The sequence below is a fragment of the Stegostoma tigrinum genome, chromosome 2 (genome assembly GCF_030684315.1).
Source record: "Stegostoma tigrinum isolate sSteTig4 chromosome 2, sSteTig4.hap1, whole genome shotgun sequence".
In the NCBI taxonomy this organism is placed as follows: domain Eukaryota; kingdom Metazoa; phylum Chordata; class Chondrichthyes; order Orectolobiformes; family Stegostomatidae; genus Stegostoma; species Stegostoma tigrinum.
The window spans coordinates 126,773,008-127,016,800 of NC_081355.1; the positions used below are offsets into that span (position 1 = coordinate 126,773,008).

Below are 243,793 nucleotides of genomic sequence, written 5' to 3' on the forward strand. Positions count from 1 at the left end.
AAACCCTTAAAGTTTAGAGGTTACTTCAAAAAGTGGAACCTTAAAGTGAGACAGACTTTCAAACCCTTTTAAACAAAACAAGGTATGTGATTATACTTGCAGTTTCAGAAATTGATGCAGTTAATAATTTTCTGGCTCCTGTTCAAGGTGGCACCGTTGGTAAAGGAGTACTTGGTATTGAAGTTGGAACATACTTTCTATTGTGTTTGTTGTAGAAAAAGTCCAGTAATCAATTTGTGATTTGTGTGTTCCACTTTTTGAGTGATGTACCACTTTATTACTGAATCAAGTATGTTTTCTATATTAATATTGTACAGTGTTCAGTATGAATAGTTTAAAATTATAATTGCTGGGAATGTAAACTTGCACAGGAATGTTGGCACAATATCTTTGACTAAGCACATCTTACTGTTGTGATGAGGGGAGTTTTTGCCTGCTTAAATCGCATGTTAGGTTTGAGCTCAGTAGTAATTTTAAGTTCAGAACCAGCCAGGTTACCTCTACTACTCATCCTTAGTAATCATGTGGACCTACAGTATGTTTAGTAGATTAAACCACATCCGAGAATATAATAAAATAGGTTACATTAGTTAAAACTCAGCCATAATGGTATAGAACTTGTTTCTGATTTGAAAGGTGGGTTGGAGTTGATCGTCTGACATTCTAATCACTTGTCATGTGATCATGTAACATCTGGCCATTGTCTAATCACAACATATCCAAGCATACCCTAAATGTAAATTAGGGTTTACATTTCAGTTTTGTCTAAAGGTGATCACTTTGAACTGGATTGTGCATAATTAGAACCTGAAAAAAAAATTTAAGTTAGCGCTAAAAGCTAAATGCTGCAAATGGTCGAAAATTGAAATGTCAGCAGAAAGTGCTGGAGAACCTTAGCAGGTTTCGCTTGTAGAGAGGACAATTAACATTTTGAGAACTCTATGACTTCTTCAGAAACAAACTTTTGGTTCTAAAGAGTCCTACTGGACTTGAAACATTAACTTTTTGTTTCTTTCTCGTCAGATGCTGCCAGACTTGCTGAGATTCTCCAGCTATTTCTAAAAGATTGTGCAAAAGGCTGTGCTATGGGAACCCAGTTGAAATAGTACTGATACACTTTTCTGTAATCTAATTTCCCATAATCCCTGCCATCTGTTGTAGTTTTAAACATTTATGCCTTTAATTGATTTTCAAATCACCAGCTAAACAGCCACTTGTGGTAAAACCATGATGATTATCAAATAGCTTTTGTGAGCTAGTGAGTGTATTTTGATAGCATGTCAGAGATGACTTCTATCACTTTGATCGAGATTCTTGACTGACATGTTAGCCAAAGAGCATAAAAGGTAGGCAGAAGCCTAAAGGCCACCATAAGATCACACATTTAATCAAATGGTGTCATAGGCTCAAGTTGGGAATGGCATGCTTATGTGAATCCCATAGATAAATGGCAGTAATTGACTGGATTGAGTTGTTCTTGTTTTGAGGGCAAAACAGACCTGGGCAATTTTCCACATTGTTTGAACAGCTTCACTAGGTATGTAGTTAGTTCTGGGACACAAACCTTCATTATTACTGCTGTCATAATGTAAGAGGCTTTTCCCTTTGCAGTATTTAGTACCTTCATCTGTTTCTTAATATTTACCTGGTGTGAGCCAAACTGGTTGAACTTTGGAATCTGTGATGGAGGGGCCCTCGGGGTGTTTGTGATAGATCATCCACTTGGAACTTCTGGCTAAAGGTGGATGCAAATATCTTGGCTTTGTGTTTTTCACAGATGCGCTGAGTTCCCTTATCGTGGAGAATGGGAATATTAGTGGAGCTCCAGCCACACACTACAAGCTTAATCTTCACCACAGTTCATGACTGGACATCTTCAAGACTATTGGCCTTTGATCTAATTGGGTGGTTGTAGAATTGCTTATTATGCCTATGATAAATATGCCATTTAGCATGAATGTAATCCAGTTTTGTAGCTTCACCAGCTCTTTATTTTTTAAGTGTTGGGTTTTGTTTCAGCCATGCTATCCTATGTTGCTCACTAAACCAGTGTTGATCCTCTTTGAATAAGCATTGATGATAGCAAGGGTACAAAATGTACTCTGGATGAGAAATTTCATTGCATTTCACCAGCAATGATTTAATAGCACTTTGAAAGACGAAAGGACAGAGGTGCCAGCTTGATGGCAGTGGTAAGTTGGGAAATATGCTAGGTCATGAGGTTACAGGCTGAACATAATGCTGTTGCTGGTGATGACGCACAGATTTGAGCTGTTGGATCCGTTCTGACAATATCCTGTTTAACAATATGGTGGTGTGTCGTAACACAATGAAACATTTTCTCAGCATGAAGATGGGACATTGTCTCCACAAAAATTGTATGGTGGTCACTCCTACTGATATTATTAGGGACAGAAGCATCTGCGACAAGCTGATTTGTTGCAGACAAGATTGTGTAGGTTTTCCCCCCTCTCCTAGTGTCCTCAATACCTATCATGCGCCCAGTTTGGTATCTACATCCTTTGGTCTTTTGAAGTGCTACCAAATCATTCCTGGTGACATGCATTGAAGTTTCCCATCCAGAGTACATCTTGTACCAATGCCATCATCAGTGCTTATTCCAAGAGATGTTTAATATGGAAGAGTGCTGTTTCAAATATTGGGAAATAAAGATATCAGCAGGAAATGACCTATTTCTGATAGATCTGATGTTACGAGGCTTAGTTGGATCCAGATTCAATACTGAGGGCTCAGCGTAACTCACTCCTGTATGTTACTGTGCTATACTCTCTAGTGATCTGTCCTGTCGATGGACATGCCCAGGGATGGTGGTGGAAGAGGCTGAGCCATTGGCAGATAAATATGATTTGGTAAGAATGACTGACTGCATCTGGTTGTTGCTTGACAGGTGTATTATTAAGATCTCCCTTATTTGGCATGAGTTTCCAGATCTTGATGAGGAGGATTTTGCGGGCAATATCTTTGTCATTTTTGTTGACAAGGTCATTTTGAGGTGATTGATTCAGTTTTATTAGTCTACTTTTCAAACGTTTAATGTGACTGGATGGTTTACTGGATTACGAAGGGGGCAGTTGATAATCAACCACATTGCTGCTGGTCTAGAATCACATGTACACCAGACCTGATAAGAGTGGCATTTATGAACTAGATGAGCTTTTGCAATAATCTACTGGTTTCATGGTCATCATTTACTGAGACGGGCTTTATATTCCTGATGTTGTGTAGTAACTGTATTTAAAATCCCACTGCTGTCATGATGTGGTTTTGAAGTTGAATCTATTACCTTGATACTCTGTCTCCCTGTTCACCACATTTCTTACTCTCTTGTTTCCACATGATACATTAACATTCACACACCTATTGCACCGCATCAGATCCCTCTTAATTTCTTCTAACTGTTCGTTCTGCCTCAGTTTCGTTCATTGACAAATGTTGATAATCTTAATCTTAATTTCTGTACAAAAACTAATTCATTTAAATGGAAAACAAATTATATTAACCTTTATGATACTTTATTAATCCAGAGCTATATACTTACGTTGCGCCATGGATTTATCCTTCTCTTTTGTTATTTCATTCAGAAAAATTTGAGGTTAGCGCATGCTGACTTTTTCAAATCAGCCCAAGCCTCTCCAAGCAGTAGCTAGCTTCATGTCTCACGGTGAAACCTAGAGCTTCAGCCACAATTGGCATGGCTGGCAAAGGCTTGGTTATCTATTTTCCTCCTTTAAACAAGATAAAATATTTTAACCTCCATCCCCAGAGCTTTTGACACATATATCCAGCTCCATATCAACTTTGACTACTTCTTCCTGTGATAACCAAGTGTGTCGGTACCCACCACAAAGCATCTGTATCCTTTTCTTCTACTCTTTCTATAGCTTCTTTCTCCAACTCCTTTTTTTCCCCCTAAAACCTTCCTCCTAATAACATCTGTCACTCTCTCTTCCGACCCAACAAATCTTCCCTGAGCTTCTTTACTCTCACCATTTTGTTGCTGTCTCCTTTTTTTTTGGCCTGTTCCAACATTTTTCAGGCTGATTTTTGGTGTCTGTTCCATCCCATATTCTTTTCTCTGTTTACGTTAACGTACCATCCACCTCTCTATGCTATTGCTCTCTGAGCTTTCCCTCTCACCCTTATCTACATTCTGCTGCTTCACCTGTAGGATGGCCCATTAACATTTGCTCAAATAATTTTTGCTTTTTTTTAGTAGAATCCCCACAGTGTGGAAGCAGGCCATTTGGCCCAACAAGTGTATACCAACCCTCCAAAGATCATCCCACCCAGACTCATCTCCCCACTTTGTCCCTGTATCCTTGCATTTCCCATGGCTAATGTACCTAACCTACACATCCCTGGACACCATGGGGAATTTAGCATGACCAAACCATGTAACCTGCACATCTTTTGGACTGTGGGACGAAACCAGAGCACCTGTTGGAAACCCACACAAGTACAGCAAGAATGTGCAAACTCCACACAGGCAGTCGCCCAAGGTTGGAATCAAACCCAAGTGTCTGAGGCAGCAGTGCTAACTACTGAGCCACTGTGCCACCCTTGGTGTGAATTAAATTGGCACGGCAGCATGTTTTCTTCTGGGAAGATAGTGGTGAGTCTTTTGTAGTAGGAATCTGTTCACCAAATAGTGATTCTTTTGTGAGGTTAATTTCATTGCGTAGTAAAACTGAGATCACAATTCCCTAGGCTCTGTGGTCAGTGGTAAAGCAGCACTGTTATTGTTCCCCTCAACGAAACGTGCCCGCAAAAATCTGGGACTTGCTGGTGTGGAATTCCCATTTCTTGGCATTAGTTTGTATCTGGTACCAAGGTGGGGGATATCCAACAATAGTGATATCATCACAATGTAAGCCACCCAATCGCACTGAAGTACACATGCAGAAAAATCAGGAAATGAAAACCGCTGATTTCATTCAGTCTTACATAACGTGTTTTCAAATTATTGATTGTCTTTATGTTATTAAGGCAATGAACCCATTATATATTGTTCAACCAGTTGCACTTTGTTCCAAATCAGATAGAGGACTTCTGTTTGATTGCTGTCTTCAGTAGTGCGTCTGATAAAGATATGTCAGCTTCTGGATTGCCCCAATTAACTGCGCATGAGCAGTCTCAGGAATGTGTTGGTCTCAACAGAGAAATAATAATGTCTTTTCCTGATAGTTTTTGTTACGTGGTCTTTGCAGTCAAAACAGTATTAGAGCTTTATGCTGGCTACATAACACCGTATTTTTCTCTTCTGAAATAAATTATTAGCAAATAATTTAGATTATGGATTGCAGTATTGCAATCCTTATACAGACGGCTAGCCTTTAAAGTATTTGAATTCCAATGACTGAAATCTTGCCGTGTAATTTTTTTTCAAGTCTTAAGACTTTGTGATAAACTAACATCGACTACCACTAGAGATAACAAGGTGTAGAGCTGGATGAACACAGCAGGCCAAGCAGCATCAGAGGAGCAAGAAGACCCTTCTCCAGAAATGAAGGCCCAACATGTCAGCCTTCCTGCTCCTCTGATGTGTTCATTCAGGTCCCCACCTTGTTATCTCAGATTCTCCAGCACCTGCAGTTCCTACTATCTCATTGACTAGCACTATTTTTGAGGACAACTTAGATTTTCAACTACTATAAAGATCCAACATGTGACTTTTAACATAACTGACAATCCCATGACGTGGTTGTAATTTATTCTGCCTTATTCCTCCAGAACAAACCCAAAGCTGTTCTCTATTCCTGAATGACTTCTTTCTTTTTCAGCTGGGTAACTTCTCATCCCAGAACTGAATTCACAAGTGTTACATTGGAGATTCTTTGGGCTAAAAACAAATCTAGGTAAAATCTTCTAGCCTCCTTTTTGAATCGCTCAAACTCAGCCTTTCTTCAATTCAAGCACGAGCTGCCACTAACTTCCTACACAGTAAACAGGACAATCTCATTGAGCGGCAGAGTGAACTTGAGCTGAACGGCCAGCACCTGTTCCTTTATTTTACGGTTTTCTGGACCTCCCTCAGCTCCTGTTCCTTCTGAATATGTGCTGCTCCTCTTCTCTAGCAATTTGCCATTCCATATGGAGGAGCCTTTTCTTGTGTTTCTGTCTCCTGGTATGCTGCTTCAATTGCCTGGAACTAATGTGTGTAATTGCATATATTTGAGGAATACGGTAGTTTTTGAGTTGGCATACTGTTTGTTTTAATTCTGTGAGATTGGGGTGGGTCTTGAGTTTAAGTAGTATTTTTGTGAAGTCACAGTTTTGTCAACTTTAAATAATCACTGCTGGTCATGTGAAATGCAGTAATCTTCATGCTGCTTTTTAAGAAAAATTGAGTATAGTTTTATTTGCGTTAATGTTAAATAACAGGCTATAGCTGTACTGTGATTTCAAGAAGCATTCAGAGCCAACATATGGGGCAAGTTGTGCTATAGGGGGACACTTCCCCACTTGTCCAAATAATTGGACATTTTATCTGCATCCTTCATTTCCAAAAGATTTTGCAATTCAGTTCATTAGAAATACAAGTCAATGAGACCACAACTAAAGCAACTAGGTGCTGGGACATTGTATAATCTGGGGCCAGTAGTATATCTTGTGGAATAGAAGGATTGATAAGGAAGCAAAGAAATGACAGAGGGAAGATGAATTAGAGTCAAATCCATTACAGAAAGACAAATCAGGGGAAAAAGAGAGTAAGAAAATGCAATGGAAAATAAAAGTAGAAACAAAATGTAGAAATGTTAAACTTGACATTGTCAAAATCTTCAAGAATGATTTGCCACCAGAAAGAATAGAACTTCATGATTTAGTTATCTTTAGTGTGTCTAAACACGCTATGATACACATCTGGGGCATGTAGGTGAGACATGAACTTAGACATTCTAGCCCAGAGGTAGGGCACTACCACTGCACCATGGTTTAGATATTGTTTAAATCAACCTGTTAAGGCATGCAGTGACACATATATCTGGATCAGATGGGATTTCCACCTGGGGCTCCTGTCCCAGACATAAGGACATCACACCAGCCCAACTTTGTGGCTTGATTTGTTCATTTCTGGGCTAGAGCTGGTGATTGGCATAGCAGTAAAAATTATCAGGATGTTTAAAAAATGTACTTGTGGCTCTTAACCGTCAGAGTTGTTTCTGTGGTGAGTTGAATGGACAGTGAGTGCACAAACCCAGCAAGTTGTTAAAAACAATGGGGGAGGGCTCAGAACAAAATATCACTTACAGGAAGCAAAAGGCAGAGTGGTGTAAATTGACCAGTATGTCTGGGGATTCAAATACATTGAGAAATACACAATCCCCTGAGTTTGCTGATGATTTGCAAGTTAATAAACATGGATTGTTAACATGCAGTTAATTTACCAGCAAGATCTGAGTCATGATATCTTCCTAGCATTCATTCCCGGGAGGTAGTTGGAAGGTGATGTTGTTTAGGTTCTAGTTTCTGCAAACCAATTAGTATCTGCTGCATGTCAAAATTCTGACTTCTCTTCAGTTCATTAAGGTCTTCCCCCTTTTACTAAAGATTTCTGTGGAGTGCGTGCAGAGCTATGAATCAATTTTTTTTGTTGCCACAGTTTAATGAAGAGATCTTGTGTCGTGGTAGTATCTCTAACTCTAGGCTTGGGTGTTTAGGTTCAAGTCAAGCTGCCATGGAGGTGGCTCAGAACAAGCCTGATTACGTTAATGTTAAATAAAATTATTCGCTCATTCCATTGCATTCTAACTCATACAGCATTTTAAACAAAGTTCCTGTTTACTCCTATTATTTTAAAACATTAGAGAGAAACTGCGAAAAATTGGCTGCAAATTCGTAAAGGAAATTGAAAACTTCTAACTCTTTTTATGCTTTTTGTTTCTGACGCCTTTACAACTTTGAGCACTCGGTGATGATGTTTTAACTTTTGTTCTGTATATGTACCTTGAAGATATAAATGTGTCCAATTAGCTAAAAGCTACCTTCACAATGGAAGGTTATGGGATTTATTCCCAATACTCCATGAGACTTTCTTTGCTAATTGAGCCTGGTCCTTCAAAAATGCTCTCTTCAGACCAAGTGCTTAAGTAAGACTGCTTTCGAATTAGAAGACTATGGTAATATCTGTTAAAATGATTAATAGTTTCCTCATGTTTGCAGTAAACACACTTTATTATGGCTGTCAGTCTGTGTTTGCCCCACGGGTGTTATTGTTTTGCCTGGTGCTAGAGAGAGATTGTAATATTTCTGCTACTGTCTCATTGTTTCATAGTACTTCAGCTTGGTTTCATTTCTTGCCTGGCTTGCGCTTATGGAAGGCAATGGTGAAGAGGTTTGAGTAGGCGATGGTGTGCTTTGCAACATTTTGATTACGTTGATGGTGCCATATAAATGCAAATTACATTTGAGTTTATACTTAGTCGTTCACTTTTGCATTTGTTACAAAGCAGGATATGCTGTTTTATTTATGTAGCTTCCTCCAGAAATAGATGGATTGTTTGTGCTCCCTTTTCCCTGATACAGATACAATCTGAAAGATAAACACTTGGGCAGTCGCCTTACATTGTCACTTTATCTCTGCAACTGTAAACAACTGGAGGTTGTGATTAATATTTTCTTTTGAGCTGTGGAACAAGCCCGAAGTCTCTGTGGAGGCCAAACAAAGGAACGTGGATGACCATATTCTTAAAAAAATTAAAAGTCTGGGTGGTACAAATAAATTTGGAGAGGATGCTGGTCTTGAGGATCACATGATTTGCTTCCCAGTTCTTTCTTGCTACTGCTTTTGATTAGACTGAAGGAGGCATATAGCTGGCCTGAAGTGACCGAAATTGAATTTGCCATGTAGGGAATCATGCACTTAATATTGCATCTTACCACATTGACATGACCATACATAAGTAACTTGCCCTAATCTGTTCTCAATGATGAAAATTTAAATCAAGCCATGCAAACATTGCCTGAGTAAGTGTTTAATAATTCCTGCTGATTTCTATCAGTTATTTCACATTGTGATACTCGAGAGAAGTATTTACATTATACTTTTAAATTTTAAATTAGAAATGTAAGCGTGATTTGTTGTTCCAGACAGCTGAACAAAAGTCAGAAGTCAAAAGTTGGATCACCTAGTGGAAGTGTGCTATTAGCAGGCTGAGGTAAACATTGTGTGGCCTATAAGCCAACCAGTCAATTTGCACATCACCTTATTTGGGTAATAAAGTGTGAAGCTGGATGAACACAGCAGGCCAAGCAGCATCTCGGGACCACAAAAGCTGACGTTTTGGGCCTAGACCCTTCATCCTCTGATGAAGAGAGTGGTAGTGGTTGGGGACATGCTACACCAGATTGTAGCAACTTGAGCATGAGCCAAAAACTACACAGCCTGAGAGGTGGCTCAGTGATATGTTTCTTTGGGAATACGATTAAATCTTCTCGCAGTTACCCACTTTTCATCTCTGTACTTTTAAAATAGGGCTGAGTGGAATCTGAGAACAAGTGCTTGAGTATACATGTGACTCTGCCTTAAACGTGTGCTCTAATCCTACCTACCGTTTGCAGTTCTTCTGTCATGTTTGGTAAATCAAGTCTGGCTGTTTCCCAGTATTCTGAAATTGAATAGGATTTATTCTTGAGTAAATCAATGCTTAAAGCTTTTAGGAATATTGGCAAATGTGGTGTAGTCATTTAAAATAATTATTGCCGGAAAGATTGATACCAACCTGCTGGCAATATTATGAATCGGCACTATTTATCAACATCTTAGCTAAAAAAGTTAGCTTGAAGTTTTTAAAGATTTACATAAGGGAGAGTCTTGTAATATTGGCTTAAATTTCTAAGGACATTTTCTTACCTGAGTAATTTAAGTACTTAGTCATTAAGCAAGTCTCATTTGTATTTAAAAAAGCCTAATCCTAATTATAAACATCATGTCATTGTCCTCATATGCACTATTTATTTCCTGTAGATTCTGGTACTCTGAAATATAAACAGTTTGTTAGTCTAATGCAAACAGTTTTCATCTGAAAACGAAAAGTAGATTAATTTCTCAAACATTTTCTAAATGTTGTTTCCCCTTCATTCACAATTAGGCAGTCTTCCTCAAATTCACTGCTCTTTGCCTTAACTCTATGCCCCTAGTTATTGGTCCCTCTACTAAGGGGAACAGTTTCTTCCTATCTACTGGATCCATGCACCTCATAATTTTGTATCCCTCAGTCAGGTCCCACTTAGCCTTCTCTAACTTTGGGAAATAACTTGAGGCTCTCTCATCTCTCCTCATTGCTGAAATACTCCAGCCCAGATAGTATCCTGATGAATCTCTTCTGCACCCCTTCCAGAGCAATCACATCCTTTCTATAGTGTGGTGACCAGACTACATAAAGTCATCCAGCTGTGGCCTAATTAACAATTTCTAAGTTTCTATCATAACCTCTTTGTTCTCGCATTCAACATCTTTACTATCCTGTTTGTTATCTTAATCACCTTATTTCTCTGTTCTATTGCCAGACCTGTCAGCATGCTCAGGAAGGCCCTTCTGACTCTGTTTCCTCAGGTAGAACCACACAACATGTTCTCCCTTTGCTGGATTGTCCTTCCAAAATTAATCACATCACACTGTCCAGGATTAAATTCCATGTGCCATTGTCTTTCCTCTCTATATCTTCACATAGTCTAAGGCTTTCCATCCTCCCTAGTTAATATATGACCGATTTTTGAGTCACCTGCCAACTTGCTGATCAACCTCCTGCATTCATGTCTGTACACCACACCTGTAAAAGCCCCAGCACTGAACTCTGCAAGACACCACTGGTTACAAGCTCTCAATCACAAAAATCGGTCTTTGAACATCACCCTCTGCCTCTAAGCATGAAGCCAATTTAGGATCCAATTTACCAAATTATCTTGGTTCCATTGGCTTTTACCAATTTTTCGACATGAGACCTTGTCAAAAGCATTGCCATAGTCCATGTAGACTACATCTGCTGCCCTACCCTTATCTACAAATATAGTCATCTTCTTGGGGGGGGGGAAAGAAACAGTTAAGCCTGTCTGACATGATCTCCACCTGAGACAGCCTGCTCGACTACCTTTTTATTAATACTTGCCTCTCCAAGTAGAGATTAATTCTGTCTCTCAGAAATTTTTCCGATAATTTCCTTAACACTAGTTAGACTCGCTGTCATAATAGATTCCTGGTTTATCCCTACAACCTAACTTGAATAATGATACTACATTGGCTATCCTCCAGACCACTAACAACCCACCTATGTCCAGGGAAGATTTGAAAGATCCCTGCCTTATCCTCCCTCAGCAGCCTGGGATGCATTTCATCTGGCCCTGAGGACTTAGCCAATTTCAAGTCTGCTAAAATCACTCTCAATTGTAATTTGTTCAAGAATGTCACATTCCTCTTCCCTAATTTCAATGCCTCCATTGTCCTACTCTATAGCAAATATAGATGTAAAGCGCTTACTCAAAACTTCAGCTATATCTTCTGGTTCCAGCATGGTCTGTTTCTTAGGTCCTTAATGAGTCCCAGTCTTTCCCTGGTTATTCTTTTTCACTTAATATATTTATAAATGCCTTTTGGATTTTTATTTTACATACCAGTGCTTTCTTATGCCCACCTTCGCTTTCTGAATTTTGTCTTGAGTAACCCCCTGCTCTTTCTATAAACTTGTAAGGCTTCTGTTATTCTTGTTTCTTAATAATTCTTGATTAGGTATTTATAGCCTAAGTTATTAGTAAAGCTAGAGTGGGTATATTGCTAGTTAACTGTTGTTATTTCTGAACCATCCTAGTTTTGTGGGGTTGGAATTTGGAGACCACTTTCCTATATATACACCTAAAACAGTTGCAAGTTTCCTCCCTAATATTACCTCCTGGGAGAGACTGAAATGAGCAAGAATTTGCTCAACCTGAACAAACTCAAAATGTGAAGTAACTTTGGTTTCATTAGCAATTTAGACAGAAATATTCTGAGATTTTTTTCAAAAAATGTACACTGAAATGTAAAAGTGATGTAGAAGAAGCAGGAATTAACATGAACAATTATTAGGGTAAATGAAATGTTTGCCACTTTCCTTCCATCCACCCTTTTATCTTAGTAATATTATGAAAATTACAGTTTAAAATAATGATTTGTGTATCAAATATGGTGTGTTTAAAGAATTTAGAATTGTGGAAACTTTTTTTCACTTCATTTAGAGAAATGTGAAAATACTACGCAGGTGTGTGGGGATGCTTTTTAAATCACAAGACAAATCAATGATATATTACAAGTGATTAACCAAGTCTTGCTGCATGTTAACTTTGATAAGTAAAATGGAACTCATAAATGCAGGGAACTGATTTTTTGTTTGACTTTTTAATATAATGGATGCAGCCATTTATATGAATTAAGTGGAGTTTCAGCTTGAAACTAACTGAAGTCATGTACGTATGATGTCCGAAAAATCCAGGAAATTCTGAGCCATTGTGATGTTACGCCAGACCTCTGGTGATTCTAGATGAGATGTACCATATCATTATGCTGCAAAGTGAGGGGAGATGAGAGATAGCAAGGTGCAGAGCTGAATGAACACAGCAGGCCAAACAACATCAGAGGAACAGGAAGGCTGACGTTTCGGGCCTAGACCCTCCTTAAGATGCTCCTCTGCTGCTTGGCCTGCTGTGTTCTTCCAGCTCTTCACCTTGTTATCTCAGATTCTCCAGTATCTCCAGTTCCTACTATCTCTCTGAAACAATTTTAAACCCACTGTGAGGCCTCTTCTAAGGATGTCCACATTGAAGAAGTTACCCTCCTCCCTCTGGAAAAACCTCAGTGGATCTCTCTCACCCACTGCAACTCTCTCGTAATCTCTTCAGCCTTGAAACTGCCTGACCATGCCCTGAAGAAAACCAGGTACTACAGCCATATTACCTTGCTTAGTACCTGCCAATTGAACTGGAACATCTCCAATGGAATACAGTCCACATTTAGGCCTTCCCAATTTGGCCCTGATCACGACAATGTCTACATTCAGAACATTGAGATCCTTCAAAAACATTTCTCCCTGCGACTCCTGAAACAGACGCTCGCAGCAATGTTCTGGCATCTCCTGGCACTACAATCAAGCCCACCCCAGCTCACAGCCTCCCTCTCCCAGACCTGCAAAGGACATCTCCTGTTTATTTTTATTCTTCGTAGGATCCACAACCTGAACTCACAATTCTACTCAGCTTTATTGGATACTTTTCTGAAGAAGGGTCTAGGCCCAAAACATCAGCCAACCTGCTCCTCTGATGCCTGCTGTATTCATCCAGCTCTACACCTTGTTATCTCAGATTCTCCAGCATCTGCAGTTCCTACTATCTCTGAGGGGGACAATGAGTTGGCTGCCTTCTTTATTCACCAGCCCACTTGCTTGGTTGTGATCCAGTCAATTTAAAAAAAAATCCCTTCCCTTGTGAATGCCTGTCTTCTAGATCCAATTGAACTTGTGCTTTAGAAGGAACCAATTGAACTAGGCTTTCTTGAGTTAACAAAGAGTGAGCTTATTAATTAACAAACGTTAAGAAGAATAGTAACATACTACATGTACACATAGACTTAAAATAACAGGTGAGTCCAAAGGGAATGAAGTTTAAAAATCTAATTTTTGAATTAATCTCTCAATTTTTCACAAAGAGTGAATAGTTTAATGTTCTCACCATGGCAGTGGAGATTACTGGTAGCATTCACTTTGGTGGCTGTACTGTCCATTTCAAGATTCCTAGTTTTTCAGGCTGTTTGAGATTCTGTGGGTTAAATCCTTTTGACAGTGACTGAATCCCAGCATTAGGGGTGAAGGAGAGATCATTTATGGTCTTTTTTCCTTTAGTTTGACCTGCTAGTTAGCTGAATTCTAGCATTCAGAACGAGAGATTTCCTTTACCTGCAACACAGACGTAAATAAGGCATGGTTCTTCAGTTGTGATCTTCACAGCACATTAAAGCTCAAAACCAGGCTCGGACGCACCGGTATCTTAGCTCAGTTACACACTTCAGCTCAGTTCTGCTTGTCCTTCAATCGTATTGAAACTGGCTTTTTAACTCCTGTTCTTGTATATTCTTCAAAGGGAAGACATGAAATTTGCCTGCAGTTTAGAACATGGTCATAGGGAGTGGTTTGCTGTTATGCAGGAGCTTGCCAGCCTCTTGTTGTCACTATAGTCATAAGAGATCACATCCAATCTGTATCTGCTGTACTCGATATGTCCTCCTCTATATCTGTGAGTCCGAGTGTAGACTTGGAGACTGTTCTGTAGAGCGTCTGTGCTTTGTTCACAATAAACGCCAACACCTTACAGTTGCCAACCATTTTAATGCCCCCCCACCTTGCTCCCTGGATGACATTTCCATCCTGGACCACCACCTCCAATGTCACAATGGCACCACCTGCAAACTGGAGCCTACAGCCCGATGGCCATAATGTGGAATTCACCAGTTTTAAAATCTCCCCACCCCCGGACTCATCTCTTGTCCAACTCTTCCTCCCATCCCCACCTCCTTGACCTGACACAACCCGTCCATCTTCTCTCCCACCTATCCACTCCTCCCACCTCATTGACCAATCCCCATCACTCCCTCGCTGTACTCACCTATCACTATCCCACATACCTTCCCCAGTCCCGCTCCTCCTCTATTTATTTCTGAGCTCCCTTCCCCCTCTTCATTTCTGAAGAAAGGTCCTGATGAGAAACGTCAACTTTCCTGCTCCTCTGCTGCCTGGCCAGCTGTTCTCCTCCAGCTTCATGTTGTGTTGTTTCTGACTTGAGCATCTGCAGTTTTTTTATATCTCTGTTTTGACTTCTTTCCTATTTGAAGGTTTGCAGTTTGAAGTTCCCTTTGTATCTTTTGGCTGTATCAGCCCTCTTGTGAAAGATATTTTGGAATTCTAAGTTTAAAAATGTCCATAGTATTTCAGGGTTCTGATCCATGGTCATGACAGCAAATGAAATTGCATTGTGTTTGAAAATACAGACTTAATTGGTTTGGGTGTTTTTCTGAGTTTTATGTGTGTTTGTTTACCTGTCTTTCATGACTGAAGCTCACATGACATTTGAGATACTACGATACTGGGGTCTCTATTAAGTTGGCTACAAGTTGTATAGATATTGCGTAACTAGCAATGAGCTCACTTCTGAGAAAGCAAAAAAAAATTACAAGTCGAAACCTGAAAATTCAACAGCCAGCCTACGAATGTTATTAAGTCTTTAAAGTGGTTTTGGGAGGCATGAGCAAGTGTGGGATTTAGATTTATTGTTAAGGCACTGAAAACCAAATTGTGAAGAAAGATAAGAAATTGTCACAATTTCAGTCAAATTATTTATTTTTGTCTGACTCAATGCCGTTTATACTGATACTTTTGAGCCATCTATATCTATATAAACAGCAGCTTGTTTGCCTGGTGTGAAAGCTGAGTTCTTCCATGGCTGAATGCATTTGGCTAGAGGCACTTCTTATATGTTATGCTGAATCAGAATTTTTCTGCAGGTCTGTGGTGCATACAGTAACATTGAACCGTGCATTGTTTTGCAGCAGTTATAAGGTATATGACAATCTGCCATTTCGTAAGGTTGTCACATTTTTCTTCTGTACCTTTCGAGCAACGGGTATACATTTAAATCATCGTGGCTTGCCAAACTACAAAGAGGATTGCACTTGTAATTTGACTTGTAGTTTGATCATCAGGTTAAAGTCTATATTTGTCTGATGTTGAGTCGAATCTCTGTCCTCTGTATTGATGTACTACGCACTCTGCAGACTGATATGCAAATTTGCTATAAAGTTTACATTCCAACTTTGCTACTTGTGGATATAAATCAGTAAGGTGATGATGATTAGCAGGTGCATAATTTCATGAAAAATCATGTTTGGAACTTTCAAGTCGGGCCACTGATTTTTCTGGGGGGGCGGTGGTGGTTCCATGTAAACCAACAATTGGAAAGCCAGGAAAATGGGCAATAGGACCATTCAAATTCACCTGCTTTTTAACAGTAAACCTTTTTGAGACAGTTTCCCTCCTTTGGAAATAATACCTCAACTTGCAGTTGAGAGCTGTGTCCGACTTTGACGCAGCAACATCAGGGCAGTAGTAGAAATGAAGCACGAGTCTAGTTTTAATTGTATTTTGACATTTCTTCTTTCCTACCCGGATTTGCATTACGTTTTAAACTACAGAATAGCAGACCAAAAGGCAGTCAAGTGTAGAAGAGTAGTATGTGCAAGTTCACTTTACATTACTTCCCAAACAGGAATGCACTGTAAAATTATCCACTTGAAAATAGGTTTTCACACTGATAATGTTGTGATGCTGACTTTTTTTTCCAAAATGGACCATGGAACTGTCTGGGTAAATAGTAAAGGCAAGTGGTACAGAAAAAGCATTTTTAAAGTATTAAGTGTCTGTTCTAGTGTATGTCTTGATGTCCACTGATGAGTGCGAAGATGCCTAAGTGAACCATTGCTTCTTAACTGTTTGTAAATCAGTTTGCTTAAAAAAAAACCCATGACAATTGGTTACATTATCCTTTCACTGACCTGGGTTCAATTAGGCCCCATTTAATTGAAGTGAAACTTATTGTCGTTTTCAGCAAGCATCGATTTGCTCTGCCTCAGCCTAATGTCAACACCATTGAATGCCGCACATCATTTGACACTCGACTACCAGCCATAGGGCATAAAATGTGCAGTATGGAAATATTGAAACCAGTATCAAACCAACGTTCTGTTTTACAAATTACTATGTTTTTGAGTGGGCTGGAATTGCCAAATAAATTAAAAGGCTGAAGTACAGCATTTTAAATTATCTGAAAGCAGTAGCTTCCATTGTGACCAAATATTTGCATACCTGTAGTCCACAAAGTCCAAAGTTGTTAGAATAGATACAGCCTGTCTAGAAGTAAGCCACCAGAGATAGTTAACTTCAATAACTGTGAAAGGCCCATTTCTTAAACCATTCACAAATCATCCAAATGCCACTTCTGTATAGAGCTAACCATCAAGTTTGATCAGTCTGGACAGTGGACACTAGTTGAGAAGGAAATTCTAACCAGTGTCTCATTATTTCAACACAGTGGACCTGGAATCAGCTTGTTATGACCATATTTGGTTAGCTGATCAATTTGTGAGGGAAGGTTACGTGATGAGCAAAGATAGAAATCGTCCACTAACATCTATGAAGTCATCTCAATGCAAAATGCAGCAGAACCATAAAATACAGCCAGAAGCTATCCAAGTCATTCGTGCACGGGACCTTTATACCCATTGACTTGTTTTGGACTCTTAAACAATTTAACCAATTGATCCACAATGTACCTTCTGTATGTATGTAAACTCTTGAATGTGTGAGAGGGCTGGAGTTTTTCAAATGATTTTATACACCTGGAAATAAGTGCTGAAATCCCATTTCCTTTTCTTTTGAAATATACAAGAAATCCTGTCTCTTTCACAGCCGTAGCAAATAGACAGTTTGAAACACTGACTGGATTGGCAAGCAAATTCTAAAAAGTGACAGCTGTTTCAGTCAACTGAGGAGTTGTAAAAGTGGGTGTCGTTTGACTACTCCTTACTGATCAGATCAGAAACATTAGGAATTCATGTGGTAAATTTGCCACTAAGTTTTTTAAATTATTTGGCAAGTGGTGCTTAGTTCTCTGGCACTCGTGCCCCTGCTGAGTATTGAAATATGCAGTGCCTTCTTCATATACATGATAGTTGGTTATGCTAACATAATGCCTAGAGTTAGAAAAATGATGGAACAAGTAGGGATCAGGAATATAAATCCCTACTAGCTCTATTCAAAATATAATTGAATGCTGTGTTTCAGTCCTAAAGTACTATCCAGATCGAAGCCATTTGGACCAGTTGGTTCCAGGTTTGATTCCAGTTCTTCTCTCTTAACTAATCCTGAGATTGTCCTGATTAGATAGACATTCCCAACTCTCTCTCTGCAGGTAGTACATGAAATGAGACTGAGAGGAGGAGAAAAGATTAATCATTGGGAAGGGAAAACTCTTTGGCCTTGAAATGGACCATTGAGATGCAATGACCTACCTCTCTCGGTTAGAGAGATTATGTTTCCACTTCTTACCAAGTATGAGTGTGCTTTACAAGAGGCAAGATAATTGCATGACAGGTAAGATATTAGAGATAACTGCAATTTTTAAAAAAAATTAAACTTGGGATACATATTCAAAATGCTCTTTAATGTAATAATTAGAGATTCAAAGGCCTCTACTTTCTTCTGTAACCACTTGTAACGCAGACACAAGATACCACACTTTAATAAAAATGAGTGGAATTCTTACATTCTATGTTGCTGAAAGGGAATATATTTTATATAGTATTAATCATGCTGTCAGGAATCTTCCAAAATGCTTTATAGTGATGAAGTATTGCCACTTTTGTAACACAATGGGCAGCCAGTTTATGCACAGCAACCTTCCTCAGCAGTAATGTGATCTCCAGATAATCTGTGTTCTTCAAGAGTTAAATATTTGTCAGCACTCTGCTTTTTCATTCAACGCAGTGTCATGGTATTTTGTATTTATTGTCCCCCGAGAGTTCAGGTGGAGTCCTGCTTTAGGATCTAATTTAAACAATGGCATGTCTGCAATATGTACTCCCTTACTACTGCAATAGAGTGTTGGCCTAGATTTTTGTTTTCAAATTTCTGGGGTATAATTTGAACACAGAGCCTTCTGACTTAGGTGGAGCTGTTAGGAACTGGTCTCAGCTGACGTTCCTAACTTGGTTAATAAACAAAAATTGGATCTCCCTGCATCTGAGGCAATTTCTGTGCAATCTCTTCTGTTGAAACATAAAACATTAATTGCGGAAAAATATTTTTAAGTAACTAGTAAAAAAGGTCAGCAGAGCACATCCCTCTGTAATTAAATTTTATTACAAAGAGGCAACACTTGAGATTTATCCTTGCCTGATTGATGCTACATAACTACAACATGAAAAAACTTGATAAAAGCTTCCATCTGACTCAGAAGACTTCAGCCTTCACATCTGACAACCTGCACTGAAAGCTCTGCTCACATTTTTACTTTTAGACAATGCACAATATTCAAAATGTCAAATCATAGGAAAATACATGCAACATTTGTAACAATGGAAGAGTTGTTTGCACTTCTTTTTGTTAAAAGATGTGTTTCACACGATAATCCCTACAGAGACGTGGTTGAAAGTTGATTTAGGCGAATCTAAATATTGTAGGGTATTTGACATTTTGAAAAGATAAGTTTGGAAAGAGATGGTATTGTTATTTTAAAGATGACATCAGTGCTGGGATAAGAGGTTAGATTAGCTTGAAAAAGCAAGATGTAAAATCACTTTGGGTAGAGATAAATATTTGGAAAGGTAAGAGGTCACTGAGAGTAGCTCCTATGTCCCCGTACGGTTGCACCGTAAGATACAGCATACAGAAATAAGTAAATAGGTATGTAGGAAATGTACCACAATAATCATGCTTAACTTTAAACTACATGGAGTTTATCAACTTGGCAAAAGTGTCTCAGAAAATGAGTTCATAGAGAAATTGGGAACTGTTAGAACAGTATATTCCAGAGTCACCAATGAACCAATCTATTCTATATCTAGCAATGAGAAATAAGATTAGATTAATGAAAACAAGAGTCCATGAGAAAGGGACATCCAGGTGATTGCATACATAATATGATTGAATTTCACATTCTGTTTGAAGGGAAGTAATGTGGGCCTAAAACTAATCCTTTAAACCTGGATAAAGGGAATAAGAGTGTGGGGAAAAAAAAGCTAGATGATGTAAAGTGCAAAACTGGATTACAAGATAGAACAATAGAAATGCAGTGGCAGGCTTCTAAGGATAAATTTAATAACTCTCTGCAAATAATTACCTAGTGAGGAAGAAATATTTGTTGAGAAGGATAGAATATCTGTGGTTAATAAAGGAGGTGGTTTCAACTTGAAAGAAACACTGGACAATCCTGCACACCTTTGGTGACCTGAAGATTGGTTTGGCTTGAAGAACCAGCAAAGAATAACTATTTTTTTCAAAAGGAAGAAAGTAGGCTACGAGAGAAAGCAAACAAGTGGTATAAAATTAGGATAACAGTTTCTATAATCTACAGGCTATTAAAAAGGAAAAGAGGCCATGAGATATAGCAGCAGAATTAGGTCATTCGACCCACTGAGTGTGCTCACAGAGAAAATAAAGTGGGTATTTCCCCTGTGAGGAGAGAGAGAAAGAGAGAGAGAGAAAAAAATGTAGTTGCTGGGTATGGAATATTTGAGTTATAACGAAAGGCTGGATAGGCTGGGACTTTTTTCACTGGGGCGTAGGGGTTGAGAGGTGACCTGACAAAAATTTATAAAATAATGAGAGGTATAGATAGAGTTGATAGTGGTTGTCTTTTCCCTAGGACGGGGGATTTCAAGACCGGGGGACACATTTTTTAAGGTGAGAGGAGAGCGATTTTAAAAAAGCCATGAGGCAAATTTTTTATACAGAGGGTGGTTTATGTGTGGAATGAACTTCCAGAGGAAGTGGTGGATGTAGGTGCAATTACAACATTTAAAAGTTAAATGTTAAAACATTTGGATAAGTACATAAATAGGAAAGGTTAGAGGGATATGGACCAGGAGCAGGCAGGTGGGACTAGATCAGTTTGGAGTTATGTTCAGCATGAACTGGTTGGACCGAAAGGCCTGTTTCCGTGCTGTTTGACACTATGGTAGAAGCTTTGTACAGATATTTTTGTCTGCCTTCACTGTTGAAAACTTAGAAAACTAATATAGTAGAAAACCTTAGAAAAATACTGGGAATACGAAGAGACCCAAGGACCCTTAGGACCAGATGGTTGCATTCCAGGGTCTAAAAGAAGTGACCACAGCGGTAGTTGAGGCATTTAATGTTATAATCTTCCAAAATTCCTTAGATTCTGGTTTAGAGAGGAGTGTTTGGAAAATAGCTAATGTAATATTTTTCTTCAAAAAAGAAAGGAAAGAAAGACAGGAAACTAGGGAAGTTAGCCATCTGTCATTGAGAGATTGCTAGAATCCATTATTTAGGAGGTTATAAGGAACACTTAGAAAGTCACCTAATGTCCTTTTTGGAAGGAAATCTGCCGTCCTTACCTGGTCTGGCCTGCACATGACTCCAGACCCACACCAATGTAGTTGATTATTAAAATTAGGGATGCGCAGTAAATGCTGGCAGAGACACCATGGTTTTGTGAAAGGGAACTTGTGTTAATCTAATTTATCAGGGTTTTTTGGAAAAAATAACAAGCAAGGCGGATTCATGGGAATCTGTAGATGTGGTGTACTTAGATTGTCAAATGACAGTTGATAAGATGCCACATAAATTGCGGTTTCATCAAAGTTCAAATAGTTTGCGATACAGAGTGGTAGACGATGAGTAAAGGGTAAGCTGTTTACCATGGAGAATTCATGCTGAAATGTTCACTAGCCTGCTGATTATTGCCTTTTTTAAGGTGGCTCAAGTGCAATATTAATAAGTAGAGGTTGCAATCCTGCCAGGAATCTAGAGGGAGGTGGTGGCAGTGTCACTGGACCACCAATCCAGGCTGTAATGTTCTGGGGGCATGGGTTTGAATTCCACCACAGCATTTGATGAAATTTAAATTCACTTAAAGCATAGAACTAAAGGCTGGACTAATGGTAATCTTTTAAAGAAGGAAATCTGCCATCTTACCTGACCTGGCCTACATGAAACTTCAGACTGTGTCAGAATTGTGGAGTCACAGACTCTACAGACTTTTATCTGCCTCCTGAAATGGCCTAGCAAGCCAATTAGGGATGGACAATAAATACTGGCTCAGCTAACAATGCCCATATCCATGAAAGAACTTCTTTTAAAATTGCACTAAGACCCGATTAACAAAGTAATATTCCTGACACAAGTCAGTTTTAATGTATACTAATTTGAGATTTGTTTGTTTATTTTCAAACATTAGTGCTTTAATATAATTTGAAATGCATGATTTGCAACAGCGATAAGTTCATCATCAACAACCCAGCCAACAGTTTTGGCTTCAGCCTCCCAATAGCCCAAGTTTTTAAGGTGAATGGTGAGCCAACTTGAGTGAAGAAATGATTGTATTATTTTAACTGCTCAATTTTGGACTTTATGCATCAACATTTTGGCAAATCTTGATACTGTGTTGTTAACCATAATTGTGTCAGGCAAATGTCCAAGTATTTTGTTGCGTTGTCTGAATTGTAAAAGTGTACAAGACCCTTTTTTATTGATAATTCTTTCTCTACGAAATGTGGCTTGTAGGCTTTTAGTTCTTCATTTGTCAATTGTAATAAACATATCAGAAGTTTGTCTGATAAACCTGTGTGGGCTTGTGGGTGTTGAGTATAATAGTTATGGCAGTGTACTTGATTTAAAGGGCAGCTCCCATCTTCAACGCAGTCATGACAATATCTTTAATGGAGCACCAAACCATTATTTGGTTCAGTTGGTGGATCATTTATGGTTTTTTAATGACATGTTAAGTTGACTCTATCTAAAACATGTTCTGCTGCTCAAAGGTGGTTATGTGTAAATTGTATTGCAAAAGTGACCACATTTCAAAGGTGCTTAATTGGCTGTGATGCAATTTGTGATACCCTGAGGTCATGAAAGTTATATAAATGCAAGTCCTTTATTTTGTTAATCAAAGAACAATGGATGTTGGAGACCTGAAGGAAAAGCAGAAATTGCAGGAAAAACTCAGGAGAATAAGTCACCGGACTCAAAACATTATCTTTGCCTTCTTTGCACAGATGCTGCCAGATCCGCTGAGTTTCTTCTTTGTGTTTATTTGAATAAGTTGTGCACATTAAGAATGATATTAAATTTTTTTATAATGACATCTTAAGTGGATATTCCTCATTCCTTGTGATCTTGGTAATAAGGTGGTATTTGGCATCACGTTCAATAATCCTCGGAGTACTGTTTAAAATTCTGATAATTTTACCAGAAGGTGCAAAGTTAGAATACAAAAGGGCATTACTTTGTTGTCAGGTGACAGCCTTGTAAGATGAGGCCAGTAGTTAAACCTTTACTGTGTGACTAGATGTCACCTGCAGCTGGTAGTTGTGGGTGTTGTCCAGCCCTGAATGAGTAATTTGGGGATTCAGTTCCACTCCATGAGCAAGAGCACAACATTTGGACTAATGCGCCAAAGCAGCACATTGCATTCCATTTCAGAGACCGTCCATGATGTCAGTTATCTACCTAAACTGCAGGTCAACATCACACCAACTATCCAAAGTCAAAATCAAGACTTCAGTTATTATCAAAATAATATTTCAAAAATTGCAGAATATCCTTTTTTCCTGTCATAAGCGAAACATATAGAAAAGTGTTAATTTTGAGAAATGTTGCATGTAAACACTGGGAGATTTTGATTTATTATGCCTGGTGTATCAAATATGCCGAGCACCTTAGAAATTTAAGCGGGTGACTTTGTGCAGATATAATTTCAAGAATTGTACTGACGTAATTGGCTTGTCAGCTTGAGTGCTTGGAAAATTATAGTCTCTGCTTCAGCTCCCCTTCTGTCTAGAGTTAAAAATACTTTGCTACTTTTTCAATAAGCAGATCTGTTACTTTTTGTAAGTCTGCCACAAAAAGAAGCCCATGTGTTCATCATAAATTGTAGTGATTTCAATATTTTGGCTTTCTCCTGGCCACCTAAAAGTATTTCGCATAATGTTACAATTGGCCTGGGCCAATCCTATGGTTGCTTTTGGGCTGATATTGCGTTGCAGTTGTGCATTCCATGCAGATTGCGATTACTTAGGGCTGAGAAGATTTTCTTGTCTGTTAAGAGACGATTGGTTTCTTTGTATTTGGGAGCTTCACATTGTGGCATTATCTATTCTTTTACTGCAGTGCAGTAACATATGTTGTGACTTGCCCACAGATTTACAGTAATTCATTACAATCTCTCGATCTCTATTGTTCAATCTGTTTTAGCATTTCATTGTACCCTAATTTCTGTTTGTAATCTGATTAGTAGCATGAGCTGCTGTAAACAGCAGCCTTACTGCCTAGCCTGTCGCTAGCTTGACAGCTCCACTACTGTGCTGTTCCATGAAAACCCCCTCTACACATTACAGTGTAGACGGGCCTAGCTTTGTGTCTGGTATAAAATTAGCCATTACTTGTCACTTGAAACCTTGGATCCTGCAAACATGTTCAGAAATCCATGGATTGCTGGCTATGCACGAACTGTAACATACTGTAGTCAAGGTAAGTACAAAAAAAGTGTTGTAAAGTAAACATCGTTAAAGTGTCCTTGTCTGTATTCTCTTTTCATTCCTTTCGCTTCCTCCTTCCTATTCCTCAAGGGCACTAGGAAACAATAGCCATGTTTATTAACTTAGAAATTTTGGAGATACTTTATCAGCAATGAGCTTACCTTTTACTCGGTTTTATTCCCAATGTTTAATTCTGAAATTGTAGATCCATTTGTCTGATCAAAGGATTGCCGTTTTGCTGTATGCTATTGTGGAAATAGGGGGAGGGGAATTTGTGTATCTTTTGTGTACAATGTATGAACGAGAGTTGAATAAAATTTAAGTATTACCAGCAGCACTTGAATTCTGCCCAAAGCTTATTTGTTCTAGAGGTAGGACATCTATTATTGCCCAAAAATGGTACAATAAATTCTATAAATCATGTGAAGTACTGCAAACAAAGCAGCTGTATGGAGGACTATTAAGATTTTTTGGAGCCAGTCTCATCTCTCTGTTCACTTGTCAGTGTGTGTGTGTGTGTGTGTGTGTGTGTGTGTATATATGTATATGTAAATAACCAATGCATGTGTCTTTACGCATACTTTGTTTCTACAGAGGTAGATTTGACATTTTGTTGTCAAAGCAAAAATTCTCCCCCTTAAGGTCTCGATCAAAGTTAGACTTTTGATCATTCAGCCTTCCTTTCATTCATTCATTCTGCCGTGCTTGTGCTTTGCTATGTGCCGTGCCCTACCGCAATTTTCTAGGCGGCATGTTAAGCCTGTAGAATTTTGCTGCAATAGTCAATCAAGAGAATTGCTATGAGATGTGTAAAGAAGTCATAATCTATGATATAAATTAGGAAGTAAAGGAATTATTTTGTGCAGTATCCCTTTGAAGAATGACTTTTAATGGTCTACAATTGTTGCTTTTCATAACTTAGCACTTGTAGTCAAGTCGTGCCTGATCTGAGCCAGAATTAGTTATAGCTGTTACTTATGGACCAGACCAAACCTCCTAAAAATACATTAAGATGATAGCCTAGACCGTAACTTTTTCTTATTTTAAATGTAGGTGTAAGGTATTGCATTCCAAATTCAGTTGGTCAAACTGTTTGACTTTAATCAGAACACTTTACTTTTATACTGCAATTAAACTACAGACAAAGTAAAAATGAAAGAAAAGAATTGGCTTAACGGTAACAATTGAAATACTTAACAGAATAATAGATATATTAACTACTGCTGTTTAACTGTACCAAGGTAGTAACATTCATTAACACACCATTGGCAAAGGCAAATTCAGTTTTTAAAAAAAGTCTCACGTGCTTTTCTAGCAGAAAGAAGGGAATCCCAGTTTTTAGCTGTAACCGAAAAAAGAAGAAGAGCTTCCACATCCAGCTTTAAGACTCAAGCAACTTCAGAAAGATAAAACACAGTATTAGTTCTTTTTAAATAAAACTAAAAGCTTGACCCCACCCATTCAGGCTGCTTCTGTTGTTTCACCTTTTTTTTAAAAGAAAACCCAATGCCTCAAAAGCTGCTTACTTTAATTGGCTCTGAGCAGAATACCGCTCACGTCTGTTTCAACCTTTCTTTTTTAAAAAAAAGGACAAAATACACCTCTTAAGGTCATAATGTTTTCATACTGATAAACTGTGCTTATCGTTGACTAGACTTGCCTAGAACCATTTAATCTTTGTGAGATTTTGCAATTTCTTCTAAGGAGGTAAGTGAAATGGCTCAGCACCCTCGACAAAACAGTTGGGGTCAGTGTTAACAGAGCAAGAAACTGCAAATCTTTATGCAATTAGCTTGACAATTGTGAAATAAATAGGATAGAATCTGGCCCAACGTAAATTAGAGTAGTGCATTCAATAGCAATTCAGGTACAGAGTTAGAGGAAATTAGAGACTGTATTATGAGAGGGCAAAAAGACAAAGGGAAGAATAAAACAAGAAGTTGTAATTGAACGATTGAAAGTTGAAGAAATGAGTCTTCACTCTTGTAATGGTTCATTTACATCATCATTGAGATTTTTATCAGTAATTAAGACTTGTCATGCTATTTAAAATGTGCTTAGACTGAAATTGTGAAGCACCACCTCTTTAGTTGTGTGTTTAATCCTTGTCTACCATGCAAGTACAGAGATTTTGCTTTGTTCACTTTGTTTAACTGGTGAGTCAGGGATTGAGATTACACTTTTTTTCCAAAGCTAACAGTGGAGCTCCAACTCAGGTAGGAAATTCTGGATTTTCACATTTTATCCACTTACGTCTACTTTCACTTGCTATGCCATTTCCGTGTAAATAATGGTAAGAGCTATGAGCATCACCATTATTTTGATTGAAAAATCTGGGCCTTATGTACAACAGTGCTCGAGATAAAAAGCTGATACCCATTCAAATCTAGTTTGAGTTGTATCCCAAGATGAACAACAAAGTTTTTTTGCCCCCTGACAGTTTTGTATCAGTTGAGAACTCAAGTATTGTAGAAGACCATCTGGACAATTTCATGCATTGTAATGAATGCTGTTTATGAATATGGTTGTGTGCATATTATAACATCATCTGATTTTTATGGTTTTCTTAAATTTTTGCAGTCCGCAATATTCTTGAGGTTGCATATGGTGTTATGTTTCCTTCCCTTGCCAAATTCCAAAGTTGAAAATTGCAACATTTTGAGATAATTTGTGGTTAAGCTCCTTTACTGGTTTTGCCAGAAAACAAACAGTAAGAAGAAATAGATAATTTGCATTTATGTAGCACTTTTCACGACCAATATCTCACAACATTTCAGAGCCATTGCAGTACTTTTGAAAGTGTAGTTTTACTGTGATACAGAGAATGCAGTGACCAGTTTGCAGTACACTCCGCTCCTTCCAACTGCATTTGTCTAGTGAAGAGATTTATTTTATGAATAAACCATGTTATTGTCACGTATGTTTTACAATGAGACAAACGGTGAATACAGTGAAAAGCTTGACCATGGCCCCGAGCATAACTCTGCTGCTTTTGTTTACGAGTAAATGGGGATTTTACATCCAGTTGAGAACGCAACAGATGTCTCCATGCCTTGTTTGAATGACATATCCACTTCTTATAATGCAGCATTCCGTCAGTACTGCATTGGGATGTCAATCTCCATTCACTATTAAATCCTCTGGAGTCTGATTTGACACCACAACTTTCTGACACATAATGCGATCTCTCTAAATTTTCTTTGTATGTGGCCTGTGTACTTCATGCAGATGTGCAGTCTCCGAAAGGGATCAACAATCTGCATGGTTGCTTCAGGATTGCTGCACAGCTGCTGAAGTGCAGTTCAGAAAGAATATTGGGCAAGGACACTACAGCTGACTAACAACTGACACATCGTTGTGGAGATCTGAAATTTTGCTGTAAAATAGCTTGAAGTTTATAAATAGGCTGCAGTGTTGAATTTCTGCTTTGTTCAGAAAGTTTGTGTTAATGAGAAGTTGGCTGTATAAGCTAGTAAGCAGCAGACAGGGCATCTGAGCTGTAGAAATGGTCAGGTTCCTCCTGCAGTGCTCTTTACGGTTTGAAAAGATTAAACTACAACATTTCTAATTGTGACTTGGCTGCCTTCATGCAAACAAGATTTTTTTAAAACAAAAAGATCTAGACAGTCTCTTCCAAAACCAACTCTGCTTCTGCTTCTGCTCTGCAACTGCAGACAGAAATGTTACAATTCACTATAATGGTCTAAAAGCACTGGAGACTGACCACTGTTAGAATGGGGTGGAATGGTTATAAGAGCATCAAGAATTGACTGGATGTGGTGGGGCTGGAAATCTTAGAGGTCTGAGCGATGTGGTCTATGGTGAAATATGTGGCAGAATTGGACAAGTGTGATATGGCCCATTTCAATGCTACATCTGTTTATATATTTTCCAATCAACCTATTCAGAGATGTTTTTATGTACCATTGGAGTAAGCAGGATTTTGACTTGAGCCTTCTGACCTAGAGGTATGGACACTACCACAGTGCTACATGTACCCTCCTACTGCACCGGGATTCCGGGCAATTTTCGCATCCAAGAACTGACCTACTCGGGCTGCTCAGCTTCCAGGATCAGACAAGGTCAGGTGTTTTCAGACCAGAATGGTCAGAGGCTCACTCCGTCTTTTAGGCTATTACAAACAGTGCAGCACAATTCTCAAATGCCTCGCTAATGATACAACTCACTCCACTAATACCTACAGTCTCTCATCAAATCAAACTCGCCGAACAAGCTTAACATCAGGAAAACTCAGATGTTGAACCAGAGCAGGTACCTTGCATATTCAACTTGCAGATTGCGCCAAACTATCTGCAAGTTAGAAACTGAGCACTAGCATTCCGTGGACATCAGACATACATTATCCCACACTCACAGTTATTGTCATCCAACACATTTCATCTCAAATCCCTTTGGATCTCCTTTTCGCTTACAGGATGCTTTTGCACTTTATTGCTGCCATGGTGACTGTTATTGTAATACTGCAACAATGATACTCTGTGCTCAGGGACAAGCAAACAACTCATAGACCAAGCAGGCTGCATCTCCAAGCCCGTCGCGCTCTGTCATTGCTCTCATTTGCTACAAATCTAACTAGATGCTCACAACGTCCCTGTTATGCAATGTATTTCCTTTCTTTTCCTTTTTGCATTTTACCTCCTCACCCAGAGATACCAGGCTTGTATTAGCCAGCCTATTTAGCACAGACAAAGCCAGGAATCTTGCCGTAGATGCCAATAGCCCTCAGTCAAGGTAAAGGGCATAGCTTTCAGTCCAGATACCCCAGCTCAATAAGTCAAGGGCAACCTTTAATATCCATCCAGGTCCTGCTCAGGCAGTCAAAGTCAGGATCCTTGTAAGAAGTCTCGAGCTGAATGACAGGCAGCGCACCACTTGTCTTTACTGTTTCTGCACTTTTCTGGACTGTTTTCCTCAAGGAATGATAGAAGCAATGAGGGAGATGAAAGTGGGCAGCACAGCTATTACTGTTGGTACAGATGCGAAGATATCCTGGTCAGGTTAGTAGGCAGTACAGACGGCATGCAGGGTCAGGGGTGAGATAGTTGAGAGCAATTGGGGTTGATGATACAAAAGATTGAGGGAGTGGTAGAGCATGAATTTAGCAAGGTAAATAGTGGAAAGAGTGTGAATGTGAGGTTTCTGAAAGAAGATGGTGGCACTTACACTAGTGAAGTGGAGAGAAACATTGCCATTCTTCCTGCATTGTTGGGCATTCCTCCAGACAATGAGACTGCTCTAACCAGGGTGGCTACTTCGGACCAGGCTAATATGGTCTAATGTTGTAAGTCTCCACTGCTGGTCCTGGGGATGGAGGAAGTCCAATGCCAGCAATGCCGTGTCCACAATGACCTCCAGGATCCTGGGTTTCCTTGCTGGATGGCTCTAAAGGTGCCGATTCCCTCAGTCTGCCATATTGGTGAGAAACATCAGGAATTGTGCAAAGCAGCTGTGGACTGTCTAGGCGTGTTTGGGTACATAATAAGCTTCAAACGTTGGGGTAGACACAAAGACTGCTGGATTTTCAGCAGGTGTCTGCTGACTTGTAAATTTTTGAAGGAACAGGGTATAGTCAGTTGGGGTGGCAGTTGGGCAGGAGAGACCTTATGGGGTGTGTAGCTAGTCAATGAGATAATTTTGGTAAGAGAGACCCAGAAAATTTGTTCAGTTTTGCAGCAAAAGTCCTTACCAAAACAAGAACCAAAGCCACTTGGATATAGCCATAAAAGAAGATTCAGTAAGGTTCGAACGTCCTGGAGGAATTGACCTGGTGTTCCACTGCTGAGATAGTGTTCTAACAGCACTGTGCCAGTTGTGTGGATCTGAACAAGGAATGTTTTTGGTTGTAGGGACTATCACTGACATTTTCACTTGTAATCAAATGTCGTCAAGCTCTAACTGCCCATAATTCTTCCTATACTGTTAAGAAACCTATTTATCCAATAAATTATCCACCCAAGTAATCCTTTATGCAAACAGCAAAAGTATTGATGGAACTTGCTTTCGCAGTGTATTTGAATTCAATACCTGGTAATTCAGATGTAAAATGGTGTGCTCACATTTTCAATCATTCCCAAAAAATAAGAGTTGCTGGTTAAACCATCATTTATTGACTATTTATTTAGTTGTTCCTGAGAAAGTTAAAGTGAGCTGCCACCTTGAATGTTGCACTCCATACATGTAGCTACACACAGTGTTGCTTGGGAGACAGTGCAACAAATTTGACCAAGTGACGATGAAGGAGGGTATTCGTACCTGATTATGATGTGCAACTGGAAGGGAACCTGCAGATGATGAGTTCTCATGGGTCTTCTATCCTTGTCCTTTTGAATGGATTTGAGTTAGGGCAAAAACTTTTTTTTTCTATTTGTTTTATTTTAGTACAGTATCACTGTCAGTAGCTCACAGCTGACTTTTGGTCAGCTGTCTCACATGAAAGCTTGTGCTAATAGTAAGAGGCTAGGATTCAGGAGTCCTTTGTATTGCCATCTAATTTTTATTGTGGTATTTGATTCCAGACTCTAAATAAATTTCCTTTTTCAAGGACTCTTCTTGACATCTGAAGAGGTAATAGCCTTGTGATATTATCACTGCACTATTAATCCACAGACCCAGGTAATGTTTTAGGGACCAAGGTTTGAATCCTGCCATAGCATATGGCAGTATTTGGATTCAATAAAAGAAAACAAATCTAGAATTAGGGGTCGAGATTAAGAGAAGAAATGTGTTGATTGTCAGAAGAATCCATCTGGCTCACTAATATCCTTTAGGGAAGGAAATCGCCCTTCTTACCATAAGACCATAAGACATAGGAGTGGAAGTAAGGCCATTCGGCCCATCGAGTCCACTCCGCCATTTAAATCATGGCTGATGGGCATTTCAACTCCACTTACCCACACTCTCCCCATAGCCCTTGATTCCTTATGAGATCAAGAATTTATCGATCTCTACCTTGAAGGCATCTAACATCCCGGCCTCCACTGCACTCCATGGCAATGAATTCCTCAAGCCCACCACTCTGGCTGAAGAAACGTCTCCTCATTTCCATTTTAAATTTACCCCCTCTAATTCTAAGGCTGTGCCCACGGGTCCTAGTCTCCCCGCCTAATGGAAACAACTTCCCAGATTCCACCCTTTCTAAGCTGTACATTATCTTGTAAGTTTCTATTAGATCTCCCCTCAACCTTCTAAACTCTAATGAATACATCCCAGGATCCTTAGCCATTCATCGTATGTTAAACCTATCATTCCAGGGATCATCCGTGTGAATCTCTGCCAGTGCGGGCCTTCATGTGACACCAGACCCACGGCAATGTGATTGACTCTTAACTGGGCAATAAATACTAGTCTTGCCAGTGATGCCCACATATCATGAATGAATTTAATAAAAACTTAAGAGCTCCTCTTGAAATCTTTTAGGGGACACATTTTAATCCTCTGACCCACTTATTAGGCAATGATAGATATAATGTAATGTGTTTGTTTTGACATATGGGCTATTTGAACTCGCACATGAGCAGAATGATAACAATTCATCAATATCCACAACAATGATCAACTCTGTTAAAATTAAAGCTGCAACATATAAGGAAAAAATTAGTTTCCATGACACCACAGTGTTTAGATTGGTGCATGATAACCCGTGTAAGTTAATAAATGTTTTTATTAAAATAAACTGGCACACATTTCTGTATATGAAAAGCCATTACCCTAACCCTTTTTCAGACTGCCGAGATCACAGCAAATACATCGCATGCATAAAGCTGAAACATTTTAATCAGAACATTATAACTGTCTTTACTGCACCTTTGCTTCATTCTCAGATTTCAATTTTGTTATATAGACTGCATTTGTTTTGCAAGTATAGTAGATCCTGAACTTGTGCAGCCTTGAACTTGACAGTCTACATTAAATTGGAAACTATTCAACTTGCAGCCATAGCATTTATATGGCTAGTTTCTGGTCAATGGTGAGCTCCCCAGGGATGATGTTGGTGGGGACTTCTGCAGTGTCACATCATTGCCTGGAACTTGTGTGGCATGAATGTTACTTGCCACTCTTCAGCCCAAGCCTGAAATTCTGCAGGTCATGCTGCATTTAGACAGGGTCTGCTTCAGTATCTAGGGAGTTGTGAATGATGCTGAACATTGTAATCATCAACAAATACTTCTGACCTAATGAAAGAGGAAAGGTTGTTGCTGAAGCAGCTGAAGACTTTTGGGCGAGGGCATAACCGTGAGGAATTCAAGTCCTGTCTCGGAGTTGAACTGACTGAACTCCAGCAATCGCAACCATCTTCCTTTCTGTGATCTGTATGACTCCAACCAGTGGAGAGTTTTCTCCTTACTCCTATTGTCTCAAGTTTTGCTGGGGGCTGGTTTATACCACACCGAGTTAAACACAGCCTTAACATCTGGGACAGTGGCTCTCACTTCAGCACTGGTGCTCAGTTCCTTTGCCTTGTTTGGACCAAGGTTATAATGAAGATAGGAGCTGTACAGCCATGGCAAAACTCCAATTGAACACCCATGTAACCTTCCTTGTTTCTCTCTGCACCCCATGATACCATCCTCACATCTCCTTTTCCCTCCCATAGTGACCCCCCCTCCCCTTCCAAGACCCACGCCGCTATGTCTAACTGCTCCAACTCCCAATCTCTTGTCTCTTTGCACTTCCCAGTTAGGAACATCCTCTTCCCTTCGTGAACATGAACCTTGTGAAAAACATGTCTTCCTCGCTGTTCCTGTCCTCCAACTAGTTGACCACCCCAACCAGAATCCAATAAAACATATGTCCTTGGCAAAAGGATGCCAGGCAAAATGACTCACATTCCATCTGATGGCAGCTGTCAGCAGCCCCATCATTGCCTGATCTCTTATCCATAACCACTCCCCACACAGATCCAAACCCCCACCAATACCACACAAACTTTAACCCGAATGTGTACTCTTTCCCCTCCGCATTCCCTCTCTTGCAAGCTCCCAACGAAAGATGCGTCCCCCTCACCATTCCTGAACCCAGACAACAAGGTGTAGAGCTGGATGAACACAGCAGGCCAAGCAGCATCATAGGAGCAGGAAGGCTGCTAAGATACTGCTTGGTCTGCTGTGTTCATCCAGTTCTACACCTTGTCATTTCGGATTCTCCAGCATCTGCAGTTCCTACTATTCCTGAACACAGCTGTGGAGAGCAACATAAAACCGATTCCAATGGCACAGTGCCTTATTATCATGAACCTATTGGTTGTGAGAAGTTGAAGCCAATAAACATACTTAGTGTGACCCAGTGTTGCCAGTATTACCCAACTTGTATTATACTTTAGTGCAAGCAGTGCATTACAACTTGGTGCTGACTGCATTGCTAACTTAAAAATGATGCTGTGGCCAGTTGTTCAGGTTTGAGTGCAGTCTTGGTGAAAATTGCACTCATGATTCCATTAGTGTCTTTTGTTCCTCTGGTTTCCATTCAAAAACATTTGGATTCTGCCAAAGGTAAATTTCTTCCATGAACTGATATAATTGGGTGGCATTTTAGAAAGCAATTTAACAAAACTTGTTTTAAAAGTTTTCCTTGCTTTATTTAAGAGCATTAAAGTGCTTTTATTAATGTACCAGTAAATAGGTCTATCACGCTAAGTATTGCAAAAGACTATGGGAGCGTCTTGCTGGATTTAAACCTGCTCTTCAAGTTTGTTCATTATTTTGTACTGGCCAAAATGTTGTAATGAATCCTTGAAACCAGGCAGAAACTCCTCCTTGCTTCATTTTTCTTGAACATTTTTATGCTTTACAGATTTAGAAAGGCTGGAAGAAGCATTGCACAGTTGACGAACTTAAATCTAATTTTAAGTTAGCTTGAACCATGTCAAAGCTGAATGGGAGTCTAAGAAATGATATGCATTAAACAGATGTTCTTTTGTAATTTCAATGAAAATATTTTATCACACTTAATGTGTTTAATGTTCTTTCCTCCTGGGTTCTATGCCCCTGGACCGTTTAGTATCACATATCATTCCTTTCGATGACAGCTTGCTCCCAGGCAGACCAGTAGCAGTGTTGTTTTGCAACGCTTGCTAGGTAGTATATGGGAGTAAAGTGATTTTCTCTGTCGTTGCTGAACAGTGTCAGCTCTCCATCAACACTTTGTCTCCCAAGATAATGTAGCAAGCATCAAGTAGCTGCCATCCATAAGGTATGACGAAACCAGCCTGCACTCTTCTGTTAGCAGCTTAAACTGTATTTATAATTGTGTGTTTCTGTGTGGACATTTTCCATTTGTTCTCCTTGTTCTCCATCCACCAATCCCTTCCACCCTGTTTGCTGCCTTCCCCGAAGCCCTTAGCAGCCTCCTGCACCACTGAGCTTATTAGCAGCAAATCTCAGTCAAAGTTAGTCCATAATTGGAGGTGCAGCTCTTCAGAGATGTGGTCCACTCTACTTAAGAGAGTGATTTTACCCCGGTTGCCCCATGCTTGACTTTTCAGAGGTGTCTTTGTGACTTTCGTAGGTGAATTCTCTGCCACTGACTGTGTATTTTGAGTCCTAGAGGAGGGATATATCTTTGTGTGGCACAAAACTCCAATGCAGGCAAAATACAGATTTGGGCGAATCATCATTGAATGTATAAAAGTTTTGAAAACACACTCTATTTTAAAATTTCCAAATAAAACCTTCAAATATAATCTTTGAATTAAAGAAGGTGAAAGCAAAACCTAGACACAATTTGACAATTTAGAAATAAGAGCAAACATGCTAATATGCAAGAATACCCCAAAGAGCTTCACCTTATTTAATCTACTAAAACCGTTGACTATTTTGAGTATATCCATTTAATCTTCTATTTATCTTTTTATGCTCTTTAACGAGAACAACTCCAGTTACTGTGGTCTCCAAATAGCTGAAGTCCTTTCCACTGTAACTGTATTCTTCCTTAGGCTTTGATAACCTTCCCGAAGTATGGTGCCCAGGATTAAACATAATATTCCAGTTATGGCCTTACCAATGTTTTACAAAGCTTTAGCGGCTCTTAGCTTTGGTAATGCATTCCTACTGTCTGAAAAACAAGTATCCACTATTAGTCTAAGATAATAAAGTGTGAAGCTGGATGAACACAGCAGGCCAAGCAGCATCTCAGGAGCACAAAAGCTGACGTTTCAGGCCTATCAGAGTACCTCCACTATTAGCCTGCTTTCTCCCCCTTTCTAGCACGTGCAGAATCCATACTGCCACTTTTTTATAAACTACTAGCTTTAAAATTGCTGGTGGTAAAATAGCACTTAATAGTGTTAAATACCATTTTTTGAATGGCCACTGTGTAACTGTGTACACCCTCATCAAACACCTTTTATTCTAAAGAGCAATCAAATTACTCAAACACAAATTGCCTGTAACAACGGATTGTTCAAAATGAGTATACTCTGAGATCTGAGATAGTAGGGACTGCAGATGCTGGAGTAACTGAGATAACAAGGTGTAGAGCTGGATATAACACATCAGGCCAAGCAGCATCAGAGGAGCAGGAAGGCTGACGTTTCAGGCCTAGACCCTTCTTCAAAAGAAAGGATTCGGAAGAAGGGTCTAGGCCCGAAACGCCAGCCTTCCTGCTCCTTTGATGTTGCTTGGCCTGCTGTGTTCATCCAGGTCTACACCTTATTATACTTTGAGATCTATGGTGAGACTATAAAGTGGTTTAATTGTACAGTCAACATAACTACTTGACAATGTAAAAAATTTCTAATAGTTGATCAAAAGTAAGTTATTAAGTATTACTAGTTACATCTTCAATACCGCACCTGAACAATAAATATGGATGATATTTCAGGTAGATGTGTTTGCAGTTTTGAACTAATAAAATTAAAGATAAAATAGTTTTAAAGAATGGCTTTTTATTGCTGCATATTTAATCAGCACAATGTAGGAAAACCGGGCAGCCAGCATTCTAGAAACAGCAATGAGGTGCTGACAAGAATCTGTTTTTTTGTGCTGTCGGGTGATAAGGGTTGACTGGGACACCGAACTCTCAATCTTTTCTTAAAGTAATGTGTCTTGTATTGACCAAAAAGGATGGATGGAGAGTCCATTTAATGTCTCGTGTGGATGATTGTGAACAATCACTAAAATGGGTTGATTAGGTTATGTGCTCAAGGCTGTGGAGTTACTAAAATGATAGGTTATTCATGACATGGTAGATGTACATAAAACAACTAGCTGTTTTGAAGCATTGTGTTTACTTCAGTGCTGTACAATCCATAGGCACCCGTGTGTCATGTGCTTTGTGCTCAAGGCTCACAAAACATCCAGAATAACATGTTGTGACAAATTTGTTCATCAAGCTACAAATAAGGAAGTCAGATGAGTCCATCGTAATTCATCTATCCAGAAAAATATTCCCAACCACATCTTGCAACCACCCCAACCCCCACCCAACCGAACACAGCAACTTTTTGTTTATAAAAGGAACTTTGTGACGCCTGTCCACTGATTATTTTTGTTAGTTTAAAGTTATGTTCTGCTTATCCCATTCTGTTCAGATTTACATTTGCCAATTCCATGGTGCTTACTATCATGTCTGAGGTTTGTTCTATTCAGTGATGCACAGTCCAGATTCCCTGGTGTCTCCACTTACCTCGGTCCAATGATATCAATGATCACCATCATCAGCTCAGGGCTAGATTCTCTCTTCTGTGCCTCTCTTTAAAAAGAATGGTACTGCACGTATGGCGCAGTTTGACCAAAGCGAAATACAATCGGAAACATGAGTTTTTGAATTGTATCTAATATTGTTGAGAATTTTTTTTTAGAAGAGTCACTGGACCTGAAATGTTAACTCTACTTTCTTTCCCCAGCTGCTGCCAGACCTGCTGAGTTTTTCCAGCAGTTTTTATTTTGTTTCTGATTTCCAGCATCCACAATTCTGTTTTGTTTTGTTGTTGTGGTTGAGAATTTTATCAGCTTTGTTAATCGCTACTTTGCAGTCATTAAAAGAGTATCAAATGCCTAAGGCATCTCTCCAGATTTCTCTTCACTTCGTTTATGTACAAACGTGTGAATTGGGAGCAGAATAAATCATTTTGCCCAGCAAGCTTACTCAGCTTTTCAGTAAGATCAGATTAACCATGATCACTCCAGGTTTTTCTCTGCATTCTAAACTATTTCAGCGTCCCGCCATTTCCTGGGATTGTGTGTGTAACTTGCATATTCATTCGATAACAAAGCATGCAGTTACCAATATTCATTATACGAAAGCTGAAGAAAATGAAGGCTTTACGTGTAACATAAGTTTTTAAGTAATGGTAAGATAAAGACCAGATAGAGTTAAAGGAAGGGATGAGAAGTAAAGCAAAGTAGGAGTAATGGAATACTAGCTTCCTTTTCATTGGTCACTGCCCATAATGGGAGGTTTTTAATTATATTCTAAGCTTGGTTATTTGTTTTTTCTAGGATACAACAAGGAATGGTAGAAAGTAGGGTTGATGATGGAATGAAATGAAGACAAGATTTAGATTTGATATATTTTTCTTTGTTTTAGAAGTGGTGGCAGAACATCCAGTTGGAAGAGGAATACTGTTTCAAAAGCGGAATCCAAGGTACAAAATTTACATTTTTATAATCTGATTAGGCTAGAACATTTTCCATTTAATTAAAATTAATGTTTGTCTTTTTTGACAGTTTTTCTGCTTTGCTTTGTGAAATGGTTCTTTATCAGGCTGGAGAAATATTGTGACTGAGCTTAATCATTGCTTACTCATTTCACATGCAGCTTAACCTGAGATTGAAAGGTGAAGAATGCATTCTGGCAGCCTTGTTCTAGCAAGAATCCTCAAATTTCTTGTCCATTCTTTTTTGACTGGGACAATAGAAATCTAGTTCTATTTGGCTTTTAAGGGTCTTGAGAATTTAAAGTCTGGCAATATTTTGCTTTCTGTGGGCCTTTCTGCCTTCTAAGTTTTATATCTAGATTTAGAAAATTAAGTCACAGCAGAGGCAAGCCCACTGTACTGGCTGACTCAGCATTACGGAATCACAGAAGTATTATAAAATATAAAGTTCTTCAGAACGCCACCATCTGTATTGACACTCTGGACAAAGAACAAAGAAACCTACAGCACAGGAACAGGCCCTTCGGCCCTCCAAGCCCGCGCCAATCAAGATCCTCTGTCTAACCTGTCATCTTTTTTCTAACGGTCTGTGTCCATTTGCACCCTGCCCATCCATGTACCTGTCCAAATATATCTTAAAAGACCCTAATGTGTCTGCGACTACCACCTCCCGTGGCAACGCGTTCCAGGCACCCACCACCCTCTGTGTAAAGAACTTTCCATGCATATCTCCCTTAAACTTTCCTCCTCTCACTTTGAACTCATGACCGCTAGTAACTGAGTCCCCCACTCTGGGGAAAAAGCTTTTTGCTATCCACCCTGTCTATACCCCTCATGATTTTGTAGACCTCAATCAGGTCCCCCCTCAATCTCCGTCTTTCTAATGAAGATAATCCCAATCTACTCAACCTCTCATCATAGCTAGCACCCTCCATACCAGGCAACATCCTGGTGAACCTCCTCTGCACCCTCTCCAAAGCATCCACATCCTTTTGGTAATGTGGCGACCAGAACTGTACACGGTACTCCAAATGTGGCCGAACCAAAGTCCTATACAACTGTAACATGACCTGCCAACTCTTGTACTCAATACCCCGCCCAATGAAGGAAAGCATGCCATATGCCTTCTTGACCACCCTGTTGACCTGCGTTGTCACCTTCAGGGAACAATGGACCTGAACACCCAGATCTCTCTGTTCATCAGTTTTCCCTAGGACTTTTCCATTTACTGTATAGTTTGCCCTTAAATTTGATCTTCCAAAATGCATCACCTCGCATTTGCCCGGATTGAACTCCTGCCATTTATCTGCCCAACTCTCCAGTCTGTCTATATTCTGCTGTAATCTCTGACAGTCCCCTTCACTATCAGCTGCTCCACCAATCCTAAGTGTCATCAGCAAACTTGCTGATCAGACCACCTACACCTTCCTCCAAATCATTTACATACATCACAAACAACACAGCACAGATCCCTGTGGAACACCACTGGTCACAGGTCTCCAATTTGAGAAACTCCCTTCTACTACTACCCTCTGTCTCCTGTTTTGCATATGGACATTTCACTTCATGCCATTTTCTGCCATCTTTCTTGTAACTCTCCACATTGTTGCTTTTCAGATAAGAGTTTGCACTTTTTATATGTATTCACCTAAAATGTGCATCTGCCACACAAAGCAGTAAGCTTCAGGACCTGCATTAAATGTTTTTTATATCATTTTTGCTTCATCTGCCAGTTCTTTTTTCTCAATAGCTTCACAGCCCTTTTATGATTGATTCAGTATTGGATGTTCCTACTAGAGAACCTGCAAAACTTGACCAACCTTTGGGAAATAAGGCAGGGCCGGTGACCAAAGTGTCAGTGGGGGAGCACTTTGGGGCCAGTGAGCATCATTCTATTAGTTTTAAAATAGTGATGGAAAAGGATAGAGAGAATTTAGAAGTTAAAGTTCTAAATTGGAGGAAGGCCAATTTTGACCGCAGTAAGCAAGAACTTCCAAAAGTTGATTGGGGGTAGGTATTTGCAGGTAAAGGTATGGCTGGGAAATGGGAAGCCTTTAAAAATGAGATAGCGAGTCCAGAGACAATACCTTCCTGGTAGAGTCAAGGGTAAGATGGTAGTTGTAAGGAATGCTGAATGACTAGAGAATTTGAGATTTTGGTCAAGGAAAAGAAGGAAGCATATGCCAGGTATAGAGAGCAGGGATCAAGTGAACCCCTAGGCAAGTATAAGGCAGTAGATGTATACTTAAGAGGGAAATCAGGAGGGCAAAAGGGGTCTTGAGAAAGCTTTGGCAAAGAGGGTTAAGGAGAATCCGAAGGGATTCTACAAATACATTAAGGACAAAAGAGTAAGTAGGGAGAGAACAGGAACCCTTAAAGATCAGCAAGACCCCCTATGTGTGGAACTGCAGGAGCTGGGGGAGATGTTGAATAAGTATTTTGCCTCAGTGTTTACTGCGGAGAAGGATGTGGAAGCTACAGAATGTGAAAAAATAAATAGTGACATCTTGAAAAATGTCCATATTTCAGAGGAGTGGCTGCTGCACGTCTTAGAATGCATAAAGGGGAATAAATCCCTGACACCTGATCAGGTGTACCATAAAACTCTGTGGGAAGCCAGAGAAGTGATTGCTGGGTTGCTTGCTGAGATATTTGTATCATTGATAGCCACAGGTGAGGTGCTAGATGACTGGAGGTTGGCTAATGTGATGCCACTAGTTAAGAAAGATGGTGAGAAAAAGCCAAGGAAACTGTAGACCAGTGAGCCTGACATCAGTGATGGGCAAGTTGTGGAGGGAATCTTGAGGGACAGGATTTATAAGTATTTGGAAAGGCAAGGACTGATTGGGAATAGTCAGCATGGCTTTGCGCCTGGGAAACCTTGTCTCACTAAATTGAATGAGTTTTTTGAAGAAGTAACGAAGAAGAAAACAAAAAGAGGGGGGTGTAGCACTACTAATCAGAGAGGGTATCACAGCTACAGAAGCTTCCATTGTCGAGGAAGATCTGCCTACCAAGTCAGTATGGGTGGAAATTAGGAACAGCAAGGGAGTAGTCACCTCGTTAGGGGTTTACTACAGGCCCCCCAATAGCACCAGGGAGATTGAAGAAAGCATAGGTCGGCAGATTTTGGAAAAGTGTGGACGCAGTAGGGTTGTTGTAATGGGTGACTTTAACTTTCCTAATATTGATTGGAACCTTCTTTGAGCAGAAGATTTGAATGGAGCTGTTTTTGTAAGGTGTGTTCAGGAGGGTTTCCTAACGCAGTACGTTGACAGGCCGACGAGGGGAGAGGCCATTCTAGACTTGGTGCTCGGAAACGAGCCGGGGCAGGTATCAGATCTTGTGGTGGGAGAGCATTTTGGTGATAGTGACCATAACTGCCTCACGTTCTACATAGCTATAGAGAAGGAGAAGATTAGGCAAAATGGGAGGATATTTAATTGGGGAAGAGGAAACTATGACGTGATTAGACATGAGTTAGGAAGCATGGACTGGGAGCAACTGTTCCATGGTAAGGGCTCTATAGACATGTGGAGACTGTTTAAGGAACAGTTGTTGCGAGTGATGAATAAATATGTCCCTCTGAGACAGGCAAGAAGTGGTGAGATAAAGGAACCTTGGATGATGAGAGCGGTGGAGCTTCTTGTGAAAAGGAAGAAGGTAGCTTACATCAGGTGGAGGAAGCTAGGGTCAAGTTCAGCTAGAGAGGATTACACGCAGTCGAGGAAGGAGCTCAAAAATGGTCTGAGTAGAGCCAGGAGGGGGCACGAGAAAGGCTTGGCAGAACGAATTGGGGAAAACACAAAGGCATTTTACACTTATGTGAGGAATAAGAGAATGGTCAAAGAAAGAGTAGGGCCGATCAGGGATAGCATAGGGAACTTGTGTGTGGAGTCTGAGGAGGTAGAGGAAGCCCTAAATGAGTTTTTTGCTTCTGTCTTTACGAAAGAAACGAACTTTGTAGTGAATGAAACCTTTGAAGAGCAGATGTGCATGCTGGAATGGATAGAGATAGAGGAAGCTGATGCGCTGAAAATTTTGTCAAACATTAAGATTGACAAGTCGCCAGGCTTTTTTTTTAGGACCAGATTTGTCCTCGGCTGCTTTGGGAAGCGAGAAATGCAATTGCTTCGCCACTTGCGAGGATCTTTGCATCCTCGCTCTCCACTGGAGTCGTACCTGAGGACTGGAGAGAGGCAAATGTAATTCCTTTCTTCAAGAAAGGAAATAGGGAAATCCCCTGGCAATCACAGACCAGTAAGTCTCACGTCTGTAATCTGCAAGGTGTTAGAAAGGATTCTGAGGGATAGGATTTATGACCATCTGGAAGAGCATGGCTTGATCAAATGCAGTCAACATGGCTTTGTGAGGGGCAGGTCATGCCTCACAAACCTTATCGAGTTCTTTGAGGATGTGACTAGAAAAGTTGATGAAGGTCGAGCTGTGGATGTGGTGTATATGGACTTCAGTAAGGCATTTGATAAGGTTCCCCATGGTAGGCTCATTCAGAAGGTCAGGAGGAATGGGATACAGGGGAACTTAGCTGTCTGGATACAGAATTGGCTGGCCAACAGAAGGCAGCGAGTCTGGAAGTCAGTGCCTGGAAGTCAGTGCCTGGAAGTCAGTGGTGAGTGGTGTTCCACAGGGCTCTGTCCTTGGGCCTCTACTGTTTGTAATTTTTATTAATGACTTGGATGAGGGGATTGAAGGATGGGTCAGCAAGTTTGCAGACGACACAAAGGTCGGAGGTGTCATTGACAGTATAGAGGACTGTTGTAGGCTGCAGCGGGACATTGACAGGATGCAGAGATGGGCTGAGAGGTGGCAGATGGAGTTCAACCTGGATAAATGCGAGGTGATGCATTTTGGAAGGTCGAATTTGAAAGCTGAGTACAGGATTAAGGATAGGATTCTTGGCAGTGTGGAGGAACAGAGAGACCTTGGTGTGCAGATACATAGATCCCTTAAAATGGCCACCCAAGTGGACAGGGTTGTTAACAAAGCATATGGTGTTTTGGCTTTCATTAACAGGGAGATTGAGTTTAAGAGTCGTGAGATCTTGTTGCAGCTCTATAAAACTTTGGTTAGACCGCACTTGGAATACTGCGTCCAGTTCTGGTCGCCCTATTATAGGAAAGATGTGGATGCTTTGGAGAGGGCTCAGAGGAGGTTTACCAGGATGCTGCCTGGACTGGAGGGCTTATCTTATGAAGAGAGGTTGACTGAGCTCGGACTTTTTTCATTGGAGAAAAGGAGGAGGAGGGGGACCTAATTGAGGTATACAAGATAATGAGAGGCATAGATACAGTTGATAGCCAGAGGCTATTTCTCAGGGCAGAAATGGCTAACATGAGGGGTCATAGTTTTAAGCTGGTTGGAGGAAAGTATAGAGGGGATGTCAGAGGCGGGTTCTTTACACAGAGTTGTGAGAGCATGGAATGCGTTGCCAGCAGCAGTTGTGGAAGCAAGGTCATTGGGGTCATTTAAGAGACTGCTGGACATGCATATGGTCATAGAAATTTGAGGGTGCATACATGAGGATCAATGGTCGGCACAACATCGTGGGCTGAAGGGCCTGTTCTGTGCCGTACTGTTCTATGTTCTAAGATTGAGGATAGAGCAGTGCAACATGATCTGTATGGACTTCAGAAAGACCTTCAAGTTTCCTCATGGTAGACTGGTTAGCAAAATTAAATCCCATGGATCTCCCATGTGAGAACTAGCTATTTGGATGCAGAAGTGGCTTGAAGGTAAAAGACAGTCGTGGTGGTGGGTTGCTTTTCAGACTGAAGGCCTGTGAACAGTGGTGTGACACAAGGATGGGTGCTGGGTTCACTGCTATTCATCATTTAAATGAATGATTTGGATGTGAAAGTTGGAGGTATGGTTTGTAAATTTACAGATGACACCAAAATTGGAGGTGTAGTGGACAGTGAAAAAGGCTACCTCAGAGTAAAACAAGACCTTACTTAGGTGGGTGGATGAGCTGAGGAGTGGCAGATGGAGTTTAATTTAGATAAATGTGAGGCGATACATTTTGGAAAAGTAAATCAGGGCAGGACTTACACATTTGGGGTAATGTCCTGTGGAGTGTTGTTGAACAAAGCAACCTTGCAGTACAGGTTCATTGTTCCTTGAAAGTAGAGTCGCAGATAGATAGGATAGAAAGAAGGCATTTGGTATACTTGCCTTTATTGGTCAGTTGATTGACTATAGGAGGTCGGAGGTCTTATTGCAACCATATGCAACTTTGGTTAGGTCACTTTTGGAATATGGCATTCAGTGCTCGTCTCCTTGCTATAGGAAGAATGTTGTGAAACTTGGAAGGGTTCAGAGAAGATTTAGAAGGATGTTGCCATGTTTGGAAGGTTTGAGCTATGGGGAGAGGCGGAATAGGCTGGGATTATTTTCCCTAGAGCATTGGAGGCTGAGGGGTGACCTTTATAGAGTTTTATAAGTCATGAGGGCCTTAGATAGGATGACGTACCAAGATCTTTTTTCCCATTGTAGGGGTGTCCAAAACTAAAGGGCATTGGTTTAGTTGAGAGGGGAAAGATTTTAAAAAGTTCCTAAGGGGCAATATTTTGGATATTGATGAGGATGGTGCATGTATGGAATAATCTGTCAGAGGAAACGGTATAGGCTGGTACAAATACAACATTGAAAAGTTATCTGAATGGGAATATGAATAGGAAGGTTTAGAAGGTTGTGGGCCAAATGCTAGCAAATGGGACTGGAATAATTTAGAACATCTAGTCAACATGGATAAGTTGGACCAAAGGGCCTGTTTCCATGCTGTACAGCTTTATGACAATGATTCTATGACAAGTTATCTACTCTTATCTATCTAGAACCCTTGTGATTTTGAATACTTCTTCTGATTCTACCCTCACCGTTCTCATCTCCAAAGGAAAAAATCCTAACTTTTGTTTCCAATTTATCCTCATAACTGAAGTTCTAAATGCCTGGAAGAATTCTCCCAAATCTCCCATTTCCGAAGTCGTCTCATCTTTTCTGAAATGTGGTATCCAGAATTGGAGACACAACTCCAGCTGACCAGCACTGGTGTCTTACACAAGTCCCACTTAACCTCCTTGCTCTAAGGCTTTATTTTCAGGGCATAGAGACAATGATACTCGATACTTTATGAATAATCTCAACCTGTCCTGCCACCTTCAATGACTTGTGCGCATATATACTTGGGCACATTTTATTGTAAATTGTCTCTCAATGTTCTGCCTACCAATGTGAATTACTTCCCATTTCTCCACACTGAATTTAATCTCTTACCAGTTTCTCCATTCCATCAACTGGTTTGTATCCTTTTGAAATTCTACGCTATCCTCCTCACAACTTAGAATGCTTCCAAGATTTGTATCATTCTAAAATTTCACAGTTCTCAGCTGTACACCAATGTCTAAGCCATAGATGCATATCAGAAAAAGCAAAAGTCCTGACACTGACCTCCACCATAATACTTCTAAACCAAAGATCACAAATTGCATCCCATTTCTCCCCACTGAACATCATCTGCCATCTACTCGTTGCAATAATTTGTCTACTTCATTTTAAGGTTGTACACTATCATAATCATAGGCGTTTTTTCTTTCACTCTTTGAATTCTGTATCCATATTGGTACTGTCGCTTCCAAGAGCAGTAACTTTGCTCACATGTCAGTTGTGTAGTGCTGTATCAAGTGGCTTTTGGAAGTCCATGTAAATCATGTTATCAGCATTACCCTCATCAACACTCTAGTACTTCTTCAAAAAATTCTAGGAAGTTTAACATAACTTAACCAACATTGATTTCGTATGGCCTTTATTTTAATTAACTGCATTTGCCCGAGTAACACTTCATATTATCATTTCTAGAAATTTTCCCATCACGGGGTTAAATTGAGTGGCCTTCACTTGCTGGGCTTCACTTTACATCAGTGTAAAGGAGCAACATTTGTGATTCTGAGTTCATTGGCACCATCTCAATATCTAAGAAAAGCTGAAAAATTGTGGCACATGTCTGCAATTTCCACTTTCACTTCCCTTAACCTTGGATATATCACTTCAGGATCCTGGTGTCTTATCAACTTTAGCTAGACGATAGCCTATCCAATATAACAAAGTGTGGAGCTGGATGAACACAGCAAGCCAAGCGGCATCTCAGGAGCACAAAAGCCTATCCAATACCTCTTTCTTTATCAGTTGTAAAACACTGTGGTGACTAAATTAACTAATTGTTCTATGTGGGTTGCACGGCGTTGTCATCTTCCTTGCTAAAGACAGAATCAAAGCATTTGTTTTTGTCCTTGCCTCCATGTGTAAATCTAATTCTGATTACTAATTTGCTTTACAACTATCCCCCTTTTACTATTTATATGCACATACAAGATTTGAAGATTCTTCCAATTTTTTTTTCCATGTTGCCTCTCTATTTCTCTCACTTACTGTAAAACCAGTCTCTCCCTCCTGTTACGGAATCACGGAATCGTAGAACTGTACAACATGGAAACTGACTCCTCAGTCCAACTGGTCCATGCTGACCAGATATCCTAAATAAATCTAGACTCATTTGCCAGCATTTGCCCCATATCCCTCTAAACCCTTCCTATTCATATACCTATCCAGATGCTTTTTAAATGTTGTGATTGTACCAGCCTCCACCACTTTCTCTGGCAGCTCATTCCATGCACACACCACCCTCTACGTAGAAAAAGTTGCCTCTTAGGTCCTTTTTAATTCTTTCCCCTCTCTTCTTAAACCTATGGCCTCTAGTTTTGGACTCCCCTCCCCTGGGAAAAGACCTTTACTGTTCACTCTATCCATGTCCCACATGGTTTTGTAAAGCCTCTGGTGCCCCAGGGAAAAATGCTCTAGCCTACTCAACTTCTCCCCGTAACTGAAACCCTTCAACCCCAGCAACGTCTTTGTAAATATCTTCTGAACTCTTTCAAGTTTCACACGTCTTTCCTACAGCAGGAGGACCAGGATTGAACACACTATTCTAAAAGTGGCTGTGTAGCAGCCCAACATCCCAACTCTGATACTCAATGATAATACAGTGTGGAGCTGGAGGAACACAGCTGGCCAGGCAGCATCGGGGAGCTGGAAAATTGACGTCTCGGGTTGAGACCCTTCAGAAAAATTTTTCTGAAGTAGGGTCCTGACCCAAGACATCAGGAAAGTTGATGTCTCGGGCCTGTTGTGTTCCTCCAGCTCCACACTGTGTTATCTCAGACTCCAGCATCGGCAGTTCTTATTACCTCTGAGTGAGTTATAACCCTACTGCAAAGCCTCTTCTAAGGATGTTTACTTTGAAAAAGTTACCCTCCTCCCTCCGGAATGACCTCAATGAATCTCTCTTCCACAGCAACCCTCTGGTGATCTCTTCATCCCCACCTCCTTGACCTGTCTGTCTTCTGTCCCACCTATCCACTCCACTATCTACCTGCTTTCACCGCGCCCCCCCTCTCCATTTATTTCAGAGCCCCCTTCCCCTCCCCCACTTCTGAAGAAACATCAGGTTTCCTGCTCCTCTGATGCTCCCTGGCCTGCTGCGTTCCTCCAGCTCCACACTGTTATTCTACCCTGTGTTATATCTGACTCCAGCATCTGCAGTTCTTGCTGTCTCCTATACTCAATGAACTGACAAATGGAGGCAAACGTGCCAAATGCCGCCTTTGCCATCCTGTCTACCTGCGACTCCATTTTCAAGGGACTATGTAACTGCAAGCTTCGGTCTCTTTGTTTGACAAAACGCCCCACAGCCCTTCCATTAAATGTGTAAGGCCTGCCCTAATTTGAACAAATAAAGTAATCCTATAGTGTCAGTGGTTGGGGGTGTGGAAATGGGGACAGGGTTTGAAATGGGGAAATGGCGCAGAGGATTTCCTTCCACTCCCCAAAACTAGCCTGAAATGTTAACATTTGGCTTTGCCCCTCCCCTGGGAAATTATATGGTTTTTGTCTGGGGTGGTTACATGTTCTGCAGTTGTGATGGACAAGCTTCCCTATCCATCATTATCTCATATTGTAGCAACATCTAAATTTGATTCTTGAACCCGAGGAAAACAATACAACAGGACTGAGAATCCAGTTGTCTGAAGCAAAACAGCATTCTATTCCACACCAAAGCCCAGAAGTCCCAGAACTCGTCTCTCAAAATCTGTCTTAGTCGTTGCTGTACATATTACAGCATAGGTGCGCACAACTATTCCATCATCCTCCCAACATTCCAGATGAAATGCTTACCCTAGAATTTAGTATCACAGGCACAGTGACGTTAGGTAACAAGTTCTGAAGTCGCTGCAAAAGCTCAGCAGGTCTGGCAGTATCTGTGAAAAGAAATCCAAGTTAATGTTTCAGACGGGGTAACTGTTTCTCATCACCGATACTGCCAGAGGTTTACCAGCAACTTTTGTTTTTGTTTTTGATTTACAGCATCTGCTGATCCTTATTTTTATTTGGTAACAAGTTACTTAACAATAGGGATATGTCCAATTATGCATCCACTTCCTACTATGGAATACTGGTAGTGACAAACACTGGCGATCAGGGTTAATTTTATTCCCCTTTCTTCCTTAGCTCAAGAACAGCACATAACAATTGCTGTCCTTCTTCAAATACCAAGTTCAACCTGGGGCTTCTTTATTTGTAACCTACAGGGTACAACATGCATCTACAGGACAATGGAAGAGTTAGAGGAGATGGTGACATTCACCATGACAGTTTCAAATCCTACCATGGTAGCTGGTGAAATTTAAATGCAATTAGTTTCTAAATAGTCTGGATTTGAAAGCTAGTGTCAGTCACTGTCACCTACAACCTGTGAAAGAATAAAGAAAATATTGTTGCTCTGCATGTTTTATTTTCAGTAAAAGAGAACAATTCTTTAAAGTGATCTTAAATTGTTCAGATGCAATAAAACTGACAATAGACCACAGATTTCACCACTAACCAGAACAACGTTATATATTCTTATTTACCCTTTTCCACCAAATCATCTTTTGATATTTCAGTGGTATACTGTTGTGTCCCAGATCTATTGCATTAGTAGGTAACATGTTCTGCCACTAACTGCTTCAGAGTGAAGAGCAGTAGACCATTAATGTCTCTTTTGAATGTCACGTACCTTATTCATATGTAATCAGCTGGGCTTTCACTGCTGTCTTCTGTCTGAATACACTGCACTTTCTGTTCTTTTAACTTAATTCACCCCTCTTTCTTCAACCAGGGAGCTCTGGATTTTTTTACCCTACCTTTCCCTTGTGAGGGAGTAAACTTTGACTGTGCTTTAACTATCTCTTAATCCATCGTTTACGTACCTCATTTCCTGCAAACCTTTGATTTCAAATAATTTGGCCCAGATCCATTCTTATCCCATCATTGGCTTTCCCCCAGTTCATTACTGTTACTCTGGATTGTTTGGTTTTTCTTCTATATAACCCTAAGACTTGTGATACAATGCTCGCTCCCCACTAAATGTTCTCTTACTGCCACCAGATCTGCATAGCTGACTACATTCCCAAAAAACAGATCTAACAATGCCTTGTTTCTCATTGAACTGGGAGCATACTGTTGCAGAAAATTACTCTAAACGCACTCTTGGAAATCTTGCCCACCTCTGCCCTTTACTAATATACTAGTCTCTACCTGATAAGTAAGGTTCCCTCATTATAGCTACTCTGTAGTTTTTATCTTTCCCTAATTTTCTGTACATTTGTTCCACTACAACTTTCCCAAAGCTTGCTGCCTGTAGATTTCACTGAGCAATGCAATTCCACCTTTTTTCTTCCTTGGATCTAGTCAGATTGATTCTGTCCTTGATCCCTCCTGAGACATTCTCTTGCTTCAGCACTGCAATTTTCTCCTTAATCAATTGTGCTATGTTCCCTTCATGTCTTTCTTGAATATCTTGTATCCGGGAATATTTAACACTTGGCCCATGCCCTTTGAGCTAAATCTCTTCCGTGGCTACAACATCACTAATTTTATTTACCATGCTCTGGATTCATGTATATGCACACTAACCCTGAATTAGATTTCCTTACTTTCTCCTTTTCGTTGACCCTTAAAAATCTGCATGCATTGTCTTAAACTTTTGCTTTATGTGAACTGGAGGTACAGCTCTCACTGATTTGGAATCTGTGTAGTCATGGCTATAGCTCAGTTGGCTGGATGGTTGCCTATAAGAAAGGGGATTGAGTTGCAGTGATCTGTTTTAATTGCTGTTGTGACAGTCTGTAGGAGAAAATTGACAATACTTCATTCTATAATACCAGTAGATCCATTCCATATTATGGAAATGGTCCATATTATGATGATCTAAAATTATTGAGGGATATTGCTGGGGAAAGGTGTGGTGTTTAAACTGGTAAAAATGTGATCTGATTCAAGCCCACAATAAACATGCCTTGGCCTTGTCTGATTTCCTAAATCTAGGTTAATAATAACAAATTGCCAATGTGGTTCCGTGCCTAAGATTATGGCATTCACTTACAGTTTACAAGGGTTTAAGAAAGCTCACAGATTAAGGGAGGCAGTTGCTTGATTCAGTAAGTAATTGTTTCTCCTGCACTGTTTCTCAGCTAAGGGCATAGGAATGCCTTCTCCCACCTCCCCTGAAACCCCAGATCTTCAAGCAGATCTGCTGCAGTTGCCTCTCCCTGTGATCAAAGCAATCTCTGCTTTCACTCATCACTTTGATTACTTAGTCTCCAAATGCTGACCCGTGATATCGGCTTTCTGCTCTGCAATTGGCCATTTGCCAAGTTGAAGAAGGACTAAAGCAGTTCTTCTTTTCTGTTATAAGATAATAAAATGTGAGGCTGGATGAACACAGCAGGCCAAGCAGCATCTCAGGAGCACAAAAGCTGATGTTTCGGGCCTAGACCCTTCATCAGAGAGGGAGATGGGGGGAGGGAACTGGAATAAATAGGGAGAGAGGGGGAGGCGGACCAAAGATCTTTGGCCTAGACCCTTCATCAGAGAGGGAGATGGGGGGAGGGAACTGGAATAAATAGGGAGAGAGGGGGAGGCGGACCAAAGATCTTTGATCTTTGGTCCGCCTCCCCCTCTCTCCCTATTTATTCCAGTTCCCTCCCCCCATCCCCCTCTCTGATGAAGGGTCTAGGCCCGAAACGTCAGCTTTTGTGCTCCTGAGATGCTGCTTGGCCTGCTGTGTTCATCCAGCCTCACATTTTATTATCTTGGAATCTCCAGCATCTGCAGTTCCCATTATCTCTTCTTTTCTGTTCCTTGGTACATCTTCAAGAATTTTTAATCTTACAAATTGGACTTTGGACTCTGGAGGGGCACTATCATTCAGGGCCTCTAAGTGCTATAGATATTTTGCTTCAGTAGGCCTAGACTGTAGATTGTTCCAAATATTAACCAATCATAAAATCTAGGGACTGAGAATGGGAATGAATATCATTGTAAAACTTGAAAATGTAGTTTCTCAATTTGCATCCCACTACTGGGCACTTACCAAAGGCTCGATCCCGGTCCTTCTCTTTATCCAACCTGGTTGATATTATGATGATTTGATTTGATTTATTGTGGTCACATGTGCCCAGGTACAGTGAAAAGCTTTGTTTTGCAAGCAGTACAGACAGTTTATGGCAAACAAGGACATATAGATATTAGGTGCTGAGACAGGAATATTGTTGCATAGGAGGTGCAGAAAGCACGATCACCATTAGCAAGATCAACATTATTTGAAGTTAGAGACATCACTCAGCAGTCAAATAACTGCACGGAAGAAGCTATTCTTGAACCTGTTGCTGCACGTGTTCAAGCGTCTGTCTTCTACCTGACAGAAGAGATTGGAAGAGAGCATTACTGGGGTGGGAGGAGTTTTTGATGACATTGTTACGGATAGGCTGCCAATGAGAAGTGTAAATGGATAGGAGGTTGGCATGCGTGATGATCTGGGCTGTGTGCGCAACTTTCTGTAGTTTCCTACAGTCCTGGGCAGAGCAGTTGCCATACCAGACCAATATGCACTCAGAATGCATTCTATGGTACATCTGTAGAAGTTGATGAGGGCCCTTATGGATATATTGAATTTCCTAAGCCACCTGAAGAAGAGGCTTTGTTGTGACTGCTTGACTGTAGCATCTAATTGAGAGGACCAGGACAGATTGTCAGTTATTGTCACTCCTAGGAACTTGACACCCTCAATCCTCTCTACCTCAGCTTTGTAGATGTAAATAGGAGCCTGTTCTCCTCCTTACTTTCTGAAGTCAGTGATCGTGTTTTTTTTTGTTTTGCGAACTTTGAGAGAGATTATCATCATTGCTGCATGACACCAAGCGCTCTACCTCCTTCATGTATTTTGACTCATCATGGTTTGATATCTATTCTACCACAGTGGTGTCATCAGCAAACTTGTATATGGCATTCATTCAGAATCTAGCTTTATTGTCGTGGGTGTGCAAGCATACAGTAGGGGGTGCTCGTTGAGGCTTATCGTGGAGCAAGTGCTATTGTTTGTCTTCGTTGATTTGTGGTCTGTGGGTCAAGAAGCTGAGGATCGATTGCAGAGGGCAGAGCTGAGACCTAGGTCTTGGAGTTTTGAGATTATTTTGGTAGAGACTATAGTGTTGAAGGTGGAGCTGTAGTCGATGAATAAAGGCTTGATGTAGACGTCCTTGTTATCCAGGTGTTCCAGGAACGAGTGTAGGGCTGTGGAAATGTATCACTGTGGACCTGCTTTGCCAGTAGGCAAATTGCAGTTGATCAAGGCAGGCTGGGAGGCTAGAGGTGATGTGGGTCATGACCAGCCTGTTGAAGCACTTCATGATTATGGAAGTCAGAGGCACCGGGCCGTGGTCATTCAGGCATGTTGCATCTGTTTTCTTTGGCCCTCGGATGATGGTGATCTTCTTGAAGCAAGTGGGGACTTTGGCATGTAGCAAGCAGAGGTTGATGATGTCAGCGAATACCTCCACCAGCTGGTCTGCACAGAACCTAAGTGCACGGCCAGGGACTGTGTCTGGGCCAGTCACTTGCCCCAGTTTACTCTCAGGGAGGCCGATCTGAAGTGGAGCGGTGACTGAGGGAACAAATGCATCCTGGGCTGTCCGGACGGGTAACCCTGCACCACTGGTATTCCGCTCGAAATTAGCATAGAAAGCATCGAGTGCATCAGGGAGGGGTGTTTTTGTTCTCTATTTTGTTCAGCTTCATTTTTTTATCCTGTTATGTAATATTACCTGACTTGGAGGGCATGATATTGTTACTCGCCAACTGCACACAGTTTTAATCTTTCAGTGGTTGGGGAATCAATGGACATTTTGCCAACCATTTCATGGTCGAAGTGATCAATGTGCATGGTTCCTGATCAAGAGCAAAAATTTTTTCTATAAAATATACAACTTTGTACTCTGGCTCCAGAAACATAGCTAGAATCTAGCGCAAGAATATGATACAATTGAGGGTCAGGCAGTTATACCTTTTGGAACTCTCTTGTGCTTAAGACTTTTTTAACAAGTGTGAGAGAGCAGTTTCTGTGGGGGTAGGTGGTTTGTGTGGACGGAAAGGGGTAGAGCAGAAATTCGGCATGTTCAGTGCATTTTTTCTTGGATCTCAGGAAGCAAGTCAGTTGCTTAAGACAGAAAAATGAAGTTGCTTTGATGGAAGTTAGGGTTATTGGTTGGCAGCATGAGGCCTGAAGATGGTGTAATTTTCATAGTAATTTAGGGCAATTATTGGTATTTCTGGTTTCATTTTTAAGTTTGAAACTAGCAGCACACACTTCTTGCTATTGAGCAGTTCAAGTCATTCCAACGTGCTCTTCAGTAATTGTCACCTGTTTTGCAACTGTAGCATATTCATAGACACTTATTTATTTGGACAACTAGGCAACCTGAACCTCCATCCAGATCGGTACAAGCAAAATATTTTAACCTATGTTCTATATCAGTTATTTTTGTTATTACATTACCTCATGGTTTTGGAGACAGAGTTTTATCTTTTAGGCACAAGGTGCCCCTGTATTGTGATAACAGTGTGGAGCTGGATGAACACAGCAGGCCAAGCAGCATCTCGGGAGCACAAAAGCTGACGTTTCGGGCCTAGACCCTTCTCAGATCCCTGTATTGAGATAGATGTGTCAATATTTGGAATTAGGCTGAGTTATAAATGATACTCTTGAAAGTTTCCTCATGTGTTTGGGATTCTAACAGGTATGCATACTCTGCCCTATACTCTTCAGTGGAATTTGCTCAGGCTATGTCCTTGCTGCATAAAATCTTTAAGATCTGCTTTGGGTGGACAATCAGCTATTTCACTTCCAGGAATTTTCAGTCAGCCAATTCTGGTGTTGTTTTTACAATGAAGAATGTGCATCCCAATTGGATTTAAGAAGGTTATATGCTCCATGTGAGCTTTTCAAACAATTCATATTTTAGGCCATATGCTAGATGTACAAGTAAAGTCGACCTGCAGTTGCAGAGATAGTTCTTCACTCTATTACATTAATGCTCAGAGAAAAATTTTATTTCTATAGCAGAATTCTGTATGGCTGGCAAGTTTTTTTTTCCTTGAACCATAAATGTTTTGGCCGTTCACATGTTGAAAATGGACAACTCATTTGCCTTTGATGTTCATGTGTTCAAGTAGAAAATCTTGCCACAGGTGATTCAAGTACCGTTACACAATTAAAATTAAACTGAACACCTTTTGGCCCATCAGATAATCTTGACCTGTGCTGGAGTTACTACGATAGGAGGATCATCCATGCAGAAGGAAGATGTCTTCTCCATTACCTGAACATTAAGCTTGACCAATGCATTGCCATCCCTTGCACTAAACTAAAACTGTCATTAAAGGTTGAGAATGAGCCGCATGTGTATTCCTGTTAGGCCCACAGATGGGATCATCTGCTTCAAGTATAAATTCTTTTGACTGACAGAAAGAATGGTCTTTGAAAGACATTGACCTTGAGATCAAAGTTTCTCTTGCCAGTGTTTGTGACCTTATTTAATCTCTCAACTTTCCATTAGTTGAATCTGGCAGAGCAATCAGCAGACATTTGTGGAAAGCCTGAATGATTACATCCTCTATTTCAGAACTTCTGCCATGCGTTTGACACCATTACTTACTTATGTTTTTTCTGAGAATATGAATGATGTTGGCAAAGCTGCTTTTATCGTTTATCTTAGCTGTTCTCAGGAATTGATAGCCACTTCGGTAGCATTAAGTTTATTTTTGATGTGTACCAGATTGAGTAAGAACTGCAGATTCTGTTCTCACAAGACTATTAGTGAACTAGCTATTTTGTTTTAACCAAGCAGCAGCTTTCCACATTTAATGTTTATTGTGATGTTAACTTGCAAATTGTCAGCTGCATTAAACTTCATTTTGCAATTTTGGGCAATTGACCTCTGAGTTGCTAACCTAATCTAACAACAACACTGCTGTACCTGCGTTCTTGTACTGACAGCATGTGGCACTGAGTGTAATCCTGAGACTTCGTTAATTCCTTAGAATTAATCTGTCTCCAAACTCAGTAGTGTTCCTTCCTTTATTACTGATTTGAAGAGAAACCAAGGTTTCTGAGTTGTTCTCGCTTGTTTATTTTGTACCTGTCTGATACTCGAGAGACACGAATTATTCTGCATTCTCAATTGCTACTGCAAAAGTCTATCTCTCTTTGACTACACAATGTTCTATTATTCCTTTCCCTTCATTTCTGTCTTTGTGCCACAGCACGTACTGAGGTGCCATCCTTTGCTCGTGGCTGCATTACTCTGAGTTGCTATTGTCACAGGTATTGCTTTTATTTCAGAATATAGTTTATTCATAAAATGTTGTGCAAGTTACAATTATTACAATTACATTGCAAAGCACTTCAACCTGAATATTGAAGCATTTCAAAACAAATTCAGTGTAATATACCATGTTCCATTCTTAGGTGTTTCCCTCTAATTGTAATAGGGTTCATAACACCTATATATTCTGTCAGGCATACAGTCCCAGGATAAAGCATTTCAAATTGGGCATTGGACTGCAATAGATGTAAACTTTGCCTCTTGCACCATGTTACACTCTGAGCAACCACAATTAAATTCAATGTTCTTAATGTTCATTATGTATATTCCTTGTATAACTTCTGAGATTCTGCAGTTTACTGCCCATTGGAGCACTGTGGCTGAAAGGCCCCAGATCACAACCTTTAAAAACCAAAAGATCTGCGGACGCTGTAAATCAGGAACAAAAACAAAGTTGCTGGAAAAGCTCAGCAGGTCTGGCAGCATCTGTGAAGGACAAAACAGTTAATGTTTCGAGTCCGGTGACCCTTCCTCAGAACTGATGGTGGCTGGGTAAATGTCAGTTTATATTGATATAAATTGACGTTTTCCCAGCCACCATCAGTTCTGAGGAAGGGTCACCGGACCCGAAACGTTAACTCCGTTTTGTCGTTCACTGATCACACCCTTTGTCCACTGTGCCTCAGAGTGGCTGCTTAGAGCTTTAATGCATGTACTGAGTACTAATTTAACCAATCCAACAGTCTGTAGATTCCTGCACTGCTATCACATCCCTGGTGACATTCAGTGGTATAGGAAGTGGTTCCTGTACCACTGAGTGTCACGGGGGAGGTGATAGTCTAGTGGTATTATTGCTAGCCTGTTAATCCAGAAACTCAGCTAATGTTCTGGGGGATAACAAAATGTGGGGCTGGAAGAACACAGCAGGCCAAGCAGCATCTTAGGAGCACAAATGCTTTTGGGCTCCTGAGATGCTGCTTGGCCTTCTGTGTTCATCCAGCCGCACACTTTGTTATCTTGGATTCTCCAGCATCTGCAGTTCCCATTATCTCTAATATTCTGGGGGCCTGAGTTCAAATCCCATCATTTGAATTCAGTAATAAACTGGAATTAAAAGTCCACTGCTGACCATGAAACTATCGTCAATCGTCAGAAAAACAAGTCTTGTTTGCTAATGGAAGGAATTCTGTTATCCTCACCTGGCCTTGCCTAGATGTGACTCCAAATCCACAGCAATGTGGCTGACTCGCAACTGCCTTTTCAAATTGTCTAGCAAGCAACTCATTGCAAAGGCAACAAGGGACGGGCAATAAATATATTTATTTATTCCCATGTGCGAATAAAAAGTACTGTCTCTTCTAACTTGAACACTTCTGGAATTAAAATTCAAGGATCGTCAGCCTTTTTTAGCCTCATTGGTTTCACCTGTCTCTCCACAGGAAGCTGAATTGCTCTGAACAGAATAGTCATTTAACTTCTCAAGCATAATTTTTGGCCGACTGCACCCCAGATTGGAAGTTTGTCTTGTCACAGTGAATGCAGGAGCAAACTTAACTTGACTGTGTGGACTCTGAGGAATGATACCAACATAGTGAAACATTGAGATCACTTGTAGCATATGTTTCAGTTTCGCTCATTAAGCAAAGGCAATGGAATGGATTCAAAGATAGTTTAAAGTATTAGCTCATTGAGTTACAAAAAGCCAGGGGAGCTTATGATGTGTGGATAAGGAGAAGAGGTTGAAGGAAGAGCCCACTGTGAAAAGAAAGAAAGGAAAGGAATATATTGCATTCATGTAGCACTTTCTGTATCATCGAAGTGAAAAAATTTTTGTCGAAGCTGAAGTACTTTGAAATGTAGTTTTTTAAAGGGAAATCATAGGATCGCTGTACAGTATAATAAGTTTTAAGTTATCCACTCTTAGCTACTCCGTTATTTAGCTTATAGAGACATCATTTTGTTACTATTTTAGTGTTGGAGAGTCATGCAGGCAGAGAGCTGTGCAGCTTTGAAACAGACACTTCAGTCTAATTCATCCATATCGACCAGATATCCTAAATTAATCTAGTCGCATTTTCCAGCCTTTGGCCCATATCCGTCTCAACCCTTCCTATTCATCTACCCATCCAGATGTCTTTAAATGTTGTAATTTTCCAGCCTCCATCAGTTCTTCTGGCAGCTCATTCGAAACACCCACCACCCTCCATGTGACAGAGTTTCCCCTTAGGGCACCTAAATCCCTTTATATTACAGATTTCTGAAGTCTTTCCCCATTTAGAAAATAGCCAATGCTTCTTCTTCCTACTAGTGTGTAACCTCACACTTTCCCACATTGTTTTCGATCTGCTACTTGTTTGCCCACTCTAAAGCACACCAAATCCTTCTCCAGCCTCCCTGCTTCCTCAACACTATCTGTCCCTCCACCTATCTTTGTGTCATCTGCAAATTTAGCAACAATGCCCTCAGTTCTTTCATCTACATTGTTAATGTATAATGTGAATGGCTGCGGTCCTACACAGGCCCCTGTGGAACTCCATTAGTCACTAGCAGCTGTTCTTTTAAAAAGTCCCCCATTATCACCACTCCACGCTTGTCACCAGTCTGTCAATCCAATATTGAGGAAAGCACATTGCCCCATACACCATTCGCTCTTTCTTAGCAGCCTTCTATGTGGCACTTTGTCGAAGGCCTTCTGGAAATCGACATAGGTCGCACCCACTAACTCTTTATGTCTAACTTGCTCATTACCTCCTCAAAGAATTTGTGAAGTAAAATTGTCTCATTTGATTTTTGAGTACCACAGTCATATGAAGGTAATTTCTGGGGTATATTCATATTCTCATGTACTTTTTTTCCAACATATTCTGTGTTTGCAAAATTGTAATCATTTTTGGATATCAAAGTATACATATCCTTCGTATTGCTTGTTACTGATGGTTGGAACTACCTAAACAAACCATTGGATGCTCCTATCATCAAAAAATATTAGTCAACTTTAACTTGTGTGTGCAGTGTATTTGCTTGCAACAAAGATGTATGTTCACATCAAAACGTGCTTTTTCCTCAGTATTATTATTATTATGTAATAGTTCGAAAGATTGGCTTCTCATAGAGGACAAAGTTATGGGTACAGGGCATTATGCTCAAGTATCATTTACTAATGTGTAAGTCTTGACAACAGTTATCAATTATGGTAATGATGAAAGCTACTGTAACCAGTATTGCTTCTGCGCACCTCTGCAGTAGCAACACATCACTTTCAGGAAGAGTTACCAGCTGGTAATAATTGGGAGCTTTTGCTGGATATTTCCTCCTGAATCCAGACCAATTATAACATCTCTGTTTATTGAAATCAACACAGTATTGCAATACAAGACAGGGGCTGAGCTGGAAATTTTAACCATCTGTATGCCTCACTTACTCATTGAACAAACTGGTTTGCTTTTGAGTGTTATATGCTTGCAAAGAAACAAACCAATTTGATAGTACAGATGGCGGATTCAAAATGGAAAGTTATTACAGGTACCAAAATAAGATCCTTTTCTTCTCATTTTAGTTTTCAAAAGGAGTTTACATTTGAAGATAAAGAAATTGCCAAGAAAACAAAGGAGATTGACACTAATTTACTTGCTGTACTTCCTAAAGGTTAGTAATAATGTTTCTTTGACGGAACCGAGCTTGTTTAACTTGTATCAAAGCAATCAATATGCTTTGATTATTAAGATCAACAACCCTTGGAAGAGGGGCAGTTAATTGTGAAGTAGATAAAATTCACCGAGATGAATTTGATTAAAGTTATGTTTGAGGGCTTCCAGACTATGAAAAAAAATGTACATAAATTAGTTATGAATTTTTTTTCATCTCCCAATCAACTACAGATGGTAGTGTTGCAGAATCCTGCATCTTTTGAAAAATTCAAGTTGTATCCTGAAATATATATTTGGGATGTTGGTATTTATGGTAACAAAATAAACTTCTTTTGATAGGTTGGGGAAACTGCACATTGTCCTTTTCTCACATGCGTATTCAATGTATGTGAGCAGTGCTACACTTGGTTTTCCTAATACTGTTACTGTTAAAATCCAAACTGTATTGCTGCATTAATAAATTTCCATGCACATGTCCAGCGCAAGTGCCTGGGAAAAAGTCCACAGTTGCAGAAATAGTTTTTAATCAGAGTTCATTCCAATTGTTGGTTTTTACTTTTAACAAATTTCACAGCAGCTTAGAGTGCTGATAGAAACACCTTAACGATACATGCAATGCTATAATTAATAAGTAGGATATGGTATATCAACAATTAAACATATGTTCTCCATATACGGAAGAATTTTATAATGTTTAAAAGTAACCACATGGTGGGGCCATTTCCGGGTCTTGACCCACATTGACAGTCAATGTGCACGCTTCGGAGATCTTTCCAAAGGTAGCCATCTAAGAGGCTGCCTCTGGGTCTGCCATCAGTTGCTAACGTTGCAGGCCTAACCTGAGCAGCTCAAACTTTGGAAAGTCACCAGGCCCACCGCCAGAGGTAGAGTCACCATCGAATAAGGCACTGGTGAGACTGCATCTGGAGTACCGTGTACAGTATTAGTCACCTTTTATTTAAGGAAGGATGCAAAGGCATTGGAAGCAATTCAGAGGAAGTTTACTAGTGGTGTATCTACAATAGGCAAGTTGTCTTCTGAAGGACAGGCCAGGCTTGGATCATCTGGAGTTTAGATGTGTAAGCAATGGAACAGACAGGATCATAAGAAAGCTTTAGAGAGTGGATGTGGAGATGATGTCTCTTCTTGTGGGTAAATTTATGGGTAACCCTGTTTAAAATAAAGATAAGATGGAATTATTTCTTTCAGAAGGTAGTATCCCTTTGGAACTCTCTTCCTCAAAAGGCAATGGAAACAAGACTTTAATTACTTTAAGACAGAGTTGGGTAGATACTTGGTAAACAAAGGATTGTGGGGGGAGGGGGAGCAGGGTGGTAGAAATATGTAAGATTACCTGGACTAGATGGGTATGCAGATTTCAGAGTATCATCAGAGCAGCCATGATCTTGTCAAATAATGGTGTAAGTGGCAGAAACAAATGGCCTGCTATTGCCCCTAACTCGTTTGTATGTAAGCTGTCATCATAGCTACCACATTAGCTCTGTAAAGAAGTCATCCCTCCTTAGGAAGATCAGTGGCTACCGCTCTGGCCGGTTGACAACTGTGACTCTGGTAGGAAGTCTGGCAAACCATTTCGAGACTAGTCAGTGAAGGCTTCAAGGTGGCACTGCGAGGAACTTGGAAGTATGATTCTGCTCAGTGGCTCAATGTGTTCCTGTCTGCAGATGATTTTGCCAGGCTTGGGCCTCAGTGTAGGGGTCCATCTGCTGGGGTGTCAAATCAGCCCATAGTTGGACACTTAATTATGCAGAATGACAATGCCAGTAGACTCTGTTATTTCTGACACTTCCTGGAAGATCACCTGCAAATGGGAATGCATTGGGCCACTGAGTAGAAGCATACTTCGGAGTTCCTCTTGGTCCCACCTTGAAGCCTTTCCTGACTAGTCCAAGACGATTCCTGCAATAGAGAGTTTATAAAGCTATTGGAAACAAATGATCTTAAATGGACTAAGACACGAGTTGGAATTGTACATTCGACACAACACAATGTGCCCGAGGCGAACTGTAATATTACAGCATGCCCTTTCGCATTGAGCACTATCAGTAAGCAGAAAGCTCTTCAAATGTTGGTGATCCAAAGATTTTAAATTTTAGCAAAACAGCCCTCGAAGCATTTTAAAACTCAGTCTCCTTTTTGCCCCTTTTCAAATGGCTTCAGAAAATTTTTCTTACTGCCACAATGGAATATTGCTTTCACTATTCAGATGCCCTACTCGTGCTGCACAATTCTACAAGTTTCAAACAATGCAAAGACCTAAGACAAATTATGTATGTCTATCCTTCTTTCCACTGGATACAATCTAAGGTTAATTTTGCTCATGTCACAACTTCATTGACATCAAAGTTTCCAGTAGTTTAGTGCCTGAAAGTCTGCCCCATTGAATGTACCTGTATGTATTCCTTAAATAACACTACTTGTTTTGAATCAGAGGGCATTGTCTTTGGTAAGTTGAACTGATATGGGAATATGTAGGTGGCACGGTGGCTCAGTGGTTAGCACTGCTGCCTCACAGCACCAGGGACCCAGGTTCGATTCCAGCCTCGGGCACCTGTCTGTATGGAGTTTGCACACTCTCCCTGTGTCTGCGTGGGTTTTCGCCGGGTGCTCCAGTTTCCTCCCACAGTCCAAAGATGTGCAGGGTAGGTGGATTGGCCGTGCAAAATTGCCCATAGGTTCAGGGAGGTGTAGATTAGGTGGGTTATAGGGAGATGGGTCTGGGTGGGATGTTCTGAGGTGTGGACTTGTTGGGCCGAAGGGCGTGTTTCCACACTGCAGGGATTCTAAACTGATGTAGCCTATACTCCATAATTTTACATTACATAAATTTAGCACAGTAGTGAAGTAACTTTACAGAGGCCAGTATCTCATCACCAAGTCACTTTTTATTTACATACGTACAGTCTTTGTTGATAGTACTACCTCATCCAGAGTCAGGTACCAGAGTGTCACTATCACTGATACTCATCCTTTTCGTATGTCACCCAAGGCTCCCTGGATTGGGGCTGTTAATCTGGTCCAATCAGGGAACCCATCCTGCAACCCAATCTGTGGTCCAGCTGGCTGACCTTGTTACAATCCTTGCACAGTCTCATAGAGTTATACAGCACGGAAACGGACCTTTCAGTCCAACCACATCCAACTTTTCTAACGAAGGGTCTAGGCCATAAACATCAGCTTTTGTGCTCCTAAGATGCTGCTTGGCCTGCTGTGTTCATCCAGCTCCACACTTTGTTTTCTCGCATTCTCCAGCATCTGCAGTTCCCATTATCTCTTCAGTCCAACCAGTCACTATTGAACATAATCCCAAACTAAGCCTTTGGAGCATGCACAATAATGAAGCAATGGTTTAATTTCCTGCTGGGATTGTACCAATTCTGCGCCACCTCCACAGATCATGACTTCCATGCACCCTTTCCAGCAGGCTGTACAGGGTTGTAAGAGAGGGGTGAGCCTGTGTGACAAATGCTTAGATTCAAGTTGCTGCCTGCTTGGCTTGCTCCTCCCTATCAATGAAGAAACTGGAGCTGTCATCATGTAACTGAAATCCCACTCTCTTCTCTCCCTTCTTCTCCTTCTTTACGACCCCAACCCCTAACCCCAAGCACCTTTGTTTTCTTCACAGGAAAATGACTGTTTCAAATAGGGATTAGGATTTAGTGAAAGATGATGAACGATCGTCAGTAATTGAGACCTACCAGTAACTTTGATATTGCTGCTGTTCTGAAGTTTATTATTAGATGATAATCCCCACGGTCATGAGAGTGCACTTTCCCCTTCAGTGTTTTAATGCACTTGGAAATCGTGTAATGCAGCCTTTCTACACAAATGCTTTTGAAAGATTTATTTGAAGTATGCAAGAAATTATTTATGTTGTAAGTGTCAGTCACTGTACCTCGACAAGTAAATTATGATTCAAATATGGCGGCATTACATTCTGATTGATGGAGGGAAGTGCAGTCAGCCTTGCTGATGCAGAGGATATAGGAATGGAAACTCGGTTCAGGAGAGCCTCATCTTATCCAGTACTACATGAAAAGAAGCAGAGAGTAGAGTAAAAGATATCAAGGAGTTGAGAGGTAGTGTTGAAATATAGCTCCTTGTCATCAGTGTGCATACAGAAGATTATGCTGTGTTTTTGAATGATGCCATTCAGGGGCAGTAAGCGGATGCAAGTATTCCACTCAAAACTGATTTTGCTGCCCTTTCTCCATATCTCCATTGTTCTAGTCTTCTTTTGAACCATATTGCTGTGGAACAATTTGAAGTTAAGTATTCCTCACCCTGGTAACCTCAGTGAAAAATGATTCTTCCAGAACTGAGGAAGGGTCACCTGGATCCAGAACGCTAGCTCTGATTTCTCTCCACAGATTCTGCCAGACCCACTGGGCACTTCCAGCAATTTCTGTTTTTGTTTGTTAAATGAAATATTTATGTTATTCGCAAGGACAATAGATTATAAATATAAGGAAGCTTTGCTGTAGCTGTGCAAGACCTTGGTTTGACTACTACTGCAGCATTGTCTACAGATTTGGTTTTTTACCTAAAGGATAAATTTTCAGTAGAAGCAGTTCAGAGAAGGTTCACTTAGGTTTTTGGGATGAAAGAGTTATCATATGAGGAAAGATTAAGCAGGTTGGAGTTTACAAGAATAAAAGAGGAAGTATGAGATTGAAACATGGGATCCTAAGAGAATTTGAAAGGTTACATGTTGAGAAGATATTGCCCCTTCTGGACATTCTAGAACTAAGGAACAAAGTTTAAAAATTAGGAGTCTCCCATTTAAGGCCATAATGAGAAAGAAGACGTTCTAAACTTTGTCAATCTGTAGAATTTTCTGCCCAGAGGGCAGTGGAACCTGGGACATTGACCAAAAAGCTATTGAACTTTGCCTTTAATATATTCAATGAGGAAGCTGAGAATTATGGGATCAGCCACAAGAATGGAATCAAGGCCACAATCCGATTAGCCATGATGTTATTGAATGATGGAGCAGGCTCAAGGGGCTAAAAGACCAACTCCTGCTCCTAATTTTTGCCATCGAGAGTGTTTTGTAACATAATGAAACATCCCAAGGCAATCGTTGGAGTTTTGTAGTTCAGGACAAGTGAGCAGAGGCTCAGGCTGATGTCGTAAATCCATCAGCTCAGATCCCAACGCACAGCTGTTGGAATTTAAATTTATTTAATAAATCTGCAGTTGGAAGCTGGTCTTGGTAATTTGAATCATAAAACTATCATTTGATTGTTTTTAAAAACTCATCTGGTTAAGTAATGTGTGTTCGGGAAGCAAATCTGTTATTCATTTCTTATCTGGCCTGCATGTGACTCCAGACTCTGAGCAATGTGACTGACTCTTAACTGCCCTCTGGTGGGGCCTAGCAAGTCACTGAATTCAAGGCAGTTGGTGTTGGCCAACAAACTCTTTCCAGCAATGCCCTCATTCTGTGAAAGTTTCAAGAAGAATGTAGAACAAGATACGTCGCTATGCCACACGGAAGTCAGATCAGACCAACCCCCTGGGTTTTAAGGAGCATCTTAAAAATAGGAAAGTGAGGCAGAGAAGTATAGAGTGATAATTCCAGAGCTTGGGCATTGGTAATTGAAGGCATGGTCACCATCCAAGGCACAATCATAATAGGGAATGCCAAAGAGACAAGTTTTTGGGGATGGAAGATAATACGGAGATGGGAAGGGACATGGCAGTTGACTGATTTGTAAAATTAGGAGGGGACTTTTAATACAAAGGTATTGTTTGACTGGGAGTCAGCATACCAAGTACAGAGATGATTGGGGAACAGGACTCGCTGCGAGTTAGGACACTAGCAGCAGAGCTTTGGATGACCTCAAGTTTAGAAAGTGTCGAAGGTGATAAATCGACTGGGGTTGTGGTGGAATAGTGAAGTTTTGAGGTATTAAGCAGTGACTGAGGAGCTCAGCATCAGATCAGCTGAGGCAAGGATAAAGTCAAGTGATGCTGCAGAGGCAATAGGCAGCCTTGGAGATGACGAGTAAGAGGCCAGAAGCTTCTCTCCGGATGAGATGTGATCCCATAACTGAAAACAGATGGGCTTAATATCGGACTTTGCCGGGGCAAAGAATTGAGTTGGTAGCTAGAGAATGGAGTTTAAGGCAAGGATAGAAAACAATTGCTTAGATCTTCCCAGTACTTAATAGGGCAAAATGGTTCGCCTGGTACTGGATTTCAACTAAGTACTCTGAGTTAGCAAGAATCAAAAAAGAATGGGGTGAGCTGGAGCTGAAGTCAGCATACATGTGAAAAATTATGCTGTTTGTTTGAGAAATAGAAACATCCATCAATTGACTCTTGGGGACACCAGAGATAACCGTGCAAAAGCAGAAGGGAATGCCATTGCAAGTGATTTTCTCATGACAAATAGGTAGAGAGGGATCAAGCTATCTTATTTCATTTAAAAATTTACTCTATCCTACAGTACATTCTGGATTTTGGAAACATTTACTGCAGCTTAAAATATAGCTGTAGTGAAGTTGATGCTAAATCACATTTTGAATTAAAGTAGAATTTTTATTTTGAGAAACTGGGGTAACTGTCTGGAGTATTGAATTGCTTGAAACTTCCAAAAAGCTTATTTTAAAAAAGAAGCTGGTGTTGAATTTCAATTTTGAACACATTAAACATAAGAAATCTGATAAAAATGTTATACTTTAAAAACAAAACATTTTGATTGTGCAAACAAGTATTTTTAACATTATATTACAATAATTGCAATTGGATCTGACTCTCCGAACTGCTTTTACACACAATTAGAGCCACTGTCATTGTAGGAACTTTATGTAGAATGATTATTTTACACTGAAAATTTGACCAAGAATAGTGCAAACAGTAAATTTGAGTCAAAATGCAGTTTGGACAATGGAGGTGTCAAATACCAAATCTGGCAAACTAAGTCTGACAAAGAAAACGGAGAGCGAATAAATCATCATTCTGCCTGTTATTCCATTCCAAAGGCCGTCGAGCATTTTCCATCAACGAAATCTATTTTACAGAAATGTTGGGCATGGTGTGCTTTTTTAAAGAATGTTTTTGTATTTATACTGCACTTATATGGTAAAAAGAACTAACTGTTGAGAATCTGTATTTTTTTCTAAAAGTGGGTTGTGTAATGGTTCGGATATCTCTCTGAATTGTCCTTTTGTTGCTGGCTTGGGTGAATAAAATGGGAGTATGACCAAAAGTTTTGGTTATTTACGTACAGTCTATTGAATGGTCCAGTAGGTTAATTTCTGTTAATTTCTCTTAAAAATAAACCCGAGTACATGAGACAAGAGTTCTGAGTTAGGAAGGCTTTGGGGATGGTAACTGAAGACTGGTCTGCACCATTGCCATCGAAGAAAACTTGAAAAGTAAATTTAATGTCAGAGGAGTAGAAATAAAAAGCTGGGCCTAGGGCTGCACAAATCAACTGAGCTAGGACAAGTGAGCCCATGTACAGATTTGGTAAGGGCCATGATAGTAGAATTAAGAATCTTCAAGTGGGTAAGAAAACTGCAGTATTCCGGATGAATTACATCACTTAAAGGTTGCGGATGAGGTGGTCAGCTAGAAGAGTTTGAAAATTTAGCCTTGAGCTGATACAAACTGTTGTGATGTTTTGTGGGAACTTGAACGTTTTGGGTTTGAGCTGAATAGATCAAGGTTGGCACTTCAGACCTAAATTGAGAAACGTTGCATTGTTAGATGAAGTAATAAGTGGAAGAGTATCTACAGTATTGTTCACTTTTGGTCCCCATAAATAAGGAAGAACGTACCTTTCAGTGGTCGTGAGACTAACTCCTGGGATGGTGGGCCTATTTAATGAGGAGAGATTGAGGAGACTAGACCTGTACTCTTTGGTATTTAGAAGCAGAGGAGTGACCTTACTGAAACTTAGAAAATCTTAAAAGGGCTAGACAGAGTAGATACAGAAACCATGTTTCCACTGACTTAAATCTCAAGTTAGGGGGCACTGTGTCTCTGAATAAGAAGCAAGGCACTTAAGACAGGGATGAGGAATTCCTTTACTCAAAGGTGTTGACTTTTGAATATTGTCTAACCAGAGGGCTGTGGAGGCACAACCATTAACTGTGTTCAAGGCAGAGATTGATAGGTTTCTAGATACTAATGACGTAGTGAGATAATGGGGAAATGGTGTTCAGGTACAAGACCAAGTGTCTCCAATGGTTGAATGGTCTACATGTGTTCCTGTGTTTCGATCATCTTTCATTCAAGATGTTAAAATTCTTCCCCTCTGAAGAGGATGTGAAAAGTGACACATGAATCTTGAAAGAGGATTTAGAAGTTCTACCAATTCCCTACCCAATATTTATCTTTCAGCCAATACTTAACATAAAATTAACCAACATGCCTTAGCCAGCACCTTCCAAACCCACAATTACTTTCACCAGGAAGGATAAAGATGGTAGATACATGAGAATGCCACCACCAGCAAATTCCCCTCCCAATCCCCTCACCAGCTGGACTTGGAAATGTGTTGCCATTCCTTCAGTGTCTTTGGGTCAAAATCTCAGGACTACCTGAGATTTTCAGTGAGGAAAGGATTTGGATTGCAATAAGAAATGTTTTTGGAATGTTAGTAGAGAAATTGTTGTAAATAATTGTTTTTTGTATTGCTCACAGAAAGATGAAGCATTTTTTAAAAACAGCTCATAATTTACCTGATGTGCTTGTTTTGCTGGAACAACCTTACAAGTAACTTAAAAGGTCAAGATGATTCTGAATTATGCACTTGCCTATGACCTATCCTCACCTGCTAGTGGAAACATTTTCTTCACGTCCACTCTATCCATGCCTCTGAGTACTCAAAGTTTCAGTGAGATTTCCCTCTTCCTTCTAAACTCAATTCAATACTGACGCAGAGTCGTCCTCCATTTTTGCACTTGCACTTGTAAATTAATCAAAATGTTCATGAAAATCTCTTGTGGAAAGCACTTGCATTTTGACATGCTTTTAAGAATTACTATTTCTTAGTTTCAGAACTTCGAAAACTTTTTGAAGCTGGCCAAAAATCCACTGTGGAAATGAACAGGTATTAGGGGAATTTAAATGATGTTTAGTTTTGGGTGGAATAACTAAAGTGCTAAAAACTTCTTTTACACTTTTTTTTGTAAGTAATGCACTGTTGGAGTAATTGAGCAATTTGAGTTTTCTGCACACTTTTTTTTCTTAGTAGATTACTTACTGAAATAGTTTTCATAGGCTACAGTTTTTACAATGTTTTCAACTCTCAAAACTATTCTATGCAGGAAAGAGAGAATTGCAAGACGTTTGGAAGGAATTGGAGGTGACTCACAGCCAGTGCTGTTGCAGAATTGTCGTGAGCTAGTCACTCACCGCCTGCTGGAGGAAGACACTCCTAGATATACACGAGCTTCTGATCCCTGCAGTCCACCCCTAGGTGAGAAACGTTTGAGTACAATGGATTCTTTACTGAAAGGCATTTCCCCTTTCCACAGAAACTCATAAAATTTCCTAATGAAGACAGTAAAGATTAAATTTTGTTGATTTGTTTTTCTTATCACATTCTCTACTCTTTTTAAACAAAACATAAACACCTTCTTGTATGGGAAATGACAACAATAGCCTTTCTGATTGTGTATAAAGTAATTGGCTCCCATTCTGTATGCTTCCGAAGTAAGTTGTGAGTGAACCTTAATTATTTTTCAGAACTGGTGTGCAGACCATCTACTGTGTTAAAGTGTCACCAAATTTACAGTCAAATCACCAGTAATTGATTAATTGTGCAAACTAAAGTCAAGTGACTAAATCCATCTTTATTAAAGACTAGACTATATAGAATCTTAGAATCCCTACATTGTGGAAACAGGCCCTTCGGCCCAACAAGTCCACACCGAACCTCGGAGCATCCCATCGAAACCCCTCCCCTTGTATCGCAGCTAATCTACACAACCCTGAACACTACAGGCAATTTAGCACGGCTGATCCACCCTAGACTGCACATCTTTGGACTGTGGGAGGAAACCAGAGCACCACGAGGAAACCCACGCAGATACAGGGAGAATGAGCACACTCCACATAGACAGTCACCCAAGGCTGGAATCGAACCTGGGTCCCTGGCGCTGTGAGCCAACAGTGCTAACCACTGAGCCACCATGCTGTATAGGAGCAGAATTAGACCATTTGGACAACTGAGTCTGATCTGCCATTCGATCATGGCTGGATATGTTTCTCAACCTCATTCTTCTGCAATCTCCTGATAACCTTTAATCCCCGTACTAATCAAGCTCTATCTATCTCTGTCAAAATTACACTCAATGACATGGCCTTTGCAGCCCTCTGTAGTAATCAGTTTCATAGATTCACTGATGTCTGGTTGAAGAAATTCCTCCTGGCCTCTGTTCCAAAGGATCTGAGGCTGTACCCTTGGGATCAAGTCTCTCCTGCTAGTGGAAACATCTTCCCCATGTCCACTCTATCCATGCCTCTGAGTGTCCTAAGTTTCAATGAGATCTCCTTCTTTCTTCTAAACTCCAATGAATACCGACGCAGAGTCCTCCTCCACTCCTTATATCACAGACCGTTCATTCTTTGGATAATTCTTGTGAACCTCCTCTGAAACCCCTCCAATGCCAGCATTTCTTCTTCTTTAGATATGGGGCACAAAAATGATCACAATATTCTTTCACCATAACTCATCACACCCCATGACCTGCAAGGACTCCATCCCATTCTCCCAGGTCATTCTCCTGCATTGTATCTGTTCAGATGATGCCACCTTCCAAAGCAGCATTGTCGACATGGCTTGCTTCTTCCATGACCGTGGTTTCCTGCCCGTAGTGGTAGTCAGGACCCTCAACCTCATCAAACCTATAGCCCATGCTTCTGCCCTTGCCCCCTTCTCATCACTCACAACAGCATGATCAGGTTCCCCTTGTCCTCACTTTTCATCCCACTAGCCTCCACATTCAAGTAATCATTCTCACTCATTTAGACAACTCCAGCAGAATTCTGCCACCAAATACATCTTCCCTCACTTCCCCCGTCTGCATTTTGCAGGATCATTCCCTCCAGGACACCCTAGATCATTCCACAGCCACCAACACCACCCCTACCCTCTCCACGGCACCTTCCCATGTAACCGCAGAAGGTGCAATACCTGCCCCTTCACCATGTTGAGCCTGCTCAACATCCAAGGGCCTAAACGGTCTTTCCAGGTTAAGCAGCGTTTCACCTGTACCACCTCCAATCTTGTATATTGTATTCCCTACACCCAGTGTGGCCTACTGTACATTGAAGAAACCAGTGGGTTTGTGGAACACATGCTGTCTGTGCATAAACATGACTCCAATCTTCCCGTAACTGGTCATTTTAACACCGTGTTTTGCTTGCATGTCCGCTTGTCTGCCCTTGGCATGCTGCAGTGTTTCAGTGAATCACAGTGTAAACTGGAGCAACAACATCTCTTCAGATAAGACACTTTACAGCCTTCTGGACTTAATACTGCATTCAGCGCCTTCAAATTGTGAACTAACTCCGGTTTCTTCCCTTTTAGCTTGTAACATTCTGTTATCATGCCCTGTCTCCCCTCCCCTTGTGCCAGTAGGACTGTCTGCCCTTTCAAGTCTGGCTGTTAGACACACCATTGTTCTGCCATTCTCACATTCTGATCACTTAATCTGAACTATCCACATCTTTTTCCACCAGCACACTACACCCACTACCCTAACACCAACCCCCGCCCCTTAAACTATAACATAAATGCTGCCCCCTCCACACTTCACCTCAGATGTGATGAAGAGTCATCTGGACTCAAAGTGTTGACTTCTCTCTCACCATGGATGCTGCCTGACCTGCTGTGATTGCTAGCATTTCTTGTTTACAGTACCGATTCCAGCATCTGCAGTAATTTGCTCCTTAGCAGTACATCCCTGTTCTTGTATCCTAGCCATCTCAAAAATGAAAGATAATATTGTATTTGCCTTCCTGACTGCCAACTGAACCTGTATGTTAACCTTAGGAGAATCCTCAACTCGGACTCCAAAGTCCCTTTGTGCTTCAGATTTCTAAAACCTCACCCCATGTGGAAAATAGTTTATGCCTCTTCTTACAACCAAATTGTATAACTTCACACTGTCCTATGTTTATATCCCATTTGCCACTTCTTTGTCCACTCTCTGAGCCTGTTCAAGTCCTCCTTCAGCCTCTCCATCCCCTCAATACTACCTGCACCTCAAATTATCTTTGTGCCATCTGAAAATTTAGCAACAGTGCGCCCAGTTCCTCATCGTTAATGGATAATGTGAATAGTTGTGGTCCCAACACCGATCCCTACAGAACTCCTCCACTACTCACCATCTGCCATCCCGAAAAAGACCCATTTATCTCACTCTCTGCCTTCTGCCAGTCAGCCAATCCTCTCTCCGTGCCAGTATCTTGTCCCAAATTTCATAAGCTCTTGAACTATTTAGCAGCCATCTGTACAGCACCTTGTCAGTGGCCTTCTGGAAATCCAAATAGATCACATCCACTGGCTCTCCTTTGTTGAACTTACTCATTAAATTCTCAAAGAATCATAACTGGTTGACAAAGCTGTGCTGACTCAGTCCTTTTTTACCACATATTTCCAAGCACTCTGCAATCACGCCCTTAATAATAGTCTTGAAGGGGCAGAACAGAGGCTCAGTGGTTAGCATTGCTGCCTCACAGCACCAGGGCCCCGGGTTCAATTCCACGCTCAGACCACTGTCTGTGTGGAGTTTGCACATTCTCCCCACCTTTTGTATGGGTTTCCCTCAAGTGCTTCAGTTTCCTCCCACAGTCTAAAGGTGTGCACGCTAGGTGGATTGGCCTTGGGAGATGCAGGCTAACAGGAATAGGGTAGGGGGAGTGGTGTCGACTCAGTGGGCCAAATGGCTTGCTCCCATATTCTAGGGATTCTATGAAAAATCTTACCGATAACCGAGGTCAGTCTAACTGGCCTATAATTTCATGTCTCCTCCTCCCTCCCTTCTTAAACAGGGAGGTTACATTAGCCATTGGGACCATCCCAGGGTCCAGAGGCTTCTTAAAGATCGCCACCATTGCCTCCATAATCTCCTCAGCTGTCTCCTTGAGAACTCTGGCGTGTAGTCCATCTGATTTGAGTGATTTATCCACCTTTTCAGCTTCCCTAGTGCCTTTCCTTCGTGATGGTCACTGCATTCACTTCTGCCTCCTGAATCTCTTCAGGTTCTGGCATGCTGCTGGTGTCGTTCACTTTGAAAGCTGATGCCAACTACCTATTCAGATCCTTCACCATTTCTTTCTTCCCCTTTACTACTTCTCCAGCCTCATTTTCCAGTGATCAAATTGCCACTCTTGTCTCTCTCTTACCGTTTCAGATTTCTAAAAAAAACTGTTGCTACTTTTTTTTAAACTTTACAATCGAACTTTGCGCGTATTTTATTTCCTTCCCCCTCAATGCTTTTTTCAGTTGTTCTTTGGTGTTTATTAAAGACTTCCCAAACCTCTGGCTTCCCATTAATCTTCACCAAACTGTGTGTATTTTCTTTTGTGTCTAAACTATCCCTGACTTCCCTTGTCAGCCATGGTAGCCTCATCCTCTCCTTAGTATGTTTCTTCTTCTTTGGGATGAATTTCTGCTGTGCCTCGTGAATTACACCCTGAAACCCCTGCCGAAGCTGCTACACTGTCTTGCCAGCTAGGCTGCTCTTCCAGTCAACTCAGTTCAGCTCCTCTCGTATGTCTTCTCAGTTACCTTTACTTAATTGCAATACAGTTGTCTCTGATTCCATCTTCTCCTTCAAATGCAAGGTAAATTCTATCATTTTGTGGTCACTGCTCCCTAGGAACACCTTCTCCTTAAGTTCCCTAATCAAGTCTGCCTCATTACACATCACCAAATCCAAAATTGCCTGTACCCCAGTGGGGTCTACCAGGCAAACCATCTCGCAGACCATTCTCAGATTTCTTTTCTTGGGATCCACTATAGACTTGATTTTCCCAGTCCATCTGCATATTGAAGTTCCCTGTGATTATTGTTATAGTTCTTTACTACATGTATTTTTCTGTCTCCTGACTTGTTTTCTGGCCTGCATCCTGACCACTGCTAAGAGACCTGTACCTAAATCTGTGATTCCTCAACTTTACTCACACAGATTTTGTCACTTCTTGCTATCAATAAAATTTCATTTGTTGCCAACAAGGCAACCCTGCTCCCCTTACACCATGTCCCCTTGAATATTTAGTTCCAAGCCCTGATCCCCTTACAGCCATAATTCTGTGATACCCACAACATTGTATCTGTCAATTTCACTCTACAATTTCAATAAAGCAAGATTAAAATATGCTCAAGATGTTTATAAGTGGTAAATAATTTGATAAGAAACAACATTAAAAGAACACAGGGAAATGTTTCAGTGTTCATAGCACCAGATATGTAGTTGGTACTGCCGTAAATTTAATGGGACAAATGGCAGTATTCTGTGGTGTAATTTCTGTATTTCTATCTTGAGGATTTGTCCAAAGTAACAGTACAAACACACTGTTTACACTGTTTCATGCTGCCACCCGTTTTGTAGAATTAACATGTTGGACTTCTGCAAATTGTTGTTGGGAGTAATAGTGCTTTGGCATATGCCCATAGTTCCGTATAAACTGATTGAGATTAGGACAGTATGGAATAAAGTTCAAATATCTCTCCACAGTGGAAGAAATGGAGGGAGAGTTGTTCCAAAACATAATTAGAATAGAATAGTTTTTGTTGTCACACATTGTGAAAGGTTTATAAGTCGCCAATTACCGCACCGACTTAGATGCAAAAGTACCTAAGCACAGCTTCTTTCGTTATAAGATTTTAGAAATAAAGTGTCCAGCATTACAGAAAAGCGTTCAGTATGGCAGACCACACGAACATTTTAGCTTCCAATTGGCACCAGGCATACACACTATGCTGGTCACACACTACTCTGGGAAGCTGCTATAGGAGGCCATTTATAGACTAGAGTTGGTAGAAACCCAAGCTAAGTTGCCCTTCACTGGCTGAATGGCTCATGGCATTTGGAGGTCAAAATAGATAAGGATTTTTTTTAATATGTAAATGTACTTTTTTTTTCCAGTTAGAAGATCACATAAGGAGAGCTTGGAACATCACCTGGTTGAAGATTCTCCTTCAGAAAGGCAGTCACGACCGAGGTGCCGAGGAGAGGTTAAGCAGATGGATGCTGAATCTCCCTACAGTGCTAGTATGGATACTGAAGCTTTAGATGCAAAAGCAGAGCGAATAGCAAAATACAAGGCTGAAAGGAGGAGACAGCTGGCTGAGAAATATGGGATAGCCTTGGACTCTGAACTGGATGGGCGTGTTGCAACCAAGTACTCCAGAGGACGAAAAGAGGGTGATTTAACTGAAAAAGTACCATCACAAGCAGAAAAAGATTGCAGCTGTGAATTGATTAAATTGCATGGTTCCAGGGATTCAACATTGAGTGAACTACAGACTCTGTCACCTGGTTCACATCAAGAAAGTTTCTCACCAAAAGGAAATGATTTCACAGAAAGAGAAACTTTCTTGAATGAAGAAAATCACAAAAATGTGCTTGAAACAAGTGCCAAAGGAAGAACTTTAGACCAGGCATATGTTCATGAAACTTCTGCAAACCTCAAAGATTCCACTTTGAGTGATGTGCCAGGCTCCCCACCATCTTCGCAGAGGGTTACACTTTCACCGTCAAAGCTGTTCTCAGAGTCATTTAATTCAGTTAGTGAGCAACCCCAAAATCTGCAGAATAAAGAAGGGTAAGAAAGCATTAACAAAATTTACCTCTCAGATTATCTTGTTTTAGTCAGATTGCAGATCTTTGAATTAGCTTGACTACAGCCTGTCAAATTTATCTTATTCATTACTTTGCGCATATTTCTTTGCTCACATTATGGAGTTTTGATATTTTACTGACTGCCCAATAGGTGATTACTGTTTGACATGTCTGTGGAATCAATTATGTCATTTAGTGACTCGTCGTCAAACTGAAAAGTAAATTTCTGGTAATGTGCTTCAAGTGCTCTGGAATGCTTCTACTACGTTTCAAATGGTTACATTATTTTCCCAACAATAGCTGAGTCACAAAGTTTTCAATTTCTACATTTAGGTAAACTTTTAATAAATGGGTGCATTCCATTATTTTCAAATGAATATTCTGGGTTTTTGCTAGATGCAAGGGTTGCTCAATGTTGCACTAATTTGTCCTTGATCAATGGAATCATTCCTTTTTAAACAGGATGTATGTTTTTGAAAGCATCTCTGAAAGCAGTTTTTTTTATTTATCAGTTCTGCTAGGAAGAACAGGATCAAATTTTATGTAGTTCACCAACAGAACTATGCATTTGTTGCAATTACCTGTCTTTTTCTTAAAACTCCATTCAGCACACTCGGTTCATGCATTTCAAACTTTTTTATTTTTGCCTTCTTCGATCGTGTTGCTAGTGCAATGCTATTTCAATTCAAGTCTGTCTATTGTTGATAGAATAAGAGTTCTGATTATGGCAATTGTCCAAATGTGCGCATGTCTAGGGTTTGAACCTGCCAACAAATAATTGAGAATGGAGAATGACCGCAGTAACATTTCTATGTGTTCATTATCTAACAACTCAATTATTTGTCTTTTACACAATTATGTTATAAGCAAGGTATAATGCCTACAAATTCCTGTATAAATTATCCAAACCCTCCTGTTATTATGTCTCATCAAAGCTCTAAATCTCTCTCTTATTTTCTATCAGATGGAGGGTAGATATTTACATAAAATATTTAATTAAATTAAATATTTCTTCATATTCAGGAAAGTATTTACTGCCTGTTATACCAAATGTAATGCATGTAATTAATTTTAATCCAAGTCTCTCTTTCTCACTCTTCTAACCTCTTTTTATTTCTTTCTCTTTGTGTAGTTCCTTCCCTTCCCATTATTATTACTACCTTTAAATTCCACATGGTTTGCATTAACTGTTAGCAAATGCTTTCCTCTCTCTTTCCACTTTGACTTTCACTGACAACTGATCCCCTGAGTCTTCACCAGAGATGAAGCTTGCAATCACTATGCCCTGTTTGGGGCAGTCATCCTACACATCCTTAGCTTGCTCCAATGTTTCAATTTTTTTTAATAAAATCAACTTCTTTTAACTATATACGATAACAAGGTGTAGAGCTGGATGAATGCAGCAGGCCAAGCAGCATTAGAGGAGCAGGAAGACTGATGTTTCGGCCCTAGACCACCCAGCTGTACACCTTGTTATCTCAGATTCTCCAGCATCTGCAATTCCTGCTGTCTCTGAAACAATTTTAACTATATGTTTGGTTACCTCCCACTCCTGGCATAATCCTGAAAAATTGCAGCTTGTAAATACCCTATGCCAAAATAAAGAAAAATTTGCGTTTATTAAACAGCTGTCTCAAATATTCCAAGGCACTTCATATACTTCACAATTGCTTTGAAGTGTGGATGAACTTGGCAGTCAGTCAGAGAAATTTTGACAGATGCTTTATTTCTTAAAAACAAACTAAACTTGTTGTGGTGGTTGTTTGTGGCCATGATGAGAAGAGCCTTTAAAGGTCCAAAGCCACAGTGGAGAAAGCTGCTTTGCACATTCCAGTTTAGTGCCCATTCATGGGTTCTTCCATATTTTGCCACATTCAAATCAACACTTTTTTAAAAAATCAGTTCCCATTTAGTTTTACAGTAACATGTTGGCAATATTTTTTACTCAGTTACTTGAGAACAAAGCCATTGAACGTAGAAAACAGTTGTTTCCTGAACCATAAGATCCAAATCCTGTTAAGTGATTCTTGTCAAAGTTTTTAGATTGTTTTGACAAGTTGTAGTGCACAAATTTCTGGGAACACTTGAGTCTTCACCAACTTTAATTCAAAGTATTTATAATAATAGTTTATTTGAATCTTGTTGGATTTAGTTGTAAGTATAATGTAATTTGCATGATAGAGCACGGGCTTAGATTTGAACTTCAAATTTAAATGGCATCAAAACAACGTGCCAACCTTTATTTTTCATTAGTCTTTTAATTCTGTCTCGTACTTTGTCTAATCTGATATCTTGTAAACTGGACCCAATGAAGTTGCTGTGCTGATATGGGTAGAGATCATAAAACAGCATGCACTGAGACCATGTGGCCCATCGTAGAAAGGCTCCGATTTTGCGAGCACATGTTGAAAATGGTCAAAATTGTAATGCTGTCTCCCAAGTAATTTTCATCTGTCTCAACTTGTCCAGTATTTCTCCAAAGATGCTCTGTTCTCTTCTGGTGCTACTCTCTATGACAACACATTCCATACTCTACAAACTTGATGTATAAAGCCATTTCTCCCACTCCCCTCTCTCGCTGAGTTTTAAGTTGATGGCACCTTGTCATCTTGACCATTAGGACACTTTCCCATGAGAAGTGTTGCCCAGCAATATATTTTTTACAGTTGTGCAGGAACTTTAACATGTTCACTGTGTATACATTTGGAATCGGGTAAAGCATCCAAATTTCCTTTGTCCTATACATGTCCTTAGTTAGCTTTCCCCAATGATGCATCTATTGTACGAAAGCAATCTTTTGCCAGGTTTTTTTTTGTGATTGTTATTTTTAAATCACCACTGAAAGGGAGTTCGAGAAGATCCTGGCAAGAAGTCAGAATGCAGAAGCATTAAGCTTGAAACTGTCATTTCAAGCATTATCAATGTGATGATCCTCAACCTGAAAGAGCAGGTCTTCAGTCTGAACTACTCACTTGAGGTGCTCCTAATGAATTTCTCTTGACCTCAGTGAAAGCACTGTTGCGTTATTGGTTGCCAGTTCTTAAAACTTTCTCAGATACAGAATAAGCTTAAAATTTGCTTAATTATTCTAACTTGTGAAGTTTACCTCAACAGTTTTTTTTGCCTTTGAGTTCTGAAAGCAGAATGATGAAATGTAAATAGTTGAACTCCTGTTACAGAATATGTTTGCTAAGTAAGCATGCAAAACACAAGGAAGATAGTTTGTTAAAGCCACTTCACTCTTGCAAGTTTCCAGAAAAGCAGAGAGCTGACAAAAACTAATTCTAAAGGAATTGATTCGAGAATAATTAAAAGCAGGATGTTATAACTGCCATCACTGAGTAATTTGTTTATTCTCCTAACTGTCATGTTTATATTGAGTTAGATCATGTGTCAGTGTTTGTTAGTTAAATATCCTCCTACATCTATTGCAGGTAAATATGCCCACCCTTCAGATGGGAATGATTTGTAAAACCTAAACTTTGCCAAAATATTTTCTTGAATAGAATGGAATCTGCATACTAATCTAAAGTAAGAGGGAAAGTGATTTTTAAAAAATTTCTCCAATCACTCGCAGTTGCAAATATTCTAATGACATCTAGCATTAATTGTGTTCATGAGACTAGTGTAGTAAGTTATGCCTGATCTTTTGTTTGACCACATTTTTATTATGTATCCATTCTTAAGTCTTCCACAGATACTGAATGTATTTCCGTTCTTCTCCGTCATCTACCTTGCGCAAGTTTATCTACATAATAATAGTTTTTTCTTTGTATAATTTCCATAGTTTATTTTGTCAGTATAATTACCCATTGAGAGATAGTCTAATAGTATGGTTGATAGTTCAGATGTTAGATGCTGATCAATAGTGTAATCAAAATAAAAATAGATAATAGGAGCAGGAGTGAGCCATTCAGCCCTTCGAGCCTTCTCTGCCATTCAACATGATCATGTTGGTGATCCAAGTCAGTATTCTGTTCCTGCTTTCTCCCTGAACTCTTTGACCCCTTTAGCCTCAAGGAAAATACCTAATTCCTCTGGGAAAATTTTCAATGTTTTGGCCTCAACCACTTTCTGTGGCAGAGAATTTCACAGGCTGACCATTCTGAGTGGAGGAATTTGTCCTCATCTCAGTCCTAAATGGCGTACCCCATATCATAAGCTGTGACCCCCTAGTTCAGTACTCACTGTTCATTAGAAACATCCTTCATGTGTTTACCCTGTCTAGTTCTGTTAAAATTCTTTAAGTTTCTAAGAAATCCCCTCCCCCTTTCATTCTTCTAAACTGCAGAGAATATAGTCCTAACTGATCCAGTCTCTTTATATTTCAGTCCCCAGTAATCACTCTGATAAAGTTTTATTACATTCCCTCCGCAGCCAGAGCATCATTCCTCAGATAAGGCGACCAGACATGCAGAGCATTTTAGAAATACTCCTCAAAGCAGGCAACCTCTATGGAAATAAAGCAGTCAAGTTTTGACCTTGTTGGTTCATCCAAATGTTACTACCTTCTCTCCACGTATATTGTGTTTCAAGAATGTTTGTTTTCTTTTTACTTTCAGATTTCCAGCATCTGCTGTATCTTGTTCTTTGGAATATTTTTATTAGATCAGTTTCAAACCCAAAAACTGCCTTTGTTAAGCTTCTCCCACGGGTGCCAGTAATTCTGGAATTTTTCTATTTGCTTTTGTCCCCAGGAGAAATTTAATGGAAACAAGGAATCATTGTTCTAATTTCTCAAAGGAGTAGTAAAGCCTCCTCCTTAAAGGGAGGCATTCTTGTGCCTTCCCCAATATCATGTATGTCTCTGTCCAGATTTCTCATTTTGTTAGTGGTGATTTAGACATTGCTCCATTAAATATACTTGCCCCTGAGTTTAATGTGACCTTACTTTGAAAATGGGCCTGATGCACGCAATTGATCAACCACAGTTGTTACACCAGTTTATAATCTAACAAGCATCAGGTTTGCGGCAGAGCGTTGTTGCTAGGTGTTTGAAAATGCAAATTGTATCTTTTACTACTATCAATCCCAAACTGAAATATGTTATGATTTCAGGACTGTTGTATAACCTTGCCTTCCAAATTTTGACTGCTAGTACAAACGGCCATGTCAGTGACCATAAGTAACCACCTTACTTCATATATCCTAGCCAATAGAAATGCCTACATAATGCAACAAAATTAGCTTAACCTGTTTCCTTTCATGGGCAAAATACAAACCAGTCAGGTGCAAGCAAGTTTAAATTTTTAATTGAGAAATAAATAACATTTGCTGTGATAGTTGGTAAATGAATTTTTTTTTAAGTATGAAGTGTACACATCATAAATTGTTGCACAGCTATGTGTAAATCTCAGGGAAGTGTTTTGACATAGAATGAAGAAAGCTGCTAAATGTGACAGATAGTGATTTATGAAAAGGCAGTACAGTAGACTTGGATATATTATTTTTGACATTAATATTTTTGACTTTGGGTCTGTGCATAATAAGTTAAAATAGGGCTTTTTATAAAGTTAAGTTTGTGTTTTTAGCTGATTACAGGGAAACTTTACAGCTTATTAATATGGCATGCAGTAATTTACCCCAATAATTTAATAGTAATGCCTATCATCACCTCTGATTTTCTTCAACCATTGTCTTTTTATTAAGATTTCATTGAGTTCAGCGAGCTATTTAATTTTGCAGGCATGCATTGCCATAGAATTTTCTTCTTCCAGATATTTTACCGTTACAGTATAAACATTTCCTGTATCTCCCTGTCACATCATCTGCTAATCCTAACAACTACATGCAACTTTCTCACTGCAAACAGGATAAGCAAAAAACTTTCTTGCAAATGGTTGCTTCTTTAGGGATAGTCCAAAGGAGGTGTTTGAAAGCAGACTAAGGTAGCTAGTTTGGATACCTGCTGTTCTACTACAACAGCAACAACAACTTGCGATTCAATAGCACCATTTAATGTTACAGACGACTAAAAACACTTCTTGGGAGTGTGTATCAAACAAAATTCAGCATTAGCCCTAATGAAATAAGGAGTTATCAGACGTAGATTTTACAGGGTGTATGATGGCAGAGAGGGAGGTGAGGGGGCTTAGAAATTTAAGAAGAGAATTCCAGAGCTTAGATATTCATTAACTGAAGATACGGTTGCCAATATAAGAGCGTGGATATGCCTGAGGACAGAATTGGAGAAATACAGAAGATAGGCAGAGGAGGAGACCATTCAGCCCTTTGAGTCTGCTCCTCCATTCTTCACAATCATGGCTGTTCATCCAACTTGATAGGATAATCCTGCTTTCTCCCCATAACGTTTGATCCCATTCACCCCAAGTGCTATATCTGGTTGTCTCTCGAATACATTCAACATTTTGGCATCAAGTACCAAATAAGCTCAGATAACGCAGCACGTTGTAAGTCCGCATGAGGGTGCATTGATGGGGATGTGGCTAAATAACCTAGGATGGCTCCCAAATTTACTCTTTGAAGGATGAAGAACTTGGTTTCTAATTGTGACCCCAAGGGTGTGAATGTTGCTCAGAGCTTGAAACATCCAAAGTCCAGTTCACTGTATATTTGTAGTGAAAAATTGTACTGTGCAGTTCAGTTTTACAACTTTTTTTGGGTGCAGCTATTATAATGGAGCTTAATGTTTATACTGGTACAAAATATACATTGATTTCATTTAGATATTTGAGAACGTGCACAGCCTTATCTCATCTTTTTTGGTCTGTTTATTTAACTGATATAGACTACATCCAAGATAATTTCATTAACCTCAGGTCTTTGGCAGTCTAAAAGTGTCAGTCAGTAGTCTGTTCAAGCACTTTTCTGACCACATGTTGCATTTTGTGATAAAAATTGTTTAAATTTTAATCTAAAATTTGTATTTACTTTCTTTGAATAACGGCCACTGATCATGGATTATCATGGGTTGTTAAATACCTTGATATTTAATGGCTTCTATGAACATTGTTTGATTCCATTTTTGCATGTACACACAATTTGTGTAAGCCATGGATCAAATAGCCTGCTTTACTGTCTATCTCACACATAAAAAATGACAACTTTGCTGAGTCATTAGAGAGCTGCAAGTACCTGCAGAAACTCACTCCTGGCAGTTAAGCAAAAAGCTAAAGAACTATGGATGCTGGAAATCCAAAACACAGCCAGAAATTGCTGGAAACATTCAGTAGGTCTAGCAGTATTTGTGGAGAGAAATCAAAGTTAACGTTTTGGTTCCAAGTGACACTTCTTCAGAACAGTTGAGCAAAACATTTGGAGAGGAAAGAAGATTTTTGGCAGGGTTATATTCAACAGTGTCTGTATTGGCTTTTACTTCTTATGGGAGACTGTGGCCGAGTGGTGTTATCGCTGGACTGTTAATCCAGAGACCCAGATAAACTGGGGACCTGGATTCAAATCCTGCCATGGCAGATGATGGAATTTGAATTCACTGGAAAATAAATCTGCGATTAAGAGTCTAATGATGACCGTGACTCCATTGTTGTTTGTTGCAGAATAACTTATTTAGTTCACTAATGTCCTTTAGAGAAGGAAATCACCATATTTACCTGGTCTAGCATACATGTGACTCCAGGGTAATGAGCCTGCCAGGTGTTAGATTTGGAAGTAGGTGAGCACTTTGGTGATAGCGATCACAATTCTGTTATGTTCACTTTAGTGATGGAAAGGGATAGGTGTATACCACTGGGCAAGAGTTATAGCTGGGGCAAAGACAATTACGATGAGATTAGGCAAGATTTAGGGAGCAAAGGATGGGGAAGGAAACTGCAGGGGATGGGCACATTAGACATGTGGAGCCTATTCAAGGAAAAGCTGCTGTGCGTCCTAGATAAGTATGTACCTGTCAGGCAGGGAGGAAGCTGTAGAGTGCGGGAGCCATGGTTTACGAAGGAGGTGGAATCTCTGGTCAAGAGGTAGAAGAAGGCTTATGTTAGGATGAGATGTGAAGGCTCAGTTAGGGCACTTGAGGGCTACGAGGTAGCCAGAAAAGACCTAAAGGGAGAGCTCAGAAGAGCCAGGAGGGGACATGAGAAGTTGTTGGCGGATAGGATCGGGGTAAACCCGAAGGCTTTCTGTAGGTATTTAAGGAATAAAAGAATGACGAAAGTAAGATTAGGCCCAATCAAGGATAGTAGTGGTAAGTTGTATGTGGAGTCAGATGAGATAGGGGAAGCACTAAACGAATATTTTTCAACAGTATTCACTCTAGAAAATGATAATGTTGTCGAGGAGAATACTGAGATACAGGCTACTAGACTAGGTGGGATTGAGGTTCATAAGGAAGAGGTATTAGAAATCCTTCAGAGGGTGAAGATAGATAAGTCCCCTGGGCCGGATGGGATTTATCCTCGGATCCTCTGGGAAGCTAGGCAGGAGATTGCTGAGCCTTTGGTAAAGTATTGTAAAAGGTTACAAGGGATAGGATTTATAATCATCTAGAAAATAATAAATTGATTAGGGATAGTCAGCACGGTTTTGTGAAGGGAAGGTCATGCCTCACAAACCTTACTGATTTCTTCGAGAAGGTGATCAAACAGGTAGATGAGAGTAAACTGGTTGATGTGGTGTATATGGATTTCAGCAAGGCGTTCGATAAGGTTCCCCACAGTAGGCTATTGTACAAAATGCAGAGGAATGGAATTGTGGGAGATATAGCAGTTTGGATTGGAAATTGGCTTGCTGAAAGAAGGCAGACGGTGATGGTTGATGGGAAATGCTCATCCTGGAGACCAGTTACTAGTGGTGTACCGCAAGGGTCGGTGTTGGGTCCACTGCTGTTTGTCATTTTTATAAATGACCTGGATGAGGGCGTAGAAGAATGGGTTACTAAATTTGCAGATGATAATAAGGTCGGTGGAGTTTTGGATAGTGACGAGGGATGCTGTAGGTTGCAGAGAGACATAGATAAGCTGCAGAGCTGGGCTGAGAGGTGGCAAATGGAGTTTAATGCAGACAAGTGTGAGGTGATGCACTTTGGTAGGAGTAACCAGAAGGTAAAGTACAGGGCTAATGGTAAGATTCTTAGTAGTGTAGATGAGCAGAGAGCTCTCGGTGTCCATGTACACAGATCCTTGAAAGTTGCCACCCAGGTTGACAGGGCTGTTAGGAAGGCATACAGTGTTTTAGCTTTTATTAATAGAGGGATCGAGTTCTGGAACCAAGAGTTTATGGTGTAGCTGTACAAAACTCTGGTGCGGCCACACTTAGAGTATTGTGTACAGTTCTGGTCACCGCATTGTAAGAAGGATGTAGAAGCTTTGGAAGGGGTGCAGAGGAGATTTACTAGGATGTTGCTTGGTATGGAGGGAGGTCTTACGAGGAAAGGCTGAGGGACCTCTGAGGCTGTTTTCATTAGAGAGAAGAAGGTTGAGAGGTGACTTAATTGAAACATATAAAATAATCAGAGGGTTAGATAGGCTCTCCCTATCCACCCTTTTTCCTAGGATGGTGACGGCGAGCACGAGGGGGCATAGCTTTAAATTGAGGGGTGAAAGATATAGGACAGATGTCAGAGGTAGTTTCTTTACTCAGAGAGTAGTAAGGGAATGGAACGCTTTGCCTGCAATGGTAGTAGATTCGCCAACTTTAGGTACATTTAAGTCGTCATTGGATAAGCATATGGACGTACATGGAATAGTGTAGGTTAGATGGGCTTGAGATCGGTATGACAGGTTGGCACAACATCGAGGGCCGAAGGGTCTGTACTGTGCTGTAATGTTCTATGTTCCAGACCTACTGCAATGTGGTTGACTCTTCACTGCCCTCAGGATAATTAAGGATAGGTAATAAATGCTGGTCTAGCAGTGACACCCACATCCAATGAGCGAATTAAAAAAAACAAAAGAACTCTGTGTCAGGTGTACTCTTACAGTATTTATTTTAAATATTGAAAATAAAACCTTGTTGGAAAATGCACAATAAACCTCCAAGTATTGGTAACTCTATGGTGGTAATAGTACCCAAAGAAAAATAATGCCGAAAAGGTGTGGAATCCTTGGGTATGGAATTGTGGCAGCAAATTGATTCTGGCTGTCTCTGCTATATTTTTATATAGCAATGCAGTGAAACTAAAGAATGAATGGTTTCTACAAAGAGATTCCAATGGCGAGACACCTTCCCTCATCAACTGGCCTTCCAGGTACTGTGGAATGTGACTTTTATTGTCATTTTCAAATCATTCCTTCTGACTTAATTTATGTTTTCCACATTGCTCATCTGATCATTGTCTGTTCCCTGTATTGGCCAGCATTTTATGTCGAACTCGTATCTTTCCTGGTAGAAAGATCCATTTTGAAACTTCACACACTAAACTTATTGATCATTTTTGTGTATCTCCATTATTAATGTTTTGGATTTTGAATGTGCAGAACTAACCCTTACTTGGACTTCAAATAACACAAAGTTGTGTTATATTTCTTGTCACACACTAACCATTCAAAGAACTCTCCCTCATGATTTATTGCTGTAAAATCTGTTGTACACTTTGAATGCTAGCGTAAATAAGAGTTGATCACAGGACCAATGGAGAAACTGCTCAAACAACACTCTTGTATGTATTCTTTAAGCTTTAAAACACCAATCTGGACTGAAATGATGCATGATTTGTTCTTAATACAATGTTTGAGTGCAAATAATGAAAGTGATCTGATATCTGTTAACACTGACCAAAATGATTAGTTATGATCGCAGATGATACTACTGGATAAGTTTGGTTCCAAGATGAAATTCAGCTTGATGGAATATTATTTTTTAAATTTAACATGGTGGCTTTTCACTGAAAAAATGCACACAAGGCTGCAGGTTTGGTTTTAACAGTAAAACAGAAATCCAGAAGAGTATTCCATCCCTCTCCAAACCATTGACTTGACGTGACTACTTCCTGTCAGTTCCTATTGTCCAAGCTGCGAGGCATTTACCCTGCAATATTCAGATAATTATGATCTTAGACTTCTGTCAGGCTTTTAATAATCTGCATCTTTCTAACCAAGTACTCCTGGTATAGATATTTCCTGAAGTAAACTCTCTTTCCCAGAGGAAATTTATTCCCTCAACTATCCTAAGTCTCCATTCTTGGAGAAGTTATATTTGCGTCTGATGTCGGTCAAGCGTCCTGTGAACTGACCTAAAAGCTCTTGAGCAAGACACTAATTATCACTAGAGGAAAAAGTACTAGGAAATCTAATGGGCCTGATAGTTGTTATGCCCCCTGGACCTGATTGGTTGTATCCACTGATTTTAGGAAATAGTGGATGCACTGACAGCAATCTTCAAGAATTCTAAAGTTCTGCAGAAGTACCAGAAAATTGGAAAACTCCTGATGTAACAGTCTTCTTCAAAAAGGAAAGGAGAAAGAGAAAAGTAGCGATGGGCCAGTTGGTTTAACATCTCTTATTGGGAAGATGTTGGACTCAGTTATAAAGAATGCTGAGGCATTTAGAACTACATGATATAATTATTCAAAGTCAGTATGGCTTCATGAAAGGAAAATCATACCTGACGAGCCATAGCATCATACGGCATGGAAACAGATCCTTCGGTCCAACCAGTCCATGCTGAACATAATCCCAAACTAAAGTAGCCCCACCTGCCTGCTGCTGGTGCATGCCCCTCCAAACCTTTCTTAGTCATATACTTATCCAAATACCTTTTTAAATGTTGTAGTTGTACCTACATCAACCAGTTCCTCTGGAAGTTCATTCCACACATGAACCACCCTCTGTAAATAAATTTGCCGCTCATGTCTTGTATTAGATTTCTTTGAGATAATAACAAGTAGGATATATAAAGGTGAACCAGTAAATATAGAATGTTTCAATTACCAACAGCTGGTTCATAAGGTACTTGCCATAACTCCACTTAATAAGGTAAGATTACATGATGCTGGGAGTAGTGTGTTAGCATGATTAGAGGATTCGCAAACTAATAAAAGACAGAATAACTAACAGAGTGCCTCAGGGATCTGTGCTACAGCCATAATTATTTGAAATATATATATTAATGACAGATGGAAGTGAATGTAGTGTCAGCAAGTTTGACAGTGGCATGAAAGTAGTTGGAAAACTATTTGGAAAACAGCAAGGATGAGTCTGCAGGCGGTTACAGACAATTTAAATGGGCGAACAAAAACTTGATAGATGGGCTATAATGTGGGAAAATGTAAGATTGCCCATGAAGTGTAGAGAAGCTGAGTATCATTTTAAATGGGGAAAGATAGTAGAAAGCTACAGCACAGAGGCATTTGAATCCTCATGCATAAACTACAAAAAGGAAACTAGCATTCAAGTCTAATGGATAATGGAAAACCAAATGGAATGTTGGTCTTTATTCCAAGGGGAATGAATCGTATGAATTGCGAGATCTTGCTGAAACATTGAGGCACTAGTCAAACCACACCTGGGATACTGTAAACAGTTTTGGCCCTCTTACCTAAGGAGAGATGTCTTAGCATTGGAAGCAGTCCAGACAAGGTTCACTGCATTGATTCCAGTTATGAAAGGATTTGCATATGAGGCCATGATTCTCAGAGGTTGAGTAACTTAGGTATATATTCATTGGTGTTTCGAAAAATGAGATACGTCGAAATATACAAGATTGCTAGAGGGCTTGACAAATGTGTGGAGTATTTTCCCCTTGTGGGAGAGTCTCAGACCAGAGGACATAATCTCTGAGTAAGGGATCACCCATTTAAGACCGAGGTGAGGACAAGGTTTTTTTCTTGGATGGTAGTCAGTCTGCGTAATTCTTTATCACAGAGGGTTGCAGAGACTTGGTCATTATGTATATTCAAAGCTCAAATACACAGATCTTTAATTAAGGGAACCGAGTGTTTTGGGGATAAGGCAGGAAATAGAGTTGTAGATGATCAGATCAGCCATGATCTCGATGAATGGTGAAGCAGGCTGGATGGCCTGCATATGGTAACTAATTTTTTTAAAAAGACTTGTTCATCCTAGATTCTGTTCACTTAATGGTCTCTTTCAGTTTGTGAACCCCTTACAACATCAACAAATTTTCATGACCCCTCCAGTTGGCCTTGCAGTGATCTGTTTTCTAGCCCATACTAAAAGTTTAAAAGTCATGGATAGAGGAAGACTGACCAAGTTAAGAATTTAACCTCTCCACAAAATTAACCCAGCACCCATCGCTGTTTCGAAAAATAAAGGATATTAAAATATGTAAATCGCACTCCTTTTATCACAGTGGAGCACATTACTTCAACGGAAGGAAAGCCTTTCTGGGAAAGGTACAGTGTTTTAATTGAAGGAAAATTAAATTTAAACTTAGATGGATTTGGTTCAAGACATGGATAAGGTACAATTCCTTTGATTATAGAGAGATGCAATAAAAAGGAAAATAATTATGGGCATTTGTACGCCACTTGATTCAAGATGATTATTTAGATTAAGCACATGGAAATCACCTAAGGGAAATCTGATGTTGGCTTTTTGGCACTGTGGTAGTGTTCTTACCTCTGGAGTGGAAGATACAGGTTCAGGTCTCACCTGTCCTGGAGGTGTGACATAACACATCTGACCAATTTTATCAAAAATATCTGTTGGGAAAGATGAATTGTTTGAATAGTAGAATTATTATAGCACAAGAAGCTATTGTTTGATTCTTTCAGTATATGACAGTTTCTATGCAGGAAAAATTCGGAATGTGCTTGGGAGGCGTCTCAGGGTAGTTTTGTAGGAGAGGAAAATCAATGCGATCATACATAGGGGAATATATCACTAGAACAGAAAGATGCAAAGAGCAACGCGTAAAATAGGCAAAGATTAAAGTATTCGAGAAATGTGTCATAAATTGCAGCCTACATTTCCTGGGGGGCTAACATGTCACTGACCCATCCACACCCACATTACAAGGATAGGGCTTGGGCAAGGTGTCGGTGCCTGCCCTTGGCCCGTAAGGGAGCAGTTAGCTGCTTTGTCCAGGCCTGAATCTGCCCCATCACAATTTTCAGATCTGTGTGGACTGGGCTGGGGTGGGAGGGTGCCGAACTGAGCAGTGCTGTATCTTTGACTCATTGGAATGCTGCACTACGTACTTTGGGGGATCCCCTATGCTGCCAAAATTATACTATCCACCTATTAATCCATACCTCTCCATTGCCTCTCCAACACAGTCCATCCTATATTTACTTCCCTCCCTATGCTGCTGTCTCCCAGCCTGAAACTGAAATCGTCTCCTCATCTTTAGAACTTTTATCATCTCTAGGCCAGTCTGTACTCTCTACTGGCACTGCTCACCCTAAGAGCTGTCCGCAATTCAGATTGAATGGCCCTCTTTAGCCCACTTATATGCAAATAATGCTTTTTCAGTTTTTAACTTTTTTTCAGCTAGGGGATTGTAGCTTCAGGCGATAACATCAAATAAGTTGAGTGCACAGGGATCTGAATAGGTTAGAATGGTAAATGATGAATTGCACTTGGCATATTGTAAAAAAAAGTAGATTAATGAGACAAGAGCACGTATAATAAATAGTGTGAATATAAATCAAGTGGTCCATGAGGCATTACACCAGAGATTTTTAAGAGTAATTTAAGGGACAGTTTGTGTAAAGTAGCAGCTCAGTACAACACTGTATATGTCAGCAGTAAAAGAGCTAAGCCCATCCCCTGGATCTACAACAAACATGCTACAAAGTGATAAGTTTAGTCATGGTATCTTGAGTACTTTGTACAGTTATAGTCATCAAACAATTGCAGGCTGTGAAGAAAAGGACTATCTTGATGTTGGTGGGATATTAAGTGCTTTATGTCTACAGCCAGGTTGCAAGTGTTCTGTTCAGTTTTAACAACAGTGTTTAATTGGCGAAATTGTTCTTCCATGTGCTGCCTATATGTGTTCACACATCTAAGGGAATATTAAATTTCACCTGTAATGTGCTTGAGTCTGCACCTGTTTCAAATTTTAGAATTTGCAGTAGAGACACTGTTAAGTACTTCACACTAAAGCAGCACAGTAGATAATGGGTCAGTTTGAATAAAAATCAAAGGAGAATTGCACAGATATTTAAGGGAGTGAATAACTGAAAAGAATTAAGATACAAATTTGTAGTTAGGCATTTGAAGTAAAAACGTTTAGGTTTGCACCACATTCCTCCCTACGATCTTCTCAAATCAAATGCAGGAGTGGGAAATTGTTTTAAATTTCTTTAAACGATTTTAATTTGGGACCCTGATTAATGGCCACAGAAGTTGTCATCAAGTCACATCTTAGCCATGGATTGCACGGCTAATATTTCTTTCTGTTTTGCAAAAATCCCATGTTGGTCAGACAAAACAGGAGTGTTTGCCCTGGACCTACAAAGACCTTTCCTGCTCTTGGCTACACATAGCCTGAACTAGAAACCCCCATCGATTTCTGCCTCCTCACCTGCCTTGAAAGGGACTTTTTTAAAGTAGCTGCTTTCATTACTGGTACAGTTAAGAGGTACATTGTTCCATCATTATGATATATTGAACTAGTTGGTACATTTAAAGAGTAGGTGCGCATGAAACTGGGAATAAATGTGTTTGTACAGACACATAAAACTTTTTTTGTGTATTTATCTATGTACTCTTTCATTCAAAGGTAAGAACCAGTCAACCCATTGAATTGCTTTGCGTATCAACACACAATAAATTCTATTCATTCAACAATGTCAATAAATTAATTCATGCAATTATCCAATCAAGAAAATAGACCTGGAGAAAATTTTGTTAATGAACTCACTATACTTTAGTGCACATCCAAGACCCTTCCTTTTTTTGTGTTACCCCAATCATTCTATTTTTGATATTGTCGGCAGTAGTCCTGCGTTGTTTTAAAGATCTTGCCTAGTTAGTTGACATCTGGAGCTGGCTCTTAGTCTTCAAGTAGGGAGTGTCCTTATACGTCATCGTTAATAAAGGGTGCCATCTTTTAAACATGTTTCATATTGCCTCCAAAAACCACCCCACACTGTTAAGATTGTCTAAGCTAAGCTAAGTAATTTTCTTCCATTTTTAACCATAAAATTGATCAACATTTACAGCTATACTGAGTGTGGCAAATAATCTGTTGTACAGCATGGTCGGTAGATTGTTCAAAGATCTGATTTGGATTCCTGTATGAAATTTAGTACAACAGAAGAAGGATTTAGAAAAGCTAACTTTACCAAAACATCCAAGAAAGATAATCTGAACTGACAAAGTTTACCTCTATCAGAAAAGCAAACTACTGCAGAATTTAATGAGAGTTCATACTGTGTTAACCTCTGTAACATGTATCACATGAGCTTGTTGCATGATAAAGGGAAACACGGACTCTTACCATCAACATCTGTAGATTTCCTAAAATCTCTTATATGGTTTCCCAACATCAATTTTGAAACACTGGTATTTCTCTCAAACCTTTGTGGCTTGGATTCAGGGACTGTCACTTACAGCACCTTTTAAATCAAGAATTGGTGTGGTGAACAAAAGTCTAATCAAATGATAAGCAATAAAAACAAAGTGCTGGGCAAATTCAGCAGGTCTGGCAGTATTTGTGGAGAGAGAAACAGTTAACATTTCAAGTCCAATATGACTTCTTCAGCACTGAAAGGGGCTGGAAAATGATTGTTTTTATGCAGTTGATACAGAGGGAGGAGAATTAAGTGAACAAATGGTGGACAGAATAGGAGCCAAAGAGAAGGCCCATGGTGGAGGAGAGATAGCGATGAAAAATAGGTGTAAATAGTAGGTGTTAACAATGAGTGCTCTTGAACTAGCATATTACATAGTTGCAAAACTTAATTCAACTCCAGTGGACTCATAAAAGCTTCTGTGCTTAAAACTACCGTAACATTTTTACTCATTTGTATTTGGAGAATGAATTATTACTTTTACTTTTTCCAATTTATGGGAAGTGGATGTTACTGGATAGATCAATATTTATTGCACTGTCCAAGTCACCCTGGAAAGGACAAAGGTGAACTATCGTACTGAACTGCTGCAGTCCTTGAAGTTGTATAGGCATACCGAAAGTTCTGTCAGGATGGGTGTTTCCAGATTTTAATCCATGAATCTGCTGCCCTTCTGGGTGGTAAAGGTTTGGAAAGTGATGTTGAAGAAGTCTTTTGAGTCACTGCAATGAACCTTGTACTTCAGTGCTGAAGGGAGTGAATGTTGAAGGAGATAGAGGGGTACCAGTAAAACAAGCCACTTTACCCTGCAATGTCATCGAACTTCGAGTGCTGTGGAGCTTCACCTATCCAGGCAAAAGGAAATTATTCCATCGAACTCCTAACTTATATGTTGTAAGTGATGAACAGATATTGGGAGGACAGGATGTGGGTTACTTTCCACAAAATTCCAAACCTTTGATATGCTGTTGTAACCAAAATTTTTGAATGTCTTGTCCAGTTCAGTTTCTGGTCAATGGTAGCTGCCCCAACAGGCTGTTGATTGTGGGATATTCAGTGATGTTAATATTGAACACCAAGGGGCAATCTATTTTCTTTTAGATGTCATTGTTTGGCAGAAGTGTTACTTGGCCTTTAACAGGTCAAGCCTAGATATTGTCCAGGTCTTGCAGCATTTGTACTTGGACGACTTCAGTAGCTGAAAAGTCATCAATGATGCTGAACATTGTGCAGTCATCAGCGAACATCCCACTTCTGACCTTACAATGGAGTGAAGACCATTAACGAAATGGTTGAAGATGATTGGACCTAGAACACAACCCTGAGGAACTATGGCTGAGATGAGTGACCTCCAATAACTATAACCATCTTTCTTTATACGAGATATGACTCCAACCGGTGAAAAAATTTCCCACAATTCCAGTTTTGCAATGGCTCCTTGATGCCACTCTGTTCAAATGATCCTAGATGTCAAGTACAGTAACTTTGACCTCACCAATGGAGTGCATGTTTGAACCGAGATTTTAATGAGTAAGGAGGAACTGAAACAGTGTCTGTCAGCAGTTCATTCCAGATCAAGTGCCTGTTGATTACACTCAATGACTGATGATCAAACTATATAGTTGATAATGACCAGGTTTGATTTATCCTACTCTTTATGAATGTGACATCCCTGGGTAATTTTCCACATTGCTGGTTGGATGTTAGTGCTATAGCTGGACTGGAAGAGCTTGGCTATAGGTGCAGCTAGTTTTGCAGCATTAAGACTCCGAAATACTTCCTTCAGGTGAAAGAGCACATCGAGAAAAGTGGCCCAAACATAGCTTACAGAAGAACTTAAGGATTGTGAGTAATCCAAAGACAAACTATATGAAATTGCTAGAAAAGGCAGCAAGCCTGAGGATTTGGAGTATTAAGGATTCAACAAATAAAAACCCATAAGTTAAAAAAGAGGGCAAAAGTATAAGAAAAAAACCTGTAGGGACTATAAGAGTTTCTAAAGTATGTCAAAGAAAAAGATAGGATTTTTGCACACTCTGAAGTAGGAGAATTGATCAGGGAGTATAAGGAAATGGCAGAGCAATTGAGCAACTACTTGTTAGTTCTAGCTTCACAGAGGAAGACCACAATTTTTTTTAGAATTAATAGGGAAGCAACAGCCTATTTGGAAGGAGGAATTGAAGGACACTACTATTAATAAAAAAAAGCACTGGAGATAATAACGGGACTGAAAGCTGATAAATCCCTAAGACCTGGTAATCTACATCCCAGGATCGTAAAACATAGCAAATAGGGGCAAGAGTGGACAATTCAACTCTATGAGCAAGCTTTGCCTTTCAAAATGATCGCAACTGATCATCCAACTCAGTATCCTGTTCCTGCTTTCTCCCTATGCCCTTTTGATCCCTTTTGCCCTAAAAATTATATCTACCTGCTTCTTCAAAACATTCAAATAAAAACCAAAAGATCTGTGGATGCTGTAAATCAGGAACAAAAAAAAGTTGCTGGAAAAACTCAGCAGGCCTGGCAGCATCTGTGGAGGAGAAAACGGAGTTAACGTTTCGGATCTGGTGGCCCTTCCTCAGATCTGACCCAAAACGTTGAGGGTCACCGGATCCCAAATGTTAACTCTGTTTTCTCCTCCACAGATGCTGCCAGACCTGCTGAGCTTTTCCAGCAACTTTGTTTTTGTTCATCAAAACATTCAGTGTTTTGGCCTCAGCTGCTTTCTGTGGTAGAATATTCTACAGACTCACCACTGTGATGAAATTTATCCTTATCGCAGTGCTAAATGCTCTACGCCGTATCCCTAGACTGTGACTCCTCGTTCTGACTTGCTGATCATTGAATTTACTTACCCTGCCTAATCCTGTTAGAACTTTGTAGATTGAGATCTCACATTAATTCATCTAAACTCTAGTGAACATAATCCTAACTGATCTATTTTATATGTCAGTCTTGCCATCCCAGGAATCAGTCTGGTAAGCCTTTGTTGCACTCCATTCCATAGTCATAATATTATTCCTCAGATAAGGAGACCAAAATAGATCAAAATCAAAGCCTCAGTACAGTGTAGGATTGATTGAGGCCTTGTATTTTGTTTGATGTTATCCGATAAAATGCTGATTTGGTTGATTGCCTATTTGTATAGCGTGAGCCACATTCCAGAATTGAAGGCTATACTGTCAGGAGGGAATCTAACTTCACCAGAATGTGGAAAATCACAGCCAGAGGTGATATTAGCAGAACTGAAAAATGTTACAAGCTGTTTTTTTTTCCACAATGGTATTAAATTCCTTAGTGCTATTACTACTTGTTTGATTAATATCTTTGCTCATTTGACACATTGGCAATGTGTAGAACCATTTTGATTTTGGTTTTCTCATGAGACAGAGGCTGGGAAAAATGTTGCTACTTTATTGGAAGAAAACAGTATTAGCTCAATGTTTGTAGACTTGCTGTGTCAATTCTGATTGAAAAGTTGCAGAGCTTAGTAAAATTTGTTATCCATGATGCTGCACTTTCCTCTCTCTGTTTCTCAAAAAAAAAGGAGCAGTAGGATACCAGAAGCAACTCAGTGACAGCAGCATAGAAAATTGAAGATCAAAATCTGTCCATATTGTGCCATTTGAGTAATCAGTAACCTGAGTTAATTAACGTAATGATACATAATTATTTGCAATGAATATTTCAGAAAAATCTGATTAAACACTAGAGGCCTCAATAGCAGACACCACCCCTGGTGTTAAACCTTATACAGACAGCGCTTCATGCCAAATCCAGCAAGAAATCTGCACTTTGAGACAAAGTCTGTGCTACTTGGCCTCATTCCACTTTCTTTCTCTCCATTTGCAATGTCATAAAGAACACTGCCAGCATATTCCAAAACTTTCCAAATTTAAATTTTGGCCAATTTTTCAATTGTTGGAAAAAATGCTTTGCATTTATGAATTTAAATGCATTTCTATGCACAATGGCAACCCCTTCTTTATCCATTAATCACTTCCAGCCACAAGTACATACTGGACGGTTATGTCCCCACAAAGCCTTTGTGTAAACCCATCTACATATCCTTCTGTTTCTTTCCTCCTTCGTCATCTTGAATGCACCTTTTCATATTTGCTTGAATCAGTCCACACGGTCCACATTCTAACTGCTCTGTGATTAAGGCAGATTACTGAATTGCCCTCAGGATTTATCAGGAACAATCCTCTAGGTTAAAAAGGTGGCTCCTGTTTCTGTATTCAGTAATGTAGATTTTATAGATTGTTATCCTCAATAGAGTTTTTCAATTTTTCCATTTTTTTGCCATTGTATAAATACACATTGATCGTTATCCCCGTTCCTGACCAGGGACCCCTAGAGCAATGAAGATCTAGATTGAAGGTCTCTTTCCAAACAAACCTTTTCTGAGTATGGTTGCTGTGTTATGCCCTGGATGCCTTTGACCTTTATTGGTTCTGAGTGTTACTCTTACTTACATTTTTTTTCTTCTGGTTTGGACTTCAAGGTTTAGTTTTTTGTTTCAAAGCAGTCTACTTTTGGTGTTCTTCAAATTTAAAAGTCAACTTCTTTTAATGGCAATCTCTGTACCTCCATTAGGGTGTTTTTCCACAGCTTTTCTGTGGTACACTATTTCTCATGCATTTCTGATATTTCTGGAAAGGCTAGCACATAGACTGAGATTTTGGTTTCAGACTTTCATGTCAAACTTTGTTTTGTTTTCGTCTGAATCTTTGTTACTTTTTAACTTGCAGTACCATATTATACGCAGCTCTGTTCTCCACGCATCTCTCAAATCCACCACAAAACAAAACTTCTAAGAACTTAGCATAATCGCCAATATACTTTCCAAAGGTGATGCAATCTTTTAAAATTTGGTTTGAGTGTTATCTTGAATAACCTAGCCAACATAATGAAATCCTGACCAAAAATTCAATGACTTCATTAAAGTTCCATTTGTTTTTACTATTTAAATTTGTATATAAAGGATATAGGATTACTGCCATCCACTTCTTGTCTAATAGAAACTAAATTCGAAGATTCATTTATCTATTGAGGATGATGTATGCCAGTACTTTACCTTCATAACTCTGTCTTGACTGGCAGAGAAGGTGAACCAGCCATCTAAGATAAAAATATTTACTTGCTTGAGGAAATTACTGCTAATGATGGCCCATGATTTTCAACAATATATTGAGATGCTATCATCCCAATATCATTTGTGTATAAACAATGTGACTGTGTTATACTATTAATAACTATTCTGCTGAAGTATGTATTGTTTGTTTAAATTCTGGTGATGTGGCAGAATACAGGAGGCAATGGCCTAGTGGTATTGTCACTGGGCTGTTAATCCAGGGAGCCAGATAATGTTCTGGGACCCGGGTTTGAATCCAGCTATGGCAGGTGGTGGAATTTGAATTCAATAAATATCTGGAATTAAGAATCTAATGATGACTGTGAATCTATTATCGATTTATTAGAAAAACTCACCTGATTCACTTATCTCCTTCAGGGAAAGAAACTGCCATCCTAACCTGGTCTGGCCTACGTGTGACTTTAGACCCACAAAAATGTTGTTGACACTGAACTGCCCTCTGGGCAATTAGGGATGGGCAATAAGTGCTGCCTAGCCAGCGATGTCCTCATCCCGTTGATGAATAAAGGAGAAGGCTAAACACTTGTAAGCGAATGACTCCTGATTAGCCCTTAGCTTGGCAACTAGCTGCACCAAACCCTGACTACCCTCCCTTTTAATGCTCTTTTTTCCTTCTCACTTCACCCTTAACCGATCAGAAAAATGAATAATTTACTTTTGGAATCCTAAACCTCACTTACAATTATGCAGTTATTGTACACATTTCAGCCCCATGAGACTTTTGCCCTAAAGTAATGAAAACCAAATATTTATCATTTTAAATTTGCAAAGAAAAGTTTGAATGCCTTGACTGTCAAAAAGAATGTTTATGGTGGCAAGTTTATTGTCAATGATTAATGCCGGTGCATGCTAGTATTTAAAGTGATTAGGTGATTGCTATACTCCATTAACAAGAATTGATATTGCTCCCCTCGTTTGGATAGAATCCACAGTTACATTAAGTTGCACTTGCCTCCCTTACTTTAACTCTGCACTCCTCCAGCATGATACCTAGTGCTGACTCTACAGATTAAGCTTCAAGTTTAGCTGTTTGTAAAACTAGAGTGAAAAATGAAGGGTGCACACTGAAATTATACTATCTCCTGAGCCATCAAAATCTGTAAAACTGATATTGATTCTTGTTTGACTGCTGGTGCCCCTAAACTGTAATTTCCTGCCTGACATTTCAAAATGAACCAAAGGGCCAAATCTTCTGGTCTCCAGATTGATAAAGACCAGGTAAATGACTGACTGATGCATGTTGGCATTCTGCGAAAGCCCTGATGCATGGAGCTATGTGGGAATTATCTGATAAGTTTAAACTTCTGGAGAGCAATTGCCCAGCTCCCTGGGACCCTCTGTGATAGTTTCCAACTCAAGTTAGAGTTATAAACTTAGGACTGTTTCATAGAACTTATTGTTTGAATTCTATTTCTTTACAGTTTCCCAGCCTTTGACAAATTAAAACCTAGTTTGATGTCTGGATAACTACATCATCAACTCCCCATTGTTTCCCCCTGCCATAACTGGACCACCCCATATCTGACTGCCCCTCCTTACCCCCGATTACCTTTTGAGCTGGTAACTAGCTGCACCAACCCCTGACTACCCTCCCAACCTGAACTGATGATCCCCCTGACAACCCTCAAGACCATCCAAAAATTTACAACCTGACCTGACTATATTCCACCTCCTCTGCTACCCCAATGTGCCTGTATTCAAACAGTATTGCATGTTTAAAACAAGTATTGTGCAGTCATCTATTCAAGATAGAATTTTATGAAATCAGGTGTGATGTGGTTGTCTTAGTTGAAGAATTACCTTCCTCCTAGGTTGGATGTGCATTTTGGTTGTGGACCTTGTCTCTTTTTAATTTCAGGTTCAATGCAATGCCACTTGATGATGGTCTTCATGATTTATTAAATAACTAAGTGGTGAAGGAAGATCCACAAATAACTCCATCCTCAATGATAAATTAGCCCAATGCTTGATAAAAAGGACGTGGCTGAAGCAGTTCCATTAATCTGCCGCCAGAGGTGCTGAATGAATGATCAATTTCAGCCTCCTCCATAGGTCTCCCAGCATAACAGATGCCAAATTTCACCAATCTGATTCACTCTGTATGACATCAAGAAACAGGAGGCACTGATGCTACAGAGACGGTGGGCACTGACTATATTCCAGCAGGTGTATTGAAGACATATGCTCCAGAACATGCCATGTATCTAACCAGGCTACTCAAGTGCAGCTCTAACATAGGCATCTACCCGACAGTGTAGAAAATTACCCAGTTACGTCCTGTACACACAAAACAAGACCAAACCAACTCAATCAGTTACTACCCCCATTGTCCACTCTTGATCATCAGTAAAGTTATAGAAGCCTTTGTCAATTGTGTAGTCAAGTGACACTTAAAATCAGCAATAACCTGCTTACTGATGTCCAGTTTAGAATCAGCCAAGGCAACTCAGCTCCCCAAGTCATTACAGCCTCAGACCAAATATGGAGAATTGCAGAGTTGAGGCAAGAGTGACTGCCCTTTACGTGAAGAACACACTTAACTGAAAGTAGCATCATGGTTCTCCAGAAAATCTGGAGTCAGTGGCAATCTGCAAAACTTCGCGCTGTTTGGAGTCATACCTGGCACTTGGGAAGACGATTATGATTGTTGGAGGTCAGTCATCTTAGCTCCATGACACCTCTGAAGGTGTTTCTCGTGGTTGTGTTCTGAGGTGCTTGATCAACAATTATCTCGCCATCATAAGGTCAGAAGAGGTGGTGTGTAATCATCGTTGAATAATGTTGGAAACCATTATAATGATACTGAAGTAATCTCTGTCCATTTTCAGCAAGACCTGGACCGCATCCAGGTTTGAGCTGACGACTGGTAAGTAACATTTGTACCTCTCAACTGATCATCTCCAACAAGGCTATCTAATCATCTCCACTTTACATTCAATAACATTATCAGTGCTCAATCACCAACAACATCTTTGAGGTTACCATTGACCAGAAAATGATTTGGCCCAGCCACCGAAATACTGTAGCTACAAGAGCAAGTAAGAGAGTAGGAATTCTGCAGTCCCTAAATCACCACCTGATTCCCCAGAGGCACAGATCAGGAGTGGGATGGAATACTCAGCACTTGTCTGAATTGATGCAACTTGAACAACACTCAAGAAGATCAGTACTATCCCAGAAGAAGATTCACGATAATTGGCACTTGTCCTCCCCCTTCAATGCTCTCTACCTTCATCCTTGATGCAAGGAGCATACCAGCTGCAAGTTGCCCTCCAACAACTGACGAAGGCTCCTTCAGCACCTTCTAAAAGCCCCCGCCCACCTCTACCACCTAGAAGGACAAGAACTGCAGAAGCATGGGGCCACCACCACCTGCAAGTTCACTTGCAAGTCACACAATATCAGAACATAAAATTGTATCGCCGTTCCTACAGTGTTGCTGGCTCAAAAGCCTAGAACACATTCATTTCCTTCTTACCAGCACAGTGGGTAGTCCTGCACCAACTAGATAGCAGCAATTCAAAAGGTGGTCCACCACCATCATCATGAGTATATAGGGACAAGTGATAAATGCTGACCTAGCCATATCCTAACTTTTATAAAAAGAATGTGATATTCAAATCAATGTAAATTTCTCTATTGGCCTGTAGAGATGCATGTACAACAAAAAGTTCACCATTGACTGGACAAAAACATCAATGTAGATGATTTGTATAATTTGAGCCAAAACAAATATGGATTTTCTGTCAGATGGAAACTGGGAGCTTTTAGCAAAGTGAGAGTACTGTGTTTAGAGGGACTATGCCATCACAAATTAAAACTGGAAGAACACACAGGATTGAATGCATCATTCTCAGAATAGGAGGCTATGGCTCGTGCTTGGATCCCAGCCATTCCCAAACTATGTTGATTTGTATGAGAATTAAATGCAATATTTCTGGCAAAACTAGGTGGCGTGTGAGCTGTATGGAGGATGCAAAAACGGTTCATAGGGATTTAAAGAGGCTAAATGAGTAAACAAATATTAGTTAGATGGAGTAATTTGTGCCTCTCAATATCAACCTATCCATCATGACTCTTTCTGCCCTCGCGTGAGCTGTTTTCCTTTGGAATGAAAGGTGCAGTTGTTTCTTTTGGTGCAAGTGGAGAGCATCCCAAATGAGTAATTAGGCAGTGTTGAGGGAATGCAGGGTTGTTGGTGTTAGGATGGCTGAAAGCAGCTGAGGAAAGATGTTGTAGGCGGTAACGTGCATGGTATAGCATGGGCCTTGACATGATGTGAACACGTTAGCAGAGAAAGAGTGAGTATGAGGTATCAGAGAAGATGAAAGCATTTACACTGGAGGAGTACAGAAAGGCATTGAACGTAAGAATAGGAACAGGAGTATGTAATTCAGCACCTCGAGTCTGCTACACCATTTGATACAATCATGGCTGATCTGATTGAATTGAATTGAATTGAATTGAATCATTAATTATCATGAGTATTCAATAGAACCCGGGGAATTATAGAGCAGTGAGCTTAACGTCTGTGGTAGTTAAGTTACTCGAAGATTCTGAGGGATAAAATATACATGCATTTAGAAAGACAGAGTTTTGATTAGGAGTAGTCAGCATGGCTTTGTGCGTGAGCGACTATGCCATACAAATTTGTTAGAGTTCTTTGAAGTGACAAGGAAGGTTGATGAGGGCATGGCGGTAGACATTGATAAGGTTCCACGTGGTAGGCTGCTCTGGAAGGTTGCATCACATGAAATCCAGGGAGTGCTGGCAGATTCGATACGCAATTGGCTTGATGGTAGGAAGTAGAGGGTAATACTGGAAGGATGCTTGTCAGACTGGAGGCTGTGACTACTGGTGTGTCTCAGGGGTTGGTGCTGGCCTCTTGCTGTTTGTTATCTATAACACTGATTTGGATGAGAATGTACAAGGCATGATTAGTAAGTTCGCGATAATAATAAAATAGGTAGTGGACCATGAGGAAGGTTATCAGAAATTTCAGCAGGATCTTGATTAGCTGGGGAAGTGGTCCCAAAAATGGCAAATGGAGTTTAATATAGATAAATGTGAAGTGTTGTATTTTGGAAAGTCAAGTCAGGGTAGGAGTTTCATGGTGAATGGTAGGGCTTTAAGGAGTGTAGTGGAACAGAGGGACCTTGGAGTTCAGGTACGCGGTTCTCTGAAAGTGGAGTCACAGGTAGACAGGGCAGTGAAGAAAGCTTTTGGCACACTGGCCTCCATCAGTCAGGGCACTGAGTATAGAAGTTGGGAAGTTATATTGCAGTTGTACAGGATATTGGTGAGACTGCACTTGGATTATTGTGTTCAGTTTTGGTCATCTTGCTATAAGAAAGATGTTATTAAACTGGAAAGAGTGCAGAAGAAATTTACAAGGATGTTGTCAGGACTCAAGGGACTGAGTTATAGGGAGAGGTTGGACAAGAAAGGATATTTTTCTTTAGAGCATAGGAAACTGAGGGAGGGGTGGAATCTTATCAAAATGTACAAGATCATGACAGGCATGGATAGGGATGAATGCACTCTCTTTTTCCCAGGGTTGGGGAATTGAGGACTAGAGGGCATCACTTTAAAGTAAGAAGGGAAAGAGTACATGGGAACCTGAGGGGCAATCTTTTTACACAGAGGGTGATACGTATTTGGAATGAGCTACCAGCGGAAGTGGTTGAGGTAGGTACATTAACAACATTTAACAGGCACAAATACATGGATAGGAAATGTTTAGAAGGATATGGGCCAAGTGCAGTCTCCATGCTGTAGAACTCTGACTCTATGACAGTGAAAAATATACACCATTGCCGTGCATAGGTGCCATTCTTATTAACTTAAAATAAAATAAAAAATACAGAAAGAAAGGTCTAAACTTGCCTAAGGTCTATTTTCCTACCTGCTTTCCATAACCCTTCAACTTATTATTGCCTGTCTCCTTAAATTTACTCGTTATCCCCGCATCCACTGTACTCTGGAGTAGTGAATTCTGTGGATTCACGATCTTTTTAAAGAAGTAATTCCTCCTCATCTGTTTAAAATTTGCTACCCCTTATCCTAAAAATATGACCCCATATTCTCGATTACCCCATGTAAGGAAAATCTTCTCTAAATCTACTTTGTCATTCTCCTTTAGCAACTTGTATACCTCAATTAGATCTCGTTCTTCTAAAGAGAGTACTGGCTTCAACTGGTCAATATCTGGTCATAAGACAAAACTCTCAGCTCTGCAATTAATCTGGTGAGCTTTCTGTGAACTGTCTCTAATATGATGGCATAGAAACAGAGACAATTGGAGCTGGAAGAGGCCCTTCAGCCCTTTAAGCCTGCTCTGCCATTCTTCACAATCAAGGCTGACTGTCCAACTCAATAGCCTAATCCTGCTTTCTCCCCATAAGCTTTGATCCCATTCACCCCAAGTGCTTTATCTAGTCACCTCTTGAATATATTCAGTGTTTGGGCATCAGCTACTTCCTGTGGTAATGAATTCCACAGGCTCACCTCTCTTTGGGTGAAAAAAATGTCTCCTCATCTCCGTTCTAAACCATCTCTTGAATCCTCAAACTGTGACCCTTGGTTCTGGACACATCCACCATTGGGAACATCCTCCCTGCAACTACCTTGTCTGGTCCTATTAAAATTTTATAAGTCTGTATGAGATTCCTCCCCCCACCCCCCACATTCATCTGAACTCTAGCAAAAATAATCCCAACCTAGTCAATCTCTCATATGTCAGACTCACCATCCCTGGAATCAGCCTGGTAAACCTTCATTGCACTCCCTCGAGAGCAAGAGCATCCTTCCTCGGAAAAGGAAACCAAAATTGCATGCACAATTCCAGGTGTAGTCTCACCAAGGCCCTGTACAAGGAGAGCACAATTTGACGCAATATTCCAGGTGCATTCTCACTAATTATTCTACAGTTCCAGCAACACTACCCTACTTTGATACTATTTTTTTCACAATAAATATCAAAATTTGCCCTCCTTTGACTGTTGTACCTGTGTACCAGTTTTGTGATTATACGAGAACACCCAGATCCCTCTGCACTGAAGCACTATAACATTTCTGCACATTGAGATAACAGATTCTTCTTCTTTACCTGCAACTAAAATGGATAATCTCACATGTATCCACCTTAAACTTCATCTGCCAAATTTTGCCCTATTGATCTAACTTATTCATATCCATTTGTAAATTTTCTATTTCTTCGTTACAACTTACTTTCCAGTCTTGTCAGTGTAATCTGCAAATTTGGCTACAGTACTTTCTATCTGGAAATCCAAGTCATGAATCTAGATTGTAAATAGAAGTTGCTGGAAAAGCTCGGCAGGTCTGGCAGCATCTGTGAAGAAAAAATTCAGAGTTAACGTTTCGGGTCCGGTGATCCTTCCTTAGAACTAGAAGAGCTGGTGGAAGGGTCACCGGCCCCGGAACATAAACTCTGATTTTATTTTTTTCTTCACAGATGCTGCCAGACCTACTGAGCTTTTCCAGCAACTTCTGTTTTTGTTCCTGATTTACAGAATCCAGAGTTCTTTTGGTTTTTATGTAGATTGTAAATAGTTGGGGCTCAAAGACTGAAACATGTGACACCGCACCAATAGACCCATTTATTCCCAAATCTCTGCTCATTGTTGGTTAGCCAATCCTCTAGCCAAGCTAATAAATTGCATCAAATTCCACATGATGTTACCTCATGTATCAACCTTTTGTGCAGCACCTTATTGAATGCTTTCTGGAAATCCAGCTTTACTACATCTGCAGGATTCCCACTATCTATATTGGTTGCTACATCTTCAAGGAACTGTAGCAAATTGGTCAAACATGATTTACCCTTCATAAAACCATACTGACTAAGATGTTTTGATTTTCCAAAGCCGTGTCATGATTTCCATAATTGATTCTAACAATTTCCCAACAATAAATTCACCTCCTTCCAGGTGGCCAAGACTGCATTGACTGGGTGGCACCCTCGGATCTGGAGCCAGCCTCCACTGCTGGTCCTGGAGAAGTGGAGTGCCTACCTTTGCACCTCTGTCCACCAGGACTTCCAGGCAGCAGTGATGGTGCTTCTTCAGGTGCACATAGGGCTTTGTAAGATGGTGCCAGCACCAGGCTGCCATAAATTCCGGGATATCCTGACAGTAGCGTGTTGCTCCAGGAACTGTATGCGGTGAGACAGGATAGAATTGGATGAGAGGGACTCCATTGGGTGAGGTAGGTAGTTAATGAGGTGAGCATGGTAAACTCGCTTGAACCCACAGTGAAAATATCCTCAAAAGCTCTGGCCAACTGGCACTAGCCAACAAACGTAAGACTCAGTCCATTGAGTATTGAGTCTTAAATGGTGAAAGGCTGGAAAGTGTTAACCTTCAAAAGAACTTGGGGTGCCCTTGTTCTTGAGGAATTGACATTTAACACACATGTCCAGCAGTCAATCAAGAAGGCAAATGATATATTGACCTTTTAATACATGAGGACTAGTGTACAGAAGCCGAAATACAGTGATATAGAGCCTTGGTGAGACCACACTTGAAATATTGTGTGTGCAACTTAGCTCTTCTTACATAACAAAGGATAGACTTCCTAGAGGAGATCTTGTGGCTCATGGGTATGTCCCTACCACTGGGCCAGAAGGCCTGGGTTCAAGTCCCACCTGCTTCAAAGGTGGGTCAAAACATATCTGAATAGGTTTAATAAAAATATCTATCCTTCCTAAAGGGAGAGTGGCATGGAGTTTCACAATTCTCTCTGTTCTCACTGCCTACTATGCCTAAAAAGTTCAAGAATTCTACAGTTCATTTGTTAAATCATGACCAAAATTATTTACAATAGAATAGTGTATACACATAAATCTTTGAAGATCTTGAAGAGTGTTCAGTACTTGCAAGGCATTGCAAAATGGGTGTTGTAAATGTAGTGAGGCAATAAATGGTAGATGACTTGTCAGTTTCAGAACTTAACAGATAGCCACCATTTTCTGTCTGTTCACTCTCCCAAAAAAAAGTTTTGTTGTTGTTGAATATTCACAATTTCCATGTTTTAGCTTTTAGTCATATTGAATTGAACCTGAAAAAGAAAATTCCCCTTAAGGAACCATTAGAGAGCAAATAATGATAATTGATGTACATTAAATGCAAAGGTCTAGAAAAACTTTGGAAATAAGAGAAAATTACTTTTTCAGGTTTTGAACTTGTGTTGATTTCACACAATGCACTGCTGGTACTACTGGAAAAGTGAGCTGTAGATGTGGGGAAAATAAAGGCTGAATGCCTGAAAGCCTAAAGCACTTCTTTTTCTGAGTGAATGCTATAAGTTATCCTTTTTTTTCTTTTGGAGTGGGAGGAAAGAAGACTTGAGCACCTCTAACAAATCATTAAATCTCTGAAAAATATCATGAATGTAAAATTGGAGGGATAGAATTACAAAATACTGTGTATGTTGGTCCAGCTCACTCCTTCCACACCCCAAATGTCTGCTGTAATACGTGGCTGATCTGATCTAAGTTCCATTTAAGTGAATATGGAATACCTGTATGTTGAGTCAAAATTATTTTGTTTAACCAAGCAGCTGGCAGTAAAGGAATTTGTTTCAAGTAGAAATATAAGCCAACAAAAGATCAATTTTGTGACTTGTATCGCATCCTTTTCTCAAAAGTTTTTGAAAGTACCTTGATGTACCAACTTCACCACATAAAGATAACTGTTACATGTTTAATGAGTCAGTGAAGCATATCCAGTGTTACCAGGAATCTATAACTAAGATGTTATCTTTGTATTTGTCTCCTGTACACCATTTTACACCAACTAACATCTAATAGAAAACGTTCTTGCTTTTTTTTGGTTTTAAGAAACAGCTCAGTTTTCCCTGTTCATTAGTTATTCTTAAGGTGTGCTGGAGTCCCTCTACTATTTGGGATGACATCAGACATAAAGAAAAATGACTGTTCTTTTTTTGATAAATGAGTGGTTTCCTCCTTTTCTCTCAAGAGTAAAAGTTAGAGAAAGAATGTTGAAAGATGAAGGAATTCGGAGCAGCCCTGAAATAGTCAAAGACATCACTCATAGAAGACCGCAACAAATGGCAGTTCCTTGTATCTCCCTCCTGTCAGCATCTCCAACTGTTAATACAGTTAGTAAACCCAGTGCAATCCACCAACCCGGCTTTGTTCAGTCCACTGATACTGTGGACAGCGCCAACACAAGGATGGAAGAATACAAAAGCAGTGTAGTTGATAAACATGTACTAGGCTTTTCTAGCCTTTCAACAAGAGCTGAAGGGATGAGTGAGACAGAGCTTGGAAGAAGGTGTGCTTACATTCATGAATCGAAACTGAATGAGCCTGGCAGCACTAGGAACTTTTTGAAAAGCCGTAAGGCAGTTTTGCCTTCTCAGGTTCGAAAGCAAGAGAAGAATCCTGAAGAAACTGTCTCTGTCATGAATGTCATATGCAGGGAAGGTGAAAAACCACATCTGGGGACATCTGTAATTGACTCGTTCAAACCTAAGGATATTAATCAAAGGAGGGAGAACGCCTTAGATATTCAGAAGAAACCTGGTATACGCTCCCATGTAGATGCTAGAAGAGGAATAAACTTAATCAAAGAAACATCTCTTGAAAAATATAAACTAAAATGTTCAAGACCAGCTAACCTGGAGGCATTGAAGATAGACATCTCAAACAGTGAAGAACATCAGGGCACCAGTACAGATGTCCCCAGTGGCGATACTGATGCAGTGGACACAAGGGTATCTGTTGCCAAACTTCGAAGAGCTTACCTGGAGACAGCCAATGCCAGCAGAAACCGGGACCTGTAGGTGGTACTTTGAATGCTGACTTTTTTTTGCTCAATTGTTGTGCATTTGCACCGATAACAATTTAGAAATTGAACTTGCAAGACACACTTGAGCTTTAGCTTGCAGCCATTACTTTGTGAAAAGTAGTCACGTGAAATCTTAATATTGTAATTTGCTTGTTGCTGGCCTGTGCAAGTTATGATGCTGTGTAGTTGCTAAGTTTGTTAACTACCATGCATGATGTAAGCATGCAGTGTGATGTAATATATTGGGGGAATATTTCTCAGGGGTTCTTTCATAATTTTCTATTATTTTCCTTCCTTTCCCTCATTTGCTCTGGCTCTTTCTCTCCCATGCATTTCCTTTTCTGTGCTTAAAGCGAAGCTAATGTTGCCTTAATGACATCAGGCCTTGACTTGGCCACCCCTGCTGAAATGGAGAATGCCCGTCGTAGGCCAAGACGTTACATTGCCTTTGGTGAGAATAGGAAGACCTCTGAGAGGTTTAGAACACAACCTATAACTACAGCAGAGCGACAAGAAACAGCTAGGTAGGCTGGTACCTGTGTATAAATGTTAATGTCTTTTGCTGTGCCCAATAATTTAAATTCATGTAGCTTGAAAACCTCCGGAAAATTTCCACTAGAATGCCAGGCAGCTATTTTCACTTCTGGAGGTAATGACAAAGAACCATGCAACTCTAGCCATAACATTGACTTTACTTTATGCCTTCAATATCTACAACTGATGAAAACTATAAGGGATGAACAGTATTGGGTTGACTGTACAAACTTTGTGCTACTTTATCAGTGTCCTATAAGAGAACAATTTTGTTTCTGTTTTTTCTTTGGTTTCTGTTAGGATTTTATGCACTTCGAATGTACAATAAGAACAGAGTAGTTTTCAATAAATCGTTAAGTATTTTATCCACTTGCCTTGAGTGCAAAACACAACTACTTTTTTGGCCAGTAGTACATAGATATTAAAACAATCAGAAAATGCTGTAGAAGGTTATAAGAGATTCAGCAAAAGCAATAAATTTAAATTATTATAGATGCCAACATTATGAGCTTATCATTGCAGCTTTAATTAATTCTCCACATTGCATCAGAGCAGTATACTCTAAATATCCAAAATAACAAATTAAGTAATGGTAATGAATCCTAACTTTAATTCTGTTCCAACATAACTTATTTGTTGGTATTTTGTAATTTCCTGGCACGCTTTCTGCATTAATATATTTATGAACGATTAAAGACAAATTCAGATGTACAATTTTTATCAAAGTAATTAGCTAACTTTTATTTTGTAGGCCAGGGCCAATTGCAGAAATGGAAATTACTGAAGGCAAGTATAGATTCTTATTTTTACTTGTATCATAAATGAATGCAAGATTAGTTCAATCTGAAGTGTTCTTAATTATATAAATAAATGGGGATGTGTGGAAATTAGGAATATTGTATATTTCATTTGTACAGTATATTCTATATCTCTGGAGTTGGTTAGTTGGATTGGCTGGTTAGCTGGTTTGCAGTACAGAGTAAAGTCAACAGTATGCGTTCAATTTCCACAGTAGCTGAGATTACCATGAAGAACTCTCCGTTTGAACCTCTCCCTTCATTTGACATATAGTGACCCTCAGGTTAAACCACCTCCAGTTGTCTCTCTCTAATAAGAGAGCAGCCCTATGGTCTAATAAGGCCATAGCAGCTTTACATATACTTTCTATATCTCTAATTGCCAGTTTTCAAATTAACAATATATTATGTCTATCTCTGTGTTGCTTAGTATGTATGAGCCCGGATATTCAAATTGTGAACATTTTGGTAATGATTATCACCCAAAAGACTATGAATAGAAAATCCAGGCTCTAATTTTATTCAGCAGGCCATGCAGCAGCAGAGGAGCAGGAAAGCTGACACTTTGGGCCCAGACTCTTTACACACCCTTTTTTCTGGTGAAGGGTCTGGGCCAGAAGCGTCAGCCTTCCTGCTCCTATGATGCTGTTTGGTCTGCTGTGTTTATCCAGCTCTACACCTTGTTATCTCAGATTCTGCAGCATATGCAGTTCCTATTATCTCTAGTTTTATTCAAGCTGCTTTGCAGATGAGCATTTGAAACACTTTTTTTATTGCCAAATTCCCCAAACCAGTTACTGTTGTATTAGAGCATTTCATTGCAGTCACTAGATTTTGGTTTGTTTTCACAAAGAAATATACTACACGAGGAATAGAAATGAGAGAATCCAGTTAGAAATATTGGAATTATTAGCTGTTGCTATCTAATTCAACAAAAAATAAATTGTTGCTTATCAAATCAAAGTTCTAAATTGTGAATATTTTAATGAGGGTTATGTTTTAAGTCCTTCCGTTGGCTGTAACTTTTGGGGAAAATAAACTTAAAGCTGAAACTTAACTCTCAAAACTTGTGGGTTGGAATTGTTTTAGAGATTGTAAGTAGAAGGGTTGCGTTCATCAAATAGTTGTTATAGACCAGAAAAAGTAGAAGTATTCCTCTTGGCCAAATGAGCTTCCAATTTTTCCCTGCTTTCCCTCCCCCATCCACAAAAAAGCCAATCTAACAAAGATCAGTCTACCGCCTGAACCTGCTGCTGAGTTGGTAATATGAAAGGCGAATGGAATATTGGCCTTTATCTTACAACGAATGGAATATTAAAAACTATACAAGACTCTAGCCAAACCACAGCTAGAATAGCGGACAGGGAGATAACAAGAACTGCAGATGGTGGAGTCCGAGATAACAATGTGAAGCTAGAGCAACACGGCCAGGCAGCATCAGAGGAGCAGGAAAGTTGACGTTTCCAGTTGGTTTCCTTATCTAAAGAAAGTTATGATGTAGAGGTGCCGGTGTTGCCTGGGGTGGGCAATGTCAGAAGTCTCACAACACCAGGTTACGCTCCAATAGGTTTATTTGAAATCACAAGCTTTTGGTGTGGTAAGAGAGCATACAGACACAAAGTTTATGGACAGAGAGATCAAAAGATCGCACAAATTATGTGAGTCAAGTGCCAAATACTAAGCCTGTACAAGTGGTCAAAAGTGTTAGATGGTGCGAGTAAAGTTTTAACACAACAGCTGAATAACAAGTGAAGGCATGACCTATAATCCTATTAACTGAGGCAGAGAGAGAATTGAAAAAATTAAAAATAAGATAGTACTGGAAACAAACCAAATGACTGGAATAACATGACAGGCATAAGAGTTGCATGCTGAGGGTCTAACTAAAGTAATAAGCGATCCAAAATTTTCAAACTAATTGAGGTAGTGAAGTCATGAAAATTTATCAAGGTGATGGCGTCTGAAAGGAAAGTAAGAAAGATTTTACAGATATAGAAGAGCGAGGTAGGGTTACATATGGCATGACTTGAACCTAAGGTTACAGTTGCCGCCGCCGCCTTGGGTACAGAGCTTGGCTATCAATTTCTGCTCAGCAATCCTGTGTTGTTGTATATCTCAAAGTCCACATAAGAGGATGCTTACCTAAAGATCAGAGGCTGAATGCCCTTGACTGTTGAAGTGTTTCCCGACTGTGAGGGAACATTCCTGTCTGGCGATTGTTGCACGGTGTCCGTTCATCTGATGTCATAGCGTCTGCATGGTCTTGCCAATCTACTGTGCCTGGGGCATACTTGCTTGCAATGTATGAGGTAGACAGCATTGGGCAAGTGGTGTACCTGGTGGGTGATGTTCCCACATATTCTGGTCATATCCACATCGATGATCTGGCATGTCTTGCAGAGGTTGCCCTGGCTGGGTGGTGTGGTGTTGTGGCCGATGTTGTCCTGAAGGATGGTAGTTTGCTGCACATGATGGTCTGTTTAAGATTTGCCAGTTGTTTAAGGACAAGAAGTGGAGGCATAGGGATGATCTTGGCGAGATCTTCATCGTCATTGTTGACATGTTGAATACTGCAAAGAACATGGCATAGTTTCTCCGCTCCAGGGAAGAACTGGATGATGAAGGGTACCCTATCGGTCGTATCCCGTATCTTGTCTTCTGAGGAGCTCGTTGTGGTTTTTTGCAGTGGCACATCGGAACTGGCGATCGATGAATTGAGCACCATATCCCATTCTTATGAGGGTGTCCTTCAAAATCTTTCGGTGCCTGTCACGTTCCTCCTCATCTGAGCAGATCCTTTGTATACGTAGGGCTTGTCTGTAGGGGATGGCTTCTTTAATATATTTAGGATGGCAGATGGAGAAGTGAAACATTGTGAGGTTATTTGTGGACTTGCGGTAGAATGAAGTACTGAAGTGAGTCCTTGATGGAGATGCATATGACCAAGAATGAGACTGATTCAGAAGAGTAGTCCATGGTACGTCTGATGGGATGAAACTTGATATTTCTATGTAGCTGTTTCAGTGATTCCTCACAACAAGTCCAAAGGAAGAAAATGTTGTCTATGTATCTGGTGTCTAGTGTTGATTGGAGGCCCTGCGCAGTGAAGAAGTCTTGCTCAACCTTGTGCATGAAAATGTTGGTTTATCAGGGTGTAAGTTTAGACCCCATGGCTGTTCTGTGTGTCTGGATAAAGAACTGGTTGTCGAAAGTTAAGATATTGTGGTTGAGGATGCAGTAGATGAGTTCCAGGATGATGTCTGGAAATTGGCAGTTGGTGGTGTTGAGTACTGAGGCCGTTGCAGCAATACCATAATCATGGAGGGGCTGCTGGTGTACAGTGCCGAAACGTCGACCGTGTCAAGGAATGTTCCTGATTCGACTGGTCCATGGGTGCTGAGTTTCTGTTTAAAACAAAATCTGTAGTGTCACAACAGAAGCTGGGGTTTCCTTGTACAGTTGGTTTTAAGATGCCCTCAACATAAGCAGAGAGGTTCGCACACAGGGTCCCATTGCCTGATACGATGGGACATCCAAGTGTGTTGACTTTGTGTATCTTCAGAAGTTGCCAGAAGTCACCTATGTGAGAAGTACATGGAATGAGAGTCCATAGAACACTGTGAAGATCTGGATCAAAGGCCTTGATCAGTCTATTGGTTGATGAATGTGTTCTTTGGTTGGATCAGCAGGTATTTGTCTGTAGGGTTCCTGGTTGTTCATTTGTTGGTGTGCATCTTTGCTGTAGTCCATTCTATTCTGTATGACAATAGTTCCTCCTTTGCTGATTTGGTTACAATGTTCTGATTGGCCTTGAGAGCACAGGTGGTATTGTGTTGTTAGACCCTCGGCATGTGACTTTTAAACCTATCATGTTATTCCAGTCATTTTGATTCATCTCCAGCACCACCTTATTTTTAATTTTTGTAGTTATCTCTCTGCCTCATTTAATTGAATTATAGGTCATCCCTTTGCTTGTTATTCAGCTGATGGCACTTTGCTCACACTGTCTAATACTTCTGATCACCTACAGAGACTTATTATTCAACACTTCACTTGTATGATCTTTTGATCTATCTGCCCATAAATACTGTGTTCTCTGTGCTTCTCTCTCACTTCACCTGATGAATGGGCTCTGCTGCAAAAGCTTGTGATTTCAAATTAACCTGTTGCACTATTACCTGGTGTTGTGTGACTTCCGACTTTAAGGAAAGATATGTTGACATTGGTGATAGCCCAGCAAAAGTTTATTATACTGATTCTGGGTATGGAGAGATTTTGTTATGAGGAGAGGACAATTAGGACATTAATTGCTCTGCTCATTGGATTATAGAAGGATGAGGAGAGACCTTACTGAAACATAAGATACTTTGGGGGCTTGACAAGGTAGATGCAGAAATGTCATTTCCCTTTACGGAAGAATCTAGGACCAGAGGGCGTAATCTGAGAGCAAGAAGTCACTCATTTAAGACATGATTTTTTTTTGTGTGTGAATCTGTCTCATTCTTTACTGCAGAGACCTTTCAAGACTGAGTCATTAACTATACTCAAGACTAAGTAGGGCAGGTTTCTAATCATTAAGTGAATCAAGAGTTTGGGGGAAGGCAGGAAAATGGAGTTCAGAATCATCACATCAGCAATAATCTCATTGAATGGTGGATCAATTTTGATGGACTAAATGCCTTACATCTGTTCCTACATTTTAGAGTCTGTGGTGGCCGTTTAGTCCAATATGCCTATGCAAGAAAGGGATCCCTGCAACTAAAAACTGCTGGATGATCAGAAAGCTCATTCATGCTGGTTTTCCAATCCAATGCCTGTCCCCCTACATTTAATTCACCCGGGGGATAACGTCCAGCCCGTGATTACCATTGTTCTGAGTGTATTTTAGGATGGTTGTAATTGCACATTGGCAAAAATGGATTTGGATTGTTTCCCATCTCTTTCTCTGCTTCGTCGAGTAACTTTAAGATACATACTTAATCATCTAATTCTGCTGAAAACTAACTCGACTTTTTACTTCCAGTCGATGAAGAAAAGTTGGATGAACGAGCCAAAATGAGCGTGTCTGCAAAGAGGTCCCTTTTCCGAGTATGTAATTTGTTTTTGTTGGTAATATATAGTACTGAAAAGAAATGACTCTGATCTCATCTGAGACTGCAGCAACATCTGGTTTTCTGCCTGGTTTGTGATGTAATGCGAAGGTTTTTTTTGTATTTCTTAGCTCCCCTTTAAAATACAAATCCCTTACCCATTTGTTTATAAGCTTAAGTTTTAGAATGGCCTTTTAGCTTTCTTCAAAGCACATTTAATCGGATTTATTAGCTCTTTGGTAAATTTTAATATCTACGGCTGTGCAATTTCATTTTATATTTCCTGTTAGGAGATGGAAAAAGCAACAAAGGTAATGGATCCATTTGTGGTAATGAAACCTCGATCTAGAAATTTAGCAGTGGAACGAAGATTACGTCGTACCCAAGATCGTTCCCGTACTCAACCTATCACAGTTGAGGAAGTGGTTATCGCATCCAGGTAAGTTTGAAAAGACACTTTGAATTTATTATGTTAGCTTTGTGTGCAGGTGATTTTTCTTTTCCCCTGCTTTGCCACAAGTTTAAAGATTAGGATTCAGCCCAGAGCAGCTCATATGTCCTATTATATAGTGGAACGTACTTCACATGCCTATCATCTAGTGTGGCAACTGCTAAGGACACTATCAAGAGAAAAAAAAGTTTTTTGGCTAGTTAAGGGATGAGTAATTGGGCACTTGTAACACTGTCAATATATTCACATTGGATTGCAGACTGTCTGCCTACATTCAAAGATTTGGGGTCTGGCAGTACAAATTTGCTTCTCATGGAATATTGACCAGTGCTTAAATTTAGGTTTGTGGTATTTGCAGGAGACTTGATGACGAAGATGGGTGATAATGGCTCTCCTTTTCATAAAATCGTCTGCCCTTCGTCAGACTGTACGATCAAGTATTCTGTTATTTTTTGGTTGTGGTTGCATCCAGTGGCTGGGTGGTACAGTGGTCAGCACTGCAACCTTACACTGGCAGGGACTCAGGTTTGATTCCACGCTCAGGCGACTGTCTGTGGAATTTACACATTCTCCCCGTCCCTGTGTGGGTTTCCTCTGGATGCTCTGGTTTCCTTCCACAGTCCAAAGGTGTGCAGGTTTGGTGGATTGGCCATACTAAATTGCCGTGTAGTGTTCAGGGCTGTGCAGGCTGGGTGGATTAGCCATGGGAAATGGGCGGGAGGCTGGATGTGGGTGGGATGCTCTTTGAAGGGTCAGTCTGCACTGCAGGGTTTCCACGATTCTATGATTCAGTGAGCTTTCCATTATTTTTTAATTGAAGTTGCCATTTGGTATTTTGTCTTTGTTCAGATCTGTGGTGACAGTTTGCTAAATGTATTTGTGGGAGACTGGAGAGCTCTCTTGCTGGACAGTGTGAAACAAGAAAGTTAGTTTTAGTGCTGGCATCCTGAGGCATGGTTTGAGGATATCATTCTCTTGTCAGTATGGTTAAATGAGCTATTGCTGTGCATTAGATCTTCTTGGTCCTGTGACATGCAGCAAGGCACAAGTTTCATGACCGGGCTTTCTTTCAGTTAGTGTGAAACGAAGGCTGGTTGCTTCCCTCTCCTGTGTCCATCCATTGACAGAGGCAAGGAAAAATGAATAATATAGATATTTTCTAGTCAAGCTGTTCAGCAATGCTGTGACACAACTCTGAACCAGAAGCTTCCTGACAGTACACCATGGGGGCAAAGTGGATAGTGTATTATGTTAAACTGCTAACAATGGTTTGGCAGGCAGTGCAGTAAGAAAAGGTTCACTGCCTTCATGCTTAGCTAAAGGAACATACATGATGCAAAGGAGTAAGATTGAAAATGGGAGGAAAGGAGGCTTCATTGTTTACTTTGACTTATAGTTGTGGCCTTTTTTGAGTTACATAGTTCAAGGATGTTCAATATAATTTGGAAATGGATCAGCAGAGGAGTCTAATGCATTTTCTTCAAGTTACATGTTTACTGATGGTGGCATTGATTTAATCCCGAACATCAGGCCTGTGAAATATAACTTCATTTTGAGATTGAATATAAATCAGCTTCATGTAGAACTCATTTTTATTCCGTTATTTGTCATTATGTGATTGAAAGTAGTATGACAATGGTGTTGTGCTTTTAACATGGTCAAATAGTACTCATGTAAATAGTTAAATTTTTTAAGTTGACACCTGTAGGGCACAAATGGACTAAAGAGATTGTGATATTAAACTTACAAATTATTTGTAGATTTCATTACTTTATAAATACTTTATTCATTTTTTAACACTTTGTACTGGTTATGTAAACAGTATAAAAAGAGGATAGAATAAACTGCAGGTTTTAAAATTTGTTTGCTTGCCTCCTTCCTACCTTGTATAAAAGTAATGAAGTATTTAAACTTTTTGAGGGCTATAGTAATTTATTATTATTTTTATCTAATCTTTGAAAACAGTAATGAAATATAAAACAACTGTGTCTGAAATAGATACATACCATTTTTGAAGCAAAAACAGAAATGTGTGATCTTGAGATTGTAGGAACTGCAGATGCTGGAGAATCTGAGATAACAAGGTGTAGAGCTGGATGAACATAGCAGGCCAAGCAGCATCAGAGGAGCAGGAAAGCTGACGTTTCGGGCCTAGACCCTTCTTAAGAAATTACCCTTTCTGAAGAAGAGTCTAGGCCCAAAACATCAGCTTTCCTGCTCCTCTGATGCTGCTTGACCTGCTGTGTTCATCTAGCTCCACACCTCGTTAACTCTGTGTGATCTTGTATGCTTACCCTCTATTGTCCTCAGAAGGCCCAATAAAAGGATGAATTAACCTCAATAGTTAAATGTGTAAATAGTAAAATAGTACATGTCTAACAGTGACAACACAGAGCCTTGTATGGACTAATTATTTTAAAAATTAGATTTTCTTTTTCTCACTACATATCATGTCCGTTTTCCAAACTAATTCTCAGGATAAGTCACATTGGACTGTATATATGTTCCAGCAAATTGTATTATCATTTTGATCATGAGTCTTTCCCTTTCTCAGTACATGAAGTTGAATTTGAACACCTTGATGTGCATAATCCCACAATCTATTTCTATCATCCTTGAGGCTGATATTGTTCATTTGGCCGGTCAGAAACCAACTGTTCATGGTTTGATACCTACAAACATGAAGCTGCAGATGCAAAATCAAGTGAAACTGAAGCACTGGATCTCTAACTAGTCCGCCTGCTCACCCTGTGCTAGTTCAGTAACAATGCATGCATGTATGTGTTAGATGCTGTTTTTTTTTCTTGCATGTGTTGTGGCAATGTTGATAAACCCAATATTTGTTGCCCAACTCTAATTGCCATTTGAAAAAGGGATGAATCTGCCGTTTTGAATCACTGCAGTGGTGTGGATACACTTGCAATGCAGTTAGAAAAAGGGTTCCAGAATTTTGATCCAGCCAGTTGATGCCGAGCAAGAGACCTCTTCTAACCAAATTGAACAATGATCAGGCAGTGATGAGGCTATCAGCGGGCTTTCGCCTGGAGTCAGGACTCCAGATGGTGAAAAGCCAGGCCGTGACTTTTGGAGAAGTACTCCAGGTGGTCTGGGATTGCTGATAACCCCAGACTGTGAAGTATTTTGAGAGTTATGGGAGAGGGGGTTTGTAGGTCACTGGGGAGAGAGCGGCAGGAAACTTGGAAGAAAACAAAAGGGTTGGATGTCAACAAGCAATTGGGCATTGTGTGACAAAGGAGCTTCCATCTCCACTGAAAGAAGCTGCCAGCATAATAGATATATTGGGTGTGCGACAGTGACAGACCTGCTTGTGTCTACGATAATCACAGTGGTGGCAAGGTGAGGCAATTAAATGCTCTTTAGTTGGCAACTTAAAGGCCTCAGTTGACAATAGAATGGGAAAGCCAGCTGGTGTGGTGGAGGCAAGGAGGGAGTGGACACTGAGTCTGCCACTAGGCCACTCACATAAACACACCCTTGCTGCTTCTATCACTGTGCCTCCTAGTTCAGCATCTCAGGGGGCAGAAGATTCTGCCCAAGGTCCCTTTCGAATTAAACCTGCTCCAAATTGACACACCTGTCTACAAAAGCTCAAAATGAGGTCAACTTTCTAAACTAAGTAGGTTCACACTACCCGAGGACAATGTTTATTGCAGGCGTCACTGGACGTGGGATTATTTGCACTTGGTTCTAGCTAATTAAATGCGTCAGTGCACAAGTGTGATAGGGTGGTCCTGGACAGACACAGTGGGAAGCCTACCAATGAACCATAGAACACCACAGCACAGAAATGGGCCATCCAACGTACTAGTTCTGTACCAGCATTTCTCTTCATTTGAACGCTTAAACTAACACCACTGTGCTTTTCCCTCATTAACCTGTAATACTGACCTTTTTAAGGCATCTATTTACTTCAAGTTAACTTCAGTTGTGATGGAGAGTCCCACAGTTTAATTGCCTTTTTTAACTAATTTACTCCAAATTTACTTTGTAATTCTTTTGCCATTATCTTCTGTGACCAATCATTGACCAGTGGCAAATGTGTATCAAAGTTGATATTAACCTTGATGTTCCTTGTTGAGGCCTCCTCAGCTTCAGTGGAGAAGCTCTGACACCTTATATTGCTGTTCACAACTGTAACCCCTTTCTGGTACCAACCTCATGAGAAACATAGAGCAAGTTTAATGATTAATGATTCTAAAAGCTAAGATTCTCTAATACCCAAGACATTTACAGAGCAGCCCATTAAAAATCAGGCTGTCCTCACTCATCTGTCCAATGTCTGAACAAAATCATTTTTCTTCACCACTGTCATCACACTATAAGCATGAGCTGTAGGATTCTGTTTCTTCAGTGTCACTTGATCAATACCCTAGGACTCACCCCCTAACAACATTGAGAGGCTAAGTACGGTGCTTGGATTGCAGCCGTTTTTAAAATAAACTTGACCAACACCACCTTGAGGGCAACTAGAGATGGACAATAAATGCTGCCCTAACCAGCAACACCCAAATCCTGTGAATGAATGAAAGTAGTACCCATTCCTAATTATTCTACAAGATAACCAAACACTAGTTATTACACACCAATAATTTCAATGATTACTACAATTGTGGATGTAAGCACAGGTACAGGATTGAACTACAGCCTCAGACTTGCAGTTCCTTCTATTTGGGGACCTGTTTTGTATTCAGTGCAATACTTCTGCATCTTTCTTGACCTGAACATACAAAGATGGCTGAACTTTCTTTTAAAAGCAGTCAGTCCTTTAAAGATTAGATCAAGGATGAACATGGAGGCTTCTTGAATTATACCAATGCAGTTTGTTTAGTAGTTTGTCCAAACTATCCATATTGGCCTAAGTGTGATTATAATCTGCTGTAGAATGAAGATTGCACTTGATTTAATGACCTGTGTTCTGGGTACACTTTCCTCCAAAGATAATGCTAGAATTTAAGTTTCTGTTTGATACTTGCTCTGTGAAAGGCAGATTTTAAAAAGTTGTGCGCATGACAAAGAAAAATACTCAAGCAACATTATAGCTTTTCCCTTTTCTGTACCAGAGCTATTTAATTGAGGGACTGATCATGGTATGTGGAGATGATAATTATATTATTTAGAGATCCTAGCTCGGGATATGGTAAGTTACAACTGAGGTGAATAATTGTTTTCTATTTTATCTTTCTACCTATAATCTTAACCTTGAAAATTTGTTTTTTTACTTAATTTTTTTTTCCTATATGCCTTGTTCTTTCTTTCTCTGTTTCTAGTGAGCCCACTCCTGTCTCTCATACAGTAACTGTACAGACAGTCATGGCAAGAACCTCTAGCCCCACTTTAGTAAACCCGAATTCAAAACCTATCAGGTATTTTACAGTTTGCATGCCCAGCTAACTAGATGGCTGTGCCGGTTAAAATACTAGTGCTCATTTGGTTCTAAAAGCATTATCTTGTGCTCTTTTCAAAGTTAATCTTGTACATTTTGATCTAACAACATTTTTATGTTTGCTGATTTGTATCAAATTATGATATAGTCCACTTTAGAAAATTTGTCAATTTCTCCAAATCAGTTTATATGAACTAAAATTGTCTTAATTAAATGAAATTAATTAGATGTTGTAACTTAACAAATTATGTGTGCTTAAATGTCAATATAAATAGTGAGACTTGTATACTTCCATAGAACATTACAGCACAGTACAGGCCCTTCGGCCCTCGATTGTGTGCAGACCTGTCATACCGATCTCAAGCCCATCTAACCTACACTATTCCATGTACGTCTATATGCTTATCCAATGACGCCTTAAATGTACCTAAAGTTGGTGAATCTGCTACTGTTGCAGGCAAAGCGTTCTATTCCCTTACTACTCTCTGAGTAAAGAAACTACCTCTGACACCTGTCCTATATCTTTCACCCCTCAATTTAAAGCTATGCCCCCTCGTGCTCGCCGACACCATCCTAGGAAAAAGGATCTCCCTATCCACCCTATCTAACCCTCTGATTATTTTATATGTTTCAATTAAGTCACCTCTCAACCTTCTTCTCTCTAATGAAAATAGCCTCGGAAGTCCCTCAGCCTTTCCTCGTAAGACCTTCCCTCCATACCAGGCAACATCCTAGTAAATCTCCTCTGCACCCTTTCCAAAGCTTCTACATCCTTCTTAGAATGCGGTGACTAGAACTGTACACAATACTCCAAGTGCGGCCGCACCAGAGCTTTGTACAGCTTCACCATAAACTCTTGGCTCCAGAACTCGATCCTTCTATTAATAAAAGCTAAAACACTGTATGCCTCCTTAACTGTCAACCTGGGTGGCAACTTTCAAGGATCTGTGTACATAGACACCGAGATCTCTCTGCTCATCACACTATTAAGAATCTTACCATTAGCCCTGTAATTTGCCTTCCGGTTACTCCTACCAAAGTGCATCACCTCACACTTGTCTGCATTAAACTCCATTTGCCACCTCTCAGCCCAGCTCTGCAGCTTATCTATGTCTCTCTGCAACCTATAGCATCCCTCGTCACTATCCACAACTCCACCAACCTTAGTGTCGTCTGCAAATTTACTAACCCATCCTTCTACGCCCTCATCCAGGTCATTTATAAAAATGACAAACAGCAGTGGACCCAACACTGACCCTTGCGGTACACCACCAGTAACTGGTCTCCAGGATGAACATTTCCCATCAACTACCACCCTCTGTCTTCTTTCAGCAAGCCAGTTTCCGATCCAAACTGCTATATCTCCCACAATTCCATTCCTCCGCATTTTGTACAATAGCCTATCATAGGGAACCTTATCGAACGCCTTGCTGAAATCCATATACACCACATCAACCGGTTTACTTTCATCTACCTGTTTGGTCACCTTCTCAAAGAACTCAATGAAGTTTGTGAGGCACGACCTTCCCTTCACAAAACCGTGCTAACTATCCCTAATCAATTTAGTATTTTCTAGATGATTATAAATCCTATCCCTTATAACCTTTTTCAACACTTTACCAACAACTGAGGTAAGGCTCACTGGTCTATAATTACCAGGGTTGTCTCTACTCCCCTTCTTGAACGGGGAACCACATTTGCTATCCTCCAGTCATCTGGCGCTATTCCTGTAGACAGTGACGAGTTAATGATCAATGCCAAAGGCTTGGCAATCTCCTCCCTGGCTTCCCAGAGGATCCGAGGATAAATCCCATCCGGCCCAGGGGATTTATCTATCTTCACCCTCTGAAGGATTTCTAATACCTCTTCCTTGTGAACCTCAATCCCACCTAGTCTAGTAGCCTGTATCTCAGTATTCTCCTCGACAACATTGTCGTTTTCTAGAGTGAATACTGTTGAAAATATTTAATATGAAAACACAAGGAATTCCAGCAGTAGAAGACCATACAGTTCCTTGAGTCTGCTTTGCCAATCAGTGTGATCTTTGCTGATCTTTTGCTTGGAAGGATTTAGCTGAATTGTTTGGAAATTCAAAATCTCTACAAGAGGAACTTGTATATTTTCTTTGTTTCCCTCCAACAAAACACAACATTTTCATTCCTGAGATAGTAGGAACTGTCGATGCTCGAGATTCTGAGATAACACGGTGTAGAGCTAGATGAACACAGCAGGCCGAGCAGGAAAGCTGACATTTTGGGTTGAGACCGTCCTTCAGAAGAAGGGTCTCGACCTGAAACATCAGCTTTCCTCCTCCTCTGACGCTGCCTGGCCTGCTGTGTTCATCCACTTCTACACCATGTTATCTCACATTTTCATTCCTGTCTTGATTCACCAGGGAATTTAATCCGCTTAAAAAGTTGTAGAGATGCCCTTCTTCCTGTACTTTGCCAATGCCACTTTAAACAAAAAAACGTACAGAGGCACCATTTGAGGCAACTATTTGTTACTATATTCTTTTCACTTTCACAACTCTGCTCATCTGTCTCACCATAACTGTAGCCTCCTAATAGCATTAATGAGAATTATCCTTCCTAGGGTCGTGAGAATCATTGAAATCCAGTAACAAAGTCAACATTATCATATATTTGCAAAATTCAATTACTATTATCAACATTGGTTTCTAGATTAGAATTAGATAATCATAGTAATATACAATGAAACATGCAATGTGCTCTGATAAATTTTAGAAATTAACTAAAATTAGTTATTCTTAATGGCCTAGCAAATGTCATCATGATGCTAAGCCAAAAAATAATTGCAATTCCTGATCTGTATAATTGAAAACTACATTGTCTCAGTGCTCCTGAGTCAGGGGAGAGTGGTTGTGGGGGTGCATGGGAGAGATCACGTAAGATCCTGATCATTGTCCAACAAAACTGCATAGTAACTGGAAAGACTGGCTCAGTTGTGAAACCCTCCACAATGAAGTAGCCTGACTGACAGCTGAGCGTCTTGCCTTGCACAAGGGGCCATTGTGCATGGAGTTGTGTCTTTCAGGAGAGAAGAGGAAATGATGGATATGTGTGTGTGTGGGCTAGGATGAGAGATCTCTGAGCTACTTTAGCGATATCTAATTTTTGCATTTTGATCCGAGTGCTAGCAGAAGCAGTTTTTCTTTATTGACAAACAAATTTACTGAAATATAACAACAATTTTGATGACGTTTAAGTTGTTTGAGTTTCTTTATCTATGAAGCAGACTGTGCGAAATATATTTTTATTTCATATTCTGCAGCATACTTTATCACATTTAACCAAATCCTAAATTCTGGAATCTAGTCTATAGATCTTTCCTTCTTAGCAATTCTCTTTAAAGCCTCCCATTATGACTAAGCATTAGATCATCGATCTTGACATCTCTTCATGAAGCTAGGTGACAAGTTTTCTCTCAGGCTGCTGTGAAGCACTTTGGGACTTCGATAAGCACTAATTATTTTTGCTAAGCAGGTTATAAATGGGTTCATTGGAATTTTAGTAAAGTCAACCTTAAAAATTACTATTAATCTTTTTTATGTTCTAGGTTTTCATCTGCTAGCATTTAGACAGATATTACATTTGGAAAAATAAAAGTTGGAACCTAATACTGTGGTTCTATTTTTACTGCCTGGTTATTTATGAGGTAGTAGTTACGGTTGGAGAAATTGAGGGCCAGCTCTGAGCTCTGAAGTGCAGAGAGACTTGGGAGTTCTCGTCCAGGATTCTTTCAAAGTAAACTTGCAGGTTGAGTCAGTAGTAAGGAAGAAAAATGTAATTGTGACATTTATTTTGAGAGGAATTGAATATAAAAGCAGGGCTGTACTTCTGAGGCTCTGTAAGGTTCTGATCAGGCCATAATTGGAGTATTGTGAGCAGTTTTGGGCCCCACATCTCAAAGGATGGACTGGCCCTGGAGTGCGTTCAGAGGAGGTTCATGGGAATGGTCCCAGGAATACAAAGTTTAACACATGAGAAATGTTTGAGGACTCTGGGTCTATACTCGATGGAGTTTAGAGGGATAAGGGAGGATCTAATTGAAATTTACAGAATACTGAATGGCCTGGACAGAGTGGATGTTTCCATTGGTAGGAGAGACTAGGACCCGAGTACACAGCCTTAGTGTAAAGGGAAGACCTTCTAGAATGGAGAAAAGGAGAAAAACTTCAGCTGGAGTGCGGTGAATCTCTGGAATTGACTGCCACAGAAGGCTGTGGAGACAAAGGCACTCAATATATTTATGATGGAGATAAATAGGTCCTTGGTTGTCAAGGGGATCAAGGGTTACAGGGATAAAGCAGGAGAATGGGGTTGAGAAACTTATCAGCCATGATTGAATGGTGGAGCAGACTTGATGGCCTGAATGGCCTAATTTCTGCTCTTATGTTTTATGGTCTTATGTGTCTTTAAGTCTAATATTAAAGGCATTGACTCACTGTCTGCAGATTTTAAGATAAAAATGCCCAAGAAGAAAATGAGTTGGGTGACGAGTTTGTTTTATTACCTTTCACTATCAGCAGGGATGTTTATTTGTGAAATATACTGAGCATTTCACTATTCTCCTTTGTGTACTGTTATAAATTGGGAGTTGACCACTTCTTTACACCCCGCCACCTGATAAGTAAAATCAAAACATCCAGAGAGGTGTGCCTCTTAGGAGTGTGAAAGTGGTGTAATTTGCCTTTTCCGCAATTTCTACTGGTTAAATAAAATAAACCCCGAACGTTCACTTTACAATCAACGCATAACAATTTATTTATCGAACTCTAACAGTGAACAAACAAACTAAATTATTAACAAACCGAGTAAACCCCTTTTAACCAATGACTATTCCCAAAAAGAACAAGTTTCTAACAGTATGCTATTCCAATAAATACAAGTCCCACTTATATTAAATAGAATAAAGAATTACAGCCAGGTTACGTGTCTTCCAAAATGTTCTGTCAGGAACTCCTTCTCTGCCAAATTCTTCTGTCAGGAATATTAACTAGTTGTGCAGTGGGTACCTTTGATTCAGCTGGTGCTTTCTCTAAGACTTAGAGAAAACTGTGAGAGCCAGCAACGCTGTCTTGCAAGCTGAGAGCTGTTAACTCTAGCAGATGACAGTTAGTTATTCAGATTTTTTTCCAACTTCCCTCTCCTTTTGTACCCTTCAATGACATATCAATTTCTTAAAATACAGCTGACCCTATGTTGTCAAAACTATCAAATTTAAATTTAATTGGCTATTTGCCTGATTCAGATTGATTAGCTAAATTCAAAATGCATTGCCTGGATCACAGAACAAAACCACTGCTTGGCCTGCTACCTGATGCAAATGTTTCAATTCAAGTTCTCTCTGTGTACTGACAAACCCACAAGCTGCTGTCCACAGCCATCCTTTTTGAATCTCTAAGCATAGAAAAAGGACGTCATCTTTCAAAGGGACCAAGCACTGCTTCCCACCCCCAGCCAGCATTTTACAAAGACCAAATTCTACCTTACTGCCTCCCAATCCACAAGTACTCTACCTAACTTTGCAACAACTCCCCTGTTAAGGGGGGGAAAAATGAACCATCATTATGAAAAGATGGCTTCACTTTTTTTTCTGAAACCTTAACTCCATTATATTATGAGATGCATATCTCATTGATCTAGAGTTACACATTTCATACAAATTCTATTTACACATAATATCGAACACTACCATTTCTATCTTGTATAAACACTTTTAAACCTGCGATAAAAAATCAGCAGCAACGTTTTCATGACCCGCAACTTGTACAGTCTGTAAGTTAAATGCTTGTAGCGTGAGACTCCAGTGAAATAATTGGGTGTTCTTGCCTTTAAATCTTTACAGAAATGTCAAAGGATTGTGATCGATATACACAACCTCTTTTGTGCATTGTTTGTAACGTAAACATTAAAATGTTGTAAGGCCAGTATCAAACTTTCTAACTCCTTTTCAGTGGTTGAATTTTTTTTTCTGGTGGATGTTGAGTTTTTTGGGGGGAAAAACAAACCCATTAGCCTTTCAATTCCACAATCATCCTCCTGTAACAACACAGCTCCAACCTCTACATTGCTTGAGTCGACGGCGACTTTAAAGGGTTTCAAGAAATTGGGCATGGCTAAAACTGGTGCAGGGGTTAACACTGCATTTAAATTCCCATATCCCTCCTGGAATTGCTCCGTCCACCAAAATTTAGTGTTTTCTTTTTAAACGAATGTGTCAGCAGTGCCACCACACCATGAAAAGTTTTTAGTTCAGATTTCCAGTAGAATCCACTCAATCGCTGCCTTTCCTTCTTTGAGGATGATCTTGGAAATTCCTCCATGGCTTTCATCTTCACGTTTCTCTCTGTCATCCGCCCATGTCTGATGTCCAATGTTGTGCCCTAAGAATGTCACGTCCACCTTCGTGGATTCTCTTTTTGCTGAGTTTATGACCAACTTCGCCTTCTGTAGTCTCTCAAAAATCTATGCCAAATGCTCGATGTGATCATTCCACGAATGACTGAAGATCACTAAGTCATCTATATAGACAGCACAATTAGTCAATCCTGCCACGATTCTATTCATAAGTCTTTGAAAAGTGGCTCGTGCATTTTTCATTTCAAAGGGCATTACTTTAAATTAATACAGCACACTTGGGGCTACAGAAGCAGAAACTTCTTTTGCTCTCTCCGACAAAGGTCCTTGCCAGCAACCGCAACGTCAGTCCCACTTTTTCCACACAGTCCTCCAGCCTTGGAATTGGGTATGAGTCAGACTCAGTCACAGCATTGACCTTCCAATAATCTACACAGAATCATTGAGTACCATCAGGTTTGGGAACCAACATGATCGGCAAACTCCCTCACTTTGACTCATCTCTTTGATGTCTTCATGGAGCATTGTTTCCACTTCTTTCTGAACCTGCGCTGCTTTGAGAGGATTAAGCTTGTTGGGGTATTGTTTTATCGGAATGGCATTCCCTACATCAACCTCATGCCCCAGAGTATTAGTCCTCCCCATTCTCTTTTTACATAGGTCGTCATGGCACTGTAACCAATCTTTCAATTCACTTCTCTATTCCTGGGCCAGAGCTCACTGCCCTATCCCATTCTTTAAGGACTTACTCATTATCATATTACTCTGAGGCACGTCAAAATCCAAATCATCTGGATTTGATTCCTCACTCTGAGTGACAGTAACTAATACCCGTTTCTCTGGTTCCTTTATCCTGTCATTGTAACGTTTCAGCATATTCACATGATATAACTGATATCTGTTCCCCATCTGGAATCCTTATCAGATAATTCACATGACTTAACTTTTTTACAATCTGATAGGGACCACTTAACCTTGCTTTGAAGGGATCTCCTACCGCTGCTAACAACACCAATAATTTATCACCACAGGCAAATGTATGAATTTTAGATTTCTTATCCACTTCTTGCTTCATTATGTGCTGTGCTACTTTCAAGTGTTGTCTAGCTAATTCATCTGCTGTGTTTACTTTTTTTCTCATCTCAGTTACATAATCCAACTGTGAGCTCTGATTTCAGACCTATGAATATTTCCTCATTTAATGTTAAAGGTCCTCTTACTTCGTGTCCGAATATCAATTCGGATGGAGTAAATGGAGTTGATTCATTTGGAGAATCTCTAATAGCAATATAAATGGGATATTTTTATCCCAATCATTAGGGTAATCCTAGCAATAAGCCCTCAGCATGTTTTTTTTTAGGTCTTATACCACCTTTCCAATACTCCCTGGGATTCAGGATGGTGTACACTTGATTTAAAGCGTTTGATGCCTGAACTATCCATGATCTCCTTAAGTAATTTGGCAGTAAAATTTGACTGTTGGTCTGACTGAATCTCCCTGGATAGTCCATAATGGATAAAGAAAGCAAGTAACTCCTCCACAATCTTTTCTGCCTTGACATAGTGGAATTAGCTCCGGAAATCAGGAAGTCACATCCATTCCTCCCATTCCTCAGACGACATGTCCATCCTGGGCCTCCTGCAGTGCTACAACAATGCCACCCGAAGGTTGCAGGAACAGCAACTCATATTCCGCTTGGGAACCCTGCAGCCCAATGGTATCAATGTGGACTTCATCAACTTCAAAATCTCCCCTCCCCTCACTGCATCCAAAAACCAGCCCAGCTCGCCCCCTCCCCCCACTGCATCCCAAAACCAACCCAGCCTGTCCCCGCCTCCCTAACCTGTTCTTCCTCTCACCTATCCCCTCCTCCCACCTCAAGCCACACCTCCATTCCCTACCCAGTAACCTCATTCCACCCCCTTGGCCTGTCCATCCTCCCCAGACTGACCTATCCCCTCCCTACCTCCCCACCTATACTCACCTCTACAGGCTCCATCCCCGCCCTTTTAACTAATCTGTCTCCTCTCCACCTATCCACCTTCGATCCGCCTCCCCCCCCCTCCCTATTTATTTCGGAACCCTCTCCCCATCCCCCTTTTCTGATGAAGGGTCTAGGCCCGAAACGTCAGCTTTTGTGCTCCTGAGATGCTGCTTGGCCTGCTGTGTTTATCCAGCTCATACTTTGTTATCTTGGCAAATACTGGTTCCCACTTTTGGTTTTAGGGAGGGACCAACACAGTCAATTATAACCCATGTAAAAAGTTCTTCAGATATAGGAATTGGCACCAAAGGTTCTGTGGCTTTCCTACCATCTGATATGTATGACAGGTACAACAAAATTCAACCACATCTTTGTGATCCAGGCCAATAGCAATGCTTCTGTATCTTAGCCTGAGTCTTCCTCACTCCTAGAATACTTCCTACAAGTAATTTATGTGATACCCACAATATTTCCTGCCTGTCTGCTACCAGCAACTCAACCTGATGAACGTCTGCCCATTTCTCCTCTGCACTAAACTGCCAAGGTCTCCATTCCACCTTAGGATTTTATCCTTAGGGTAATAACAATACAGAATACATTTTGAATCCTTTTCAAAGTAGGCTTTATGATATAAATCCTTTATTATCTCCTCTTTTTGTTGTAATTCCATTAATCTTGCAGGACTAAACACCACTGCCTGACCCTTGACGTGCTTAAGTTTTTTTTTCCTCTACCATATCAGCAAACAGAGTGTCAGCTAACTGGACCTCACCTCCTTCCTCTTTCTCTTTTGTTTTTCCTCCTTGTTTTAACTTATGCTTTTGAGCTCTTGTCATCGCACAGTCTGGTAAAAGTCCTGGGTATTTTCCTTTTAACTCCTCCTGGTTTTCTTTTGGCCTTTCCACTACAATGGGCCTTACTCCCACCTGTGATCTGTTATAACATTTCCAAGAACAAACTGTATTCCTGGAATAGCCAATTTTTCTATCACTTCCCCAGTCTTTTTTGGACATTTTAGCCTTATCTAACACAGGGGAACTAATTCTCTCTCCATTTATTCCATAGATTCTCACTGTCTTGGGTAATATTTCAGAAGGATGGAAATATTGTCATCTTTTGCTATTAGAGACTGATCAGCTTCCATACCTCTCAATATTTTAACTTCTTTACCTTCTCCTCCTGTTCTTCCTGAGTAAACCTTACCCACAGTGGTGATGTCTTTGAAGAGATTGGCACTCTTGTTACTATCCACCTGTGACTAGGCTGTACATTTTGCTGCAGCTCCTCAACTTTTCTTGAGGTTTCCTTCACTACCTCAACTAATCCCACTAGTTTAGCCTCTTTTACCGCATCCTTTTTCCCAGGGTACCTCTTAATCCACTAACACTGGTACTTTGTGGTCCCGGCTTTCATCTCTATTCTACCCTCTTGGGCTTCTTTTTTCACATGTGCTAAATATGATCTATATTTCATTGAAGAATCTTGCTCATTCTCAACTTCCATCCCTTACGGAATGAAATTGCTATCGGAAGCTAGATATCAATTTATGTACTAATGCATATTCATCAGCCGTCTCTGCAGCTCTTTTCGCTGTTTGAACTTTCTGTTCCTCAACATGAGTTCTTATCACTTATGGAAATGAGTTCTTAAACTCCTTCAGGAGGATAACATCTCTGAGATCCTCATTTTTTTTTCTATTTTTAATGCTGTCATCCACCTATTGAAGTTGCTCTGTTTCATTCTTTCAAACTCGACAAAAGTCTGACCCAGTTCCTTTCTTATATTTCTAAACCATTGCCCATGTGCTACTGGTACCAATTCATAGCCACTCAAAATAGTCTCTTTTACTCCTTCATAGCCTCTTGGCACCTCGCGAGCTCTGCCTACCAACTTGGTCTGAATTAACATAGTCCCTAGCCAGTTCAGAGATAGTAAGAACTGCCAATGCTGAAATCAGAGATAACACAGTGTGGAGCTGGAGGAACACAACAGGCCAGGCAGCACTGGAGGGGTAGGAACGTCGACATTTCGAGTTGGGACCCTTCTTCAGGAAATGAAAAAATGAGAATTCACTAGGCATGCTTAGTAAGTTTGTGAAAAACACCAAAACTGGGGCTAAAGTGGACAGTAAAGAAGGTTATCTAAAGTTGCAAAGAGATTTTGAGCAATTGGGTCAATGAGCTGAGGAGTGGAAGATGGAGTTTAATTTGGATAAGTGTGAAGTAATACATTTTGATAATGCAAACAAGGGCAAGACTTATTCAGATAATGGTAGGGCCTGGGCAGTGTTGTAGAACAGGGAGACCCAAGAGTTCAGGTATATAATTCTTTGAAATTTGTGTCACATGTAGACAAGGTGGTTAAGAAGGCATTTAGCACACTTGCCTTCAGTGCCCAGACCTTTGAGTATAGGAGTTGGAACATCATGTTGAAGTTGTACAGGATGTTGGTGAGGCTTCTTTTGGAACACTGTATGGAATTCTGGTTGTCCTGCTAAAGAAGGATAGTATTAAATTGGATAGGATCCAGAAAAGATTTACAAAGATATTGCTTGGACTGGAGGGTAAGAGTTATAATGATAGGCTGGAACATTTTTCACTGGAGCATAGGAGATCGAGGGTTAACCTGATAGAGATTTGTAAAATCATGAGGGACATAGAAAAGGTGAATAGCCAAGGTTTTTTTTCCAGCAAGGTAGGGGAATTCAAAACTAGGAGGCATATCTTGAAGGTGAGAGGGGAAAGATTTGCAAAGGACATGACAGGTAATGGTTTGTGCGTGGAATGAACTTCTGGAGGAAGTGGTGGAAGCAGGTACAATAACAACATTTAAAAGACACTTAGATAAGTACATGAATAGGAAACATTTGAAAGGAAATGGGCCAAATGCAGGAAAGTGGGACTAGTTTAGTTTGGGAATGTTGCTGGCATGGATTAGTTGGAGTAACGGATCTGTTTCCATGCTCCGTGACTCTATGACTGAATTAATACATAGCGTGCTAAGTGTTAAGGCACTGGTTTTGTTTTGGTTTCCTCCTTCAGTCTTGTGGCAGGCTGCATAGTTTATTGTTTCTAACAAACTAGGGTATAGTTTTATTTTTGTCAACAGCTTGTAAAAGGTTATTTGGTTTGTCTTCAACTGACTAATGGTGTTGAAGAAAAAGCCCATTTGGTTAGAACCACATCTGCAAGCATCCACTCCATACACTATTAATGTTCAGTAGCAACAGTGTGTACTATCTACAAGATGCAGAAATTCACCAAGACTCCTCAGAGAGCACCTTCCAAACCCATGACCACTCCTATTTGGTAGGACAAGGGCAGCAGATACATGGGAACACCACCAGCTGCAAGTTCCCCTCCCAGCCACTCAGCACTCTGACTTGGGAATCTGTTGCCTTAACTGTTGTTGGGTCAATATCCTGGATGTATTCATATATCCCAAAAACTGTAGCAGTTCAAGAAGGCAGCTTATCACCACCTTCTCAAAGGCCATGAGAGAATTGGCAGTAAATGCTGACACAGCCAGCGACACCCACATTTCCTAAATGAATAGATGGGAGGCAATTTGTAATCACGTCCCACAGAGACTGATTCTTCTTGGTCCTGGGTTTTATCAGCAACAGGCTCATAAAAGTAAATTATTCAGGGCAGCCTCAAATTCAGTATTTAAACCCCCATATCAATAAATTAAGGGAATGGTGGTCTGGTGTGAATATAGAGCACAAATTTTGACATGACTTAACTGTCAAGCAGACAAACGTTGTCTATGACCAAGAAACTAAATAGCACCATCTGTTGATTTGGGAAATAAATTGCATCCCACTTACAAATTTAGAGTCAAACGCTGAATATGTAAAACAATATTTCTAGAGTATGGTTTTAGAGTTGTGGAGCAGTGATTGTGTCCCTACCTCAGGACCAGAAGGCCTGAGTTCAAGTTCCACCTGTTCCACAAGTTCAGAATAACATTTCTGAACAGTTTGGCTAGAAAATATGTATCCATTGTCATTTGCTTTCCATTTAATCCTTAGTGATGAAGATTCAAAAAATGCTACTGAGGATTTGTTAATCTTGTGGGTGAACACATTCTGTCTTGATCTCAAGTTAGTTAGAAACATGTAAACTAGGAGCAGGGATAGATCATTCAACTCATTGAGTCTGTTCTGCTTTCCAGCGTGTTCATGATTGATTCTCTAACTCAACGTCATACTTTCCCACATACTCTCCGTACCTCTTGACAGCTTTAGCCTCTAGAAATCTATATTTCTTTAATACATTCAATGACTTTTGCCTTCACTTAGTGTTTACAGCCATTTGAGGACTTAACAATTACATCGAAACATGTGCTTCACAAAATGTCAGGCAGCATGCTGAACTAGGGAATGACAAGATTTGGCCTCAGTGTGTCTTCAGTGAAAGAAACTTCGACATCCTCTCAGTGAAGAAGTGCAGGAAGGAGGCTTTTATTTAGCAGTTGTCCCGTTTTTCCAGAATGTTGCAAATTGTGGCCGGCTGCAACTGTAAACGTGTGTGATGCATGAAACAAATATTGTCTAGTGAACTGGAGGGAGAAGTTCTGGTACAATTGCTATCCCTGTATTCCAACTACTGCCTAACCATAGGATTTCAATGTTAGTATTTTCATATTCTCATTGAATGAGATTTTCAATCTTCCAGAAAGTACTGTACACCAGTTGTTGCAATAGGGCTGCGCTTCCCCAACCCCATTGCTCCACAGAAAGATATTGTTTGTTGTTTGCCCACATAGCTTCAAACTTTAAACTATAAAACATTTTACAAATCAACAAATGTCCAGAAACTTATACTGTACTGCCTTTAATGAGTATCTGAATATTAAAATTGACAGTAGAAATGAAATATTTGTTTGGATGCTGATTCATTTATTTGTCATTTTATGATGTATCCATGAGCACTTGTAGGTGTACAAGTGCAGACAAAACTTACTGTTCCTTTTTTCTCCTTGTGTACATTTGCCTTTCACTCTGCACCTTCTAATAGCCCAGTCAGAAGCCAAATCCTGTTATTCCCTAATTCAGCAAGCAGCCTTACGTTCTGTGAAGCAACTGTTTCAACGTGGTAGTTAAGACTTCTTTTGTCCTCTGGCTGAAAAACATATTAAGTAACGATGTCACTACCTAGAATTTAAAAAATGTCATTTAAACTTTGATTCTAAGCAGTCATTACATGTTAGAAGTACATTGTTCATTCAGACCTATTTGATTAAACTCTAATTCCTTCACACTTGGTGTTTTGATACAGATATTGAAACCTAAACCTGTACAACATTTGTATGTGAATATGTACAAAAAAGTTAACTGTATTTATATCAAGTGACCCAGTATAATTGTGTAATGAATTTTTAACCATCAATAAGGTGCATCCCGTTTCAGTGAAAGACACCAACAGCATACCAAAATTTCAAGAGGGTTGGAAGACAGAGATGGGTGTAATGGCTAATATTAAGGAGAAGGTGCTGGAAAAGCTGAAGGGCCTGAAGGTGGACAAACCACTTGGACCAGCTGGACTACACCCCATATTTCCAAAGGAGATAGCTGAGGAGATTGTACAGACATTGGTGGTTATCTTGCAGGAATCACTGGAGTCTGGGAGGGTCCAAGAGCATTGGAAAATGGCTAGTTTATACACCCCTGCTTAAGAAGGGAGGCAGAGGACGGAAAGCTACAGGTCGGTTAGTCTGACCTCGGTTGTTGGTAAGATTTTAGAGTCCATTATTAAGGATGATCCGAGGAATGAAGGATTTGTAATATGAAGAGTGATTGAGAACTATGGGTTTGTATTCAGTGGCGTTCAAAAAGATGAGGGGGTGGGATCTGTTTGAAACTTACAGAATACTGGTTGGAGTGGACAGTGAGAAAGACTAGAACCCAAGGGCACAGCCTCCGTGTGAAGGGACAACCCTTCAGAACCAATGGGATGAGGATTTTGTCAGCTAGAGAGTGGTGAAATGGCCTACTGAAGGCTGTGGAGGCAAGTCATTGAGTGTATTTACAACACAGATATGTTGTTGATTGGTGAGGAAATCAAGCGGGAGGAGGAGGAGGCAGGAGAATGAGTTTAAGAAGCAGATGAGTCATGATCAAATGGCAGAGCAGACTCGATTGACTGAATGGCCTAAATCTGCTGCCACACCTTTATGGTCTTATGGTTATTTGTGTATCCTTTAGGAACTTCAATTTGCGTTTGTCTGGGACACCCAAATGAATTAGATTGTTCAAGCTATATTTTCATATGTACATAAATGCATTTCTTTTTGAAAGCCTAGAACAAAATAAAATATTTATTTTTTTTCCTAAATGATATGGCTAAAAAATGATTTTGAACTAACAGGAAGCTGCATGCATTTTAAGTGATGAATGTGAAGTTCTAATTTTAGAGAGACATTTTTGGGACAGGGACTATAAGTGTACTGCAAAATGATGACCTAAATATTAAACCAATGCTCTTCCTAGACTACAAGCATCTGCACAGTCTGCAGCAGAGCAGAAGGCAAGTGAAGCCAAAGAATTGACAGAACAAGCCCAGCCTGACGAACCAGACATGTCTACACTCAGCCTGGCAGAAAAAATGGCTCTGTTCAATCGTCTTTCGCAGCCTGTGACTAAAATAAAAGCAGCAAGGAGTAGAAGTGATACTAAGCAAAGACGGTCAAATTCCCGATATCAGACTCAACCAATTACGCTAGGTGAAGTTGAAGAGGTATGTATTTCCAAATTACAGTGACATCTAGTGTTCTGATGCCTGTAGATCACCTTCCCTGCAGAAGGTCCAAACTTGAATATTATTGAGAAAGAGAATGAATTCTGTTTCATCCATTGAGAAAGATCACTGAACAATGACAGTTTCAGAAACAATTGTTCATTTTATGTGGCAATGCTGTCTTTGAAAGGTCTATGCTAAGAATGTGTAAAAACAGTTGCTGCGCCTTGATTTAGATGAATTAGATTAGAATCAAATGTTCCTTGAACTCAGCAATAGCAACAGAAATGAGGAAAATCAAAGTTGCATGAATGAATTTTTTTTAATTTGCAAACTGGAGCCTAGCTGTCTGGCAGCTAAACATAATTGCAAGATATTGGGTTGCAATCGAACACAAACAGAACAGTCTTATTAATGAAATGGGACAGAGTGAAGGAAGAGAAACAGTTTAAACAGTTCCAAGGATAGCTCTTTTGTTAAGATGCTGGACTTCTTTCTAATTTTACAATAAATAAATCTGTTAATCTGTAAGTATAGCAATGGAACATCACCAGTTTATTGGATCGTTAGATAATCAGTTGCAGGTTTGCATTTGGTATTAAAGTATACACAAAATAGTAATGTCTAATAAAAGTGTGGATTTTAAAATCTTGAAATATAACTGCACGCTTGATTTTGGATTTAAAGCAAGCTGAAACTATATAACATAGGAAAAGATGCTGCATTGCTCTTTTTGACCCTGAGGATAAGAATTCTAATACAACGCGGTGAAATCTGAGGCTGTTTGGACAGAAAAAAAACATGTACAAACTTAACTGCTAAGTTTGAGTAATTGTAGACACCCCAATTGAAATGGTGAGAGTTGCACATTATTAGATTGAAAGATTGAATTAGTGTTCCAGAGTTTAGTTGGATTACTTCTAAAGGTCACACAAAATTGGGAATGTTCACATTTTTCAAAGATCTGTGGGTACTGAAAATCAGAAACAAAATCAGAAATTGCTGCAAAATCTCAGCTGGCCAGGCAGCATCTGTGGAGAGAAGTCCGAATTAACCCAGGGTTCTGTAAAAGGGTCACTAGACCTGAAGCGTTAACTCTGATTTCTCTCCACAGCTGCTGCCAGACCAGCTGAGAAGTTCCAGCAATTTGTTTTGGTTTCATCCTTTTCAAAGCTTCAATGAGTAAATTACGTTGGATATATTTTGAGTGATCTTTGGAGGACAAAATCTTATTTTATAGAGGTTTGGTGAGCCAAATAAGAACCTTATGTTCATGCTTCGTTAAGTGCATAATTGTCATAAATGAGATTCTGCAAGGAATCTAATATCAGATTGGTTGCGTTCTGAAATGCCACACGTTATGAGCAGACAGTAGTAACTGCTTACCCAAGTGTTTGATTAGTAAGGGTCTGCATGTACTGCACCTTAATAACAGCAGAAGCATCAGTCTTAGCTCCGTGGTGGTGTCATTCTTGCCTCTGAGTGAGAGGGTTATGGTTTCAAGACCCACACTGAGAAACTTGTACTCCTCATATTGGGTGATTTATCACTGTGATTCTGAGTAGTTCAACATCAGAGACACCATCTTTCTGATGTGAAATTAGGCTGAGGCTGCAGTAATCCAATCTGGTAGACATTAAAACTCCCATTGCACTAGAAAGAAGAGCAGCGGAGCATTAGGGTGTTCTGGCTAATACTTAGTCTCTCAAACCACACACTAATACAGTTCTGATACATCACCATTGTTCTGGTGCCTCCATTTGTACAAATTGACTATTATATTTCTCTAATTTGCAGGAATACAAAATGTTTCATTGACTGTAGAGATCTTGGGGTGCCCTAGATACTATAAAAACTTCGCTGCTGATCTCCCTTTTTCCTTCTCCAAATTTTCTCCTGTTACTTTCCTCCTCCCCCCCCCCCCCACCACCGCCTTTTGACAAATATGGGTGGTAAGAAGTTGATTCATTACATACCGACTGAGTAAAATAGCATCCAAAGTGAATTTAATTTCAGTACAGTGTTACATGTATACGAGTATAAAACGCCAGCTTGGCCTCCATTGGAGTATTGCAGGTGGTTCAGGATACCACACTTCGGGAAGAAAGTGGAGGCATTAGAAATGGTTCATGAAAGTTGTGTCACAGATGAGGGTTTCCATTTGCGTGGGAAGATTAGACTCTTCTGCTTGTAAAAAGAAGATTAAGAGATTTGATAGAAATATTCAAAATCATGGATCCAGTCAGAGTAGATGGAAAGGAAATGTTCTCATTGGTGGAAGAATCAGGAACTATAGAGTGCAGACTTAAAGTAAGTGGCAAAAGGAGGAATGGCACCATGAAGAGCACTTGTTTTCACCACTCAGCATGTGATAGGAATCTGAAGTGCACTACTAGAGAATTGATGGAGACAGAGTCAATTGAAGCTTTTTATAAGAGAATTAAGTCATTATCTGAAAAGGAAAGATTCGCAGAGCTACAGTGAAAGGATAGCAATCCCGAGCAAAACTGAAATCTAAAGGAATCAGGGTTTAAACTCTCTGCTGGTTGAGTCATACCTGGCATGTGAAAAGATGGTTGTGGTTATTGGAGGTCAGTCACCTGAGTTGAGGGATACCACTGCAGGAGTTTCCTAGGGTAGTGTCCTCAGTCCAACCATCTTCAGCTGCTTCATCGATGACCTCCATCAATCATAAGGCCAGAAATGGTAATGTTCACCAATGATTTCACAATGTTCATCATTCATGACTCCTCAAATACTGAAGCAGTCCATATTTACATGCAACAAGATCTAGACAAAATCCAGGCTAGGGCTGGCGAGTAACACGTGTGCCATATAAATGTCAGGCAATGACATCTCAATAAAAGACAGTCTAAACCACCGCCCCTTGATATTCAATAGCTAAGAATACTACAGCAACTAACTCACCACCTGATTCCCCAAATCCTGTCCAACATTTACAAAGCACAAGTCAGGAGAGTAATGGAATACTTGCCACATTCCTGGATGAGTGCAGCTGCAACATCTCGGCAGCATCCAGGACAAAGCAGCCCACTTGATTAACACCACGTCCTCACCACCAACACTGAGTAGCCGCAGTGGGTTTGATCTACATAGTACGCTGGAGAAATTTCACCCCACAGATCCCTTGGAAGCACCTTCCAAACCCACAGTCATTTCCATTTAGAAGGACATGGACAGCAGATAAATGGGAACACCACCAACTACAAGTTGTCCTCTAAGTTATTTACTATTCAGACTTGGAAATATATCTCCATTCTTTCACTGTCTGAGTCTAAATCCTGGAATTCTACAGCACGTGGATTGCAGCGGTTCAAGAATAGCAACTTGCTACCATGACCTCAAGGGCACTAGAGAGGGACAATAAATGCTGACCAATCAGCAATACCCATGTCCCCCAAGGTGATTGCTCTTCTTCTATGCTGTAACAATTCTTTGAATCCAAATTTAACAATAAACTACTTAAGATATTGTGCTGACTGTTTATCTGTTTTGTCATTTTAAACTTGGAAAGCATTACACCATGCTAAACCAGCTTTATTGCTCATTCTTAATTGCCCAGAGGGCAGCTGAAACTCAGCCAGATCATTGTGGCTCTGAAGTCACATTAAGTCCAGACCTGATAAAAATGGTAGAGATAACAAGGTGTAGAGCTGGATGAACACAGCAGGCCAGGCAGCATCAGAAGAGCAGGAAGGCTGGGGTTTCAGGCCTAGACTCCTTTTCAAAAATGGTAGATTTCTTTCCCTAAAGGACAATGCACCTATCAGGATTTTACAACAATTATTACATGGTGGGCTTTAGGCTAGTATTTTACTCCAGACTTTTCTTGAATTCTGATTTCATCATCTGCAATGAAAGAATTTGAATCCTGTCAATGATTTATACAACAAATTAGTTTTGTTTCACTTTTTAGTGTGTGTAAACTTTTATCTGCCTTTTTAATGCAGGTGCAAAATGGAAATGAAATGATGAGGCCCTTCTCACAGTCTCTGGTCAGTCAGGCAACTACAGTCTCAACAGCTTCTGCTGGTGACCTACATCTTGGAAAGTCTTCCATTGCTGAGAATAATTTACATGCTGCCCACAAGTCAGCAGCAACCTCTGCTCTTCCTTCCCACAGCTCACTAGTCAATGCTGATATTTCAAGTACGAGTGTGCTTCCCTCCGAACACATGCTGCCATCGCTGGAAAAATCCTGCAGATTCAGTGACGTATTCAAAGAGGGTGATGACTACAGAAATGGCGAGACAAAAGAGGTACTGCAACAGAGCAGCATGTATAATTGTAGCTTTGCAGAAATCGATCACCACGTACCAACTGGGAGGTGTATGGATAATCATGAAACTCCAGAAAGGGACAGTGGAGAGCAGTTCAATCCAGAAATCTTCCCACAGGAAGCTGATAGGAAAATAGTTATGAAATCAGAAAACATACATGAGAGTTGGGAAGATGAAGAGAAAAGCTTTGTTGACATTGTGGAAGTGGAACATGACATGAAGAACAAGCAAGCTATTTCAGGTAAATTGTTCTCAGTTCTTTATTTACATTGAAATTTGTTGTAAAGATTGGTGACTTGAACTGTCGATTGAGTGCATAATTGCTGGCCTAAGAATTGAACATAAATTCTAAGAATGTCACATTTTGCCTGAATGTGCACATGCTTAGGTCTTAATCAGAAGCACTTGTAGTAGGTAGAAGAAGTAAAAATAATTCTAGGAGGGCTTGATTATCTTTAACCAACATCTTTAGTTTACAGACCTAACAATACCACGCATGTCACTGAATTTATGCATGTACTGAGAAGGCTTTGCCATAAAATATCATTTACATCAGATAGAAAGATATATCTGTGCAACTGCTCTTTGCCAATGCTAATGCTCCCAGAGCCTTCTCCTGTCCTGTTTTAACTCCTGAATATCCTTCCATTCTTTCCTCCATCATGTACTGCTCTAGCTTTACCTAGCTGCCTATTACTTCAACTACTGGTCAAGTTTCACCTTTTAATGCTCTTGACATAAAGCATTTTAAAAAAATTCTTATATGCTGATGTTATATGTAACAACACAGTCTCTCCACTACCTAGTATTATTCAAAATATCAATATTATCAGCAGTTTTCGGTCTAAAGTAAAAGACATATTCTGCACACAGGATATATCCACATAATTTCTTTGCTTTGTTTAGTTAAGATCCTGTCTTGCATACCTTGATGCGCAGGGCACCCTGAGACTTGCCATCTTGTACAAAAAGAACTTCTTCATGTCACCATCTGGACCTTATCCAGTATGAAACTGGCCTATCAACTCTCTGTTATAATCTGCCATATCACTCCTAGATAGGTTAGATGCCTAATGACAAAATGGGGCAACTTTGTAGACTACCATCTCCTTCATCAACAGCAAGCGCTACAGTACATTTATATTGCATTTTCAACATTGTAAAAGGGCACTGGAACATTACCAAGCCAGATTTGACATTGAGCCACATAAGATTTTAAGACCTAAAGGTAACTAATGTAGTTCAGCAAAGTAAGCGGTGGTCAGTGAACAGGACTTGGTGCAAGTTAGAACACAGGTGGCAGAATTTTGAGTGGCCCTCAGTTACTGGAGGATGGAATGTGTGAGGTGGGCTTCGAGTCCAGCAGGATGGTTAGGCATCAAGATAACAAATCCATAGATAAGGGTTTCATCAGCAAATGAGCTGAAGCAGAGTCAGGTGATGTTACCAGAGGGAGATAGGAAGTTATGGTGGCATTGCAGATACATGTTTGAAGGTGTATCAGTATGATACCAGGTTTGTGAACAGTCTGATTCCCTCTCAAGGAGTTGACGGAAAGTGGATGGACCCCTTCACAAGGGAACAGAGTTCATGCTCGGGCACCCCAAAAAAATGTCTTTATTCTTCCTGTATTCAATTGACAAAAATTTCTGCTGTCAGAACTGAATGTCAAATTCAGTTCCAAGACGAGGAGGTGCTGTGAGACATAGTGGCCAGGTAGACCTGGCTGCCGTCAGCTCGTATGTGAAAATGAAGGCAACCATTTACAGATGATGCTGCTGAAGGATGGCATGTAGATGAGAAATAGGAGGGAAAATTGGTCTGTGGGGACACTAAAGCAAAAGGAATGGGGACTGAAGTTGTTGTAGGTGATAACTTATCTGGCTAAAGCTAGACAGGTATTGAATGAAGCAACAGCAATCCGATCTAGCTGGACAGCAGTGGACAGGCATTAGAGGATGCCACAGTGATTAATCATGTTTGAAAATGCAGACAAGGAGAGAAGTCTCACGTTTCCTGAACCCACTGACCTGCATTTCTATCAGTGCTGACTCAGTGACCAGACTTTTAGAAGGCCTTAGGCAATAGGCTGAGAAGTGGGATAACATCAAGGCCATGCCATTTTGTCAGCAGTAGGATAGCTATCAGATTGACTGTCCACACAGGAGCCCTGTAAACCTACCTGCGTGGCTACTTGTCAGTCACCTCAAGCCTCATATGCATGGGATGAACAAGTCTATTAACTGAAACCTGCCAGTCTCCAAGCAGGCTATAGATAACAAAGTGTGAAGCTGGATGAACACAGCAGGCCAAGCAGCATCTCAGAAGCACAAAAGCTGACGTTTCAGGCCAAGACCCTTCATCAGAGAGGGGGATGGGGAGAGGGAACTGGAATAAATAGGGAGAAAAGGGGAGGCGGAACAAAGATGGATAGAGGCAAAGATAGGTGGAGAGGACCCCACCACACAAGACATTTTTCCATCCCCACCCTTGTCTGCCTTCCGGAGAGCCCACTCTCTCCGTGACTCCCTTGTCTGCTCCACACTCCCCTCCAACCCCACCCACCCGGCACCTTCCCCTGCAACCGCAGGAAGTGCTACACTTGCCCCCACACCACCTCCCTCACCCCTATCCCAGGCCCCAAGATGACTTTCCATATTAAGCAGATGTTCACCTGCACATCTGCCAATGCAGTATACTGTATCCAGTGTACCCGGTGTGGCTACCTCTACATTGGGGAAACCAAGCGGAGGCTTGGGGACCGCATTGCTGAACACCGCTGCTCAGTTCACAATAAACAACTGCACCTCCCTGTCACAAACCATTTTAACTCCCCCTCCCATTCCTTAGATGACATGTCCAGCATGGGCCTCCTGCAGTGCCACAATGATGCCACCTGAAGGTTGCAGGAACAGCAACTCATATTCCGCTTAGGAACCCTGCAGCCCAATGGTATCAATGTGGACTTCACAAGCTTCAAAATCTCCCCCTCCCCCACTGCAACCCAAAACTAGCCCAGTTCGTCCTCTCCCCCCACTGCATCCTAAAACCGGCCCAGCTCGTCCCCGCCTCCCTAACCTGTTCTTCCTCTCACCCATCCCCTCCTCCCACCTCAAGCCGCACCTCCATTTCCCACCTACTAACCTCATCCCACCCCCTTGATCTGTCCATCCTCCCCGGAATGACCTATCCCCTCCCCACCTATACTTTCCTCTCCATCTATCTTCTCCTCTATCCGTCTTCGGTCCGCCTCCCCCTCTCTCACTATTTATTTCAGAACCCTCTCTCCATCCCCCTCTCTGATGAAGGGTCTTGGCCTGAAACGTCAGCTTTTGTGCTCCTGAGATGCTGCTTGGCCTGCTGTGTTCATCCAGCTTCACACTTTGTTATCTTGGGAATTGCAGATGCTGGAGGATCCATTATTTCCAAGCAGGCTGTGTTAGGGCTTTCCTTTCTGGACACTCTGCAGCTAATGGCATCAGTGGCTACCCTGCATTAGCACTGCTTGGGTAACATAAACCACAAGCTGTCTCCCTGGATTGCTGGAGTCTGCCTGCCTGACCCCAGTATCTCCCCAAACCCAATTACCCTACTTCATACCTGCCCAGAGGTTGAGGAGCTCACTGCCCTCTCACCCACATCTGCAACCTCAATAATAGCCACCAGTAGGCAACTGAAGGAGGGTCATCTCCTGCTTTTAACCCTGATAGCAGGTCCCCTGGCATCATTTGAAAAATTAAATCCAATATGACTGGAGTTGTCTTCTCACTAAAGTTCTGCAATCTCAGTGTCAACTACAGGTTGATACAAAATGCGTATGAATGGAATTATAAAAATGTACATGAAATGGTTTATGCAGGATGTGGGAAAAATTTGCATTGATGAATGAATAACGCCATGTTAGGAGTGACTAAGATGTCTTGTAGATTTTTGAGAGACTGAATAAAATGGACCTATAGACCCAGGAGTTTAGAAGGAGAAGCATTTAAGATTTTAAGAGTAGTTTGAAAAGTCGATGCTGAGGTGCTTGCTCGTCTGGCTGAGAGTCTAGATCTGGGAGAGATTGAGGTCTGCCATTTAGGATCAAGATGAGATTAATGTTCCTCTCAGCAGGGTTATGAGTCTTTTGAATCTCCTTTCATATAGGGCTATTGCTGTTCACTCATTGAATATATTCAGAGTTGAGGTTGGTGGAATTTTGTCATCAAGGGATCTGGGGATTGGGTAGAATAGTAGGGTTGAAGATCAGAGATGATCTTCCTGAATAACCAGCAAGCATAAGGTACCAAAAGACCTAATCCTGTTCCTGATTTTTTTATTTGCTAATGTAAATGTAAAAGGTGGTTTCCTCTGTGGTTGACTTGATTTTGCTTATGTATGAGTGCTTGATATGGCCATTGGGCACTGATGTTCCAATCCCCCCTCTCAGACACACAGTTTTCTGCCAAAACAAAGGATTCTCAAAAAATGCTTTGGGCATATCTTCACTGCTTGTTACATTGACAGCTTTTGTGCTAATAAATCACTGTGCTGTGAACAGTGAATCTACTACAAACAGGCAATTAAACCCAAGGCTGCTCATGCACAACTGTTAGCTCAAGGAACCATATGGTTAGAGAGAGGTGGTGATTGCATGGAATCTGCAACCAAAATACATTATGGCTCCTATTAAACAGACAAACTCCACACGCACATTCTCCATGCACATAATGTTTACAAAAAGTCTGGTTCGTGCTGATACAGGCAGAAAACATCTTTTCTGCAAAAACCAGTACCATAAATGTTTGTTTGACACAATATTTTGCAGTGACTATGTAGATATTGTGTTGAAGTGAGAGGCAATGAGAAACTTGATGAAAATGAAGTTTCTTACTTTTGTTTTGTAAATATGTCAGAATATTTGTTTGTGCTTGCATGTCTGGCAGAAGTATTCTTAAAAACAGGTTAAAATTTAAAAGCAAGTTGATAATCTGTAAATCTCTTAATCTGACAAATGTGTGAAAGATTTTTGTATGTTATTTGTGATCATACTGACATGACACTGTTCTTGTTGAATAGAGTGCGTGGAACATACTGCTGAAATGAAAACAAATTCAGCAGCAACATTCACTGCATCACAGGTTTCTACTGTAACATCCTCCAGACTTCCACATCGGCAGCCAGCCACACAAATAGAAAGTAAGGTGCCTTATGATCATCAGTTGGAGCTAAGTACCAAAACTGGCAGAACTGAAATAAGTGAAGAGGTCCCGGAGTTCTCTACTGGAAAAGCAATGTCTATTAAAGAAAGGTAATGATGCATTACTAGTGCAATATTTTTAAAAGAATAAAGCAGTCTAGATTTGTTATCTGACCGCGTGCTGAGTTTCAAAATGCTGCTAATCTCCAAATGGAAATATAAATGTGAAATATTTATATTTACTGGTAAATGTTTTTGATGTAGTGCCTTAATGCATGCATGCTCATTCTTGTCCTTTGTTCTAGTTTCTTAATGGCATTGCTACCTGTGAGGTAATGTACAGATAACTTCGTGGTTGAGGTTCATTTTTAAAGTAATCATGTTCAAATATTTTGCTGGAGATAAATTATGCACTAAATTGATGTTGCTTAGTTTAATGTAAGAGTCAGTCGTATAGTTCAGTTTTACTTGTAACAATCTACTAAAGTATTAACACTGGAGAATTGTAGCAAACTATTTTTATTTATTGCACTAACAAGAATCCCTTTTGCTTTATCACAGTGTTAAATATTTTACAAAATTCAGCATCTATATTCAAATGCTTTCTGTAGCTAGAAGTATTTAGAGGTTAAAATACTGTTTTCAAAACAGTATAAGTTTTTTATTAAAAATCATTGCAGTAGTCTTGACAGTAGGAGTGTTGCAGGCATCTTGTGTCCTGTGCATAATATGACCAGATCATCGGTTAAGTTTTCAACCACTGAACATGTTCTCTACTTTAGAGGTGAAGACCCTTTGTCAGAACATATTGCTGACATAGATTTTGAGCCATTGATGTAAGTCTGTATTTTCTTAGTGCTGACAAACCCAGTGTATTTTGCTGGATTTTTGTACTTAAATTTTAGGTCATCTTCATTTTCCTCCATTTTCAGTGTTTTATTTTTGCATGTCTCTGCCTGATTCTTTTTCCTTTAATTATGTATGCTTCTAAATCACTGAAGTTTGTCTGAACAAATAAATAAGTCAGTCATTAAGCCAACAGGTTCCTCTGGTGAGTGACATATCTGTTAATTTTCGTACCTCATATTTTCTTCCAGCCTTTGAAGATTTGTTTATCTCTCGATATTATGTTTTGATGAAGAGTAAATGCTTGAAATCCTTATCAATACTGACTTAACCATTATGTACTTGCACTATTTTCTGTTTTTATTTCAGATTTCCATAATTTTATTTTTAAAATTACTTTTACTTCCACTGTGGTTAATATCCAGGTTAGCAATTTGGAGTGCAGCTGTTTTGTAAATGTAGATGCTGTTTTTTTTGTTTGAGAGCTGCAAAAGGTTCAGTGCATTAAAAGCTTGAATTATTTTCATAAATATTTATTTTAAATGTGACCTTTCAGTGATTGCTTTTGAGTTAATGCGAGCAAGCACCAATTTCTGATGCAAGTCATTTGTGAAATCTTGGCAATCTTCCAATAGTACAGCATAAATGATTGCTTGCTGAATCTGTTCACTATATTTGGTAATTGATTTCTCAAATCCATAATCGGGTCTTAAATTTCTCTGTCTATAAGCATTCTTCATCACTCTGTTACTTCGCAAATAGTTTCTACACTTCTCAGATCCTTCACTTCATTTGATTAGGAATGTATATTGATTTGTTTTAAATTGACAATGTGTATCGTGTAAAGCGTAATATTGAAGTATTTGGTTCGATTTAACCAAAGTTTTATATTTATATGTGAAGAGTAGTTACTGAATACCAGTTTATCATGTCTTAGAAACAGGTAGTATAGATGGAAAAAATTCAGTTATTTTGAGACTTTAAAAAGTAGTTAATCCATCAATGTTGAATTGTATTTAATGTACAGTTTTTCTGTTGATGATCAATGAGTGGACCTGAACAGGTTATTGAGCATGGCGATTTGAGCAATTTGGAAGACTTAAGTATCAGAATTACCAGGTTTGGAAAAATCTTCCTTGTCAATGAGTTGCCAATTTGAGATATACACTCCCGGCGAAGCAATTTTTTAAAAATAATGGAATAATTATTCTTAACTTCGACTTCCCTAGTGACTAAGTTAATTTATTCATTGAGGAACTGAGCCAGTGGGCACAGAATATTATAATAAACAACACAATTACCCTTTCAGCAAAATACTGGTATACCAAGCTAATCAACCTGAAATGCTCTGAGAAGGAATAGTGTTGAGATTCATTCCTGAGTGTAGTAAATAATTCTTAGAATTCTAAAACACTAAATTTTTAACTATTTTTCACACTCTTCCTTTCTGTCTGTTTATTTTGTCTTTTTCTCTCCTGCGCTCTTTATTTTGTTTTTGACCCTGACGTGACTCTAATTCATCCACTATAATTCACAAACACTAGGATGCAGAATGGGGTTCTGTTGTGCTCACATAACCTATTACCTTTGCCATCCCCTTCTTGGCTCACATTTCCCGAATGTTGAGGTGTAAATTATGTGCAATCTGAACAGTGCAGGGAAAAAAGTCTAGCAGTTCATAGAATTATTGAATGGTTAGAGCACAGAAGGAGGCCATTCAGTCCATCATGACTGTGGATGTTCTTTACAAGAGCAACTCAGCTGGTCCCATTACCCCACCCTTTCCCTTGCAATCCTGCAATTATTTGCTCTTCAGGTGGTTACCAATTCCTATTCAAAAGCTCTCAATTGTGCCTTTCTGTCCTGTACTTTCAGGTTATGCATCCCACAGCGTAACCACTTGCTGTATAAGTCACGTTACTGTCTCACATTGATGGTTGCCGAAAGAATCCATGCCCTCCAGCTCCCAGCCCTTCAGCCAACATGACTGGTCTGCCTCCTATCTATTCAGCTGGACCTCACATTATTTTGAACACCTTTTATTAAATCACCACTCAACCACTTTTCTGTACAGGAATAGCTCCATCTATCCATGTTGCAGAAGTATTCAAATCCTGAAACCATTATGAAGAATTTTTGTGCAACCTCTGTGAAGCTGTCATATGCTCTAAAGTGTAGTGCCAAGACTTGGATGTGCAATAAGATGCCTGCTCCAACAATATTTCACCCATTATTATCTAAATTGTTCTCAAATACTTTTTCTGTTTATTGATATCATGGTGCAAACTTAGAAAACTCAGCTTCTTTTTGATGGTAAAAATACAATTGTATATGTTTGACAGGTCTCATTTTTCAAATAAATAGACCCTTTGCTGTTTATGCAGCTGTGAATATTTAATAGATCAAGGTTTTTTTCTCTCCTGTAAGAGTTGCCCTTGCAGGCTTGTTATTTTTCTTTGTGAGGCTTCGTGCTGCTTTGGTATCAAGGCATGATTAATGTTCCAGTTTAAAATTCTGAATACCAAAATAATTAATGACCAAGCATCTGGTGCACAATATTAGTTAGCATGGGTTTTTTTTAAAGAAATCTGAAAATAGATAATTTCTTTATTACCAGGTAGAAGTAGATTACTCATGTAAGGTATTGAGGCTGTGAAATCCTAAATTTAATTTGTTCATTGAAAAAAACAATGATCATCCAAACCATTGCTTTGGTTTTCTATCAATTCTATACAAAATATATTGAAGTAGTAAGATTACTGAAATGCCCAAATGTGGCTTAATAAAGTTTTTTGTTCAGAAAGTCAAGAGATGTTATCCAAATAAAAAGATTCCAATTTATAGACCGGAGACAAGAAATACATTTGTGCAATGGCACAATACCACAACACAGATTTGCATCAGCACAGTTGGGCAGGCCTTGATGACAGTAAAGGACATCACATGGGTGCATTTGCAGTGATAGGCAAATCTAAACCTGTTCTCTCATAGAAATGTCATAACACAAGAGTCATGAATCTTCTGAACTATTCTACATTCATAATTGAATATCTTACCGTCCAGCCAATGTAATTTATCTCTATTCGTGGCGATTGTGCTCATTAAATGTGATTGTGTGACTCATGCCAGGATCCTTTTTCCCAGGATGGCTTTGCTGAAGAGAAGTGGAGAAGAAGACTGGAGGAACAGAATTAACAAGAAGCAGGATAATGGCAAAATGACCAGAATCAGTCGCTCTACCCAATTTCAAGAAACAGAGCATTCTTACATCAAAAAGGTAATGCTGTATATGTAATGCTTCTAACTGAGTAAACAGCAAAAGCATATACCCTTCTTTTGGTTTGTGACTTTGGAATTTAAGGATGGAATGTCATTGATCGTGGATGTGTCTACATAAAACATAGTGGTTTTCGAAGTTGTACAGAATGGTTAGTAACACAATACAAAGAATCTAGGACTTGAAAATCATAAATGACTTGCATTGGCCATCCTCAGGATGTCCTAAAGCACCTTAAAGTCATTTTAGGCACTTTTGACAAATTGCAAAGGATTAGTGTATGAGTCACAGAGGGTTAGTATGCAGGCACAGCAAGTAAATAGAAAAACTATTAGAATGTTATTGTTTGTTGAGAGGGGAATTGAATACAGAAGTAAGGTGGTTATGATTCCACTCTGCAGGGCATTATTAAGACCACATCTGGAGCGCTATGTACAGTATTGATCTCCTTATAGAAGGAAAGATGCTAATACTTTGGAAGCAGTTCAGGTAATGTTCATTAGACCAATAGCTGAAATGGCAGTTTGTCTTCTGCAAAATGGTTAAACAGGCTATGCTTTTATCCATTGGAATTTAAAGGAGTATTAGGTGACTTGATTCAAACGTATAAGATCCTGAGGGATCTTGACAGGGACAATGTGGAAAAGATGTTTCCTCTTGTGGGAGATTATAGAACTAAAGTTCACTATTTAAAAATAAAGTCTTAGCATTTTAAGACCAAAATCATTTCCCGCAGAAGGTCAGGTATCCTTGGAGTGCTCCAAAAGGGTATGGAAATAGACTCTTCGAATCTTTTTAAGGCTGAGGTAGATAGATTCTTGGTTTTCCATGGAATAAGACGTCATTAGGAGTATGCGTGAATGTGGAGTAGTCAGATCAGCTTATTAAATGGCAATAGAGGCTCAAAGGGTCAGGTTGCCTACTCCTGCTTCTAATTTGTATTTTTGTATGATGTGTAGGAATAACTCCCATTCTCTTATTCAGCATAATGCCAAGGGACCATTGCATCCACCTGAGAGAGCAGATGGAACCCCTGTAAACTTCCAACTAGCTGCCTGTCTCTGCAGCAGCAAGCGCTCTTCCAATCTTTACTTATAACCCTGACCCATATATTTGTCTCTTGCTACAGATCTGTGAGAAAACTAAACTTCTGTAAGAAATCTACACTTATACAGTCTTTCCTCTTCAGCCTCTCTGCATCTAGGGGGCAGTAACACAATAGCAATATTACCGATTTGGTCGTCCAGAAATCTGGACTAATGCTCCAGAGACATAAGATCAAATCCCACCTCAGTAATTAAGAAAATTTCATAGAGTCATATGGCACAGAAACAGACCCATCGGTCCAACTCACCCATTTCGACCAAGTTTCCCAAACTAAACTAGTCCCATTTACCTGCATTTGACCCATATCCTTCTAAACCTTTCCTATTCCTGTACCTATCCAAATATCTTTTAAATATTCTAACTGTACCTGTTTCTGCCACTTCCTCCAGCAGTTCATTCCACATATGAACCACACTCTGTGTGAAGAAGTTGCTCCTCAGATCCCTTTCAATTTTTTCTCCTCTCACCTCGAAAATGTGCCCCCTAGTTTAGAACTCCCCTACCCCAGGGAATGGACCTTTGCTATTCACCTTAGCTATACCCCTCATGATTTTATAAACCTCTATAAGCTCGCTCCTCAACCTCCTCATGCTCCAGTGAGAAAATGTCCCAGCCAATCCAGCCTCTCCCTATAACTCAAATGTTCCAGTCCCGGTAACATCGTGGTAAATCTTTACCACACCCTTTCCAATTCAATAACATCCTCCCCATAGCAGGGTGATCAGAATGCTACATAATACACAAGGAGATAATAAGTGAATCTGAAATAAAATGCTTGTCTTATTAATAATGAGCATGAAAATGCCTGATTATTGTAGAAACCCTTTCTGCTATGCCAGTATGTTTCCAGTGATAAAATCCTCCACCTTTTCCTGGTCTGACCAAAGTGTAACTCCATATACACGCCAATGTCACTGACTCTTTGTTCCCCTCTGAAATGGCCAAGTATGCCACTCAGCTGTTTCAAAACACTACATAGGAGCTTGCTCCACCATCTTAGGTCACGGCTCATCAACTGCCTTTATGCAATATGCAGTGATATCCCTTGATGTTATCAGTAAATAGGTATCCATCAGTTTCTGTCTTGAACTTGCTCAACGACTGAACTTCCACAGCCCTCTGAGGAAGTGAATTCCAAAGATTCACCACCCTCTGAATGCAGAAGCTCCTCTTTATCTCCGTCCCAAATCTGAAACTGTGCCCCTTGGCTCTGAACCTAACAGCCAGGTGAAACCTCTTTTCTGCATATGTTCTCTCTAACCCTTTAAAAATGTTGTAGGTTCCTGAGAGATCACCTCTCATTCTTCCAAACTCCACATTACACAGGCTCAGTCTCATCAATTGTTCTTTGTAGGACAGTACCACCATCCCAGGAATCAGTCTGGTGAATCTTTATTGCATTCTGGCTGTGGCACATATGTATTTACTTGGGCATTGGGACCAGATATGTATAAGACCAGTGTTCTATACATTTGAAGCAAGACTCATTTCGTCTTGTCCTCAAATCTTCCTGCAATAAAGGCTAATATACCATCTGCCAGACAAATTGTTTACTGAACCCCTTTTATTATTAATTATTGAACTTGGGTGAATTACTGAACCAGGTGGTTTCTACAACATTCAATAATGGCCACATGGCTGCGTTAGACTAGCTTATTTTAATTTCTTTTTTGGATGTTGAATTCAAGTTTAGCCAGCTGCCGTGGTTGGATTCCAACCTACGTCCCTAGATCATTAGCCCTGGGTTCTGGATTACTACCCAGTGATATTATCACAATGTATGCTAGCTTTCAATGGCTAATGAAAAAGGAAATCCTAGATCCTTTTTGAGATGAATAAAAATGTTGAATAAGAATCAACAAAAACAGACTACTCTCCATTGAACAATGGTGTATACTGCCCAACTAATCCTTCGAAGTCCTTGTTACTGGGGGCTGTGTCCAAATTGGGAGAGTGACCCCACAGACTAATCAAGCATGTTTTGGATAAACCACCACAAGCTACCTGTAATCAGCCACTCATTAATAGATCTCACAGATAATCTAAGACTGAAACAATAATTTAAACTTTATTCCATGTAGCAACCAAAATAAATTACATCTCTCAACTCTACTTAGCTATTATCCAATTACTAGTGGAATTTAGCTACCAACAGTGTCTATCTCTGATGTCCAGGGTTTGGTAATTGTACAGTGTTGTTCTTCAAAGTTGTGATGAAGCGTTCTGGTGTTGAACCCTTGTACAATTTCTCATCCTTCAGGTCTATGGTGTAGCATTATTGAAAATCTTTTAGATTCTTTCATCCAAAGTATTGATTTACTGTTCTACTACTCCTCTGTAGCCTGCTTCCTTCTCAGAAATAACTCCTCTGTTCCTTGTTACATTTGGCCTTAACTGTCCGTTTGAAGACCCCAACCTGTCTTGCAATTAACTCCTTAATTTCTTCAGCAGTGCAGTTATTTTCCTTAAAACAGTCAGTTATCAAGTAGGTGTCAAAACTGTTTTGTTCATGTAGCTTCAACTCCTCCTTTTGCCAGGCATGGCTAATTGCTTTCAATCCCATGTATGACAACTTGTCTTTGTCCCTTACCAGCTTATTCCAGACAGAGCTATTGCTGATCCATTCATGTATAACAGTTTATCTTAACTATTCATGGATTGAAAGAATTATTAAAGTTCTGAAGCTTATAATACCACAAGCAGGAAGGTAAAGTTGTCATAATCGCAGAGGACCATAGACCCTTACAGAGAGAGAGCTATGTGGTGGTTGAACCTGAGGATTGCTATGCCTCAGGCAAGGGGAAAGGTTGAGAAAGAGTGGCCTTCATGATGTCCTCAACCATTACGAGAATTCAACCCACACTGCTGACATCAATTTGCATCACAAATCAGCCTTCCAGCAAACTGAGCTAGCCAATCCTCACTAATATAAACATCCTCACCAAATTGTACTTTACGTGTGGAGTCCCAGGACGCCCCCTCCATCCCTGGCTTTGTCCTTTACCTTTGGCAGGAGAGATCCTAGCAGAAGCCTTCCCTCCAAGCTGTGTTCATCTTCCCCGCACAGCAATCAATCTGGGCATGTGGAAGGTATTGAGATAGCTCAGGTAGATGAAAACCACTTGACTTCATCTTCATTAATCTACTTGCCATGTGTGAATTTGTCAATGAGAGTGTTGGTGCGAGTGACAACATCACAGTCCTTATGCAAACCAAATCCTATCGTCATGCTGAGGATGCCTTCCATAGTGTTGTGTGGCACTATTGTCACACTATCTCAGACCAAATCAGAAAAGGGCTAGCAATTTGTAACTGGGCAGTGTGGCCCATCAGCACCAACCACAGCAGCTAGCACATCCTTAGCTTTGCCATTGCCATCAAACAAGGGAACTGACCCTTGGTGCAGTGAGGAGTGGAGGTAGAATGCCAGGAATAGCTGTTCCTGAAAGTTAAATTACAAGATCAATTGCTTGGCACACAGAAGGAGCAGCTTTTACTGAAAGAGCTAAACAGTTCCACAACTAACTGATCAGATCAAAGCTGTGCAGTTCTACTACATCCAGTTGCAAATTGTGATGGAAAATTAAACAACTCCCTGAAGGAGTAGGAGACACCACAAATATCTCCATGCTTAATGATAGGAATCCTAGCACACCAGTGCAAAGGAGAGCACTCGGACATTTGCAGTCATCTTTATCCAGATATGCCAAGTGGATGGTTCATCTCTGACTCACACATGCAAGTCATCAGGAAATTTGATTCATTCCACATATCCAGAAATGACTGAAGATATAAAGGCTATGGGTTCTATCAACATCCAGAAATAGAAGTTCAAGATGTTAGCCAAGATGTTCCAGTGCAGCTACAACAATACAGTATCATCTAGTTAATAATGTGAAATATTGCCCAGATTGAATTTGTAATAGGTAGGTCATGCTTGAAATACCTCAATGAATTCTTTGAAGAGATGACTAAGATAGTGAACAAGGCAATGGCTATAGCTATTGTTTATATGGACTTCCAGAAGGCATATATAGTCCCACATAAGAGACTGTTAACTAAGGTAGAAGCTCATGGAATTGAGGGCAAATTTCTGATGTGGCTGGGAAGTAGTTGGAGTGGCATGTAACCAAGTAGGTACTCAATGGTAGGATGTGACTAGTGATGTCCCTTTGTTAGGGTATCATGTGTTAACATTATTTCTTAACAACTTGGCTATTGACATAGAAAGTCGTATATCCAGATTTGCTGTTGAGACAAAAGTTAGGCAGCATTGTAAACAGTATAGATGATAGCATAAAACAATTCATATTCCGCTTGGGAACCCTGCAGCCCAATGGTATCAATGTGGACTTCACCAGCTTCAAAATCTCCCCTTCCCCCACTGCATCCCAAAACCAGCCCAGTTCGTCCCCTCCCCCCACTGCACCACACAACCAGCCCAGCTCTTCCCCTCCACCCACTGCATCCCAAAATCAGTCCAACCTGTCTCTGCCTCCCTAACCTGTTCTTCCTCTCACCCATCCCTTCCTCCCACCCCAAGCCGCACCTCCATCTCCTACCTACTAACCTCATCCCACCTCCTTGACCTGTCCGTCTTCCCTGGACTGACCTATCACCTCCCTACCTCCCCACCTATACTCTCCTCTCCACCTATCTTCTTTTCTCTCCATCTTCAGTCTGCCTCCCCCTCTCTCCCTATTTATTCCAGAACCCTCACCCCATCCCCCTGTCTGAAGAAGGGTCTAGGCCTGAAACGTCAGCTTTTGTGCTCCTGAGATGCTGCTGGGCCTGCTGTGTTCATTCAGCCTCACATTTTATTATCTTGGATTCTCCAGCATCTGCAGTTCCCATTATCACTCACACATGCCAGGCAATTCCTGGAGGACTAGCATTCCAACCGGAACTCCATTGACAAACACATTGAACTTTACCTAATATACAATCCACTGAGAAACAGAACCGGAAGGGATGCCAACCACCCCAGCAAACCGAGGCGTATAAATAACAAGCGGAACAGAACACCAACACTTCACTGGAGGCACTCTGAAAATGTTACCCAGCAGGGCGTTGGAACGTCTGCAATCAAGCAGTTCAGTGGTTTGGCGAGCAAGTCTGCAACCTCACCATTCATGTCAATCTATATTGTGCTCCTTCCAAGGCCAACCTACCTTTCCTAAGGTGTGCTACCAGATTTGCTCACAGTACTCAAAGAGCAGCCTAACCAGGGCTTTGTATAACTGCAGCATTCCTTCTGCTTCCTGGCTGTCCAGTCCTCTAGATATAATAGCCAGCACTCCATTAAGTTTTCTTGACTACTTTCTGCACCTGTTTGTGACATTTTGAAGATCTAAGCACACAACAATCCCTGTCTCTTTGGACATCCAGCGTCCTTACCTTCATGCCACCTAGACTGTACCCTGATCTATTGTTTTTCAGTCCAAAATGAATAACCTCACAATGCCAAAATCCATCTGCCACAGTTTTTGCCCATTCACCTGGTCTATCAATATTCCTCGGTAGTTGTCTTTGTTTAGCGTGTGCTATTATGGATGTGATGACCCAGTCAAATTCATGTCCTCCTTTGACCATGTGTGTTGAGACCAGTGAGAATTGGTCCTGTCTCTTGGTGGCTAGTTGGTGTTCATATATCCTTATTGCCAGTTTTCTTACGGTTTGGACTGTGTAATGCTTCTCATGGTCCAGCAACCACTCCAACACCCAATAACAGAGCTGCATGAGGACATTAATCAAACAGACCACAACACATTGCAGCAACCCAGAATTGCACAAAGCAGAACAGGAGCACTTGTACGGAGTTTTTAAAAGGAATGGTTACCCAAAAAGCACAACCTGCCATTACCTCCATGACAGACCACAACAAGAAGACCAAATGCAGCCACATGCACTAGGCACCCTACTGTACGTCACAGACACATCTGAGATGATCAAAAGACTAATCAGACCCCCAGGTGTCAGGGCAGCCCACAAACCAACAACCACCCAGTAACAGCTAGTGATGAACGTAAAGGACCCCATACCCACAACCAGTAAAACTATAACATAGTCCTTGCATGCTATTTTGTATATTATGAGAAACATTACATAGGCCAAACTGGAAGAAAACTGACTAAGGTTACACAAACACCAACTAGCTAATAAGGGACATGACCAATTCTCACTGGTCTCAACACATATGGACAAAAGAGGACACAAACTCAATTGTGACAACACATCCATAATAGCACAAGCCAGGCAGAGATGTGCCAAGAAATTCCTTGAGGCCTGGCATTCCAACTAGAACTCTGTCAACAAATGCATTGAACTGGACCCAATTTACAAATCAGTGAGAAACAGAACCGGAAGTAATGCCAAACACCCCAGCAAACCGAGGTGTATAAACGACAAGTAGGGCAAAACACCAGTGCTTCACCTGAGGCGCACTTACAATATTACCTGGCAAGGTGACCAAACTTCTGCATTTAAACACACCAGCTCAGCGAGCAAGTCTACAACCTCATCCACAACCCGAGCTACAAATCATCTCAAAACCTTTTTACCAGAATGGTACCTGGACTTCAGGATACAGGTTTGTGACGACAGATTAGACGATTTAGGCCTATTTTCTTTATAATTTTAGTTAGGGGATGATCTGATAAAAGTCTTCAAGACAGCCCATGACACTTCCAAGCAGTGAATTCCATTCTCTCACTGCTCACTGTGTGAAAAAATGTTTTGCGCATATCATCCTTGCTTATTTTGCTGCCTTGTTCTTTTTGCAGGTGAGAACAGTTTCTCCCTATTTCCTCTATCCAGCCTGCTCATGATATTTCCTACCAAATGTCTTCTCTGCCTCTTTCGCTCCAAGGAGAATAGTCTCACCTTCTTCCATCTAACTTCATAACTAAATTTGTTCTTCCCTGGAATCTTTCTGTTTAATCGCTTCTGAATTCTCTGTAATATGTTCAGTCTTCCTACAATGTACCACCCAGACATGTACACGGTACTCCAGCTGAAGTCTAAACAGGTGTTTTATACAAAATAACCTCCTTGCTCCTCTACTCTATACCCCTATAAATAAAGGTAAGGATAATGTATATTCTATTAATTGTTCTCTGAATCTGTCCTGCCACTCCCAATAATCTGAGTACATGTGCACCCGGGTTCCTCTGTTCCTGCATCCCTTTGATTGTACCTCCTTATTTTGTACTATCTATCCACATTCCCTATCCCAAAATTAATTTCCTCATGCTTCTGTACATTAAATGTCCACCTACTCCTTATGTCTTTTTGGAGTTCTACGCAGTCCTCCCCAGTCAGTTTTTCAAGGTTTCAAGACATCTGCAGACTTTCAAATTCTCTCTGCTCCTCAAGATCTTGACAATAATAATATATATCAGGAGAATCAAAGGTCCAAATGACACCAAAGGAATTCCACTCAAAACCTGTTCTCAACCAAAAAAGTATCCTTTGACCATTACTCTGTCTTTACTATCGCTCAGTCAGTTTTGTATCCCTGTTGCTACTGGCCCCTTTATTCCATGATTTTGAACTTGTTTCAATTCTCTTACGTTGTTTTAGTCTAGTTTCTCCAACAACCGATATAACTTATACTGTTAACATTTCAAACTTCACATGAGGCTAATCTGTGTAACAAACAAATGATGGTTGAATACTCCACAGACCATATCAAATAGTAAACGCAATCAAGTGAAATGCAATGGATTTCTCAGCAATTTGAGCAGGACAAGCGCTGCCTTGTCAGTGGTTGTGCTGGTGACCATGTTAATGAACTTCTTTATGCTTCTAGTCGGACCAAGCGGATGCTGGAATTATTTGCTTCAGGATCTATCCAATTTAGTGTCCATTATGTTTTAATTTTCACCAGATAGTCTGCTAGAGGTAAATACCATGTCATATACAAAATCCTTCTCTAAGCATGAAAGTGTAAATATTCAGGGTTGTTCCACTATCCAAGGACAGGGGCAGCAGCTATACATGGTAACACCACCACCTTTCAAGTTCCCTTCCAAGAAACTCACCATCATGACTTGGAAATATATCCCCAGTCTTCACTGTTGCTTGGTCAAATTTCCTGAAATTGCCTCCCTAATATCATTGTGGGCCTACCTACAGCACCTAGACCACAAGCAGTTCAAGAAGGCAGCTCTTTGCCACCTCCTCAACTTGAGATGGGCAATAAAAGCTGGCTCAGCCAGTGATGCCTATTTCACATAAGTGAATAAAAATAAGTCCAGTTGAAAACTTAATTTAGCTTCTTCCTTCACGCATCAATAGGCCATTTTTAAAACTTCTAAATAATGGTTTCGTGAGTTTTTCAATTGTAGTTTACTTGCAATGCAATTTTTCAAAAACAGTCTAGTATTCTACCTTGTGACCAGAGGTAGGAGAGCATGATACATTGCATAATTCAGATTGGTGAAAAGTGTTTTCTGTTTCATAGTGATACACTGTAGTCTCAATTCATCTGGCATTAGTTTGTCATTTTATCTGAGATTTGAAAGTGGCTGGAGGAGGGAGTCTGATTCTATATATTGCATTGAATGCAGTTGCTGGTAGCTTGCTCACAATAGTATGTTAGTCTATGATGTAAAGGAAAGTTTGAGGGCCAAAATATTGCCAAGGACATTAATATTAATTTGAACTGTTATGGCTCAGATCAATTAATAAGTCAGTCACTCGTTTTTCCTGAGAGCGTAGCTGTATGTTGTGTTCCTTTGGAAGATTACGTGGCAATGGAACAATTTCAGTTTGAGGAAATGTGTCATGGAAGATGTTGGCATAGTAGCGATGATGTAAGACTAGTACATCAGAGGCTCGGGTTAATGGCCTGAAAACATTGGTTCAAATTCCACCACAGCAACCCTTGAAATTTTAATGCAATTTATAAACCTGGAACTGAGATCTGGTCTTACTAACTACTGATGTACATTACACTGAGGTGGGTTAGAACCCTGGAACTCCCTTCCTAACAGCACTGTGGATGTCGCTACAGCAGTTTAAGAAAGCAGCTCACCACCACCTACCAGATATCAGCAAATGCAAATCAAGCATCAGAACATTGTGCTACCGAAATTAATGAATTTAAAGTACGATTAGTGGCCAGGGTTTTAAAATGCACTATAAAGGGCTATTAGTAAGTTTGCAGTAATTCACTTAAATGATTTACACTTTTATCCACAACAGGACCTGCAATTTGGAAGTCATCTGTTTTAGCCAGACACTGGCATCTGATTTGTCCTGTGGAAAGGAAGAGGGAGTTAGAAATGGTCAGCAAAGATTGTCTCAACTTAACTAGTATAGCTGAAAGTGAAACTATTAACAAAGTTGATATATAACATTCATGCAGACTTTTCAATTGCATTCTGTAAAAAGAGTCATATTAGTGAGTCAAAGTAGTCAATTTATATAAGTCTGCTTCATTCAACATTTTTTAGATTTAGTAGTGGGTTAAGTTTTGATTTAAAGTTTGCAGTACAGCAAAGCTTTTCCATTGGATTTCAGTGACCCATTTCCTAGACGTAACTGAATATGCAAGAGGCCACTTGTTTGGTCTTATCGCAATCATATGCTGCTTGTAAATGATTCACATGTGTATCGATCAGAGAGTTTGACTTCATTTAACAAATTTGCAAAGAATAGCATGCTGAACTGTTTTTGCCATCTTCCCTTTTTTTTCGTCCTGTAGGACAAAGGAGAGTTTACTGATGACATCTGTATTTCTAATCAGCTCTGGGTAAGGCCAACAATATCTGCTGAGGATTCAATAGGTGTTTGCCTTTTGCACTTGCTTATGTTTTTGGCTGTTGTTAGGAGCAAAATGCTATATTTGTACTATCTGTAAATGGCTGCTTTTCTGTCGGTGATTGTGGGCTTGGTTATAGCTTCAATTGTCGCCAGATAAAATATGAAGGATGATCAGAAAATTGTATAAATTAACACAGTTAATTGACTGTGGAGGGAAATATTGCCAAGTGAAGGGATAGCTGTTCCAGTCGGTGCTATGCATGTCTGTATTTGTATCTATGTTTGTGATGTATATCTGTATAACCTTTGGTTTATACTTTCAGTCAAATCTTGTAAACATTTAAAGCAGTTACAATTAAGACATGTTTTCACCTTGGGCTGAAACTGTGAACACTGATTATTCTAAACTCCAGAAAATATGGACCCAATTTATTCAGCCACCACGTGATACCACTGAAAGCCATTGCACTTATCATGCATTTATACTGAATTAAAGATTCATATTTGTTTCTTCTTAAACATAATACAACAAGCTTGCGTTTGAAATTATAGCCTTTAACAGTTGTTATATTTGTATAGGTTGTGATGCTGTGAATTGAGAAGTAATAATCCTCCTTCCAGCTTTCTGCCATTAAAATTCCAACATCCCTCATAAGTAGAATTTTTGGAAACATGTTGCATTTCCTTTGGGCAGAATAACCCCATGTTTCTCCATTGGAAGTCCCTTTCAGTCCTACCTGTCCCCTAAATGTAATAGCATTCATGGCTGTAATGATTATGAAGCTTTGTCCATTTACATGTTTATTAATTGTACCAAAGCAGGATGGGAGAAGACTGTATGATCATTCTACATTAAGTTTGAATCTGTATAAATACCTGATAGATCATTTAGTCAAACTTTAACATTAGTTAGTTTTGAGATTTGGTTCTGTAGATATTTGAAGAAATGTTTGCTTCAATTTTGTAAAATACTGAATCCATCTGTGAGTAAAATTGATGATGTTGGGGTATTCATTGCAAGCTTTAGTTTGAGCTGAAGGCAGTAGCTACAATTGTTATCCTTTGAAATGTTAGTTGATCACTCCAATTTTTGTATAACCCCAGGTGGAGAGAGAAAATGAGCAGAACCAAGGAGGATTTCACTGACATTTGAGTCAGAGGCTTTCACTCAATACTGTTCAATTGGGGGTTGCATATTATTTTTTCCCACGAGGTGTTTATATTCTTTATTCCTCTTAGAATTGTACTTCTGATGTGATTGCTACATTAGCAGTCATGTTTATTGAGCATCTCATTTTGTAGCTATTCAGACCTTTGATGTCCCATTAATTCCTCCCTGTTCTATTACCTCAATTGTGTACACTTTTAGAAATTCTGGGAAAGGACACAGTTTGCTTTTGCGTGTGATCAGATTCCGCAGCTTTCCTTTTGGATTACATGTTTTTTTTTAAATTAAGTTTCATCTGGGCATGGGGAATGTGTGTTACAAAAATTGTAATGATTTTTAGTTTTCCTGATTCTGATTTCCATATGATTCTTCATATTGTGCGTTTACAGTTTGTATTCCACCAGAGTCACACAATGACTGTCTCAATTCAATAAATCATTCTGCTGTTGATTCTATATTTGTATTTTTGTATGTTGGCTTGATTTGGTTTAGGAGTATTAAATGCAAGGTGAACAATTAGGAGTTGAATAATTGACTGAGCATTTTCATGGGTTTGATGGCTTCAGCTCTAATATTTTTTTAATTGCTATCCAAGGAAATTAGGTGAATTATGTGCGCTTTTAATGGAGGTTTATTTTTCAAATGGAGAGCATCTTTCCACTTCTGGGAGATTCTGGAATTAAAGATCACTGTTTCAGAAATAAGGGTTCACCTGTTTAAGACAAAGACAGCAAGAAATTATTTCTGAGGGTCAGGTGTCTTTGGAGCTCTGCTTAAAGAGGAGTAGAAAACAGAGTCTCCAAATAGTTTTAAAGTCAGAGGTGGATTGTTCTTAAGCAAAGGGTTGAAAAGTTAGAAGTTGGTTGAAAGTGGATATGAGGTTACAATTAGATCAGCCTTCATCTTAGTAAATTCTTGAGGTTTGAGGCATTGAATGGCCTATTCCTCCACATTCGTATGTTCATATGTTTGAAATAATTTATAATTATTGAAACTATTTCAATGAAGAATATGCTGGCAGATACTAAAAAGGTACTGTGAATGAATTGACCCATTTTCTAAAGAACTCTGTGACAATTTACCACATGGGAATACTTTACTTTGTTCTTCTAGAAACTGAAGTCGAAATGTGGCACAGTAATTTTGGTGTACCATTGTTTAAAATAGTTACACACAGTCGGGAAAGCTGCAGATCGTCCCACTATGCATTGGAGAGGAATTCTTGAAAATAGTAGTTGCATCAATATTTGTTTCAGAGTAAATATAAATATTGGAATGAACATATGAACCATGAACCATGAACGTAGAAAAAAAGAGCATGCATTGTATCTCAAATCTGATCAGATGTTCAACAAAATCATTTTATCTGTACCTCAACTCGATTTGTCAGTCATTGCTACATACAGGTTGGTCCCCTTACCTCATAAGCAACCTGCTGATATCCATCTTAGTATTTCAAATGGTACACAACCATACCTTTTGTGATGAATGAATTCGAGATTGCTGTTACCTTTCGTCGAAAAAGTTTTTTTTGACTTCAGTCTTGGTTGTAATTTTAAGATTGTGCCTCACGTTCCAAGTAACTCATCAGAGGAAATGGTTTCTGTACATCTCCTCCACTAAATCTTCTTGTCATTTTGAACATCATCATTGGGTTACCCTTGAATCTTCTAAATGCCATGAAATATGAAACAAGTTGATTTTAACGTGCTTTTGTAATTAATTTATTGAAACCCAAGTATGATTCCTCATTGCAATCTATTGTTTGTTTCTGTCTGTGTGCATTTACTTAAATTTGTGAATTATACTTTGAGGTGAGGATGCATCTACACTATAAATGGAGAAATTAGTATTGATTTGCAGTTATTTTAATGCTGTGAGGGTGTGAAAATGCAATAACCGACCTTTTGCTAATCAGATAAATATTGGCAAGATATCGGTAACAATGGACGGTATCTCTGCCCTCTCTGATTAGCAGTTGGGAGGCAGGTAGGGTATTTAATCAGCACCATGTGGTCAGTGTCTTCTCACCATCTTCTCACCTCCACTCTGATAAAAGTCCAGGCCTGGACGGCCTATGTTCAACCCTTCAGGTTCAATTGCAATCTTTTAAGTGGACAAATAATTATTTTAAGGTCCTTGTCGCACTGACCAAATCTAGACCCTACTGTAGGGGGGCTAGTCCTCATGAGATATGCACAGCAGGTAAACCTGTGCAAATTGAATGATTTCTGATTAGACAGACCATTCGCAAAATTGGGAAACATTAATCCCTTGCCAGCTCTACAGCCAGCAGGTGAGACCCCTGTTACTGCCACAAAGCTCATTCAATTCTTTTTTAAACAAGGATTAGGCCAATATTTATTTTCCTGAAAGAAATTATGGCTATTCCCAGTAAGATGTTGCTGCAATTTTGTGCTGGTAAGTTGTGCCTAAAGCTCGGTTGTATTTGAAGAGTTTTTATATGTTACACCGTTCAATATTGTTGGCATGCTTTAACTTGATTAATAGTAAGTTATTCATTTGGAAGCTGCTGTTTTGACCAAAAGCAGATTTCATTTTCATTTATAAAAATCTCAATTTGAAAGAAAATGCAGTTCATAAGGAAGAAAATGAGTAACAGTTGTTTTTTTTTCTAATATAATGAAATGGCCAGCAGTTGCCTGTTTAGTTTGGTAAAATGACTTATGATGATCCATGCAGTTGTAAGTTTAAAATTTTAGCTAATATTAATAAATTTCTAAATAGCTATTATCTTGCATGTCTGAGGAACTCGGGAATGCTGCTGAATGTGTTTTGGTAGGAATTGGTTAATGTGTCTTAGTACACCTTTTTCGCTATATGCAGTAATGTTCAATTTAATTGTTTGTGCGTCCAGGTTTTTTTTTCTCCATTAAGCCTTTTTTCTTATTTGTCTTACTCTGCATTTGCTCATGTCTGTAGGAACCTGTTTATTCTTCTACTTATTCTCCTGTCCTTTCTGCTGCCCATACATGTCAGTACTTTGTGCATAGTAACCAGGTGAGCAATGGGTTTTCGCCCTTTGCATGAGGTAAAATGCACTCCTGCTACCGAATATTTCAGTATTGCTACCTTTTGAAAGCTTCATAGATATCAGCTAGCAAAGTATCCTTTTCCATTTGAGCTGATAGTCAAGTTTGACTACATAATTAGAATTCTTTTCAACAAGTATCACAGTTATTGCCAACAGAATCACAATATTGCTGTTTTACGTACTGCCAAAAAACTGCATTAAATTGTTAAAGCTTTACCCTTGCCAAAGTTTGAAAATGTAAAAATTGCTGAAGTTACATGCAAAAGGTTCAAGAAAAACTGACCCTACTATACTATTTGCAGAATTAAGTTAAATTTTCAGAATTTTATAGTCAATGGAAAATTGTTCTGATTGCTTTTTATTGCATGAGCTGCATTAGTACAATTTAAACAGTCAGAACATTTGTCTTTACTATTATATGCTGAGATGAGTAGGTGTTATTTTGACATCCTGAAATCTACGTCTGACAGTTACTGAAAATTGTACAATTGATCACTTGTCATTCATGTTGGCGCTTTTGCAATGAAAACAAAGTTTCTAAGTCATAAGCTTTCAAAGAGTTTGCCACACCAAATTTGAGTTGTAAATATTCAACTTCATTTAGAAATAAACGCAAAAACTTATTAAATAGCCAAACTTAAATTTTGGGAGTCAAAGCTGTTTACATTTTCACATTTTTTGAAATGAGATATATGTTTTAAAGCTTTTGAAATTGTTTGAGCTTTGATCCTGCTGGACGATGCATATGGCTGAGTTGTTTGACCTTGCTTCCTCTGCTTTCTGCAACCCTTTTTTTTGCTCTATTCTCCACTGTTCTTTTCCTTTTGAAGGTCACTTGTGGTAGTCTCAGGAAAACAAGTCCTCAGCTGTATGATGAACGCCATCCTTGGAGGTGGAAGGTGAAGCACACACTTGTGATGTAGAAGTGTTATGATTCGGTTTCTAACTTTTATTTTTGAAGAAGGAGTGCATGTGTGGAGCGGTACTACTAGCAATCAAAACTAAACACTGATAGCTGCAGCAAGATCTCTGCACCAAATTTAACACTTTTATTCTTCTGTTCAAGCCAAGTCGTTATGTAAAAGTAACTCTGTTTCATAAATTCTTGTGCTTGCTGTAATAAACATTATAAAGGTATTTTACATTGATTTGGTTCTGAAAATCGCCATGTTATCCAACACAGCAAGTGAATATTTATCTGAGACTTGTAGATATAGGTGTTTCATTGAATATCAAATTTTGTTTAAATTTAAATACACCACTGTTCTGTTAAATGTGGTGCATATCAAATAGGCAGTAAAAAATAGAAAATTGCTATCATTATTCAGTAGTGACCACTGTTGATAGTTACTACAATGAGCAAGTCTCTTGAAGCATTAGAGTGAAAAACCAAAATGGGCCAAGAGGTCCCATCAATCCTGCTTTGCTATTTAGTAGGATCTAGGCTCGAAATGTCAGCATTCCTGCTCCTCTGGTGCTACTTGGCCTGCTGTGTTCATCCAGCTCTACACATTGTTATTTCAGATTCTCCAGCATCTGTAGTTCCTACTTTCTCTTGCCATTTCGTAAGATTGTGTTTCAATCTCAACATCAAATCCACTTACCAGTTTATTGCTTCATTCTGCCTATACCCAGAAATCTGGCAATCTGAATCTCCTTTCCCTGAGACTAATGACCCCTAGTTCTAGACCCTTCAGGGAAAACAACATTCTAGCAATGAATGCATCTACTCAGCATCTACTATGTGAAGCCTTCTTAGAATTTTGTACCTTTCATTTTATTCATCAGCCCCCTTAGAAACAGCCCCATTCTACTCAATCTTTCCACACAGTAAAGCCTTCACATCCCAGGAATCAGTCTACTGAGCCTGTGTTGCACCTCTTCTAAAGTAAGTATAAACTTCCTAGATAAGGAGAATAAAACTGGGTGAATTTCTACAGGTATGATGTTTTAAAACCCTGTATAATTACAGCAAAGCACTCTTACTCATAGGCTCCTTGCAGAAAGGTCTAACTTAGCATCTGCCTTCCTAATTGTTTGCCACATGGGATAAGATTTCTAATACTTTCATGTAAATGGGGAAATGAATGTGCAACACACTAGGAACAGAACTGATGTTATTCGGTATTATCCTGAAATTACCAATCTAACATCAAAGATGAGATGTCCAGAAGCTAAAACTCCATTGGTTCTTTAGTTAAAGAGGTAGGAGCTACTTTTTTTTTTAAACAACTTCCATTTCTACAGTGGTGCTTATGAAGAAAACAGTGTTTTGATCTCAGGAGTAAAAGTCAATGCAGGAGAAAAATGAAACATGAGAAAACTGTAGATTTAGGTTGTGGGCTGAAAACAAATTTAAAAGTATACATTTGAGGAATTCTTTGAAAATGATAAAGAATGGGGTTGGGAGAGATAAACAGATGGGGAATTCTGAGTGTTTAGTGAACAGTGGCCGTTATTCAAGAGAAGGAATACTGTGTCTAACTCTTAAAGGAGTATGCACAAAGTCTTGAGGACAAAGAAAATTACTGGGGAACAGTGGGATTAAGTGGTGGAGGGATTTGAATGTGAAGATAAAAGAGCCCAATCCACCGGAGCACAGTGCATTGAAACTTGGAGAGATTATGGCAGCTTGTGAGAATTAAAATTTGAAGCTGGGAAAATTGAAGCTAGGTAAAATAAATCATAAAAGAACGTTAAAGTATCAAAGTGTCCTACGCAGCAGAGCAGACTGGACCTGAATGTGGAATTGAGCATGTACCAAGGTGTTCCAATTCCTGCACCACTAGCAAGTAGTGATGTTCCCAGGTATCTGCTGCCCTAATCTGTCAGGTTGATACCTTCCTTCAGTGTGGTTTTATATTTATCATTGAAATCATTTGTCATTATATATGCTATGACAATGAGGCTGATGTCTGAGATTTCCAAAATGAATGCTATTACCCTCAGTCTATAACTTTGGAGCAACTTTAAACACTAGAACCAGAAAGAAAACCGTAATCGGTAATCCGTGTAATAAAATAATAATGAATTATGACTTTGAAGAAGAATCATACTATTAGGAAATTTCACAGACAACTGTTATAAGTAGTTCAATTAAGGTCCTTTCTTTTTCCAATCTGTTTTACTTCCTTAAGTAGTTGTTTAGGTACGTACATTAAATTTTGAAATAAGATTGCATAGAAATCCTGAACTCACATTATAGTACAATCATTGATACAGTACGGCTTTGAAGCCATGTGTTAAACGTTAAGATTTTTGCTTTTGTTAACTGTGAAAAACGCATGTCTCTAATGTCGCTTGATATGTTCTTTAGAAAGAGTCATAAGTGATATTTTATTGCATTCTTTGAAGAATAACTCTCTCCTACTGAATAATTTCAGTTGGTTCTGCTGGAAGCATTTATTGTTATTCAATAGTGTTCTCTCGTTCAATTCAAAGATTAAATTTTGTGACCAGGTTTTGCCTAATTAATAACTTTTTCTCAGTGTACATGGGCTGTCTGCCGATATGTTCAGAAATCTTCTTAAAGTTTGCCCGCTTCTACACGATTATACTGATCCCAGACACTGTTCAATGTGATGCATGATCTCAACAGTTTTAGATAAATTATTTACCTTCAAAGTGAAAGTAACCTATAATAGATTATCAAATTAGCAGCTATTACCAACCAGTGAATTTCTGATTTTCCTGTGATGTCACTGTTTTATGCTGAGCCCCGATCCTGGGCTTTAATTTATCCTGTTTATAAAAAAAAACTTACAAACTATGAACCAAAAAAGCAAGCACAAAGCTCCTCTTACCCTCTGCGCTAAATTCCCACAATGCCTCCAAAATCCTTGAACACTATGTCTCACTCAAGCTGTGGTCTCTCCTTCCTGATCACAGGAAGCTTACTGATCTATTAACTATTTAAGTTAAGAAAGAATGAAGAACTTACAAAAATTGGTATGCAGGTACAGCAAGTGATTAAGAAGGCAAATGAAATATATTAAGGAAAATTGGATAAATAAGTAAGGGAATTTACTGCAGTTGTGCAGAGTTTTACCAAGACCACATTCTATTTTTGTATTCTTTCATGGAATGTGGTCTGGTATTTATTGCATTTTGTTAAGTGCTGTTGAACTAAGTGCATTCTGGACTATTTCAGAGTTCAATTAAATGTGAACCACATTGCTGTGTACCTAGAGTCACATGCAGGCCAAAGCAGATGAGGATAGCAGATTTCCCTCTGGCAAAAGATTTCTTTCTGTCAAGAATATTACAGTGTTTACTTACGGACTCATTGTCACCTATACAGAGACGAAAATTTGTTACTTGAGTTTAAATTCCACCCACTGCAATGGTGGTACTTGAACCCATATCCTCACAGCATTAAACAAAAAATACCAAAAAACTATGGATGTTGGATATACAGAACAAAATGGAACCTTTCTTGAGAAGGGTCAGTGGATCCAAAATATTAACTTTGCTTTCTCTCCACGGATGCTGCCAAGCCTACTGAGTTTTTCCAGCAATTTCTGTTCTTATCCCTACAGCATTAGCCTGGCCCTGTGACATAACCGCAAAACTGTCACTTTTACCACAGCACCATGTACAGTTTTAGACGACTTCCTCGAAAATTAAATCAGGTCAGAGAAAATTTACTCAACTCGCTGCTGTGATGAATAACTTTATATTGAAGGGATGTTGACAGAGTGGTATTATTGCTAAACTGTTGATCCAGAAAATCAGCTAATGTTTTGATGACCCAGGTTCAAATGCCAATGTGGCAAAGGTGGAATTTGAATTCATTAAAGATTATGGAATTATGAATCTGCTGATGACCATGAAGCCATTGTTGGTTATCAGAAAAACCCCATCTGGCACACTAACGTCCTTTAGGAAGGCAATCTGCCGTCCTAACCTGATCTGGCCTACATGAGACTCCAGATCCACAATGATATGGTTGACTTTCAACTGCCCTTGGAAATAGCTAAGCAAGTCACTCAACTCAAGGACGACTGGGGGCAGACAATAAGTGCTGGCCACACCCACATCACATGAATGAATTAAGGAAAAACCTTACTGTCAAACTGGGACAAATGGTCTTCGTTCCTGTTAAACCTGTTTATAAGCCAACTCTCAGGCTGCTAAATTCAATGACTTGCTGAAATTTCAGAATGCACTTAGCTTTTTCATAACTTTATATTTGTGGCCCTCCAAAGCGAAGTAATTTCAGCCAATTACGTGTTGCTATTGTCACTACCTGTATTTTATATGTGTACCTTAACTTCAGTCCTATCATTTCGGGATACAAGATAACAAATATTAAGTTACAAAGTCCTGGACACCTAGGCCAAACGGAACAGCATATGCCAGTGGGCAGTCCTAGCACAGTCCAGATTTGGATATAAATTGGGCCTAGCATGGCTGTTTAAGCATCTGTAAATGTATTAATTAAAATGCTTTAGTACGTAACCACATCTTTGATGGTATCTTGTTTAAACTGTTTCTTAGGCTGCTTATGTGTTCTTGATTTTGAGTGTCAATGGAGTCACTTCTATGTGATGATAGAAAAGGGAGGATCCTGAGAGCTATTTTTAAAACGATAAATGCAAAGAGGCCAAAAGAATGTATAAGTTGAAGAATGGGAGGGGTGAGAGGAAAAGAAGAGCTAAAGGAGACATAAAGTAAATCTTAAACATTGTTTGAAAAAAAGGTGGAAAGGATATCACTTTCCATGTTTTCTGAATACATTAAAATATGTAGACTCAAATGTTTAGTTTTTGGTGCAGAAATTTTCTGCAGTCCCCAAAAGCAATGGTGTGCATGAGATGTACTGACTGAAATATTTGCTGAATTGTCATTAATGCATTAGTGTGTTAAAGAGGACACTCCATTTACTAATAAGCATTCCTCGTTACATTGTAGAATTTGTAAGTCATGATGAAAGGACAGCATTGTATTACAAAATCTAAATGGCAGCAAAAATTGTAGGTGCACTGATTCTACTTACTGATTGCGTGTAAATGAACTGTGTGTTTCAGTTTGTACACTGATAGCTGGGTTTACTTCACAAATTTTGAACTACATAAACTGCTTGATCATTAGTGTACTAACTCCTGTTAACAACAGCTTAAGGAATGTGTTGTGTCATGTAGATGAAGTAACCTATTGTACTGTGTAAAATGTATGCTGATGTATTGATGCACAATGGGACTTCAGTGTCATTCTCTGTTCCCACGCAGGTTGGTTTCCTTATTACCTGTAATTCAGTATCCAAAATACTTTCCTTAAAAAAAAAACTAGAGGTTTCATTTGAAAGTTTGGGAATAGTCTGATAAATGTGTAAATACGGACATAGCAACATAACTACTGTTGGCTAAACACCAGCTGTTTTCTACATTGCTAAGTGGGCATGAGTAATGAAGTTACTTGGAATTACATTTCATGTCAGCTGGACCAATTTAATAATAAAGTTGACAATAAATTACTGATTAATAGTGTTGTATAACATTCACTTCAAACTCCATTTGTGTTTTGCAGCACTTACTTTGGGGTAGAGTCAAAAATCATGTAAAAATTTTATTATAATTGCCATCTTCGATTTGATAAATTTGTTAAACATTATAAATAGAAAAACAAACACTGCAACCCTTTTGATCCTTAAAATATCTGTTATGATTAAACCAGAGGCTAACCGATGATGTTGAAGCACAAATGACAATAGAAGAAAGGAAGCAGCTGATAAGTGCACGTGAAGAGGCCTGGAAGACTCGGGGCAGAGGAGCGTGCAATGATTCCAATCAATTTACTGTAGCTGGAAGGATGGTGAAGAAAGGTCAGTTTCTTCCAGACATTGAATAAAGAAAGTGCTCGCATTTATGTAGCATTTTCATAACCACAAGTATAAAGCAAGGTACTTCACAGACAATAAAACATTTCTGGTTATTTCAGAAATCCAGATGCCAATTTGCAGAAAATTGCAAGTTGTAACTGTCTTGCTACCATTTTTATTTCAAACAAATATATCCAGAAGAATTCCTCAGTCTGCTATCACTGCGTCAGTTTGTTCATTACATTATTCTACAATTTTTGTTTCCCCCATGTTAGAAAACGATAATGCTCTGGGCATTGACCACTCTGAGTAAAGAACAATATCCTGTTAGATCCAAATTTGCCTTGACGGGCTCGTTCCTACATCCTGTTTTTGTGCCCTGACTGTTTAGCTTGCAGCCCACTCCCCTTCTTCCTCTGCACAGTATTTTGCACCTGCCCAGTTTAAGAATCATCTGTACTTGCCTGCATTATAAAGTGACTTCACTGCAGAGCCCTTTGGAGAACCTTTATAATGCATCCCCTTAGTTCAATTCCTGTAATATTCTGTTCAGTTTATGATTTTTTTTTGTCCTAACTCATTTTATAATTTGTGGTAAGCGTCTTGCTCAGATACTGCCTACAGATTTGACTATTCTGCATTGATTTTCTAAATACACTCTCTCAACGTCAATCAATAAACCATCCCCTGAGGCAGCCTTAAAGTAATTTTCCTCCTATAACAGATCTCCCCAGCAAGTACCACTGGTGGTCCTCCTCTTATTCATTTCTGATTTTTTTTTTTTCTTTCTTCCTCCAGTTTCCAATCCTGACCACCTGTGCATCTCACTTTCTGTTCCAGTGTCACTGGCAGAACTATTATTTGTTTTCACTGTACTGCCTCCATTTCGATGCTTTTGCCTTCCAAGTCCTAACTTCAAAGTATATTCCCTCAAAACAGAAATGTAAGATAGACAACTACAGATTCCCCCGGAGTGATAAAGGAGATAGAAATTAAGGTAAAGAAGAAAAAATATGCTTATGATGGATTGTTTATATTTTAAAAATCATCTAGTGTCCAAGAATATGTGGGAAAGATAGGAGAATGGGACTAAGGGATGATGCTCATTTGGAGAGCTGGTGCAGACATGATGGACCAAAGTAACACAGTATTGTTGGTATTGTGCCCACTTTGTAAAAGAGGCCCCTGCGCACTAACTTCACAAGATCCAGGACATAACAATAGCCCAGTTTTTCTATTCTGGAGAAACGTTTTCCAAAGGGATTGGTGCCAAGTTGATTCAGGTGTTGGCTGCAGTAGAAACTGTGCTTAGTTTGAGTCAAGAAACAATGTCAGAGATAAGGCTGCAGAATGTTGTCTTGGTGTTGTTTTCATTTGGAGAAATCTTCTTTTTCCTTTACCCAGTTGCCTCAGGTAACAACGCTAATAGTTGTAGATGCTGGAAATTGTTGAGCAGATCAGGGAACTCCTGTGGAGAGCTAAATTGAGATACCATTTCAGGACAGTGACTTTTCAAAAGATCCTTCTGATGCAAGGCTATTGGGCCGAATTTTCCAGCAGGGTGATCTAACTCTGATGGATCTTCCCGGGATGGAGTGGGAATCAAGTTGGCTGCAAGCCACACAAAGGTGGGCAGCTAACTAGTGCCAGTAAAACCCTACTTTGGAGGCCATTTGGCAACAATATGGCTATTTTTCCATTGTCAGAGCAGCCGTTCTGGAAACTACCAACTCAATCTAGGTAGTTTCTTTGCAACAAGCCATGAGACCATTGGAGCCAGAATGCTTCTGCTCCAATGATGGGATGAATAGCCACAGATGTGTCCTTCACTATTCCTGTGGAGTCGTTTCCCCTTCACCATGATAGTCTTCCTGGTTTTCACCCCCTTTATACAGGCAGTTATACTGAGACACCATCACACTGACCTGACAGACTAAGCAGTGCCAGTGTAACATTGGCTGCTGGACTCTCATTGATGCAGCCCCCATGAGTAGGCTTCCATCTCTAGGAGCTCATAAAGGACAGTGAGCACATACATGGTCAACTAGGAGGTAATCCGCCACCACCATCTCCGCACCATGAGTTTGCACCAGCGACACGGGTGGACTTTGGAACAGCGCTATCCCATTGACGCAGTTTACCCCTTCACAGATGTAACCAGAGGTACTGAGCATTTCCAGCATTTTCTGTTTTTATTTCAGCTGAATAAATATGGCTTTATTTCAAAATCATTAAAATGAAATTGACAGTGATTCAAAGAAAAAAATTTAGATGCAGCTTTTTAAATGCTTTGGACCAAATTCAGCTGATGCCATCAATCACATTGGAGAGAACTGCCCATAAATAACTAGGAAAATTCTTGTGGCATACATGGTTAAATTTGTAAACTTGTATGTACTTATCTGAGCATTGTCATGCACTGTATCCTGATAAATGAGTATTTTCTTTCTTGTTCTGTAGGGTTGGCATCACCTACATTCATGAGCCCAATGTGTTCACCTCTTTCACACAAGATAAAGAACAGCACCCCAGTCATTTCCAAGCCACAGGAAGGTAACAAATTATACAAACAGCTAAAGGAACAACACTTGTCTGAAATGATGATTTGTTGTTTTGGTTTTCTGAAATGGATTCTATGTGCCATTACATTGAAAATAATAGTTCCCCTGGCGTTCTCACTTTCTCTAACCAAATAACAAAGCAGAAAACACTGTCCCTTTAGATTTTGGGAATAAATAATAATATCCTTTTTGATTTTTTTGGACCATTTTATGTCCTACTTTTTCTTGTTTAGAAATTGAGGTCAGATCTGATTTGCCATTGGAAACTGACAGGAAGCTTGACAAACTAGAATCATTCTTGGGCAAACTGCAGAACAGAAGTAAGTAATTGCTTGTCTTTTATGTAGTCTATTAACAGGTCATTGTTCATAAAATGTTTTCCATTCTGCATCTAATTAGAAGCAATTCTGTAATATTTGGACTAGAAAATGATCTCCTGAGTCTTGCATAGGTTATGTCACACTGACTGATGATGCAGTGTGAATATAGCTGAGAGCTACAGTTCTGCGTCCTTTTATTATCTAGATGAGTAACTAAGTATTACTTTAGTCCCATCTACCAGATCTAGAAAACATGTTGAGTAAATTTATGTTTAAAAAAAAGAGATTTGTCATACTTGTTTCAAATATGGTGAAGTATATCAAAAATATGTTAATTAACTAAACAGACAAAAGCTCATGCTTTGCCAGAGCTACCTCTGTTTAAATCTGTAAGAAATAGGAACAGAAGTAGGTCATTCAGCACCCCAAGCCTGCTCTGCCATTCAATAGAATCATGGTTGATCTAACATTCCGCAAATTCACTTTCCTATGATTTCTTTGTAACTTTTGATTTCCCTACATCAAAATACCTATCTATCTCGACCTTCTGTATAAATAAGAACTGTGCCCCAGCAGTTCTCATGGCAAGGAGTTCTGAAGACTCGCAACACTAGGAGTAGGCATTCAATACAATCATGGTTGATCTCATCTCAGCATCAACTCCACTATCTTGCCCCCACCCTCCCCAAGAAGAAATTTCTCCTCATTTAATCTTAACTTGGCTCATATTTATTCTGAGACAATGCCATTTGGTCTCAGACTCTCCCATGAATAGAAACATACTCTGATCTTTACCTTGTCCAGCCTCTTAAAATCTCAATATGAAATGTCTCAACGAAATCATGTCTCTTTCTTCTGAATTCCAATGAGTAGAGCCCCAACTTGTTTAATCTTTGCTGTTAAGACAATCCATCCATACGAGGCATGATCCTTGTGAACCTTCCCTGAGCTGCCTCTAGTGAATTTATTGATGAGCTCTCCTGTTTTTTGTGATTATGCAGGATGTGTTGTATGAGTCGCCAGTCGGCATTTCCACTTTCTTATTGGGTCTGACGTTGTGAAGGTTTCCAAGGTGATAAGTCACCTTCGATTCAATGGATTTCTGATTATACTGCATTATTTGCAATCTACTGTTTTAGGCACCTGTCATTTCTTATGTTCCATGTTTGCTACTTTGCTGTTGCTGATATTGTGTCTTTTGTCTTTCAGTGCCAGGGCAACAAGACGCTGTGATAACTGTAACTGGACAATCTGTAAAGGAAGTGATGAGACCTGATGATGAAGAAACTTTTGCAAGATTCTACAGAGATACAAATACATTTGTTATTCAGCCAGGAGCTGTGGAAATTGATGAGGAGGACCTTGATGCCATTTTTGATCCTGACGTACCAAAGTATGACAAAATTAAAACTATGTCTCTTCTGAATTTTAGATTTATTTGGCTTACTCAATCAACTTTAATTCTCCAAATTTTTCAGATTTGCATTAAAATAGAATGAACAGTTGTGAAGTGTGCAATTTGGGGTCTGGGTGATGGCCAGGATATTGCCAAAGAAAGAGATAAAAGTATATGATGTATAAGGCCATTCAGCCTATTGAGTCTGCTGCACCATTCAATGTGATAATGGCTAATTTAAAAATCCATCGTCCTCTGCCGTGAATATACTTAACGACTCGGCCTCTACAGCCCTAAGCGGTAAAGAAATGTACAAACTCTCATCACTCTGACAGAAGAAATTCCTCCTCATCTCTGTCATAAATGGATGACTCCTTACTCTGAAATTATGCCGCCGATCCTATATTCTGCCACAAGGGGAATCAACCTTTCCACATCTACCCTGTCAGACCCCTAAGAATCGTATTTGTTTCAATAAAGTCGTTTAGCCAGGATTTAGCACGTACATCATTTCTCTGGGTGGCTTTCTCTATTTCAGTTTGTGCAATGTAGACTTCACAATGGATTAAAACCGCGGCAGTGCAGAAATCCTCAGCCCCAGAGCTTCCAGCCAATTGATTAACGTTGAAGACAATAGGTTGGTCTCCAAAGGGAGAGGTGACATTGGCCATGATGGATCGCGGACAAGGCAAGGGGTATCAGGAGGTGGGTTTCTGAAATGGGCACAGATTATCAATGAACAAGGAACTATCTCCAATAGGTCATGGGCAAACCCAACAATGTTACAGGTCAGCCTCTGGGTGGCAAGTGCCCTGATTGCAATGGATTGAAATCCATCAGGTCAGCAGGAGGCTAGGTAAGGCATCAAATTACCTCCAGGCAGCAAGGTTGACTCCAAACTATTCCTCTCTCACCCTCCCTGCCCTGAAAAAGGAAGGGAGGTCAGCACCATGTTGACCCCACCTCCCAAGTTCACCCTAGGTGGGGACATTAAATTCTGCCCTTTGGAGATTGGACTAGGAGTAGGCATTCAATACAATCATGGTTGATCTCATCTCAGCATCAACTCCACTTTCTTGCCCCTCTCCATAACCCTTCAACCTTTTAATAAGTCAAACTCTATCTACCTTCTCCTTAGATTTACTCCTGTCATCCACCGTATCTGGGGTTGTGAATTCCACAGATTCGCAATATGTCGAGAGAAGTAACTTCTCCTCAACTCTGCTTTAAATCTGCTACCCCTTATCCTAAAACTATCACCTCTGATTCTCGATTGCCTCATAGAAGAAATATCCTAAGTCAATTTGTGAACCTCTTTTGCATGTTTTATATGTCTCAATTAGATCTCTCATTCTTCCAAACTCCAGGGAGTATTGGCCTAAACTGCTCAATCATTCTTCAGAAGGACAAACCTGTAACCTCTGGAATCAATCGAGTGAATCTCCTCTGAACTGCCTCTAATGCAACTAAATCCCCCCTCAAGTAAAGGGATCAAAACTGCGTACAGTACGAATGTGAGAGAGAGAGAGAGAGAGCAAGAACTATGATAATATGACAGAAACATTTTTGTTTCTCTCCTAGGCTGACCTCTGCAGTAGCAGAGCACAAACGGGCTATCAAACCTACACGCAAAGTACAGTCTTCACGTAATCCACTTAAAATGCTTGCTGCAAGAGGTGATATCCGACACGAATATACAGAACAGCGGTTGAACATTGCATTCATGGAGTCAAAGAGAATGAGAGTGGAGAAAAGTGAGTTTTTAATGCAGATTGTTCTAGACTCTTTAATTACTGCCATTTTCTCTCTAAATTGATGTTAATTCCTCTCTACACATGCAATAGTTTTCCAAATCAATTATGCAGGCAATTTTGTTCATTATGGAAATCAAAGATCTCTAATTCTATTCACTGTTCAGAATAATAGAATATGACTGAAAGTACAAATCAGTACCAACCTAGCTCATGTGGGACAAGTCCACAAATCTACTCAGAGATTTGCAATACTTTTAAGGAGCATTAATGTCAGATCACACACTAGGTCTAGGTCACACTTGTTCAGGTTAGAGGGGTAAATGTTTAGAAATTGTAGAAAGAACATTATTCTTTTTGTACTATATCTTAATATCAGTGGGAGGCAGTGGCTTGGTGGCAGTGTCACTGAACTGCTAAACTAGAGGCCCAGACTAGTATTCTGGGGACATGTGTTTGAATCCCATTACAGTAAATGCTGAAAAAAATCTGGAATTATTTGCTAGCCAGTTGGAGACCATGTAACCATCGTTAATTATCACTAAAAAATCTGACTCACTAATATTCTTGGGGAAGGAGATCTGCTATCATTATCTGGTCTAGCTTACATGTGACTTCAGACCCACAGCTATGAGGTTGAATCTTACCTACGCTTTGAATTGACGTAGCAAAAAGAAAAGAAATGCAATGTTCAGACAGGTGCCCATAATGGGAAAACTTTCAATTAGTACTTTCAGTTTGCTTCACATTCACGTGCTTGTCCAGCTGTCCCTTAAATGACTTTTTTCTGTACACTAAATTCCATGATTCTGTGAAATGCATCCAGTCTACTTTCCCCAACTACTCCTTGTGGCATCATGTTCCACATTCTTAACACTCTTTTTGGAAACAAAATTTCCCCTAAATTCCATTTGAAATTAAAGATACTTATTAATAAATCTATGACTTCCACTTTTGGACACCCCACAATTGAAAATATGATCTCAACATCTTGAATGCACGTAACTGCAACATCAGCATCATTCCCGACCAAGGTGGTCAAGTCCTCATCGATATAGCTGCTTCTAAACTGGATGTGCAGCAAGTGGTGAGGGAAGCAATAAGAATGAAAGTCATACTTGAGACCATCTTCATTAATCTGCCCACCGTAGCTGTGTCTGTCAGAGTGACCACTGCACAATCCTTGTAGAGATGAAGACCTATACACTGCGTCGTGTTACGTGGCACTATCACTGTGTGAAATGCAATACAGTTTGAACAGACTGGGCATTTCTGAGGCACTGAGGTCCATCAGCAGCAACAGTATTGTACTCCAAACACAATCTGCAACCTCGCAGCCCACCACATCCCCAACTCTACCATTGCAATCAAGCCAGCATTAACCCTGATTCAATGAAGAGTGCAGGAGGATTTGCCAAAATCAGCAAAAGGTAGACATAAAATTGAAACAAACACAGTTTTCTTGACAAACTCAAAGTCTGGCAGCAACTTAACGTTTTGAGTCCAGTGATACTTCAGGCTACTTATATACTAAGCAGCAAGTGAGGGATAGAGTTATATGATTTCATAACACAGATCACACCTGCTGTACCTGACATACAGTCATGAATAGTCTACTGTCAATCAGCGATAAAGTGATAGAACATTTCATGATCAATGCTCTTGCTCAGCAATAACCTGCTCACTGACACTCAGTTCAGGTTCAGCCAGAGTCACTCAGCTCCTGACCTCATTACAGTATTATTTCAAATGTGATCAAAAGAGTTGAATTCCAGGGGTGAGAGGAGAATGACTGCCTTTGACATCAAAGCTACATTTGACCAAATATGACATCAAGAAGCCGTAGCAAAACTAGAGTTAGCAGGAATAGAGGAAATTGCTCTGCTGGTTGGATTCATACCTGGCAGAAAGGAAAATGGTTAAGGTGAATAGTGTTAGAGAACAGTGCAGGGTATCTCTGCATGAGTACCTCAGCGTAATGTTCTAGGCTCAATAGCTTCAGCTTTTTATAAGTTCAAAAGAGCAATGATTAAGGCAGTAGATCAATCAGGCAACTCTGGGGCACTAGTCCGCAACTACTGACTGACTGAGTGTATGTTTCCTGTTCTTGTCTATTCTTTGAACTTATTCTTCTGTCATCTTTTCTTGCTGCACGTCAAGCCATTAAGTGTTGTTGTTTGTTACCTTGCTAGCGCAACTCCTGTGCACAATCAATGACATCCCTGAGCTCAAATGACTTGACAATGTATGAACAGCACATGCTCAGTCTTGGATTGGCTAAATAGCATGTGACCATTTGTAATTGGCTTCTTAAAGTCATCTTACTGATACATATCCTGTTATCTCTCACCACATCCCTAAGAAATCAGTACCTTTTCTAAAATAGTTGTCTTCATTATTATCTTTCTCCTGTTTGTTTACCTTGGTAGAGAGCCATAACTTCGTAATGAGGCACTGCAAGGTAATGTGTGTCTGCTTAGAGAATTTATAGTCCCGCATTCTAATGATTGCTATCATCCAAAATGTATAATTGATACATCTAAGTGTTCTAGAAAGTACATAAGCCTATCAATATATTTTAGTTCCAGTAGCCTCGTGACCTCATCATGACTCTGATGCCTGGAACAAGTTACTAAAAATTCGCTTCGAAAGAACCACACTACCTTCTTTTGTTCTCAATCTAGTTACAGAACTTCTCTTTAAATCACCACATTATCAGGAATCAAACTTAGTCTTTGCATGAAATCTCTACAACTTAGCTATCTTACAAGAAATCATTATATAAAACTATTGCAAAATTTAAATCCAACATAGTGGGTATGCATATAAATGCCTGTTACATTCTGTTAACAGAAAATAACAGTTTCTTTTTAAATCATTTCAAGTTATGAAGATAAACTTATCAAAGACATAGAACTGTACAGCTTGACCCAAAGCTATTTTACTTCAAAGTAGTTTAGTAGTAACCTCAGTTTAAGATAAAACTTCAGTTGACTATGAGGCCTTTTTGAATGTCCCGAGGCCATAAAAGATGCTACATAAATGCAGAGATAATAGGAACTACAGATGCTGGAGAATCTGAGTTAGCAAGGTGTAGAGCTGGATGAACACAGCCGGCCAAGCAGTATCATAGGAGCAGGAAGGCTAACATTTCGGGCCTAGACCCTTCATTAAACATCAGCCTTCCTCCTCCTATGTTGCTGCTTGGCTTGCTGTGTTCATCCAGCTTTTTACCCTGCTATCTCGGATTCTCCAGCATCTGCAGTTCCTGTTATCCCTGATACAATTTTAACCCCACTGCGAAGCCTCTTCTAAGGATGCCCACCCTGAAGAAGTTACCCTCCTCCCTCCGGACAAACCTCAGGGGATCTCTCTCCCACTGCAACTCTCTACATAAATGCAGGTTGTTTTTATAGCTTGCTGAGCAAAAATAAGGAAGAAAGCAAAGATAATTCCATAAGTGGTATTAAGTCACTTTTTGTGTTTTCTATCAGTGTCAAAAAACTCTAATCTATCAGAAATGGCTTTGGCTGGTCTGGCTAGCAAAGAGGACTTCAGCAGTGTCAACCTCCGTAATGTGAATTTAACAGAACAAGTGTCGAACAACAGTGCTGTGCCATTCAAAAAGCTGATGTTGCTGCAAATTAAAGGTCAGTATTTCATTAATTTATTAAAAGCCTCCTGAAACCTCATCAATCTTCTACAAAAAAAATTCAATGTTCCTGCGCAATTTCTATGAGCCTTTGCACAAGACAGCTTAAACCATAACATTTTTTAAAATAAATAGTAAATTGCTGATGCAGTGATTTCTGCTAATTGATCATAACAGTCTGTTTCATATCTATAAACATTATTCAGACCAACAACAATTTGTTTTGGAGAAAGAGCGGGAGAAACACAGAGAGAAGAGCCATTAATGTTCAGCGTCAGTTTTGAGCTGTATTTCTTGTGGTAATCTAAATGCTTAGTTTTACCTCATTTTCAGGCAATGGATGCTATGTTTGTCGTGTTTCATTAGATTGCACAGTGTTCTTTATCAAATGGAATAGGAATTAAGAAAAATTTCAACTGCAATTATCTGATAAGCTTGATGTAAAACTATAAATGGAATATTGGCAAAGGTAACATGAGCAACCTAGAGGATTTCCATTTGTTACTTCACTGAGGTAGTGCAGTGGAAATCAAGCCCTGTTATTCTCAGAACTATTGCAAAAATTAAGGATGTTACCAAACTGTGCAAAATTCCCCAATTTATCTGTGTGATAGAACCAGAATTACAGAAAACAGACCACGTTTCTGTACTTAACAAGAATGACTAACCCTTTATTACAAATAAACAGATTTAGCTGCAGATGAACTATTAACATTGAACTTAACTAGTATAGTTATAACTCACTTCTAAAACACTGCTAGACAAAAGTACGAACAGAATAAAGTTGTGTTGTGGGTCAAAGGAGAAAAAGCTAGGGAAGCCGTTCAATGGCTCTCGGCCTCAGGATTCAAATAAGGAGTCTCTTTGGTTTCCCAAATCCTTTTATTTCTTGCTCTGTGCGTTCTTTGGAAAAGTGAAAGTGATTCACTAATGATTAAGTCTCTGACTTCTAAATTTAAAGCAACAGCTTAGAGCAGACAATAAACTAGTTTTCTTTAGAGTTAGGACCGACCACCTGCCTTTTCAGCAGTCTGATGGCTTCTGCCAGTATTGTTCATGCCCACAATCTGTTCAGCTACCAAAGAGTCAATCAGACTGTTGTTATTGGGCTGATGATCTTTGGTAACCATGACTGGTCACAACTCCACAAATCAATCAGTAACCTGTTGCCAGCCAAATCTCACTTTGTACACAGATACATGGAGCCAGCCAATGTATCCTCACTGCAGCAGTATAAACGTGACTCACAATGAGTTTCAGTAGCTTCCTTTTTAAGTGTTTCCACTGCTGTGAAACAGTCCTTTTGCCAGGTGATTCCAAAATTAAAAAAGTAAAATAAAAAGTACTATCTTTAAGATATTAAATTCCAGTCTTAGTCAGAATAAAGACAAAATTACTTCTGCATGATGCCAACATTATTAGCCTTGCCACATAGAATTGTCACCAAGTCATACAGTCATGCATAGAACCTACTCCAGAGAACCTCTGACTAACACTTCAGTGCTTTTGTGAGGGAGTGCTACACTGTGGGAGACATTGTCTTTAGTTAAACTGAGGTCCTGAATGTCTGCTCCGAGGTGAACTTAAAAAACATCCAATAGAGTTATTTGATGAAGAATAAAGGAGATAATTGACCCTCAGCTAATATAACTATGACAAATCACCTGATCATTTGTCTGGTTATCAGGCACCAATGAAAGTCAGCTGCTACATTTCCCTATATTACAACAGTCACTCTATTCCAACAGTAGTTAATTGTCCACGAATCACATTGGGTTGTCTCAACAAGTTGAAAGGGACTTTACTAATGCGAGTTCTTTCTGAAATGGAACAAATTTGAATGATCTGGACCAAATTGCAAATAACAGTGATACTAAAGTGTAATATTCATTCAATTACTTCTGTCTGATTTAGACCTCAGAATTGCTGCTAGGCAAAGAGAACAGAAAAACATTTTACAGGAATGGGGCAGTTTAGTTTGGACTCCAGATATATCATTGCTTCTTAGTAGAGAAAGCATGATGAGACATTTACCATAGGGTAGAAAAGGAAAATATTTTCTAACACGATGGATTTTAATCTTAAATGTTACATAAAAGCAATTGACATAAGATAGCACTTTGTCCCTTATTTCCAGGAAGTGGATTGGAATATAGTTCACCTTGATGGAATATCATGCTCCCCTCAGGCTATAACTATTAAGCAAAATGGTAGGCATAAAAATATCTATAACCTAAGGTGAATTAGCTGTCTACATCTACAAGGATAGATAATAAAGGAAATGATATAAGCCCACAAATATTGCAAAGTTTCAACCAGTAAGTTGAAATTGAGTTAAATTAATGAAGAGTTTTACCGTACTGCTGATCTCTACAAAACCTGACCTTGTCTAGTCGTCATACCATTCAAGCCAGAAGGCAGCTGCAATGCAGCACCACTTCTCTTACCTTGAATGTAATTATTAAATTCAAGAATGTAATTTTTTTAAAAGAAGTAAATGTAATGAATAAGGCCCCATCAATAGTAATATAAAGATTAGTTTACTAAGTATTTACAGATTCCTTACAGTGCAAGGATGGCCATTCAGCCCATCATATCCACACTGCCCCTCTGAAGAGCACCCCACCCAAGAAACCAACACCACTACCACCCCCAATTCCTATAACAGTGATAACCCTGCATCTTCCCGTGGCCAGTCAGCCTAAACTGCATATCTCTGAACACTATTGGCAATCTAGCATGGCCAATCCACCTCGCCTGCACATCTTTGGACTCGGTGGGGAAACCAGAGCAACCAGAGAAAACCCACACAGACACGAGAAAAATGTGCAAACTCCACACAGATAGTCGCCCGAAGCTGGAATTGAACCCGGGGTCCCTGGCACTGTGAGACAGCAGTGCTAGCCACTGATCCACCACGCCACCCTATCCCTTATTATTGTTTTTGCTATTTTTAAAATGTGTAATTAAATTTCATGCCAAAGAACCTTCTTTTTAATTCACTCAAATCTCATTTACTTACAAAGTTAATATTTGACCCAAAGTTGCAAGCTGTGAAGCAAAACATTTGTCGACATTGGATTTGCTCTTGTTCTGTGGCCCATTAAATGTACCACAGTGATTTGAACTTGCATTCCTAAATTAATTTCTCAGGACGCAGGCATATTCAAACCAGGTTGGTGGAACCAAGAGCATCATCATTGAATAGTGGAGACTGTTTCTTGCTTCTAGCTCCACAGCACTGTTTCCTGTGGACAGGAGAATTCACCAATGTCATCGAAAAAGCCAAGGTCAGTCTACTATCTCAGTAAGCATCTGTACAAACAAACTCCGTACTTTATCCTCGCAGAGCTTCCATGTCCCTGAACTTCTTTCATGAAAGTAAATTACAGTGTTGCTCATAGAAAATCTCAGGATATCCCATAAACAATGCTTCCTGCCAGATGTCTTCCATTTCACATGCCATGTGTTCCCCACATTTGTGTAGATTTGTTTGGTGGCGTATCTAGATATCTGAATTTCCTGTCGTTTGGTGCATGTGAAAAGGCCAACATACGTAACAGGATGCAAAAACTTCCCCAGGATGAAGAGTTTTTGAAATAGCAAGAAGCAAAGTTCAGACACATTTGCAACTTTCAGAGAAACTGAGAACAGCAAACAGAAGATTTCTCCTTTTGTCTCACATTTTGAGCATAATGCAAGAAATAAAGCACTGAGTACAATGAGAAACCAAGGGTCCCCAAGTGTAGATTTCAGTGAATTTGTTTTTATTTATCCAATTTTTAATTAGAATTAAGCCAAGATTTCATTGAAATGTTTCTGATACAAGATGCAGTGCAGTGGAAATTGCTATGCTTTTGGAAAACAGTTGTTTGATGAAGAAAACATGGGATGAAATCACTTATAGTGAAGAAACTTTGTTTTAAGTGCATCTAATGCACTGCCTTTGATTCAGGAGTCTCCAAAATATTGTATAACTAATAAAGAAAAGGAAATTAAAAAGTGAAAGAACTGTGGATACTGTAAATCAGGAACAAAACAATGTTGCTGGAAAAGCTTAGCAGGTCTGGCAGCATTTGTGAAGGCAAAAACAGAGTTAACGTTTCAGGTCTAGTGACTCTTCCCCAGAAACATTAACTCTGTTTTATCCTTAAAAGACGCTGCCAGACCTGCTGAGCTTTTCCAGCAACTTTGTTTTTGTTCCTGATTTACAGCATCCGCAGGCCTTTCACTTTTTATTTCCTTTTATTTTGTGAGAGGGTGTGTTGGTGGAGTTTGAGAGATTTGGTCTGCAATTTGGTGAGCAGATAACCGGTTGGTGGACGTGAGGATTATTAGATTGTGGTGTTAGGACGAGTGGTTGCGGAGGAATTGTTGGGCCGGTGGACGAGATGGGCCATTTGGTGTTGGGGGAGGAATGTGCTTGGTCAGAATGATTTGAGCAAGGGGTTTGATGGTTGGGTCAGGTTAGCCTGTACTTGGTGGGGTAGGCAGGGATCCAGTGGGCACTTAAGATGAGGGCTTATCAGTGATAAAACACAGAACTGAGGATGCTGGAGATCTGAAACAAAACTAGAAAAGGCTGGTCAGGCAACATCTGTTCAGAGAAGACCAGAGTTAATGTTTCCAGTCCAGTGACCCTTCAGAATCTGTCCGATATTGTCATAGTTATTGATATTATAGTCACCCAGGAGTTAGAAATGGTGTAAATCCATTTAGCAGGTTCCTCTGTAACTATCTAGGTAAATAAGTCTGTATCTTCCATAAATTCTGACTCTAGCTCAGAGCTGTTGATCTCACCAGAGGCTTCCAAAACCAGGGTAGTTGGCCATAAGAAGTTTAAACGTCCCAAGCAATTCCTTCATGGTTGGTGCTTCAGGACTTCCAAGGACTCCTGATGTATATCATTCAGGGTGTTTCTGGCCCTTTTTCACCTTTTACATCTTCTACTCAATTCATGAATGATAGTGAGCTAGCAGCTTTAATTCTTGGGCCAGATTGTGTGTGGAATATAAAAATTGAAAATGCTGACAGTTACACAGTGGATCTGCCAATGATAACTTCAGAAAAAAAAACTTTCTTTTTATCTTAATTACCTCCATCTGTAGTTTTCTTTTCATCTCCATGTAAAAATATGCTACACAAGGAGAATGCATGAAACATATTTTAGAGATTATTTTTAGTGCAGCCCTGCATCAAACAAGAAGATGTGTATTTCAAGGTATGCTGATGAATTAAAAATTAAGCATCCAGATGGTAAATTTCTCATTCAAATGTTTAAGATATCATTGAAGACGCTGAATAAATATACTGGATCAAATAATATACTTTCTGGTTTCCAGGCTTCAGAACTGGCAGCATTTATTCAGACTAAACGAGACCTTGGCTGCAGAGCACCATATGTGGCCGCAATAGAAGAAGGAATTAACAGCCATACCAAAACAGCCAAAGAGTTTTGGAGACTCTTAGGTGGACAGTCAAGCTACCAAGGTAATAATAGTAGCTGTGAATTTAAGATTTGCATGCAATTAGAAGTTTCTTTAATCTTACCAAACCTTAAAGATTTATTTCAGAATGGGAACATGGATGTATTTTCCAGAACTTATTGAAAAATTAATAATAGGAACAGGAGCGAGAATCATTTATGTGAGTGTGTTCCAGCAAAAATGTGTGACAAGTTCTACCTTACACTCCCCTTGCAACCCCAGCTCAAAGCCTTAAATCTGTATTATTGTCTATAGTTACTGAGTCATCAACTAATGGGAATAGCTTTGTCTTAATGACCTAATCTAAACCTCTACAACCATTAATCGCTCCTTAATCTCCTTTGCTCTAAGGAGAACAATCCCAGCTTCTCCAGCCTAACCTTGTCAATAGAATCCCCCTTTCCTGGAATAATTCTGATAAATTTCAGCACTCTAAGAACACCATCACTTTGCATGAGACACCAGAAATGTCTGTTTAAGTTTTTGTTTTAATCAGATATGTTATGGTACACTTCCAAATCAGGAAGGATCCTCTAGCCGGGGTCAGGGTATGGGGGAGGGTGGGACGCCTACCACTGTAACATTATATGTGCTCAAGTAGCCATCCAGTCAGTTCTTTCCCATCTAAATGTAGGCATTTTGTTATCAGCCTACTCAGGGATGTTATTACACACGTCTGGAACAAGTGGGACTTGAACCCAGACCTCCTGGTCCAGAGGTAGAAACACTTACCACTCTGCCACAAGAACCCTCCCACCTATATTTACTTACCCTTGATTTATGCAGTTAAAATAATTACTTGTTGATTTCCCAACCCTCACCCCCGATTATTATTAACATCTCCAAATTGTGGCAGAATCATTAATGTTTAAAGGAATCTTGTAGCACAGTGGTTCACCACTACCTATGAACCAAAAGGCTTAACTTCAAGTACCATCTGCTTCACATTTGTGTCATAACATGTCTGAACAGGTTCAATAAAATAAATCATGTGTAATTTTCAGATCTGTCTTAAAACAGAACTTGGTTTAGTCCTTGTATTGTGTTGTGTAAGCAGATTTCAGTTAGTACTTTGCAACAAAGAGATTAAAATTATATGGAGTTCCAACTTCTGATCTTTACAGTGATTTGTAAATTCAGAATTTGATTCCATCAAGTCAAATAGCCTGCTAGCCCCACTCTCAGGCCTTGTAGTTAATCAGTAATGACTGAATTACTGAAGGGGAACAGACAGTTCACAAGAATTTTTTTCACACAGAGTGGTCAATGTTTGGCACAGTCTTCCTGAGGTAGAGGTGGAGGCAAGTACGATTTTGTCATTTAAGAAACATTTGAACTGGTACATGGATGGCAGTGGTATGGAGCTATATGGACAAATGCAGCAAATGGGATTAGATTAATTGTGAAAATTGGGCAGCATGGAGAAGTTGGGCTCAAGGACCAGTTTCGAAGCCGTCAACCTCTATGACTCTAAGTCAGTGACTTCATGAGAGGACAGAAGTGAATGTAAACCAGTAAAGAAAAATATACTTCCAATATTTAACCTGAGAGATATCATGAAAAGGACCTTGATTGTAATTCTGAGAAGATTAATGTTGATTTTGCTTAACGTTCTGTAAATCTGAAGTTAATTGATTTGAATTTAGCTCACTAAATTCTGCTTCCTTATAGCATCTGTGCTTTTCTGCATTCTGGTTATGTTTGGCACCTGTAATTGTAATTGATCCTCTGTTTTATGAAGTGTCCCAATTAGACTGCAACATGCCAAACAATGTCATTACACTTATAACAACAGAATAATGCTAACTGACTTCTAGTGATGTCCTGGTTTCGCCAGATCTTGGACCATCGCTTGGCGCATGTAGAATGGAGGTGGTGTACAGTATACTCCCTACTGTCAACATGAGTCTTGTAAAGACAGGAGAAACCAAAGTCATTTTGTTACAACAGGATCATAGAAAATATATTTCAGACATTGTGATTGGATGATTAAATGCATTATTTGATTTGATTAATTATTGTCACATGTACCGAGATATTGTTTGCTAACCAGCCGAGTCATACCTTATGTAAGTACACAAGAGTAATAGAACAGAATATGAAATATAGTGTTATAGCTGCCGAGAAGGTGCAGAGAAAGATAAACTGTAATGTATGAGAGGTCTACTGAGAAGACTGAAAGCAAGGAAGAAGCTTTTCTTGAATCTGTTGGTACGTGTTTTCAAACTTGTGAATCTTCTGCCCAATGGAAGAGGGTGGAAGAAAGTATAACGGGTGGGAGGAGCATTTGATTAAGTTGGCTGTTTTCCCAAGGCAGCCGGAAGTGTAGATGGCGTCAGTGGAAGGATGGCTGGTTTTCGTGAGGGACTGGGCTGCGCTCACAACTTTCTGTAATTTCATGCTGTCTGCCAATTTTTGATAAATCTGTACCTGCTGCAATCTGAATAAACTTAGAAAATATTAGTTAGCTCATTTCTGTGGGTTTATGCCTTAAAAATTCGATAGGTAAATCTCAGCTTCCTAGTCTTCCCAGTTGAGGATTTCTAAATATTAAGTTGCATAAGCAGAAAATCATGGGTTGATGAACATAGAAGCTGAAAATCCCACCTTCATGTATTTCATCTTCGTCCACCTTGTGCAAGTTATTGCTAATACCCCTTGAGCAAGATCCAGTCATTTTTCAATAGATACTCCATCTTCACAGGAGGTCATGGATCCACTCCTCCTCATTCATTTCCTCAATTCTGTTTTTGTCTACAGTTTGTAATGAGCCATCAATTAATGAAAAATCACAGAACGATTGTCCAAGCGCAGCAAAACCTGGACGATACCCAGACTTCAGCTGAAAAGCAGCAAGTAATATTGACACATGTTGAGGGCATGTGAAGTTTACTGTGGGCAGGAGACAGTAGACAGATAGAGAAAGTAGAGAATTTTACAAGTTGTTAGAATGCACATGCTCATTAGAGAAGTGTTTCGAATAAAACTACATTGCTTTTGCAGGTGCTGGAAATCCAGATGAGGATGAACTGTATGAAAGTGCAATCGTAGAAACCAACTGTATTTATCGCCTAGTAGATGATAAACTAGTCCCTGATGATGACTTCTGGGGAAAGATACCACGGTGCTCTTTACTTAATTCAAAGGATGTAAGTATTTGTCAAATGATGGAATAGAGGAACAGCCTCCAGTAACTTGCTTGGTGAATACACTGCATAGTGAAAGACTGACGGATCAGGGTTTAACCCTCATTGTACTGAACTAGAATTGTACTGAGTCTCAACCAAGATGCTTACATGGCCGTAATGATAACGCTGAGGAGAGAGAAGGGAAAAAAGGAGCCAGTGCTCCAATTCGCTAACCATAGTTGCGTGAATATATATCAGGATGTAAATTTGACAGTGATATTTCACACAGTTAGCTAATCTATTGAGAGATAAACTCTAACTCACAAGTGAAAAGTGGCTACATGCTTGAAGACTGCCAGGACTTGTAGAATCAAATCTCTGAGTTATTGCATTTTGTGGACAAAGATGGTGGATGTAGGCAAAAGGACAAACAGGAATAGTAGTATAAAAGAAGGCCCAGAGCAAGAGATGTTTGCACTCAGCTCAAGATAATTCTCTTTGTTTTAACGTCAGTGACTTTTTTTTCCATTTGCATTAGAGGTAGCAGTTGCCATCACAGAAATAAATTAATAAACCAGATGGATTTCTCAATAATCCAATGGCTTACATGGCCATGTTCATAAAATCCCTACAATGTGGAAGCAGGCCCTTCGGCCCAACAAGTCCACACTGACCCATACAGCATCCCACCCAGACCCATCCACCTATAACCCACCTAATCTACGCTTCCCTGAACACTATGGGCAATTTAGCATGGCCAATCCACTTAGTCTGCACATCTTTTGAATGCACGAGGAAACCGGAGCACCCGGAGGAAACTCATGCAGTTCCAGGGAGAATGTGCAAACTCCATATAGACAACAGTTGCCTCAGGGTGGAATTGAACCCAGGTGCCTGGCGCTGTGAGGCAGCTGTGCTAACCACTGGGCCACCATGCTGCCCTATGTTCTGCTGCTACAGACTGTTTCTCCAAGACTTGAACCCATGATCTCTGGCTTTACTACTCTGCACTATAACTCACAAGTTAATTTAATCACATACAGACATCTGTAACTTGCATTTTCTTGGCACCTCTTAGCACCCCCAAAAGACACTGGTTGTTTGTGGAAGTATCAGAGTTTGGGGAAGGTGGCCGGTGGGGTGGAGCAGAGCATGGCAGGATTCAAAGCAGGAGATTTTAGCAAAATGACTAACTGCTTGGTCAGAAACATTTATTGTAAAGGGAAGAGATGTAAAGAGGAAATTCCTAAACATAAGCACAGATGGTTGAAGACACTGAGACTTTTTTAAAAAAACCTTACAAAATATTGTTGCATGTTGTTCTGGTCTAAGGGGTTTGTGTTTTTTCCTACTGATTTTCTCATACTTTTGGGTGGCACCAGTGGCTCAGTGGTTAGCACTGCAGCCTCACAGCACCAGGGACCTGGGTTCGATTCCAGCCTCGGGCGACTGTCTGTGTGGAGTTTGCACATTCTCCCTGTGTTTGCGTGGGTTTCCTCCGGGTGCTCCGGTTTCCCCTCACAGTCCAAAGATGTGCAAGTTAGGTGGATCAGCCATGCTAAATTGCCCGTAGTGTTCAGGGGTTATAGGGGGATGGCTCTGGGTGAGATGCTTCAAGGGGCGGTGTGGACTTTGTTGGGCCAAAGGGCCTGTTTCCACACGGGGAATCTAATCTAATCTAATCTTAATAACCGGAGAACAGAAAGCTGACTTCCATCTGCCAGTGTTGTTCTTGCTGCCTGTGAAAATAATTGGCTCAACACGACTGCGCGCACACTAACCACCTGCAAATTGATTGTTCCTTCGCTGTGAAATGAAATATCAAAGGGTTGTTTTGCTGGCATTCGGGGAAAGGGATGCATCTCATTTAAGCTATACATAAGCAGTTGCTGTGTTGGAGTTAAGCTCTCTCTCAGGACTTGCCTAAACATGAGAATCTTGGCTGATTCCTCCTCTTGTTTCCACCCACAAACAGACAGGTGACACTGAGATAAATTTATGCCCATCTGCTGTCCCGTTGGACTCAGATAATTGACCACAAATCAGTGTCTTAACTAGAGATAACAACATGATTGCACTTCTTGATGGTATCTTTTCTAATTAGCTATATTGCAAATAAACTTGCATGCAATTTTCTGAAGTTGTGGAGTATTTTTCATAGGTGCTGGTGTTCGATTTTGGCAGTGAAGTGTACGTATGGCATGGAAAAGAGGTCACACTAGCACAGCGAAAAGTAGCATTCCAGTTGGCAAAACATTTGTGGAATGGTACATTTGACTACACAAACTGTGACATCAACCCTTTAGATCCAGGCGAATGCAATCCACTGATACCAAGGTAACTTTGGTTTACACTATCAGTTTACAACATGCAACGAATGTAACTAACTATAAAACTGGCCCAACACTAAATTCCCTCTACCGCACCAGACTACCCTGAGCTGACCCCTTAGCATCCACACGACCCTTTCCCCTCTACCCTCTCTCAGCTGCCACCTTTAACCTTCTCACCCACTTATCTTGTTCACTTACCTTCTCCCTATCAAAAAGGCTTGTGATTTTTAATTCCTGTAGTACAGCAGTTACTGCTGTAAAACAGTGATTGTGGTTTGGCCTCCTGCACTGATCCTGAACTGCACTATGAGGCTTCAAGATCTGCTCTGCGCTTCTGGAGAGACCCAAATCAGACATTCAGGCCAGAAATACAGACTGTCAGAGCAGTGTAACAATCCAACTGTGGCTGCCATTCGTTTGACCCGTAGAAAAGTCTATGTATTCTTGTCAGGATGTTTTTTTTTCAATTTAAAAACTTAGGTTTCTCTGGTAGCAATGAAATTAATCACTAACAGTGAAGTTTCTCAAGTAGGCAGCTCTGGTTAATGCCAAGCAGACAACAAACACACACTCCCTCCACTCAGCAACCCAACCCCAGTATTGTTTTCACTTAACTACTATGAGAAACACAGGCACCTCCAGTGCAGCCCACTAGACTGAAGTATTTACTTAAGGTTCTTTACAGTGAAAATGAAATGATGATGAGCACCTTGTGAAAGTACCATTTTATTCCATTAAATAGATGGAGTTCCTTTGAATGTGCCTGTGTCAGTAGATAGCTTCGCTGTTAACAGATGTGAAAGTACTGTTTATTACATTGAGCAGTAATTGTAAAGGCACAAGTTCTTTTATCTAGTTCTTTGGCCAAGACTCCACTTTGAAGAATATGTCATGTGTTAAGATGTCAGGTGCCAAGTGTTAATCCTAACCAGCTGCTTGCTTTTTTTTCACGTGTAGGAAAGGTCAAGGTCGTCCTGATTGGGCAATTTTTGGCAGGCTGACTGAGCACAATGAAACTATTTTGTTTAAGGAAAAGTTCCTGGACTGGCTAGATTCAAAGAAGCCCTCACCAAAACCTGGAGTTGAAGAAGAACCAAAGGTGCAATCTTTTGATTACCATATTCGGGAAGCAAAAAAGTTAATCCTTTCTGCCTTGCAAAACACCAATAGTCATGTGTGAAGCCTGATAAAGTGAGGGAATTGAATATTTTAGACCTTTCTGCTGATCTGCTTTTGATCAAAATTTTCAGTCATACCAGAGTTTCCCGTACACCGTTTTGCTGGAGATTTACTTGAGCTGTATGCTTTACGAAGTTTCCTCTAATCTATCAATAATTTTAACAATCCTAATGGCACATGAGTCAAAATCATTCAGTTAATGGACCATATTCAATTTACTGCCTTTGTTTGTTATTATTTGATTGCCTTAAACAAGCAGAATCCATTGATGTCAGTGTCAATAGGAATACAAGATTTGATACAGACTACATCATCTTTCAGAAATAAGCCAGTCGACCCATTTGATCTATAATGTAATATTCAAGTATTCACGGATTTTAAATTACAGTAGCAAATAGCTTTAGAAATTTTGTAAGCAGGTGAGAGGGAATTGGAGCCTATTTTGTTTGAAAAGAAGTAATATATCTTAATTGTGATTATTGGAAAGAGGATGCAAATATCTGACCAGCCAGCCACTACTTCTATCCTACCCTATTAGCACTGAATGTTTGGATTTTGGTGAACTGGATTTGCATGTTCCCTCTATCCCACTATGTGATATATATGAACTCTTAAATAGCATTTGTGTAAGAAAAAATGTAATAATCATTAAAGATCATGGACACACTGTAGCTCCATACAATCAGATCCAAGCTCTGCTTTCTGCCACATCCATTCATGCATAGCAGTGAGCAATTAAACAACAGGAAGATGAGACTCTACAAATATCCCCATTTTCAGTGACTGGAGTTGGGAGGAGAAATGTCTCCAGCACATCAGTGCGAAGATATGGCTAAAGCATTTGCAACAGTCTTCAGGCAGAGGTGCCGACTGGATGATCCATCGCTCCCTCCTCCTGAGGTCTGCAGCACCACAGATCCCACTCTTTAGCCAATTTGATTCACATCACATGATATCAAGAAATGGCTGCAAACTCTGGATACTGCAAGTACTATGGATCCAGACATCATTCTGGCAGTAGTACTGAACAGGTAAATTCAGAGCTAGCCACACCCCTTGCCTAACTATTCTGGTACAGCTGTATTACTGGTATCTGCTCAACGATATGGAAAATGACATGACTGTTTCTTGTCCACAAAAAGCAAATTCAAGTCATCAAATTGCTCTCAATCAACAGCACTGTGACAGAAGGGGTTCTGGGATAGTACTATTGCACTTACTCAGCAATAACCTGCTCACTGGTGCTCAGCTTGCATTCATCCAGGGCCGCTCAGCTCCTGACCTCATAACAGCCGTGGTCCAAGTATGGACAAAAGAACTGGTCGACAGAGATGAGGCGAGAGTGACTGCCCTTGATATCAAGGCAACATTTAACTGAGTGTGAGAACAAGGATCCCTAGCAAAATTAGGAAACAGGCAGAAACTTTCCTCTGATTCAAGTTATGCCTTATGCAAAGGAAGATTGTTGGAGGTGAGTCATCTCAGACCCAATTCATCTCTGCAGGACTTCTTTGGGGTAGAGGCCTCGGCCCAACCATACTCAACTGCTTCATCAGCAACCTTCCCTCCATTATAAGGTCAGAAGTGGGAATGTTTGCTGACAATTGCATAGTATCAAAGTTGTCCATGATTTCTCAGGTACTGAAGCAGTCCATGTCCAAATTTATTAGGACTTGGACAACATCCGATTTATATCGATAAGCAGCAAGTAACATGTATGCTACATAAGTGCCAGGCAATGACCACTGCCAACTAGATTCTATCTTGATCTCCTCCTGATATTCAATGACATTGCTGTCATTGTTATCCACTTTATTAACATCCAAGGAGGTTACCATTATCCAGAAATTGAGCTACACCAACCACATGAGTACTGAAGCTATAAGAGCAGGTCAGAGGCTGGGAATTCAAGGTAAGAACCTTGCCTCCTGATTCTCCAAAATCTGACCATTCTCTCAAAGCACAAGTCAGTTATGTGAAAGAATCCTCTCCACCTTTCTGGACAGATGCCACTTTAACACCATTCATTCCTTAAACATCCCCACTCTCCACCATTGGTGTAATGTAGCAGCAGTATGTGTCATCATTAGATGCCCTGCAGCAACTCACCAAGACTGCCTTGAAAGTACCTTCCAGATCTGTGACCTCTACCATGCAGAAGGACAAAGGCAGCAGACACATGGGAATGCTACCACCTGCAAGTTCCCTTCCAAGACATGACCATAGATCATTGAAGGCAGCAGGACAGGTAGGTAATGTGGTCGATAAGGCATTTGAGATACTTCCCTTCTTTAGTGAAGGCATTGAGTTCAAGAGCAAGGAGGATATGTTGAAGCTGTATATAATGTCAATTAGGCCACGGCTGGAATACTGTGCAGTTCTGGTCATGCAACCCTTTGATTGCACAGATTAGGGTAGAAGATTCAGTAGGATGTTAGATAATAAAATGTGAGGCTGGATGAACACAGCAGGCCCAGCAGCATTTCAGGAGCACAAAAGCTGACGTTTCGGGCCTAGACCCTTCATCAGAGAGGGGGATGGGGTGACGGTTCTGGAATAAATAGGGAGAGAGGGGGAGGCGGATTGAAGATAGAGAGAAAAGAAGATAGGTGGAGAGGAGAGTATAGGTGGGGACATAGGGAGGGGATAGGTCAGTCCAGGGAAGACGGACAGGTCAAGGAGGTGGGATGAGGTTAGTAGGTAGGAGATGGAGGTGCGGCTTGGGGTGGGAGGAAGGGATGGGTGGGATAAAGAACAGGTTAGGGATGCAGAGACAGGCTGGACTGGTTTCGGGATGCAGTGGGTGGAGGGGAAGAGCTGGGCTGGTTGTGTGGTGCAGTGGGGGGAGGGGACGAACTGGGCTGGTTTTGGGATGCGGTGGGGGAAGGGGAGATCTTGAAGCTGGTGAAGTCCACATTGATACCATTGGGCTTCAGGGTTCCCAAGTGGAATATGAGTTGCTGTTCCTGCAACCTTCAAGTGGCATCATTGTGGCACTGCAGGAGACCCATGATGGACATGTCATCTAAAGAATGGGAGGGGGAGTGGAAATGGTTTGCGACTGGGAGGTGCAGTTGTTTATTGCGAACCGAGCGGAGGTGTTCTGCAAAGTGGTCCCCAAGCCTCCGCTTGGTTTCCCCAACGTAGAGGAAGCCACACTGGGTACAGTGGATGCAGTATACCACATTGGCAGATGTGCAGGTGAACCTCTGCTTAATATGGAAAGTCATCTTGGGGCCTGGGATAGGGGTGAGGAAGGAGGTGTGGGGGCAAGTGTAGCATTTCCTGCGGTTGCAGGGGGAGGTGCCAGGTGTGGTGGGGTTGGAGGGCAGTGTGGAGCAAACAAGGGAGTCACGGAGAGAGTGGTCTCTCCGGAAAGCAGACAAGGATGGGGATGGAAAAATGTCTTGGGTGGTGGGGTCAGATTGTAGATGGCGGAAGTGTCGGAGGATGATGCGTTGTATCCGGAGGTTGGTGGGGTGGTGTGTCAGAACGAGGGGGATCCTCTTAGGGCGGTTGTGGCGGGGGCGGGGTATGACGGATGTGTTGCGGGAAATGCGGGAGACACGGTCAAGGGCGTTCTCGACCACTGTTGGGGGGAAAGTTGCGGTCCTTGAAGAACTTGGACATCTGGGATGTGCGGGAGTGGAATGCCTCATCGTGGGAGCAGATGCGGCAGAGGCGGAGGAATTGGGAATAGGGGATGGAATTTTTGCAGGAGGGTGGGTGGGAGGAGGTGTATTCTAGGTAGCTGTGGGAGTCGGTGGGGCTTGAAATGGACACCAGTTACAAGCTGGTTGCCTGAGATGGAGACTGAGAGGTCCAGGAAGGTGAGGGATGTGCTGGAGATGGCCCAGGTGAACTGAAGGTTGGGGTGGAAGGTGTTGGTGAAGTGGATGAACTGTTCGAGCTCTTCTGGGGAGCAAGAGGCGGCGCCGATACAGTCATCAATGTACCGGAGAAAGAGGTCGGGTTTGGGGCCTGTGTAGGTGCGGAAGAGGGACTGTTCCACGTGACCTACAAAGAGGCAGGCATAGCTGGGGCCCATGCGGGTGCCCGTGGCCACCCCCTTAGTCTGTAGGAAGTGGGAGGAATCGAAAGAGAAGTTGTTGAGGGTGAGGACGAGTTCGGCTAGGCGGATGAGGGTGTCGGTGGAGGGGGACTGGTCGGGCCTACGGGACAGGAAGAAGCAGAGGGCCTTGAGGCCATCTGCATGTGGAATACAAGTGTATAGGGACTGGACGTCCATGGTGAATATGAGGTGTTGGGGGCCAGGGAATTGGAAGTCCTGGAGGAGGTGGAGGGCGTGGGTGGTGTCATGGATGTAGGTGGGGAGCTCCTGGACCAAAGGGGAGAAAATGGAGTCCAGCTAGGTGGAGATGAGTTCGGTGGGGCAGGAGCAGGCTGAGACAATGGGTCGACCAGGGCAGGCAGGTTTGTGGATTTTGGGAAGGAGATAGAAACGGGCCGTGTGGGGTTGGGGAACAATGAGGTTGGAGGCTGTGGGTGGGAGGTCCCCTGAGGTGATGAGGTCATGAATGGTGTTGGAGATTATTGTTTGGTCATGAATGGTGTTGGAGACCTCCTCCCGTCAGTAGGATGTTGCCTGGACTGGAGTAATTCGTCTAAGAAGACAGACTGTTAGGCTGGGATTGTTTTATTTTGAGCAAAGAAGGCTGAGGGAGAACCAGATTGAAGAGTACAAAATTCTGAGGAGCATAAAATATGAGCCAAACTCGGGCAAATTAGGCTAGTTCAGTTCAGCAAATCTGGTCGGCATTGAGGGTTTGGGCCAAAGGGTCTCTTTCTGTGCTCTCACTCCATGATACGACGATTAGCGAGAAACCATTCTCCTTATTAAAGGGGTCATTGACGAAGGGGCACAGTTTCAGGCAAAGAGCTAAGATTAGAGGGCCCTTGAGGAAAGAAAATTTCACCTGGAATGTTGTAGGTTTCTGGAACTCCTGGCCTAACAGGTGAAAGAGGTTGGAACCCTCAAAACATTTTAAAACTATTTAGATGAACACTTGAAATGCCATATTCTTGTGTGCAATGGCCAAGTGCTGGAAAATGGGATTAGAATAAATTGATGTTTGATGACCATCACAGATATGAGGGCTGTAAAATCTCTGACTCCCTCAGGCCCATGCCATCCTGACTTGGAACTTTATCATTGTTTCTTCACTGTCACTGGTTCAGAATCCATGAACCGCCTTTATAACAGTACAATGGGTTCACCTATTGAAGAAGACTACTCACCAAAACCTTCTCCAGTGCACTTGATGATTGCTGTTTTAGCCAGTGATACCCACATCATGTGAAAGAATAAAGTTTTTAAAAACTGTGTATAAATTTTCAGAAGCAATATAATACAATCCTCACAGGAGACATTATGCATGCATTTGAAATTTACAAGATTGATGGATTAATGAATATCACTTTAATTCTTAAGTGGTTGGAGTGGTAGATGTGTACAATCAATGATTACATCTCCATTATTTTTAGTATTTTAAGAGAAAAAAATATATAAAATAATGCATCTTTGGGGAAAAAAGAGAGAATCAGAATGTTTGCTGGCTGTAGTTAGGAAGGGGGTGGAGGGATTTGATTTATAAGTCCTTAATGTGAGTGCCTATAGATCAAGCCATACAACAGCAGTTCAAATTTGTGGCTTTTAGAAATATGGTCAAATATTATAAGAGCCAAAAGATCATGATACATTTATAAGATTACAGTTAGACCATAAGACATAGGAGTGGAAGTAAGGCCATTCGGCCCATCGAGTCCACTCCACCATTTAATCATGGCTGATGGGCATTTCAACTCCACTTACCCGCACTCTCCCCGTAGACCTTGATTCCTTGTGAGATCAAGAATTTGTCAATCTCTGCCTTGAAGACATTTAACGTCCCGGCCTCCACTGCACTCTGTGGCAATGAATTCCACAGGCCCACCGCTCTCTGGCTGAAGAAATGTTTCCTCATTTCCATTTTAAATTTACCCCCTCTAATTCTAAGGCTGTGCCCACGGGTCCTAGTCTCCCCGCCTAATGGAAACAACTTCCCAGAGTCCACCCTTTCTAAGCCATACATTATCTTGTAAGTTTCTATTAGATCTCCCCTCACCCTTCTAAATTCTAATGATTACAGTCCCAGGATCCTCAGCCATTCATCGTACGTTAAACCTATCATCCGTGTGAATCTCCACTGGACACACTCCAGCACCAGTACGTCCTTCCTGAGGTGTGGGCCCTATTTGAATACTGTGTGCGACCTGGGTATTCCACAATGCTTTGCTATCAGAACCAACTTATGAAGTGTAATCACTGTTGTAATGTAAGAATTGCAGCAGCTAATTTGAGAACAGCAAAGTCTCTCAAACAACTGTTCTAGCAACTTTGTCTGAGTGAAAAATATTAGGAGTACAAGAAGAAGAATTCAACCACTCCTGCATCCAAGGACAAGTCCATTTAACATCTGCTCTAAAAGATGACTCTTCTGAAAGTGCACCAATTCCTCAATATAGAAAATACATTAAAGCTATAGCTTCGTCAGGATGTCGTGATATCACTGACCTGTTACTGTAGTAATTAGGAAGATATAGCTAAACCTTTTAAAGGTATGTAATATGATTATTTGCATTAAGTCCCAACCTAATTCATGATTTTCCACTTATTGAAAGTGTAGTCTGACTTGGTTCATGATTTTACTAGTCTGTATGCTCCATAGGATATGTGGGATGGAAGTAGGCCATTCCCGTTTGACCCACCCAGTCCAGGCCAATGTTTATGCTGCATTTGAGCCTCTTCTCAGCTTCATTCATTTAAATGTAAACCCGTTCCATTCTCCCTCAAATACTTGTTGAGGTTCCCCCTAAATTCATCTATGCTATTCACTTCAACCATTTTGTAACAGCATGTTCTTTATTCTCATTACTCTGCGTGAAAAGTTTTATTCTGAACGCCCTATTAAAATGCTTATGACTATCTTGTCTGATGACTACTAGTGGAACCACTTCCTACACAAGGAAAATTTTCTCTATATGCACTTTATCAATATCTACCATAATTGCCAATACCATAATAGATCACATTTCCTTGTCTTTCTTGATCAAGGAAAGAAACCAAGCCTATTAGTCTTTCCTGATGCATATGCGTACTCATTTCTTAAGTGTTTGTTGCACCTTCTCTAGTGCCTGCAATGCGGCAATCAGAACTGGAGAGACAGTGTCTTTTAAGAAGATTAAGTGTAGACTAACCAAGGTTCAGTATAAGTTTAACATAATGTTTGTACTTTTTGATTCCGTCCTTCTATAAATAAAGCTTAGCATTTGATTTGCTTTTTTAATGGTCTTGCAGACGCGAAGCAACTTTCAATGATGCGTGTATTTTAACACCGAGATCCTGTTGTTCCACTGCCCCACCGACAGAATGAATGATGTTGGATACTTTTTTATTAGTTGAAACCAAAGCAACAGAATCCAGCACTATAGCTGTATTATGTTACTGTAGGATTAATACCAAGCCTCTAACAGTATTTTTATTTTAAATCTACAAAAGTTCTAGCTAGACTTTTTTTTTCTATCCGATCAGTGTGAAGCTGGTGAGAATTAAATTTTCATTCATGCACTCAATTCTGGTGGGAAGATGAGTTAAACTCTTGACGGACTGTTTTTGTTTCCTTCAGTATTATTCAGGTTGTTTTCATTGTGGATTAGCTATAACTGAAAGTGTTCAAGTGGTGTGCAATTATTTCCTACCTAACTCCAGGAATCAATTACAAATTCTACCTTGTAGCCTGAAAATGACACGCAATCTATAACAAAGAAAATTAACTTGTGAAACCAAAATGTTTCTCTGAACTGCTTTGGGAAATGTACAATTGGGAAAGGAAAAGGAAGAATCGGATTTCATCCCTTTCAAGATTGCCTTGGAATCAACTAGTGGCCTTTTTTTCATTAAAGTGCAATTTGAGACTCAAATTTTGTTAACTGTTTAAATTAAATTTGCATACAACTTACATTCATTTCTTGTAGCAGGAGTATGGAAATGATCTTAGACCATATGATGTCACCCTGATGATTCCTCAGTCTGCAGCCCCTGTTGGGACGACACTAGATGGGTTAAATATCGGACGTGGCTATGGAATAGTAGAGGGAGAAGATGGAAGGCAGTTTGAGATCACCACCCTCTCAGTTGATGTATGGCACATACTTGAATTTGACTATAGTAGATTGCCCAAGCAGAGCATTGGGCAGTTTCATGAAGGCGATACCTACGTGGTGAAGTCAAAGTACCTGGTCAGCACCACAGGTTAGTGTTTATGGTGTGAAATTAAAGTATTTGATACAAGTTCTGAAACTAAACCAAATAGAAATGACACTTAGAGTCTTACCAGAGCAAGACTAAAAGCCTTGTAACTTCTATTTTGCTTATATTGCCGGAAGGTATAATTCCAAAATGCTGTGACATTTAGATGTACACCAAATGACGATACAGAATGGAGGTGTATGGTGCATGTGAGTCACAAGGCTGAGAGGCCAGGGTCATGGAGACTTGGTTAATCTTATGGCTGGGTTTCACTTAATTAAATATCCACAGAGTTCCACCCAACTCCACTGCTTGGCCATCGACAAAAGGGAACAGAAATTTGGCTGCAGAATAGGAGCTGAGTTGGAGAGGCCGGGACCGGTCAGGCTTAGAGAAATACTCTTAGTCCTGGCCCAAAATCAAATGCATCGCTAATTTTTTTTTTTACTCTGCTGGGGTCACAATCCTATCCTGTTCAAGTTTTTAATGATCATTGCAGCAGCATCCTGAGACCATTGAAACTGTGATCTTCAGATTTGAAGGAAGACTCTTCTCTCTCCTTGTGACAATTTCCTCCTCCATTCACTCTTCCCTGATCTCACACCTGCATGTTCAAAAGGGGAGTTAGGATCAGTCTTGGCAGGAAAGCAACGGGATCAGGCTTCAATATAACTGTCCTTGCCCGGTTCCTATTAAAATCATGCCAGACATTATTTGTTTCTAGCCAGTCCAACGTTCGTTGGTACATATGGAAAATAAAGGAATAAGTGAATAAAATTTTATTCCTGCCAAAACCACCTGTTTTGAACAAGTCTCATGAGCGTATATTAATTTGGTTATATATTTCCAACATTTTCTGTGGGATTTGTTTTCAGATTTATCACATCTGCAGTATTTTAGTTGTGTAATGATAAACCCCGGTATGAAACAGTATTATTGAATGTAGTGGGACTTCTTCACAGTCAATGTTTGAGCAGAACAAAGCGAGGTCTCTGAAAATTTGAGTACACATGGTATTCTTAATTAAGTCCAAGATGGTGTTTTTACAATAACAGTGATTGACATCTGTATAACATAGGTAGAAATTCAGGCAGATATGCAACAGAGATAGTAGGAGCTGCGGATGCTGGAGAATTGGAGATAACAAGGTGTAGAGCTGGATGAACACAGCAGGCCAAGCAGCATCAGAGGAGCAGGAAGGCCGACGTTTCAGGCCTAGACAACAGGCTCCTGATTAAATAGCCCTTTCCATCACTGACACTCAGTAGCAGCAATATGTATCTACAACTATACTGTTATGATTCACCAATGATCCTCAGACAGCACCTTCCAAACCCACAAACACTTCCAACCATAATGACTAGGGCAGCAGATACATGGGAACACTACCACCAGCAATTTCCCTTCCCTGGCACTCAGTTGAGACAATATCACCATTTCCTTCACTGTCGCTGAGTCAAAGTCTTGGAATCCCCTCCCTAATGGCATTGTGGGCCACCCTACAGCACATGGACTACACCGCTTCAAGACTGCAGCTCACCACCACCCTCTCGAGGGCAACTAGGGAGGGGCAATAAATGCTGGCCCAGCCAGCGACACCCACTTCCCACAAGTGAATTTTAAAAAAACATTTTGCCCTATTATTGAAGCCATATCCAAAGCACCTCTAAGCACAGAGATATTAAGAACTGCCGATGCTGGAGTCAAAGATAACAGGATGGAGCTGGAGGTACACAGCAGGCCAAGCAGCACCAGAGGATTGGGAAAGCTGACGTTTCGGATCGGGACCCTTCGACCCTTCCTCTGAAGGGAGGGTCTGAAAAAAGGTCCCAACCCGAAACGTCAGTTTTCCTGCTCCTCTGATGCTGCCTGGCCTGCAGTGCTCCCCCAGCTCCACACTGTGTTATTTCTCAGCACAGATGGATCATTGGCAGAAAGTCTTTGGGAAGCTGGGGCCAAGGGGTAGGAAATGTCGCAGAGAAAAAATAATTTCCACGTAGGTGGATTCTGTAATCCATAGGACCTCCTTTGATTCTGTTGCTGCATAATCTATTTTTATTTCTTTACTTATACCATAGTTGGTAAAAGGCAGAAGTCTGAGTTTGTTCGAAACACTGCTATCGGAAAGGAGAAGTGTGTGTACTACTTTTGGCAAGGGCGTCATTCAACTGTGAGTGAGAAAGGAACGTCAGCTCTGATGACTGTAGAATTAGATGAGGAGCGAGGCGCACAGGTGGGTCTTCCCTATATATAAGGTGGAGAATGGCAGTGTCCTGCCACAGAAAAGATAAAACAGTTGTGACTTTTCATAAGATATTATAAAACGATTCACATTTCCTGTTTCAGAATAATTAGTTTAATGTTTGAGCTAATGACTTGTTCTTTAAATGAAGTGCTGCATGTCACCCTTCCAGGTTACATCTTCAGAAATCACTGTAGAGATTACAGAGGTAAGCTGTTAAATGATGACTAGTTTGGAACATGGTCAGCATGGACTGGTTGAAGCAAAGGGTCTGTTTTCATGCATATGACTCTTTTAAAAACAGAATAGCCTGAAAGAAGAACACTTGAAACAGATTATGTTCTTAAGATCTGGGTAACTGCAATTGCATTTCAGCAGATTTAATTTGTATCTGCACGTTTGGAGTTAATAGAGTTGTCACAAAGCAAATTTCTACATTTCTTCCATTTGCTTTAAATTAATATTACGCAAAAATGTTACTGTTGAAATAGCAACTCACAGTCTTACTCAGTCTTGTAGGCTGACTAGTTGGCATTGTTATTTTTTAATCATATTTACATTTAGCAAGCAGCACTAGTGCAGATTTTGCTGGACTCCAAGGTTGCACTAGATCCCAGGTTTAGGAATGATATTTTCAAGAAACTTGAAATGCCAAAAGAACCATCGTTTCACTGTGTGTCATGTTTTACTCTAGGTTTATTTTTGCTTTATCCTATTTATTTTCTGTTCTTTGTTTTTCTTGCACCTTTCAGTTTCATTTTTGAATATTACATCCACTCACCCCCCGCCCAATTACAGTACAAATAGTTCTTTTGTGGTGATGAACAAGCCTTTTATAATGCCTTTGTATTGATTGCTGCAGTAAAATCTGTGAGTTGTGATTTGTAAGATCTTCGTATGAAAGAACCATTGTGACTATTACTATAGTATTAAATTTTAGTCAAGTGAAAAAGCTGGTTTGTGCGTTTCACTCTCTTGTTAAATAATCTAGTTTAAGAAAAGAAATGCTCTAATGCTTGATTGTGTTTTTTTTCTAAACCTTGTATTATTGCAGGTCCAAGTGCTGCAGGGAAAGGAGCCGCCCTGTTTCCTACAGCTGTTTCAAGGAGGAATGATTGTGCATGCTGGCAAAAGGGAAGAGGAAGAAGAAAACTCACAAAGTAAAAGCTCCTTATGGTTTTGATATTTATTAGATATGTTAGCATAATAATATAGAATTGGATAAAGCAAACGTAACACATTGCAATCAGAGTCTTGTACTCAACTATATAACTCTCTGTAGATTCATATTTATAGGGGAGAAACTCATTTGTATGCTGTGCCGGCTTGCCTTGATTCCTCGGAGCTGTTACCTGCGCTACCTTATTCAGTAATATCCATTGAAAGCAGCATTGCGTGCACAATGTACTCCATGTCTTTCAAATGCAAGTGTCTGAAGTGTTATTCTGTTTGGAAGGTTTAGTCCACAACATGGCTTATTAGCCATGTATATTTCTATATGATCTGCCTACTATTTTCTTTCATGAAGTCATGATATTGGACTGATCTTTAGAGGTCTTGCGTTCATACTCCACCATGGAATATTGAGTATGAATTCGAAAAATATCTACAAGTGAAAAGCATGAATTATGTTAGTAATTAAGGAAACCTCTTACTCGTACCCGATCTAGCCCACAAATCGTTCCAATACAGCTGATTTGTGATACCATCTTTAGTGGTCAGGCCAATCAGTTATAACACAATTGAGCTACTCCTTGTTCTCCAAAACACATTGTTTTAGAGGTAACTTATTTTGATATATTATGCTCTTGTTCCATTCTTATTCTTTTCTTCCCTCTGTGTCACATACCTCCTATGAATCAATGGGATGTCTTTTCCCAGTTCTCCACCATTGCAGATGTAGAGATTGTCAGTCGGCAGTGAGTGGGTTCAGCTTCACCAGAGGCGATCTAGCTTTGATATTTACATTGCTGAGTTACAGAAGTGAACTGTATTGGTAGAGATAATAAAATGTGAGGCTGGATGAACACAGCAGGCCAAGCAGCATCTCAGGAGCACAAAAGCTGACGTTTCGGGCCTAGAAGGGTCTAGGCCCGAAACGTCAGCTTTTGTGCTCCTGAGATGCTGCTTGGCCTGCTGTGTTCATCCAGCCTCACATTTTATTATCTTGGAATCTCCAGCATCTGCAGTTCCCATTATCTCTGTATTGGTAGAGGGTGACTTGGAGAAAAGCCCCTGAGCGCATTGGAAGTTATTTTCTGACAACTATTTCCTTAGCTCCCTGCGGTTGCTAACAAGCAACATTAACAGAGGCTTAGGTTAGTCACAGCTGGTCTGCGGCCCAGAGGGGTTAAGGTAAGTTTAAACCCTTGCCTCTCAATATGACTTAATAACTGCATAACAAATCTGCACTACCATAGAGTTGCAAAATAATAACATCAGATAATAAAGGCCAATAAATGATCGACTAAACAAAAGATGAGTTATTCTCTGTGTAGAATGCAGTTGGCTAATCTACTATTTTCTGTAAATTCTAGTTAAAATCTGTAATGTCTTTTGACATGCAATAATTTCTGAAGGAATGTTCAACAGTAAGCTTTTTGGATAACTCCTATAATCGCGGCCCAATCAGTTTAATCTCAGCTGTGGAAAAGCTTTTGGAGATGATTATCTAAAATGGAATTAACAGTTTTTTTTTACACATTTCTGGATAATGGAAGGAAAACCAGCACAGATTTGTTAAAAGCACATCCTGTTTAACTAATTTGCTTAAGTTTTTTCTGAGGTAGCAGGGAAGGTTCATTAGGGGACAGTATGACATATGTGGACTCTGTAGAATAAAGGTTTTGTATGGGGAGAAATTCATTTGCATGCCATGCAGACTTACCTTGATTCTCCTGGGGCTACTGCACCATGAGCTGCTATCACACTGAAGAAATTCACCAAGACTTCTTAGATAAAACCTTCTAAATCCATGATCACCATCATCTGGAAGGTCAAAGGTAGCAGATCCAGTGGGAACATCACCTGTAGGTTTCCCTATAAGCTACTCACCATTCTGACTTGGAAATGTATCACCATTGCTTCAGTGTCACTGGGTCAGAATTCCCTAATGGCATTGTGGATCTACAAGCTTCCCAGTGGTCTGGACATTGTCCACAGGATGGACAGAAAACCTTTCAACATCAACCAGTTGAAATAAGAAATAACACTGACTTCACTAGTGAAACTTCAGTAAGCTGATGACGGTATCATCTCTGCTGTCTCATAGGAGATTCTTCAAGCCTCAATTAATGCCTTTGTGGAAGCATACTGAAATATTGGTCCTTTCCCATCCCTGGGAAAGTTCCAGTCTATTCCTCCCCGAAGGTCAATGGAAAAATCCTCCAAAACGTGACCATTTCTCCTACCTGGGAGCCATCTCACATCTAAGGCTGCCTATTGATGCAGTGATCCAACATCACAAACGATCTGCGAGCACTGCTTTCAAACTCATAAGGATGAGAGTTTTTGACAACTGCGACATCAGTGCTGAATTCAAGATCCTTGTGTATAAGGCAGTCGTCTTCCTGTCATTTCTTTATGGCTTCAAAACTTAGACTACATATAGATACCACCTCAAGGCCCTTGAGTAGCACCATCAATGTTGCTACTCCAGATCCACACCAGTTCCCATTATCTCTGATCACATGCTTAGAATGCCTGAGTTCTAGCTGCAAATGCAAATCATCTTAGCCCATTTCAAGGAAGGTACTCGTGACAGGAGGACCAAGGAAGCTTAGATCTACCTACAGCAAATACACTGCAGCAGTTCAAGGAGGCAGCACACCACCTTCTCAAAGGCAGCTGGCAAAATAAGTGCAGGCCCAGGCAGTGATGCCCACAAACAATGAATTAATTTTTTTTTAGAAACCCTTGTATTTGTTAACAGAGATTTGACACAATGGAACACTTCAAAGGTGATGTTGAGTCACACTGCTGACAAAATGAAATTCTGCCCGTTCACCCACCCAAGAAAAGCATGAGGAAATATTGGGTGAAATGGAACATACAAGTAAAAACATACAAATTCTTATACACAGTTCTAAAGTAAGTACTTTGAGAATGTGGTGACATTTCCTCAGATCCTTTGGGAATCTGTGTAAACTGAAGCATGGAAAAGCCATCTGGATTTCTGTTTGAAATAGACCATGTGCATGGAAAATGTTTTGTGTTTTTCAACTTACGTGGAATATGTAATAATTGATCCTGATGTGCTTTCTGTTACTGCCCTCTATAGGTGGTTGGCGGTTGTACTGCGTCAGAGGAGAGCTTCCAATGGAAGGAAACTTGCTTGAAGTAGCTTGTCACTGCAGTAGCCTGAGATCCAGAACTTCCATGATTTTGCTGAATGTCAACAAGGCAGTCATTTACCTATGGCATGGTTGCAAAGCACAACCACACACAAAGGTTGTAGGGAGGACTGAAGCCAACAAAATCAAGGAACTGTAAGTGACACATACTTGGAGAAAGCAATGATACCCACCAACTTGTATTTCTGTAAATTATTTTTAAGAAAAGAACTAAATGCAGGTATTCCACATGGAATATTAATCTTTGACTAAATACAATATTTTAACAATTAAAGGAATTTTTAATTTTTTTTATAAAAGAAAACATTTTTTAAAGTTTGTTCTAAGCATTTGGGTGATTCTGTGACCTGCAGAATTTGTGATGGCCTGCCTTGAGCCACTGCAGTCCTTGTGATTGTGCTTCCACATATTATAGGATGGGTATTTCCAGGATAATGACTCAGCAGCAAGGAAGGAAAGGCGGACTATATTTGAATCATGGTGCTGTGTGCCTAGAAGGTGGTGATATTCCAGAGTTGTAGCTCATGTCTCTCTCAGGGGAAGAAATCTGCTTGATACAATGCATCCTGTATTTCAGACACCATGCAGTCATAGCATGCTGACATTGCAGAGGAGATTGCTATTCAGTCCAGTGTCGGGGCAATATTCAAGCAAATTACATTGCCCTACATGGATGTAGAGAGGCTGTGAGGGGCAGTCAGCAAACCACTCATTGCAGTCTATTCACCTTCTGGTCTGCTCTCATAACTGTGTTGTAAATTTCACTGGTCCACTGCATTGTTCACTATCGTATGAGAGTACGCAGAATTCCAGTATACATTATATAAGCTGTTTGCGGATCTTGAGGCCAAGGTTTACTGTCCATAAGTGGCTGATATAATTAAAATACAAATGAGCTGTTACACTAGTGTAGCATATTCATATTGTAGTACATATATTATCTTTGGATCTATCATCATGAAGTTGTGGCTATGTTGTTCCCTCAGTCAACACAAGCTTAAATTTCTACTCTTGGTTTGAGATTTTAAGATGAACTAATTTAAAGCAGAGACATCTTGTCTGTATGTGTTTAAAATGCCTATTATTATTGCAAAGTCAGAAGTCAGATGACACCAGGTTATTGTCTAACAGGCTCATTTGAAATCATAAGCTTTCAGAGCACTGCTCCTTCATGTGACAAAGGGGCTGCGCTCCAAAGCTTGTGATTTCAAGTAAACCTGTTGGACTATAACCTGGATAATAAAATGTGAGGCTGGATGAACACAGCAGGCCAAGCAGCATCCCAGGAGCACAAAAGCTGACGTTTCGGGCCTAGACCCTTCATCAGAGATGAAGGGTCTCTGATGAAGGGTCTAGGCCCGAAACGTCAGCTTTTGTGCTCCTGGGATGCTGCTTGGCCTGCTGTGTTCATCCAGCCTCACATTTTATTATCTTGGAATCTCCAGCATCTGCAGTTCCCATTATCTCTGGACTATAACCTGGTGTTGTGTGACTTCTACTTTGCCCATTCCAGTCCTACACCAGGCCGTACAGTTCATGGCTATTATTGTTGCAGTCTCAAGAAAATGATATGTAACATTTTTTAAATCAATACCATATACTTACCTACAGTAGCTTTTTTGTTCTTAAGATCTTATTTAAATTAACAAAGTTATGTTTTTAAAACCAGTATTTGCTTCTCTATCTTTGTGAGAATCCTCAATTTCTCAGATGAAGAGACCCCTCATATACGCCTGTAGTGCAGTACAGAGTTAATGCTCCACTGTCAGAATATAGAACAGTATAGCACAGGAACATACCTTTTGGCCCACAATATCTATGCTGATCATGATGCCATTGCCAAACTAATTCCATCAGCCTGCACGTGGTCCATCCTTCTCCGTTCCCTGCTTGTTTATCTGTCAGTCTAAATTCCTCTTAAACATTGCTATCGTCTCTGATTCTAGCACCTCCGCTGACAGCACATACCAAGCACTCAGCACCTTCTGTGTTTAAAAAAAAACAAAACTTTCATTGCACATCTGCTTTAAACTTCCCCTTAACCTTTGTCTCCTAGTATTTGACATTTTCACTCTGGGTAAAGATTCCAACTATCCACCTTATTAGTGCCTCTCTCAATTTTATATACTTCTTTCAGGTCGCCCCTTCAGTCTTTGATGCTGTAGCAAAGCAACCCAAGTTTGTCCAACCTCTCCATGTAGCCAATACGCTCCAATTCAGGCAGCATCCTGGTAAATCCTTTTTAAACCCTGTCTAAAGCCTCAACTTCATTTCAGTAGTGTGGCAATCTGAACTGGACGCAATACTCCAAATGTAGCCTAATTAAAGTTTCCAACATGACTTGTTGACATTTATACACGGTGCCCCCATCAATGAAGGCAAACGTGCCATGCACCACCTTTGCCACCTTGTGTTGCCACTTTCAGGGAGCTGTGAACTGGCACCCCAAGATGCCTCTGTATGCCAATGCTCCGAAGAGACCTGCCATTTACGTGAATACTTACAGAGGTAGTAATTTCTTGATGAAACTTTAAATGTAGGCCCCACCTACCTATAAAATAAATTACCTAATTTAGAAAAGCCCTGGTGTATTTGGGGGGTGGGGGGGGGTAGAAAAAAAGGTAATGGCATTCACCGGATTATCCTGAATGAGAATCATTCTTCACCCATCATTGCTTAAACAGAATGTCAAATTTATCAAATTGATGTTTATCTTGCTAGCTAGGCACAAATTGGTTGATGTGTTTTCTGACAAAATGTTGTCAAAAGATGTATAAGTAATTTACTGTGCCTTGGAATGACCAGGGGTTGCTTTAAAAAGAAGAGCAGTCTTTCTTTTTCCCTCCATTTGAAAGTAATTTTGTTTACACCCTTTTGAAGGAAAACTGCAGACTGGTTTGGCTCCAGGTTAAGTCTCTTTTTTTATATAAAAGGGTCACAACATGAATGGTAGATTATACTCTGACCAAACTTTAGTCAATGCTTGTAACTACAACAGACTACAAACTAACATAACCACACTTTACAGGCGACCATTGGAGGCAGGGCTACACAGTAGTATCAATGTGACCATACATGAATGTGACGAGGGATCTGAAACAGTGGAGTTCTTTGAAGCATTAGGAAGAAGAGATCGAAAAGCCTATGACTGCATGTTGCAAGGTAACATGTGTTTTGTGATTTGTTACAAAATATTTCTGCAAGTAGGTAGTGACAGTATTTAGAGATGAGCAAGTCTTTCTCTGTGGCTGCCTTGTACTTCAAATTGTTTCCGGCTTCAGAAAAAGTAACTAGCACAGTCTGCACTGAATAGTATGAAAGATGTTCCTTTCTCTCTAGTGTGTCTATAGAAAACTTACATTGAAATGAGCATTAACTGCAAGAGGGCACTGGATGATGAGCAGTGGTACTAACTGAGTCAGTGTACTGAAGATTTGTTTTTATAGCATTCTCTCCCATATTCTATTTTTTCTCAATTATGAAATAAACTATTAAGCACACGTTCAATATATTGAACGGTTGCCTATAGAACAGAACAATAATTTTCTGTTTAATATGTTACAGTCAACGGTGTACTCCATTTCAGCCCTGTTCAATTGTCATCACTCTCACTCCTCAATCAACAAAACTTGCATTTGTAAAGCTTGTTCAATGTTGTAAATACTGAATACATGACAGGAGTATCATCAGACGGAACTTGACTCCCATCTGCAGAAAGAGATATTGTAAATAAGATTGTGTTCAAGCCTCACTCTGGGATTTGAGTACATAATCTTGGGTGGCACTTTATAACACAATAATATTGGAGTTGGAGGTGGTATATTTCGAATGAGATGCTACTTCAGTAGTTGTAATGGATGTTTTAAGTGTCGATGAAACTATATTGAAAGCAGGGTGTCATTTTATAATCACTGTTGCCAGAGATAGGTCATTTGAAATGTTACTAACATTTCCTTTCCTCACGTGATTGAAATCTAAAAACACACTTTGTTCACAGATCCAGGAAAATTCAACTTCACTCCTCGGCTCTTTATCCTCAGTAGTTCGTCTGGAGAGTTTGTTGCTACTGAGTACCTATATCCTGCCAGGGAGTCTACAATGGTCAACTCAATGCCATTTTTACAAGAAGATTTATATACTGCCCAACAGCCAGGTTAGTTTTATTTTTCATTCCAGCAGATCTGAAAGCATAAATTCTTGAAAAGTGATTGTGCAAATTCACTAATTAAAGCACAGTAAAAGTAGTGAACAAGGAATTAATTGAATCCAGAAAGGACAACCTCCTGGAAAAAAGACAGTGGATTATTTGGATGGCTCAAGACAGAGATGAGTACTTATCTCAAAGTGGTTTCTTAATTGGTGGGGATTGCAGGAAACTAAAGCTCTGTGAAACTCATTGAGCTGGAGGATAGAATAGTGGAAATATGCAATGGCCAATTCTTTTTAGTTTTGCTTGATTATCTTTGAAATCAGGATGTATTTGCACCAAAAGTGGGATTGAGTCATAGCAGATAATAAAGTGTGAAACTGGATGAACACAGCAGGCCAAGCAGCATCTCAGGAGCACAAAAGCTGACGTTTCAGGCCTAGACCCTTCATCAGAGAGGGGGATGGGGTGAGGGTTCTGGAATAAATAGGGAGAGAGGGGAGGCAGACCGAAGATGGAGAGAAAAGAAGATAGGTGGAGAGGAGAGTATAGGTGGGGAGATGGGGAGGGGATAGGTCAGTCCAGGGAAGACGGACAGGTCAAGGAGGTGGGATGAGGTTAGTAGGTAGGAGATGGAGGTGCGGCTTGGGGTGGCAGGAAGGGATGGGTGAGAGGAAGAACAGGTTAGGGAGGCAGAGACAGGCTGGACTGGTTTTTGGATGCAGTGGGTGGAGGGGAAGAGCTGGGCTGGTTTTGGGATGCGGTAGGGGAAGGGGAGATTTTGAAGCTGGTGAAGTCCACATCGATACCATTGGGCTGCAGGGTTCCCAAGCGGAATATGAGTTGCTGTTCCTGCAACTTTCGGATGGCAACATTGTGGCACTGCAGGAGGCCCATGATGGACATGTCGTCTAAGGAATTGGAGGGGGAGTTAAAATGGTTTGCGACTGGGAGGTGCAGTTGTTTATTGCGAACCGAGCGGAGGTGTTCTGCAAAGCAGTCCCCAAGTCTCCGCTTGGTTTCCCCAATGTAGAGGAAGCCACACCGGGTACAATGGATGCAGTATACCACATTGTCAGATGTGCAGGTGAACCTCTGCTTAATATGGAAAGTCACCTTGGGGCCTGGGATAGGGGTGAGGGAGGAGGTGTGGTGGCAAGTGTACTGTTCCACGTAACCTACAAAGAGGCAGGCATAGCTGGGGCCCATGCGGGTGCCCATGGCCACCCCCTTTGTCTGTAGGAAGTGGGAGGAATCGAAAGAGAAGTTGTTGAGGGTGAGAACGAGTTCGGCTAGGTGGATGAGGGTGTCGGTGGAGGGGGACTGGTCGGGCCTGTGGGACAGGAAGAAGCGGAGGGCCTTGAGGCCATCTGCACGCGGAATACAGGTGTATAGGAACTGGACGTCCATGATGAAAATGAGGTGTTGGGGGCCAGGGAATTGGAAGTCCTGGAGGAGGTGGAGGGCGTGGGTGGTGTCACGGATGTAGGTAGGGAGTTCCTGGACCAAAGGGGAGAAAATGGAGTCCAGATAGGTGGAGATGAGTTCGGTGGGGCAGGAACAGGCTGAGACAATGGGTCGACCAGGGCAGGCAGGTTTGTGGACTTTGGGAAGAAGATAGAAGTGGGCAGTGCAGGGTTGGGGAACAATGAGGTTGGAGGCTGTGGGTGGGAGGTCCCCTGAGGTGATGAGGTCATGAATGGTGTTGGAAATGATGGTATGGTGCTCGGGGTTGGGGTCATGATCGAGGGGGCGGTAGGAGGTGGTGTCGGAGAGTTGGCGTTTGGCCTCGGCGATGTAGAGGTCAGTGCGCCATACTACCACTGCGCCACCCTTGTCTGCGGGTTTGATGGTGAGGTTGGGGTTGGAGTGGAGGGCTGCCTGTTCTGCGGAGGAGAGGTTGGAGTGGGTGAGAGGTGTGGAGAGGTTGAGGCGGTTAATGTCTCGATGGCAGTTGGAGATGAAGAGGTCGAGGGAAGGTAGGAGGCCTGGGGGTGGTATCCAGGAGGAGGACTTGTGTTGGAAGCGGGCAAAGGGGTCAATGGAGGGAGGGTTAGGTTCCCGGTCGAAGAAGTAAGCGTGGAGGTGAAGGCGGCGGAAAAACTGTTCTATGTCCAACCGTGACTGGTTAATAGTCATAAAGTCATAGCAGACTTTGTTTAAAGAAAATCGTTTTGTTTTTTTCTTGCTTTTGTCTATAAGCATGATGCTGTCTAAAAGTTGACATAAATAAGAGCTGTAAATTCTAATGGTTGTAACTAATGATATTCAATTTCTTTATAAATGTATTTTATATTCCACATTATATGGATCTATCCGCTACAGACATACACACTTTGTACGGTTGGTGGCAGTCTGAGAATAAATTTACGGGAAGACCCAATCAGATTAACCAGCAGAGGGTGCGGTGTCCCCTCACTGAGGGATCGGAAAACTCACTCTGCACTAATTCAATCCACACTCCAGGTTTGACTGATAATGTGCAGGCTTGTTCAAAGTCTGGCTGATGGCCACTACCTTTCCTCCTGGGTCCCTCTGCCACCCCCATACATTTCTGCCCAACAAGTCTAAGTTGTGTTGCAAGACCCTCTAATTTCCTTAACATCCACCAGCAATACCAGATAGAAATCCACAGCTTGCTGACCAAAAAGACAGCCTGATACTTTTGCAGCTAAGTTTCAAGAAACCTACAATACTCAAGAGTATATCAGCATCTTCTGTCTCTTACGTCCAGCTTTATTCTTGGTGGACAATCACCACGAGGTGTACCTTTGGCAGGGCTGGTGGCCTACAGAAAATGAAATCACAGGGTCTGCCCGAATTCGCTGGGACGCCGACCGGAAATGTGCAATGGAGACAGTGCTACAATACTGCAAAGGTATGTTGCAAATATTGACAATTATCATCTAAAGAATTAATGATTTTAATTGGGAGTTGGAATTCCATCATTTAATTCATAGGTGGTAATGTTGTAATTTTCCCTTCAGCTGTTTATTTGGTTCTTCCCCACCCTGTATTTATTTTCTCCTGTTTCGGGTCTCTTTTTCTGTTTGCACTCGGAATGAGGCTATTGCTGATTGAACCCATGTTCATTCCCCATTCCCATATTGCCCTTGGTGAATAATTACTTGCCATTTCAAAGGGCAGTTAAGAGTCAACCACATTGGTGTGGATCTGGAGTACGGTGGAAGCCAGACCTGGTAAGGATGGCAGATTTCCTTCCCTAAATTGTTAGTGACCCAGATGTGTTTTTAACAGCAGTCAATAGTAGATGCCATTAGACTACATTTTAATTCTAGATTTTATTCAGTTCATGGCTAACTATCTGCCATGGTGGGATTCAAATATTACACTTGTTCTGACAACGAGTCACTGTGCTTGAAATGTTACCTCTATTTCTCTCTTCTTGAATGCTGCCATACCTGCTGAGTTTCTCTAGCAATTCTGATTATGTTGCACAAATCAATAGGCCAGGGTTCTGGATTGTTAATCAAGACCACCACATCATGCCACCCCTGCTTTTGTTTCATTATGAATTTTAAATATTTTAATTGTGCTCTCAATCTAGGATGACTGCAGTAGATAGCTAGGGCATTCTGAAGGATTTTGGAATGAGACAATTTAACATTCTTTGCACAAATGATGTGCAATGTTAACATAGCAAGTCAAAGATGGTAGTTTATAAAAGTGGTGCTTTTTAGGCATGTCTTGCAGTCTCTGTAGAATTAATATGCTGTATTTTTAAAATAGTTTGGGTTCCTGGACTCCGTGTCAGTTCATCAGTACAATCCCAGCCTTAACCTATTTTGAAAGAGAGCAGTTTTCAGCTTGCCTTGGCTGCCTACCAGGAAGGCAGAGTTCGATTATTGTTACCTACAGGACCTGTTTCCACGGTGCTCTGAATTTCCATTTAGCATTCTGGACAGTCCACATCCGTCTGGATCATATCCATCCATGTCGGCAATAGGTGGAGGAGTCCTGATGATGCATGCAAGTGAAACACCCCTCCCCAATCAGTAGAGGCTGCCAAGGCCCTCCAGGATTGCGGCTAGCATCTGTGACATTTCAAACAGTGACAACAAACTTGTCCTTGCTTCTGCACCGCAGTCTCCATCCTCAGATGAGCACTCCTGTCTCTGCTGGTTGGACTTCTGATGGCTAAGTATTTCAGGGTCTCCCATTAGTCCTTCAGTTTCAAGATTTCCCATTTCTGCTCCTGATTGGAGAGCTAACCTGCTCCATAGCCTTCAGTTGACTAAAACTTTTGGTGTGACTAAAAAGCACCATATAGGGTGGAGCTAGGAAATATTCCCCAGTCCTGTGCCTGACGTCTGACTGGAAATCTAGCCTAATATGGGGTATAATTCAGCCACTTTGTACAGATACTGCATGCATTTAGGACAAGGTAATTGAAAATAAAACCTAACATAGTGATAAAGGATGATATGGATTCCTATTTGGCAAATTCTCAATTGTATAGTGCCATTCATTCATATCACCTCATATTCTGTACATCATGTGAGTATCTCAAAGAAGGAAGCTCATAGTGTCACATTGAGAACAAAGAGAGTGGGAATCATATGTTGAAAGCTAAAAATCACATACTGCAGTAAAATTTAAGCCATTCCCGTCCATGTTAATTTATTTATTCTCTCAAGTTAGATGGTCACGGTTGGCAAGGCCAGCATTTGCGTCTCCAACTGCAGAATTAGAAATGGACCATAGATAGTGCTATAGAAATTTTACTGCATGGAAAGTCGGCTTTTGGCCCATTGTTCCACGCCAGTAATCAAATATGTTGGTCTCGCCTGCAACACCCGTATCATGCAAGAATTTTATAAAAATTACCACTGGGGCTTAGTATATTGTTGTCATATACTACGAAAGCATCCGTGGCTGAGATCAGGGGCAGATAGCGTATTTGGCCTCTTTATTGCAATGAACAAACCAAAATCAACATTACTTAAATATTTTTAGTATGGTAAAGAAAAGGCAACCCTTACGAATGTCTTAACAATCAATAACTCCAGACCACATGCACACTTACACTGTTGCAACATGTTTACCACAATGTTACAGCCTTTATTGAAAATAACCCAAAGCAACTCATTGCTTCCAATGTATGCTAAGGAGTGTCAGATCAGCCATGATCCTGTTGAATGGTGGAGCAGGCTTGGGCTGAACAGCCTATTCCTGTGCCTATTTCTTTTGATCAATAGGATCATGACTGATCCTACACTCCCCATGTCCACTTTCCTGCCCTTTCTCCATAACCCTTGATTCTCCCACTGATCAAGAATCTATCTACCTCTGTCTTAAATATACACAAGGATTCTGACACTGAAGCTCAGTGACAAGGAGTTCCAAAGACTAACGTGATCTCAAGATTTGATGCTACCATCAGCTTTATTGTATCCTTATGAAAGCTGACATTAAAGAATCACATGTTTCAGTGCAGAAGCCTTAACCAAGGAAATATGTCTATGTTACACTTGAAGTAATTTGACCAAGGGATTTCTGATGTTCTTTGAAAAATTCAGGATGCCCTCCAGCGATATCTTGTCAATCTGACTTGCCTTGATTATGACCTCAAAACTCTTCTGTCTGTTTATTCTCCCCTAATCTTCCAGCTATAGCAGATTTGGACCAATTAAATTTAGAGAGCCGTGCAAATTTAAATACATTAAATGCGTGGTCTAGCAAAATGATGTATGCCTCCTTGACCTGTCCGTCCTCCCCGGACTGACCTATCCCCTCCTCACCTATACCCTCCTCTCCACCTATCTTCTCCTCTATCCATCTTCAGTCTGCCTCCCCCTCTCTCCCTATTTATTCCAGAACCCTCTCCCCATCCCCCTCTCTGATGAAGGGTCTAGGCCCGAAACGTCAGCTTTTGTGCTCCTGAGATGCTGCTTGGCCTGCTGTGTTCTTCCAGCTTCACACTTTGTTATTTATTTATTTCATTGTGTATATTATCTGAAAAAAGATTTAATTACAGTTGAAGTGATGATTGGTAATAACATATATTGTTCTTCCATTACTTGATCACAGTAAAGAATGCCAAAAAGCCACCAAAATCCTACCTGATACATGCAGGTTTTGAACCATTGACGTTTACAAATATGTTTCCCAGTTGGGAGCACAGGGAGGATGTTGCAGAGATCACGGAAACGGTAAAGATTTTACTCACGTTTATTTCCAAGTCGCCATGCTCCTGCTGTTGATGCCGGTTTCCTAAATTCTAATTTTCTTTTATTTTCAAATCCTAGGAAGCCGAAGGCTGCAATAAAATAATTTTGGTAGAGGATGTATTGAGCAAGCTGTGCAAGACGCAGTATCCACTGGCAGAACTTCAAGCTCGGCCTTTGCCAGAGGGTGTTGATCCATTAAAGCTTGAAATTTATCTGACGGATGAAGATTTCCAGGTAAATTCTGAGTACTCCGAATCTGAAGAGATCGTAGCGAAAGTTGTGTTGGCAAACTGCAGCAGAGATTGTATCCTTTGATGCAATTTTGCATTCAGTCTCTTCTGTTTTCCTAAAATATACTGAATTTTATGGGGCTTGTGGGAGCAGAAAATGCACAAAATAGCCCACTCACATTAAATTTGCCAATGCATATTTTTCAATTTTTATAAAAGAAATGTTCAACATCAGTTCCAAATGATGATGGCATTTAATTCAGTGTAAGTTTTTTGGTGACTGTGCATTTATTATACCAGGCAGTGAATAAATTTCCAATTTTTAAATTCAATTAGACATAAATTGTTGTCATTAATTTTGGTATCTGGGTGCCAAACAGCTGAAGCTGACAGTAAGTGGATTGTACAGATTTTAGGCCACTCAGGGTTGTGTTTGCATTGAGTATGGAGGCAATTTATAACCCATTGGAGAGAATACTCTCCTGCAACCTCTGCATGGTAAAAGTATGAGTAGATATGAGCTTTAGGGAAATTTTAACAAAAACTCCTTTGTTCCTTAAATAGCATCAATTCTGATAATGCCTCATAGTGACTCCAAGCCATGTAAATTGGTCCAATACGAGAATTTTGATGGTCCAATCCACCTTAGGCAGGTTTTTATGAAAGTCTGCCAGAGTTGGCAAAATGACCGTTGGGCAGAAATTGTGAAGGAGGCCAAGTGTCAGACTCCCAGTAATGTATGGAAAGACAATAAGCCCGTTCATGGTGAAAATTCATTGATGTGCTTAACTGCTCGCTTTTTTGCATTTGACCTAATTTATTTTATTAATTCGGGTAATTTGGGCTTTACTGGCTGGCCCAGCATTTATTGCCCATTCCAAATTGCCCCTGAGGAAATAGTGGTGAGCTGCCATCTTGAACTGCTGCAGTCCCTTTGATCTAGGTAGATCCACATGCCATTAGGGAGGGAGTTCCCAGAGTTTGACCCGAAGACAGTTAAAGTACGGCAATATGTTTCTTAGGCAAGATGGTGAGTGGCTTGGGGAGGAATTACAGATGTTCCCATTATCTGCTTCCCTTAAGATTCTAAGGTGATAGCAGTCATCCATTTGGAAGGTACTGTCCAAGAATCTCCTTGATTCATATCTGCAGTGTATCTGGTGGATGGTAAACACTGCAGCTACTGAGTGTCAGTAGTGGAGGGAAAGGTTGTTTTTATTGTGGATGTGGTACAAATCTAGTGAGCTGCATTGACCCAGATGGTGTTCCTGAGTGTTCTTGGGGCTGCACCCATCCAGGCAAGTGAGGAGTATTCCATCACACTCCTGACTTGTGCCTTGTGTATGATTGACAGGTTTTGAGGAGTCAAGACATGAATTACTTGCAGAATTGATGTGCTTTGTATTTATACGACTGGTCCAGTTCAGTTTTTGATCAGTAGTAATCCCTGGATTTTGTTTGTGGGGATTCAATGAAGTTAATGCCATTGAGTGTAAGGGAAGTTCAATTCTCTGTTGTTAGACATTGTCACTGCTTTGCATTTTTATGGTGTGAATTTTACTTGCCACCTATCAAACTTCAATATTTTCCAGGTTTTGCTATATATCAACATATGTACAGTATCCGAGTAGTTACAAATGATGCTGAACATTGTGCAATCTTTAGTTCTGACCTTATAATAAATGATTAAATTGAAGCAGCTGAAGATGGTTGAGCCTAATACATGCCCCTGAAAAACTCCTGGAACTCTTGTAGTAGAGTGGAAACATACCTATCTCGGCCGCAAAGCCTGAGTTCAATTCCCACCTACTCAAGGGGTTTATTATACCACAGATTTTCTTTTTAAAAATTTACTCTGAGGAACTCCTGCAGAGATGTCCTGGAGCTCAGATGATTCTTAAAAGTCCTGTAAGATGATTTTGAATTCTGATGCAGGACCACCTGACCTCTGTATTCGCCAAAGTAAAAGCACTGAACTGCAGATGCTGGAAATCTTGCACAAAAAATGTTTCTGGAGAAACTCAGCAGGTCTGGCTGCATCTGTTGAGAAGAAGACAGTATCCAGTCTAGTGACCCTTCATCAGACCTGGCAATAGCTGGGAAATGATGGTATTTATGCTGATCACTGCAAGGGAGTTGGAATGGGGGTGCTGAACAGAGTACGTGGAGATGAAACCCAGACAGAGGGAGTAAGAAAAGGGGATAGACAGACAATGAGCTGGTGATGAGCCGAGGGAGAGAAGGGTGCTGACAAGAAGTGTGAATAGATGCCTGCCACTCCATCCCCCATCCTCATTTTCGAAAATCTGATCCCAACTCTGCACTCCTCATCCCAGCTTACAAGCAGAAATTGAAGCGTGAGGATCCAGAACAGATAATAGTGCTGTATTGGTCTGAGGCAATGGAAGAGCTTCCACAGTACTGCTTCAAGTCAATGAACTGGCCCATATTCAAGTACGCAGCAGCCGACCTAAAACGAGTATGCCACTACTGTTACAAATTTCATTAATAAGTGTGCATGTCAAAGAAGTTAATCTGAATGTTCCCAAAATGGCAACCGTGGATGAACCAGGAGATCCACTCCCTGCTGAAGACCAGATCTGAGGCAAGCAGGTCAGATAACCCTGAGCTATACAGGAAATCCAGGTACGACCTCCATAAAGCCATCAGAGATGTCACGAGCCAGACTGAGTTTGAGTCCTAGACTAACCAAACAGACGCCAGACATTTGTAGCAGGGTTTACATGATGTAACAGACTACAAAGCGAAGTCAAACAGAATCACAGGCGACACTACATCCCTGCCCGATGAGCTCAATGCATTCCATGCTTGCTTTGAACAGAAGGTCAGTGAACAATGTCACCTGTCCCAACAGGCTCTGATGTCTCCGTACCCACGGTCACCACTGCTGATGTTAGATCAGCCTTTGCGAGAGTGAATCCGTGAAAAGCGATTGGCTGGGAAGGAGTCCCCATCCCTGCACTTAGAATCTGTATGAACCAGCCGATGGGAATTTTCACAGACAACTGTAACCTCTCCTTACTATGATCTGAAGTCCACATCTGCTTGAAGAAGACAACTATCGTCTCGGTGCCAAAGAAAAATCATGCAGCGTGCCTCAGTGACTACCACCCACTGGCTGTGATCTCCATCACGAAGAGCCTTGAGAGTTTAGTCATGGCTCACGTCGACTCTAGCTGACCAAAGTGCCTTGACCCTTTAAAGTTTGCCTGCCAGTGCAACAGTCCATGGCAAACAGCATCTCCTGGCCTGACACCCATCCCTGGAACATCTGGATAATAAGGATACCCACATCAGGTTCCTTCTGATTGACTGCAGCTCCATCTTAAATGTTATAATTCCAAACAAAATCTCTCAAATCTGAGACCTGGGTATTAGGTCCCCGCCTCTGTAAACCGCTCCTTGACCTTCTGACCCATAGACTGCAATCAGTAAGAATAGGTGACAGCACCACCCCCAACATAATCCTCAACACTGGTGCCCTGCAAGGCTGTGTACTCGACCCTGCTAAGGTACTCTTATCCAGTCAGATCTCAAGCAACAGTGCAGGAAAGAGGTTGACTACTTAGCAGCATGGTGCAGAAAAGAGTCTGTTCATCAACATCAGCCAAACAAAGCAGCAGGCCGTTGACTTCAGGAAGCAGAGTGGAGGGCACGCCCCCTGTCTGCATCAATGGTACTGCGTTGCAGATGGTCAAAAGTGTCAAGTTCTTGGGAGTGATAATCACAAACAATCTGTCCTGATCTCACCAAATCAACATGAGAGTCAAGGGAGCACAGCAATGTCTTTATTTCCTTGAGAGGCTAAGGAAATTCAGCATGTCCACGAAGACACTTACTAATTTTTATAGATGCATCGTAGAAAGCATCCTAGCTAGATGCATCACAGCATGGTATGGCAACTGCTCTTTCCAAGATTGCAAGAAACCACAGAGAGTTGTGAACATAGCAAAGTCCATCAAGCAAACCAGCCTTCCATCTATTGACTCCATCGGTACTTCCTGCTGTCTTGGGAGAGCTAGCAACATAATCACTGACGACTCCCACCCCAGTTATGTTCTCTTCCATCCTCTTCTGTCAGACAGAAGAAAGAAGTTTGAATATAATATGAACAGTTTCAAGAACAGCTCTTCCTTGCTGGTCTCAGACTTATGAACAGACCTCTGAAATGTTAATTCTCATCTCTCTCTCTCTCTCTCCCCCACCCCCTCTCTCTCTGCACCTTCTCAGCTGTTTTAACACTGCATTCTGCACTGTGTTCTGCTACCCAGATGCACTATGTATGGTATGATCTGCCTGTAAAGAACACTTTTCACTGTGTCTCAATGCATGTGACAACAATAAATCAAACTCAGACGAATAGTTGTAAATGGCTTGGATTCTCACAGTTACTACTTTGATACATCCTCACACACCACTTCCTGTAAAGACTCCGTTCCATTCTTCCACTTTCTCCATGAGAAATGCTGACAGTGGGACTAGCTCCAGTGCATTGCTTTCAAAGCTCAAATTCATTCTCATCCTTAGCAATCAAAAGGCTTGACAGTATGGTGACTTCACCCAACTTCACTGAATCCTGTGTGCTTTCCCTTCTTTCAGATTATGATTGGATTTTGTTGGCAATTTTAGGTTTCAAACTTTTACCTACCATTTTCTCGTTTTCTTAAACTGTTGACTGCATTGAATTCTTAGTACATTAAGTTCTTATATCTCCCATGGAGATTAATTCATTTTTACACTTCTGAAGAGAATTCAAAATAGTTAATATAATGTAAACTGCAAGAAACCTCTGGCCTTTCTGCACAAATCAAAAGCTTCTATGAACTATTTATCCTCAACAGTTAAGAAAATTGTGCATAAAATTCAACTTATACAGGCAGAATTTTATAGGTAAGGGATTGACAAGGTAGTGTCTAATCAAAATGCTTAATTCCAGTGCACTGAAGTCTTAGGGACAGAATTTTACTGGGGCGTTTGAAACAGTTCAGCCTAAATATGTTGGTAACTGTCATTGTAGTTTATCTAAATAAACTGCAAGTACATCCTTTTCACAGGCTTTATCTGAAATCTAATAGTTATGACACAGTTACTAATAAACAAGTGTGATTCATATAGCAAGACTTTTATGATGTTTCGATCTTTGTAATGTGTGATAACATTATCAGATGAATTTGAAGTGAGCTACTGCTTGGTATCTGTATTCACTGAGATATCTAGCCGCTTGTTCTGAGGCTTCAGTCAACTTGGCATCTTCTTATTAAGGCAGAGTGGGTGGAAAACAAAGCATGACAAACAAAATGTACCTTTTGTTAGTGTATTGAAGTACAGCTTCTTGAGGTGAGAGAGCAAGAACAAAAAAAATGCTGCAGACAATAGTGACGAAGATATGCCCTGTTACATAAAGAGACCGTCTCTCATGGCTAAATAGGTCAGAGTGAATTCAGAGTTATTTGCTGTCAACCTTGCTGATTCAACCTCACATCATTATGAGATAGAATATAAATTCCCTGAGTATAGTTTTGATAAGTCAAAGCTTTATTCTGATTTTAAATTTAAATGACCTTCTTTGAAATGTGAAAAAAAACCTGGGGAAAATTGAGCCATCTGCATTTTGACCTCTGCTGTCACGGAAGACATGATATTGAATATCATGCTGGTCTTTTTATTCACTCTTTTTATTATTTTGGGAATAATCACACTGTGTGGGAAGGGTTTAAAGTGATGATTTTGTACTTGTGGTTTGATCTTCCTCGTTCTTTAAATTGCTTCAGCATATTTAATCCTTTGCCCGGTAATGATTGTAGTTCTTCTGTAGTTGAGGTTTTAGCTTCACAGTAAATTCAGGCATATAAATTTGCCTTGCCAGGTGTAGAAAATTGTAAAGCCATTAACACAATGTTCTCAGAAAACGTTGTTCATGTGCAGTTTTTAAGAGTGGTAATTTTAAAGAACATGTGATGGCCTGAGATGATAGTTTGTTGTTTTCATTCCACAAAATAGTCTTGTGAATTCTAATTTTTGCCTTACAGAATTTTGGCCATTTTCACATTTGTGATAATTAGTTTATAAATCTTTGCAAGGCCTTAAAAGAAACAAACTGATTCCTCAACAAACTGATCCTAAATAAATTATCTGAACTACAGGTTTAGTGTGCACTGGATAATCTATCTCACCAGAAATGTTGCTTTGAGCAAGTAACAATTCTAACTTGCATCTGAGACCCTGTGGACACCACCTGTAGCAAGATATATCCACACTGATGTTTAGTTCTGTGGAGAGAGAAGTATTCAGGCGAAAGATCTGTCATCAGAGCTTTAAATTTCAACCTGTAATATTCTCACCTTAAATCTTAACTAGAGGAAGCTACATTTCATATGTGGAGAGAGGGGTAAGTGAATTGAGTTAATTACCTAGTTATCATGCTCTTGTGACAATTGTTTAACCAGCACAATATTTTCTTTTGTGTAATATTTTTTAAACAGATCAAGCTCCATCATACACTTGCCTAAGCTGGTGAGAGTGAGCCTTTCATCTCTGCTGTTGATATTAGGCTGTAAATTATTGGGAATGTGTAATTATCATTTGTGGAATATGACCTCGTTAGAAACTGTTAGCTCTGGCTAGGTAGCAATTGTATTTCTTTGCACATATTTACACTTCCATTTTTAACAGTGTTTGTTAATTTTGGGGGAGCAGCATCATTGTTTGCTTTTTTACTGTGGGCAGCCTGCTGTGTTCATCCAGCTCCGCACTTAGTTAATGCCTTACTTATTTATCAACCTTCTATCTGAAGTTATTCTTTAGTCATCTGCTGAGATAGCAGGAAGTCACCTTCCCTTTTGTTTTATCTCCATCACAGTAATGGGTTGCTGGGCCTACATTCCCATTGCCAGGAAGTTATCTGGAGAATTCTGCATTCTCATTTTTGACCTAATTGTCTTTCCTCATCTATGCAATTTCTGTCCATTGCCCATTTTTAAAATGTTTGTTTCCCAGTGTCTAAGTATTTTATGTCCTATATACAACTGCACAAGCAAGTGAAACCATTTTAATGAAATGATACATTATTTTGCAGAAGACACTGGAAATGACGAGAGAAGAGTTCAGTACCCTGCCCTCTTGGAAGCAAGTTAAACTGAAGAAAGCAAAAGGCCTTTTCTAAATAGTTTTTAGTATAGTGCATATTTTTCTTAAAAAAACACATGCTTAGTAACAGAGCTTTCACCGAAGATCATTTGGACATCCGTGGATCAGACATGGACAGTGGTCTGGTCAAAGAGCACATTATGGAAATAAGTTGCACATTCTGGGCAGCAATGCCTTTTTGGGGGAGATTTGTCGATTTGTGCATGTTGAGGGGAATTCTGTGGATTTTAACAGTGTTGACAATGAGACAATGCCGTTGTACGCATTTGACCTCAATGCACTTAAGGGCAACAGATGCTACTCGGCCATACCCTGCCTGTGTATCTTGAAGGCAAATTATTTTGTAAAGTGTTATTTTGTGTGTAGCAGATAGCTAATCATGAAGAGTTTATATTTATATAATACAATATGAAAAGTGACTATGGTTTAATGACAAAATATTTAATTGGTAATGACATGTATTCACTTGAGTTTTTTTGTTTTGCGTTAACCAGAAAATACGATGGCTAGTTGAACGAAACCTGCTTGTACTGAGATCATGCCACAAATACCTTTTTTGCATTCTGATAATCATACAATCATGTTCACTCATTGAAAGGTTCATGAACAAAGTGTATTTATGGCATGGAATAATGAAAAAGCTACACAAATTGAGTAACTTTTTATGTGAATCTTTAAAATGTATAGTGCCTTGCTTTTGTGTACAGTTTATACTACAGAACAAGTGTTTGAATTTTTGATGGAAGCAGATGTTTAAAAATAAGCTTCATTCAGTTAAAATTGTTATGATAGAGGTTTAAGAATCTCTATTCCAACATTCATCAGCCTAACAAACTTTGTTCTTGTGATACAATTTAGAAAAATAAAAGTTGAAAATTGATTTGTATTTTTTTGGTTATGTCTCTCTGGGCAGTTTACAAAAGGTGAGACAAAGTTTGTGTGTACCTGGCATGTTCAATTAAGTTCGTAACTGTAACTAACTGAAGACAATTGATCATATTACCTTAATGATTTACTACCATTTATAAGTCTGTCATTGTAGAGTCGTTTGAGTTAATTTGACAACAACTTGTCATTTACATAATACCTTTACTAAAATGTCCCAAGGCACTTGAGACCGAAATTAACATCAAACAGTGGTGGCTGAGGCAGGAACATGACCATAGGTATGATTATAATCAGTTGTAAGAAGACTTTTGGATGAGAGGATGACGTTTTCATGGGGTTTTATCAGGACAGTTCCAGATTGGCACTCTGAGGTGGCTGAGGACTCAGCTGCCAAAAATATAGTCAATAGTTCATAATGGCCTGCTGTGGAAATTAATCATGGAATCGTACAGTACAGAAGATGGTCGTTCAATCCATTGAGCATTTTCTGGCTCTTCAAAGAGCTAACAAATTAGTTTTGACTGCCCTACACATTTTTGCTCTTGTTTACTATTTCAAAGCCCTTTTATAATTTTGAAAATTCTGTTAAAGCTCCATGTAATTTTCTTTGCTCAGAGGAGAGCAAGCCTACCTTTGTAATCTCTCCATGTTACTGAAATCCTACACCCCTGGTATCATTTTAAGAAATTTTCTTTATAACCCTCTCCAAGGCCTTCAAATGTATGGTGCCCAGCACTGGGCTTTCTGACCCTGCTAATGCCTAACATGTGAATTATGTAATAATACTTTAATAATAGAAATGGGCATCACTGTTAAAAACAAGTTCCCAGTTCACAAGAAAGCATGAGCTTAGAAATGGCAATTTTGATGCATTGGGAAATCCTTTCCACAGGGAGTAATTTTCCAAACACCAAGAAGTCTTGTCTTAGAATGGGGTCAATATTAAAAAATAAGTGCAGTCTTTTGTGTTTATTCTGTCATTGACTTACCAAGATCTTTTTTAAATCTCTTTCTTGCACAATAACTACTAAGTCTCGAAACTTACTGGATGAGAATTTGATCTGCCTTCCTGAAAAAGGTTACTAAACTATTCGAGAGAAGTAGCAGTTGATAACTATGTAGCATTCAATAACGTACTAGTTTAATGCTTAGCCCTTGGTTTCCTCTATTTATAATCATTGACCTGTAGCTCTTCTGCCTGACCGTCCTACACAAAGTGCCTTTCTAGATCCACCTTATCTATTGATTAAATTTTGAAACTTGAATCTTGCAATAGAGATTTGTGTGTTTACTGGGCTGACCATGTTAATGCTCGTCGTACTGTGCTGAAGAGTCCCTTAACACAGTTTTCTGTAGAAATTCCAGGAACACTAATAGAAAGTATTATTACACACACCAAAAATGCAATAAATTATTAAAAACTTTGAATTTTCTTTTGTTGTCTTATTTACCATCCCAATTTTCTCCTTTTTGCCTTTAGTTTTTCTGATTTATATGCCTTTTTTTTAAATAGTGAACGCAACAATTCAACTCCCCCTCCTATTCCTGTGATGACATGTCCACCCTGGGCCTCCTGCAGTGCCACAATGATGCCACCCGAATGTTGCAGGAACAGCAACTCATATTCTGCTTGGGAACCCTGCAGCCCAATGGTATCAATGTGGATTTCACAAGCTTCAAAATCTCCCCTCCCCCCATTTCATCCCAAAACCAGCCCAGCTCATCCCAGCCTGCCTCACCTGTTCTTCCTCTCACCTATCCCCTCCTCCCACCTCCAGCTTTACCTCCATTTCCTACCTACTAACCTCATCCTGCCCCCTTCACCTGTCCGTCCTCCCCGGACTGACCTATCCCCTCCCTACCTCTTCCCCCCCCCCCCCCCCCACCCCATACTCTCCTCTCCACATATGTTCTCCTCTATCCGCCTCCCCCTCCTTATTTATTTCAGAATCCTCTCCCCATCCCCCTTTTCTGATGAAGGCTCTCGGCCCGAAACATCAGCTTTTGTGCTCCTGAGATGCTGCTTGGCCTGCTGTGTTCATCCAGCTCCACACTTCGTTATCTCTGATTCTCCAGCATCTGAAGTTCCCATTATCTCTGATCACATTTTTTTTCATGCCTCCAGTGTACATAATCCATCTCTTTAAATCTCAGCAGCAGATATTTATAGTCTTTGTGTACAGGATAAGTCAGCTTAGTATTGGAAGGCAGGCCTGAGAAATTGTTAGGACTGATGGAAGAATGTCCCTCCATTGCACCATTGTCCACTCCTCCATCATTACTAGTACTGAATCTTGGCCCCCATGACATCTTGCTATGCAATCACAAAAGGTGTAACAGTTGGACAACGAGGAACAGAGGAGATAAAAGATCAAGGCCCCAAACACATTTTCGAAATGATGTAGCCATTTACTTGTAACTACTTTCAATCTAGTCTGTTGCATTTGCTGCTCACAATGTGGTCTCATCTACATTGGCAAGACCAATGACTTTTGCAAAGTGCCTCCTCACTGTGAGAATGACCCCCACCCTTATGTTTGAATGGCTATGCGGTCAGCACAGCACTCAGAATCTACCATTCACACCCATCATTGGCACCTGTTTTGTATCTCAAACACTCCTTTACTCCAGTTAGCACTAACGTTATCTTTTGCTCTGAGCATGTTCATCATCTGTTCAACTCTCTCAACGTAAGAACATCACAGGCAATTCGGTCCCTTAAGCCTGAACTCCATCTTGGCCTCAACTACACTTTCCTGTCCTCTCTCCATAACAGTTCAACCCATTATGAATCAATGAGCTATCTGTTTCCTCTTACAAATTTATTCGAGTCCCATCATCCACCAAACTCTGGGATAGTGAATTCGCAGATTCGTGACCCTTGAGAGAGGTCATTTGTCCTCATCTCTGTTTTCAATTTGCTATCCCTTATCCTGAAACCATGACCTCTTGTTCTAGATTGGTCCACAGAAAACAATCCATCTAGCCCTGGCAACTTATTCCCCCTTTCAGATTTCCAATTCCTAATAATTCCTCCTCTAATTATTTTGTCCAGTATTCCTCTTAGATATCCACATCATCCCTTTGTGAATATGGATACAAAAATCATTTAAAATTCTTCCCATATCCTCTGTGTCTGCATACAAGTTCCCTTCTTCATCTCTGATAGATCCTGCTTTTTCCTTAACTTTGCTTTTTATATACTGGTAAAACATATTTGGGTCTTTCTTTATCTTGCATGATAATATTTTTGATGCCCTGGTTTTGATTTCCTTTTTGTTTACTTCATCCCTGTACTTTCTATTCTCCTCTAGGCTATTCACGGTATTGTGTCTTTTTGTGACTATCAAAAACTTTCTTTTCCTGTTTAATTTTGCCCTTAATTTTTCTGTACAGACACGAAGATGTAGATTTGGCAGTACTATTCTAATCTTTGGAAGAGCATGTCTGATTTGTACCCTAAGGATCTCACTTTTTAGTGCCTCCCACTGGCTTATCTCTGATTTATCCTTTCTAGTCTATCTCAGCCAAACTCACTCAGTTTTGTAAAATCCTAGACTTCAAATTCCTCACCTTAATGACAAGACATCTGCCATTCAGTTTATCTGTACCCCTCATTATTTTATAAACCTCCAGTGAAAAAAGTCACTGCCTATCTAGCCTCTCCTTAAACTCAAACCCTCCATTCCCAGCAACATCTGGTAAATATTTTCTGAACCCTCTCCAGCTTAATAATACACTTCCTATAACAGGGAGACCAAAACTAAAGTACTCAAGAAGATGCTCACCGACGACCTGTACAAGTTCAATGTAATATCCCAACTCATATACAAGTTCTGAGCAACGAAGGCAAGCATGCTAAATGCCTTCTTAACAGCCTGTCTGTGTGTGATGCAAACTTCAAAGAAATTAGTACCTGAAACCCTAGGTATCGCCGTTCTACGACACTACCCAAAGACCCTACTTTTAATTGTATAAGCCCTGCCCTTGTTTGTTTTACCAAAATGCAATACCTCGTTTTTATCCAACTTGAAGAGTGGCAAATGGATTTCAACCCATTGACCCAATTGATCGAGATCTCTTGGTAATCTTAGGTAACCTTCTCTACTGTCCACTATACTATATAGCTATATGTGATGTGTATCCACAATACCACCAACCTTGATTTGCAGAAAATAAAGAAATTTGACCATTGCTAGCTATTTATGGTAAAACCATTTGGAATTGTGCAAGTTTCACAAGCAATTCCAAACAAGGAAACTGGAATGGCAACTTGACAGTTATGAACTGCATATAAAATAAAACAGCCAGGAAACCCCCAGATTTTAGCAGACTCACTGCTGTGATGAGGTAGCCTATATCCGTAGGCATGATGAAGACGTTGAGAAGAGTTCCAGCCTAGCCAGCTGCCAACTCTCCCACTTATAATGTTTTGGGTTATTTACTGAGCCCAGGGCAGTGATTGAGCTATATCTAAAGGCCTGTATTATTTATTTAAGTGCTTAATTTATTAATTGTTTTATAGAGCTCTAAGTTTCTCCTCTGCATCTTGGTCTATGAGTGTACTGTTGTCTTGCAGAGACAGGCAACACTCTTAACATTAAGAAATAGTAGGAACTGCCAGTGCTGGAGAATCTGGGATAACACGATGTGAAGCTGGATGAAGAAGGGTCATGACCTGAAGCGTCAGCCTTCCTGCTCCTCTGATGCTGCTTGGCCTGCTATGTTCATCCAGCTTCACACACTTTACATTCAGATGAGAATATTTAGGTAGCTTGTTGAAAACAGGGCAATAAGAAAGAGGATTGTTTTCCTAGATTTTTTTGCTGGTCAATAGACTGTGTTGCACATCCATGAGAATATTCCCTACATTATACACATACATGATCCGTCTCAGTTGTTCATTCCCATTCACCTGCATTTGTATGTCACTAGCTCAAAAAGGGCTGTTATTGTTGTGGTATTTATTTCCTACCAAAAGAATTGGATTCGGGTCTGTGGAGTAATTAGAAAGATAGACCACACTTTTCTGGGGATATGCTGGTTTTTGAACTGGATTTGGAAGGGAATGTGTGGAAAGTAGCTAGCTTAAATTGCACAGTGAGAAATGTATTGGCTAGGATAGCAAAATATTTGGAATTTATATGTTTGTCCATAAATTTTCTGTGAAAAATTAATCTGGTGGGTAAGGGTCTACATAAGTGTGGGGAAAGAACCTTGAATAAAGTTCATTGTCCATTGCTTGCCTACCTCTAATCCTTTCTGATTCTCTAGTGATGAAACTATGATTTTGCATCGTTTTAATTTCTAGTTACATAACTACTTCACTTGCTAGTTTACAAGAACAGGAAAAGCTTGTATTGAGTAAAATCATCTCCACCTGAGTCCTCTCAAGTATTCTGCAATATGTGCTAAGTGCCAAACAAACATATTGCCGGGTGTTAGTCTGGAGTAGGTTGGTTATAGAAAAATATTTGCAGTTGTAAAATTAATGCCAATGCAACATGCAGACGTTCAGATCTTCATTAATCAGCACCCCGCTGCTCTGTCTTAACAACAAATCTCAGCAATTTCTGTAAACAAAGATTCAGATTGTTTTCATTGTTGCAGCAGAAGCTGAAGTAAAGCAGTGTCTCACTTCCACAAAATTTCTAGCGTTTTCTATTTTGAGTTGAGTAAAAATATTTGTCTATACATTTCCCATTTCCTACAGATGAAGGGAATGGCCATGGGATCCCGCATGAGTCCAAGCTATGCCTGCCTCTTAGGTTACGAGGAACAGCCCCTCTTCTGCTGCTACACTGGCACTATCCCCCACCTCTTCCTCTGCTACATTGATGACTGTATCGGCACAGCCTTGTGCTCCCATGAGGAGCTTGAATAGTTCATCAACTTTATTAACACCTTTCACCCCATCTGCAAATTCACCTCGACTATCTCCAATAAGTCCCTCTCCTTCCTGGACCTTTCTGTGACCATCTCTGGTGACCACCTCAAAACTGACATCTATTTCAAGCCCACTCCCACAGCTACCTACACTACACCTCTTCACCCACCTTCCTGCAAGAATGTGATCCCCTACTCCCAATTCCTCCGCCTCTGCAGGGTCTGCTCCCAAGATGGAGTGTTCCACTCTCGCACATCCCAGACATCCTGTTATTTCAAGGACTGCAACATCCCCCTTTGATGATCGGAAATGCTGTCAACCATATCACTTGCATTTCCTGCAACTCTACCCTCACATCCCCTTCCCCCAACATCCCCGTTGTCCTCACATAATCACCCCTCTAACCTCCATATCCAACATATCATTCTCCACCATTTCCACCACGTGCAATCCGACCCCAGAACCAAAAATATATTTCCCTCCCCACCCCTATCTCCCTGCCGTAGAGACCACTCTCTCTGTGACTCCCTCCTCCACTCCCCACTAGCCCCACCACTCCCAGCACCTTTCCTGGCAACCGCAGGAAGTGTGACACCTGCCCCTACACCTCCCCCCTCACCTCCATTCAAAGTACAAATCAAACCTTTCACATCAGACAGAGGTTCACCTGCACATCCGTCAATGTGGTCGATTGCATCTGCTGCCCTGGATGTGGCCTCCTCCTCATCAGTGAGACTAGTTGGAGACTGGGAGACTGCTTTGTAGAGCACCTGCACTCTGTTCATGACAAATGACAACACCTTCCAGTTGAAAACCATTTCAATTGCCCCCTGCCACTCCCTGGGTGACGTCCATCCTGGGCCTCCTCGAGTGTCACAATGATGCCACCCACAAACTGGAGGAGGAACACCTCATATTCCGCCTCGGGGCCCCATGGCCTAATGGCCTAAATGTGGATTTTACTGTTTCAAAATCTTCCCACCCTGGCCTCACCCATGACCAACCCTCCCCCCTCATCCCTGCCTCGTCTTCCTGACACAATTTGTCCATCTTCTCTCCCACCTATCTGGTCCTCCCACCTCACTGACCAATCCCCACCACTGCCTACCTGCTCCCACCGATCACCGTCCCAGCCACCCCTCCTCTACTTATTTCCCAGCTCCCTTACCATTTCTGAAGAAGGGTCCCAACACAAAATGTCAACTTTCCTGCTCCTCTGATGCTGTCTGGCCTGTTGTTTTCCTCCAGTTTCACACTATTATCTTTTATTTATGCCTATATACAAGTATGCTTAATTTATACAGTGGTGGTGACTCCCAATTCAGATGGCTTGTATACAAGGATTGAAGGAAATCAGGAGTGAGATTATTGAACCTTAATATTTTAAATACCTGTAAGGTGGGAAGAGATTCTTGAGAACTCAGAAATGTCCAATCTGCAACCTACAGAATAGTAACAAAAACAGAAATTTCTGGAAGCCTCAGGCGCAGCAGTGTCTGTATGGAGAAAACAGTTAATGTTTCGGGTCCAGTGTCCTCCTTCAGACCCCTTCACTGGGCCCAAAACATTAGCTCTATTATCTGTCACTGATGCTGCCAGACCTGCTGAGTTTTCCCAGCAACCTGTTTTGGTTTCTGATTTACAGCATCCACTGTTTCCTTCTCTACAGGATAGTAATCTTACCATCTATTTTTGAAACTCCTTGAAACGATGTGAAGAGATTGAGAAGGTGAAAATTCAGAAATAGGACTGAATATCACCATGTATTTGAGAAGGAAATAAGCTTTTTCGGACATTTTCATGACTTGTTTAGGGGATGTGAGTATCACTGCCAGGGCCAGCATTCATTGTCATTCCCTAACTGCTCTGGAGAAGGTAATGCTGAGCTACCTTCTGGAACCACTAGAGACCTTGTGGAGTATTTTCACCCACAGTGCTGTTAGTGAGGAAATTCTAAGGTTTTGACCCAGCGACAATGAAGAAATGGCAATATAGTCATTGAGTCACAATACGTGTGACCTGGAGGGGAAAAAAAGTAATGGTATTATTGAGGAGAAAATGCTATTGACCCATTCAACCATTTTCAAAGTAGTTTTGACCAGACTCCACACGAATCGACATGAATTCTGTACACAGCCACAGAAAGTGCAGCATAAAGAACAATCTAAATGTCCCTAGTACATGGTGAAAGGGTGGTCAAAGAGGCGGTGAGGCAAAAGAAGTTGTAAGGATACATCAAATAACATCAGAAGGCTTTTAGAAATAATCATTTGGTACAACATTAACAGTCCCTTGGATTATTGCGGGTGAATTCAGAAAAGCCAGCATGGATTTGATCAGGACAAATTGTCTTTATTTGTCCTGATTGATTTTTTTTGATAATGTAACAGAGGGCTGATGAGGATAAAATTGTTGATGTGTTGTGCATGGGCTTTGAAAAGACTTTTGACAACGCGGTTTTTCAGTAAAGTTGGAGTTTTTGGAATAAAAGGGAGCGGTGGCAATGATTTGAAACTGGCTGAAAGAAGGGAAACTTCGTCGATTTGCGTGATTATTTTCCAGACTAGAGTGTGCTGAAAGGTTTATGTTGGGTCCCTGTGTTTTGAACGACCTTAGTAACTAGGCTTGTGTGTACATTGTGCAATGCTAACATGTGTGGATGAGAGTAAACCTGGAATTATCTCAAACTGATAAACTTCAAGAGGACACAAATAGTCTGCTGGAGTGGGCAGTCAGTGCCAGATGAAGTTTAATGCAGGCAAGAGTGAAGTTACTAGTTTTGTTGGAAAGGGGGAGTAGAGGTGATATAAATGCATGGGCGCATTTCTAAAGGGGGTGTGTGGACTTAGATGGTATATACTCACAGATTACTGAGGGTGGTAAAACAGGTTAAGAAAGCAGATTGTATTCTGAGTTTTACGGCCATAAAGTAGAATGTGGTGAATTGCACTTGTAGAGAGCTAATGAATGTGTCTATGCTGTAACCATTCTGTAATTCAGTAATTACTTCCTGAAGTGCCCCATTTCCTGAGCAGTTACCCTATTCTCAATGATGACTCATAAGCCTTGCTTTTCCAAGCTGTGAATAACTTTGCTGCTGTGTGTTCACAGACCTGCCACTTCTAGGTGGCAGTAAAGAGCAGATTAGCACAGACTCTTCCTGGCAGAGCCATTACAGGCAGCTGCCCTCGAATGGGAAGGATTGTGTACCGAGTCAGGCCTTGGCTTTCTGTGAAAAGGGGGGAATTGTTGTTGGTGCTGTTCTCTCTATTCCATTCCAACATCCTCCCAAGTCCAAAACTCCTCTCCCTAAACTACTGTGAGGAGCTGCCTCGTTGAAGAGCCAATGCTACTGCATGACCTTTGGCCTTGTAACTGACCTTTGTCTCTACTTCCTGAACCTTAGCCTCAGGAGAGCCATCTACGCAGCCAGTCTGACATTCAGGTACAGGGTGTAGTTATGTCGAACGTGCATGTGTCAGGTCAGTCTGAACTGTGGGTGCATGTCACTGGTGATTAATGTCATTGGGCCTGTTTGTGCAGGTGGCTACTTTTAGGACCATATCAGCATTGTGCTAATCTCTCTGTAATTCTTAACACTATCTCCCCACCCCTCACAATGTAACTATGATGTCTTTTACGAAGGGGTTACACTTCAAAAGTTTGTGATTACAAATTAACCTGTTGGACTATAACCTGGTGTCATCAGATTTTTCACAATGTAAAATCATCAATTTCAAATCATTTCCATCATTGTAAATATGCCTGGGAAATCCTGTTACATTACAAAGTGTTCACATTCACACTGGGTGTGAGTACTTTCACACTAAGGTCAAAGCTGCTATATAATAGCAAGTTAATCCGTTATAAAAACAAAGTTGCTGAGAAAGCTCAGCAGGTCTGGCAGCATCTGTGGAGGAGAAAACAGAGTCAACGTTTCGGGTCTGGCGACCCTTCCTCAGAATCCAGTTTTTATTTATTAAGTTAATCTGTTATTTACTATCTGTGATATACCGCAATCGTATTATTATGTTCTTTCAGGCAATCAGGTTGCAAAAGCATTTGACACCAAGGTACTAAAATACTGAAGAACGGTCACTGGATTCAATGCTAACTCTCTACAGCTGCTGTCAGACCTGCTGAGTTTCTCTAGCACTTTGTGTTCTAAAACACTAACTTATTGTTAGTCCCTTTTCCTGAGAAGCAAGTAGATTATCACTGAGAATTTCCATTTGGATACTTAACTAGGACATTTCACCCAGCACATCAGTCAACTCAAAGCCCACATGAATTTTAATATACAATGAAAGGGAGATTGGGTAGAATGCTTTTTATTTTGAGCACCCCTAATTATGGCAGAAGGAAAGTTGTGATTCTGGGTTTGTAAGGATTGGTTTCCTCATAGGTTGGTTTCTGTGCTGTATGACTCTTTCAGTCCAACCAGTCCATGCCAAACATAATTGCAAACTAAACTAGATCAACCTGCCTGTTTCTGGCCCATATCCCTCCAAATCTTTCTAATTGATATACTTATCTAAGTATCTTTTAAACATTGTAACTGTGCCCACGTCCATCACTTCCTCTGGAAGTTCATTCCCTCTGAATAAAAAAATTGCCCCTCATGTCTTTCTTTTTTAAATCTCTCTCCTCTCACGTTAAAAATGTGTCCCATAGTCTTGAAGTCTCCCATACTAGGGAGAAGACACCTACCATTGACCCTATCTATACCCCTCATTATTTTATAAACTTTTATAAGGTCATCTCTCAACCTCCTACACTGCAGTGAAAATACTCCCAGACTATCCAGCCTTTCTTCATTACTCAAATCTTCCATACCTATCAACAACCTGGTAAATCTGAATAGCATCTATGTTTTTACTCAACGTGTTCAAATATGTTATGATGTACTGCTAGTGAGGGTACGATTCCAACCCAGGACTGCTGGCCCAAAGACAATGATACTACCTCTGCAACACCGCAACCCTTCTGAATATTATTCACTCAGATGAGCTGGTCACTTTTAGGAATTGAATGACCGATCAGATCAGTTTATGATGGAATTTGTTTCTTGGCAGGTCACATTTGTTCCATAAGAAATTGGCCTTATACCTTCTCCCAGCTTCACAACATGGGCTCTTGCAGTAATTACAATTCCAATTATATAAAGCACAGTTATAAAATGCAGATACTTTTAATTAAAAAGAGGAATCAGAGTCACATTCATGTTTTCATCAAGATGAGTTGAACCATTTTTGTGATCCTAGAAGTGACACAGGCAATGTATATCACAGAGTCATAGAATTGTTATGGACATAAAATGCCTAAACTGACATTCTGAAGTTGAAGATAAGCATATGAGAATATGATAAAACTAGTAAGCTGAAGAACAAACCCTGAGCTTGCCACAAATTTTCTAGGCTCTTGGATATGGATCCAGGTGCTTTCCATTGGAACTGGTTTGAAATATTAACTCAAAGAAAATATAGTACACTAAAGTCCATAGGAAAGTTGTATATGTCATTTTCTTGCCAACCTTTATCAGTATGAGAGATGTCGGATCAACAAGTGGAATGCTGTGTCTACCCAGCTGAATAAATCGAACCATTAGCGGTATGGCATTTCACCAATAGCTCCTGACCTCCCTTCTCCATTCTCAGATGCTGTGTGAGCTTGTCAGTTGGTGCTGAATGAGGTCTGTGAGATGAAGGTTTTTATGGATAGGAAAATTTTAGCCTGCTGCAGCCCAAGTTCATTTTATGTGCTAGCAATATTCTAAGATCAGTTCAATTCCAGTCTTTCTTTAAATTCATTCAGGGAATGTTGGTGTCACAGGCCAGACCATCATTTATTATCTATCCCTAGTCACCCTCAGGAAGGTGGTGAGCTGACCTCTTAATCACTGAAGGCTTTGGCGTGTAGATAGACCCACAATGCCATTTGGATGTTGACCCTGTGTCAGTGCAGGAAAGACAGTAATATTTATAGGTCAGGATGGTGTGTGTCTTGGAAAGCAATTTGTGGGTGATGATGCTTTTGCACATCTCTCCGCATTGAAAGCAAAATGTTAGAACATCCTGCAGATCTAAAGCCTACAGAAGCAAGAAGCACTGTGCAATATCAGAAGTGATAAGGAAATAATGGTTTTGAATAGTCATATTGAGGTTTTATGGTAGCTTAAGTGGGCGTAACTCAGTAAGCCAAATGACATTCTGAAGAATGCACATCCAGTATATACCAGTATTTGTTTGAGGTCTTAGACAAAATTTACAAGTTTTATTTACTTTTGGCAGTTTTACCAACAGCTTTCAAAGAATCACTCCACTTGTTGAAGAGAGCTAACTTGCATTCTCAAGGTCACCTGAGATTGTAAAAACTATAGTTACATGAAACGTATACCACAATAAACAGTGTTCTTGCAATAAACTGTGTTCCTACACATTCAATAAAGAGCAATTTTATCCACTAAAGGTGAAAAAAACAGTTTTTAAAACTTGAATTATCTAAAACCAGAAATTGAATGATTCACCTGTTAATTAACTCGAATAAAAAGAATTATAAAGTTTCAGAGTGATTATGAAAAAGAAAAAATACCATTCACTCATCACGAATCATGTTGTCTCTCCTCTCAGTTGCGCTCCTCTGCTGTATCTTCACTGCCCCACAGGTTTATTTCTGTCAACAGTGCCTCCAATTTCTGTTTGAACTCATTCATCTCAGCAAGTTCCAGGTCATTACAACTTTCTGCACGATGACTTCACCCTCAACTTTACCCTTCACATTTCTCCTCAAAAACCTTAAATCTGTCTTTCTAACATCAGGTTAGGTAAAGATTGTTCAATTCAGACTATTCACTAAATATGCAAAATGATGACCAGTAGTATGCCCAATTGTTCTTTGAAAACTTAAAGTAACTGTTGTTTTATTTTGATCACTGGTGTAGACTCTGCTGAGATCAGGAGTTGGTTGAGAATCACAGCAGTTGACCAATAGATGGCGTTTTGCAATTAACAAATCCACAACATTGTCCCAAACTCAAACAGACCACCTTGTGCCTTTAGCAAAACTTCTCAGTTGCATGCTGTAAAAAAAAGAGAATTAGAGTTTTTTTTATTAGCAACAGGATATTTACCAGTATTCAGAATCTATTCATGGAGAAATGTATTTTTGCAGTCTTGTCAAATGAATTACATAAAACTTTACAAGTATGTTATTTATACTCAGCCACACCCAAAACACGCTGCAAATGTCCTCAGACAACTAAGTGTGGGGCTGGATGAACACAGCAGGCCAACCAGCATCTCAGGAGCACAAAAGCTGATGTTTCGGGCCTGGACCCTTCATCAGAGAGGGGGATGGGGTGAGGGCTCTGGAATAAATAGGGGGAGGGGGGAGGCGGACCAAAGATGGAGAGAAAAGAAGATAGGTGGAGAGGAGAGTAGAGGTGGGGAGGGGATAGGTCAGTCCAGGGAAGACGGACAGGTCAAGGAGGTGGGATGAGGTTAGTAGGTAGGAGATGGAGGTGCGGCTTGGAGTGGGAGAAGGGGATAGGTGGTTTTGGGATGCAGTGGGGTGAGGGGAGATTTTGAAATTTGTGAAATAATCACCAAAAGAGAACCCTCTAGTCCTCACAAACCACCCCACCAACCTCCGGATACAATGCATCATCCTCCGACACTTCCGCCATCTCCAATCTGACCCCGCCACCAAAGACGTTTTTCCATCCACACCCTTGTCTGCCTTCCAGAGAGACCACTCTCTCCGTGACTCCCTTGTCCGCTCCACACTCCCCTCCAACCCCACCACACCCGGCACTTTCCCCTGCAACCGCAGGAAGTGCTACACTTGCCCCCACACCTCCTCCCTCACCCCCATCCCAGGCCCCAAGATGCCTTTCCACAGCAAGCAGATGTTCACCTGCACATCTGTCAATGTGGTATACTGCATCCGCTGTACCAGTTGTGGCTTCCACTACATCAGGGAAACCAAGCGGAGGCTTGGAGATCGCTTTGCAGAACACTATGTTCGGTTCGCAATAAACAAATGCACCTCCCAGTCGCGAACCATTTTACCTCCCCCTCCCATTCCTCAGACGACATGTCCATCCAGGGCCTCCTGCAGTGCCATAATGATGCCACCCGAAAGTTGCAGGAACAGCAACTCATATTCCGCTTGGGAACCCTGCAGCCCAATGGTATCAATGTGGATTTCACAAGCTTCAAAATTTCCCCTCCCCTGCCACTGCACCCCAAAACCAGCCCAGTTCGTCCCCGCCTCCCTAACCTGTTCTTCCTCTCACCTATCCCCTCCTCCCACCTCAAGCTGCACCCCCAATTCCTACCTACTAACCTCATCCTGCCCCCTTGATCTGTCTGTCCTCCCCGTGCTGACCTATCCCCTCCCTACCTCCCCACCCATACTCTCCTCTCCACCTATCTTCTTCTCTATCCATCTTGGGTCCGCCTTCCCCCTCTCTCCCTATTTAATTCAGAATCCTCTCCCCATCCCCCTTTTCTGATGAAGGGTCTAGGCCGAAACGTCAGCTTTTGTGCTCCTAAGATGCTGCTTGGCCTGCTGTGTACATCCAACTCCACACTTTGTATTCTCAGATTCTCCAGCATCTGCAGTTCCCATTATCTCTGATCGCAGAAGTCCTCAACTTGCCCTATTAACATTTCCAATATTTCTTTCTTGCCCTTCAGCCATCTCCTGTGTAATGAGCTCCACTTTCTCACCACTCTCTCTGATGAAAGTTCTCCTGATTTTTCATTGGATTGGTTAACAATTTTATCTTGTTTTCAATATGGTTACAAGAGAAAACGTATATTGTATGACTGAATCAGAAGCAACACTATTATAACGTCATACAATACCAAAGAAGACAAGTCACTGCTCTTTAACAAAGTTAGAATGGCAAATTTCTTGGCCACCTTTTGTTTTTATTTAACAATTAATTTCCACTTGAACTGATACTTTCAAACACCTGTTGTAATGCATTTCTCACTTAAGACACATCAAACAATTTACTGTGTACTATCAAACATTGGTAGAACCACATCGGTTTCAGCACTGAACACAAAAACAATGCAGCCAAATACTTCATGACTACAGTTAAATTGCCAAACTTCTGGACAATCTAATTGAATGGATTTATATCACAGTCAGTTAATTTTGGATCAAGATTGCCTCCAATTTCTCTTTGAACTCATTCATCTCATTCCCACGCAAGGAAAGTTGCAACCCTAAATACTTTTTATTCATTCAGGGATGTCAGCATCTATGGCTGGACTGTTTATTGTCCATCCCTAGTTGCTCTTGAGAAGGTGGTGGTGTGCTGCCTTCTTGGACCGCTGCAGTCCTTGGGCTGTAAGTAGACCCACAATGCCATTAGGGAGAGAATTCCAGGATGTTCTAGTGACTCTGACAGCGTAGGAAAGGCAGGATAGTGTGCAGCTTGGAGACAAATGTATTCCCACATATCTACTCCTTTTGTCCTTTTAGCTAGTGGGGATCTCAGATTTGGAAGGTCCGATCCAAGGGGCATTGGTGAGCTACCGCAATGCATCTAATAGGTAGTACACACTGCTACCACTATGGATCAGTGGTGAAGGGAATGGAAGATAAAGATGGTAGGTGTGCCAATCAAATGGATTGCTGTGCCCAGCTTCTTGAGTGTTGTTGGGGCTGCACTCATCCAAGAAAGCGGGGGGTATTCCATCACTCTCCTGACGTGTGCCTTGTAGGTGGTGGAGAGCCTTTGGGGAGACAGAAGATGAGTTATTTACTACTACAGAATTCCTAACTTCTAAACCACAGTGTTTATTTAGCTATTCCAATTCAGTTCCTAGTCCATAGTAACCTCAAAGGAGGCTTATAGTGCAGAGTCAGTAACGGTAATGTCATTGAATATCAAAAGCAAAGGTTGAATTCTCACATTTTTACTCACTTATAGGCTGTGGGCTACACTGACTTGCCCATCCCAAGTTGTCCTTTAGAAGGTAACAGTGGTCTCCACTCAATAGGATCAACAGGGTCCCTGCAAGAACACCACACATCCTCTACAAATGGAGTTCAGGGGTAACACATCATACAACTGTGGTCACCGAGATCTGACTGTTCACTGTATTGTGCTGTACTGAAAGAGGTCTACCAACACTTGTCATGGTATACAATGCAATCCATCTTACAATGAAACCGTCTGTGAAATAGCTGTCCAACTTGGGCTTCGAGTTATAAACCTGCAAGATGATGTAGGCAAGATGAAGCAGCATTGAAATATAGTAGTCAATTCCAAAACAAAGCACAGAAGGACCCTGAAACTCAATAACAATAACGGAACAATGTAGCGATCTATACTGAGCACAGACCATAAATAACAGAATGACATGATAACTGTATCCACTGAAACCGGCTGAACAGATCACACATTCTCAGGTCTGGGATGGGGTTTGTCAGCTAAACCTATGAAGTAGCTAAACCCAGTGGACATAATGGAGCTGAGTTTATTTTCAAGTGTGAGCTCCATCATGTTATGTACTGGTACATCTTGGGTTCTCATAAATGAGAAATTATTGCATTTTAGGTTTGAATTGGTGGATCTTCCTTCAGTGATTTTCTTGCATCTCTTCCTGTGACTGTTTGACTGATACATTGTTACTAAGCACATAACCACAGTTCCACAGTGAATATGCTATCCCCCAGGATATATGCTATAAGTTCCTAGATCTTTAGGTATTTTTAACCAATCTGCTCAGGGATGTTACTGAACACTTCTGGAGTAGATGGGACTTGAATCTAGGTTTCTAGATCTTTATTTAAAAAGTCTGTACAATTGAATCTCAATAAGCTTCCATTTATATGATGTCTTATGTGCTAAGGCACTTCACAAACCAATGATTTGACAATGCAACAGTTACAACATAGCTTCAAAAACAAACATTTTAATTACATTTGATTTCTTGTAATATGTACTAATGTCAGTAAATGAAATGGCATATTATCATTGGATATGGGAAGAACTGTATCACAGTCGTTAGCTCTTCATTAGGGGCATCATCGTGCCAACTTGGGAATATTTTCTCAATATGTTATTGCTCCATTAGTTTCACAATATTGATGATTGAAAGAAATAACTATAAAGGGTTGGTTCTGACGAGTCAGTGTATGTCTGTTTTAAAGTAATATTTCTCATGCATTCCAGTTTTATGTTTGAAATTGGTTTGCAATGGGGCCATTACAGAAGAGGATTGAGCACTGCCAGGTTATGTATAGATGCCTCTCAGCTCTCTCCAGAAGCTGAAATGTTGTAAATCTTGTAAATAAAAATTAAGAGTGGAACCTTTTCATTTTTTGCTTAAATGCAAGTCGTATTGAGTTCTATGGAGTGATTATTGCCATGAGACCAAGTGAGTTTTCTCACTGTAATTTAGCAAACTCACTGCTTTAATTGCCATTTGCCCTCACAGTGAGAGCCATGTCCTATTTTACCAAATGCGATTCAGGGAAGAACTTGCTGCTCAGGATGGGTCCTCTAAAAGACCAACATGCCTTGTGGCCCATTGTGCGCCTGCAGGAGTGCTGCCATCTGGAGGCTGTGCCCCTTGGCTGTGCAAGATGTCAGGAAGTTTGGCACCCCACTCTTCAGGGAGGGACAAGGAGGTCCTTGTGGATGGGGTGGTGGAGAGGAAAGGAGTCCCGCTGCCAAAGAATCAGTAGAGGCAGCCATGCCACTGCACCATGCCAGTGTGGTCAGAGGTTGCCATCTAGGTCAGTGGTATCTCCAGGGTGAGGAGGCTGCAGTGCAATAGGAAATTCAAGGATCCTCTTTGCTCCACCAGTGCAAGAACAATACTCTGCTCCTTGCTGCCTCATGCTTATCTGCATCACTGCACCCACCAAGGTACTACCTCCCAAAAAGGCTCTAGCTCCAACAACCCCTCTGCTTCCCTCAGTCATTCTTATTAGCCACCTCCTATTCACCCACACCACTCACCTGGCATGCTCATTCATACTGCCTCCTCACTCCCCTGGGATACCTCAACACAACTGCCAATGCAAGGCAGGGCAAGGCATGCATGCCAAGAGCATTCCTGTAGGCAACAGGTG

At 40.3% G+C, this 243,793-nt stretch overlaps 1 protein-coding gene across 4 annotated transcripts; it reads left to right on the plus strand.

Annotated features, from left to right (window-relative positions):
- The first annotated feature begins 23,858 nt into the window (after positions 1-23,858).
- svila (supervillin a) lies at positions 23,859-227,203 on the plus strand. 4 transcript variants are annotated; one of them, XM_059639188.1, is made up of 42 exons: positions 23,859-24,302; positions 37,856-37,913; positions 59,256-59,344; positions 68,377-68,434; positions 68,652-68,803; positions 74,484-75,162; positions 85,258-85,341; positions 106,735-107,559; positions 107,922-108,092; positions 108,854-108,888; positions 113,923-113,987; positions 114,280-114,428; positions 119,729-119,824; positions 134,706-134,952; positions 138,924-139,494; positions 144,312-144,543; positions 145,215-145,268; positions 148,423-148,555; positions 159,372-159,419; positions 163,542-163,619; positions 164,484-164,552; positions 170,329-170,476; positions 172,934-173,026; positions 173,268-173,354; positions 174,564-174,747; positions 176,332-176,504; positions 179,996-180,151; positions 183,307-183,443; positions 185,496-185,643; positions 188,643-188,788; positions 190,929-191,104; positions 192,058-192,199; positions 200,314-200,590; positions 202,666-202,820; positions 203,884-203,989; positions 207,109-207,316; positions 210,210-210,343; positions 211,179-211,334; positions 214,063-214,206; positions 217,380-217,501; positions 217,598-217,753; positions 224,846-227,203. In XM_059639188.1, the coding sequence occupies exons 1-42, from the start codon at positions 24,245-24,247 to the stop codon at positions 224,930-224,932; spliced, it is 7,086 nt and encodes a 2,361-aa protein (XP_059495171.1). In that variant the 5' UTR covers positions 23,859-24,244; the 3' UTR covers positions 224,933-227,203. The 4 variants fall into 4 exon arrangements, with proteins under 4 accessions (XP_059495171.1, XP_048378039.1, XP_048378056.1 ...); XM_048522082.2 differs by lacking the exons at positions 145,215-145,268; positions 159,372-159,419; positions 163,542-163,619; positions 164,484-164,552 and having other exon boundaries at positions 23,860-24,302; XM_048522099.2 differs by lacking the exons at positions 119,729-119,824; positions 145,215-145,268; positions 159,372-159,419; positions 163,542-163,619; positions 164,484-164,552 and having other exon boundaries at positions 23,860-24,302.
- The last annotated feature ends 16,590 nt before the right edge of the window (positions 227,204-243,793 follow it).

What these genes read in the sequence shown, in the direction of transcription:
- svila (XM_059639188.1), top strand. Translation starts at nt 24,245, where the DNA reads ATGTTCAGAAATCCATGGATTGCTGGCTATGCACGAACTGTAACATAC. An exon ending in ATGTCATCGAAAAAGCCAAG is followed by an intron (nt 183,444 to 185,495) that starts GTCAGTCTACTA and finishes TCTGGTTTCCAG; the next exon opens with GCTTCAGAACTGGCAGCATT. An exon ending in GTACCTGGTCAGCACCACAG is followed by an intron (nt 200,591 to 202,665) that starts GTTAGTGTTTAT and finishes CTTATACCATAG; the next exon opens with TTGGTAAAAGGCAGAAGTCT.